This window comes from Macaca fascicularis, chromosome 1 (genome assembly GCF_037993035.2).
Source record: "Macaca fascicularis isolate 582-1 chromosome 1, T2T-MFA8v1.1".
NCBI lineage: Eukaryota > Metazoa > Chordata > Mammalia > Primates > Cercopithecidae > Macaca > Macaca fascicularis.
The window spans coordinates 98,262,851-98,534,390 of record NC_088375.1 but is presented as its reverse complement, the minus strand read 5'-3'; the positions used below and the strand labels follow the sequence as shown (position 1 = coordinate 98,534,390).

The window sequence follows — 271,540 nt, the reverse complement described above, 5'->3', positions numbered from 1 at the left end:
CCCAGGCTGGAGTGCAGTGTCATGCTGATGACTCATACAGCCTTGACCTCCTGGGCTCAAGTGATTTCCCACCTTAGCCTCCCTAGTAGCTGGAACTACAGACATGCATGACCACGCCTGGCTAATTTTTTTTTTTTTTTTTTTTTGTATTTTATGTAGAGACAGGGTCTTGCCGTGTTGCCCAGGCTGGTCTCAAACTCCTAGTCTCAAGTGATCCTCCCACCTTGACCTCCCAAAGTGTTGGGATTACAGGCGAGAGCCACTGCACCTGGCCAGCACTCCCTTCTTATTATTGCTGCACATTCATCAAAGGCCTAAGCATCTGACTTTGTGTTATAGCCAAGAAAGAGAATTTGGAGGTTGGCTCTGGTGATAAATAACATATGGAGCTATAGCCTCTGACCTAGGCTGCCTGAAAGTGGTGTTGTGAGAGTCACTTTTATGGTTTTGGCAAACTGAAATTCTACCATTCAAAATGGCTTCCACCTACTTGTTCATGTGTCTGTTCATGTACGTGACGAAATCGTTTTCTTTGTTCCCAAAGAAACAGGCAAGGGAAATCAGCTAACTGGCTAACCCTTAAGCAATAGGGAAGATATGGCAAGGGCTGGTTATGTTACTACATTGGTTTGTATCACAAGTGGACATAGAGAGTCTGGGGTTAAGGAACAGAAGGTTCCATTTTAATGCCGTATTTCTCCATTATCTTCATTGACAGAGCATCAGAACCACTTGCCTGCTGACAAAGGCCAAGTTTAATTAGGGTAAAAGAGGTGAGGAGATGCCAAATGTGTGTGTGTGTGTGTGTGTGACAGAGAGAGAAAGAGAGTGCGAGAGAGAGAGGGAGAGAGAGAATTAGAGATTTCAGGACCAGGTAAAGGAGGTAGCTTGGAAATGAAAATAGAAAGGTAAGTTTGAGTGTTCAAGGGACTTGTATGACTCTCCCTTGCACTCTCAAAATTGGAGAGACTTCCTCACACATTAACGATATGACCTTAGTAAGCTGCTTAAACTTTACAAGACTTGGTTTCCTCTTTTGTAACATAGAGATAATAATTATATTTACATTATAAAATTGCTGTAAAGACTAAACGAGCTTATTCACATGAAACAACTGTGAGGTGTCTTTCCCTCCCTTTTGTTCTCATTGTCATCCAAATTTCTCTTCTTATGTTGGGCTGCAAGTTGAGCTTTTCAAAACATTTTCCCTTCAATGTTATCTCCATTTTTCTCATCATTTGGGGATAGTGCCTAACTCATCCAGACCATTTTTGATGTAAGGAACCTCCCTCATAGCAGGATTTTCTTTTTCAGCATGCTCATACTTTTTGTTTCTAACAATTTTACATTTGGAAAACTCATTTTTACTTGCAACTGTGGAAAAACATGTCATCTACAGTGGATGCAGAAACATAGTTTTAATGCTTTTTGCTTTTTTTCTATTATTACTGTAATTATTTTTTTCATTAGGTGGCCTGGCATGGTGGCTTACATCTATAATCCCTGCACTTTGGGAAGCCGAGGCGGGTGGATCACTTGAGGTCAGGAGTTTGAGAACAGTCTGGGCAATATGGTGAGACCCTATCTCTACTAAAAATACAAAAGATCAGCTGGGCTTGGTGGTGCACACTTGTAATTCCAGCTACTCGGGAGGCTGGAGTAGGAGAATTGTTTGAACCCAGGAGGCAGAGGTTGCAGGAAGCCGAGATCATGCCCCTGTACTCCAGCCTGGGTGACAGAGTGAGACTTTATCTCAAAAAAAAAAAAAAAAAAATTAGGTTATTAAGCGTGTCAAGGAATAATTAAATATAGACTATATTCTCTACCCTTTGATATTGTGGAGGAAAAATAACACTGCCACCATCAATATTTTTATTTCATATAAATATTATTATGTATATTTTTTCACCTCCTTAATACAGCTTCACTGTCATGTTTAAATGAAGATGGGGGGGTGGATTTTTGTCTGAGATTTTAACAATATCTTTTCCTTCCACAGATAACAAGCCCTTAATTTTGCTTGTAGCTTATAGCTGTATGAATAGGTAAAAGGGGATTATTACTTGGATGCAAAGCTCAGTAAGTTGACTGATGATTAATTCATAAGGAATGTTTTACTGTTAACATAGACATGGGCCTATATGGGCCAATTTTTTCTTAATCTGTTTGTTTAATATGTCTGAAATAAGGTTTTGTGACTGAATTCAAGCAGCCTATCCCCTGTGTCACCAGAATTTCAAGACTTAAATCTCTCTTTAATTATGCTTTTCACTACTGGCTTCAACAAAGCTGAATAATTGTGCATATGTGCCCCACATACATATGCCCCATGTAATAGGTAGACTGCATTTCTTAGATAGAATACATACTTAACTCATTGCTCATGATATTTCTTTGAGTTCCAGGAGCATGACCAAAGATTAATTTTCTAGGTTGTACAGGAAAACAGAAACCACACATACAGGCTAATAATGACTGATCTCAGAGCATATGAATTGAATGACTCTGTGTCTCAAACTTTCAGTTGCCTGAATTGAGAGGCCTTTTCTTATTCTTGCATCACTTCCTATTGAGCCCTTCTGAAGTTCCTTACTAAGTTGAAGCAACACCCTCCTTATGGAAAAATACAGTTCTCAATGAAGGTAAGTATGGCAACTATGACCTCTGTTAGAACAGCCCAACAAATGCTCAAAGCTCACATACAGGAGAGGGCAGGTTTGCCTGACCACACTGGGTGAGCAGCAGAATTAAAAGCCCAGCCTGAACCAGGGGTGGTGACTCATGCCTGTAATCCCAGCACTTTGGGAGGCCAAGGCAGGTGGATCCCTTGAGGTCAGGAGTTCAAGACCAGCCGGGGCAAAATGACCAAACCCTGTCTCTACTAAAAATACAAAAATTTGGCCGGGCACAGTGACTCATGTCTGTAATCCCAGCACTTTGGGAGGCTGAGGCAGGTGGATCACAAGGTCAGGAGATCCAGACCATCCTGGCTAACACGGTGAAACCCCGTCTCTACGAAAAATAAAAAATAAATAAAAATAAATAAAAATAAAAATTTAGCCGGGCGTGGTGGCAGGCGCCTGTAGTCCCAGCTACTCAGGAGGCTGAGGCAGGAGAATGGCGTGAACCCAGCAGGCGGAGCTTGCAGTGAGCCGAGATCGCGCCACTGCACTCCAGCCTGGGTGACAGAGCGAGACTCCGTCTCAAAAAAAAAAAACCCAAAAAAACAAAAATTAGCCCGGTGTTGTGGCAGGTGCCTGTAATCCCAGCTACCTGAGAGACTGAGGCAGGAGAACCGCTTGAACCCGGGAGGTGGAGGTTACAGTGAACCTAGATTTTGCCACTGAACTCCAGCCTGGGTGACAGAGCCAGATTCTATCTCAAAAAAAAAAAAAAAAAAAAAAAAAAAAGGCCAGCCTGAGCCTACAGGGTAACATATTTTTCTTTCTTGCCTACAGAATGTGTATTACATATGATTATTATATTTTTCTCATACAAAGACATTGTTCATAATAAACTGTACCAAATTTTAAAGAGAAATATTCTACATGAGATCATTAAGATCCTAACTATAAGCTCTGAATAAGAAACCAGAAAACACTAGTGGCAGTGGCTCACACCTGTAATCCTAGCACTTTGGGAGGCCGAGGTGGGCGGATCACCTGAGGTCGAGAGTTACAAAATTAGCTGGGCATGGTGGTGTATGCTGGTAATCCCAGCTACTGGGGAGGCTGAGGCAGGAGAATCGCTTGAACCGGGGAGGCAGAGGTTGCAGTGAGCCGAGATTGCGCCATTGCACTCCAGCCTGGGCAACAAGAGCGAAACTGTCTCAAAAAAAAAAAAGAAACCAGAAAACCTTTGTAAAATGGTTTCTGGGTGGTAGTCGCAGATTGCAAAAATATTACAGTTTTACAAGCTGCATTTTATAGCTCCAGAGACAATTCATCTTTTGTTTGGGGGAGCAATTCAACAGGTCTTTGGGTGATGTAAAGACAGTACTCACAGACTAGTGTGTGGAAATAAGAAGGGGCTAAACTGCTCGGTATATTAAAAATTTTGTTCCTTGGGTACAGAGAGAATCAAGTGATTACCTGATTTTCTGCTTGTGGGGAATCCAAAGACATGAAATTGGAATTATTTTATCTGGATAATAAAATACAGTGATCTCAGGAGGCCAAAAATAAGAACAAACATCAACCAACTTGGTAAAGTTGGGGTACATACTGGATTCATTTGAGAGTTTTTTGTTGTTGTTGTTTTTACTATAGGTATTTATTTAAAGGAAAACATGCAGACTAAATAATTTTCTTTTTCTTTTTTTTTTTGAGACGGAGTCTCACTCTGTCACCCAGGCTGGAGTGCGGTGGCACAATCTCGGCTCACTGCAACCTCCACCTCCCAGGTTCAAGCGAGTCTCCTACCTCAGTCTCCCGAGTAGCTGGGATTACAAGTGCCTACCACCACGCCCGACTAATTTTTGTATTCTTTTAAGTAGAGACAGGGTTTCGCCATGTTGGCCAGGCTGATCTTGCACTCTTGACCTCAGGTGATCTGCCCACCTCAGCCTCCCAAAATGCTGAGATTACAGGTGTGAGCCACTGCCCCCACCCTAAATAATTATTATATTGTGTTTTGGGCTTAGCCATCTTCATAAAAATACTTTGAGGACTGCTGCATCCATAGATTTCAACTACATGATTACTTCTTTGCCCACTGTTTTATCTCTTTTCTCTCCCGAGTAACCACTTTCAGATATGGTCCAAGGTAGAATTTATCCTATCATATTTGGTCCACTGCTCTTTAGGCAAGATCTGCTGCCTCATAGTAAGGTCCAGTGCAGTAGATGCAAAACATCCTGTTATTACAAAGGTTCACAGGAAGGCTTCTTATGGCTTCTCTTCTTCATCCTTGTATATGAGATAGTTTGGAACCCTGGTACAGTATCGACATGCACCTTAGACTGGTACTTCCTGGAGGATTGAGTCAAAAGCAACTACCAAATGGATTTTCAGAGTCCAGACTGATCAGTTAATCTCATCCACACACTCCCTTCTTCCTTCAGTTCTCTGTTCTCTTGTAGCCTCTGCCTTGAAAATCTGTCCATTGAGTGACCCTGTGGCCACTGTTCCATTTTGTAATCCCAACTAATGGGGAAGGATTTTTTTTTTCTTAGTCTCTTTGTAAGCATTCAAGGGAAATGCCTCTGGCTTTGCTCAGATGCTGGCTCTCTTCCACTCAGTTCCTGTCGGCTCCTGGAGGAAGAGAAAGCACCACTTTCTGGAGAGAAGGTTATGGGAGAGTGCGGTGGGGTAGGTACTCCCTTTGCAATTCAGTTTACTCATCGAGAGCAGCAGTAATTTCCTACTGACTTCACAGAAAATAAGTACAACTCAAACTAACCAAGAAGGGCAATTTTTTTTTTCCTTTTGGTACATTATATCTCAAAGTTAAGAAACAAAACATTAGAAATTGCTGATGGTTTGGCTGTTCCTTTTAAACAACACATCCCGGTCATTGAAGGATTTGCTCTTTCCTAGACCTGTCTTATATTATACCCTGGCCATACATTACTTTTTATTTCTCATAAAGAAAGGGAAACACCATTTCAAATTAGCATTCTTTTTTTTTGTATTCCAAATTTTCTCCTTATGGAAGTCTCTCCTACTGTCAAGAACAATTTTTAAGAGCAAAGCAATCTCAATTTGTATTTATATTAAAAAAAAATTAGGTGGGGCACAGTGGCTCATATTTGTAATCCTAGCTCTTTGGGAAGCCGAGTTGGGAGCATCGCTTGAGCCCAGGAGTTCAAGACCAGCCTGGGCAACATAGTGAGACCCCATCTCTACAAAAGACACTAAAAAAAAAAAAAAAAAAAAAAAAGATGTGGTGTCATGCACCTGTAGTCTCAGCTACTCAGGAGGGTGAGGCAAGAAGATTGCTTGAGCCTGGAAGGTTGAGGCTGAAGTGAGATGTGATTGTGCTACTGCACTCCAGCCTGGGTAACAGAGTAAGATCCTGTTTCTCAAAAAATAAAATAAAATAAAATAAAACAAAACAAAATATTTATTTAATTGGTAAATTCTGTCTGCCTAAATTCCCCTAACACATTTTCTGCTGGATAGAGGCAAGGAGAAGTAAATGGTAGGCCACTTTGACACCTCCTAAAACACACACACATACACACACACACACACGCTAATATCCCTTACACTGCATTTATTTGTTTTGACATCATGTGAAGATAAGGAATATTTGGAAAAAATACTTCAGAGATGTAATGGCTCTTTTTCAAATATGTGCAGGGATTTCACTTCTTTAAGGAAGTCTTTCTTGAACCACACCCTGTGGTTCAACTTCATAATTTGTTGTGATGTCAACTTCATAATTTGTACTACCATAGCATCATAGCAATCTCAAAATACAGATATGTACTTTGATTATAATTGTGCCTTAGCATTTATTAGTGTAATTACATTTCAATGTGGCCTCTCCTCTAGCTTCATTTGATCATGAACTGTTTCTGGCTTGGTCACTATTATATCCCCTGTATCAAATATGTTGCCTGATACACTGTAAGAGCCCAATAATTATTTGTCAAGTGCATATGTAACCACCCAATGGGCTCATCTTGCCCACTGCTTAGATAGAGCCAATTTATCCAGACAGGGGAATTGCAATAGAAAGAGTTCAATACACGTAGAGCCAGCTAAATGGAAGACTGGAGTTTTATTATTACTTAAATCAACCTCCCTGAAAACTAAAAAATTCAGAGGCTAGGGCTTCTCAAGCATAATTTAGTGGGCATGGGACTTCAGAAGAGGGAATGCTGATTGGTTGGGGATGCAATCACAGGAGTGTAGGAAACAGTCTTTTCCTGTGTCTGCTTCTGGGTGGGGGCCATAGAGGAGCCCCTGGTCTAGATGGGGCCATCTGGTTGTCAGAAATGCAAAAGTCTGAAAAGACATCTCAAAAGGCCAATCTTCGGTTCTACAGTAGTGAAATTATTTACAGGAGTAATTGGGGAAGTTGCAAATCTTGTGACCTCCAGAATAATGGCTGGTGATCATTTAACTGTGCTTACATCTTAGCAGAATTCAGGCCTCTCTCATCCTCGTAATCTGGTGGATTTTGATTGTTTTTTTTTGAAACGGAGTCTCCCTCTGTCACCCAGGCTGGAGTGCGGTGGTGCAATCTTGGCTCACTGCAGCCTCCATCTCCCAGGTTCAAGCAATTCTCCTGCCTCAGTCTCCCGAGTAGCTGGGATTACAGGCAAGCACCACTACACCCAGCTAATTTTTGTATTTTTTAGTAGAGATGGGGTTTCACCATGTTGGCCAGGCTGGTCTCGGACTCCTGACCTAGTGATCCTCCCACCTCAGCCTCCCAAAGTGCTGGGATTACAGGCATGAGCCACCGCACCCAGCCTTTCATTGCTTTACAAAAGTGGTTTAGTTTAGGGAAGGGCTATTATAATTTAAACTATAAACTAAAATTCTGCCCAATTACTATGACCCATGCCCAGGAATGACCAAGGGCAGTTTGGAGGTTAAGGCAAGGTGGAGTTGGTTAGATCAGATCTCTTTTACTGTCATAATTTCTCGCCATTATGATTTTTGCAAAGGTGGTTTTAGAGAAAGGAACGGGTGGTTCAAGTGGTAGTATTCAGAAAAATGGGCAGAATCACAAGGGAGGCAGATATTCCACCCCCACCCCTCAGTTGTCCATACCCAAATCCCTGGAACCAAGGAACATGTTGCATTACATGGCAAAAGGGACTTTGCAGATCCAACTAAGGTTATGAACTTTAAGATAGGGAGGTGATCCTGGATTATCCCTAGGGATGAGGATGTGGGGAACATTCAATTACAGAAGGCTTTAAAGCAAATCGCTTTTTCTTTTTCTTTTCTTTTCTTTTTTTTTTTTTTTTTGAGATGGAATCTCACTCTTGTTGCACAGGGTGGAGTGCAATGGCGCAATCTTGGCTTACTGCAACCTCTGCCTCCTGGGTTCAAGCAATTCTACCTCAGCCTCCCAAGTAGCTGGGATTACAGGAATGCGCCCCCATGCCTGGCTAATTTTTTTTTTTTTTTTGTATTTTTAGTAGCGACGGGGTTTCTTCATGTTGAGTCAGGCTGGTCTCGAACTCTCGGCCTCATGTGATCCACTCACCTTGGCCTCCCAAAGTTCTGGGATCACAGGTGTGAGCCACTGCACCCAGCAAAGCTGAGAACTTTTATGGCTGGGCACGGTGGCTCACGCCTGTAATCCCAGCACTTTGGGAGGCCAAGGGTGGCGGATCATGAGGTTGGGAGTTCAAGACCAGACTGGCCAATATGGTGAAACCTCGTCTCTACTAAAAGTACAAAAATTAGCCAGGCGTGTTGGCAAGCGCCTGTGGTCCCAGCTGCTCAGGAAGCTGAGGCAGAGGAGTTGCTTGAACCTGGGAGGTGGAGGCTGTGGTGAGCCGAGATCACGCCACTGCACTCCAGCCTCGGCGACAGAGCATGACTCCATCTCAAAAAATAAAAATGAAAAAAATAAAAACCAGAGAACTTTCTCCAGCTGGGGTCAGAGAGAGGTGGCAGAAGGTAAAGTCAGAGATTCAAAGCATGAGAAGAACTCTACCTGCCATTGTTGGAAGAGGCCACATAGAAAGCATGAAAATAAAAGTGGGCACCCTCTAAGAGCAAAGCCTGGACCTGGCCTGACAGCAGCAAGGAAACAGGGACCTCAAGAAACTGAATATGGCCAACAACTTGAACAAGTCTGGGTGTGTTTTCTTCCCTAGAGCCTCCATTAAGGAATGCACTCCATTAAGGAGTGCAGCCTCGATGTAAGCATTTTTTTTTTCTTTTTTCTTTTTCTTTTTTTTTTTTTTTTGAGACAAAGTCTTGCTCTGTTGCCCAGGCTGAAGAGCAGTAGTGCAATCTCGGCTCACTGCAACCTCCACCTGCCAGGTTCAAGCTATTCTCTTGCCTCAGCCTCCCAAGTAGCTGGAATTACAGGTGCCTGTCACCACACCCAGCTAATTTTGTATTTTTAGTGGAGACAGGGTTTCAACATGTTGGCCAAGCTGGTCTCAAACTCCTGACCACCTGCCTCGGCCTCCCAAAGTGCTGGGATTATAGGTGTCAGCCACCGCGTCTGACTGATTTTAGCCTTTTGTACTCTAAATAAAGGACCCAATTGAACTTACCCAGCTTCCTGATCCAGAGAAACTGTGACATAACAAATTTGTGTGGCTTGAAGCCACTACGTTTGTAGTATTACAGCATCCATGTGAAATGAATACATCCATCCACAGAACAAAGAGATTTTATAACATTTCTATCTGACAATACCTAATTCATGATTTCATTAGCTCTATCTGTCAGAGATGTTGAAGAAATGATTCGTGCATTGCTTGGGAGGTAGGATATGATGACTTAGGAAGTTTCTTCCAGGGACCTGGTGCAGTGGGTCGCGCCTGTAATCTCAGCACTTTGGGAGGCCAAGGTGGGCAGATTATGAGGTCAGGAGATCGAGACCCTCCTGGCCAACATGGAGAAACCCTGTCTCTACTAAAAATACAAAATACACCTCCACCTCCCAGGTTCAAGCAATTCTCCTGCCTCAGCCTCCCGAGTAGCTGGGACTACAGGCATGTGCCATCATGCCCAGCTAATTTTTTGTATTTTTAGTAGAGACGGGGTTTAACCATACTGGCCAGGATAGTCTCCGTCTCTTGACCTCGTGCTCCGCCTACCTCAGCCTCCCAAAGTGCTGGGATTACAGGTGTGAGCCATCGTGCCTGGCCCATTATTGTCTTTTTGAGATGTTACTCTGCAGTATTTATCTAAATGGGTGCTGGACAGAGTATTTACTATTTTGGAAAATAAATTGTTGGATATATGAATTCAGTGATTAAAAGTATGAAATTTGTAGTAAGAGAGATGTGTTCATATTCAAAATCTGCCACTGGTTGAGACCTTGAAAAAGCTGCTTAACATTTCTCAGCTTGTTTATTGAACTATAAGATGAAAATAATATCAGGGCCGGGTATGCTGGCTCATGCCTGTAATCCCAGTACTTTGGGAGGCTGAGGCGGGTGGATCAGGAGCTTGAGACCAACCTAGCCAACATGATGAAACCCCGTCTTTACTAAAAGGACAAAAATTAGCCGGGTGTGTTGGCACAAACCTGTAGTCCCAGCTACTTAGATGGCTGAGGCAATAGAATCACTTGAACCCAGGAGGCGGAGGTTGCAGTGAGCTGAGATCATGCCACTGCACACTGCACTCCAGCCTGGGTGACAGAGCAAGACTCTGTCTAAAAAAGAAAAAAAAACCAAAAAACCAAAAAAACAAAAAAAAACAACAACAAAAATAATTATTATAAAATGACCTTAACTTTTGTGGTAAAAAATTTTAAGCACATAATTGAAAATATTTTACATTGTTAATTTAAATATAGGCTTTCCTTATTCTAATAATTATCCAAATCAACTATAATCAGGTGCTATATCAAAGAGTCACTCCAGCCTGGGCAACAAAGCAAGACCTTTCTCTACAAAAATTTAAAAAAATAAAAATTAGCCAGGTGTGGTGGCATGCACCAGGAGTCTCAGCTACTTGGGAGGGTGAGGCGGGAGGATTACTTGAGCCCAGGAGTTTGAGGCTGCAGTGAGCTGTGATTGAGTCACTGCACTCTGACATGGGCGATATAGAACAAGAAAAAAAAAAATTCACAGCTGCCATTTGGAAAGTTCCATTTACTGTATATTTTCATATTCCTAAATTACTTTTTAGCAATTTTCTATTGTGTACTAAATTGTGGCCTAAAGTCATGTTTTTTATGGCTAATAATAAATAACAACTTTAGACAGTTATTTAAACAAAATGGCTACCTCCAAACAAACCATCACAATGTTTCTTTAGTAGTTACAGTAGAACCTTATAAAACCTAGTATTAATGGAACAAGGTTCAATGACAAATAAATGAAGGACAAATTAATCTTTAAAAATATAAACAAATGCTGGGCACTGTGGCTCACACCTGTAATTCCAGCACTTTGGGAGGCCGAGGCAGGCGGATCACGAGGTCAAGAGATCAAGACCATCCTGGCCAACATGGTGAAACCCTGTCTCTACTAAAATTACAAATATTAACTGGGTGTGGTGGCACGCACCTGCAGTCCCAGCTACTCGGGAGGCTGAGGCAGGAGAATTGCTTGAACCTGGGAGGCAGAGGTTGCAGTGAGCCGAGATCACGCCACTGCACTCCAGCCTGGTGACAGAGAGAGATTCTGTCTCAAAAACAAACAAACAAACAAACAAACACCAAATATCAAAAAAAAATAATAATTGTAGATTTCCATCATGATGTAATTTAATGAGATAATCTGGCGAGGAAAAGAAAAAAGTCTGTATGTTCATTTCAATAAAAAGGATTTATTTTATTCTTGGGTGGCCTGTTTATATTTTATGCATTCATTTTAACTGTTGAGAATACAGTGCAATGAAATATATTCTATCAAAAGAAGAATCTAGATTGTCTCTTTAAAACAGCCTTATGGTCAAGACAAATCCAGTCAGAAGTTACTTCAGTGAGATGCCAGAAAGGTCTGGACTCATGAGCAAACCCCAGGGCGTATTTTCAAAAACTTGTGAGAAATGAGCTCAACTGGGGCAGGGTGTGGCGTGCTACGTGAAGTCAGGATTTCAGAGAAGACACTGTTCTTCTCTCTCCCTGGGGAGGAACACTGCCAAGGATAGTAAATAAGTCTTTTAAAAGTATTTAGACTTTTTACTCTATAAGGAAAAATACTAGTTTGAATAGGAATTGTTTTATGTGCCAGGCTCAAAAGGTGATTTCCTTCCTTATTCCTTCTCCCTCTCTCCTTCCCTCCCTCCCTTCCTTCCTCCCTCCTTCCCTTCTTTCTCTCCTTTGTGTGTTTCAAGTTTTAATATGTATAATATCTGTAAAATTAAAAAATAAGAATCTATTTTATTCTTTTAAAAATACTAAAAGTTTCAGGTCTTTAACTGATTTTTTTTTTTTTTTTTTTTTTTTTTTTGCTTTTAATCTTTCTTTCATCACAAAAAGGAAGATAAAAAAGGAGTCTCAAGTAACACCAGCTTGGCTACTAAGGGACGCTTTGTGCCCCTGCTGGGTCAGCAAGACCAATCAGAACAGTTTGATCACATAAGGGGCAGGTACTGTAGGAGGTGCAGGCCTGTGATATTAACTGTCTGTATTTTGTCCCACTTTATAGGCAGAGAAGACAAAATGGTGGCTTTTAAAAATCCTTCAGGGGATCTGGCACAGTGGCTCACACCTGTAATCCCAGCACTTTGGGAGGCTGAGGTTGCAGTGAGTCAAGATTGCACCACTGGACTCCAGCCTGGGCAACAGAGCGAGACTCTGTCTCAAAAAAAACAAAAAACAAGAAAAAGAAAAACCCTTCAAGGACTCCTCACTGCCCTCAGGAAAAATTATAAGCTCCAGTGTGTCTGGAGTCTGGTGAACCAGGGCAGGCTATGGAGAACTTTAGGGAGAAGTTAGAGAAGGAGTGGGCCAGGTGGAGTGGGACAGCATAGATGATCTTGTGAGTCATTTGATGATTTTGCGTTTTATTCTGGTTGAGATAGGAAGCCATCAGAGTGTTTTGAGCACAGGGGTACTATAAATCCACAGATCATCATTCTGGCTGTTGTATTGAGAATGGCTTTAAGAAGGGCAAGGGGTCTGGGTTTGGTCGTTGACGCCTGTAATCCCAGCACTTTGGGAGGCTGAAGCTGGAAGATCACTTGAGCCTGGGAGTTTGAGACCAGCCTGGGCAACAGTGAGACCCCATCTCAATTAAAAATAAAAAATTAAAAAAAAAAAAAGAAAGAAAGAAAAAAAGTAAGAAAGAGAGAAAAGAAAAGATAAAAACAAGGGTAAGGGTAGAAGCAAGACTGGTTTGGAGGCCATTATGTAAACCAGGTAAGAAATGATGATGGGAGAAAGTGATAGTGAGAATTGGTCAGATTCTAGATGTACTTTGAAGATAGAGCCTATGGGATTTACTGTAGATTGGATCTGGTATGAGAAAAAGAAGTGAAGGATGACCCTAAGGTTTTTGGCCTGAGAAACCATAGAGATAGGGAAGACTGAGGGAGGGAAGCAGGTAGTTTTGGAGGTGTATAGGAATCATTTGGGAATTCAGTTAAAGACATGTTAATTGTGTAAGTAAGTATTCAAGGCTATGCATGGTGGTTTACACTTGTAATCCCAGCACTTTGAGAGGATGAGGCAGGCAGATAGCTTGAGACCAGCCTGGGCAACATGGCGAAACCCAGTCTCAATTAAATCTTAAAGTATTAAAGAATTCAAGCCCCAGAGTGATGTCCTTGAGTGAGCAAGAAAGGATGGGATCTAGCTCACAGGTAGAGGCGTTGAACCATGGACAGCTTATCCTAAGCACATAGAGATAAGATAAGAATATGGGTGCAGATACAAGTACATGGGAGGGTGTGGTGGTGGGAACTTGTAAAAGTTCTCTTCTGATTGCTTTTGTTTTCTCAATGAAAGAAGCAAGGTTATCTGTTGAGAGTGAGCATGGGGGAGAAGATTATAGAGGCCTGAGAAAAAAAAAAGATGTGAAATAGTCATCTAGGAGCATGGTAAAATGATATTTCTCTAGAGTAGACTACAGAAATATAACATATCATATTTCTGTGGTGTTCATGAATTTAAAGTCAGACCAGTCAGCATGATTGCACGTTTTTCTCCAATATGTTCATCTACCTGAGTATTCTGGTTCAGGGTCTCTCACAAGGCTGCGATCAAGGTGGTGTTGGCCCAGGGCTTACCTGGGTTTTTTGTTTCAAGGTCCCACCAGACTGTAGTTAAGATGTCAGCTTCACTGCATTCTCAACTAGAGGCTTGACTGGAGAAGACTCCAGTTCCAAGCTCCCTCTGTTTCCTTGCATTGCAGGATTGCAAATTTCAGAGTTTTGTGGTTGTTGTTTTGTTATTGTTTGTGTTTTGTTGCTGGAGGCCACTCTCAGCTCCTAGAAGCTGTAAGTTCTCTGCCATGTGGTCCTCTTCACAGGCCATTCACAACATGGCAGTTGGTTTCCTCAAGGCCAGCCGAATTGTGAAAATAGTTTGTTGGCAAGAAGGAGTTTTACATAATGTAACATGATCTTGGAATTGACATCCACTCACCCTTGTCAAACAGCATACTGTATTCAGGGGAGTGAATATCTCCTTTTCCATATTCTGTTAGAAGCAAGTCACAGGTCCTGCCTGCACTCAAGGAGCGGGGTTACACAAACCCTCTCCAAATGCACACCATTCTGTTCTCAATACCTGACACAAAGCCAAACTTAGCAAATATATATATATATATGCGTGTGTGTGTGTGTGTATACACACATATATAGGATTTGTTTTATGTGCCAGGCCCAAACGGTGATTTATTTCCTTCCTTCCTTCCTTCCTTCCTTCCTTCCTTCCTTCCTTCCTTCCTTCCTTCCTTCCTTCCTTCCTTCCTTCTCTCTATCCCTCCCTCCCTCCTTCCCTTCTTTCTCTCCTTTCTTTCCATCATGAAGTTTTATATATATATATATGCACACACACATGTATATAGTGAGATGGAGTCTTGCTCTGTCGCCTAGGCTGGAGGGCAATGGCACTATCTCGGCTCACTGCAGCCTCTGCCTCCTGGGTTCACGCAATTCTCTTGCCTCAGCCTCCCAAATAGCTGGGACTACAGGCACCTGCCATCACGTCTGGCTAATTTTTGTATTTTCAGTAGAGACAGGGTTTCACCATGTTGGCCAGCCTGGTTTTGAACTCCTGACCTTAAGTGATCTGCCCGCCTCAACCTCCCAAAGTGCTGGGATTATAGACCTGAGCCACTGTATCCGGCCAGCAAATATAATTTTTTAAACAAAAACTTACAGATCTCTTATTCTGTGTCAGAAACTGCTTTAAACACTTTGTAAATATTAATCCTCACAGTAACTCTAGTCGGCAGGTCTTCTTATTAAGTAGGTCTTATTTCTTTTTCTACCTTGTTTTATTTTTTGTTGTTGTTGTTGTAGAGACGGGGGTCTCACTAAGTTGCCCAGGCTAGTTCTGGGATTCCTGGGCTCAAGGAATTCTCCTGCCTCAGCCTACCAAAGTGCTGAGATTATGGGTGTGAGCCACCACGCCAGGTCTGATAGGTTTTATTTATATAGGCATTTGGGAATCAAGGCATGGAGACATCAGTTAACTTGTTGAAGGTCATAGTAACTGCAGAGCCAAGACTCCAACTCTTGTAGTCTGGCTTCAGAGTTCATATTCTTACTTATTATGCTAAGCAGTTAAAGACAAATTAAATGAATAAATAAATGCTTTGGGGGGAAACAGGAAATAATTACCCAGCAGCTCTGAGAACCCAAGTAAGTTTTGAAACAAACACGCTTTTGTAATTCAATTTTTTTCTTTTTTTTGTTTCTGTAATTCAATTTTGATGTCAAGCCAGTTGCCACTGCCAGAGACTTTTATTGCAACATTGGTTTTTTTCTTCCACTAATATTCAGTAACACAGGCCAAGGGGAGACATGGGGTCTGGAGCAAAAAATGTTGAGGAATTTTTTACTGTGCCTAAGATATTACCTGGAAAATAAAAACAAAGTTAATTTGTTGTCTATTCACAAAGAAGGAATAGGCAACCAGGAGGTATCTCGAACAAAAATAACTTGTGGTATATTGTATGTGTGAGAAGGATAAGAGATAAAATGTACAATAAATTCAGACATGTTCACTTAGAGTAGAGCTGAAAAACTATATTATGAAAATCATATTCTGAGAAATCATCCACATCTGAGAAATCATCTTATGGAAGGTCAACAGCCCAGCAGAGATGGATGGCTGAACAATGACAAAATAGGTGGAAAGGCAAGTTTAGAATAAAGTATGTTGCCCTTCTGGTTTCAATGTAGGTCTGATGCCATTCTAGGCTAGGTTTTTGAGGAATTTTCCCTGGAGAGGGTAACACTGTGTGGCTGCCTGCCTTAGAAAGATCCAGTGAAAGCCAGGTGTGGTGGCTCACGCCTATAATCTCAACACTTTGGGAGGCCAAGGTTGGTGGATTGCTGGAGGCCAGGCGTTCGAGACCTGCCTGGGCAACATGGTGTAACCCCATCTCTACTAAAAATACAAAAAATTAGCTGGGCGTCATGACGGGCACCTGTATTCCAGCTACCTGAGAGGTTAACACAGGAAAATTCCTTGAATCTGGGAGGTGGAATTTGTGGTGAGCTGAGACTGTGCCACTGCACTCCAGCCTGGGTGACAGTAAAACTCCATCTCAAAAAAAAAAAGGAAAGATTCAGCCAAGTATACTCTCAAGAATATGCATTAAGTGTTTGACCTAGGACTCATAGTGGTTACAAGCCATTTAGCTTTAAAAGAAGAAAATATATTGGAATAATTGATTATGGTGGTTGAGGTTTTTAATGACTGGGTTATTTTTACATTCATTACCTTCAGAGGAACTCTGTTATGTGGCAATAGATTGACTTCTGATCCTGCTGTTTTTTTTTAACTACTCGTTCTTTCCTTCAGTTAATCTCTTAAGAGAAATTTTGTCTCCTTATCTATGAATTAAGGGAGGTGAACCAGGTAATTTCCAGTTAACAGCACAGGAATAAAATTTCAAGTCCACTCCTCCACACTATAAAAACCATACCTCAGTCTGGAATCCTGAGGTTGTGTACCTGCTCTAATTAGCACGCAATGATACTCTTAATTTTTCTTTTCTTTTTTTTGAGACAGAGGCTGGCTCTGTTGCCCAGGCTGGAATGCAGTGATCACGGCACACTGTAGCCTCAAACTCCCGGACTCAAGTGATCTTCCCACCTCAGCCTCTGGAGTAGCTGGGACCACAAGCACATGCTATCATACCTGGCTAATTTTTGTATTTTTTGTAGAGGCAGGGTTTTGCCATGTTGCCCAGGCAGGTCTCAAACTCCTGAGCTCCAGCTATTGGCCCATCTTGACCTCCCAAAGTGCTGGGATTACAGGTGTGAGCCACTGCACCTGGCACACCCACACTTTCTTGCCTGCTTTCTCTCCTGTTCATTCCATTTTGTTATTTATGTGATTCTTACGTTATAATCAGTTTTGAGAGGTTGTACGTTTACTCATCTTTGTATATCATCCCCAGCATCCCACACACTGTAGATGCACAAATATTTTTCTGACAACTTAACCCTCTGAAGGACAGCATATACTTTAGAAGGGTGTGGAAAACACTGGGCAAAAAAAAAAAAAAAAAAAAAAAAATTTGTCATTTAATAGAGTGTACTCATCATTCCACAGAATTTCAAAACACACTCTGAAGTACAGAAAATTTATAGTGTGGAAGAAGTGGTAAGCTACATCAGGATGATCTCTTGGGAGAATGAAGTACTCATGTCCTAGGAAACTGTCAACAGGAAAGTCAAAACGCTAATCCCACCCCACCCATTTGTTTGAGGCTCGCAGAAACAGTGATCTCATGAATGCTCAGGCCTTGCATTGAACAGAGCCTTGAGTTGAGCCGGACTTTCTCCTGGTGTGTTGTCTATACAGCTGGGAAATAATCTGGACATTTGCAGAAGTTCAGTGGACTAGCTGAGGCCATTGCATTCAGGACAATGGAGGGAAGACTCCTCTAGTGTATACTTGCTAATACCAGCCTACTGTTCAAAAAATCTTGGTGGGGCCAGGCAAATCGCAGCACTTTGGAAGGCAGAGGTGAGCGGATCACTTGAGGCCAGGAGTTCAAGGCCAGCCTGGACAATGTGGTGAAACCGTCTCTCTAAAAATATAAAAATTAGTCACACATGGTGGCACATGCCTGTAATCCCAGTTACTTGGGAGGCTGAGGCATGAGAATCACTTGAACCCGGGAGGTGGAGGATGCAGTGAGCTGAGATCGTGCCACTGCACTCCAGCCTGGGCAACAGATCGAGACCCTGTCTCAAAAACAAAACAAAAACAAAAAACCCTGGGTGGTGGATCATTACTTGTACTAAGCAAGAGAGTGTGGTCAGACTGGCACATATCTGTCATGACTTCAGGGAAGAACAATCAAGGAAGCAGCTTTTTAAGTTGTTAGCATACCTGCTCTTCTGAAATTAAAAAAAAAAAAAATTCTCCTAATTATAAAACAACTTTCTCTGGAGCATATTTAGAAAATAACCCCTCAAAATCATCCAAAAGAATATAAAAATCACCATAATTCTATTGTCCCTAAAAGACAAAACATAAAACCTATTCTTGTATGTCTTGAATTTTTTTGTTTGTAGTAATGGCCCACTTAAAACATCTCTCCCTTTATCGCGGTATGATTCTGCTTTTTTTTTTGAGACAGAGTTTCACTCTAATTGCCCAGGCTGGAGTGCAATGGTACAATCTTGGCTCACTGCAAACTCCACCTCCTGGGTTCAAGTGACTCTCCTGCCTCAGCCTCCTAAGTAGCTGGGATTACAGGTGCTCACCACCACTCCTGGCTAATTTTTTGTATTTAGTAGAGACGAGGTTCTGCCATGTTGGTCGGGCTGGTCTCAAACTCCTGACCTTAGGTGATCCACCCACCACAGCCTCCCAAAGTGCTGGATTACAGGTATGAGCCACCTAGCCCAGGCTGATTCTATATTTTTAATACAGGACTATTTCATTTCACTTTTTTCTTTCTTTCCTTCTATCTTTCATTTATTCACCTAACATTTATTTATTTATTTATTTATTTTTTGAGATGGAGTCTTGCTGTCACCTGGGCTGGAGTACAATGGCGCCATCTCAGCTCACTGCAACCTGCACCTCCCGAGTTCAAGTGATTCTCCTGCCTCAGCCTCCTGAGTAGCTGGGATTACAGGCGCGCACCACCATGCCCGGCTAATTTTTGTATTTTCAGTAGAGACAGTGTTTCACAATGTTGGTCAGGCTGGTCTTGAACTCCTGACCTTGTATTCACCTAATATTTATTGAATAGCTACTGTGTACTAGGCTTTTTCTCTTTTAATTCTCTTTCCAACTCCATATTTCAATTTTGTAGATGAGGAAACTGAAGTTCAGGGAATTTAGGTGATTTTTTTCCAGGTCTCACAGCTTCTATATACCTGTTCCTTTTTTTTTTTTTTTTTGAGATGTGGATCTCACTCTGTCGTCCAGGCTGGAGTGCAGTGGTATAGTCTGGGCTCACTGCAACCTCTGCCTCCCAGGCTCAAGTAATTCTCCTGCCTCAGCCTCGCAAGTGGCTGGGACCACAGGTGCACACCAGCACACCAGTTAATTTTTTGTATTTTTGGTAGAGACAGGGTTTCTCCATGTTGCCCAGGCTGGTCTTGACCTCCTGGGCTCAGGCAATCCACCTGCCTTGGCCTCCCATATGCTTGGATTACAGGTGTGAGTCACCGTGCCCGGCTCTATCTATGGATCTCTCTATCTATCTATCTAGATGAAATATTATCTTTTGGAACACCAAGCTGAGATCATAACACTGCTGAAAATACATCCCTTTTGGTAAATATTCCATTTTTGGTGTTTCAAATTTTACAGCTTATTTAATAGCAACCCTTAAGTAAATATATCACTTTTTTTTTTTTTTTTTTTTTTTGAGATGGAGTTTCGCTCTTGTTGCCCAGGCTGGAGTGCAATGGCACCATCTCAGCTCACTGCAACCTCCGCCTCCCGGGTTCAAGTGATTCTTCTGCCTCAGCCTCCCAAGTAGCTGGGATTACAGGCATGCACCACTACACCTGGCTAATTTTGTATTTGTAGTAGAGACAGGGTTTCTCCATGTTGGTCAGGCTGGTCTCAAACTTCCGACCTCATGTGATCTGCCCGCCTCAGCCTCCCAAAGTGCTGGGATTACAGGCATGAGCCACTGCGCCCGGCCAGATGTCTTACTTTCTACGTTCTTTACTTGAGTACAAATATCTTAGTCTTTTTTATTAAGGAGGCAGCAAGAGTTAGAAAAGGTGATGGTGTTACAAGTAGGAAAACACATGAAAGCCTCCAACCCCAAGGATGCGTATCAAACGGCAGCCTCCTGTGAGGAGTGAGGCTGTCCTTTGCCTCCTGCCTCTTTCCCAAACCTTCTGGGTGTCCTTTTCGGAAACCTCTTCATTCCTTCATTCTTTCCCTCCTCTGAGCTCTGAAATCCTTTATTTGTGCATTCATTATGACGCTTATGACTGTCTGCATTGAAAAGGAAACATCTCTCCTATCTCTATTATTGCACTATAAAGCCCTTGAGGACACAGAATCTTTTGCTATCCTAGGGTGTCTATCACGAAGTCTAGCACAGAGCAGCCAAATAAACATACTTTGAGCAAACATCAGTTTGTTCTTTTTTGCATGCTGAACATATGTCAGTTTGTGCTTAAGAGAATAGTTCAACTTCAGAGACATCCATATATAAACATGGAGGGATTCCAGGCAATGCCCTCTCTGTACAGGTTTCTGTGCTCTTCATCTAAGCCTCCACTGTATCCAACTAGAAGGCTGAGAATCACAGAAAAACATTTCCCTACCATTATTCCTGTACTAAGGAGGCACGGTTGCCACCATAAACAGGACTTGCTGGTGGCATTTACAGCTTCTCAGGTGATGTGGCATTCTGACCAGATGCCAGAAGGCTTGCGACATGGGACAGATATGTTATTCTATGCACTGTCACACCTTTCCTGGATCCTTTCCCTTCAGAGCTGTGTGCTCTATAGGTTAAAGATTTCCTTTTGTGTTGGACTGGTAATGAACAACTCCACCGTTGGTTGTATTTTAAAATTTTATATAATTTCAATCTTACTTGCAGAACAGTATAAAGTTCTAAATACCCTTTAAATTAACTATTGTATTTTCCTCCATTTACTTTATTATTTACTTCGCCTCCCAAATTTCTTCCTTGCCTACCCCCATGTGTGTATGCACATATATTTCTTTCTGAGCCTTTTATTTATTTATTTTTTTGAGATAGGGTCTCACTCTGACACCCAGGCTGAAGTGCAGTGGCATGATCACAGCTCACTGCGGCCTCAACCTCCTGGACCAAAGCGATACTCCTGCTTCAGCCTTGGGAGTAGCTGGGTCCACAGGCACATACCATCATGCCCAGCAATTTTTTTTTTTTTTGGAGAGATGGGGTTTTGCCATGTTGCCCAGGCTAGTCTCAAATTCCTACACTCAAGTGATCCTCTCGCCTTGGCCTCCCAAAGTGTTGGGATTACAGGCATGAGCCATCGCTCCTGATCTTTCTGAGTCATTTAAGAATTGCAGACATCGTATTCTTTTACTCCTAAATATTTTGGTATGTCTTTCCTAGGAACATAAACATTCTTTTACATAACCATAGCACAATGACCAAAATCAATTTATTTAGTCATTTGTTCATATCTGCAACATACATGAAATAGCTCCAGAATTTTTTCATTTGATCAAGTATCTTATGTGGCTTTCAGGCATCTTTTACAACTCTCCTTATACAGGTTTTGCACATTTTGCACTAAATTTATACTTATTATTATTTTTTTTTGCTGTTATAAATGGGATTTTCTCCACCATCGTGTCTTCTAGATGTTATAATGTGTGTATATGAGAGCTACTGATTTACTGATTTCTACATGTTCATTTTATAACTTGCTACCTTACTGATATGGTTTGTCTCTGTGTCCCCACCCAAATCTCACCTCCAATTGTAATAATCTCTATGTGTCAAGGGTCAGACCAGGTGGAGATAATTGAATCACGGGATGGTTTCCGTTGTAGTGTTCTTGTGATACTGAATTCTCATTATATCTGTTTTTTTTTTCTTTTTTTGGAGACGGAGTCTCGCTCTGTCACCCAGGCTGGAGTGCAGTGGTGAAATCTAGGCTTACTGCAACCTCCGCCTCCCAGGTTCAAGCGACTCTCCTGCCTCAGCCTCCAAAGTAGCTGGGACTACAGGCACGTACCACCACACCCGGCTAATTTTTGTATTTTTAATAGAGACAGGGTTTCGCTATGTTGGCCAGGCTGATCTCAAACTCCTGACCTCGTGATTCACCCACCTCAGCCTCCCAAAGTGCTGGGATTACAGGCGTGAGCCACCGTGCCTGGCTGATATGATGGTTTTATAAGGGGCTTCCCCCTTCACTCAGTGCTCATTCTCTCTCCTGCTGCCCTGTAAAGAGGTGCCTTCCATCCTGATAGTAAGTTGCCTGAGGCCTCTGCAGCCATGCAGAACTGTGAGTCAATTAAACCTCTTTTCTTTATAAATTACCCAGTCTTGGGTATCTCTTGATAGCAGTGTGAAAACGGACTAATACACTAATCAAAATTTTATGGTTAGTCTTATCGTTGACTCTTTAGGGTTTTGCAGGTATTCTCTCTTGTCATTTGCAAGTCGAAGTAGTTTTACTACTTTTTAGAATTCTCAAAATGTATTTTTTAAATTTTATATATATTTTTCGAATTCATAAGCCTCTTATGATTTCTGTTGTCTAACTTCATTAGCTGATACCTTTGGTGTAATGTCGAAAAATCAATAGGTAGAGTGAGCATCGCTGCCTTGTTTTCTTCAATCGGCTCTTAAAAGACCATGTATACAAACAGTATTTTGAAGGACAGATATAACTCTAGTGTGAGAAATTTCTGGACATTTAGCTGGCAAGATGAGATTATGGCCCCTCTTATGCCTACTAACCGGAATAACAAACAAATGAAACTTCAGCAAAAAAGGGCAAAAGTACAAATTTGATTTTATAGTAGTTCATTAAAAACATTTGAGCCAGACCTCAGTTCTACCTTTTTTCTTTAAAGGATTTCTAACTAATAATTTTGCTCTTTACTCAGTCATTCATCTAAGACTTATAGAATGCCTGTAATATTCCAGCCATTATCTTAGGTTCTTTCTCACTTTTTACTACACCCATGTGAAATAGGTATTAGCTTCATTTCATAAAAGGACATTGGAGTTTGGAGTGGTTAAATGACTTACCCAAAGTCACACAGTTAGTAAGTATAGACTGATTTTGAATCTGGGTCTCCTAGTTTGAATTTTTATAAGTACTCAATAATAAATAATAACTAAAAGTTATTTAGTGTTTACTGTTTTACATACTTCATTTATATCGATTGGTTTAATACAACCACCAAATGGCATTTTCATCTTTATTGTCTGTTTTTTATAGATGAGAAAACTGATCGCACAAGTAGCTTGCCAAAGATCACAAGCAATAAAGAAGCTGAAATTGTCTTCGGATCCCGTGGTTAAGAAACCAATCACTACACTGTAAACCAATCACTACAGTATTCTTCTTTCAAAGAAACAAATGAAGTTCCAGGATCATGAGAGATGGAGAGTATTCAATCTCCTGAATGTAAATCTACAACCATTACTTACCAAGTTTAAGTTTTTCTGTTGTTACTTGAGGCAGTGGGTGATTATGCAACTGGTAAAGGGAACGAAAAGGCCTTTGCACTCAAGAAAGTAGAAGAAAGGCGCCTGAATCTCTTTATGATAGGTGGTATGTTAAATTTAGGTGTTTTCGTATTTCAACATATCCCACTTCTTGCAAAAACTGCAAAATGCAACACAACTTTAAATGTAAACATAGCTTCCAAGGGCACAGTGCTGAACATATAATAACCTGTGTGTACACTAGGTTATGTAACAGGACTGTAAACACTGGTCCTGGAATGGCCTGGGAGGTCATCTAGGCCCTCAGCCATCTTTCTGCAGAGTACTGAAGCCTAGCTACGTTGTCTGCAGACTCACAAAGATGACCCCCGGCTTATACTGCCTTAGGTTACCTAATACCTTTGTTTGCATTTCCTCTCTCCTTTCCTGTCTGCTTGTGCTAAAGAAAAAAGGCCTGGCTTCACCTTCTTGGGAGCCAAAACACAACCAGAGAGCGAGTTTGGAGCCCGGTCATGCATCTTGCGAACTGCACACAAAATAGCCCAAGGTCAGAGAGCGCGCCAGGCCCGCCCTGAAAGTTTCTCCGCAGGAAAATCCGCCGCTCTTTCCCAACCATCCGCGTGGGTGGCTCGGAAATCCGCCACCCTGGGGACACAGCTCCCTGCCCATCTCTGTGGCCCGCTTGTGCCTCGTGCCGCTGGGCCAAAAGCCTCGGGCTCGCACCTCTCAGTACAACCTAGGGACATCAGGAGTCCTGGGACCCAGTAGGCGCTCTCTGCCGGCCCGGGCGTGGCCCCTCCTAGCGGACCCAACTAATATCCTCCAGCCTCAGCCAGTGCGCTGGAGGGACGGGGCCGCCAGCCGACTGCGCTCCAGGACTATCCCCATTGGGCCAGAGAATGAGTGACGCACTAGGCCCCGCCCCACCCTGGCGGGTTACTCCTTTCACGCCCGGCCCCCGTCCCTAGCCCCGCCTCGGCGCCCCCGGCTGCGTCCGCGTCGTCATCTGCGCTCCGGACGCTGACGTGTCTGGGCGGTCGGCTTCCACTCCTCCCGGCGCCGGCAGCCACTAGTCGTGGCGAGAGGGGCGGGGTGGCCGGGGCTGGCGTTCCCCTTGGCCCCCGCTCCCGGCCCGCCCCGCCGCCGCGGCCCCCCGGATGAGGGTATATATTCGGAGCGGGCGCGGGACGCCGATGAGTGGCTGCGCGGAAGGAGCTGGAGACAGGCGTAGCTGTGGTCGCGCCGAGGAAGGTGAGGAGCTCCCAGCCCAGCGAGGGGACGGCGGGGCCCTGGACCCGGGCGGGCGGAGGACCTGGCCCCGCCGCACACACAGCCATGCGCTCAGACGTGGACACGCGTCGCACGAACGTGCACAGCGCGGGCAACCGAGCACACACACCCCCCAGCCCGTGCGCCCCTCAGTCGCACCCCGTCGTCCGCCACCCGGCGAGAGGGTGTGTGGGCTGGGCAGCCGGGTGGATGGCGGGGCCAGGGATGGAATGATCTCGCCCCAGATGGACTGGGGGCGTTGTGAGAGGAGGTCTGGGCCAGTGTCTGGAGTCCGAGGGGGTTGTGTAGGCGTGTGGGGTTGCGAGTGGGGCCTTTCCCGGGTGGGCAGTAGAGACCTCGAGGCTCTCAGGCTAGGGCCTTGTGGACAGTTATACCAAGTGGGGGGGCCTCCAGTGGGACAGGAGATCGTTGGAACTGTCAGGTGGAAGCGAGTTCGTGTATCTTGAATATATGAGGAAAATAATTGAGAGCTCTGACAAAGACGGGATACATTTGGAGGACAGGACAGTGGGACAAAACCTGTTTGCTTGCCACTTTTTTCTTTCTTTTTTTTTGGTTTGGTTTGCCATGATACTGGTAGTGAGAGAGAATTGAAATTTCTGGGTTTCCCCGTGCTTGGCCAAGCAGAAGGATGGTATTGGAGGGCTAAGTACACATATGCTGAACATATGGCTGCTTGAACTTTGGCCTGACGCTGTGCTACACTTACTTCTACGTGGTTTATGAAATCTGGAATCAGGTAATAGGATTATAATCATATGTGTGTGTCATTTGGTATTGCAAAAGTTTAAGGACTTTTAGGTGAAATTCACTGGGTGTGGACCCAAGAGTTCGTCGGAAACTAAAGGCAGTTGTCTGTTCCTTCACTGTTAGTCAGTTGGCTCACTTAGCTGGAGCTAAGAAAGACTTCTTAGGCTGTGCTGCCAAGCATTTATAGGATTCAGTTGGTGGTTATGTCTCAACGCTGATACTGTGTTTTAAAAGCTGTAAAAGGTTTACTTAATCATTTCGAGGGCATACATATACCAGCAGAGATAGGGGCCGAGTGGGGGAGGCCAGAAAAGGAGGGAGAAATACTGGATTTCTTTAATACTGGTATTTAAATTCTAATAAAAATATATTTGATAATGGTAGATTATTACCAAATTTGTCATATATTTTGATGCAGATGGATTAGGCTGTGGGCATGTACCAAGTTTTGTTATAATTTCTAGAGCAGCTTTTCAACTTTTTCAGTTTTCGGTTGTCAAAATAAAAATTCTTGTCTTTTAACTCTTCTGTTCATTGCTGCTTACCATTACACACACATGCCTCTAAATATCGTTAATGGGAAATATGGTACTATTTTTGTGGCATGAAGATGCTTATGTCTGCCTCAGATAAATATAATAGGTGAATTGTGCTTGTCCAAAACTCAAGTATGGTTGTTACATTATAAACATTATACAACATGTAAATGAGTACATGTGACCAGTGGTTTAGGTCCAGATATCAAAGTTTAACCTATGAGGTACCTTTTTTTCTTTTTCTTTTTTTTCTTTTTTTGAGATGGAGAGTCTCACTATGTCGCCAGGCTGGAGTGCAGTGGCGTGATGTCTGCTTACTGCAACCTCTACCTCCGCCGTCCAAGCGATTCTCCTGCCTCAGCCTCCTGAGTAGCTGGGACTACAGGCGCGCACCACCATGCCCAGCTAATTTTTGTATTTTTAGTAGAGATGGGGTTTCACCATGTTGGCCAGATGGTCTCCATCGCTTGACCTCGTGATCTGCCCGCCTCGGCCTCCCAGAGTGCTGGGATTACAGGCGTGAGCCACCGCGCCCGGCCCTATGAGGTATCTTATTTGCATGGATTCATTTTTCCAAGTGTCTGAAGGTGGAGGAATATCTAATGATGACCATTTAGAAAAGTTTGGTTTATATCTTAAAATATTATAATAATATGTTTGTGTATGCCTTTTAGCAGACAGAGCACTCTTTACTCTTGACTCTCTTGAAGGCATGTGAGAAAGGTTGGTTGTCTTATATTCATGAGGAAGTATATGCACAGGGAGGTAAAATGATTGCATAGAATCAAATGATGGAGAAGGACCAAGAACAGGGACTTCCTATTCTTTGGTTATCTGGTTCCTTGCTGATCTTCCTATTACAATGTACTCTCTTAAATCAGAGGCAAAGCAGTAGCATAAATGAGGTCTTGGGAAAAACTACATTCCTTGGAAAATAATTTAATATAAATCTGTTCCTCTCAAGTGTCTTTCTTAATGTGATTTTTTAAAATTACAAAATAATAGCATCATGACTCTTGAAACCTATATAAATCAATAGGAATGCCTTTTAATACCATAACGAACATTGAAAGCTAAGTGTTGTTATTACCACCTCAGGGAACACACAGATGTAGGTTCTCTAGACCTGAGCTTGTAAATGGTGTTTGATGTTTAATGATCCTGGTGAGGTAGATACTATTATTAATCTCATTTTACAGACAAGGTCACCGAGGCATGGGGAAATTAAGTGGCTCAGCTGAGCCTAGAATTGTGCTCTGAACTACCATGTGTATTACTTTTCACTGTTCTCATAGGAGAAGATAAGTGTCTTTAGTACCTACTTTTTCCCTCTGTCCCTCACATCGAAGCAATTATAATGCAGTGATGATTCTTTACAGTGACCCTCAGATTTATTCCTTTCACTCTTATTTTCTCTGCCACTAATCTGGTTCAGACCTTTGGTATTTCATACCTGCAGTTGTCTTTTAACTTCTTTTCCTGCTTCTAGTTGTCCCTCCTTACAATCTATTGTATGCCATTGCTCCTTTCTCTCATCCTTTAAAGCATGGTAACGCTGCCCTGTTTGAGAATCTGCTGTTCACTTTCTGTTACTTCTTCTCTAAAGTCTAAATTCTTTTGGTTAGTTTTCAGACTCTTCATGATCTAGCCCTACCCTAGGCCATTTTATGTCATTTGTCATACCTTAACCTTCTTACTGCTTTCCATCCCACACGTGCTTGCTCCTTATGGCCACCAGGCTCTGCTTGTTTCCTAATCTTTTATTTTTTTGAGATAGAATTTCCTGTCGCCGAGGCTGGAGTGCAGTGATGTGATTACGCTTCATTACAGCCTCGACCTTCCGAATTCAGGTGTTCCTCCCACCTCAGTCTCCTCAGTAGAGTCGCTGGGACTACAGGCATATGTCACCACACCTGGCTGATTTTTGTGTTTTTTGTGGAGGTGGGGTTTTGCCATGTTGCCCAGGTAGGTCTTAAACTCCTGAGCAGAGGCCTGTGCTGGGATTACAAGTATGAACTACCATGCCTGGCCTCTAATCTTATCTATGTAGTCTGCCCACCCCTTAACATATGGCTAGATCCTGCCTGTTTGTGAACTTTCTTTTTTTTTTTTTTTTTTTTTTTTGAGACAGAGTCTTGCTCTGTCGCCCAGGCTGGAGTGCAGTGGCCGGATCTCAGCTCACTGCAAGCTCCGCCTCCCGGGTTCACGCCATTCTCCTGCCTCAGCCTCCCGAGTAGCTGGGACTACAGGCGCCTGCCACCTCGCCTGGCTAGTGTTTTGTATTTTTTTTTTTAGTAGAGACGGGGTTTCACCAGGTTAGCCAGGATGGTCTCGATCTCCTGACCTTGTGATCCGCCCATCTCAGCCTCCCAAAGTGCTGGGATTACAGGCTTGAGCCACCGCGCCCGGCCTTGTGAACTTTCTAGAAAACACCTATCTCCTGTTGCATTTGTCTATATTGGGCAAGTAGATTAAATATTTCCTCATTTTCTTATTTTTTAGCACTATGAAGTTTAACATTTTACTATATTATCACAGAATATAGCTCTTTAGAAAACATTTGTCTTATTCACTGATTGTTATATGTATATTGCTTGTCTCTTTAAGGAGGACCCAAGTTTTTAGTGAGTAGAGACAATATATGTGTTATTGCTTCTTTGCAGAAGTTGCTAATGAAATGAAATGTATTTTTCCTTATTATAGGTAGTTCTGTCTTTCTGAATATTTCGGTATACTGACTACAACAACACTTAATAGTATTTCTATCATTAGAGATACAAGGAAAACATTTTATTTTATTTTATTTTATTTTATTTTATTTTTTTGAGACAGAGTCTCGCTCTGCCGCCCAGGCTGGAGTGCAGTGGCGTGATCTTGGCTCACTGCAAGCTCCGCCTCCCGGGTTCACGCCATTCTCCTGCCTCAGCCTCCCGAGTAGCTGGGACTACAGGCGCCCGCCACCTCGCCCGGCTAGTTTTTTTGTATTTTTTAGTAGAGACGGGGTTTCACTGTGTCAGCCAGGATGGTCTCGATCTCCTGACCTCGTGATCCGCCCGTCTCGGCCTCCCAAAGTGCTGGGATTACAGGCTTGAGCCACCGCGCCCGGCCAAGGAAAACATTTTAATATTAAGCAGTCAAGTGTTCTTTCAGTGGTAGCTTAGTAGTCGGAGGACTAATACAGAGACAACTAAATGTGGTAAAGAGTGTGAGCCATGTCATCAGGCTGCCTGGGTTCCTATCCCAGCTCCACTCATTAGTTAGGTTACTTAGCCTCTCTGCCTGTCTTCTCAACTGTAAAAGAGTGGTAATAATAGTGCCTATGCCATAGAGTTGTTGAAAATTAAACAAGACCATGAAGGTAAAGTACTTAGAAGTGCCTGGTGCATATTTTTGTCTTACACGTTTGATCTCTTACAAATATTGAGTGATGGAAAAGCAGAAGTTAATTTTTTTAACATCAAGTTTTAAAAATATTCTTATTTTAGAGGGGGAAAACCCCCTCAATTTTGGAGGTTGAATTTTGACGTGCCATTAATTATTTTTCTCTTTTCGGTTTATAGGTACGTACATTACACCCCTATTTCTACAAAGCTTGGCTATTAGACCATTATGAACATTAATGACCTCAAACTCACGTTGTCCAAAGCTGGGCAAGAGCACCTACTACATTTCTGGAATGAGCTTGAAGAAGCCCAACAAGTAGAACTTTACGCAGAGCTCCAGGCCATGAATTTTGAGGAGCTGAACTTGTTTTTCCAAAAGGCCATTGAAGGATTTAACCAGTCTTCTCACCAAAAGAATGTGGATGCACGAATGGAGCCTGTGCCTCGAGAGGTATTGGGCAGTGCTACAAGGGATCAAGATCAGCTCCAGGCCTGGGAAAGTGAAGGTACTGGGCATGTACATATTTCTTCTGAAGTTTATTTGAGATATACTAAAATTGTTCAGGTAGCTGGATCATGTCACTAATATTTTGATTCATACTACATTAAGCCAGGTGATCTAGCAGAAAGTGACAAAAATTGTCTTTTTATTTTTGATGCTCCATTCAAGGCTTCTCTCATTCAAGTCTTAATTTGCCTTCAGTCTCTTTCCCTCCTTAGTTTCCATACTTCTGCTAGATTTCTTTTCCCGAGGCACAAGTTAAATACTTAAGTTTAAGCTGGCTTAATTTTTTTTTTTTTTAAGACAGAGTCTCACTCTGCTGCCCAGGGTGGAGTGTAGTGGGGCAATCTCAGCTTACTGCAACCTCTACCTCCTGGGCTCAAGTGATTCTCCTGCCTCAGCCTCCCGAGTAGCTGGGATTATAGGCATGTACTACCATGCCTGGCTAATTTTTGTATTTTTAGTATAGGCAGGGTTTCACCATGTTGGCCAGGCTGGTCTTGAACTCCTGACCTCAAGTGATTCACCCACCTCGGCCTCCCAAAGTGTTGGGGTTACAGGTGTGAGCCACTGCGCCTAGCCCAGCTGGTTTAATCTTTAATGCCTTAACCTGACCCTAACCCATATTTCCAATCAACATTTTAGCTGAACCAAATAATTCGCCTTTCCCTGAAATAATTCACCTTTCCCTGCCTTTGCTCATGTTTATCCTTAGCTTGATGTGCCCTTTGCCCTTTCTCTACCTAGCTAGGTCACCTTGTAAGGTCATTTCTTGGAGTTGTACAGTGCAGTAGTTCTGCCACTTGGGGAACTTACACTCATTCATTAAGGTTCACCACACATAATATTTGATCTATGACCTTTTCTTCTGTGTCCCAAGTTACAATGAGTTGTTCATGCTTTTATTTCATTCTAGCTTATCATAAGAGGTGTTTGTCTTCCTTAGTACATTGTAAATTCTTGAAGAGCAGCCCGTGTACTAGTTGTCTCTGCATGTTATGTAGCATTTAGAAAATAGTTTTATAGTTATAAGTTGATCAATAAGTGTTTGTTGAATTGCCCCAATGCTTTTCATTCTAAAGCATGTAAAAATATCTGTCGCCTTAACCTAATACTAATTTGTGCTTTTGAGAATGACAAAATAGCTCAACTGTAGCTTTTGGTGGAGTTGAAAGCTGTGCTTTTTATAATCTATTACTCCTTCGTCAGTAAAATGTTGACTAAATATTGTAGGTGATTCCCTGAGTGTTTGTACATGATCCTTGTCACATCTGGGCCTCATTTTCTCAACTGTGAATGAGAGCTTGGGCAAATACTTTCCTTAACTTTTTAAAATACATTATTTTATTGCAAAAATATTGTTGAAATAACAGATTGCCCATAATCTCATCAAAGCTATATTTTTATTTGCTCACATTACCACCCAGTACTTGATTGTATACTTATTTTTTTGTTTCTTTGTGCTTTTTTTTTTTGAGACAGCCTCGCTTTGTTGCCCAGGCTGGAGCGCAGTGGTGTGTTCCTCACTCACTGCAACCTCTGCCTCTTAGGCTTAAGCAATACTCCTGCCTCAGCTTCCTGAGTAGCTGGGATTATAGGCGTGAACCACCATGCCTGGCTAAGGTTTTGGTATTTTTAGTAGAGATGGGGTTTCACCATGTTGGCCATACTGGTCTCCAACTCCTGACCTCAAGTGATCCGCCCACTTTGCTTCTCCCAAGTACTGGGGTTACAGGTATGAGCCAGTGTGCCAGGGTGGATTGTATATATATTGGATTTCATAGATGTGTAGTAATGCTATAGATACAGTCTTATAGTCTGTATTTATAACATGGCTATTTTTATTTTGTTTTCCACTCTTTGGCATCCCCTCACCCCCTGTAAAAGAAAGATTACTGGCATCATCAACCTGCTGTATACCTCTCTCTGTCTTTCTCAAGGCTCACAAATTTACTGATTTTCATAGGGTGTTCCAAAGAACCCAAGGGTTTTCACTGTTGGAGAAGCTGCCTCTTATAGGGAGGGAGGGAGGGAGCAGATACTAAACTGGTAGGTCTCCAACCCCTTTATTCTCCACTATGAGTAGTTCTACTTTTTTCTGTTCTGTGTATTTGATCTTTACGTGAGGTTTTATTTAAAAGAGTTTAGAGGTTTAAAAACAGTTTGAAAATAATTGAATCTTCTTCAAGGAGGTGCTTTTCAGATGTAAAATGCTTGGTGGTAGCTAACTTAGCTTTTTACCTAGGATAGGGCTCTGCCACTAAGATGTGAGAGAATGATGCCTAGATGTGTCCTTGTGAATGAAGAGTTTTAAGTGATACCATGACTCCTGTTACTTTGGATTCACTAATCCTTCCCTCCTTCCATGGGTTTCAAAAAGGCTACTATTCCCAACCAAAAACCACACAGGCCTTTCTTTACCCTCTAGTATCCCAGTTGCCTATATTTTTCCTTGGGATTTTAAGGGGATGAAGTATTAGTAGTAACTCTTATGGAAAGTCAAAGCTTTGACCTTGTGTAATGGGGAACATAAGCCACAATTAAGATATCCTATAATTTGAGTCTTCTTTATAGCCTTTTTGTTGGACTATGTGGAGCTAGTCTACTTTTATGACTTTTCATGTAAACTAAAATCTGGAACTATTAGAATCAAATATAGTATAACACAGTGTAAACTTCCTTTTGGCTTAGTGTCAAGGGAAAGGTATTTATCTGTAGCTTAAACAGTAAGGGTGGAGAAGGAGACTTTATGTTGACATTATTATCCTTTTCACTTAGCCAGAAACTACTATGTATCTGCAAATTCATAACAAAATGAAGTTTCTGCAGTAAGTTATCAAAGGGAAGAGAAGCCATTGCGAAGATCATGGCATTGTATTTCAGGTAGTAGGAAGATCCTGCTAATTGTATCAGGGACAGTTTTTACTTCCCCACACCTCCACCGCCTCAGATTGGGGGAATGAAAGCATTGTCCAGTAGTTGCAAAGTATCTGGTGGTTATTCAGATGATAATGGACATTTTTACAACTAGAGTGGAAAATTATTTATTTCTGAAGGATGAATATAAGTGACCACTGTATTCCTTGTTAAAGAGAGATCTTGCTTTATTTCTTGAAGTTTTCTGGCCAGTTGTAGAAAAAGGAATGTAGAGGAGCAACTAGAAAATCTTTATTTTACAAAGCTGAGATCTTGAAAGAGAAGTAATTACCAGCTTTGAGAATGTTATTTTAGTAAAGATACACTGGGAAAACCTGTTTGCTTGATAAAAATACCCATTTATTAAAACAAATGCATGCTTATTTGAACACAAATATACCAATTTTATATTATAATATCTAATTAGTATTCAGTCTTAGTCTTTTTTGCCTATAAGACGTTTTCCTGTTAATCATAATGGTGCTTCTCTACTATATAGCACTATGGTAGAAAAGTAAGTGGATTGTTTAGAAGAAATGCATTCTTAACATTATCTCCCTCTACATTTTCTGAAATCTGGGATACTGATGTTTTTAATAGATTAGATTTATTTTAAAAGTAATACGGCTGGGCACTGTGGCTGACGCCTGTAATCCCAGCACTTTGGGAGGCCGAGGCAGGAGGATCATGAGGTCAGGAGACCGAGACCATCCTGGCTAACATGGTGAAACCCCATCTCTACTAAAAATACAAAAAAGTAACTGGGTGTGGTAGCAGGTGCTTGTAGTCCCAGCTACTCGGGAGGCTGAGGCAGGAGAATGGTGTGAACCCAGGAGTCGGAGCTTGCAGTGAGCTGAGATTGCGCCACTGCACTCCAGCCTGGGCGACAGAGTGAGACTCCATCTCAAAAAAAAAAAAAAAAGAAAAAACATATTTATTTTAGAGAAATGGGTAAATACTAAAAATTACAAAGGAAAAAATACAAATCTCTGTGATTCCACCATCGAGAGATACTCACTAGTAATATTTTACAGTATTTTCTTTCACGCACACACACATACGCATATATTGGGATTGTGGTGCGTGTATAGTTTTGCAGCCTGCACAAGAATTTATCATGAAAAATGTCAAGGATATTTTGAAACAAATATTTAGCGGCAAATTCAGTACAGTGAACCCCCACATAAGCCACCTTAATTAAAAATTATGAAAGTTTTGCTCCTTTTGCTTTCTCTCTCCCTCTTTTTTTTTTTTTTCCTTTGCTGCAGTATTTTAAGGCAAATCCCAAACATCATGTTATTTTTATCCTCATATAGTTCGATATCCGTGTCTAAATATATGGGCCTTTTCTTACTGATCACATGCCATTATTATACCTAACGAAATTCATCTAATGTAATCTCTGCTACCTAAAACTGGTTCAGATAGAGATTTTCCTGATTGTTTGGCTTTTTGTGCTTACTATTTTGGGGAAATATTGTAGTTTCAGCTATAATGTGATTAAAAATTAAAGACTTAAATTATTCTCTCTAACTTTCTTGGATAGCTTTCCTTTATTTCTAGCAGTTGAATAGCCTGTTTACCCAACTCTACTTGTCCTGGAGTTCTGATACTTTAAATGAAAGTTCTGACAGTGCTTTACTCCAAAAGGACCTGTGCTATCTTCTTTGTTAAAGTCTACAGAAGGAACTAGTCTAAGTAGGAAGTTATCCAGGAAGCATTTGACTTCTGACAGGCCACTGTAAACTTTTCTGTTTCTTGTGAATGTTATCAGAAAAAGTGCTTAGATTCTCTTGGGCCCACAATGCATGACTCTCCAAGGAGAGAGATATGCTCCAGCCCTGGACATGTGTCAGGCTGGCTGGCTTGCCCTTCCTTCCGTCCGTCCGTCCGTCCTTCCTTCCTTCCTTCCTTCCTTCCTTCCTTCCTCCCTCTCTCTCTCTCTCTCTCTCTCCTCTCTCTCTCTCTCTCTCTCTCTCTCCTCTCTCTCTCTCCTCTCTCTCTCTCTCTCTTTCTTCCTTTCTTCCTTTTTCTTTTTTTTGAGACAGAGTCTTACTGTGTTGCCCAGGCTGGAGTGCAGTGGCACGATCTTGGCTCACTGCAACCTCTGCCTCCTGGGTTCAAGCAATTCTCCTGTCTCAGCCTCCCCAGTAGCTGGAATTATAGGCGCCTGCCACCACACCCAGCCAATTTTTGTATTTTTAGTAGAGATGGGGTTTCACCATGTTGGCCAGACTGGTCTTGAACTCCTGACCTCAAGTGATCTGCCTGCCTTGGCCTCCCAAGTGCTAGGATTACAGGTGTGAGCTATCTTCCAAGTGCTGGGATTACAGGCGTGAGCCACTGCACCTGGCCACTTTTTTCAATTTCAATTTCAGTTTTGCCTGTGTTGAGTTCCCTTGTGTAGGAAAAATTATTAACCCTTATGTCTTATCATGGAGAGATAGAAAGGATGATACAGTGTTGAACTTTTCGGTGTTTTTCAGTATTTCTGCAGAGGTAGCTTTAGGATAGAAATTTATAATTTCCTAATTGTCACTTGGGTTTAAATACATTTATAATTAGTTATTTTTCAGGTAGGTGCTGTGCTGCCTATATGAAATTTATGTTATGACAAACGCAGTTTGAAATAATGTATAATTGACATATAACCAAAAAACTTATTGAATTTTATTGGCCCACTTAATTCAAAACAGCATTTTATCTGTCATCAGAAGACAGATACTAATTTATGTGTTGCATACTTTTGATAAACATTGCAACTTTATTGTAGTAACAGAGCTGAAGTAGATGAGTACTGAGTACTTCAGCCAGTGTACACCAATTTGATACTGTGAACAATTGCTGTAGCTGCATTTCATTTGTGAATTATAGCTGGTCTTGGTTCTCCAGGGACTGCTGCCTTTTCTCTTGTTTTCTGCTGTTTGCTTATAAGTGAGGTGTGTAAACAGGAAGAAGTTAATGAAAAACCTTTTTATTGCAAATATATGTGGATTGTGTTATAATTCATTGTAATAGTTGTGGTTAAATAGAGATGAGATGCAAATGTATATCTACCTGGTAATATACATCTGGTTGGCATCATCTCAGTGCCACTGTTAATTGGTGACCGGACTGGTTATCAGGTTCAGAGATGGAAAGAAGCACTGAAGAGTGAACAGGAGTTTAGGAAACAAACACATGCCATTTATCTGAATAAAGAATGAAGCCACTGTGAGCTGCTGGTTAGCAAAATTTTAAACGTGAAACAATTGGAGAGTAGGAATGAAGCAGTAATTTAGGGAACCCATCTAAGGAAGAGAAAAGTTTATACAGGGCTATTTTGAACCTGGTTAGACCTATAGAAAGCACAGAATTGATGTTGAATGCCATCAGGTCAGCAGGAGCTGAGACCTGGAACTGGCTCTGGGAGTGTAGCTTTTACCTTTTTCAGATCAGTTAGCTAAGGGAAATAACTTACCTCGGACTGAGAGTGAAAGTAAGAAGTGAGGAAGAAGGCTAGCACCATGTTAAGAGTAAAACAACTTGAAACACATGTGCCATATGAAGGAAATGTACTGTATAAAAAGAACAAAGATGTCTGTGGCCAGAATATAGGTATCAGGCACTTCTTTTGAAGATGTTCAGAAATATTTTTTATTCTAACACCTTTGATTATATGCAAGTGTCCAGACAGCAGATCTTTATCTGCATTTCTAAAATGATACAAAACCTGACCTGAATAGACATGAGGCTGTTTGTCAACTTTATTTATCCCACTTAATGTGATTATAGGGTGCTGTTTCAGATCTGCTGGGGACATATATAATTATAGCATATTATACATGTACTATAGTCTTTTTATACATTTTGAAGAGTTCTGTGTTCTGAAACAAATCTGACCCATGGGTTACGTAAGAAATTGTGGACTTGTTCTTTAAAACAATGTTTTGTAGGTGACAGCAGAATTAAATTTATTTTCTAGAAACCATAGTTTATTTGATATAATTCAGGGAATAACCAAATACAAAACAGTTTTCAAATGTCTAAAAATGTTCCCCGTTCCCATTACATTTCTTCATCTCAGTTTTTGTTATATAATGGTTATGGGTCTTGCTTAAGACAAATACAAACTCAGAATGACTGTTAAGAATTTCAGTGTTTGGGAAGTTTTGGAGAATGTTGACTCTTCTTGCTCAACAGCTTTTTCTTTTTTTTTTTGAGACAGAGTTTCGCTCTTTTTACCCAGGCTGGAGTGCAATGGCGCGATCTCGGCTCACCGCAGCCTCCGCCTCCCAGGTTCAAGTGATTCTCCTGCCTCAGTCTCCTGAGTAGCTGGGATTACAGGCATGTGCCACCACCCCGGCTAATTTTGTATTTTTGGTAGAGACGGGGTTTCTCCATGTTGGTCAGGCTGGTCTTGAACTCCCGACCTCAGGTGATCCACCTGCCTCGGCCTCCCAAAGTGCTGGGATTACAAGCGTGAGCCACCGCGCCCGGCCAGTTTTTTCATTTAGGATGGTGGGTAAGACAGGCTAAGAAAAAAAGGCAGCATAATCTCTGGTGGCAGGGTGGTATGGTGCTGAAGAGGCCCTGGAGTCAGGTCCTAATCCTGATTCATAATTACTAGCTATGTGACCCTGGGCGAGACTCTTAACTTTTCTGAGTTTATTATCTCTAAAGTGGTGAAAATTACACAGAACCTGCCTCTTAGATTATAGTTACTATTTTGGGTTATTATCTCTAAAGTGGTGAAAATTACACAGAACCTGCCTCTTAGATTATAGTTACTATTTTGGGTTCTATTTTGGTACACCTGATTTTATGTTCTTGTTTTCAAACTCTGATGAGGTACAATTAAATACTATGGAGTTAACGAGGACAATTCTGGTTTTAGGGAAGGAAGAAAGAAGATTGAACTCTCAGGTAGCTAAGGTCAGCTTCATATCGAAGGTGAAATTTATGAAAATATATAATGTGCTTTTGGGTTTTTAAATTGAAAAAATAGCTGGAATAGGCTGGGCAGGGTGGCTCATGCCTATAGTCCCAGCACTTTGGGACGCTGAGGTGGGCAGATCGCTTGAGCCCAGGAGTTCGAGACCAGCGTGGGCAACATGGTGAGACCTCTGTCTCTACTAAAAATACAAAAATTAGCTAAGTGTGTTGGTGTGCACCTGTAGTCTCAGCTACATGGGAGGCTGAGGTGGGTGGATCACTTGAACCCAGGAGGCGGAGGTTGCAGTAAGCCAAGGTTGTGCCACTGCACTCCAGCCTGGGTGACAGTGTGAGACTTTGTCTCCAAAAAAAGAAGAAAAAATAGCTGGAATGATTGCTGAATAATGTTCTTGGACTATACTTACTAATGCAGGAAAAATAGAATCAGACCTGGCTCTAAATTTATAATGGGTTTATTTTTCTTTATTTTTTTTTGATGGAGTCTCACTGTGTTGCCCAAGCTGGAGTGCAGTGGCACGATCTCGGTTCACTGCAGCCTCCGCCTCCCGGGTTCAAGCAATTCATCTGCCTCAGCCTCCCGAGCAGCTGGGATTACAGGCGTGCACCACCACACCCAGCTAATTTTTGTATTTTTAGTAGAGATGGGGTTTCACCATGTTGGCCAGGTTGGTCCTGAGCTCCTGACCTCAGCTGATTCACCCACTTTGGCCTTCCAAAGTGTTGAGATTACAGGTGTGAGCCACTGCACCCGGCCGGGTTTAGTTTTCTTTATGTTGTTGACCTACTAATGTATTAGCTTTAAGAAAACCCAGTATGTCAAAAACAAAGCACAAAGTTGGTAAATGAAATAAACCCACATTACCTAAGGATTTTAAAATAATAATTGATAGTTGCCGTCACTGACTGCGTCCTCTGACTTCGCATACAACTGTGGGCAGTGGCCAGGTTTGTTCACAAAATTTCTAAGAATTCTAATGAAAGTATGAAACTCAGAAAACAAGAACAAAACTGTTTACCATGGCTTTAATTTTATAGTTTTTCTAGCTTGCCAGAAACCCAGTTTCCACATAGCCTCTTCTCACCAACTACTGTGCCTTGTGGTACTGAGACTGTCCACTTTTGAATGATGAGATCAGTCTTAGGAATGGATTATGGCAAGATTTTTTTTTTTTTTTTAATTCAGACTGAGAGCTCCTTTGTAGTTTTTATGGTTACATTTGTTTGCATTTGGATCTCAAATCATCTTGAATTTATTTTGGTTTGAAGAATAACATTTTTATTCAAACATTATGCTTGATGACTACTTATTGCTGAATATTCTACTGGCAAAAATTGACAGGCTTCCAGACTAAAGAAATAAATCAGTAGTGAAGATAGTCTGAGTCTTATATTCTTCTGAGCTGGTATAGATGGCCCATTTTTTTAAAAGACATTTTATTTATTTATTTATTTTTGAGACAGAGTCCCACTTTGTTGCCCAGGCTGGAGTGCAGTGGCACGATCTCGGCTCACTGCAACTTCGGCCTCCCGGATTCAAGTGATTTTCCTGCCTCAGCCTCCTGAGTAGGTGGGATTACAGGTGCCTGCCCCTGTGCCTAGCTAATTTTTGTATTTTTAGTAGAGATGGGGTTTCGCCATGTTGGTTAGACTGGTCTCTAACTCCTGACCTCAGGTAATCCTCCCGCCTTGGGTTCCCAAAGTGCTGGGATTACAGGCGTGAACCACTGTACCCGGCCTACAAAAGGCATTTTAATAAATTAATATATATTTACATGTAATAAAAAGCACTAGTTTTACCTTTTGGTTTTGTTTTGTTTTTGAGACAGAGTCTTACGGTCACCCAGGCTGGAGTGCAGTGGTGCAGTCTTGGTTCACTGCAACCTCCGTCTCCTAGGTTCAAGCAATTCTCATGCCTCAGCCTCCTGAGTAGCTGGGATTATAGGCATGCACCACCATGCCTGGCTAATTTTTGTATTTTTAGTAGAGATGGGGCTTCGCCATGTTGGCCAGCCTGGTCTGGTCTTGAACTCCTGGCTTCACATGATCTGCCTGTCCCGTAGTTTTATGTTTTTGTGTTTTTTTTGAGTCTCACTCTGTCACCCAGGCTGGAGAGGAGTGGCGTGATCTCGGCTCAGTGCAACCTCCGCCTTCTGGGTTCAAGCAGTTCTCCTGTTTCAGCCTACAGGTGTGTACCACCATGCCCGGCTAATTTTTGTATTTTTATTAGAGACAGGTTTCACCATGTTGGCCAGGCTTCTCTCGAACTCCTGACCGCAGGTGATCCACCTGCCGCGGCCTCCCAAAGTGCTGGGGTGAGCCACTGTGCCCAGCCAATTTTATGTTTTAACAAATATATACCCATGTAACTACCATCCCAATCAACATAAGCGTATTTCCATCACCCTACAAAGACTTCTGATGCCCATTGCAGGTGATACCCCAGGCTCATTCTGTTGAGTTGGGTTTCAAACTAGAAATCCTAACTTCAGAGCCTGAGTTCTCACCCATTATACTTTACTGCTTTCCTAACTGAAGATTTATTTTCTTTATATAGCTTACCTGTTATATTTGCATGCTCATTGATTATTTATTATAGGCTGGAGGTAATTTGATAGTGTCATCATTCATCCTGAAACTTTGCTATTTTCTTTATTTTATCTTTTCTTGACTTGCCACATCAATCAGTCATCAAATTTTTGCGAAACCTTTATAATATCTCTTGCTTCTTACCTCCTGACATTATCAGCAAAAATATTTAGTTCATTAAAATACATCGTTCATCGTTTGGTGTTCTGTTGGGTTATGTAAATTTAATTGTTTTAATAATAGAAAAGTTTTTATTAGCAAGGTAGTCATCCACGATTCTATGTAGATTCTGTGTTCTCTGTGCCTTACGTCGATAAGCCCCTATCTTGTTATTTCAGTCCCATGTGATCAATAAAACAGCAAGCAGCCTTTGGTCCAAGCCAGATTCTCCACCTGTACCCTAAATCAGCAAATGACCTCAGGACAAGGCAGCTGTATAGCCTTACTTCCCTTTTGATGAGTCTTTGCTGCTACCTATGTATATTTAATACTAAAGTGTTGAATTGTAGAGGTTTTGTGATACAAGTGTTTTCTTTTCTAGGACTTTTCCAGATTTCTCAGAATAAAGTAGCAGTTCTTCTTCTAGCTGGTGGGCAGGGGACAAGACTCGGCGTTGCATATCCTAAGGGGATGTATGATGTTGGTTTGCCATCCTGTAAGACACTTTTTCAGATTCAAGCAGAGCGTATCCTGAAGCTACAACAGGTTGCTGAAAAATATTATGGCAACAAATGCATTATTCCATGGTAAGATACATCTCATTATTGGAGTGTGTCTGAACATATATTGTTTTATAATATTCAAAATGCATATATACACTTTATTCACTTGCAGACATATTTCTTGTTACTGAAGATTTTCTTGGGAGGTGTAATTTACTATATATGTTAAAAGTAATATATATTATTGCTTGGTAGATGACCACTATTGACTTAATAAGCAATACGTACTCACGACCAACTTTTACATTCCTAACTGAGTACCTTAAAGTACTCAGTGAGCTCTCTGCATCTAGAAACTCTTATTTTCAAGTACCAAGTTATTTAGCTCTCCCACATCCACCCGTGCCTCTTCCACATACACACGAGGTTTGGCTGACTGCGTCCTCTGCCTCCCGGGTTCAAGCGGTTCTCCTGCCTCAGCCTCCCGAGTAGCTGGCATTACAGGCGCCTGCCACCACACCTGGCTAATTTCTGTATTTTTAGCAGAGATGGAGTTTCACCTCGTTGGTCAGGCTGGTCTTGAACTCCTGACCTCATGATCTGCCCGCCTCAGCCTCCCAAAGTGCTGAGATTATAGGCATGAGCCACTGTGCCCGGCTGTTTTTTTTTTGTATTTTTTGTAGAGACAGGGTTTCACTTGTTACCTAGGCTGGTCTCAAATTCCTGAGCTCAAGCGATCTGCCTGCTTTGACCTCCCAAAATGCTGGGATTACAGGTGTGAGCCACTGTGTCCAGCCAGTGTTAGTTTCCTAAGTACCAAGAGATTACAGAAGATCCTGCTCTGCTTTTTACAAGTTTTTGGTTCAGCTCTTTAATCTCTTTCCCCGAGCAGTTTTGGAAGTTACCGTGTTTTGAGGGGAAAATCAGCTGTGTGTTTGAAGCCCCCCAAGTCCCTATCTTGTTATTTCAATCCCATGTGATCAACAAAAGCTCCACTAGTTTCTGTCCCCCAGCAGCCTTTGGTCTAAGCCATATTCACCACTAGCCTGTACCCCAAATCAGCAGATGCCCTCAGGACAAGGCCTCAGTTCCTTTTGAAAGATTCTGTCTCTGGACTTACAGTTCCAATCTATTTTGCCTCTGAAGCTCTCTGATGCCTTTAAAAATCTGCTTTTTGTAATTTTCCTTGCTTTTCTAGCTCTTCTTACCACAAGTACTGGCCTGCTGTGAACTGTTTGGTTCATCTTGATTCCTGTGGGGAATTTGGAGGAACATCTGTGTTCTAAGTGGCCAGCATTCTACTTACAGCCCTGGCCTCCTACTATCATGTCGAATTTTCTTCTCTTTCTTCCATCTCCTCACAACTCAGAATTTCTGTTCTTATGCAGAGAAGTTTAGCCACTTCTTTTGTCGTCTTCTAAATATATCCAAACCTTTTGTACCTAAAGTTCAAAATATCCAGGATAATTTGTTAAACAGACGGGTATCTCCTGTGGTATGAAATTATACCATTTTGTTTATTCTTTTAACAAATATTAATTGAGTGTCTGTTTCTAGGTGTTGAGGATAAATCAGTAACCAAAATAGGCAAAAATCCCTTCTTATTTGTAGTTTACATTCTAGTAAGGGCAAAAGCTACCGCAGTCACTAATTATAGTTTTAGATATTATTTTCTTCTTCTTATCCGCACTAGCATGGGTTGACTTTTTGTGACAACAGAAAGTATAATTATACTTTTATGATTTTTAAATGGAGGGTTAGCAGAGCCCAGATTGCATTTCAAATTTCAATAAAAGGAACCCCAAGAGATCATTAAACTGTATTACAGTTACCCTTTTCTTCCTATTTATTCAGAATAGGCTTTTCAAATTTAAAATACACTTTCACAGAGTTCCAAAATGTTTCCGTAAGCCATTTTATAGGTTCTCTGGAAGGAGTTATGTTTAGTATGTTTAATATTGTTAAGTAGATTTATTTCATACCTAAGAGTTGATGAAATTACTGAAAGAAATTTCCCTTGGGAAACAGCTAATGAATGTGTCTTACCCAAGAAAAATATGAAGGAAGTCAAAATAATAAGCAAGTACTTTCTTTTTTTTTTTTTGAGACAGAGTCTCACTCTGTCGCCCAGGCTGGAGTGCAGTGGCCGGATCTCAGCTCACTGCAAGCTCCGGCTCCCGGGTTTACAACATTCTCCTGCCTCAGCCTCCCGAGTAGCTGGGACTACAGGCGCCTGCCACCTTGCCCGGCTAGTTTTTTGTATTTTTTTAGTAGAGACGCGGTTTCACCGTGTTAGCCAGGCTGGTCTCGATCTCCTGACCTCGTGATCCGCCCATCTCGGCCTCCCAAAGTGCTGGGATTACAGGCTTGAGCCACCGTGCCCGGCCAAGCAAGTACTTTCAAAGGTATCTTTAGCTTAGGAAATAGACAAAACTTTATTTTGCCCTAGTCCACCTAGCACGATTGCTTAGAAGATCTAATTTTCTCTTGTAAGGTATATAATGACCAGTGGCAGAACAATGGAATCTACAAAGGAGTTCTTCACCAAGCACAAGTACTTTGGTTTAAAAAAAGAGAATGTAATCTTTTTTCAGCAAGGAATGCTCCCCGCCATGAGTTTTGATGGGAAAATTATTTTGGAAGAGAAGAACAAAGTTTCTATGGCTCCAGGTTTGTAATCATCCTTATTTAATGGTGACTAGAAAGGGTAACAACCTAAATCATCAAATGTTGATTTGCTTTTTAACATGGTGATTTGGGTATTTAAACATTAATATGTGTGTGTTTTTTGCAGCTTGGAAATAATTTAAAAAGATGAAAATGCCCGTTGGTGGAATGGATACTTTTTTTATACTTGTTTTGATGTCTGCTCTGTAATGGAGCAATTTGAGGAACATTCAGGGTATTCATTCTCTATAACAAGTATTTTATTTTATTTTTTATTTTTTAAATTTTTGAGACAGAGTCTCACTCTGTTGCCCAGGCTGGAGTGCAGTGGCGCAATCTCGGCTCACTGCAGTCTCTGCCTACTGGGTTCAAGTCATTCTCCTGCCTCAGCCTCCTGAGTAGCTGGGATTACAGGCACGTGCCACCATGCCCGGCTAATTTTTTGTACTTTTTTGTAGAGTTGGAGTTTCGCCATGTTGGCTAGGCTGGTATCCTGACCTCAAGTAATCTACCTGCCTTGGCCTCCCAAAGTGCTGGGATTACAGGTGTGAGCCACCGTGCCTAGCCATATAGCAAATATTTTCTATATACTGCAATGTTCATGGCTACATTATTTATTATAGTAAAAACTTGAAACCATATGCTATTTAATAAATGAGAGGCTAAATTAAGTTTATAAATAGCATTAATTCTTAAATAGTATTAAAATAATTGGTGGCATTAAATGAAAAACATTATTTCAGTAGGTTAAGTAAGAGAATGCAAAATGAAAAACTGCATACAGTCTATGATTAGGGCCACTGCTTTGCACAGTTCCAGATAGTGCATACACATCGTGGTTTGTTAATGGGACCCACTAGAATGGGACAGTGTGTTGCCTGTGTAGCCACATTCAGTGACCTTGAGTACAACGTCAATCTATAAAAATAGACCTACTGACAGATTTATATTTATGTGAATCTGTACTTGGAGGAAAGGCTGAAAAGAAATTAATGGTATTAACAGTGGTGCTCTCTAGATGTAGGCTTTTATTTCATCTTAATTCTTTTGGTTAATGCAAGAGTTACTATTCTTAGCTGTATTTTGTGAAATTGTCTAATTTTTCATCACTTAAGCTATGGCTAAGGTTGTTATTGGACAAAGTACATTAAAGCAGCATTATAAATAGATGGAGAAAGAAGAGGCTTTGTTTATATCTAGTTTAAATCACCTTAGGCCTTCTTATCAGTCTATTTTTTTAACACATGATTTGATATAAAATACTTACATATTTTTATTTTTGACATGGGTGAAATTGTTAGCGTCAGAGTTATAAATACAGAGCTAACTTATATCATACAAATGTTAATAAAGCTTGATATGAAATAATCATTGCCTGATAAAGGATTTTATATCATACAATATATTACTAAAAGGGGCTGAGTTAAAAAGAAAGATATGGTTTTTGGGGTTGCCTGATCTTACATTGATAGTGTTGTTCTCTGGATACTTAATGCTAAGTAACCTTCAAAATCCTATAGTTTAATTTTTTTGACACCTGATTCCTTCCTTATGGATATTCATTTTTCTTGCCTTTGTAAAGTGAATTTTGGTTTTTAGGGATCTTGACCCTAGTTTGGAAACAATCTTTGTGTTGCCTTTATAATGGATTTTGATGTGCTACTAATGAGCTATTTTGTTTTCCAGATGGGAATGGTGGTCTTTATCGGGCACTTGCAGCCCAGAATATTGTGGAGGATATGGAGCAAAGGGGCATTTGGAGCATTCATGTCTATTGTGTTGACAACATATTAGTAAAAGTGGCAGACCCACGGTTCATTGGATTTTGCATTCAGAAAGGAGCAGACTGTGGAGCAAAGGTAATGCCTTTCTCAACTATGGTGAGGCTTTTGATGGTCTTTCTCTGTCATATATGCATTCCAGAATTCAAACCAAGTTTATTAGGGTGATTTGAATATTTTAGAACCATTTATCTCTCTAAGGTAACTAAACGGTCCCACACCTACTTTTTTCCTTAAATTGGCAAGACTTGATTCTAGAAGTAATGTTGTATACTTATCAATCACAGGTAAGAGTTTAAAGTATGTGAGGAGGATTTGTAAGTACTTGGGAAAGTGGTCATCACTAGACCTGGGTTGGATTCATTAATACCAAATTGTGTTCAATCAGATTAACCCAACTTTTTTCCTGTGACAAAGTTATTGGAGTAGGAAAGGAAAATGTGGTAGAAATAACAGATTTAGACTTCCTATGTCAGGTGACAAGGTATCTGATGATGTTCTTTCAAATAATTTGGAAATAGGTGAGTTGGGCATAAGGACAATTAAAGAGACGAATACTTGCTTGAATGACCACACACAGACTGATAATAAGTTGGAGGGAGGTTTGTAATGATATGTAATGATTCTGTTCTTGGCATTGTACTTTTCAACATGTTTTTAGTTGTATAGATGATATGTCTTTATGGTAGCAAAAAAATATGTATTATAGCTAGAAATAGACAGCAAACATGCAAACCTTTAAAAACACTTTGGAAGACTTAAAAATATTGATATAAACATTACTAGAAGTCTGTAAAGGTATCCATTCTCATCAAAAACAGTATAATACAATCCCAGTCAAAATCACAGTGAGACTATTTTGGGGACACTTGACAGAATGATTGCAAAGTTTAGAATAAACATGTAAAGGTGGCCAGGAAAATGTTGAAAAAGGATGAAGATAAGCGTGGAAAGGGGGCCAAAGACAATATATCAAGCATTAAAAGGAATTGTAAATTAAAAGAGTGTGGTACTAGAACCAGAATAGAATGACAGATTAATGAAAATAATGTAGGTCAGTCAGAAACACATCTGTGTATGTATAAGAAGAACACATTTTATAAAATATGGCATTTCAAATCAGTGGAGGAAATTTTTTTTTTTTTTTTTTTTTTTTTTTTTTGAGACAGAGTCTCACTCTGTCGCCCAGGCTGGAGTGCAGTGGCCGGATCTCAGCTCACTGCAAGCTTCGCCTCCCGGGTTCACGCCATTCTCCTGCCTCAGCCTCCCGAGTAGCTGGGACTACAGGCGTCCGCCACATCGCCCGGCTAGTTTTTTTGTATTTTTATTTTTTTAGTAGAGACGGGGTTTCACCATGTTAGCCAGGATGGTCTCGATCTCCTGACCTCGTGATCCACCCGTCTCGGCCTCCCAAAGTGCTGGGATTACAGGGTTGAGCCACCGCGCCCGGCCCAGTGGAGGAAATTAATGAAATAACTGGCTAACAATAAAGTAAGATCTCTCTGTCAAAGTTCATACAAATATTAATTTTAGGTGAATTACAGTTAAGTATTTTAAAATGAAGCCATAAAGGTATTAGAAGAAAATTAGAATAATTTTACAATTGTGATGCAAAGGGAAGACCTTTCTACCAAAAGCAGTAACTATATAGACTTCTGACAAAAACAAATTAGATTTCAAATTATTTTGAAATATCTGTATTTAAAAAGAAGATCTGCCAAAGAAGTGATTTCTCTCAAAGTTAATCTAGAAATTTTATGCAAAGTCACATCTGAAGCTGAAATCTTAAATTTACTGATACAAGTTTTGAAAGATTAAGCTGATGGACCTAATAAGCCTCCTCTGGACTCTGAAAATAAGAGTTGGTTTAGTTCATTTATTTAAGACTTCTGTATACCCTGTGAGTATCTGAACTGTATTTTTTTTTTTTTTTTCCGAGCCACAGACTCACTGTGTCATCCAGGCTGGAGTGCAGTGGCAGGATCTCGGCTCACTGCAACCTCTACCTCCTGGGTTCAAGTGATTCTCCTGCCTCACCCTCCCCAGTAGCTGGGATTATAGGCACACGCCTTCCACTTGGTGTCACTCTTTTTTTTTTTTTTTTTGAGACGGAGTCTTGCAGTGTCGCCTGGGCTGGAGTGCAGTGGCATGATCTCAGCTCACTGCAACCTCTGCCTCCCAGGTTCAAGCAATTCTCCTGCCTCAGCCTCCTGAGTAGCTGGGATTATAGGCACTCATCACCAGACCCAACTAATTTTTTTGTATTTTCAGTAGAGACAGGGTTTCACTATGTTGGCCAGGCTGGTCTCGAATGCCTGACCTCATGATCCACCCGCCTCGGCCTCCCAAAGTGCTGGGATTACAGGCGTGAACCACTGTGCCCGGCTGGTGTCACTCTTTTTTTCTAAAATAGAAACTTAAAATTTTACTGTTACGAGCTTCAGAACCAATTTAAACTTTATGCAGTCAGAGAGTGTTCAACCTGGAAGGGACCCCAGAGATCATCTGGTCAACCCCTTTGATCTCAGAAATGAGAATCCTGAGTTCTAGTACTTTGTTTGTTTATTTATTTATTTGATAGGGTCTGGCTGTGTTGCCTAGGCTGGAGTGCAGTGATGTGATCTTGGCTCACTGCAACTTCTGTCTCCAGGCTCAAGCAATTCTCCTGCCTCAGCCTCTGGAGTAGCTGGTACCACGGGCATGCACCACCATGCCTGGTTAATTTTTTTGGGTCTTTTGTATTTTTAGTAGAGACAGGGTTTCTGTATGTTGCCCAGGCTGGCCTTGAACTTCTGACCTCAGGTGATCTGCCCACTTTGGCCTTTTGCTGGGATTACAGGCGTGAGCCAACACACCCAGCCAGAGTTCTAGTACTTTATAAGACCCAGGCTCAAGGTTCTTTATCACATTAGCAGAGCCAGGATTAGTTCGTGTTTCCCAACTTTCTAGTCTTATATTATATTACATTATAGAACCATACTCTTTAGATTAGTTAAGTTTTTGCTGACAGCTCAAAAATCTTTAAACTGGTGTGCTGACTTTTGTGAGTACACTAATCACGCAAAGATGCAAGTGTTGTCACTCCTCTCCATTACCTGTGGACTCTGTAGGGTAAATCCAGACTGAGTCTTGCAAAGACACTCACTGTTTAGTCCTGTGTCTGGCATGTAATGTAGTAGTCACTTAGTGAATGAATAAGTAAATATTCAGATGGAACCAAAATATAACTAGACTGACATATATTAAAATCTTTTAGAAATGTTAGAAGCCTTTTATGTAATTGCTCCCCTGCCCTTTTAAAATAAGAAAATCAAAGCATTAAAATATGTGTTTTAAAACATGTAAGTTAGGGGATGATTCATACTGTGGTAGTAGAATTATTTGCAGTACTTTATTTTTATTGTATTTATTTATTTTGAGACAGGGTCTCACTCTGCCACCCAAGCTGGTGTGCGGTGGCATTATCATGGCTTCAGTGCAGCCTCGACCTCCTGGGTTCAGGTGATCCTCTCACCTCAGCCTCCTGAGTAGCTGGGACTACAGGCACCCGGCACCATGCCTGGCTAATTTTTGTCTTTTTTGTAGAGATGGGGTTTTGCTATGTTGCCCAGGTTGGTCTTGAAATCCTGGGCTCAAGCAATATGCCTGCCTGAGCCTTCCAAATTGCTGGGATTACAGGTGTGAGTCATTGTGCCTGGCCTGCAGTACTTTAATAGGCCCCTGTCTTGGTGCATTAAGTATTTTTTATGGAGTGAGGAACATGAGAAAAGACTGAAAGAGTGAGGTAATTTGCAGAAGTGCAAAGTTAAAAAGGCAGGAACCATTATTTATTGAAGATCATTTTGTAAAGCAATTATAGTAACTCTGAGGTTAAAGTGTTATTTTGTACTCAGCTTTTCTTTCAGCTCACTGCAACCTCTGCCTACCGGGTTCAAGTGATCTTCCTGCTCAGTCTCCCAAGTAGCTGGGATTACAGGCATGTGCCACCACACCTGGCTAATTTACCATGTTGGCCAGTCTGGTCTTTTAACTCCTGATCTCAAGTGATCCACCTGCCTTGGCCTCCTGGAGTGCTGGGATTATAGGTGTGAGCCACTGCGCCCGGCCCTGGACTCAGTTTTTCTGGATTAAACTTATGAAATAATGAGTAAACCTTTTAAGTTTATACTGTATATCTTTTCTTTGTGTGGTTTTTTTTTTTTGAGATGGAGTCTTTCTCATTTCGTCCAAGCTGGAGTACAATGGCACAATCTTGGCTCACTGCAATCTCCGCCTCCCAGGTTCAAGTGATTCTTCTGCCTCAGCCTCCCAAATTGCTGGGATTACAGTGCCTGCCACTATGCCTGGCTAATTTTGTTTTAAATTTTCAGTAGAGATGGGGTTTCACAATGTTGGCCAGGCTGGTCTTGAACTCCTGACCTCAGGTGATCTACCCACCTCAGCCTCCCAAAGTGCTGAGATTACAGGCGTGAGCTACCACCACCCGGTCTAAGCTTTATATCTTTTCTGTATAATATAAATTGATTCCCACTTCATGCAGTTTACAAATGCTTTCTTCTATAATGTAGACTTTTATAATATTTGGAGGTTCATAGTTGCCATAGAAGTAAACCTTTGGGAAATGTAAAATGTGAATATGCACATTTTTATTTTTATGGCTGGTTGGGAGTAGGCGTATATAGCGGTGATTGGAAAATAAACCTGTGTGTGTGTTAAAAAAAAAAAAAAAATGAGAATAAGGGGAATCTATCCCAAATTCCCTGCCTAGTAAGGTACCGACTGTAGGTAAAGTACATGAAGTAAGAGGTGGTGATGGGTTGGTAGATAAGAATTATAAATAGGCCCCTGATTGATTTAAATGATTTGCTGAATAATGTTCCCCTTCAGTTTAATCTAATTCCTTGGTAGAAAGTTTCTTTTCATTAAGAACTGTGTTCCTTACAGGGTGGCAAACAGTGAACCACACAGCAGGCTTACTTATCCAGCAGCTCTGCCTCACCCAGCTAGACTCAGTGCCTATATCTCTAATTGCTGTGTAAACGAAGTTCTCAATAGTGCCTTTAGTTTTCTGGACGAGACTGCTACTGACTGTATTTATTTTAAGAAATCAGTTGTTGAAGAAAAGTTTTAACTTTATTAATATAATTTCATGTCCACTTAGGATAGACTTGTCAAATTGTTTTAAACATATTTTGAAGCATGCTGAATTGATAATTGGACAGGACAAATAAAACAATACCTTCAAATAAATATGTATTTTTGAGACAGGGTCTTACTCTGTTGCACAGGCTGGAGTGGAGTGCAGTGGTGCAATCACGTTTCACTGTAGCCTCAACCTCCCCAGACTCAGGTGATTCTCTTGCCACAGCCTCCCTAGTAGCTGAGACTCCAGCATGCCACCATGCCTGGCTAATTGTTTTATTTTTTAAATAGAGACCAGGGTTTCACCTTGTTGCGTAGGTTGACAAATATTTTTTATTGTTTGATTCTTTGGTTGAATATTTATCTCATCTGAACCTTGATTTTATATTGCTCATTGTATATAGTTCTTTTATAATTTTCTTGTAAACACTTAAGTCAGTGATGTGTGGGATTAGTGTGGTGGCACACTAAAATCACCTGTGAGGTTTTTAAAAATTACATATTCTTACATTTCCCTCTGATTTTAGTATGCCCTCTTTTCTCAGCTCCCCATCAGCCCAGAGCCTTTGATAAATTGTCACATCACTGGTTTTCAAAATTAATTTTTTGAAATGTAGAATCACTTATTTCAAACAAAATTGAGTATACAAAACAGATAAATATGGTTGGGTTTTCTGATTAAAGTTGGAGTGGGAGGCTAGTGACCTGCCTGCTCTAAACCCCTTTACCTGCTACTCAGGTCCCTGAAAAACAAGAAAAATGCCATATTCACTAATGAAAATTAAAGAAATGCTATTTTCAGATGAAATATTGGGCAATAGAAAATGAGAGACAAAATGCCTAACTTAGGTCTTTTGTCTTGTGAATCCCAGAGAAATTTCATTTTGTTATATTATCAAAGTAATTGAGTGTGGTTAAGGATAAATTAAACAAAAAGTACAAGATACATGGGGAATGTTGACTCCTGATTTAGTTATTCCCAGTCCAATGTGATTTACTCTGTGCTAGATATATATATATATGATGGAATTTCTAGCCCATGGTTTAGTTAGGTGATAAGTAGGAAGGAAATAATGTACCTCATTTCCGGTTGGAAAGTGCCTGTCAGGGTATATAAAGATGGATAGTTGATTGTCTAAAGTTAAAGATTCTTCTTGGCTTTATACCTTTTCGTGTAAGCAAAGTTGTAAATGTCATCTTTGACAATGGCAAATCTCCAAAGAAACATTTAATTCCATTTCTTTCTCTACTGTTGTCTTTCTTTGGTGGACAGGTGGTGGAAAAAACGAACCCTACAGAACCAGTTGGAGTGGTTTGCCGAGTGGATGGAGTTTACCAGGTGGTAGAATATAGTGAGATTTCCCTGGCAACAGCTCAAAAACGAAGCTCAGATGGACGACTGCTGTTCAATGCGGGGAACATTGCCAACCATTTCTTCACTGTACCATTTCTGAGAGATGTTGTCAAGTATGGGCAAGATGGAGCCTTTTAAAATTATATTTATTGTTAATCAGAAACTAAGACACTTGAGAGGGACGCAGATACCCCAAATCCATATCCCACAGAATTCATCTTTCCCGAGGATCACTTATCAAATGGACATGTATCTCATGTTGTGATTGTTTTTAGTAAGATGTATTGTAAGGTGGGAATCATCGGAGCCCATTCCCCAGCACATTAATGGGAGGCCAAAGCATTTCACCCTTCTCACCTTCCCACCCCCAACTATGTGCTAGGTTCTGTTGAAGCAAAGAATAAGAAATGAAACTTTCTTTACCACAACTGTGAGCTTTTTAAAAATACAGATATTCACCCTACACCAACTGAATTAGAATTTCAGGAGGTGGGTTCGGGGCATCTGTATTTTTAGGAAGCTGTCCTCAGAGTTCTAATTCAGCTGATTCCCAAGCTGGCATTTAGGAACTAGTGTGTTAAAGAATAAAGAAAGAACTTGACACCTGCATGAAAATCAGTGGGTAGTGCTATAAAGGATAAAATAAGAGCTATTTTATCCTACCATAGTTTTAAATGAAGGACATTCTCACTATCAATTTCACTTAGCTTTTAGACATTCAAGATGACTGTCTACTTTTTAAAAAGTTAATACACCTTACTTTATCCAGTTCCAGAATATTTCCCATTCTATGCCATTTGTAGCTGGGTTTTTGTTTCATCCATAGTAACTTAATGCATTTTTTAATGTACACATATACAGTTTTAAGGCATTTGTAATGAATACAGTTTTAATGCACATGTACACAGTTTTAGTGGAGACCGTTATTTGATTTTTTAAAAAATAGATGATTTGGGGAAAGCTATTCATTTACTATTTAAATATGAACTGAAACTTAAATGCTCTTCACTTTGAAAATCTTAGTATTGGTTGTTGACACATTTGCTCCTGAGTGTTATAAGATTTTCTGGCATTTGAAATCTGAAACATGATTATATCTTTTCTCCTCCTACTTCTTAGTGTTTATGAACCTCAGTTGCAGCACCATGTGGCTCAGAAGAAGATACCTTATGTGGATACCCAAGGACATTTAGTTAAGCCAGACAAACCCAATGGAATAAAGATGGAAAAATTTGTCTTTGACATCTTCCAGTTTGCAAAGTATGCTTTGAATAGTACCAGTAAGGTTAAATAAATGTCTTAAAATGCTGCTTTTCACTCTCTTAGGCATGAAACTGTTTTCAGGAAACATTTGATAGCACATATCTCACATGGCATTTTGATTGTGAGTATGCAGTCTAGATTCATTATGGTTCTCTAGAATAAAACCAGGAGTGTGATCTGAGTTGCCTATGAGTACAACATTTTTTTTTTAATCATCTAGTTTCTGGCTCCTATAAAGTTTTTTTTTTCTCATATATATATATTTATTAAATGAGATGGGTTCTTCCTATGTTGAGCAGGCAGGTCTCAAACTCGCAGCCTCAAGTGATTGTCCCATCTCGGCTGCGCAAAGTGCTGGGATTACAGGCTTGAGCCACTGTGCCCCGCCTTGGTCTCCTGTAAAGTTGTTAAAGTCGTTTATTTTGGATGAGAAACTGAAAAGGTTAAGATAAAGAATTGACCCGTTTTGTATTTAGGATATCTTTTTACTGCCCTGTGAATAAATGTTTTAGTAAACATGTTTTTAGATTATATAGTTTTCTATAAAGATCACATTTGATGCTGAGATGCTTGTCTCAGAATTTGATGAGTGCAAAAATGAGGAAGACAAATAAGCTTATAAAATTAATGCGTGGTGGCTCATGCCTGGAATTCCAGCAGTTTGGGAGGCTGAGGCGGGTGGATGACTTGAGGCCAAGGAGTTGGAGACCAGTCTGGCCAACATGGTGAAACCCCGTCTCTACTAACAGTACAAAAATTAGCCGGGCGTGGTGGTGCATGCCTGAAGTCCCAGTTACTCAGAAGGCTGAGGTGAGAGAATCTCTTGAACCCAGGAGGTGGAGGTTGCAGTGAGCTGAGATTGCACCACTGCAGTCCAGCCTGGGTGACAGAGTGAGACTCTGTCTCAAAAAAAAAAAACCATAAATAAATAAAATGAAATTAATCTTTCCATTTCTAAATCATCTTTTTTGCCTGTTTTTTTTTTCCCCCAGAACAGGCACTAATGTGATCTTTGTACGTTAGGATTCCTAATCTTTCTGACTTAAGATGAACTGTTCTATAGTTGAGGGGGGAAATGATTTCTCATTTCGCATTGAGAAAGAAAATTTCAACTTTCTTTAGTCCAAGGATGAGCAATATTTTATTCATCATTCAAATTGGAATAGGAAAGCCTATTGTTGAAGACCAAAGGCTTAGCTATGTTTTTTTTTTTTTTTTTTTTTTTGAGACGGAGTCTCACGCTGTTGCCCAGGCTGGAGTGCAGTGGCGCGATCTCGGCTCACTGCAAGCTCCGCCTCCCGGGTTCCCGCCATTCTCCTGCCTCAGCCTCCTGAGTAGCTGGGACTACAGGCGCCCGCCACCGTGCCCGGCTAATTTTTTGTATTTTTAGTAGAGACGGGGTTTCACTGTGGTCTCGATCTCCTGACCTTGTGATCCGCCCGCCTCGGCCTCCCAAAGTGCTGGGATTACAGGCTTGAGCCACCGCGCCCGGCCGGCTTAGCTATGTTAAGGGGTTAGAAGCTGTGTATGCAGTTTCATAATAAAGAGGTCTTTATATGGTTTTGCTCTAGGAAGTTTGTGGTGTATGAAGTATTACGGGAAGATGAGTTTTCCCCACTAAAGAATGCTGACAGTCAGAATGGGAAGGACAACCCTACTACTGCAAGGCATGCTTTGATGTCCCTTCATCATTGCTGGGTCCTTAATGCAGGGGGCCACTTCATAGATGAAAATGGCTCTCGCCTTCCAGCAATTCCCCGGTAAGTCCGTATCTTTTCTCTTTTGTATGAATGCTTTCTTGGACTTTTCCTCCTCTTGGACTACTTTCTCTCTCTCTCTCTGTATTCCTAGATCTTTTTTAAAAAACAAAGTGTTAATGTGTGAATAGTTCCTGTTGTGAAATAACACTAGCTTTGCCTATTACAAAGAGAATGATTGTTTTACTTTCTTGTGAAGAGGAGTCTTTCAAATCTCTTTCTTTAATTTTTATTTTTTGGAAACAATGCCACCGTGACAGCAAAAAGACTTCTACTAAATAACGATCAGAAGATTTTTTTTGTTTTGGTGTGCCATATGGTTAAAGCCCATCGGTAACACTGTGTACCACAGGGCAAGTCCTTCAGCCACAGAGGATTGGTTGTTGCTGCCCTTATATCTGTGGCCTCACTACTTTTTTTTTTTTTTTTTTTTTTTGAGACAGAGTATCGCTTTGTCACCAGGCTGGAGTGCAGTGGCGCAATCTCAGCTCACTGCAACCTCCACCTCCCAGGTTCAAGCGATTCTCTTACCTCAGCCTCCCAAGTAGCAGGGACTACAGGTGCACACCACCACACCCAGCTAATTTTTGTATTTTTATTAGAGATGGGCTTTCACCTTGTTGGCCAGAGTGCTGTTGATCTCCTGACCTTGTGATCTGCCTGCCTTGGCCTCCCAAATTGCTGGGACAGGCGTGAGCCACTGGGCCCAACTGACCTCACTACCATTAATAATACTGTCTGTGAGACCCACTCATAGCCCCACCAACCCCAGGCTACCTACAAATTGTAGTCCCATGGCAGTTTTCACTGTCGCACTTTCAGGTCACTGAGGAAGATGTGTAGAACAGAAGTAAATATCAGTTACATTCACTGATACTTTAGAAATGGCCTTGGTTTTGAGCAGTTAAAAAAAAGAAGGTATTGTAGCAATTTAAATCCAAGGTAAAATACTTTCCAGCTAAATCTGTTTTTGTTTGTTTGTTTGTTTGTTTTTTGGAGCCAGAGTTTCGCTCTTGTCACCCAGGCTGGAGTGCAATGGCACAATCTCTGCCCACTGCAACCTCTGCTTCCTGGGTTCACGTGAGTCTCCTGCCTCAGCCTCCCAAGTAGCTGGGGTTACCCTCGCCTGCCGTAATGCCTGGCTAATTTTGTATTTTTAGTAGAGACAGGATTCCACCATGTTTGTCAGGCTTGTCCCGAACTCCTGACCTCAGGTGATCCGCCTGCTTTGACCTCCCAAAGTGCTGGGATTACAGGCGTGAGCTGCCATGTCTGGCCAGTCCTTTTCATTTTTAAGACAAGGTCTTGCTCTGTCAGCCAGGCTGGAGTGCAGTGGCGCGATCTCGGCTCACTTCACCTCCTGGGCTTAAACAATACACCCGCCTCGGCCACCCAAAGTGCTGGGATTACAGGTGTGAGCTATTGTGCTCAGCCTAAATCTTGTATTTTATGATGAAACCTTCACTGGCACCTAGAATTTCCTCTTCTGAATCATCTGGTATATCCGTACTTATGTAAAAAGCATTCTGCCATTTAATTTATATTCCTAACGGATAAGATGGCTGGCTGCAAGAATGCCTCAATAAATGTTAAAATATTGGGCTAGGTGTGGTGGTTCATGCCTGTAATCCCAGTATTTTGGGAGACTGAGGCAGGTGATTACCTGAGGTCAGAAGTTCAAGACCAGCCTGGCCAACGTGGTGAAACCCTGACTCTACTAAATCTACAAAATTAACTGGGCATGGTAGCACACGCCTGTATCCCAGCTACTTGGGCGGCTGAGGCAGGAGAATTGCTTGAACCCAGGAGGGAGAAGTTGCAGTGAGCTGAGACTGTACCGTTGCACTCCAGCCTGGGTGACAGGGTGAGACTCCATCTCAAGAAAAAATAATAAAATGTTAGAGAACACATTGGAATTTACTAGTACGTAACTGGTTTTATAAGAAGCAGCAGTGGTAGCTTTCATCTCCCAGTCCAAGGCCACTTTTGGGCTCTGTATTGGTCAACAAGCTTGCTCTTGGCGTGTCACGTTGTCCTCATGTTTCATCTTTGGCCATTGAGTTTTATTTTGATTTTTTTTTTACCCCCTTTTGGTCTCTTGGGACAAATTTATGATTTACCATAAATACATACCATTCAATCAAGTATATTTTGCAACTCCATTTCATTGTTATTGTTTGATTTGCTTCCATTCCCCATTAATGCTTATTTATTCCCACATAGCAGTGCTACAAATGGGAAGTCAGAGACCATCACAGCTGATGTCAATCACAAGTAAATATACCAGCCTGCCTACAGTGCATGGTGATGGGGCTGTGCTTCCCTCCATACTAACTGGCATCGTAGTTTAGTGCTCTGCCTTTTGGGGGTCTGGAGGGAGGATGGTTGAAGCTTTGGTGTGGGTGCACTGCTTACTTGGTGGCAGGTATCTCTCTGGATAACACTAACTCAGAATCTTGTTGCATGCTGGAAATGGGGAGCATGCTTTACTAAAGAATCTGACCACAGGTGTTAGAACTGGAACTGACAAATTTTAGATGATAGATAAGATCCAGAGCAGGTTACAGGTCAGGGAGAACACATTTTGCACCTTTAACATAAGCTTGTACGGGATTAAAAATACCATTCTGAAGATGTGTCTTGTGGAATTGGGTGTATGCTGTCAGTATAAAGGCTAATTGTTCCTGTCGTGTTTGATGGCCCTTGATATGGTGAAAACTGTTCTGTTGATTTATTCTCACACTAATAACTCCCCTTTTTGGTCACTGCATTAATTTTAGTCAGTTACTATCTTGCTTCTAAAGAATCTTTTAATCTTAATGGCAGATCATTTTTAGTTAGAAGTAACACATATCCTCTCCCATCTGGGTACTGACAGAGTTTGGAAAAGCAGTTATCTTTATAGTTTAAGAGACAGCTTGGTGTTATTGTCACACGTTGAAAGTTAAAGTTTTTAAGGTTGGGTGCAGTCGCTTACGCCTTTAATCCCAGCACTTTGGGAGGCCAAGGCGGGTGGATTTTCTGAGGTCAGGAGTTGGAGACCAGCCTGGCAAACATGGCGAAACCTCATCTCTACTAAAAATACAAAAATTAGCTGGTGTGGTGGTGCACACTTGTTAACTAGCTACTCAGGAGGCTCAGGCGGGAGAATCACTTAAACCTAGGAGGCAGAGGTTGCAGTGAGCTGAGATTGCACCACTGTACTCCAGCCTTGGTGACAGAGCAAGACTCCATCTCAAAAAAAAAAAAAAAGAAAAAAAAAGTTTTTAAGGTAATTTGGGAAATATATGTAGGGCAAAAGATCTGGAGATGGAAGTTGTCTCAGAAATAGAGTAGCACTGACATCAATGTCACCCAAGTGCTTTTTCCTGTTTGTGCCATTCCTTTGCCCAAATTCCTGTGAATGTCAATGTTTCTGGGATGTGACTCTGTAAACAAGGAAGTGGACTTAAAGATCTGATCAATTTCTTACAGGTGCTGTAGATCAGTGGTCCCCAACCTATTTTGGCACCAGGGACTGGCTTTGTGGAAGACAAATTTTCCACGGACTTGGGGTGGTGAGGGTGGTTTCAGGATGATTCAAGCACGTTATATTTATGGTATACTTTATTTCTATTATTATTACATTGTAATGAAGTAATTATACAACTCACTGTAATGTAGAATCAGTGGGAGCCCTGAGCTTGTTTTCCTGCAAATAAATGGTTCCATTTGGGGATGATGGGAGACATCATCAAGCATTAGATTCTCATGAGGAGCATACAGCCTTAGATCCCTTACATGGGCAGTTCACAATAGTGTTCACATTCTTATGAGAATCTCTTGCTGCCACTGATCTGACAGGAGATGGAGCTCAGGCAGTAATGTGAGTGGTGGGGAGCGTGTGTAAATACAGATGAAGCTTTACTCACTTGCCCACTGCTCATCTTCTGCTGTGTGGCCCAGGTCCTAACAGGCCACAGAGTAGTACCGGTCCATGGCCCAGGGGCTGGGGACTGCTGCCACAGATGGCTATTGTCCCTCATGCCTTGAGAACTGTATGCAGATCCCTTTGTCACTTTCTGTCTCATCCATCATTTTTAATATATGGAAGCAAACTGCTTTTATATTTAAAAAATAAAACTTTGACTAAATTTTTTTGTCATTGAACCGTAGCTTTTAACCTAAGAGTGTAATAGATTCTTAATTATATAACTGAAGACAGCTACAGCATCTAGCTATCTTAGTTAAGATACAAAAAGCTTTAAACATTATTCTTACTCTTTTATTTAAAACCCCCCATCGCCCAGTTTTCTTCATTTTAGCCGTTTGTAGAATAATTAAAGTGAAATAAAAGTTTGGCTTTAAATGATACCATGCACTGAAAGAGTTCCTGCATAATCCTTGGCACCAAAGGATGAACTCACACAGCTGAAGAAAATCATGTAATAGTGAGAGACGAAAAGAAAGTATATTATGTAAAAGAGGGAAGAAGCAGCTAGAAGTATTCTGAAAGAAGGGAAACAGCCATGCTGAGTTTTGACTCAGTATTATTTTTATTTCTCACCTTAATGCTTACTGAATAGTGTTAGCTACCAAAAGGATGCATGGCTAAAGAATTGTGGGGCAGTTGGTATATTGGGCTAATTTGCCTATATCCTGAGATTTTACATTTGGTGATGGTAGCTTCTGTTTTCCCTCCTTCAGGGCATCCAGTTTTGTTTGCTAAAGTTGACTCCTTAGTTTCTTGGGGTATCTTTGTGGTAGTAGAATGGAAGTTATATATTAAGGCCAGCTGTATATGTGTTTCTTGGGTTCACAACCACCTTCTGTTCCTGCTACACTGAATCCTTCGGGGTTTAGGTGGGACTGGGCTATATACATCTTATTAATGGGTGGGCCCTCATTTTTCCTTGGCATGCCTACTCAAAATTCATTTGGTTTTGTATGACTTTGAGTTGCCCCAGAAGGTCTGGACTAGACCTCTTGAGCTCTTGTGGTAGAATCTGGCACGTATGTAGAGAGGTGTATGCCCTACTATACCTCCTCTTTTCCCTTCATTAGTTTGTCATCTGTCTATTTTCATAGTGTTAATTTGTTCAGACAACAAGCATTGGTAGGCCTGCTCATAGGTTTATAGGTGCTATTAGTATTCTAGGTGCTGAAGTATCTTATACAAGAGAAATAAGTCACTTCTTACAGCCTACTGGGATGTTCAAGATGCACATACATAAAAGTTAAGTAAATTTTCAGACAGTATGTGATTATGTGCCAAATGTGTGCTATAGCAATAATAACTCTAGGAGGCAGTGACTTAGCAGGTGTCTAATACATTTATTTTTTATTTATTATTGTTATTACTATTTTTGAGATGGTGTCTTCCTCAGTCGCCCAGGCTGGAGTGCAGTGGAGCGATCTCAGCTCATTGCAACCTTCGCCTCCCAGGCTCAAGCAATTCTCCTGCCTCAGCCTCCTGAGTAGCTGGGATTACAGATGCTCGCCTCCACACCCAGCTAATTTTTTGTATTTTTACTAGAGACGGAGTTTCACCATGTTGGCCAGGCTGGTCTTGCACTTCTGACCTCAGGTGATCTACCCGCCTTGGCCTCCCAAAGTGTTAGAATTACAGGCGTGAGCCACTGCACCCAGCCACATTTATTTTTTATATGACTAAATGGATGGAGACAATTACTATGAAATGCAGTGGTCAAGAGAAGATTGGGGCTTGAGCGAAATCTTGGAGGATGGGTGTGGTTTTTATGGGACCATAATTGAGAATGACTTGGAATAATCCAAAGAGTGTGACTGGTCTGATTTGAGTGGAGAGTCTCAGGATAAGTAAGTTGAAGTAGGATAGAGAGTGCTTTGAATGCTAGAGAAAGGTTGACCTGTAGCTGAACTCAGAAGCCCTCTGGTTTTTATTCACTCCAGCAAAGTCTGAGACTATGTACTTAGGGAAAGAAAAGAAAGAGCTATGGTTTGACAAGAGACTAATATTTTTGTGCCCTGTGTCTTATTGGTAAGATTCTTGAAGCGGCAAGTAACAAAGAAGTCTGATGACTGCAAATGCATTGACTATTTATTGACTTTTGTGTTAGATAACGTAGAAATTCATTGCTATAAATGTTAGGTTGTGACCTAGATGAAGCAAATAGGGACTTTGACCTTGCTTTTGCTTGAGTGCCTTCTGCCTTAACTCTTTAGAAAGGGACTTTTGGTAACAGAGAAGTACTTTGAAACATACTGAATAAATCAGCTCAGTTAATCTAGAATATTTGGGATGTACAGAAAAACATGTACTGGGAAATAATTTAATTGTCCGATAGAACTTTCTGCAGTGAAGGAAATGTTGCATATCTTTGTTGTCCAATTTTGTAGTCATTGGGCATTCATGGCTTCTGAACCCTTGAAGTGTGATTGTTATGACTGAGAAACTGAATTTTAAATTTTAAATTAATTTTAAAAATTTTAACTAAGTTTAAGTAGCCCTGTGTGGCTATTGGCTTCTGTATTGGATAGTACAGCTTTAGAATGTTTGTCAACCTTAATAGTACCAAGGTAGTGGTGAGAATTAAAATGCAATATAAAGGGCTCCAGAGCACCTAGCACTGGGGCACTGGGCTTGGCATATAGTATATACCTAGTAAGTAGTTGCCTTTTTATCAAATTGAAACTTGGAAATGGTAAAAAATGAAATGTAGGTAAGGGGACAGTGTATAAAAACTATAAAAACTAGTGAAGTGCTGTAAAGAGCTACCCATAATTATTGGCACTTGCCCCAAATAGTGTCCTTCTGACCTGAGAATTTCATATTAACTTAATCCTCAGGGAATTTAGTGATCATCAGGGTAGCATCTGTTCCATTCGTTTAACTGGAAGAATTGTTATCTGTAAGCTTCTCAGAGGAAAGTTGATGGTTTGTACTTTTGCTCCGGCAAGTAACATGGGAAGCAAAATCTTTAACACACATTTGTTTTTTTTCTTAGCTTGAAGGATGCCAATGATGTACCAATCCAGTGTGAAATCTCTCCTCTTATCTCCTATGCTGGAGAAGTAAGTCTGCTTTACTTTTTCCTCTATTCTTTGGCAAAGCTTTGTATATTTCAAAATAACGAAAAGGTGGATTTTAAATGTTCTCACCACAAAGAAAGGATAAGTATTTGAAGTGATAGGTATGTTAATTGGCCTTATTTGATTATTCTACAGTGTATACATGCATCGCATCATCACATTGTATCTCAAAAATATATACAATTATTGTCAATTAAAAATGAAATAAAGTTGGGCACAGTGGCTCACTCCTGTAATCCCAGTACTTTGGGAGGCCAAGGCAAGTGGGTTGCTTGAGCTCAGGAGTTTGAGACCAGCCTGGGCAATGTAGTGAGACCTTGTCTTTATAAATTAAAAAAAAATAACAAAAAAAAGTAATAAAACTTTTTTAAAAAGTAGAATTCTGGCATTGTTTTATGTTTAAGTAGGGATGCCCTTAGAGAAGATGCAGCATTTTCTGATGGTCCTGCCCTGAGGAGCTCTTCCTGGGAATAAGTTGAGAAACTGCATTTGTTCTGAATTCTTCTCTTTGAGAATTCCTGTTATGGCTTTGCATCTATCCCATTAGTGAGTTAGTTGCCATTAACAGACATCTACAATAGCTAGTCCATTTCACCCACTCATTGAAATGCAGTAGGCTTTTGAAAAATATATAGTCACCCTTGTTTTTTAGATAAATCATCTGGCTTTTTAAAAAGCAATGTAACTTCTCTTTCAAGGAGTCTAGCTTGTTCATGTACTTAGTACTGTCACTTTTGGGTGACAGTACTTGGGGATTTAGAGGTCTCTACTCTTTTAATTATGTAATATTTTTCCAGGAGATCTTTGTATTGCTTTGTTGTAGCATTAGAGACAACTTTCTTGCTTAGAAAGTTAACTCTATTGGCCGCTTGTGGTGGCTCATGCCTGTAATCCCAGCACTTTGGGAGGCCAAGGCAGGTAGATCATTTGAGGTCAGGAGTTTGAGACCAGCCTGGCCAACATGATGAAACCCTGTCTCTACTGAAAAATACAAAAAATTAGACGGGTATGGTGGCAGGTGCCCGTAGTCCCACCTACTCAGGAGGCTGAGGCACGAGAATTCCTTGAACCTGGGAGGTGGAAGTTGCAGTGAGCAGAGGGGTGAGACTCCTCCGTCTCAAAAAAAAAAAAGTTAATTTTGTGAGAGGCGATTGTAGGAAAAATGATTATCATCTTATTAACTGTAGAAATGATAATCAGAGTAATTTTCTTTTTATATTTTTGTTTTGTGCTTTTACAAGTCAGTCATTAAGTCTACTCTAAAACGTGTATTAAATAGATTTTGACTTTTATGTTCTGCATCTCAACCTTTTTTGGCATTTGTGCTTTAAATCATCATTATAGCAAGTCCAGCATTGCATGACAAGTGCAGATTTTCTAATTGTGTTTCATTTCAATCCTCTTTTTAGGGATTAGAAAGTTATGTGGCAGATAAAGAATTTCATGCACCTCTAATCATCGATGAGAATGGAGTTCATGAGCTGGTGAAAAATGGTATTTGAACCAGATACCAAGTTTTGTTTGCCACAATAGGAATAGCTTTTATTTTTGATAGACCAACTGTGAACCTACAAGACCTCTTGGACAACCGAAGTTTAAATATCCACAGGGTTTTATTTTGCTCGTTGAACTCTTACAGCTATTGCACACTTCCCAAGATCCAGATGACTCAACTGCAGATAGCATTTTTATGATTCCCAACTCATTGAAGGTCTTATTTATATAATTTTTTTCCAAGCCAAGGAGACTATTGGCCATCCAGGAAATTTTGTACAGCTGAAATACAGGCAGGATGTTCAACATCAGTTTACTTGGAGCTGGAAGCATTTGTTTTTGAAGTTGTACATAGTAATAATATGTCATTGTACATGTTGAAAGATTTATATGGTACTAAAAGTTTGTTTTATTTTATCAAACATCAAGCTTTTTTAAGAAAATAATTGGGCGGTAAAATAAATGTGTCTTCTTGTCCCTGGAGTGTCATTTGTACTTGAAGAAATTATTTCATTGAGAAAATATGAAACTTGGGAGAAACTTTAAGAGAATGCATAAAAACAAATCGATGATTCAATGAGGCTGCAGAGTCATAGAACTTCTTTCAGTGAATGTCTAACTTTGGGCTTTCTCTTCTTATCACTTTATAGTAGTAGCTCTCACTCAAAGATTATTTTGTCCCCCTCCCAAAGGGCCATTTGGCAATATCTGGAGATATTTTTGGTTGTGACAAGTAGGAAAGTGAAATGGTACCACTGACATCTAATAGGGAGTAGGGATGTCACTAAACATCCTACAATACACAGGACAGTCTCCTACGACAAAGAATTGTCTGGCCTAAAGTGTCAATGGTGTCAAGGTTGAGAAACCTTGTTTCAAATTATTCATTTACTCTGTTTTGCTCAAATATTTGGTGGCACTTAGGAATTCAAAAGAATATAGTTTCTGAATTTTCTGTGGCAGGCTATTCCAGTTTTTTGTTACTGTAATTGTTTTGGAGGATTAAAAAAAAAAAGACAAAGGTGGTTCTTTAAATATGGGCCATAGATCATTGGTCATTAGTAAGGGTTCTGTGTGTCTAAAATGCTGTTTGTTTGAAAAGACTGAGCTTTTTAAATGCATCTTAAATAATATTTAAGTATTGACAAAAAGTATAAAAATGAACATCTGGATAAATGATTATGAAAATTATATCTAGAAAAGAGATGAATAAATTTTATTTTCCACTAACAAGTTGTCACAAGATAGGATGCCATTCATGGGGTGGGTCTTTTGTTTAAGGATCACTTTTTTTTTTTTTTTTTTTGAAGAGCATGTGATGTTGATATCCATCAATCTTATCTAAATTTTTTTTTTTAACTAAGGCCTAAATTGTTCATTTAGCATATTTTCTATTTTATTTCAATAACAGCTCAATTTTGCTATTGTTATCTATTCTAGTTTTCAGAAAGATTAGTGAAGTTTGACTTCTTTTTGAAATGAGCTCCAAATGGATTGTAAGAATGGAATTGCAGAGTTTTTAGCTCCTGAATGCCAAAAACTGGTACTAATGGTGTGATCCATTTCTTTTTTTCTTGAACCTTGCTATTTCCACTGCTATTTCTGCCTGCTATTTCTTCTCCCCTTGTTATAAGAACATACTAGTGACACCATGAAAAGGGAAGAATGGAAGCCTGGGATTGTGTAGTGGTTTTGTTGGAGAGGAGCGATGGCTGGGGAACATTGGGTAGTTAAGAACAAACTCTGAGAGCCTCTGAACCATGGAATGATGAGGTGATAGCATTATGTATCTTTATAAGTTCTTGTTAAATAATTGTCACAATTCAGAAAATATAGAATTGGGTAAAATGTTCATGAAAATAAAAGCTAGAATAATTTGGCAGTAACAGTATAGAATTTATGTGAGAGCTGATAGTCATTTTGAGTCTGGCTTGATTGGCTGGCTGTGATTTAATAACTTTTTTGATAGTCACAAGTGAACATATAAGCCCAATGGGTATGTTACTTGAATATTTGATTTTTGTTCAATTTACCTCTTACCTCTCAAATTTAATCCAGTTTTGATGTCCACAAAGGAATTATTAGTGACATCTATTGGAAGACAAAGAAAAATTACAGTTTTCAACTTCTACCTCTTCTATTCCTGGAAGTTTTGGCATTTATTGGTAATTTTGATTGTATTTCTAATTCCAGCTTACTGTTGCTAACTTTTCCTCTTTATTCATCATAGTACAGTCAGATTTCAGTTATCCGGGTAAAAAGAGGGAAGGAAAAAGCATGCATACTTTAGAAGAGTGACTAAAACACAAAGCATTCAGTTAGTTTGGAAATCTGTTTTTCTGTTGGCCAACGTGGACGTTTTTGCAATTCATGGTCCTATTTTGAACCCTGGTTTAGGAAATACATACTGGGAAGTGATGAATGAATGAGTTAGCCAATAAGGACTGAGTGCTTGCTTGTCATGTGGTCAGCAGTATTAGATGGGGTATAAAAAGTATAACGCAGAGACTTGTCCTTAAAAAACTTACATTCTGGTTAAAGAGACAAAATTAACCCACATAAAATGAAAATGTAATTTATTACTAAAATGTAAGGAATTAAGCTCAGTAAGAATTAACAAAGGCAATCATAAATTGGAGTTTAGCATGTCCTCATCGAAGGATCTCATTGTATTAGGGTTCTCTAGAAAAACAGAACTGATAGGATATTAAAAGTAATGGGAAAAACTGCAATTAATTTTGCACCAGCTGAAATATATAGTTATACGAAAGATTTAATTACGAGGAACTGGCTTGTGATTATGGAGGCTAAGACCCATGATCTGCCCTCTGCAAGCTGGTGGTGTGGTTCCAGTCCAAACCCGAAGGCCTGAGAACCAGGGGAGCCAATGGCGTAAGTCTTAGTCTGAGTCTGAAGGCTGGAGAACCAGGAGTGCAGATGTCCAAGGGCAGGAGAAGATGGATGTCCCAGCTCAAGCAGAGCCAGTTCACTCTTCCTCTGCCCTTTTGTTTTATTCAGGCCCTCAGTGTATTCGATGCTGCCCACCCACACTGATGAGGACAGTCTTCCTTACTCAGTCTCCTGACTCAAATGTTAATATCTTCTAGAAACACCCTCAAAGACACACCTAGGAATAATGTTTTACCAGCTGTCTGGGCATCCCTTAACCCAGTCAAGCTGACACATAAAATTAACTATCACATCCATCATTTTGAGAGTAGAGCTATTCCCTTCCCAAATTGGGGTTATATGTTTATATATACTAACAAGAAAATGTACCTCAATAATTCTAACATGTATTACGAAAAATCAGTGTGGTTTTTAGTAATCAGACCATGTTTTTCTCATAGTAGGCACTCAAACATTTTAATTAGGGTTTATTGGGTTTAATTACCTTTTTTCTTTTTTTTTTTTTTTGAGATGGTGTTTCATTCTTGTTGCCCAGGCTGGAGTACGATGGCATGATCTTGGCTCCCTGAAACCTCTGCTTCTCGGGTTCAAATGGTTCTACTGTCTCAGCCTCCCTAGTAGCTGGATTACAGGCACCTGCCACCATGCCCAGCTAATTTTTTAGTAGAGACGGGATTTCATCGTGTTGGCCAGGCTGGTTTTGAACTCCTGACCTCAGGTGATCCACCCACCTTGGCTTCCCAAAGTGCTGAGATTACAGGCGTGAGCCACGGTGCCCGGCCAGATTTAATTACCTCTAAGTGCAAATGTTTGTTGTGATTTAGAAGTGGATCATGAAGGAAGATTTATAATTATTTTGGGGAGGAAACGGGTCCCTTAACTGCATCAAGTTGCCAGGTGATTGATGCCCAAAATATGGGGTTCATTAGGAAATCTATAACTGATATTTCTAAGTGTGGTTGCCTGACCAGGTACATCAGCATCACCTGGAAACTTGTTAGAAATACAGATTCTCAGAATTACTACATTATGCATTTGGGGGTGCAGCCTAGAAATGTGTGTTTTAACAAGCCATCTGGGTGATTTTGGTGTACATTAAGACTTGAGAATGATCACTGTAAGAGGATTTGGGGAGGCTGACCGAAAGTTCAGAGATGTTCCTGTGTTGATTTGTTTAAGGTAATGGCCTCCAGCTGCATCCATGTTACTGCAAAGGACATGATTTCATTCTTTTTTTTTATGGCTGTATAGTATTCCATGGTGTATATGTACCACATTTTCTTTATCCAGTCCATCTTTGATGGACACCTAGCTTGATTCCATGTTTTGCAATTGTGAATAGTGCTGTGATGAACATACAAGTACATGTGTCTTTTTGGGTGAACAATTTATATATTTTTTAGATATATACACAGTAATGGGATTGCTGGACCAAATGCCACATGTTTTCACTTATAAGTGGGAGCTAAACATTGGATACTCATGAACATAAAGATAGCAACAACAGACACTGGGGACTGCTTGAGAGGGGAGGGAAAGAGTGGGGAAAGGGTTGAAAAACCAATAGTTTTCCACCAATAGTTGAAAAACTATGCTTACTACCTGGGTGACAGAATCAGTTGTACCCCAAGCCTCAGCATCACACAGTATATCCATGTAACAAACCTGCATAGGTACTGCCTGAATCAAGAATAAAAGTTGAAATTATTAAAAAATGTTCAGGGATGATACTAAAAAGGAAACATAAATTAGGCAGAGAGACTGAGAGAGGCCAGTGTTTCCACAGCAATAATAAATTAAGCAAGAAACCAAATAGATAAATCTTATGTGAGCTTTATTCTTTCAAACACCTGAGAGGGCGGTAAAAGAATGAAAGATGGGCTGGGTGCGGTGACTCAGGCTTGTAATCTCAGCACTTTGGGAGGCTGAGGTGGGCAGATCACGATGTCAGGAGTTTGAGACCAACCTGACCAACATGGTGAAACCCTGTCTCCACTAAAAACAAAAATTAGCTGGGTGTGGTGGCGTGTGCCTGTAATCCCAGCTACTCAGGAGGCTGAGGCAGAAGAATCGCTCGATCCCAGGAGGCGGAGGTTGCAGTGAGCAGAGATCATGCCACTGCACTTCAGTCTGGGTGACTCGGTCTCAAAAAAAAAAAAAAAAAAAAAAAGAAAGATAAAACTAGCAAGACATGACTAGGAGAATTGTAATTACTAGAACAATGGTTTCCAACCCTTAGGATCCTCTGAATTACTTGGAGAGATTTTTGAAAAATCTTGCAAGGTTTTGACTTCAGTCCTAGAGATTATGATTCTCAGTCTGGTAGAAGGCCAGAGCATCTAATTTGTAAAAAGCATTAGATGATTCCAAAAGGCAGCTAGGAGTGAAAATTACTGACTTGGAGGCATAGACTTCGCTTAGAAATCAGCAACCAGGGATGAGAGGGAAGAGACCGGATGTGTTCTGGCTTTGAAAGCTTAGACGAGGGGAAGAGAAGAGTGAAGAACATTTCACTTGAGAACAGTACAAGCAAAAGATGAATAGATGGGGCCAGGGAATAGGCATTCTGGGGATAATTCCACTTTGCAAATATCTCAGACTGCTAGAAAGAACCAGCCTAAATAGGGGTCTTTCTAAATTTTATCCCTCTCTGACTCAACATTTTCTGAAACGAGGGTGGGGTGGTAGGCAGGGAAGAGAAAGGGGAAAGTTAGTGAACAGTTTGGTTTAAAAATATTACTGGCACTTTTTTCAGGCTGAATGAGATGTAGAAAGTATAATGTGTTAAGGCTGGGCACGATGGCTCACACCTGTAATCCCAGCACTTTGGGAGAACGAGGCGGGTGGGTCACCTGAGGTCAGGAGTTCAAGACCAGCCTAGGTAACATAGAGAAATCCCATGTCTACTAAAAATACAAATATTAGCTGGGTGTGGTGGCACACACTTGTAATCCCAGCTCCTCAGGAGGCTGAGGCAGGAGAATCATTTGAACCTGGGAGGCAGAGGATACAGTGAGCTGAGATTACACACTGCACTCCTGTCTGAGCCACAGAGTGAGGCTCTGTCTCAAAAAAAAAAAAAAAAAAAAAAAAAAAAGTGTTAAGGTAGGTTTTTTTCTCTCTATGAATTTTTGGACAATGCATTCTTAATTTTATGATAAAAAGCTTTATCTTTTATAAAGGCTCAAAGGAAAAATTAACCAAAGTTGTTCACATTAGTCACTTTGGTACAGCTGTAAAGGAACTCTGAGGTCAAATGGCTGTGGTGCAGTTGAGGTGGGGGATGTAAACGTACTTTCAGATAGCGGAATGTCCATCGTTGCAGTATAAGAAAGCGTAGTCTTCATTATGCTATTGTCTTTGGCATTGGGCATTTCATAGAGTGTCTTCATTTGTCAAATATGATAATGCCTTATGATTCAGAGGAATATATGAAGGAAATATATAGAAATTTAAGGTAATGCAGTTTGAGATAAAGCCTTTCTGCAAGAGGTTTAATATGAGTCCACTGATGGAATGTATACATTCAGTATTATGTCTTTAAAGTTGAAAGGTCTAAAACGCTTGCCAAAAAGTGTAGTGAGTCGGTGCTGACACAAAATATGTTTATATGAACAAATTCTCAACAAAGTTAGGATACCATAAGAACAAAAAGTCTATCCTGATAGCTTCATGACTCATCATTTCCATATCAGTTCTTCAGTTTCTCTCTCAGTGATTCCACTTCCCAGAAATGATCCTTCTCACAGATCTCAGATTTTATTCTGGTAGGCAAAGCTTTTTTTTTTCCTTCTTACAAAACGATGTGTGCAACTCATACTGTATGTATTTTATAGAGTAAAATATATTACATAGGTAGTATGGATAAAATGGAAATGAGACAGTATATTTCCTTTTTTTTTTTTTTTTTTGAGACGGAGTCTCGCTCTGTCGCCCAGGCTGGAGTGCAGTGGCGCGATCTCGGCTCACTGCAAGCTCCGCCTCCCGGGTTCACGCCATTCTCCTGCCTCAGCCTCCCGAGTAGCTGGGACTACAGGTGCCCACAACCGCGCCCGGCTAATTTTTTGTATTTTTAGTAGAGACGGGGTTTCACCGTGGTCTCGATCTCCTGACCTTGTGATCCGCCCGCCTCGGCCTCCCAAAGTGCTGGGATTACAGGCGTGAGCCACCGCGCCCGGCTATATTTCCTTTTAAAGTTTAAAATATGCATTTTATTTTATTTATTTATTTTTTAAATTTATTTATTTTTTATTATACTTTTAAGTTTTAGGGTACATGTGCACAACGTGCAGGTTTGTTACATATGTATACATGTGCCATGTTGGTGTGCTGCACCCATTAACTCATCATTTACATTAGGTATATCTCCTAATGCTATCCCTCTGCCCTCCCCCCACCCCACGACAGGCGCTGGTGTGTGATGTTACCCTTCCTGGGTCCAAGTGTTCTCATTGTTCAATTCCCACCTATGAGTGAGAACATGCGGTGTTTGGTTTTCTGTTCTTGCAATAGTTTGCTGAGAATGATGGTTTCCAGCTGCATCCATGTCCCTACAAAGGACACGAACTCATCCTTTTTTATGGCGGTGTAGTATTCCATGGTGTATATGTGCCACATTTTCTTAATCCAGTCTGTCATTGATGGACATTTGGGTTAGTTCCAAGTCTTTGCTATTGTGAATAGTGCCACAGTAAACATATGTGTACATGTGTTTTTATAGCAGCATGATTTGTACTCCTTTGGGTATATACCCAGTAATGGGATGGCTGGGTCAAATAGTATTTCTAGTTCTAGATCCTTGAGGAATCGCCGCAGTGTCTTCCACAATGGTTGAACTGGTTTACAGTCCCACCAACAGTGTAAAAGTGTTCCTATTTCTCTACATCCTCTCCAGCACCTGTTGTTTCCTGACTTTTTAATGATTGCCATTCTAACTGGTGTAAGATGGTATCTCATTGTGGTTCTGATTTGCATTTCTCTGATGGCGAGTGATTATGAGCATTTTTTCATGTGTCTGTTGGCTGCATAAATGTCTTCTTTTGAGAAGTGTCTGTTCATATCCTTTGCCCACTTTTTGATGGGGTTGTTTGTTTTTTTCTTGTAAATTTGTTTGAGTTCTTTGTAGGTTCTGGATATTAGCCCTTTGTCAGATGAGTAGATTGCAAAAATTTTCCCCCATTCTGTAGGTTGCCTGTTCACCCTGATGGTAGTTTCTTTTGCTGCGCAGAAGCTCTTTAGTTTAATTAGATCCCATTTGTCAATTTTGGCTTTTGTTGCCATTGCTTTTGGTGTTTTAGACATGAAGTCCTTGCCCATGCCTATGTCCTGAGTGGTATTGCCTAGGTTTTCTTCTAGGGTTTTTAAGGTTTTAGGTCTAACATTTAAGTCTCTAATCCATCTTGAATTAATTTTCATATAAGGTGTAAGGAAGGGATCCAGTTTCAGCTTTCTACATATGGCTAGCCAGTTTTCCCAGCACCATTTATTAAATAAATGGTGAATTTATTTAATAGGGAATCCTTTCCCCATTTCTTGTTTTTGTCAGGTTTGTCAAAGATCAGATGGTTGTAGATGTGTGGTATTATTTCTGAGGGCTCTGTTCTGTTCCATTGGTCTATATCTCTGTTTTGGCACCAGTACCATGCTGTTTTGGTTACTGTAGCCTTGTAGTATAGTTTGAAGTCAGGTAGCGTGATGCCTCCAGCTTTGTTCTTTTGACTTAGGATTGTCTTGGAGATGCGAGCTCTTTTTTGGTTCCATATGAACTTTAAAGCAGTTTTTTCCAATTCTGTGAAGAAAGTCATTGGTAGCTTAATGGGGATGGCATTGAATCTATAAATTACCTTGGGCAGTATGGCCATTTTCATGATACTGATTCTTCCTATCCATGAGCATGGAATGTTTTTCCATTTGTTTGTGTCCTCTTTTATTTCATTGAGCAGTGGTTTGTAGTTCTCCTTGAAGAGGTCCTTCACATCCCTTGTAAGTTGGATTCCTAGGTATTTTATTCTCTTTGAAGCAATTGTGAATGGGAGTTCACTCATGATTTGGCTCTCTGTTTATCTGTTACTGGTGTATAAGAATGCTTGTGATTTTTGCACATTGATTTTGTATACTAAGACTTTGCTGAAGTTGCTTATTAGCTTAAGGAGATTTTGGGCTGAGACAATGGGGTTTTCTAAGTATACAATCATGTCATCCGCAAACAGGGACAGTTTGACTTCCTCTTTTCCTGATTGAATATCCTTTATTTCTTTCTCCAGCCTGATTGCCCTAGCCAGAACTTCCAACACTATGTTGAAGAGGAGTGGTGAGAGAGGGCATCCCTGTCTTGTGCCAGTTTTCAAAGGGAATGCTTCCAGTTTTTGCCCATTCAGTATAATATTGGCTGTGGGTTTGTCATAAATAGCTCTTATTATTTTGAGATATGTTCCATCAATACCGAATTTATTGAGAGTTTTTAGCATGACTGGCTGTTGAATTTTGTCAAAGGCCTTTTCTGCATCTATTGAGATAATCATGTGGTTTTTGTCTTTGGTTCTGTTTATATGCTGGATTATGTTTATTGATTTGCATATGTTGAACCAGCCTTGCATCCCAGGGATGAAGCCAACTTGATCATGGTGGATAAGGTTTTTGATGTGCTGCTGGATTTGGTTTGCCAGTATTTTGTTGAGGATTTTTGCCTCAATGTTCATCAGGGATACTGGTGTAAAATTCTCTTTTTTTGTTGTGTCTCTGCCAGGCTTTGGTATCAGGATGATGTTGGCCTCATAAAATGAGTAGGGAGGATTCCTTCTTTTTCTATTGATTGGAATAGTTTTAGAAGGAATGGTACCAGCTCCTCCTTGTACCTCTGGTAGAATTCAGCTGTGAATCTATCTGGTCCTGGACTTTTTTTGGTTGGTAGGCTATCAATTATTGCCTCAATTTCAGAGCCTGTTATTGGGCTATTCAGGGATTCAACTTCTTCCTGGTTTAGTCTTGGGAGGGTGTATGTGTCCAGGAATTTATCCATTTCTTCTAGGTTTTCTAGTTTATTTGCGTAGAGGTGTTTTTAGTATTCTCTGATGATAGTTTGTATTTGTGTGGGGTCGGTGGTGATATCCCCTTTATCATTTTTTACTGTATCTATTTGATTCTTCTCTCTTTTCTTCTTTATTAGTCTTGCTAGTGGTCTATCAATTTTGTTGATCTTTTCAAAAAACCAGCTCCTGGATTCATTGATGTTTTGAAGTTTTTTTTGTGTCTCTATCTCCTTCAGTTCTGCTCTGATCTTAGTAATTTCTTGTCTTCTGCTACCTTTTGAATGTGTTTGCTCTTGCTTCTCCAGTTCTTTTAATTGTGACGTTAGGGTGTCGATTTTAGATCTTTCCTGCTTTCTCTTGTGGGCATTTAGTGCTATAAATTTCCCTCTACACACTGCTTTAAATGTGTCCTAGAGATTCTGGTATGTTGTATCTTTGTTCTCAGTGGTTTCAAAGAACATGTTTATTTCTGCCTTCATTTCATTATGTACCCAGTAGTCATTCAGGAGCAGGTTATTCAGTTTCCATGTAGCTGAGCAGTTTTGAGTGAGTTTCTTAATCCTGAGTTCTGGTTTGATTGCATTGTGGTCTGAGAGACAGTTTGTTATAATTTCTGTTCTTGTACATTTGCTGAGAAGTGCTTTACTTCCAACTGTGTGGTCAATTTTGGAGTAAGTGTGATGTGGTGCTGAGAAGAATGTGTATTCTGTTGAATTGGGGTGGAGAGTTCTGTATATGTCCATTAGGTCCACTTGGTGCAGAGCTGAATTCAATTCCTGGATATCCTTGTTAATTTTCTGTCTCATTGATCTATCTAATGTTGACAGTGAGGTGTTGAAGTCTCCCATTGTTATTGTGTGGGAGTCTAAGTCTCATTGTAAGCCTCTAAGGACTTGCTTTATGAATCTGGGTGCTCCTATATTGGGTTCATATATATTTAGGATAGTTAGCTCTTCTTGTTGAATTGATCCCTTTACCATTATGTAATGGCCTTCTTTGTCTCTTTTGATCTTTGTTGGTTTAAAGTCTGTTTTATCAAAGACTAGGATTGCAACCCCTGCCTGTTTTTTGGTTTTGTTTTCCATTTGCTTGGTAGATCTTCCTTCATCTCTTTATTTTGAGCCTATGTGTGTCTCTGCTCGTGAGATGGATCTCCTGCATACAGCACACCGATGGGTCTTGACTCTTTATCCAATTTGCCAGTCTGTGTGTTTTAATTGGAGCATTTAGCCCATTTACATTTAAGGTTAATATTGTTATGTGTGAATTTGATCCTGTCATTATGATGTTAGCTGGTTTTTTTTTTTGTTAGTTGATGCAGTTTCTTCCTACCATCGATGGTCTTTACATTTTGGCATGTTTTTGCAGTGGCTGGTACTGGCTGTTCCTTTCTGTGTTTAGTTCTTCCTTCAGGAGCTCTTGTAGGGCAGGCCTGGTGGTGACAAAATCTCTCAGCATTTGCTTGTCTGTAAAAGATTTTATTTCTCCTTCACTTATGAAACTTAGTTTGGCTGGATATGAAATTCTGGGTTGAAAATTCTTTTCTTTAAGACTGTTGAATATTGGCCCCCACTCTCTTCTGGCTTGTAGAGTTTCTGTGAGAGATCTGCTGTTAGTCTGATGAGCTTTCCTTTGGGGGTAACCAGACCTTTCTCTCTGGCTGCCCTTAACATTTTTTTCTTCATTTCAACTTTGGCGAATCTGACAATTATGTCTTGGAGTTGCTCTTCTTGAGGAGTATCTTTGTGGCATTTTCTGTATGTCCTGAATTTAAATGTTGGCCTGCCTTGCTAGGTTGGGGAATTTCTCCTGGATAAATAGCCTGAAGAGTGTTTTCCAACTTGGTTCTATTCTCCCCGTCACTTTCAGGTACACCAATCAGACGCAGATTTGGTCTTTTCACATAGTCCCATATTTCTTGGAGGCTTTGTTCATTTCTTTTTACTCTTTTTTCTCTACACTTCTCTTCTTGCTTCATTTCATTCATTTGATTTTCAATCACTGATTCCCTTTCTTCCAGTTGATCAAATCGGTTACTGAAGCTTGTGCATTTATCATATAGTTCTCCTGCTATGGTTTTCAGCTCTATCAGGTCATTTAAGGACTTCTCTACATTGGTTATTCTAGTTAGCCATTTGTCTAATCTGTTTTCAAGGTTTTTAGCTTCTTTGAGATGGGTTCAAACTTCCTCCTTTAGCTGGGAGAAGTTTGATCATCTGAAGCCTTCTTCTGTCAACTTGTCAAAGTCATTCTCCATCATGCTTTGTTCCATTGCTGTCGAGGAGCTGTGTTCCTTTGGAGGGGGGAGAGGCACTCTGATTTTTAGAATTTTCAGCTTTTCTGCTCTGTTTTTTCCCCATCTTTGTGGTTTTATCTACCTTTGTTCTTTGATGATGGTGACATACAGATGGGGTTTTGGTGTGGATGTCCTTTCTGTTTGTTAGTTTTCCTTCTAACAGCCAGGACCCTCAGCTGCAGGTCTGTTGGAGTTTGCTTGAGGTACACTCCAGACCCTGTTTGCCTGGGTATAAGCAGCGGAGGCTGCAGAAGAGTGAATATTGCTGAACAGCGAATGTTGCTGCCTGATCGTTCCTCTGGAAGCTTTGTCTTAGAGGGGTACCCGGCCATGTGAAGTGTCAGTCTGCCCCTACTGCGGGGTGCCTCCTGGTTAGGCTACTCGGGGGTCAGGGACGCACTTGAGGAGGCAGTCTGTCCATTCTCAGATCTCAACTTCCGTGCTAAGAGAACCACTACTCTCTTCAAAGCTATCAGACAGGGACATTTCAATCTGCAGAGGTTTCTGCTGCCTTTTGTTTGGCTATGCCCTGTCCCCAGAGGTGGAGTCTACAGAGGCAGGCAGGCCTCTTTGAGGTACGGTGGGCTCCACCCAGTTTGAGCTTCCTGCCTGCTTTGTTTCCCTACTCAAGCCTCAGCAATGGCGGGTGCCCCTCCCCCAGCCTCACTGCTGCCTTGCAGTTAGATCTTGGACTGCTGTGCTAGCAATGAGGGAGGCCCCCTGGGCATGGGACCCTCCGAGCCAGGCACAGGATATAATCTCCTGGTGTGCCATTTGCTAAGACCCTTGATAATGCACAGTATTAGGGTGGCAGTGACCCGATTTTCCAGGTGCTGTGTGTCACGATTTCCCTTGGCTAGGAAAGGGAATTCCCTTACCCCTTGTGCTTCCTGGGTGAGGGGATGCCTTGCCCTGCTTCAGCTCTCGCTTGGTGGGCTGCACCCACTGTCCTGCACCCACTGTCCGACATACCCCAGTGAGATGAACCCAGTACCTCAGTTAGAAATGCAGAAATCACTCGTCTTCTGTGTTGCTCACGCTGGGAGCTGTAGCCTGGAGCTGTTCCTATTCAGCCATCTTGGAACTGCCTGAAAATATACATTTTATTTTATTATTTCTTTAAAAATAAATTCCTCACTTTTTTTTTTTTTTTTTTTTTAACTAGAGACAGGATCTCACCCTGTTGCCCAGGCTGGAGTGCAGTAGTTCAGTCATAACTCACTGTAGTCTCAAAATTGTGGGTTCAGGGGATCCTCCTACTTCAGTTTTCCAAGTAGCCAAGGACTATAGGCATGCAGCACCATGTCCAGCTAATTTTTTTTTTTTTTTTTTTTTGAGATGGAGTTTTGCTCTTGTTGCCCAGGCTGGAGTGCAATGGCGTGATCTCAGCTCACTGAAACTTCTGCCTCCCGGGTTCAAGCGATTCTCCTGCCTCAGCCTCCTGAATAGCTGGAGTTACAGACATGTGCCACCACACCTGGCTAATTTTGTGTTTTTAGTAGAGACAGGGTTTCTCCATGTTGGTCAGGCTGGTCTTAAACTCCCTACCTCAGGTGATCTGCCTGCCTTGGCCTCCCCGGCTAATTTTTTATTTTAATTTTTTGTAAAGATGGTCTCACTATGTTGCCCAGGCTGGTCTAGAACTCCAGGGCTCAAGAAATCCTTCCACCTTGACCTCCCAAAGTGCTGGGAATACAGGCGGGAGCGACCACATCTGGCTCATTTTATAGACTTCTAAAAGGTCTGAAATGTGATAGAGGAGAGATTAACTGTATATATAAAGTAAATATTCAGTGAGGATGATAACTATGGCCAACACCGTAGTGTGTCAAGCATTGCACTAAGCACTTGTCTTAACCATGCGTCAGGCATTGCACTAAGCACTTGTCTCATTTAATCCTTGTTACTTTCCTATGAAGTGGGAACTCTTATTGTCCAGTCCACAGGGAAACTGAGGCATTGAGGTTAATTGTTTAAGATTATATACCTCATAAGAAGCAAAGCTGAGAATTGAACCCAGAGTCTAAATCCAGAGGCCCACACTTTTTGTCTACTTAAAAAAAATTCAAACATACACAATAGAACAGAGTAATAAGCCTCTATTCCTTAGTTTCTAACAATTAATTGTGGTTAGTCTTGGTTCATTTATTTCTCACTTTCCCCCTATACCCCACCTACCCACTGAATTACTTTAAAATCAGTTCAACATCTTGGTTGTAGTACTTCAGTGCATCAGTGTATATCGGAGTGATAAAATAACCAGAGTATGTGTGTGTGTGTGTGTGTGTGTGTGTGTGTGTGTATGAATATATATATATATTTATATTTAGACAAGTCTCACTCTGTCACCCAGGCTGGAGTACAGTGGCGTGAACATGGCTCACTGCAATTCCAACCTCCTGGGCTCAAGTGATCCCCCAACCTCTGTTTCCCAAGTAGCTGGGACTACAGGCATGTGCCACTGGTCCAGGTAATTTTTTTATTTTGTAGAGACGAGCTCTTGCCATGTTGCCCAGGCTGGTCCCAAACTCCTGGGCCAAGTGATCCTCCCACCTCAGCCTCTCAAAGTGTTGGGATTACAGGCGTGAGCCACCATGCCTACCCCATAATATTTTTAAAACCTTAATAATTAACAATCACACCTTAATATCATGTAATATCCAGCCAGTGTTTGAACTTCCCCAAGTGTCTCACAAATATCTTTTTTTTTTTTTTTTCTGAGACAGGGTCTCACTTTGTCACCCAGGCTGGAGTGCAGTGGCAAGATCTTGGCTCACTGCAGCCTCAACCTCCTGGGCTCAAGTGATTCTGCTTCAGCCCCTCAAGTTGCTGGGACTACAGATGCGCACCACCATGCCAGCTAAATTTATGTATTTTTTGTAGAGAGAGAGCTTTACCATGTAGCCCAGGCTGGTCTTGAACTCCTGAGTTCAAACTATCCACCCTCCTTGGCCTCCCAAGGTGCTAGGATTACAAGTGTAAGCCTCTGTGCCCAGTCCCCAGTGTCTCATAAATATATATTTTTTATATTGAGTTATTTGAATCAGGTTCTATAGTCTATTTACTGCCTTTGACTAATATGTCTCTTAAATGTTCCCTTAAATATTTAAAAATATATGCAGGTCCTCCATCCTCTTCTTTTTTTTTGTTTGATGTTTGTTAGAAAAAACTGGTTACTTTTTCAACATAGATTTGCAGATTTTGGGTTTTGTTTCCATGACGTCCTGTAACATACTCCTCTAGCCTCCATATTTCCTGAAAATTATAGTTACAGCTGAACCTTGATTAAATTCAAGGTCAATTTTTTTTTTTTGAGACAGCATCTCACTGTCGCCCAGGCTAGGGTGCAGTGGCGTGATCTCGGCTCACTGCAAGCTCCGCCTCCCAGGTTCACGCCATTCTCCTGCCTCAGCCTCCCCAGTAGCTGGGACTACAGGTGCCCACCACTCTGCCCAGCTAATTTTTTAGTAGAGGCCGGGTTTCACTGTGTGAGCCAGGGTGGTCTCGATCTCCTAACCTTGTGATCTGCCCGCCTTGGCCTCCCAAAGTGCTGGGATTACAGGTGAGAGCCACTGTAATCAATTTTGTAAAGTTAAAAATATTTCATAGGCTTGGCACGGTGGCTCACAGTAATTCCAGCACTTTGGGAGGCCAAGGGGGGCAGATCACTTGAGGTCAGAAGTTTGAGACTAGCCTGGCCAACATGGTAAAATCCTGTCTCTACTAAAAATACAACAGTTAGCCAGGCATGGTAGCGTAGGCCTGTAGTCCCAGCTACTTGGGAGGCTGAAGCAGGAGAATCACTTGAACCCAGTAGGCAGAGGTTGCAGTGAGCCGAAATCACACCACTGCACTCCAGCCTGGGCAACAGAGCAAGACTCTGTCTAATCAAAACAAAACAAAACAAAAACCCAAAAACCTTCATAGATAGTGTGCATACTTCATGTTAATCTCATTAGAGGCACATAAATTTAGTTCTTGTTCAGCCCAACAAGATAAAGAGTATCTCTATGTTCTTATAAAGACATTTTTAAATCAGTCTTCTGAAAATAGATTAATAAAATATTAAAATCACCGAGGGTCACTATGGAACAAAGAAATCCTAATTTAAAGAGGAAATAGTGGCCCTTGATCAAACTATTTAATATGGCCTTAGTAGAATTAGCTGTATTTAGGTCAAGTCAGACTTTATTGTGAAATGTAATAGTTGGCTGCATTCTCTTCATTTTAATCAAAGAAACTTAAATGGCTTCTTTTCTTCCACATGTCCTATCCTTGACAAGATGGGCAGTATCACTAAGGGGCCTGGCTTTCTATCACGTGATGCTAGGAGCTATAAACTTGTATTTAACTGTTCTCCTAGTTTCTCTTTTATCTGTGTATCTTTGCCATTCTGTTTTCTCAATGAGTAGTACGTTCTCTCCCATTCAGGTACCTTAACGGTCTCTATTTTATTTTATTGCTGTATAATACCACATACTTATTTTTTAGTTTCTGAAGATTAGTAATCCAGGAGTGCTTAGCTGGATAGTTCTGTCTCTGGTTCTCTCATGAGGTTGGAGTCAAGCCATCAGCTAAGGCGGCAGTCATCTGGACTACACTGGGGCTGAAGACCGTGATGCCAAACTCACTCATGTGGCCTTTGGTAAAAGGCCTCAGTTCTGTGCCATATGGACCTCTCCATAGGGCCTCATGACATGGAAGCTGGCTTTCCTCAGCACAGATGACCCAAGCAAGAGAGATAGCAGCAAGATAGAAGCCAGTGTCTTTTATAACGAACCTCAGAAGTGACATAGCATCATGTCTATAATACCATATTGGTCAACTACTGTACAATAAGTGATTACTCAAGGGTATAAATACTAGAAAGCAGAGATTATGGGGACCCATCTTAAAGGCTGGCTTCTACAAACTTAGGTGTAAAATTCTTAACACAATTTTAGCAAATAGAATTCAACAATATATTAAATAGATAATATAACAAAGGGGTGTAGCCCAGGAATGCATGGTTGTCTTAATATTTGAAAATTAATAAGCAGAATTCAATATATTAACAGACAAAAAGACAAATTATAGATTTAGAAAATACATTTCACAAAATCCAACATCCTTTCCTCATAAAATTTTAGTCTCATGACACTAGGAATAGAAGGAATAGATGTGATAAACAAAGGTCATGTTTGCAAAAGCTACATTTTACTATCACACTTAATGGTGAAGGACTGTATATTTCCCCCAAAAAGTCAGGAACAAGGCAATATGTTCTTTTTTACTACCTCTATTCAATGTTGTGTAGAAGTTCTACCCAGTGCAATAAGGCAAGAAAAACATATAGGTATCCACATTGCAAAGGAAGAAATAAACCTGTCTATTTGAAGATGACATGATTATCTTCCTAGAAAATCCTGTGGGATCTGCATAAAAGTTATCAGCTAATAAGTTTAACAAGGTTGTAGGACACAAGATCAACATACAAAAATCATTTGTATTTCTATATTCTAGCAACAAAGAATTAGACATTAAAATTTAGAAAATCAACATCATTTATAGTAATGTTAAAACATGAAATGCTTATGGGTAAATCTGGCTAATATGTGAAGGACCTGTACATTGAAAAGTACAAAACTTCGTTGAGTAAAATTACAGAGGCAGATCAGAAGATTTGTGTTAAGATGTCAGTTCTCCTCAAAATGATCTATAGATGACAAGGTAGACAAATATATCAATGACACAGAATAGATAATCTAGAAATAAACTAATCTAGAAATAGACAATACATATATTGTCAATTTGAGGCTGGGCGTGGTGACTCATGCCTGTAATCTCAACATTTTGGGAGGCAGAGGTGGGAGGATCACTTGAAGCCAGGACTTTGAGATCTGCTTGGTCAACATAATGAGACCGCATCTCAGAAGGAAGGAGGGAGGGAGGGAAGGAAGGAAGGAAGGAGGGAGGGAGGGAGGGAGGGAGGGAGGGAGGGAAGGAAGGAAGGAAGGAAGGAAGGAAGGAAGGAAGGAAGGAAGGAAGGAAGGAAGGAAGGAGGGAGGGAAGGAAGGAAGGAAGGAAGGAAATTGTCAATTCATTTTCAACTAAGGTGCAGAGGCATTTCAATGGAGAAAAACAGGATTTTCAACAAATGGTGCTGAAACAATTAGATATCCACCTTGAAGAAAGTAAACTTTTATACATACCTTGCACCAAATATAAAAATTAATTTGAAATAAATCATAGACCTAAATGTAAAACGTAAAACTATATAAAACTTCTAGAATAGGCTGGGCATGGTGGCTCACGCCTGTAATCCCAGCACTTTGGGAGGCCGAGGAGGGCGGATCATGAAGTCAGGAGATCAAGACCATCCTGCTTAACATGGTTAAACCCCGTCTCTACTAAAAAAGTACAAAAATTAGCCTGACGTGGTGCATGCACCTGTAGTCCCAGCTACTCGGGAGGCTGAGGCAGGATAATTGCCTGAACCTGGGAGGGGGAGGTTGCAGAGAACCAAGATCATGCCACTGCACTCCAGCCTGAGCTACAGACTGAGACTCTGTCTCAAATAAATACATTTAAAAAAAAAATAGAAGATTTGAATAGGTACTTCAATAAAGAAGGTAAGCTAATAGCAAATGAGCATACAAAAAGATGCTAAACATCATTAGGGAAATGGAAATGCAAACCATGATAATGAGGTACCCTGACACATCTATTAAAATGTGTAGAATTAAAAGGACTCATCATGCAAGGCATTGACCAGGATACAGAACTCTCACAGATTGTTGGTGCCAAGATAAAATGGCATAGCCACGTTGAAAAGAAGTTTGGCAGTTCCTTAAAAGTTAAATATAAATTTGGCAGCTGGGCGTGGTGGCTCATGCCTGTAATCCCAGCACTTTGGGAGGCTGAGGCTGGTGGATCACCTGAGGTCAGGAGTTCGAGACCAGTCTGGCCAACATGGCGAAACCCCATCTCTACTAAAAATACAACAAAATTAGCTAGGCATAGTGGTACATGCCTGTAATTCCAGCTACTCGAGAGGCTGAGGCAGGAGAATTGCTTGAACCTGCGAAGTGGAGGTTGCAGTGAGCATAGATTGCGGCACTGCACTCCAGCCTGGGTGAGAGTGAGACTCTTAAAAAAAAAAATTGTTTTTGCATATTGTCTAGCAATAATATTGGGAGAAAGAAGCCAGGCACAAAAGAGTATCCACTTCATTATTCCATATATATGATGATTAAGAATCAGCAAAACTAATCTGTGATGGAAAAGGTCAGAATAGTCAAGTTCTATGGAAGGGGTATGTATCTATTGAGGGAGGACCACAAGGGAGCCTCCTGAGTGCTGGATTTATCTATATTTTTATCAGTTGTGGCTACAGATACATTTCTAAAAATTAGGCTGAACACTTAAAATTTGATTTACTCTTTAGTGTTATACCTCAATTAAAAAGAAAAAAGTATCTTAATCTCCTATGCATTTTGAAGTTTGAAAATATATTTTAAAATAATTCATTCATTTAAGAGGGAGTTTAAATAACTTATTCAAGACTTCATAACTAGTAGATAGTGAGTGAGGATTAAAATCCAGGTCTGTCTGGCTCTGAGATCCCTGCTTTGAATTATTAGGTTGGTGCAAAAGTAATTGTGGTTTTTGCCATTGAAAGTAATGGCGAAATACTACCGTTGTTGCAGTTAATACTATGCTATGCTGCTTCCCACCACACCTTCTAATCCCAACAACATTCTGAAAAATGCTGTACATACTAACCATGACTTTTGAAAGAGTAAACGAATAAAATAGTTGGGTTTCTAATTTTTAAGCTGTCAGAATTGAGGAGCAGTGGAAAAAAGCTAAGAATGAAGAGAGAGCAAATATTTTTAGTGAGTTTCACAATTAGCAGTTTGAGAAAAAGGCCTATTGGTATGAGATGGTTCAGCCTGTGGTATCCGAGGAGGAAGTGTCAAAAGCACAAAGAGAGAGTGCCAGATGGTGATCGTGGCCAGATGGCTGTCACCAGGGTCATGCTCAAGCTAGTGAGAATTAAGAAGAATCTTATACAATAAGCTTATGCAACACCGGCCCAAAGCCAATTATTGTTCTTGGACTTAGGGTATGTTTCCTTTTTATTTATAGGAAAGTGTATCTTTGTATGTGTGTGTTTGTATATGGGGGGTTGTGTTTGCAAGGGATGGCAAAGAGCAGTTCTGGGAATAATGAATCAACATTTGAGAACAGAGTTGGGCTATAATTAGGTGAGTGTAATTGTTTCAGTGGAAAAGTTTTTCTCACACTCTTTCCCTTCCCTTTAGTGTATTATCAGAACATATTGAAGGGCAGTGATTTGGCAGGCTGAATTTGGCACTGCTCAGATAGCCTCAGCAAAGGGCCTGAGGACACTAAATTCTATCCAATCTCATTTACTGAGCTGTTGGGCAAATGGAATGGTGCTCTTGATAACTTGCTTCCAGGGGGTGAGAAGCAAAATACCAAAACTTACAGTTCCTGTGTTGGGTTGCAGGTGGAAGTTGAGAGCTCTACTCCTGCAGAACAGAGTTGTAAGACTAACTGCTTTGCTTATTGGCCTATTCTCAATCAGAGACAAGAATATCCAAATAGTGATCAAATTAAAGTCCCACAGTACTCTTTGGTTAACATTTATTAGTCAAAAGCTATTTTTGTCTCACTTTTCTATCCTTGTATCCAAATTTGGTTCGCCTTCCAAAAATGACACTCCAAGGTCTTGTTTCTGGAACTGTCTGGAGTCCTCTGGAATGGAATGCAGCAGCAGCCCTCAGCCCCACTGCCTGTCCTACCCTAATCTGCCCTGCTATCAGGGGTGGCATAATTTGAGGGTAATGATGAGCTAATATCTGAAGCCCTGGAGCAGAATGTATTTGCTTAAGCCGGCTTTTTTGGCTTGATTTTTCACTTATTTTTTAAGTGTATTATAGGCTAGTTCCTGTGAGTCAGCTGCCTTCCTGGGGGCCTTGTCCCAGCTGGGCATGGTTACTGTTTTTTGTAGATTTTCCCGCAGGGCTATTTCTGTGCAGTAGAGGGCAGTATTTTCAAATGCTCAGGTATTAGCGCCTCAGCCTTAGGAGAATGTTTAACCCAGATCCAAGTTACACAGGGTTGAGTAAAAGCCCACCTGCTTGACCATCTGAGAGATGCTAACATCATCCATACCCCGATCCTCTGTGTCCTACCAGCAGATGAAGGGCACCCAGGTTCATTAATAGAAACTTGGAAATGCAGAGAAATAGCAAATTTAAAGTGACCTCTTTTCGAATACAGCTGCTATTAATGTTTCTGTGTATTTTTCTCTTAGGTATTTCTTTTCTATGTACCTTAAAGAGTGTTTAAATAGCCGGGCGCGGTGGCTCACGCCTGTAATCCCAGCACTTTGGGAGGCCGAGGCGGGCAGATCACCTGAGGTCAGCAGTTCAAGACCAGCCTGACCAACATGGAGAAATCCCGTCTTTATTAAAAATACAAAATTAGCTGGGGTGGTGGCTCATGCCTGTAATCCCAGCTACTCGGGAGGCTGAGGCAGGAGAATCGCCTGAACCCAGGAGGTGGAGGTTGCGGTGAGCCGAGATCGCGCCATTGCACTCTAGCCTGGGCAACAAGAGTGAAACTCCGTCTCAAAAAAAAAAAAAAAAAAAAAAAAAAGAAGTGTTTAAATAATTAACACTATAGCAAAAACATTTCCTCATATTGTGTAATTAATATTTATAAGTCTACTTTTTATTTGCCAAATCATATTTCTTAGGGTGGATTTGTTAACCTTTTACTTAGTGTTGAACATGAATTTTTTTTCTTCCAGCTTTTTGATAATATAAATAATGCTACGACAAATATTTTTTAATAAGAGGCTTTCCATATTTATGTTTCCTGAGTATGGATTCCCAGCATAGAATTATTTCGTCAAAGGATATAAATATTCTTAAAGCTCTGATTACTATTTTTTTTTTTTTTTGCATTGCTAGGGAATTTTGCTAATTTATACTTGTGTCTTAGCTTTTTTATTGCTGCCATAACAAATTACGACAAACTTAGTGGTTTAAACTACACAAACTTATTATCTTATATTTCTGCAGATCAGAAGTCTGTTACAGGTCCCATCAGGCTAAAATCAGGTTGTTGTCAGGGCTGAGTTTCTTCGCATAGGCTCTAGGGAAGAATCCATTTTTTTTTTTTTTTTCTCATTCAGATGGCAGCATGGAGTTCTATGGGGTTGTGGGACTGAGGCTCCTGTTTCCTTGTTGGCTGTTAGCTGGGGCTGTCCTTAGCTCCCCCACGCCTCTCTCTGGTCCTTACAGATGGCGCCTACATCTCAGAACCAGACTGAGAGTGGAATCCTTCTCATGCTGCCATTTTCAGACTCATTCTGTTGCGTTTGGTTGTTGTATCTCTCTGACCCAGCCGGAAAGGTTCTATATTTTTAAGGGCTCATGGGATTAGACAGGACCACTCAGATAACCAACGATAATCTTCCTCTCTCAGGGTCCTTATGCTTAATCCTATCAGCAGAGTCCCTGTTGCCATGCAAGGTAACATATTCTCAGGTTCTGGGATTAGGGCATGGATAACTCTGGGGGCCATTATTCTTCCTACCCCACCAACAATACACAATTTTTTATTTCACCAAATCTTAACCTCACCAGATATTATAACACTTGTGTAATAGTTTGATAGATAAAAAGTATCTTATTTAAACATGTATTTTCGTTTAGTTCTGAAGATGAACATTTTTTGTACTTTACAGTTACTTTTGTTTATATGTCTTTCTTGTTGGCAGGAGAAACATATCTTTTCTGTCATTTCCCTGCCAGTTCTACTTATTGCTTGGACTTTAATACATTTTTTCTTCTTGAAATCACATTTGCCTCTTTTTTGTTTATTCTTCATTTGCTTCAATCCTCCTCAAGCAATGTCCCACAAAAGGAGAATGAGAACCAAATTTCCCAAGTTCTTAGAAACTTTATTCTCATATTTGATAGATATTTTGACAGGGTAGATACTTTTAAGTTTAGGAGAATTTTTCTTTAGGAGTTTAATGGTCTCGCTTCATTGGCTTCAAACATCCATTATTGTTCATGAAAAGCCTGATGCTAGTCTGATTCCTATTTGTAGGTAAACTATTTTTTCCTTCTCTGGAAGGCTTAAGAATCTTTTCTGTACCTTGGGACAGATAAAATTTCACAATGATATTCCTAACAGAGAGTATGTACTCTGATAGCCCCCCTTCTTTTTCTGATAGGTTCTTCTGATATTAACTAATTAATGTAAATCTTTTTATTATGGAAAATTTAGAGCACATACAAAAGAAGACAAAATAGTGTAATAAACCTACATATATTATGTATCACTCACCCAACCTCTATCATGGTCAATTTATTGTCAGTCTTGTTTCATCTCAACCATCTGCTGTCCTTACCAACCCAGTACCTTTTTTTTTTTTTTTTTGAGATGGGGTCTCACTCTGTCACCCAGGCTGGAGTGCAGTGGTTTGATCTTGGCTCACTGCAACCTCCGCCTCCCGGATTCAAGCGATTCTCCTGCCTCAGCCTACTGAGTAGCTGGGATTAGCAATTAATTATTTCAGTTTTAAGAACTCTGGTAATATCTTAACTTCTTCTTCATTATGAAGGATAGTTTTGCTGACATGGAATTCTTGATTGACGTTCTTTTTCTTTCAGCACCTTGAATATGTTATACCATTGCCTTCTGACCTCCGTGGTATCTGATGAGAAGTCAGTATTTAATTTTATTAAGGGTCTCTTTTATCATGCATCCTTTTTTTTTTTCCTTCTTAAGGAGTTTCACTCTTGTTGCCCAAGCTGGAGTGGAATGGGGCAATCTTGGCTCTCCACAATCTCCACCTCCCTGGTTCAAGCAATTCTCCTGCCTCAGCCTTCTGAGCAGCTGAAATCATTTTTTTCATGATGCTTTCAAGATTATCATATAAAATTATCATTTAATAATTTGACTATAATGAGTCTAGGTTTAGATCTTTTAAATTTATTCTACTTGGAGTTCATTGAGCTTCTTTGCTGTGAAGAATAATATTTTTAATTAAATATCAAATTTTCTTGGGCATTATTTTCTTATGTATTCTTCCTGCTCTATTTTCTCTCTTCTTTCAGGACTCCCATTATACATATGCTGGTATGCTTGATGGTATCCCATAGGCCACCATTTATAATAGCTTATTTTAGGTCTTTGACTTCTAAGTTTGATATCTGGGGTTTCTCAAGGACAATTTTTGTTACCTGTTTGTTTCTCTTGTGGGAGCCATACTTTCCTTCTTGTAAGCATGTTTCTTTTCTTTTTTTTAAACTGGGCAATTTGAATGATACATTGTGGCAATCCTGAAAATCAGGTTTTCCCTCTCCTCAGAGCTTCTTGTTGCTGTTTGTATATTTAGTGACTTTTCTTGATTAATTTTGCAGTCTGAACTCTTTGCATGTGCAGCCACTGAAATTTCAGCTATGGTAACTTAGTGGTCAGCCAATGATTGGACAGATTTTCTTAAATATTTTGAACCAAAAATTCTCCACTCTTTGCTGAGGGGTTCTCTGTGTGTTTTGGGGTGCACCTTCAATGCATTGGCCAGAAATTCACAACTGTTTTTTAGTCTTCACTTTCTGCTTCCACAGAACCTAAAGGTCAGACAGAGGTGAGAACATAGGTCCTTTTCAGGTCTTTTCTGGACAGACTCATGGACTTGTATGTGTTTATGGCCTTCTAGATTATCAAGAATATGTTGGAACTTTTCAAAGTCCTCTATGGATGTATAAATATCCAGCTTTTTCTTTTCAGTTTTTTGGCCAACTTCTTGCTTGCCCCAACTGGTATTGCTGCTCTAGGCCACTGCAGTTTTAAACCATTGCCACTGATTGTTTTTGACAAACATCTTGGGGATAAGGCTTTTTACTAAGTGAGATCTGAATCAGGTTAAATAGAGACAAGTCTTGAGGGGAGACAGGTAGAATAGTAATAATTTTCTGGGGATAGTATTTTAGGGGAGCTCCAAACATTCTTCTGCCTCTCATGGCTGATAAGTGGCTGGTTTTTTTGTTTTTTTGTTTTGTTTTGTTTTCCAAGCTATCTTGTTTTTGAGGCTGCTGTAGAGCTGGGTAGAAGGGGATGAAAATAGAGCAAGTTAAAACTTAATAAAGCTCATTGTTTTTACCTAGTTTCAGCTGTTTTTCTTTAATAAATTCTCCTCAGATTGTTGCAAGCCTTTAGTTAACATTCAGAATTCTAAATAAGTTTATTTTGATAATTTCTTCAGTGTTCTTTTTGTTTTGTGGAGGAATAGGTTTTCAGAGGTGTTTACTCCAGCATCCTGGAAGTGCTTCTCCTTTGGTGACATTTAAATGCAATCTCAGGTGGAGGGAGGTAAAAATGCATGTAAATATGATATCCTGAAATGACTAATTTTTAAAAACTGAATTTTCATGTTTCTTTTCTTCCTGTGAGATACTGGCTACAACACATCTTACACAGGCAAATTATTTTATAATTATAGTTCAAGGTTTGCAAACATGGGGTGTTAGCTTAAAAAAGAACACATCTCATGATGTATTCTGAAAAAAACAAAAGTTAGTGGATGGTCATACACCCATATGCCCTTTTATCAAAGGATGCCATTTAGAATATACAAATATTTTTCTCTCTTGACAATTTTTTTGATCACAAACAGGAATTATCATTATAGGGTTTTATTTTTATTGGTGGACAAAACCAAGCATCAAAATTTTATTGTTCAGATTAATTATAACCAATGGTTATCTGAGAACTGTGATTCTTTTAACCTTTGTTTATCCTACTTGATTTAGGTGAATGAACCAAAAAGGATTTAATAAGTGATGAAGTTGGACCCAGCACTTTCCTATACCCTTGTAGGAATACAAGAGATGAGGCCCAGAGGCCCCAGTCTTTGCTGTCTTTTAAAAATCTCCTAACATATTCTGTATTTTCTTATTCCTCATGCTTTTCAGAATATTCTCTACAGAAAAAAGCTGTTTAACTTATGAAGAAAAACTCTACATAGTATTTACAGATTAGCCCTTGACTGAAAGCATAATAAAAATATCAATTTTCAGTTGGCAGATCAAATAAAAGTTCTATTTTCGACACTTTTCCTTATGTTTTTCAAATATGCAACTAAAATTGTGATGATAGTTTCACATTTCCATAATCCATTTCTTTCTTTTTTTATATTGGATCTGTTTAGGTCCCCAAACCCAGAATACCAATTTTATTTTCATCTGATTCCTCTTTTTTTCATGAAAACTGCAAATTAAGTCCTTTTATTTTATTCCAAAAACCAGCTTCCTTTCATTCCTCCATCCCTGGTTTCTCAAATAATTGCTCCTTTGTGAAGAACCAAACAATAGCAAACCACTGGTAATCTGTTACTGGTTTAAGTCCTATATTTAACCAGCAAATTGTTTAATCAGAAACATAATCTGACCTATTGGGTAACCAAATTTTGTTTAATATATCTGAGAATAATACATTCTCATTTAGCTTTCCATACACAATGGAGGATTTTTAGTATAAAATTGGATGCACCAAAATTATATCATTTGATAATATATGAAAGTGGAAAATTAGAAGTTTAACCAAGATTTGACTTTTGTTTTTATCATTCCACAGAAGAAATGGTACCCTTTTCTACTCCCCTCCCCCTCTTTTTTTGGGAAGCTCAGAATTCTTCATTATTGCCAAATGTACATTTTGGATATGCTCATGATTATATAATATTGTGTTTCAGAATTGAATACTTTGTGGGTTCTTTCAAGAGACACTGTCTTTTAAACTAATTCCAAAGTAGAAATAAAAATGCTGGAGATTTGGGATTTTGAGATAGGAGCCCAGTTCAATGCAGTTGCTCCTGGGCAGTCTTCATCCCTTACCTTGGACAGGTCTCTCTTTTATTCTATTAACCCTTTGATAAATCACTTCAGATTTCGAGCAACTTGTTGGGTTCTCTTTACAGCATTTTCTATGAGATGGTTGCTCTACACTGGATTGAGAAACAAGGTACCTGAGTTTTCATCCAACCTAGTTATTAACTAGAGTAACTTGAGGCCAGTCATTTATTTTTGAGGCTGTTTCTTTCTCTGTAGAATGGAGCAGAGAGTGTGTATGTGTTGGAAGGGGGAAGGTGTTGGGCTCAATGAGCTTCAAGACTTCTTCAGGCTCTTAATTTATATTTTTCTGTGGCTCAAAGCAGAAATATTTCTGGTTATCCAATAGAAGCCTTAATTTATCTAGTGCTTTTGACTCTTCCTGATTTCCTGATAGTCATCATCTTTCTATATATTTCCACATGTATATTTATGTTTAATATATATGTATACACACATATGTGTATGTATACATATTCTGTCTTCTATATTCTAGCTATTGAGTGGTTAATATGAGGCAGATACTATGGTAACAGCTTTACATTTATAAACTCATGTAATCCTCACAATAATCACCCAGGATATGTATCAGGAAAAAGAGGCACAGAGAGGTTAAATAACTTGCTCAAGATCACCCTGATAGCAAGTAGCTGAACTATGATTAAAACTCAAGTAGCCAAGAACCAGAATCGTGTTCTTAATCATTGCACTATACCTTATACTTCTGTGTAAGAATCCTATGTTCCATCTTAATGTAGCTTCAAGCTACTATCTTTTTATTCTTTGCCTTTCACTGTAAAATTGTATAAACTATTATTTCTCACTCACTGTTTCTCCATTCCTGCACATGCTAATTTCTCAACACCTTACAAACTGGCTCCTCCTTTTCATTATCAAGGATGGTAGCACCTAGTTCAGCATCTCTCTCTTCCGCATCCTTTTGTTATAGTCTCTGACTACAAGTAGATATTTGATTCTCCTTTTTGCTCTACTTATCAACACTAAATGCCTTCCTCTCTTCTTTGCTTCAGCTGCACACAGGTACCAGTGTTTGGGAGCTTGTCACCATTTGTTTTGTTTGTACAACATGGTCTGCACTTTCTGGCCTTGACATCTTTGCTGACTTGGTTCTCTTTACCAGGAATTCCAAGTTGTATTTGTTCTTCAAGACCTGGCAAAATGTGATTTTCTGTATGGATGGATGGATCTCACTTTGTGATCCATCCAACAAGAAGTCCTCTCATCTTCCTCTAAAATCCTGTAACACTTGATCTAGATCTCACCGATGACATCCATTTTTTAAAAAAGTTTTATTTATTTATTTATTTAACCATGTATTATAGTTATTCTAGCATGGGTTGAACTACTACTATGGGCTGTAGATTCTGGGGATACAAAGTGAAGACATAATTCCAACTTTCAGGAAGTTTTGAGGCAGGTGGAAGATATATTTATTTAAATATTCAACATGAAGACGAGGAAGAAGGGGTGAAAGGGCCATGCCAATTAGGGGTCCTGCAACTGACAATGTACTGCAAATGTGACTCTTCAGGGGCTTTGCTGGAGAGACTGATGGGTTCTGGGGAATTATTATCCTCTGCAACTGCACAGAAGATCTTTCTTTTCTTTCTCTGGGGAAATTTCTGGCAGAGGCACTTGAGGCCTGCTGTAATCATTTAGGAGAGTAACTGTTAGTAGTTTCTGGGTGAGAGCAGATAACGATTGAGAGGGTATTCAGATACTCTGATGAAAGTAGATCTGGGTAGGGTTGAAGGAAATTGTAGATGGGAGCCTGGAGTAAGCAGGAGACCACTAAGGTTAGGTTAGTTAGTTAGGTTAGCTAAGCATACATTTAAAAAAAATAATTCTAATTATGATGGTAATAAGGCCAATATTAATTGAAGATTTACTATCTTTAGCACTATTCTAAACTCTCCAAGTATATGAACTCATTTATACCTTTCAACATTTCCACAGATTAAATACTATTAATATCCCTATTTTACAGATGAGAAAACTGAAATACAGAAAATTTAGGCCATGGATGGAAGGGCTTCCTTTCTAGTTATGTTGTATGGGATCCTAGAAAGAAAACTTATTTTGCTGGTTGTGAGAATCTTGGAGAAATCTTGCCAAGATTCTCGTGGTCAGTAAGTGGCAGAACATGGATTAAAGTTCTGTAATTGTGACTTTTTTTTTTTTTGAGATGGAGTCTCGCTCTGTCGCCCAGGCTGGAGTGCAGTGGCACAATCTTGACTCACTGCAACCTCTGCCTCCCGGGTTCAAGCGATTCTCCTGCCTCAGCCTCCCGAGTAGCTGGAATTACAGGTGCCCGCTCCCAGACCCAGCTAATTTTTGTAGAGACAGGGTTTCACCATGTTGGCCAGGCTGGTCTCGAACTCCCAATCTCAGGTGATCACCCACCTTGGCCTCCCAAATGCTGGGATTATGGCGTGAGTCACTGCTCCAGGCCTGTAATTCTGACTTCTTATCCTACGGTCACACTGTTCACGTCCCTGATTCGTGAGTTCTTCTTGCTGATGGTGAAGTAAGGAAACTTCCCAGTGTAACACAGCCACCAGCTTTTTTTCCTCCCTGGTCAGGAGGCATTGGCAGGTAGAAGAGCTGGGTGGAGTTTTGGGAGGCAGAGAAGGGAAAGAAAAGTAGGATCCAGAGATAGAGGATACCCTGAGCCCCATCAGGAAAGTATTAGGACCAAGCTGACCCTTAGTTTGGGTTCTTCCATCCCTGGGAGTCTCAGTTACTGGCATAAGGTTTGCCCTCCCTGATCACTGCTGGAATTTTAGGCCACACGAGTACCATGTTCCTCCTCTAGCCATCATGCCTCACCCTTCAGTGGCAGAGGTAGATCAGGGTGAATGATGTCTGAAACTCTCCATTCCTCAATGTAAAAATCATATTCTCTCCACCCATGGAGGAATAACTTGTTTGAAGGACAAGGATCAAAGCTCATTGCTAGCCTTAGTCTGGGATGAGATTTTTTTAAAGGATGGATACAGTGTTGCCTGTCAAGACCCAAAGTTCCCATCCCCTCCACATCCTGATGTCCCACTGTTTCCATCATGCTACCTGCATGCCTCTACTTCATCCTTTAGCAATTTTTCTTTCTCTACTATGAGATTTAGATATCTGCTGCTGCATTAGCTATAGTTCCTTCAACTTATTGGAGCTTATTGGAGTAAGAACTGCTGAAAGAGCTGGGCACCCATGGTCCACTGCATTTTCCCACTTGGTTCTTTTTATTCTTCCTTCCACAATGGCCCTGAAAGCTCAAGGAGCTTTTGTGTTCATATCTCCCCAACTGACTCCTAAAGGTGACTTCCAGGACAGGCAAGGGATATTCTCTCTAGTCTCCTTCTGTCTTCTTTGTTTAGGACGCAGACATTTCCAGCTTTCTCAGGTAGGTTTTATCTCAGGTATTCATTCATTCATTCCACATTTAACAAATATTTTATAAATCCCTAGTATGTGCTACGAATGGTTATAGACACTTGGAGATATGCTAGTAAACAATATAACAGTTCTTACATTCTAGGGGGTATAAATAAATAAACGATATAGTTTTTTTTTTTTTTTCTTTGAGATAGGATCTTGCTCTGTTGCCTAGGCTGGAGTGCAGTGGTGTGATCATAGCTCATTGCAGCCTCAAACTTCTGGGCTAAAGTGATCCTCCTGCCTTTGCCTCCTGAATAGCTAGGACTATAAGCATGTTCCACCACATGGCCCTTTTTTTTTTTTTTCCTTTTCTTTTTTTTTTTTTTTTCCTTTTAGTAGAAACAAAGTCTGTGTTGCCTAGGCTGGTCTCAAACTCCTGGCCTCAAGGTATCCTCCCACTTCAGCCTTCCAAAAGTGTTGGGGTTATAGGCGTGAGCCACCATGCCTGGCCTGCAGTATGTTAATAAACTCTAAAATGAAACAAAAGATGAGAAAGGGGGATAGAAAGTGGTAATGGACGTAAAATATTAGAAAGGGACGCCAGATTTCAGTGGTAAGGTCCTTTAGGAAGGAAGGGAACAATGTGGGTGGCTACATGGGGAAGAGTAGCCCATGCAGAGGGGGTAGCAAATGCAAAGGCCCTGGGGTTGGTTGTCTGATCTGAGGAGGTGTATTGGCATAATCTGATTAGTAGGTGCAGGTTGGAGCTGCCTGAATAGGGCCATAGTTAGGGAATACCCTGTAGAGAGGAAGTGGTGCCTGGTATACTGTACCAGGTATGGCAACTGAAAGAAGATTTAGTTGGCATCGCAAAACCTGGAATCTAAGGAGAGAGGACACATATAGGTGGCAATCTGGGCCAGAGATCAGTAATGGGTGGAGAGAATGTATTTAATGAGTGGAAAGCAAGAGTGGTGGGAATTTGCCTATTGTCGGCTCTAAACATTCCTTTTTTTTTTCTTTCTTTTTTTTTTTTTTTTTTTTTGAGACAGAGTCTCGCTCTGTAGCCCAGGCTGGAGTGCAGTGGCCGGATCTCAGCTCACTGCAAGCTCCGCCTCCTGGGCTTACGCCATTCTCCTGCCTCAGCCTCCCAAGTAGCTGGGACTACAGGCGACCGCCACCTCACCCGGCTAGGTTTTTTTTGTGTAGAGACGGGGTTTCACCGTGTTAGCCAGGATGGTCTCGATCTCCTGACCTCGTGATCCGCCTGTCTCGGCCTCCCAAAGTGCTGGGATTACAGGCTTGAGCCACCGCGCCCAGCGGCTCTAAACATTCTATGCTCTGCTCTGTGTTGTCAGATCTGAGGCTCTGCAAACTGCAGTCAGAGATTCCTTTACCAGTAGGCTTCCTCTTAGGTTCTGTCAAGAGGAGGCAGAAGATGGAGACTGAAAGTCAGAAGGAGGAGAGAAGAGAGTAATTTTCTATTTCTTTCTTTCTTTCTTTTCTTTTCTTTTTTTTTTTTGAGACGGAGTCTCATTCTGTCGCCCAGGCTGGAGTGCAGTGGCGCAATCTCAGCTCGCTGCAAGCTCTGCCTCCTGGGTTCACACCGTCCTCCTGCCTCAGCCTCCCAAGCAGCTGGGATTACAGGTGCCTGCCACCACGCCCGGCTAATTTTTTGTATTTTTGGTAGAGACGGGGTTTCACCGTGTTAGCCAGGATGGTCTCGACCTCCTGACCTCATGATCTGCCCACCTTGGCCTCCCAAAGTGCTGGGATTACAAAGTGCATGGGATTACATGAGGCACCACACCCGGCCTTCTATTTCTTGATATCAATGTCATCGCTCCAGAAATGGCACTTTGCCCCAGCAGTGGCATTTCATATCACTGTGGCAGTTTATTATGGCTTCCAGCTCCTTTCCACATTCCCAGAACCAGCCTCAACTTGCCTCCTTAATGGTACCAGCACCGTTCAACGTTATGAACCACCTCAAAGGTCAGAGCCCTAGTTTCATGGTGCCCACTTCTTCTAGTTCCTAAGTTCTGATAGCCCCAACCCTCACCTTTTCCTCCCTCAGCCTTGGGATGGTAACTGCTTTCTGCAGTTATTCAATTTCTGCTCAGTCAGCTCTCCAACACCTGTGTGATCAATCAATTCCTCATTAAATCCATGCTGTTGAAAGACCTAATATGGTGTCTACTTTCCTGACTGGATCTTGACTCTTCGCCTACCCGTTGACCAAGTACTTATTTGCCTGGATTTCTGAATAATACCTCCCTGTGGGTTCCATGGTCTGAGCTCTACTCCTACATCAAAGAGTTACTGGGAATGCCAACATGAGTCTCTGATTGGTTTCCTTGTCTGTCATAATTGGAATAACAATACCCATCTTCTATTCTGGTAGCAGTGTTAGCTAATTGACTAGAAAAGGCACCTGTACAGAGAGACCTGAAAAGGGTATGACTTCAAGTCACAGAAACCTGTTTGATGCAGTTTAAGCAGCAAATGGGAACACAGTTTATGGACACTAGTGTCCTATGGAATCCAAGAGCAGGAGGAGCATCTTGACCTTGGGAAGAGCTTGCGACTGAGAACTAGAAAACTGCCAGGAGTCTCACTAGCCTTTGCATTTTTCTGCACATTGACTTCATTCTTTTTTCCCTGCTGGCCAGATCTATAGGAGAGGGAGCAGTACCAAGGTCACTGTAGACTGAGAAGACCTACAAATGCCTACTCTCCTGGACCTCAGTAATGCCAATGCAACTTGGAATTGGGGCCCAGATGAGATGTAGGTCTTTAATCCCAGATGGACTAACTGCTACTGAACAGATTCCCCTACCTCAGGCTCAGATTGATTCTAAGGAGGTGGGGAGGGATGAGACTGAGTCTGCAGATGAGGATCCAGGGGTCTCAGTTGCAGGAAGTGGGAGAGATGCAGACTCAGGACTCATCTCTCCATTCACCTCTGCCAGGTCTCTCAAGTGTATTCCAGATTTCTCATGAAAAAAAAAATAATTATTCTACCTCTAATCTTCATTCTGTTGAAGAAACTGGGTCTCCCCATGGGCTAAGCAAAGAATGAGAGATTGCAGGGCTTGATCTGTGTTCTCAGAGATTACTGACATCCCATAGGGTGATCTTCTCTAGATTCCATCCCCCTCAAACCACTCCCCTGACCCCTGATTGATTTTGGGGTGCTTTGCCTATTTATTTCTTCTATTTATTTTGTTCACCTCAAATCTCTTAAATGTTTAATATGAAAACATTTTATGCACCTGGGTTCTTCTGTGGGACATGAAGGGCCTTGAAGAACACAGTCTCCGTCCATAAGATAAACATCTGAGCCTTCCCAGAAACAAACAAGGATTACACAGAATCAGAATCTGGTCTTTATCCTGAAAGGCAATTTGAGTGCTGTTGGACATTCCAAACTGGAATTGTACATGGAAAAATAACATTGGTGCTATAAATTCCTTTCTGCTTTGAAATATGTTGTGTGTTAGAAACAGAGAGGTAGTGTTTATGGTGTAACTCAGAACACTGGGATAGAGTTATGCATTAAGAGTGAGACGATAGGACATTATGCAAACAGAGTCCCTAAAGACAGATGTTTTAGTGGGTAAAATAATTTTTAATAATTACTTAGATGCTCTTTCCCAATAAGTACTCACAGATATTAACCTACCAGACTTCCAGTGTCCTCCAGAGATCATTGGGAAAAGTAGAATGAATCACTAAAAATAAAGCTCAATAACTAAACGTCCTTTATCTTCCAAACTTCTTGGATCAGTACAGTCAGTGGGGACTATGTTGATTCTCTCATAGATGCTGGAAAAACTCCAGCCTGGAAGCGAGGCAGCTGAGAGTCTTTAAGTTTCATAAGGAGGGTTATTATTATGTATAAGATGATTCCTGAAAACTGGGCCTGAGCATGGAAAAATAACACTACTGCTCCAAGTTCACTCTGCTCGGACACAGGGGTGCATGAGGAACTGGGCGATGGTTCAACCAGCTGAGGGTTGTTTCCACACAATACAGACAAGGATAGGGTACAAATGGCAGCGGGGAGATTCAGGATACATAAAGCAGAAATGTTGACACTGAGCGTTGATAAACACTGAGAACTGTTAAGAGATCCTGTTATCTGGAGATGCTTAAAAGAAGGTTGCTATCTTATCTGACAGGGATGGTTTAGGGTGCCAGACTATAGCCTGGAGAAGGGTTTATATCCTTGACCATTATATAAAATAAGTCATTTAAAAAACTTTTTGTAGCCCCACTCTCTTCAAGGAAGCTAAAACTGAATTACAATTCTGAGATTTCTGTCTGTTTCTTCACCTCTCATCTTAGAATTTCTGTCGAGGCAAGGAATTGCTATTCTTTCTCTACAATGAAAAAGAAAATGAAAGAACAGCAAAGCAGGCAGGGAGACCAGATAACCTCATGCTCCAGAATTGAGTGTAAATTAATAGTCTAGCAGCTCCGAGGTTTGTTATTGATGCCAAATGGGCAGGAGGAGCACTGAGAATCACAAGAACTGGATTCAAACTCAGATTCTGTTACTTAACAGCAAAAAACCTCAACTAAGTTACCAAGTCCCTGAGCTTCATTTTCCTTTCTGTGAAGTGAGGATATTAATATCTGCACTGAGTACATATTGGGACTGTCTGAGGATCAGATGAAGTCATGTCTGTGAAAGCACTCCTTGAACTGTGAAATATTGTATGTGGCATTGTTAGAAGCAGACAAATAAGAATCTTATTTTGGCCATTAACCTTAACTTTCTCTTTACTTAACTTTTCATTTCATCCATGGGAGAGTCACTAGATGGACTGATATGAATTTTCCTTTTTTGATTTCTCATCTCTTTCTCTGGTGGACATGCTAAGGGGGTAGGAACATAGTCATTGATGGGCTTCAGGAGAGCAAAGGATGGGAAAGAAAAGGACATAGATGATTTTCCATATGGATAACAAGACTTCAAGCCCTGAAAACCTAAGAATTAACTATTTCCCAACTGCTCTGAAATTTTTCCTATTCACTACGCAAACACACAGCATTGTCACATAGACACACATTTTGTTGTCACACATACACACACGTATTCTAGTCTGGCAGGTATGATCTTGGGCAAGTTAACTTCTCTGTGCATTGGTTTTCTCATGTGGCCATTGGGAAAATAGTAGTACCCATCCTATAAAATTCTTGTGAGTGTTAAATGAAATAATAAATATAGAGTTCTTATCACAGTGTCTGGTATATGGTGTCAGAAGTTTTATATGTCAAAAGTTCTGCTTTATATATCCTAAATCTCCCCTCCTACCATTTTTACTCAATAAATTATTCTTTCTGGATCTTATTTGATCTTCACAACCCTGTGAATTGTCAGTTCATATTGTCCCCCATTTTACAGTTAGAAAAGTGAATGACTTGTTCAAGGTGACTCTGCCCCCTAGGGGTTTGTAATTGGATCGTTTTCCATGAAAGTCTCTGACAGGAGAACACCACCTAGTAGTGTGCAGGGTTAGGACCCAGATGATAAAGTGAACAATCTCATAGAGTTAAAATTATCTTTGAAAGATCTTTAAATCACTCATAAGATAGTATACATACTTCTGTGGATGACTTCATAGGATAATTCTTAAGGACACTAAGATTCGAGAATCATGTGGTAAATTCAGGAAGAAACTAAAAGCAAGTCTATATGCAGCTGTCTGAACATTCAGACTATTTTGCTTTTTAGAAAACCAAGGTGTTTCTATTGTCTACAAGAGTTCCTCCATACTGATTTTTAAAGACTATTAATCCTTTCTGCCTTAATATATGTCAATGGATTTGTCTATTATGGATAGATCAACTAGTAACAGGGAGTCTTAAGAGTTAGGTTCTAATATTGGAGGCCAGGCGCGGTGGCTCATGCCTGTAATCCTAGCACTGTGGGAAGCCGAGGCGGGTGGATCACTTGAAGTCAGCGATTTGAGACCAGCCTGGCCAACATGGTGAAACCCCGTCTCTACTAAAAATATAAAAATTTGCTGGGCATGGTGGTGTGCGCCTGTAATCCCGGCTACTTGGGAGGCTGAAGTAGGAGAATCGCTTGAACCTGGGAGGCAGAGATTGCTGTGAGGCAAGTACATGCCCTTACACTCCAGCCTGGGAGACAAGAGCGAAACTCTGTCTCAAAAAAAAAGAAAAAGAAAAAGAATTACGTTCTAAAATTGGTGCTTAAGTTAAATGTGTGCAGAATATAACTCCGACGTACACAATATTCTCTGGTTTTATGTTAGTAAGGCATAATTTCTTTAAAATCCAGGGATTGTCATGCTTGGCTAACTATTGATGTAACAGACAATTTTGGGGTGTCTTCTAATGTATGACATCCCTTTTCTGAGCATTGACTCATGTATGCATATGAGCCCTTGGAGCTATATTCGGTATTATATGATCCATTGCCCTCTACAGTTTAGAGATAGAGGATGCACATAAGAAACATATTTGACCAGTAAAATTCTCCATCCCAGTATTTGAGAACTGGACTCCGATAATATCTGTCATTCTCTCATGATCGCTTCAAGTAAGGAGAGAGAAATTTGAGAGCTAAGGCACTGTTACAGGTGCCTATTATAACCGCCTATAATATTATGTGAAAAGAAGCAGAAAAGGCTGGTTTGCTGAAAAAGAATGGGCTAAAGCAGAATGAGCAGCGGTAAGCAGAGGAGAGAGAGAGAGACAAGAAATGAATGAGAGAGAAGAAGAAATAAGAGAACGAGGAGAGGAGAAGAAAAGAGGAGAGGAAAGAAGAGAAGAGAGGAGGAAAGGAGAAGAGAAGACAGGACAGGAGAGAAGAAAAACCTGTTGACTAAGTTACTGGTGGTGGTTAATTTGTGGCTTAAATTCCTTGTGAAGTTAAATGTACCATGTGGGTTTGGTTTCTGCGAATATCCATGTATCCTTTTAAGGTATGTGTGTGTTTCTCAAACTAAGTTAGGTTAATTCATTTTACTTTCATCCTTCATTTTATGTCCTGAGACATCACAAAAGCATCCAGCTCATAGCTATTTAGAGACAGAAATATTATAGTTATTTCAATGCTCAACTTTTGTATTTACTTAAACCTTGGTTTGTAGACTAGAAAAGGTCTTGAAAAGTCATCTTGCACATCTTACTTCTAATGAACACTGCATCTTGACCATTCCTGATAGATCTGTCCTATTTTTAGTAAAATCCCAGTAATGGAATTCTATATTGTTTTTCAGTCATTTGTTTTCAGTGTAAAACAATCCTCATAATGAGAATACATTACTTCCTATGGAACATAAATAATTCTGAATACAATGACTCACATTTCCCAAGCCAGACCAACCAGGGGGTAAAATCTGTTCACAGAAGAGTAATAAAATGGTATTTCTCCACATCTGTTCCCACAATATTAGGAATTCCAGTCTTACTCAAAACCCTACCAAATAGTTCTGGGAGTTCCCGGGAAATTTCTTTGTGTGTTCCATGGGTTAGTCCCTTCAGCTTTGAAGTTAGCATTTGCCGTTTTCTTACTTTAAAGCTCTGGCTTCCCACAGCAATGGCTGGTGTCAAGGCTGAACACTGGTTGTCACTCAACCAGAGTTGTCTCCAAAAACTGAGGCTTCAGTCTAATGAATCCTCCTCATGCTTTAAATATCCCTCAAATATTTTAGTAAAATATCACTTTCAGCTTCTCCTTGCTCTTTTCTTTGTAGAACCTTCTTCCTAGAGTTCGAGATTAGACCCCAGGTTTGACTGAGAGTAGCCTGAGTGATGGAGATGGTGTTTTGAGTGATTGATAGACATGACATTTTCCTTTGAGCTACTCCTTACTATTGACATAGCTCAGTTGTCCTTGGGACTTTTATGCCTTGGTCCTATGTTCAGTGACTTCTTCCCCAGAAGTGTCCTGGTCTATATACAAGTAGACTCTTGACTGCCTAGTCTGCCTCAGACAAACCCTGGTGTATCTGGGTTTTGCAGTCTACATCACTGGCTCAGTCCTGGCTCAATTAAGACTATAACTTGAGTTCTAATTATACCTACACAGAAAAAAACAATCTCACCTATGGAGTAGAACCACCTTAAAATGAAAAAGGAAAACACATACCTATATCTACAGGCCCTGTCCTTTATCAGGCTCTGTCTGGTTTTATGAAGTTGTTACTGTTTTCCACATTTGACCTATAGTTCACCAAATCTGTGAAATCACAGATTGTATTTTTGGTACATTCTTTATAGTAATGCCAAAGAGGTGAACTACTATAGGCGTAGACATTTGAGGAGGATTTCTAGTTGTCTCTGGCAAGCACCCAGTAAAGTGCCTGATAAGAGACCAACACATATTTATTGAGTTGAGCTGCATGTCCTGGCCTGAGTCACCCTCAGACCTGACTTCAGATGCTGTAAGTTATTTGAAGAGTCTTCTTAATAAGTTGATATCTGCAGTGTCTTTTATCTTCATAAAATCACCCTAGTTCTATTTTTTTCTCTAAGGTCTTGCTCGTTACCTTTAATCATTTCCATGGCTGCCCTCTGAACCAATCCGATGTTCTCTGTGTCCTTTTCTGTAACAGCTGTGAGGCACAGATATTAACAGCTGCTGCTTTCTGACCCTCAGACTGGTGCTGAGCTTATGAGACTTTTAGGAACTTAACACTGACTCAACACTGGCTCTCAGTTTCATGGCCACCCTCATTGTTTGTGTGTGTGTGTGCCTTTCCATTCCCCTTGTGAAATATCTCCTGCCCCTAACTTACTATGGGAATGTTCCTCCATGATCTCTTTCCATCCTCCCTTTCCTGTTTGCTCACTTCTTTTCTTGCTCATCTTGAGACCGTGCAATCCCAGATTAACTACAAACAGAGAAGAGCTGGTGATAGCTCCAGAGCCCAGAGAAAGGAGGTCTCTTTACGAGAGGGGTGGCTCTCAAAGGTAAGCTCGCTCTTCTTAACCTGCCTTTTGCCATCTACCTCCCTCTTTGGATCTCCTGCTCCTGGGTCCCTGCTTGCCCTGCGTTCTCCATACTCACAGAGAATCAGGACCTCCAGAACAGCCCAGCGTGGGCTTGGTCAGGAATGATCCAGGCTCTGAAGGGTTAAGGCTGGAGCCTGGATGGATGGAGAGGGTTATTAGTTATCGTTTGGAGAGTGGAGTGAAGGCTCCTCCCCTGTTGCCTACCCGCCCCTTTCACATGATCTCTGACCATGGCTGTGGAAGCGGGCAGAAGATAAAGGGGGGGAAAAAAAGTTCACAAAATAATTTAGAAAGTCCTTATAAATGCTTGTGTTTTCATTTAGCAGCATGAATCGAGGACAGCAACAGACCCTCAGAGGCAGCAGCCAACTGGGAATTGAGTGGAAAAAAATAGGAATCCTGGATTCTGGCACTTTCCAGTTTTTTTTTTTTTTTTTTTTTTTTGGTGGGGGAAGCAGTGGTGGGAAGCGATTAAATCAAATCTTTCAGGGGAGAACTCAGCTCTAGGCTTTCATGGTCAAAATACTAAAGGTCAGCTCCGCGTGTGTGTCCCAACTGTCCCAGAAGCTTCAACTCGAAGAAACCCCAAACTTTAAGTTGTGCTTATAGCTTCAGCTTAAGTAAGAAAAATAAGGTGTGGGGTAGGTGGCGGGGAGGATCACAGGATGGGGATCAAGTCTTAAATGGAGGGGAAGGAAGAGGAGATGGATATGGGTGGGAATAAGGCAGAAGGGAGCTGTGTCTTTAAGTCTGTCCTATGGTTATACGTGTTTTTTCTTCTATGAATGGGTTTTGCTGTAAATTATAGCTTTGCCCATAGTCCCTTGGGTCAAAAGAAATAGTCTCTAAACAGAAAACAGCTCTGATTGGTGACTTTCCTTCTTCCCTCCCCAGCCCCCTTCCTAATTGAAACCAAATGTGCAATATATTGGATGCTGGGATCCCTGGCGCTTTCCCAGGAATCCTCAGAATGTGAGGTTTCTCTCAAAGGCATCTTGCATCAGCCTGTGGATATATGCCTACCACCAGGCTCCTTCACCAGCAAAGTGGAAAAAGAAGCGTTTCACAACAAATTCTTCTTTCTGGGTTGGGGAAACGCAGTGGATTATAGCTCTGTTTTCTTCTTTCCAAAACTGCACCCCTGGATGAAAGTAAGTTATGTGGGTCTTTTTTCTTTATTATTTTTTCTTGTTTGAAAATGAAAGCTCCGCATATACTTCTTTTGGTGTTTCAGGAAAAGTTTTAAAAAGGAAACAGAAGGGCGTTTTTCAGTCAGACAAGGAAGGGAACGGAGTGAGGCACCACAGACTTGAGAAATCAGATCCCATGTTTTTGGGGGTCTGGATTTATGCTATGAAGGGAAGAATAAAGATCACTAATAACCAAAGAAGGCCGAAGCAAAATAAATGAATCCATAACAGCTGCAGGATACAATAAACAGCATTAGCAGAGCTGAAATTGTTGGCAGGCAAGACAGGCCGATTGCAGAGTTAGTTTCAGGATGAAGAAGGCAGAGCAAGAGAGCTAAGTTTTTAGACATTTAGTAGTGGTGTTAGAAGGTCCTGAGTTTTGGAGATAATGTAGACCAAGCACTTTTTGTTTTTCAGAGGAGTTGCTGATTTACTTGTGAGAAGGGTAACTTTGGATGAGGGGTGGCTTCCCCCTGAGATTTGGGGTGGCTAGGGGGAGGTTGGGTGCATGGAGGATTTTTCAGTTGTGACGATGAAATACAGCTTCCCAGACTCATCTCCTTGCTGGCTCTTGGTGTCTTTCCCTTTGTTATGGAATGACTTGGGGCTGTTTTCATTTGGGACCTCTGAGTCCTGGCCTAGGTTCAAGAGTCCGATCCAAAGGGAAAGAGAACTGTTCCCAGTGGCTGAAACTCTCAGACCAGCCATTTGAGGCAAGAGTTCGTACTGTTCAAGCCAGTAGGGGGTTCAGCACCATTTTGCCGATTGTTGGCTTCCTACAACCCAGAGTTAAGAGTCCTGAAAAGGGCCTTAGGCCTCTCATCTGACCCCCTCACTCCACAGATGTAAAAAATGATAGGAAGGGGACCGACCTGTTGGAGTCCCACAGTACATCTGTAGCGGAGCTGAAAATGAAATTGAGATTCTCTCCACTGCTAGTCCAGTGTTCTTTCCACCCCATACCTCTGCTTTCATTTACTTTTTAAGGCTTATTCTGCCTGAGACAATAGAGGCAGTATGATGAGCAAGTCACCACGAGGACATTAATTATCAGTAATAGAGAGGATGCCAATGGCGGCTCATCAGCTAATGATGTCTATGGTTATATTTGTGTGTGTGTGTGTAAAATAAAAAGAAGCTAACTTCTTAGTATTTTCTATGCACCAGACTCAAAATAATACATAATTCATGCTCAGAGCTTTTCGTACATAATTTGATTGAGTTCTCACAGCTATGTAAGGCATTATTTCTATCTTACATGTAAGGACATTAATGCTTAGAGAAGTGAAATGAGTTGCTCAAGGAAATGTAGCTAATACATTTGAAACTCATGTATATCCGACTCTAAAATCTGTGCTTGGAATCACTATTCAATGATACTCTCCTCATCTCCCTTGCATTTGGTTACTTTTGAGGTCAAATTCCATATTTCTACGGGTGATCAGGAGGTGAAGGTGTCAAGCTACGGGAGCAGTATGGATTCTCTCTCGGAGGCCACTCCTGCACTTGGCTGAACATTTGTCGGGATATCAGATGTGAGTTGATTTCTGGGTCTTTGGTATATACTTACCTTCGTTATGCAAAGAGTCTGGGACTTAGAGTCAGAAGATTCAGGATAAGTTCTGGCTGTACCTGTTACTACTTAGCAAAGTTGCTTTGCCTTTCCGCACCTTGACTTCTGTATTTATTATATGGGAACAATGGCAGTACCTTTCAGTGTTATTGCTGTAAGAGGTATTGGATGTGCATGCATGCTGAAGGCTATCAAGGGCTTACCGGTATCAGCTCTTGTGATTAGGATCAGTAAACACCAGAACGTCTTGTGAGGCAGACCCTGTGGTGCTGGGTCTGGCAGTCGGTGCTGACGCTGGCGGGAGGGCAGATGGATTTGGATGTGTGTGAAACTCTGAAATGGGTGGCCTCAGCCTTAGTGCCCATCTGCTTTGAATGGAAGCAGGCCCTCCTCCCTCCCAGGGGAATACTCCTGAGGGCTCTGTCTTAACTTCTCTTCTGCTGGCCTGGTTTGCTGTGATTCCTCACCCAAAGCAGCGCAGGCTGAAGGACACTGTGCTTGGTGAAGCACCCCCTGTCTCTGAAAAGGAAGGGTTTACTCAGGACCAGTCCCCTGATTGCTCCTCAGACGAGACTCACATTTGAGGAGCTTCGTTTCTAGCTGAGGGCAGATCCTTGACCCAGGACCTTCTTGTCACTGGCAGGCACATCTCCCTTCATCTTTTCTCTGGCATTCGCTATTCTGTGCCTGCAGTCAGAAGGGAGGCCACTGCTCCTGGGGTGGGGGTGGAGAGCCAGCCTGCAGTGGGGAGGCCCCAGCCTCCGTTTCAGGGTAAGATCCATTTGCTTTAGAAACTTTAAATGTAAGGGAAGTGGGGAAGGTGTTTCCGGAATGCCTTTCACTTAGATTCCTCAACACTCTCCATGTCCAAGCACAGAACCTTATCACCTGCTTATTCTCCCCTAGCCACTCTGTGAACTCCCTCTTTTCTTCCCTTCCTGTATAATCGCTCCCCAGTCTTGAAGTCATATGAATTCTCGATCACACACAGTGAATTTACTTCAAACCTTTCCATGTATTTTCATTTTTAATAGACACATGAAAAAATTAGAGTGGCCACCCTCCATACATTCGTGTCACACTATTTTCAATTCGCATGATCGCTCAGATATCCTTCCTAAGCTCCTTTAAAAGATCTGCTTTCAGGCACTTCACATCACCCTCACCTCAAACACACAATCCAAACACACATCTCGCAGGCATCCAGAAAGCAAACACACGTTTAAAACTGGACCTCCACAGACATGCTAACATTCTTGTGCCAGCTCACATAAATGGTGACCTGTCCGCAACACAGACACACTGGACTCTTTATACCTCTTGCCCGTTTGAAGCTGTGTAACATATGAATTGATCAACTCTGTCCCAACAATGACTACTCAGTCCAGAAATGTGTCCAGCATCCCCAGGCATCCCAGAGCTTCTCTGAATGCAGCAACCATCCATAGTGAGGACTGCTCACCAGGAAATTAGAAACCCCAGGTAGACTTTAAAAGATTTTCAGACCAATCAAATCAGAATATCTGAGGTTGGAGATTGGGAATCAGTACTGTGAACTGCTCCCCAGGTGATTCTGATGTGAAACAGAGTTAAGTACCTCTGCAGATAAATCTCTAACTGCGTTGTCTTTGGCAATTCAATTTTATTCCATTTGATTTAATTCTATTTGTCAAAGATTTATTAACACTGTGCTAATAACATAGTTTAGTAAAGGAGCTGAGATGTCCAGATACCTGTCAAGGATGTTTATTGGAACATCAATCACCTAGTGGCTAAAGTGATGGCGTCTGTAAACTTTTTCTCTCTTTTAATTATATTTGTATACATTTAAATATGTTATTATTAATCCTGCATTATTCACATATGATTTGGCTAAAAATAATTCTCTTCTTTTCTAATTGTTTTGCATAGAAATATTTGATGTTTCCTAATGCTATAAACCCCAGCATTTGGCAAATTATATACTTATTACTAGCTGGAATCTTACTTTGGCTTTGAAATGCTGAACAAGGTCAGTTTTGAGCCAGTCCAAGAGTTGCTAAGGCCTGGAAGGGCAATACAAAGGTAGAGGAGTTCTAAACATGGGTTCGGACTTACTACAGAGCTCCTGAGTTTAGCTGGGCTTCTCTTGGAAACTGGATATTGTCTGTAATGGATCCACTCATTAACTCATCTGTGACTTGTATTTTGTGCCTAAAGGAACCCCCAAAAAATCTGTGAGGGGCCCTTTGGATCTATAGCTCCGAGGTTAGTGCTGGCTGGTGCTCTGTAGTATGAGTGAGAGGGAGAGGGCAAGTGATAAATAGAACTTCAGTTGCGTCATGTAGTGAAAAGAACAGGTAGTGCGGCTATGGTCCCACCCCCATAATTTTCTAGGGTTTCAATCTCAGAGGAGTTTTTTTAACTTCACTGGTCTTCAATTTCCTCATGAATTTTATCCTCTTCATTTGAGTTTAGATAAGGTAATGTATAGGAAACTGGAAAGCACTGTACCTGTGAGGATAATAGGTGTGGATGACATATTTCATAGGTAGCTAAACCCGCAAAGTTTGCTGTAATGCAAGATAATCCTTAGGGCCTTAATGGCTTAGGTAGCCAAAATAAATTGAGATGGGAGATGGATTAAAAATGAGGGCAAACAATCTAGCATTTTTGCATTTTTTCCTTTTAAAATTTGAATGCTCTTATGAATCCAAAAACATGAAACAATACAAATCTCAGTGAACTCTCATGTCTAAGATAGTTTTCACTGATTTTATTTTTCTCTTAAATAGTGGTGATTTAAAAAAAATCACAGGTATATTTTTTATCTATTAAAAATGTCATAGCATCCTGGTAAACTCTGTCATAATTTTGTTTTTGCTGTATTGATTTATTTACTCCTCAGTAAATAGTTATTGCATGCCTATTCTCTGTTGGACACTGTTATATATTTTGTGATGAACAAACCCCACGAAGTTATGAGCATTTATAAGCATTCATTGCTTTAGGTTCTAGGGAGTATATTATGAATTTGACTGTACAAAACTTTATTTAGAAAATTGGTATCCAACCTGGATTAATAAAATTTAGCTTTTAAAGTTTGCTGAACTATAATTCAAAAACAATACAGAAATAGTTATTAGATGGTGATTGTCAGTGGAGCCAGGTGTTATGCCATAATAAATAGGATCCTAAATTTTATATTTTTTATAATTTTTAAAAGTTATAGAGCAACTTTAGCTTTATAGAAAAACTGAGAACAAAATGCAGAGTTCTCATGAATTCCTTCTACCCTTTGCACAATTTCCCTACTACTATCACCTTGTATTAGTATTATGTTTTATTTGCTATTAATTACTCAATATGTATTTATTAAACATAACAAAATAATAAATAAATTTATTATTTATGCCCTATTTGTTATTGTGAAAATAATAAGTCATATTGCTGCCTCTCAAGCTGTTTATAATGTTATGTAGCTATAGTTTGAGGTTTCTCATTTATTAGAAAAAAATTTTTCTGTGCACTTAGTGCATGCCTTATTCAGTGCTAGGGCTTAACACAATATCTGGACATAGTAGACATTTAATAAAACATCTACTGAATATATAAACAAATGAAATGAAGGATCCAGAAGTAAAAGACATAATTCTTGTCCTTAAGAACTTAGGAAACAACAGACACATACAGCAGTGACTAGAGAAAATTTCAGAAACACATAAAATATGATTAAATCTCTGATAAAGGAGACACCTCCATCTCCTTTTCAAACAAAACCATCCTCGTTTTCCTTATTTTTGGGACTGTACTTTTTTTTTTTTTTTTTTTTGAGATGGAGTCTCGCTCTGTCACCCAGGCTGGAGTGCAATGGTGCGATCTTGGCTCACCGCAACCTCTGCCTCCTGGGTTCAAGTGATTCTCCTGCCTCAGCCTCCCGAGTAGCTGGGATTACAGGCACCTGCCACCATGCCCAGCAAATGTTTGTAATTTTAGTTGAGACGGGGTTTCACCATGTTGGCCAGGCTGGTCTTGAACTCCTGACCTCAGGTGATCCACCTGCCTCAGCCTCCCAAAGTGTTGGGATTACAGGCAGGAGCCACTGCGCTTGGCCTGGGACTGTACTTCTTATCACCATTGCCTTTGTTGCCATAGTCTTCATTATTATCATAATTATGGCTATCGTTCTATGTCTAAATCCAAGCATTAAAGAACAAACTCCCATATCCCCATGGTAAGGTTGGAGAAGTGGGTGCAAGTGCGTCTATGTGTGTTTTTGGCAATTTTAAAGTACAGTCACACCAATATATGCCACTTCCGTTTCTTGCTGGAAGTAAAATGAGTATCTACTTGGGCTTTGTAAAAGAAAATCGCACTTCGGAAGTCCTCATGGGAGCCATACCAAAATGCCTTGCAGTACTGTAACTTCTCAGAGGCATGTAAAAGTTAGAGGATTGGTGAAGTTTTCAAAGGCTACTGGCACTTGTCCTTCAGGATGAACCCTCTTGAGATGCAGGGGAACAAATCGACCTCAAAAAGAGAGTAGTGAGAGCTAAATTCACTCAAGAATAGCAATCTGTTCCTCAGACAGATGCAGTTGTAATTTTAGAATGTGTACATAACTGAGAGTTTAAAATGGACATAATAATGCTAAAATAGTATCAATGGAAATTAAAAATAAGTCCTAATCCCAACCAAAATTCTAGCAAGTTATTTTGTGGATATCAACAAACTGATTCTTTTTTTTTTTTTTTCTTTTTCTATTTTTGAGATGGAGTCTTGCTCTGTCGCCCAGAGTGGAGTGCAGTGGCGCAATCTCTGCTCACTGCAACCTCCACCTCCCGGGTTCAAGTGATTATCCTGTCTCAGCCTCTTGAGTAGCTGGGATTACAGACGTGCACCACCATGACTGGCCTCAACAAACTGATTCTAAAATTTATATAGAGAGGTTAAAAGATCCGATTAGCCACTGCAATAATAAATGAGAACAAAGTCAAAGGACTGATAGTACTTGACTTCAAGACTTACTGTAAAGCTCTGGTAATCAATACATCATGGTATTGGTGAAAAAATAAACAAATAGATCAACAAAACAGAATAGAGAGCCCAAATAGACCCATATAATGTAGCCAACTGTTCTTTGACAAAGAAGCAGAGGCAATCTGATGGAGAAAAGGTAGTATTTTCAACAAATGGTGCTGGAACAACTGGACATCCACATGCAAAAATAATGAATCTTAGGTACAAACCTTACATCCTTCACAAAAGCAACTCAAAGTGGATCATAGACCAAAATGTAAATGCAAAACAATGAAACTCATAGAAAATAACATAGGAAAAAATCTCCGTAATCTTGGGTATTTTGATGACTTTTAGATACAGCACCAAAGGCACTATCTGTGAAAGAAATCACTGATTAGCTGGACTTCATTAAAACTGTAAACTTCCGCTTTGTGAAAGACAATGTCAAGACAATGACAATACAAACCATCGGTTGAGAGAAAATACAGATGGTCCTGATTTAAAACGGTTCAACTTATGATTTTTCAACTTTACGACAGTGCAAAAGTGATACTCATTCAGTAGAAATAGTACTTCGAATTTTGAATTTCACTGGACAAAACTATGGAAACAGTAAAAACTATTCGAGGTTGCCAGGGATTAGGAGTGAGGGAGGGATAAATGGAACAGAGAGGATTTTTAGTGTAGTGAAACTGTTCTGTGGTTACTACAGTGGGGGATGTATGTCATTATACCTTTTTCAAAACCCATAGAATGTATAAAATGTAGAACACTGAGAGTGAACCCTAATGTAAACAATGTACTTTGGGTGAAAATGATTTTTTTTTTTTTTTTAATTTGAGATGGAGTCTTGCTCTGTCACCCAGGCTGGAGTGCAGTGGCATGATCTCGGCTCACTGCAACCTCTGCCTCCCGGGTTCAAGCGATTCTCCTGCCTCAGCCTCCTGAGTAGCTGGGACTACAGGCGCGTGCCATCACGCCCAGCTAATTTTTGTATTTTTAGTAGAGACAGAGTTTCACCATGTTGGTCAGGCTGATTTCGAACTCCTGATCTCGTGATCTGCCCCTCTAGGCCTCCCAAAGTGCTGGGATTACAGGTGTGAGCCACTGCGCCTGGCCGAAAATGATGTGTTGATATCACACACGATTAGGTTTATTGATAGGCTTATTGATTGTAATAAATGTGCCAATGTTGTGAGGGATGTCAATAGTGAGGGAGGTTTTATAGCAGAGGACAAGGGTGTATATGGGAACAATCTGTACTTTCTACTTAATTTTGCTGGGAACCTAGAACTGCTCTAAAAGAATTAAGAGTTTAATTTAAAAAATCTGCCCAATCTCCAAATTCTAGCACTTTGATTCCATCTTGGCTACTTCTTTCTTATTTGAAGGCAGTCATTGTAATATAGTTATAATCATGAGCATCTGTATTTTAAAATGATTAATTTTGTTTTTCAGATAAGTACCCTAAACTTAAATGATATTATTTTATTTATTAAAGCGACCTGAGGCAGAAATGTTTCAAATTCTTGAGAAAGACTAATTCAATAGGTTAATAGCAGATATATAGGTATTTTTGTGTTATACCCTTCAAATTATAATAACTATCACTTAAAGAATAGTCATTTGTTTTGTTTGTTTGTTTTTACAGACAGTATCTCACTCTGTTGCCCAGGCTGGAGTGCAGGGTGCAATCATGGCTCACTACAGCCTGTACCTCCTGGGCTCAAGTGATCCTTCCGCCTCAGCCCCTCAACTAGCTGGGACTATATGTGCGCACTACCACAGCTGCCTAACTGTTTTGTTTTTTTGTAGAGATGTGATTTCACTTGTTGCTCAGGCTGGTCTCTAACTCCTGGGCTCAAGCGATCCTCCCACCTTTGCTTCTCAAAATGCTAGGATTACAAACATGAGCCACTGGACCCACCCTCATTGTGTTGTTTTAACTACAACTTGGTATGGTAGAAAGAGTAATGGGCCAAGGGTTAATAGGGTGAGATTCTAATTTTAACTTTGCCACCTATGAGGAGTGGGACTTTGTGCAACAATGTTTTAAATCTTTCAGCATTTAAATTTTTCTCATCTGTAAAGGACAATATACAATTTCTACATTTTCTGGTTCAATTATGCTAATAGCTGTCCTGTCAGCACCCACACCCCCCTATTCACTTTCACAGATTAAGACTTGAGTCACTATGATCTTCACCCTAGTTGTCATCCTGTCCCCATACTCTCTGAATATGCTCCTCTCTCCTCTCATTTTAGCCAAATACCACTCTTCTTGAAGGCCAGCTTAAGTTTCAGATCCTCCATCCATCCCAGATCTTACTTCTTGGAATCCCTAGTTCTTTTGGTCAGTATCACTTAGTTTAGCAAAGACTATATCTTAGGTGATCGCTCTAACTCACCTTATAGCATTAACCCATAAGTGAGTACTTACTGAACTCTCACTGTATATTAGATTAAGGACTTACTTTACATGCCTGGCACAGTGCTTATTTGTTGTTGGAAAAAATTTTAGAGGGCAGTAATTGAAATGTCATACACTATAGTCTTTGAGGATGGAAAAGAGCTCAGTAAGTTTCTATTAATTGGTTATGCCGTTAAGATCAGCATCTAAAGAGAGCTAGGTCATGGAAAAAAAATGGCTTAAGTACTGGACTTACTATCAGAAGTACTAGACTTAAATCTTGATTCTTATGATTTGTGAACATTGTAGAAATATACTAATGTCTTGTGAGTACAGATAAGGAGGAACAGATAAGCTCATGTGAAAACTCGGTTTGTATTGGGCCTATATTATATACAGGGCTATTTTATTTTATTTTTTGTTTTATTTATATTTATTTATTTATTTCTGAGACAGAGTCTCACCCTGTCGCCCAGGCTAGAGTGCAGTGGCGTGATCTCGGCTCACTGCAACCTCTGCCTCCTGGGTTCAAGCCATTCTCCATCCTCCTGCCTCAGCCTCCCGAGTAGCTGGGATTACAGGCACCCACCAGCACACCCAGCTAATTTTTGTATTTTTAGTAGAGACAGGGTTTCACCATGTTGGCCAGGCTGGTCTTGAACTCCTGACCTCCGGTGATCCACCCACCTTGGCTTCCCAAAATGTTGGGATTACAGTCATGAGCTACCATGCCTGGCCTATTTTCTTTATTTATTTATATATTTATATATTTTTTGAGGTGGAGTTTCGCTCTTGTTTCCCAGGCTGGAGTGCAATGGTGCCATCTTGGCTCACTGCAACCTCCGCCTCCCAGGTTCAAGCCATTCTCCTGCGTCAGCCTCCCAAGTAGCTGGGATTACAGGCATGGGCCACCATGCCCAGCTAATTTTCTGGGTTTTTTTAGTAGATACGGGGTTTCTCCATGTTGATTAGGCTGGTCTTGAACTCCCAACCTCAGGTGATCTGCCCGCCTTGGCCTCCCAAAGTGTTGGGATTACAGGCGTGAGCTACCATGCCCAGCCTGTTTTATTTTATTTTAACAACAAATAGAAGGTGGTTATTCCAGGAGGGTTTCAGAATACTACCCCAGATTTGGTTTCCCCTGGTTTGACTACAGGCAGTGCTGGTGTCTTTCTCTTGATCATACTCCTTTCCTCATGGGTGTGTTCAGTCCTCTGATAATAGAAGTGCTTACCTTTAACCTTTCCCTCTCTCACTGAGTGTTCTCTCTTTTCTAAAATACCTTTCATTTGTTAAAGCTTTTAAAAAATCCTTATTTGAACATTCAGTGTTATGTAAAAAAACAAATTAACTGCTGCTTAATACCATGTTTGGAGGTGAAAATTTTCTAAGCCTTTTGCTCAGCCATTTATTACCAAAGGGGTATCAAACTTGGATGTCAATCTAGGATGTAAATTCTAGACCTATACAATTCCTTCAAGGGCATCTGAAAAGTTGCTTTCTAATCCTTTTGCTGTATTTTGGCAGCAAGCTTTGTTTTCACAGTTTAAAGAGGATTGATAGTCTTCCTATTGTCTCTCCTTCTCCTTCACAACTTTCTGAAGTTCTCTTGTCTGTTTCACTTTCATGGCTTAAGGTACCAGATTCTTCTGCCCCTTTCATAGATCCACCAGCGCCCCCCATGCTCCAGAAAAATGGAGCTACACTGTGCCTTTCCCTGAGCTGTAGAAAGTGCCACCTCTAGGTTCCCAGGTGCTTCTCATCATCATTTTTCAATTGATTGAGTTGCCAACATCTACAAAATATATTCTAACAAAGATGCTCAGAATGTCTGATATTGACCTATCTACACAGGTAAACTTTAATAACTCTGCATTTCCCTTTCACTGCTGGCCTCATGCCTTTTGCAGAAGTAATATAGGAAAGAAGAATAGCATTTAAATAGGGCAGAAGATCTAATTTTCTTTTTCTTTCTGGAGATGTTGTCTCACTCTGTCACCCAGGCTGGAGTGCAGAGGCTTGGTCGTGACTCACTGTAACCTCCGCCTCCTGGGCTCAGGTGATTCTCCTGTCTCAGCCTTCCGAGTAGCTGGGATTACAGGCACCCACCACCACGCCCAGCTAATTTTTGTATTTTCAGTAGAGATGAGGCTTTGCTGTGTTGGCTAGTCTGGTCTCGAACTCCTGACCTCAGGTGATCCACCTGCCTCGGCCTCCCAAAGTGCTGGGATTACAGGTGTGAGCCAATGCACCCGGCCAGAATATCTAATTTTCTAACTTACAACGTACTTGAATATTGAAAGGAATTTCATACTTTTAGAACAAAACCCTCATTTGGGTTGGGTAGGATTAGGGCAAGGAGAAGTCTGGGAAGGAGTTCTTGGGTAGTTAAACTGGAAAAAGAGAGTCTGGCACATTCAGAATGGTTCCATATTTGTTACCCGCAGACTGTACATAAGAAATGAGACCTGGCTTTTAAGAGATATGATGCCTGTGAAAACCCAGGATACACTTGCGACTGGCTTTACCCAAAAGTGTTTAGGACTCTAGTAGGGACACCTCCAGTTCCTTTTGGAAATAAGCTAATATTTGGTTTTCAAAAATGTATTGAAGTAGTCTTCATGAGAAAAATAGAAAATAGAAATGTTATTGAATGTTCTTGCACCTAATGCTACTTTTTAGCATTTTTAAAAATAGTGAAGTACATGTTGGGGTGGGAGTGGAGAAGAGACTATAATATTTCTGTATCTGAAGCCTCTGTAAGGTCTTAATCCAGCCCTCCATAGGAACATAAGCAATAATTGTCATCTACAACTTGTTCCTAAATTTACTCACAGTTTCTCAGAGCCATTGAGAGAAGTACTACGATGCTAATTTAAAAATATTTTCAAATCCATCTGTATGATGATGAAGTTATTATAGTTACAAATGCGTGATTCAGCAATAGGCATTAGGAAAACATATCCACCAGACAGCCTGATGATCATGGTGTATGACACTTTCTTCTGAACACATGCGGGTTAGATGAAAGTGGTGACAAAGGATTGAGATATCTAGATCCACATCATTTACTTTTTTTTTTTTTTTTTTGAGACAGAGTCTCGCTCTGTCACCCAGGCTGGAGTGCGATGGCACTCTTGGCTCACTGCAACCTCTACCTCCCAGGTTCAAGTGATTCTCCTGCCTCGGCCTCCTGAATAGCTGGGATTTCAGGCATGTACCACCACGCCTGGCTGTTTTTGTATTTTTAGTAGAGAGGGGGTTTCACTATGTTGGCCAGGCTGGTCTTAAACTCCTGACCTCAGGTAATCCTCCCGCCTCGGCCTCCAAAAGTATTGGGATTGCAGGTGTGAGACACAGTGCCTTGCCATTGTTTACTTTTATAAGCAGTCTCACTACTGGGTGGCCAAAGGAAATGAAATCAGTATGTCAAAGAGATACGTGCACTCCCAGATTTATTGCAGCATTATTCACAATAGTTGAGATATGGAATCAACTTAAGTGTCTATCAATGGATGAATGGATAAAGAAAGTGAGTGCATACACACAATGCAGTACTATTCAGCTTTAAAAAAGAAGGAAATCCTGTCATTTGTGACAACATGAATGAACTTGGAGGACATTATGTTAAGTGAAATAAGCCGTCATAGAAAGACAAATACCACATAATATCATCTGTATGTGGGGTATAAGGGAGTAGAACTCATAGAAACTGAGAGGAAAATGGTGGTTCCTAGAGGCTGGGCGAGGTAGGATGGGAAGATTAGAGAGGAACAAATTTAAGACATTTATTGTACATCATGGTGACTACAGTTAATAGCAATAAACTGTATCCTTGAAAATTTCTGAGAGAGTAAATTTTAAGTGTTCTCGTTACAACAGAATAAGTATGTGAGGTAATGCATATGTTAAATAGTGTGATTTAGCCATTTCACAATGTAGACATATATCAAAGCATCATGTTGTGTGCTGTAAATATATACAGCTTTTACTTGTCAATTTAAAAATATTTTTTAAAATTATAAAAAAGAAATGTACAGTCTAGGCCTCACACGAGGCCTACTCAATCAGTATCTGTATGTAAATATTAGAATTTAAAAAGTAAAATGAGATAAAACAAAACTAAAAAACAAAAGGAATTCGATTTCCACCTGCACCATTAACCACACCTCTTTTTTTTTTTGAGACGGAGTTTCACTCTTGTTACCCAGGTTGGAATGCAATGGCATGATCTCTGCTCACTGAAATCTCCGCCTCTTGGATTCAAGTGATTCTCCAGCCTCAGCCTCCCAAGTAGCTGGGATTACAGGCACCCACCACCACACCTGGCTAAGTTTTGTATTTTTAGTAGAGATGAGGTTTCTTTTTTTTTTTTTTTTTTTTTTTGAGACAGAGTCTTGCTCTGTCGCCCAGGCTGGGGTGCAGTGGCCGGATCTCAGCTCACTGCAAGCTCCGCCTCCCGGGTTTAGACCATTCTCCTGCCTCAGCCTCCCGAGTAGCTGGGACTACAGGCGCCCGCCACCTCGCCCGGCTAGTTTTTTGTATTTTTTAGTAGAGACGGGGTTTCACCGTGTTAGCCAGGATGGTCTCGATCTCCTGACCTCGTGATCCGCCCGTCTCGGCCTCCCAAAGTGCTGGGATTACAGGCTTGAGCCACCGCGCCCGGCCGAGATGAGGTTTCACTATATTGGCCAGGCTGCTCTAGAACTCCTGACCTCAGGTGATCTGGGCCTCCCAAAGTGCTGGGATTACAGGCATGAGTGCCCAGCCAACCACACTTCTTAAGGCTAGATAAATAAATAGCTTTAAGTGTAGAGCAAATGGTGTTTCACTTGCAAAGAAGAGGATCTCTTGGTCCTCTCCTTTCCCCAACCGCAAATAACGACTTTGCTATTGGCGATGGAGGGTGGGTCGGGAAGGGAAGTTTGTGAAGCAATGGCCGAGGGCCTTATTGAACAGGCATGCTGCAGGGGTGGCTTGGTCATAAGTTGCTGATGAAGCAGATTCTCTGTCACTCATCCCTGGTGAACAGGTGGGGACTGCCTTCTTCAAGAGAGACAGGTGATAATAGAAGAGTAGACAACTCTGAACAAACTTTTCCTGAGGATTGTCCCTTTTGGTATTACTCAAACTTGAATAATACATGGGCATGTTTTATAGGGAATTTTTTTTCAGCTCTTTGGGTGATCTATTATTAGGATCTTATTAAAATATGTATAATTTTAAAACTGGGTATACACTACTTATGCTTATAGTTCTTATGCGACTCTAGAGCCAAAACAAATTTATAAATGAAATCAACTATATCTGAGCAGACCTCGGGATTTGAGAGAGAAAAATAAATCAAATATAACTATGAAACCCAATAAGATGTAAATTATTTTAACGTGATAGATAATATGGTTTTGTTGAAACTAATCACTAGTATGGAACTTAAAGATAGACACAGTAGAACCATGTATCCTCAGGGTCTGGTCTGTGTTTAAATGTGTTATTTAGATGTATTAATACTCATGCAAAACATGCCTGTTAGCGTAAGTACATTGAACAAATTGTTGTTAATAGCTTTGAGGGTTCATAAGTTCAGGAAAATAAGATCTCAACCAAAACTCTGTAGTAAACAATCATCGAATGTCAGTTTCAATGACGTATCATTTGAGAATTTGTTAAATTGTCTACTCACTTGAAGATGGGGTTAGCATTGTGTTGATATTAAAATTGGTACTCAGTGGATATCTAATCCATTTACTAACAGAATCAGGGACAGAATCATTCTTCTTTGTGTATTTATGCCTCAAGTTTCTGCTTATAAGCTGGTATGTGTTGGTATGTAAAAAGCCAGAGTCCCCATGGCACATCTGCTCACAGCGTGAAGATGACGTTGAATCCTATGGCTTAGTAGATTAAACTGCCTCATGCCATGCAGCGACTTAGTTTTCCCAACATTTCCTCTATTTCCATCCTTGACTTCATCTGGCTTTCATTTGGCATTTGTGCAAGTGTAAACACAAATGAAAAGTCAGGCAGTGAAATTGCATGATGGTTACTTCTTGTATAAAATGTTAAATTATAATCAAAGACACAAAATTTTAAAAATCCTAGAACTCTTGTGGACTGCAAGATATTTATCCTTTGAGACATACTGCTTTAAAATTAAATTTAGGCTCCACGGTTCTCAGGAAAACTTTTCTCATCTGCGGTCGTTCCTTTAAGTTCCATTAATAATTAAAAATGACAGTTGTGATGACTTCTGAGTAATGAGTGTTTATTATGCTCCAAAATTTAAGTTAAGCACTTTACATATGTAGTCTCATGAAAACCTGGTAATTGGTGTGAAGTGAGAGCTTTGGCTATTTTACATGTGAGGACATTAGACACCAAGAAAAGGTCAATCACATGACAAGTAAGTGGCAGCAGCAGAATTTGAAACTGTATCTTTCCCATTGCAACATCCAAGCCTTACCCACTAAAGCCCCTTCTTTTTTTTTTTTTTTTTAATTATTATACTTTAAGTTCTAGGGTACATGTGCATAACGTGCAGGTTTGTTACATATGTATAATTGTGCCATGTTGCTGTGCTGCACCCATCAACTTGTTAGCACCCAACTACTCGTCATTTACATCAGGTATAACTCCCAATGCAATCCCTCCCCCCTCCTGCCTCCCCATAATAGGCCCCGGTGTGTGATGTCGCCCTTCCCGAGTCCAGGTGATCTCATTGTCCAGTTCCCACCTATGAGTGAGAACATGCGGTGTTTGGTTTTCTGTTCTTGTGATAGTTTGCTAAGAATGATGGTTTCCAGCTGCATCCATGTCCCTACAAAGGACACAAACTCATCCTTTTTGATGGCTGCATAGTATTCCATGGTGTATATGTGCCACATTTTCTTAATCCAGTCTGTCACTGATGGACATTTGGGTTGATTCCAAGTCTTTGCTATTGTGAATAGTGCCGCAATAAACATACGTGTGCATGTGTCTTTATAGCAGCATGATTTATAATCCTTTGGGTATATACCCAGTAATGGGATGGCTGGGTCATATGGTACATCTAGTTCTAGATCCTTGAGGAATCGCCATACTGTTTTCCATAATGGTTGAACTAGTTTACAATCCCACCAACAGTGTAAAAGTGTTCCTATTTCTCCACATCCTCTCCAGCACCTGTTGTTTCCTGACTTTTTAATGATCGCCATTCTAACTGGTGTGAGATGGTATCTCATTGTGGTTTTGATTTGCATTTCTCTGATGGCGAGTGATGATGAGCATTTTTTCATGTGTCTGTTGGCTGTATGAATGTCTTCCTTTGAGAAATGTCTGTTCATATCCTTTGCCCACTTTTTGATGGGGTTGTTTTTTTTTTCTTGTAAATTTGTTTGAGTTCTTTGTAGGTTCTGGATATTAGCCCTTTGTCAGATGAGTAGATTGCAAAAATTTTCTCCCATTCTGTAGGTTGCCTGTTTACTCTGATGGTAGTTTCTTTTGCTGTGCAGAAGCTTTTTAGTTTAATGAGATCCCATTTGTCAATTTTGGCTTTTGCTGCCGTTGCTTTTGGTGTTTTAGACATGAAGTCTTTGCCCATGCCTATGTCCTGAATGGTACTACCTAGGTTTTCCTCTAGGGTTTTTATGGTATTAGGTCTAACATTTAAGTCTCTAATCCATCTTGAATTAATTTTCGTATAAGGAGTAAGGAAAGGATCCAGTTTCAGCTTTCTACTTATGGCTAGCCAATTTTCCCAGCACCATTTATTAAATAGGGAATCCTTTCCCCATTTCTTGTTTCTCTCAGGTTTGTCAAAGATCAGATGGCTGTAGATGTGTGGTATTATTTCTGAGGACTCTGTTCTGTTCCATTGGTCTATATCTCTGTTTTGGTACCAGTACCATGCTGTTTTGGTTACTGTAGCCTTGTAGTATAGTTTGAAGTCAGGTAGTGTGATGCCTCCAGCTTTGTTCTTTTGACTTAGGATTGTCTTGGAGATGCGGGCTCTTTTTTGGTTCCATATGAACTTTAAAGCAGTTTTTTCCAATTCTGTGAAGAAACTCATTGGTAGCTTAATGGGGATGGCATTGAATCTATAAATTACCTTGGGCAGTATGGCCATTTTCACGATATTGATTCTTCCTATCCATGAGCATGGTATGTTCTCCCATTTGTTTGTGTCCTCTTTTATTTCACTGAGCAGTGGTTTGTAGTTCTCCTTGAAGAGGTCCTTCACATCCCTTGTAAGTTGGATTCCTAGGTATTTGATTCTCTTTGAAGCAATTGTGAATGGAAGTTCATTCCTGATTTGGCTCTCTGTTTGTCTGTTACTGGTGTATAAGAATGCTTGTGATTTTTGCACATTAATTTTGTATCCTGAGACTTTGCTGAAGTTGCTTATCAGCTTAAGGAGATTTTGGGCTGAGACAATGGGGTTTTCTAAATATACAATCATGTCATCTGCAAACAGGGACAATTTGACTTCTTCTTTTCCTAACTGAATACCCTTGATTTCTTTCTCTTGCCTGATTGCCCTAGCCAGAATTTCCAACACTATGTTGAATAGGAGTGGTGAGAGAGGTCATCCCTGTCTTGTGCCAGTTTTCAAAGGGAATTTTTCCAGTTTTTGCCCATTCAGTATGATATTGGCTGTGGGTTTGTCATAAATAGCTCTTATTATTTTGAGATACGTTCCATCAAACCGAATTTATTGAGCGTTTTTGGCATGAAGGGCTGTTGAATTTTGTCAAAAGCCTTTTCTGCATCTATGGAGATAATCATGTAGTTCTTGTCTTTGGTTCTGTTTATATGCTGGATTATGTTTATTGATTTGCAAATGTTGAACCAGCCTTGCATCCCAGGGATGAAGCCCACTTGATCATGGTGGATAAGCTTTTTGATGTGCTGCTGAATCCGGTTTGCCAGTATTTTATTGAGGATTTTTGCATCGATGTTCATCAGGGATATTGGTCTAAAATTCTCTTTTTTTGTTGTGTCTCTGCCAGGCTTTGGTATCAGGATGATGTTGGCCTCATAAAATGAGTAGGGAGGATTCCCTCTTTTTCTATTGATTGGAATAGTTTCAGAAGGAATGGTACCAGATCCTCCTTGTACCTCTGGTAGAATTCAGCTGTGAATCCATCTGGTCCTGGACTTTTTTTGGTTGGTAGGCTATTAATTATTGCCTCAATTTCAGAGCCTGCTATTGGTCTATTCAGGGATTCAACTTCTTCCTGGTTTAGTCTTGGAAGAGTGTAAGTGTCCAGGAAATTATCCATTTCTTCTAGATTTTCTAGTTTATTTGCATAGAGGTGTTTATAGTATTCTCTGATGGTAGTTTGTATTTCTGTGGGGTTGGTGGTGATATCCCCTTTATCATTTTTTATTGCATCTATTTGATTCTTCTCTCTTTTCTTCTTTATTAGTCTTGCTAGCGGTCTGTCAATTTTGTTGATCTTTTCAAAAAACCAACTCCTGGATTCATTGATTTTTTGGAGGGTGTTTTGTGTCTCTATCTCCTTCAGTTCTGCTCTGATCTTAGTTATTTCTTGCCTTCTGCTAGCTTTTGAATGCGTTTGCTCTTGCTTCTCTATTTCTTTATATGTGATGTTAGAGTGTCAATTTTAGATCTTTCCTGCTTTCTCTTGTGGGCATTTAGTGCTATAAATTTCCCTCTACACACTGCTTTAAATGTGTCCCAGAGATTCTGGTATGTTGTATCTTTGTTCTCATTGGTTTCAAAGAACATCTTTATTTCTGCCTTCATTTCGTTATGTACCCAGTTGTCATTCAGGAGCAGATTGTTCAGTTTCCATGTAGTTGAGCGGTTTTGATTGAGTTTCTTAGTCCTGAGTTCTAGTTTGATTGCACTGTGGTCTGAGAGACAGTTTGTTATAATTTCTGTTCTTGTACATTTGCTGAGGAGTGCTTTACTTCCAATTATGTGGTCAATTTTGGAATAAGTGCGATGTGGTGCTGAGAAGAATGTATATTCTGTTGATTTGGGGTGGAGAGTTCTATATTTGTCTATTAGGTCTGCTTGCTGCAGAGATGAGTTCAATTCCTGGATATCCTTGTTAACTTTCTGTCTTGTTGATCTGTCTAATGTTGACAGTGGAGTGTTGAAGTCTCCCATTATTATTGTATGGGAGTCCAAGTCTCTTTGTAAGTCTCTAAGGACTTGCTTTATGAATCTGGGTGCTCCTGTATTGGGTGCATATATATTTAGGATAGTTAGCTCTTCCTGTTGAATTGATCCCTTTACCATTATGTAATGGCCTTCTTTGTCTCTTTTGATCTATGATGGTTTAAAGTCTATTTTATCAGAGACTAGTATTGCAACCCCTGCTTTCTTTTGTCCTCCATTTGCTTGGTAAATCTTCCTCCATCCCTTTATTTTGAGCCTATGTATGTCTCTGTGTGTGAGATGGGTTTCCTGAATACAGCAGACTGATGGATCTTGACTCTTGATCCAGTTTGCCAGTCTGTGTCTTTTAATTGGAGCATTTAGTCCATTTACATTTAAGGTTAATATTGTTATGTGTGAACTTGATCCTGCCATTATGATATTAACTGGTTATTTTGCTCGTTAGTTGATGCAGTTTCTTCCTAGCCTCGATGGTCTTTACATTTTGGCATGTTTTTGCAATGGCTGGTACCAGTTGTTCCTTTCCATGTTGAGTGCTTCCTTCAGGGTCTCTTGTAAGGCAGGCCTAGTGGTGACAAAATCTCTAAGCATTTGCTTATCTGTAAAGGATTTTATTTCTCCTTCACTTATGAAACTTAGTTTGGCTGGATATGAAATTCTGGGTTTAAAATTCTTTTCTTTAAGAACGTTGAATATTGGCCCCCACTCTCTTCTGGCTTGGAGAGTTTCTGCCGAGAGATCTGCTGTTAGTCTGATGGGCTTCCCTTTGTGGGTAACCCGACCTTTCTCTCTGGCTGCCCTTAAGATCTTTTCCTTCATTTCAACTTTGGTGAATCTGGCAATTATGTGTCTTGGAGTTGCTCTTCTCGAGGAGTATCTTTGTGGCGTTCTCTGTATTTCCTGGATTTGAATGTTGGCCTGCCCTACTAGGTTGGGGAAGTTCTCCTGGATGATATCCTGAAGAGTGTTTTCCAACTTGGTTCCATTTTCCCCCTCACTTTCAGGCACCCCAATCAGACGTAGATTTGGTCTTTTTACATAATCCCATACTTCTTGCAGGCTTTGTTCATTTCTTTTTCTTCTTTTTTCTTTTGGTTTCTCTTCTCGCTTCATTTCGTTCATTTGATCCTCAATCGCTGATACTCTTTCTTCCAGTTGATCGAGTCGGTTACTGAAGCTTGTGCATTTGTCACATATTTCTCATGTTATGGTTTTCATCTCTTTCATTTCGTTTATGACCTTCTCTGCATTAATTACTCTAGCCATCAATTATTCCACTTTTTTTTCAAGATTTTCAGTTTCTTTGCGCTGGGTACGTAATTCCTCCTGTAGCTCTGAGAAGTTTGATGGACCGAAGCCTTCTTCTCTCATCTCGTCAAAGTCATTCTCCATCCAGCTTTGATCCGTTGCTGGCGATGAGCTGCGCTCCTTTGCCGGGGGAGATGCGCTCTTATTTTTTGAATTTCCAGCTTTTCTGCCCTGCTTTTTCCCCATCTTTGTGGTTTTATCTGCCTCTGGTCTTTGATGATGGTGACGTACTGATGGGGTTTTGGTGTAGGTGTCCTTCCTGTTTGATAGTTTTCCTTCTAACAGTCAGGACCCTCAGCTGTAGGTCTGTTGGAGATTGCCTGAGGTCCACTCCAGACCCTGTTTGCCTGGGTGTCAGCAGCAGAGGCTGCAGAAGATAGAATATTGCTGAACAGCGAGTGTACCTGTCTGATTCTTGCTTTGGAAGCTTCCTCTCAGGGGTGTACTCCACCCTGTGAGGTGTGGGGTGTCAGACTGCCCCTCGTGGGGGATGTCTCCCAGTTAGGCTACTCAGGGGTCAGGGACCCACTTGAGCAGGCAGTCTGTCCCTTCTCAGATCTCAACCTCCATGTTGGGAGATCCACTGCTCTCTTCAAAGCTGTCAGACAGAGTCGTTTGCATCTGCAGCGGTTTCTGCTGCTTTTTTTGTTATCTGTGCCCTGTCCCCAGAGGTGGAGTCTACAGAGACAGGCAGCTTTCCTTTAGCTGCTGTGAGCTCCACCCAGTTTGAGCTTCCCAGAGGCTTTGTTTACCTACTTAAGCCTCAGCAATGGTGGCCGCCCCTCCCCCAGCCTGGCTGCTGCCTTGCTGCGATATCGCAGACTGCTGTGCTAGCAATGAGGGAGGCTCCGTGGGCGTGGGACCCTCCCGGCCAGGTGTGGTATATTATCTCCAGGTGTGCCTGTTTGCTTAAGGCGCAGTATTGGGGTGGGAGTTACCCGATTTTCCAGGTGTTGTGTGTCTCAGTTCCCCTGGCTAAGAAAAGGGATTCCCTTTCCCCTTGCGCTTCCCAGGTGAGGCGATGCCTCGCCCTGCTTCAGCTCTCGCTGGTCGGGCTGCAGCAGTTGACCAGCACCGATTGTCCGGCACTCCCTAGTGAGATGAACCCAGTACCTCAGTTGAAAATGCAGAAATCACCGGTCTTCTGCGTCGCTGGCGCTGGGAGTTGGAGACTGGAGCTGTTCCTATTCAGCCATCTTGCTCCGCCCCCTCTAAAGCCCCTTCTTATGTCTCCATTTCACATTGTGAATATCTGTTTTACTGCAACTAGGCACAACTGCTCTACAATTATCCTCATACATTCCTGTCTTTTCCATTGGGCCAGTGGCTCTCAATCTGTATTATGCATCAGAATCACCTGGAGTACTTTTTAAAAAATGCAGGTCCCAGACGCTGCTCCATACTTACTAAATAAGAAATTTTCTGTGCAAATGTCCAGGAGGTCTGCATCTTTTAAAACAGCCCCCCTCAGGTGATTCTGTTGCAGATGTCTGTCTGATCACATTTTGTGTAAAACAGCATTAGACTGTGGATGCCTCAAGAACCATGGCTTTTAAAAAAATCCATCCTTGTATCTCAAGGACTCACTCACTAAATGCTTGTCAGATAAGTAAAAGAATGAATGAAGAGGCAATTGTCAAGAAAGAAGTGTTCTTGGGAAGAATATGCTTTTGGCCAGACCCTTGGAAAATTTAGAGATGCATGTTTAAATATCACTTATAATATACTCGGTCTAGACTCTCCTTCCTGGAGGCCAAGTATGGCAAAGAGCCGATGAGAGGGTGGTAGAAAGTACAGATCCATCTACATATATATAAAAAAATGAAAATGCTCCGGACCATCCAGGATGAGATAGAATAAATTTTCTCTTGCTTTTATAAAACTAAAGTCAGTTGAACTAGAAATGTTTAAATGCACTTGAGGCCCAGAAAGAGATTTGTTCCCTTAAAGTTTTGTGGACCTGACATTTTCTACTTAACTCATAGCTCTAAGGTCAATATGGATTCGTTACCAGAAAAGGGTCCCAATCCACACCCCAAGAGAGGGTTCTTAGACCTCATGCGAGAAAGAGTTCTGGGCAAGTCTATAAAGTGAAAGCAAGTTTATTAGAGAATGAAAGAAACAAAAGAACGGCTACTCCATAGGCAGAGCAGTGGCATGGGCTGCTCAGTTGGGTATACTTATAGTTATTTCTTGATTATATGCTAAATAAGGGGTGGATTATTCATGGATTCATGAAATCCAATAATGGATTCAATATGGATTCAATAATCCATAATCATGGATTATTCATGGATTTCCCTTTTCTGGAAAAGGGGCAGGGATTTCCCTCGGAACTGAGGAGCCCTCCCCTTTTTAGACTATATGAGGTAACTTCCAGATGTTGACATGGCATTTGTAAACTGTGGTAGCACTGGTGGGAGTGTCTTTTAGCATCTTAATGCATTATAATTTGCATCTAATGAGCAGTGAGGATGACCAGAGGTCACTTTCATCACCATCTTGGTTTTGGTGGGACTTGGTAGGCTTCTTTACTGCATCCTGTTTTATCAGTAGGGTCTTTGTGACCTGTATGTATCTTGTGCCAACCTCCTGTCTCATCCTGTGACTAAGAATGCCTTAACCTCCTGGGAATGCAGCCCAGCAGGTCTCAGTCTTGTTTTACCCAGCCCCTATTCAAGATGGAGTCACTCTGGTTCAAATGCCTCTGACAGATTCATTCCTGTATTTAGCAAGAGGTTTTTTTTTTTTTTTTTTTTTTTTTTTTTAGAGTACTTACTAAAAAGCTTGTATTTAATAAGACATAGTCCTTTCCCTTTCTGAGTTTATTTTCAGTTAGAAAATTCAGGGAGCAGTAAAAGAGCAATGCAAGTAAATGGGGGGATACTTGTTCAGAATCTGCAAATGTAAGAGTGCATGGAAGGGTTTGTATAGCCAGGGGACTGGTGCTGGATGCTGCAAATTGAATAAGAATTGGAATAAATTGGATAGCCAGGAAGCAAAGAGCAGTGGAACAGATGCTTGGCAGTCAGATTGCTTATGGCTGGCTGGTTCAGTTAACAGTAAGGACAGGAGCCTAGGGTGGTGCGATATTTGCCTTGGGGAGCATAGAGAAATAGCATTGCATAGATGTGTTTTCTGACATTAAGTAGAGCTTTGGATGTTGTGGAATTTTGAACATTTCCTTTATATGAAAGCCGGTGAATTGCAGGGGAGAACAAATCAAGTCAGGGAGACCTACTAGAAGGCTGCTTTCTCAGAACAAGGAGCACTGAGGAAAAAATTAAAAACAAATAAACAAAAAAAGAAGGTTGCTTTTGGTAGTCCAGATGTGAAGGGACAGGGTTTAGACCAGGGTGGTGGAGTGCAGAAAGAAAAGCCAGAGGGATGTGGAAGGACAAGATGGCATGACCATGAATGGTGGCAGAAGCAGTGTGGAACGAGCACATCAGCTGATGTGGAACATATGAGAACAAAAACACTCATTTTCTCACCAGAACCCTTAGTAGGAGACAGTACCTTAAGCTTACAGTGAGGATTCCAAATTGAAATTGCTCAGTAGCTGTTTCACCCTTTGTTGCTGGCAGAGCAGATGGCTCTGGAAGAGACTAGGACAATTTGTTGCTTCTTCTGTCTCTCATCACTCCCCGACCTCATCCCACAGTGAGGACCACTCACTAGTGACATTTCTGCTTTAGACCGACAAAGGAAGTCTTGCTAATGAGACTTAGGCACTGTTTCCCAAAGTGCCATTCTTGGAAATCTGTGGGTTTGTAAGTAGATTACAGGGTCACAGTTCCATGGTCAAATTAGTTCAAAAAGTATTGTTAGAGAATTAAGCAAGTTTCTTTACTGCAGGATGTCCCACAGTCTTTAATATGGTAATCAACATTTTGACTATCCAAGAGAGGGCGAGCTTGGAGCACTCCACAAACTTTTTGGATCATGGAGCTCTTTTAAAAAGAAGCACCTTGAAAGAAGAGGATAACACAGCATATATGTAAAGAAATTAGGGACTAGAAAGTTTGTCTCTTGCACTAGAGGTTGGTAGTGTCATGCAAAAAAACAAGAGTTGGGATTTGGGTCCAGGCTTTACCACTAACTGGTGATCTGGGGTAAGTCATTGAATGTCTCTGAGGTTCAGTTTTCCCAGGGGTTATGTTCATTGTAAATGAACTCTTCAACTCCTTTCAAAAGCCTGTCTTTATACTCAAAAAGGAAAATAATCTGCACTTTCTCTACTCTGCAATAACTCTGGTGGTGGAGGCAGTGGTAGGAAAAGAGAGGGTAGAGGGGACAGTGACAAGAAGATGAATAAGATACGGTCTGAACCCCTGAGCTGATTCGACTGTTGGGCCCAGTTACAGTGCTGGGCTGATGTAACAAAGATAGATGAAGTTTGCAGTGTGTTCTCAGGCTTCTCTGAATCCAGCCACATCATGTGATATACAGCAACTAGTTCAGTTGCTAAGCAACACTAATTCCCAATGGTCACTTAATCCGTCTAGTCTCAGTTCTGCTATTAAGAAGCTGTGAGGCCTTGGATAAATCAATTAACCCTCTGGGTTTGGGTTTCCTTCATCTGTAAAATAAGGAGGTTGGGTTAGGTCTGGAACCATTTTTAAGTTGACCCAAGTCTTACCTGGAAGAAGGTAAAGGAAACACAGCTGTTCTCCTCTCACCCACCCCATGCAGGTGGGCCCCAACGTTCTGTCTTCGCTTTTCTTCTCTTCCTTCCTCCTGGATCACTTAATCTGTCTCAGACTTTAATTATTGCATTTATGTAGTTGAAGTTCAAATGTGGATCTCTAAGACCAACTCCTCTCTTGAATGCCAAAGTCAAGGTGTGTCTATCTGTTTTCATTCTAAGGAAATCAAATTACTTATGTTTCAAACCAAACTCACAGTCTCCCCTTACAAACCAATTCCTCTTCCAGGTTAAAAATAAATAAATAAATAACTGGCCAGGTGCTGTGGCTCATGCCTGTAATCCCAACATTTTGGGAGGCCAAGGAAGGCAGATCACTTGAGGTCAGGAATTCGAGAACAGCCTGGCCAACATGGTGAAACCCCATCTCTACTAAAAATACAAAAATTAGCAGGGTGGAGTGGCGCACACCTGTAATCTCAGCTACACAGGAGGCTGAAGCAGGAGAATCACTTGAACCTGGGAGGTGAAGGTTGCAGTGAACCAAGATTGCATCACTGCACTCCAGGCTAGGCAACAGAGTGAGACTCCATATCAAAAATAAATTCATAAATAAATAAATAACTATGTGCTCCTGGTCACATGCAGCCCAGACACCCAGGCTTTTTGACTCCTTCCTTCTTCCCTCTTGTGGTAGTCACTGGTCAATTCTCAATTCTCTCCACATTATTATTATTATTTTTTGAGACAGTCTTGCTCTGTTACCCTGGCTGGAGTGCAGTGACTCGATCTCAGCTCACTGCAACCTCAGCCTTCCAGGTTCAAGTGATTCTCATGTCCCAGCCTCCGAAGCAGCTGAGATTACAGTGGGTGTGCACCACCATGCCCAGCTAATTTTTGTATTTTTAGTAAAGACGTGTTTTCACCTTGTCGGCCAGGGTGGTCTTGAACTTCTGGCCTCAAATGATCCACCTGCGTTGGCCTCCCGAAGTGCTGGGATTACAGGCATGAGCCATCGTGCCCAGCCCCTCTCTATATTATTATATGTCCACATTATTTATTTCCCTTTCCCGATGTCATTATTGTACATAAGGCTTTCATTGGTCATCCTGTCCCAGGTCTCTCCTCCAAAGCACTCCATATGCCAGGTTCAGCCTCACAGAGCTTCTCTGAGCCTGCCATCCCACCTCTCCAAAGCCCTTCCTGGCTCTCTTGTGCTCACCCCTTGGTGGCATTCGGAGCCCTGCGTTTTCCCACCTCAATCATCTTCCAGCTTCCAGCTTTGTCTTCAATTACCTGTGTGTTCCTGTCCTCCTGCCAACTATTTATTAGTCTTCTTATCTCATAACTTGCCTATTCAAATTGTTCCCTTTTCTTAGACTTTTGTCTGCATTCTTTCTACCTGACAAAATCCTAGTGATATTTCAAGAGTCAGCTCAAATAATGCCTCCTCACTCCAACAAATCTTTAGGGAACTCTCAACTGGCTTGATTTCTCCTTCTTTTAGTGCCTTGTTCTTTTCTTTCTTACTACCTTACCAACCCAAACTATATATCTACTATATCTTGTAGTATCCTTTATATCTTTTTTGAGGCCAAGGAACATGTTTCCTTCATCTTTCTATCAACTATAGTGCATATTATATATTAGGAACTCAAAAACATGGTTGAATAAATTCCTATTAAATTATTAAGCTATTAAAACAATAATCTATTGAAATAATGTAATAATCTTAATCTCCTAACAAAATACTAATTAAATTTAAGTAAAATAAATAATCTACAATAATCCAAAAATGAATTGAATCTTGGTTTACTCTTTGGTGTTTTACCATTCTACTTTTGTGTCAAGTTTAGAAATAATTTTCTGAAGAATTTTGACTTTGATTTTAGTTATACTTTTGCTTAAGTAAGACCATCAGCCTATGGTTAAGGATATTTGTCTGTCCTGTGAAATCTCACTATCTCCAAGAAACCGGCTGGCTTCACTACATCATGGGAAAGGTGTTATCTTTCCTAGTTGGAGCGTCATCTGATGATGTGGTTGAAAACATGCACTTTGGCATAAGACAGACTTGGTTTGGAATTCCGACTCTGGCCTTGTTAGGGCTGCTTGGGGAATTTAGTTAGCATCTCTAAATATTGGTTTCCTCATTTGTAAATGGAGGTAATAATACATCCTGTAATTGTAGGTACTGGTTCTACTCTTGGAAGGATTCAAAAATTGTCATACTTAGCTGAGGGGCTCCTCCAAGCCTGGGCGGGGTTTTCTGTATGCTCTATGGACCTACAAATGCAAACCACACTGGACTATGTAATTTCAGAGACAGATTGGAAAGCTGAAACAGAAATGCAGGGACTGTTGGTGCCCATCTTCCTGGCTTGGTGGGGAGGGATGCAGGAAAGCAGACTTGTGCTTCTCATCTTGAATCAGACAGATGACAGACACTCCAGGAAATTCCTTTTGTTTGGGAAAAAAATGCTCTACCGTCTTCTCTTACCTCAGTTTCCTACATTCCCAGACTTCCTAAAAGACTACACCACTGGGGTTCCCTGAGAAACCAGCTAAGTCCAGGACATAAGATCAGCCCCACAGCTCATTTTGGTTCATAGACAATAAGGAAAGGGGACTTGACAATTACCGAGTGCTGAGTACCCACTATGTGGTAGGAACATTTTCTACATAATTATAATTATACTTCCTCATAACTTTGTCACATAAGTATCATCTCTATTTTACAAGTAGATGCTAAGCAACCTCCCAAGATTGTACAGCTAGTAAATCTGAGTGAAGGAATGAACTCAGATAGTCTATAAAACTTTTAGCATTTGTGGCCAGGCATAGTGGCTTATGCCTCTAATCCCAGCACATTGGGAGGACGAGGTGGGAGGACTGCTTGAACTCAGGAGTTAGCGATCAGCCTGGGCTACATGGCAAAACCTTGTCTGTACAAAAAATACAAAAATTAGCTGGGTGTGGTGGCATGCACCTGCAGTCCCGGCTACTTGGGAGGCTGAGGTAGGAGGATCGCTTGAACCCAGGAGGTGGAGGTTGCAGTGAGCCATGATCACACTACTGCACTTCAACCTGTGTGACAGAGCAAGGCCCTGTCTTAACAAACAAACAAGCAAACAAACAAAGAAAGAAACTTTTAGCATTTGAGATCTTCAATGTGATCAAAGCAAATTAGCTTTATGAGGCGGGGTTTCCTTTAGCTTCTATGTCAGCGAAATTGTGAACCAACAGGATTTACCTTTTGCCACCTTAGTACTGCGGGAAACTAGCTTTCAGAAATATTGTTTGAGGGCTGGGCACGGTGGCTCATGCCTGTAATCCCAGCACTTTGGGACGCCAAGGCGAGTGGATCACCTGAGGTCAGGAGTTCGAGACCAGCCTGAGCAACATGTCCAAACCCTGTCTCTATAAAAATACAAAAACTAGCCAAGTATGGTGGCGCATGCCTGTAATCCTAGATACTTGGGAAGCTGAGGCATGAGAATCACTTGAACCCTAGAGGCGGAGGTTGCAGTGGTTGAGATCATGGATCGTGTCTACTGCACTCCAGCCTGGGTGATAGAGTGAGACTCTGTCTCAAAAAACAAAAAACAAACAAACAAACAAACGAAAAACTGTTTGGGGACCCTTGGGTCCTGTTTTCTTCCCTGACGCTGATGTGATGCTGATGATAGTGAATGTTTCAAGAACTAGGAGAGACTGGTGGTTGTAAACATCCCTATAAACGTTAGCTCAGAGATTGTTAATGTTAATTTTCTGGAGCAGTGTGAGGTAAGCCCCAAGTAGTAAAGGGCAGAAGTATAGTAAAAGTTTGGTTGTTTTGTCAACTTTGCAAGACTTCAGCTGGATACCTTGTTAGGAAACTAGAAGCTGGAGGAAAGTTGTGCTAAGATGTGTAGCATTTGTTCTTGCTTTGTGTGGCCATTTTATTCCCAATAAGCACTCCACTAAAGAAATGGGCAACTTACAGCAGCCATTCAGCAGCCCGCCTGAACACTGTGGCACTGTATATAGTTATAGGGAGTTATATCCATTCAGAGGGACACACCAGATCAGAGGAAAGGAAAGAGGTAACTATGTATGCAGACGTGGAACTGTCCCCAACATGTATAACAGACAAGCCAAGGTGAAATATATAGCATGCTAATATCCAACTTTTTAAATTAAAAATCTGTGCCTCTCAAGGTATGGTGGCTCACATTTGTAATCCCAGCACTTTGTGAGGCCGAGGTGGGAGGATCGCTTGATTGCCTGAAGCCAGGAGTTCGAGACCAGCTTGGGCAACATAGCAAGACCTGGTCTCTATAAAAAAATACAAAAATTAGCTGGGCATGGTGGTGTGTGCCTGTAGTCCTAGCTACTCAGGAGGCTGAGGCAGAAGGATCACTTGAGCCCAGGAGTTCAAGGCTGCCGTGAGCTATGATCACTCCACTCCACTCCAGCCTGGGCAACAAAGCAAGACCCTGTCTAAAGAATACTACAGCAAAACAAACAAACAAACAAACAAACCCAAAACACTACAAATCCATAGTTTTTATATGTGTAAAGTATTTCTAGAAAATTACTCAAGTAACTGATAACTAGTTACCTCTGAAGGTGGGGATGGTGTGGTGGAAATGAGACTCACTTTTCATTGTCCAGAGCAGTGATTCCCAGCGTGTTCTGGGATTCCTGGGAGTCCTTGAGACCCTTTCAGGAGATCCATAGATCAAAATTATTTTAATAATAATACCAAGTTGCTTTTATTCTCATTCTCTCATGAGTGTACAGTGGAGTTTTCCAGAGGCTCAGTGACATGTGCCATTGCAACAAATTGAATCCAGAAGCAGATATGATAATACAACTGTGTCTGGTCAAGCCAAATATTTAAGAGATTTTAAAGAATGTAAAATGATATAATTCTTCTCATTTTGAAGATGAAGTTATTTTTATAACAATTTTGAAGATAAAGTTATTTTTATAACAAGTATTATTCAACAAAATTACTATTATTTAATGAGTTAATACACAAATTTTAAATTCTCAGTTTTAATTTCTAACTGGGCAAATATCAGTAGGTATAAACAACATCCCTCTGAGATCCTCTGGGATACATCCAATTCCTTCAGTGCCTGGTGTGCTTGGAAAGCTTCTTTTGCACAGTGCTGGACAGGAGTGCCAAGGACGAAAGAAATGTGAATAGAACCGAAGTCTGTAATAAAATATTGCTTTCTCTTTTTCCCAGCCTCCATCAAGGGAGATCTACAAGTTGCCTGGGGTTCAATGCTATAGAAAGTTCCAAGGTTTGTGGCTTGAATTGTTCTAAAGAAGCTGAAATAATTGAAGAGAAGTAGAGGCCAGCTGTTTTTGAGGATCCTGCTCCACAGAGAATGCTCTGCCCCTGTTGATGTAAGTAGATCCAGTCACCGAGGCTCTGTTACCACATGAGATTGGGAGTGGTGTGGCTCACATTGAATCCCCCCACTTATCCTGCCTGGTGTCACAGGGAAAGTTGAACACTTGGTTTCTGTGCCTAGGGGTGCTATCAGATGAGGAGACAATGTATTTGACTATATAGGAAATCTGATATGGACTGTCAATTAACTCATTTTCACTTCCATTGATTTGGTCGTGACCAGCCCTAGATTAGAGGGCAGTTCTGGAGTGTCCTGGCCTAGAGTGTCTTCCTCAGTTTTGAGTGAGCCAGGGTATCTGGCCTCTTTCTGGGACTTCTCTGTCCTTACAGGACCCACTGGAAATCTCTAGGGTTCCTGCGTCAATTCATGTTTTCTAATATTAAAATTTGTTTTTATTTTTAACAATCATTTTATAAGTTGTTTTCTTCTAGGAATAATTTGAGGTGATTTAGAGTAAAACAATACTTAATAGAAGCACTACAACCGGGATAATAGTACAAGAGTCCTGTAATTATGTTTTGGGGAAATTAAATGTAAGAAAACCTAGCCCAGGGATACTGATTGCAGATTTGTACCACGCTTAGCTGTGACTCAAGGCAAAAAGAGAAGCATGCTATATTGCAGAACTTTTATTAGGAAACTATTTCCACATATCAAGGTGGTCTGCTACAGGTGAATTTTGGTCTGAATGGGACTTCTCGGTTCATCCTTTGGCAGGCTCAAATCCCACCGAGGATCTAGAACTGTAGCAATTTCTAGATTGCATCTGAGACCTTCCCAGCCTGGAGCTCCATATCTCCTTCATGCCTGTGCCTCTAGCATCTAGCACAGGGTCTGACACATGGAGGATGCTCAGTGAGAGCCCTCAGATTCAACTTGGGCTTTACTGTATTCTGCATAGCTTCTGGAATGTGTGCTGAATGAATGAATGATTGAGTAAATAATGTGAATGATTATTGGGATAAGGGTGGGGCTAAAGTAGTATTTTCTTACATTCCCCAGAAGATTTCTTCTCCCTGTCAAGATGCTTATTGGATTATCCCCTCCTCTCTGTTTATTATCTAGGGAATGCCTCATTGCTCTTTAGTTTCCTGGTGGTAATAATTCACTTCATAGTTTAATATCTTAGATTTTCTTCTTCCCACAGATTGCCTTGAAATTTGCCTTTTCTTCCTCCCTCACTTTCTTCCTTCCTCTTTCTTTTCCTCCCTTTTTTCCTTCCTTATGATAGACTCTTGGTATGGGAGAGTTAAGAGGTCTTAACTTGAGCCTTCACAGTGTATATTTTAGAATGAATAATTCATTGCTATGCTTCACCACCAACCAGAAATTATTATAGTGTTTCTCTATTACCTGAGATTTTTCAAACATTATTTATCTATCATTTGTTCTGCTTTACCTTTCAGAAACTATCACTGTGGTCTTTTCTTCCCCTGCCATTGGATTTTTTTTTTTTTTTTTTTAACAGGGTCTTGCTCTGTCTGTCACCTAGGCTGGAGTGTAGCAGTGTGATCTTGTGCAATCTTGGCTCACTGCAACCTCTGCCTCCAGGCTCAAGTGATCTTCCCACCTCAGCCTCCCAAGTAGCTGGAAATACAGGTGTACGCCACCACTTTGTATTTTTTGTGGAGATGGGGGTCTCACTATGTTGTCCAGGCTGGTCTTGAATTCCTGAGCTCAAGCAATCCTACCACCATGGCCTCCTAAAGTGCTCGGATTACAGGCATGAGCCACCATGCCTGGCCACCAATCTTAAACAGTGATTTCCATAAATTATTATTTCAATATTCAAGGCATGTGCTATATATAGCCTTGTCCTATGAAGCCTGATTTCGGTGCCCTCCTCCAACCCCACTGTCATATTATCCCTAGAGCTATCTCACATACCTTGGCTCCTCCAGGAAGAGTCCTTCTGGTCATCAATTCAGGCTCATTCTCTTTCTGGGAATGATCAGACTGAATATTTCAATCTGTTTAGAGATTTACTAAGTTTTAGTTTCTTGTGTTTCTTATTAATAGGGAGACCAAATAATTCAGCATCCAATCTGGAGAACTAGTGAGGACAGGAGAAGTTATTAATAGGTAATCTGGAACATAAGGCATACTCTGGATGGGTGTGGCCACCTACTTTTCAAAGATATTGCCTCTTTAATAGGTACTGAGAGCAGAAGGGTAACAACAGCCTTTGGAGATTGAACTCCTGAGTTCTGTTCAGTTGTCTGGGGCTAGGGAACTCTGACACAGATTTTGTAGCACTGAGTATTTCTAACAAGCTGTGGGGGGCCTGTCTCCTAGTGGATGTTAGAGTTCCCAGAGGGAGAAGTCAAGACCACTGCAGCACCGATGGCCCTGTGCTTATGAGATCCAGTGGTGGTACCCCCAGTCAGTCTTCCTCCACCCTCTCCTTCCGCTTTTCCCTTTTCCTCCCCTTCTTCCCTTGCCCTCCCCACTCCCCAATCTGCTCCCTTCTCTTTTGGATCCTTATTCTCTCCCTCTCCCTTCCACCCCCTCCTCCGTCTGTCTCCCTCCTTTTCTGTATTCTCTTTCCATCGCCTTCTCTTTCACTATTTTCTTCTCTCCCTTTGCCATTCACACTGTCTTCCTTTCCTTCTCTCTTCTAAAATGGCTCTTCCAAAATCATTGGAGGGCAGCTCAAAAGAGCAACTCTGCCAACATTAATTTCTCCTTGAAAGGGAAAAGCCTGCATTTCCAATTATGACTTAGTCTTCCTTCATTAGTTAGAAACTGTCTTTTTCCCACAGCAAGTGGCCTAGGAATGGTGTGTTTCTCGCAAGTCTCTGGTTGGAGGTTCTGGTTTTATGTATTCTGCTGTGCACACTTTCCAGGGCATGAAGACAGGGCAGCCTGGGGCATTGCAGGTGGGAGTGGCAGTGAGGATGATGGTCTGGCTGTGATAGGACACACCTGGAAATGTCTGCTTGTCACAGAATGGATTACAGCTGAAGTAAACAAAACTCTGTGATCATGTTGCTGCATAAACCCCAACGTCTGAAATTTGGGATGATGGCTGTGCCAGGATTATTTTAGAAAGACAAACTCAGGATCAGTGTTCAACTAACCAGAGAATCTATAGCTGCTGTGGATGTCCCTCCACCAGAGAGGGAGAGAACGTAGCAGAAACTGAGGAGAGAAGCTCTTCAGGCCACTCAACGGCTCACGTCCGTAGTCCCAGCACTTTGGGATGCCGAGGAGGGAGGCTCACTTGAGCCAGGTTGGAGAGCAGCCTCGGCAATGTCGCAAGACCTTGTCTGTACAAAACAAAAACAAAAACAAAACAAAAACAAAAACAAAAGCCAGGTGTGATGGTGCCTGCCTGTGGTTCCAGCTACTGGGGAGGCTGAGGCGGAAGAATTTTTTGAGCCTGGGAGGTCGAGGCATGGTAAGCCCTGTTCACATCGCTGCACTCCAGCCCGGGTGATAGAATGAGACCTTGTCTCAATAACAAATAAATAAATTAAATTAATAAATAAATAAATAAGTAAAAGTTCTTCGAAGAGGAATGGAGGGGAGGAACCAAGGGCTGAACATGGACAATTCTAGGCAAACAGGGCTCCAGAAACCTTCTGAAAAGCATAAGCTGAGAGCAGACTTCCGTAACATGAAGAAAGAACTAGGGAGGAGGGGAGCAGTCTAGAGAATAACATGCTCTTATTTGTTCATGGGATTCATAAACTGTGGACAATATTTTTATTTACCAAAAAGATAACAAAGTTTATTGAGTACCTGTAATGTGTAAGGGACTCTGGAAGTAGTCTGAAGGGATACAAATATAAATAAGAGAGAATTCCAGCCTCGGTTTCTCATGGGCATGGGCTAATAGGAAAGGAAAGGAACACAAAAGAGAATTACACTAAAGGGAGGCGAGCATGAGTCAGGACCATGACAAATGGTTGAGGGAAGGAAAGAACACTTGTAGCTGGGATGTTTAAGGAACACGTGCTTTGAATATAGAGGGTGTGGAGCTTGAGCCAAGCCTTGGGGGCTAGGAAGGAATTTGATATGCAGAAGGGAAGATGTGGGTCATTATCGTTGGAGCTGACCTAGGCAGCTGTGATCTGGTGAACAAGTACTGTGCTGGGCATGTGGAGTGGAGGGGAGGGAGGAAATGGCTGTCTACTTGGGGCAGAGGATTGGGTTGAGGAGCGGTGGAAGGTAACACTGGAAAGGAGGACAATTGCCAGACTGTGAAGAGCCCTGACTGTTGGCTGGGCTAAGACATCTGGACAGTCTGGACACCATGTTAGGGATTCAGCACGTGCATTTTATGTGCTCTAGCGGGGAAGGATGACTTTACTGTTAGAGATGCTCATTTCTGATGTCCCTCTTGCTGAGTGTGAGTGCAGTCCTGAATCAGATATAAGGTGTCATGACAATAAACCATTTGGAAAATGTAAAAAAAATGTATGCATGAAGCACTTGAAACAAGCATTTTCTAAGGTCTCAATTTCTTGTTTTTGCTTTGATCATTATAGCTTATAAGAGTAGATTTCAGGGTTAGCCACAAACTCTATTGCTGTCAGAGCAGATTTGGGCTGCTAGGTAGAATCTTATTTTCATTGTTTTGATTCTCATTTCTTTGTAATTTTTTGTATTATACTACATATTTTAGCCCCAAATTGTGGGCTGCAGGAACAATGTTGTTAAGTATTTTTGGCTGGCAGTGTTCACTAAATTGCTTCCTGAGCCTGAACTTGCTCAAACTTCCTGTTTTTTAGGGCACAGAACTCCTGGTTTCTCCATTTATGATGGATGAGAGGGGTTTGGAGTCTCTTTTCTAGACTTTCATAGCATGTTTCAGGATTTCCCACTGATATCTAATTGTCTTATAAGAGACATTACCTTTTTTTCCGGACTCAAAAAACCATGATCCCTTCTAGGTAAGGTCTGAGTCTCTGTCAAACATTTTCACTTTTGCGTAACATTTAGCATAGTATTTATCAGGCATTACTTTATTTGAGGGTAGAGGAGGTAGGTGGCGGTGGGCAGTTGGGACCCCCCACCCCGTGCTTATGTTCTGGTCCAGTATTAAGTCGTGTAGAGAATGGTCTAAAATAGATCTGTGCTATCTGAAATATTATCTAGTGAGAGCATTGGCATCATCAAAGAGCTTGTTAAAAATGCAGGATCTAAGCTGGGCGTGGTGGCTCACGCCTGTAATCCCAGCACTTTGGGAGGCCGAGGCAGGTGGATCACGAGGTCAGGAGATCGAGACCATCCTGGCTAACACGGTGAAACCCTGTCTCTACTAAACATATAAAAAAAATTAGCCGGGCATGGTGGCGGGCGCCTGTAGTCCCAGCTACTCGGGAGGCTGAGGCAGGAGAATGGCATGAACCCGGGAGGTGGAGGTTGCAGTGAACCGAGATCGCGCCACTGCCCTCCAGCCTGGGCAACAGAGTGAGACTCCGTCTCAAAAAAAAAAAAAAAAAAAAAAAAAAAAGCAGGATCTAAGACCTCAGACTAAATCAGAATCTGTGTAATTTGACCGTCCTTTGAGACTTGCTGGTCTCCAGATGTAATGTATACACATCACCTAGGGATCACGTTAAATGCAAGTTCTGGCACTCAGTTGCTTTGGTAATGATACAACAACCAGGCCTTGAAGTTTTCTCGCTTCAAAGCAACTTCCTATCTAGAGATGTCACTGGACACCTTCCCTCCTGAGAGTGACACTCCTGCACAGAACAGATGGTTTATGACAGGAGTTGAAAAACTGTGGCCTGCTGGTGATACCCAGCCTGCCACCTCTTTTTGCAAATAAAGTTTTATTAGATCACAGTGACACTCATGTATTTACATATTGTCTATGGCCTCTTTTGTGCTGTATTGACTGAGTTGCATAGTTGTAAAAGAGACCGTATGACCCACAAAGCCAAAAGTATTTACTATCTGGGACTTTATAGAAAACAGTTTGCTGACCCTAGCTTATGTGAGTGACCCTAAATATTTCCTTAAAGGAATCAAATAGCTATACTCTCTTGCCCCATTGGCAAACTTTCCAAGCCCATCTGAATCCATGGCTATTCATGGAGAAGCTGAACCATAAACCGTAATTCCCAAGCGACCCACAAAGGGTCTTGAGCCTAAAATTGGTCTAGATAATGGTACCACAGCACCTGTGACTTTCCAAAATCCATTTAATATGTCTCTCCTCAAAGAAATGGTTGTAATTTTTGTAATTTTATTGAGCTGACTCCCTCCTCCACAAATTGATTTCATTAATTGTTCAACACAAGTTTGACTTTTCCCAAGAATTGGAATCAAAAGGAAATTCTGAGTAAAAATATATTTGGGACCAAGGAAATAAAAAGACTTGTACAAGTTGGTTATAATACACATTTTACTCCTAAAAAGGTAGCGTTGGTTTCGGCCTCACTCTGGGCTATTCACTGGGCAGGCTGTGTGGGCTTGGAGTCATTCTTCTAATTCTCTTAGAGAATCCCACCACCTGTCTCTTATTTGGGTTTTTGAATTGTGAAATGATGGCACACACAAGCTCCAAGAATAGCTGTGTGTGTACGCCAAGCATACAGAGACAGAAGGCAGAGACTTAGGCCAAGGATCAGGAAATACAGAAGAGAAGCTGGCATGGAGGCATCTGCTCCACAAATACAGTGAAGTCGGAGGTTGTAGGAGGAGGGAGGTGGGACCCATGTAATCACTAGAGGATGTGAGCACTCTGCTCTGCTCTGCAAATCTTGGAGATCTTGGTTTTCTTTCCAGAACCAAATTTCAGAGGAGGTGGGTGTAGGAGAATTGAGATTCTTTTTCCTCATCCAGAGTTATCTGGGGCCAGGGAGGTTTAGGGTGAGATTCTGTGGGCATCTTTGCTGTAGCTCCAGAAGCTTTATTCTGACTTAGTTCCTTTTCCCTTTGTCTGGACTGTAGTTCCTTTTCCCTTTGTCTGAATAGTCCAGGACACTAAAAGGGTTTGTGAAGAGGCTGGGTAGACATAAGTGGAGAGTCTTCTCCTTAATTCTAGAGTCTACCTTGACTTCAACCAATTAGAGATTGTAGGAGTGAATTAGATCTCCTTATGTTAAACCCTGTTTCTGGCAAGCCCTCCTGAAATTCCCTAAGATGCAGAGCTGATTAGCTCACCCGGTCAGAACGTGAAGGTTTTAAAGCCAAAGTTACTATTTGGGCTGATATTTTAGACTTTCTCTTCGTTGGAAGAAGCATAATGTATTCATTCATTCATTCATTCATTCACTCAGTGAATATCCATTGAAAACCTATTGTGTAACAGGATGTGAGGAAAAACATGAACTGGAGAGTCAGACCCATCTGAGTTCAAATTCTAGTTTCTTGATCTGTGAGCTAACTAACACCTCATTCAAGTTTCCATCCAGGTGACATAACCACCCCAGCTTCCTTCCCTGATTCTGCAGGTTAGGTTGGACATTTACTTCTCTGCTTTTGCAGCAACTTCTTTTTTTTTAATCTTCATTTATTTTATTTTATTTTATTTTTATTATACTTTAAGTTTTAGGGTACATGTGCACAACATGCAGGTTTGTTACACATGTATACATGTGCCATGTTGGTGTGCTGCACCCATTAACTCATCATTTACATTAGGTATATCTCCTAATGCTATCCCTCCCCTCTCTCCCCATCCCACAACAGGCCCCGGTGTGTGATGTTCCCCTTCCTGTGTCCAAGTGTTCTCATTGTTCATTTCTCACGTATGAGTGAGAACATGCGGTGTTTGTTTTTCTGTTCTTGCGATAGTTTGCTGAGAATGATGGTTTCCAGCTTTTCGTAGCAACTTCTACATTGTCTGTTCTCATACCACATTATGTGGAAATTATCCGTTTGGAGTCTGTCTCTCTCTCCAGATTGTAAAGTCATTGATAGAAAAGAGCTTCATTTCACATACTTTTTACCCTTAGTGCCTGACATATATTAGAAATTAGACATATGTTTATTGCACTGAAAAGAACCTAGTTGTGTGGCTTAATTTCCCTAAAGCATATGTCTCTTATCTGTAAAATGAAGGTGATAAAAACGTGCCTTGTGAGTTTTTTGTGAAGATTATATCAGATAATGTTTGAATTAGTATTTTATAAATATGAAGTGCTTGCAAATAGTAATAGTTGTTCTAATATCTGGATTGATTGGGATTCAGTAGAAAGCAAGTAGAAGAGAATCAAGAAAATATGTGGAGATGTCCTAGTCCACTTTTTCTAAACTAAATGACTGAACAAGGGGGATCTGGAGACTTCAGCTTCTGAGTTTTGGTGTGTGGGGTTGACACAGGACAGAGGACCCTTTCCAGCAAGCTCTATGTCTCTGCCACTAGATTATATACTCATAACAGTGGGGAGAGGTTTTATTAATTTATTTGCCCCTTTATTCACCCTAAGCACAACTAAGAAAGTGAATATGTAATAATTGGATTTCAATGGGCATTGCAAGGCCAAAGTCTCCTGCTCCCGCAAATCTCCCAGTATCCCTGGCCTGTATGTGTCTTGTCTTGAGAACCTGAATAATGGAACTGTTAGATTGAAAACATAGATTGGGGAGAAGAGAGTGAGTTGAGTTTGAAAAATATTGAGTGTGACATCTGGCAGTCAAATACTCAGCGCTGAGTCATTTCACTTTTCATGTGTCTGTTTTAGCTCACAAACTAGACATGGAGATCATTGTACAGATTCCATAGTGCTTAATGCTCTGGCTACCCATTAAAAAACTTATAGAGCTTGCTGGAGGGGGTCCCCTATCTCGTGTCAACTCAATAAATAAATATTTATGGATTCTCTGCAAAATATTGGAATTTCTTTCACATGTAAGTAACAAAGAACTGCTGCAGATGTTTCAGCAGAGTTGTAAAATGATATGAATTTTGCTGTGAGAAAACTTGATCTTGCTGTAATGTATGAAAAAGACTAGAAGGGAAAGAAATTGGGGGTGGAGAGGCTTGTTAGGAGGGCCAAGATAAGAGCAAGTGGGCCGTGAAGGAGGCTGTGGCAGCACCATGCCAAGCAGATTAGAGTGGAGGGGACTCGACTACCCAAGAGGCTGGGGACTCAGCTTTCTCCCTAGTATTAGTCCTAGAAAAGTCTCCCTGCTCTGGGAAGACCAATGTCTAGCCTTATGTGGCTTCGGAACAAAAGCCGGTGATTGCATCCAAGGGAAGATAATGAGAAACACACAGGCCATGAAAATCAGGAAAGCACCATTAATCTTTTTGTTGCAAAACTTCACTTTTCAAAGTTCTGGGGAAGGGTGTGGAAGCCTCAGCACGTGAACTTGAGCCCTGTACTCGGAAATGCAAAATGGAAACCCCCTAATAAATCACAGAACTGAAAATATCAAGAGTCTGAGAGGCTGGGGGAGGACAGGAGTGAGAAAAGGAAGGGTGCTGGAGTACTGATCAGAAGACAGGAGAAAGCAACAGTGTAAAATGCGGAGAAGGGCTTAGTAGACATTCAATTTAATCTAGACTTTTATTTTGCTACAAACTAATTTTATGAAGACTTTTTTGCCCAAATATTAAATATTTACTAATTAAAGAAAAGATATTAAAACAGGAAAAACTACTTTCATTCAATAAAAACTCTAGTAATTCTTCCTAACTCCAGAATTGTGTGTATATTTTTTTACCTATTAAATAATCAGAAATAGAAACCAATTAGACAAGATATGTGAATATCCTTAAAAATTTTCCGTAATATTTGACTTAGGAACTTTAGTTTTATGAATGTACTCTAAGGAATACCCTGAAAAGGACAAAATCTATACACAAAGATTATACACAAATTTATTATAGAATTATGTATAAAAAACCCTAAATGACCAGCCTTGAGTGTATGGTTAAATATGTAAGTTATAAGCCTTTGAAATAATGAGTTTTGAGAGTTTTAGGTAACAGAAGAAGGTGTCTATGATATTATATTAAATCAAGATAAAAGTCACAATGTAATATAAAGATATACAATCAAGGATGTAAAAGTGCATGGAAAAAAACTCTAATGAAAATATGCCAAAATGTTAACTATGATTGCTTTTAGATAAGGGGATTATGGGACCATTTTGTTTCCTTATGCAATTGAAAAGTCATAAATGAGCATGCATTACTTTTTCATCAGAAAAAGAAATGAGTTACATCATTTTTAAAGGGAAGATATTGTGAAGGAATATTTGTTGAGAGGATGCATAAAAAATCTGGGTAATTTCCTTATTTCCCTGGGATTCTGAGAATTTTTTTACTCTTGGGAATATCCTTCCTTGCTCCTAGTTAAATTATTTTCATATGTTAGTCTTGTTCCTGGGGATAAAATGGTAAGTTTGCTATTTTAGCTCTGCTCGAACATGTGGAGTAATTCTCTGTTACATATACAGAAAACAAGGTCTTAACTCCTTGGTTTGATATTCAAGGTCTTTCAGAGTTAAATCCTGATTGATCTTCCCAATTTCACTTCCCTTAGTTTCCTACATATATTTTCTACACAAATCAAAAACCTTTTCAGACTTCCTATTTCTTGTTCGTGTCCATAATCTCCCCTTTCTGAAACTCTACTTGTTCATGGGGACAGAATGTTCACAGAGCATGCATTAAACATCATAAAGTGGACTGGGAGCCTCTTTTAACATACGCAGTCTGGTACTGCTGTGCTGTGTGATTTTGACAAGGCAGTTAGTTCACCCTCTAGATCTCAGATGGAACACCTGTAAAACAAAGGATTATATAGTAGATGGTTGCCAATGTTCCTTGCAGCACTACAGCTGAGTGAACCTTGTTCCCTCATGGCCCTAGGTGTGCTCATTCATCTGCCTGCACCTTGTCTCAGGTTCCCACTGCATCTTAAGTGGCCCCTGCCTACCCCACTATCAAATTCAACCCTTCCTAGCTCATGTCCTATTTCCTTTATAATGCTGTCCTCAGTGATTCTGATTAACAGGGACTTGCATGTATGATTTTTTTTTTGCCACTCATACATGCTGCCTTTTATCAAAACTATGGCACATGCCAAAGATATAACAGATAATATCATTTGAATAAGAAGTCAACTCGATGGGGAGAAAAAACCTACTTAAGTAAGCTTTAGAGATAAAGGTGCACACTTCTCTAAATCCTTTGTTTATGGTCTGTTAATCAATAAAGTCCAATCTGTGATCCCCAGATACATAAGAGGAGAAAGATATATAGATTATTTATGATATTTCTGAAAAGCCTAAGAAAAATCACACACAGGCCCACAGTAAGTCTATGTTTCTTTATTTTGAGTTAGAGGATTTTTTTTTTCATTTTTAGCCAGTGTAAATTGGTTTAAACTTCATCTCTTGAATGACTCCTAACATGACAGAGCCCTTTCCTTCCTTCAAATTTCTACAAATGCATTGCTCCCCTTTTTTCTTTTCACTACCCATATGTCCATGTTGGACAAAAACCATGAAGGAGGTTGAGAAACTGTACCAAAATGCCAAGAGCATCTTTGCCATGTTTCAGCACAAAGGGCACTGTTAGAAGGAGATGATCAGGGTCATCTTCTGACTCAGCCTCACAAGAGGAGCCAGGGCAGATGGACAGTTCCCAACTGTTTACTCTCCTCTCTCTCCTCATTCTCTCTCTCGCATTCTTTTTGCTTCTGCTTTTTATTAGCAGCACAAAAGATTTTGAAGTGCTTAAGGGCAGAAAGCTTGCCTTGTTCATCTTTGCAGCTCTTGCTGGGACCAAGTATGGTGCTAAACACAGGGTAGACATTCAGTAAGTATTTGTGGAATTAATGAATGAATAAATGAAGGACAGGCGTAACTTTGATGGTAATGGGTCAGTGTGAACTCCGGAAAGAGTATGCAGAGTTATAGTCAAAGTGGATGATGGATCATTGCTCTGACTTACTAGTTATGTAATCTTGAGCAAACCCCTTTATCACTGTGGGATTAATTTCCCCAGATGTTGAAAAAATGCATGTAGGGGAAAGGGGGAGGGTTAGTGATTAAAAATGTGTACCATAAGGAGCATGTATGTAAAATCATCTGGCACATGGTGCAGCTAAAGAGCTGGCATTTATGTAGCACTTTATTTTTCCTGCATTTTTAAAAAATGTAAAACCTGAAAATCATTAAGTTATACTAACCTCAAATCTCACCACTTAAGAATTATATAAAATAAGAAATAAAATTTCTCTTCCCAGCCAACTTTTCTAATTTTCCAGAGATAACTACTTTTCTTTACATTTAGGTTTGATGTTTATCTTTCTTGATATTTTTCCAAAGTTTCATGGATATATATACACACATATATTTATAATTATTTAAGATATATGTAAACTCATAAATATATACACGTACGTATATATTCATGCAACTTTGGAGATATGTGTGTGTATATCGTCATTTTCAAAATGGAACTATTCATGTCTATCTATCTCCAAGTCAATTGTTTTTGAATGATGGCAGAAGCATTTGTTGTTTGAATATACCATATTTTGCTGCCAGTCCCCCAGTTCCAGTGTTTTGTGATTACAAATAATAATGCAAGGGTCTTCCTTGTACATCTATATCTGTAAGCTTTTGTACAGTACTTACTTTAGTAATAAGGCACTTGAACACTTATTGTTCTCTTTACTCATAACCACCACAAGAAAAAAGGACAGAAATTGTTATTCTGTGTTACAGATGAAGAAAAGGGAGGGCTCAAGGAGACAAGTGGCTTGGCCAGAGACCCACACAGATAGACTATGGCAGAGCCTGTGTTTCCCAGTGGCTTGAATTCTTGTCCAGAGCTCTTTTTGTCACACTGCAATAAAGCACAAGTCAACAGGGAACCTTTACAACCAGGCAGAGAAGCGTGGGTCAGGGAGCAGGCAGTCACATTACATTGTAGAAAAGAACAAACACATACACACAAACAAGAAACTCAAGGCCAAACACATCTAAAAGATATTATTTGGAAGAAATACACTGGTGGTGAGTGAGGGACCAGCATAAGACGAGCTGTCCTTTAACTAGTTACCACCTTTTATGCAGTGTTCTCAATATGATATTCAAATGATTAGGATGGCTTAGATTGCATAAATGTGGCAGGAGAATGACAAAGGACACCCCTGCAACCCCAACAATGACACTACTCCTCTCCCTCAAGGGAAGTGTCTAGGGAAGGTCTGTCGGCATCTGGTTAGGATTGGCCTTAATTGACACCTTCCTCAATTATCTGCAGGAAATATTAGCTGTTATTAAAATTTGCAGATGCAGTCAATTGTCAGAGTCACTGGAGACCAAGAATTATTACTCAGAGCATTGGAGAGAGGCTGGCAGGAAAGAGAACAATTCAGCCTGGAAAAATGCAAACTAATGGATAAAGCAAGGTTGGGGGAGTGGGGGAAGAACTTAGAGGGATAAGGCTAGTGGTAGGGTGAGGCAGTGAAGCACTCCCCTGGAGTACAAACTTTAAGGGGATACCAAAAACTCAGCTATCAAGATAAATAAAATTTTAATTCAATATTGAAAAATCAAGTTGACAAATGACAGCCTGTGGGCCAGCAGCCTGTTTGTAAATACAATTTTATTGGAAAGCCACTGGAAGTAAAGGTACCGTGGCAGGGGAGATCCAGGCTAATTCTTTGATGTGAAAACCCTGGTTCAGCTTGTGAATGTTAGACACATTAGACCTTAGCTTGTGATTGGTGGGAAAAATACTTCTGAAGAAAAGGAATAATGGATCTGACTGCTTTTATGGATTTCCTGGGGCTATTGTAACAAGTGATCACAAACTAGGTGGCTTAGAACAACAGAAATTGATTGTCTCACAGTTCTGGAGGCTGGAAGTCCAAGATTAAGGTGTCAGCAGGGCCATACTCCCTCTGAAGATTCTAGAGAAGCATCTTTCTTCAACATCTAATTTTTGATGGCTCTTGCAATCAGTCCAATCTCTGCCTTGATGTTTGCATACTCATTCTTGTGTATGTCTCTCTGTCTCTGTGTCCACATCTTTTTCTCCTTTCCCTTAGATCCTAGTGATTGGGTGACATCCCAGTACAGATAACTTCATTTTAACTTGAAAACATCTGCAAAGACCCTATTTTCAAATAAGGTTACATTCCTAAGGTTACCTATGAATATAACCTTAACTCTTTGGTTCCTTATTTGTAAATAGAGTCTTTCTTGGACACAATTCAACACACCACACTATTAAGTAGGTGGGGATGGGGAGAGATTTGACTTAGGTGCAGCAGAAACATTATCCATTCACAGGAATCTGGCGGCGGAGTCAGGGGCAGACTCCTGACATGATTTAAATACCTAAGAAAATATTTAAGGAAATGTACTTTAGTTCTTTTGGGGTGCAAATATTATAACCTTTGCTAATGTCACATGGTGACAAATACGTGTAGGATTTTTAAGGGTAGTTCTGATTTCAAACATGCAAACAATAGTGACTAGAAATATTTTTACTAAATTTTATATTCCTTTTGTTATTATTTTATTCTTCTCAATATAAGGCGCTTACTAAATTATTACTATAACTGAATATGACAACTTTAGATATTTTTCACAAAAATTCACCAACTGGGGAAAAATGTTGTTTGTAAAATGCAGTATTCTGATTTTTAATTTATGAAATATGTCTATAATGCTTCTGAAGCCTGTTCAAGGGCTGTGAAACAATGGAGATGATCGAATACCATTAGAATTTTAAGTAAGTTGAGATGTAAATAGGAATCAAATCTATTTTCTCCCATTTTCCAAACACATCACAGTCAAGTCCAAAAACTTGAATGTTACATAGCTTTTTGGTGAACACTTTTGTTATAGACATGCATGTGTAGGTATACTTAATTGTATCAGCAATAATAACATTAGTTATTTTAATTATTGTATCGCCAATCCTAATTACTAATCAATAAATGTATACTCATTAATTAATAATTCAATAATAATGGCTAATATTTATGAAGTGCTTATGTGCTAGACAGAAGAATTGATCCCTTTATGTGAATTATTTAATTTATGAATACAGTAATTCTTCCTTAAAATTGATATTCTGTTTATTTGGGCTTGAAATGTACTACATATTATTTTTCCTGCTTTTGGTCAGGGGTCACCAGCCCATTTAAAGAGAGACAGCTGTATCTTTCTGTAACTGGGCTACTTTCTCCATGGGTGCATTAATGTTAATAGAGAAGCATGGCCAGCAAGCGTTGCTAGCACAATGTGACGGGCCCTGCTGTGATGAACAGAGAAACTGGGAACTTTATCATTGCTGCTACATACATTATCAACTAATAATGCTTTTTAAAAATTCCTGAAAATAGTTTGCTTTCTAAAGGTTAAAAAGGTTTAAGTTCTCCCTGCAATTTTGTTTATATAGATGATTTGCTTTGTAAACATTTGTTTTTTTTTGTTTGTTTTTGAGACAGAGTCTGGCTCTGTTGCCCAGGCTGGAGTGCAGTGGCACGATCTCGGCTCACTGCAACCTCTGCCTCTTGGGTTCCAGTGATTCTCTCTCCTCAGCCTCGCCAGTAGCTGGGATTACAGGCATGTGCCACCATGCCTGGCTAATTTTTGTATTTTTAGTCGTGATGGGGCTTCACCATGTTGGCCAGGTTGGTCTGGAACTCCTGATCTTGTGATCTGCCCGCCTTGGCCTCCCAAAGTACTGGGATTACAGATGTGAGCCATTGTGCCTGCCACAGCTCTGCTTTTTAAGGCTTTGCAATTGATTGAATCAGGCTTGTTCAGGTTAGGATAATCTTCCTCATGTAAAGTCAACCCATGATGGATTTTAATCAATCTATAGAACACCTTCACAGCAACACCTAGATCAGTGTTTGAGTAACTGGGGTCTATAGCCTAGCCAAGTTGAAAGATCAGAAGAGCTGTGACAACAATGATAAAATAAACTGTTGCCCTCTAGTTTCCTCTTGGGCATTAATAATTTAGCTAAGATAAACCCAAATACTTTGGATAAGATTGACTGAATTCAGCTTTGCTGATGCCTCTGATTTCAGTTGCTTTAACCAAGGGCAAACCCCTAGTGCTTCTGTTGTCTGTTGATACCCAGAGGCTTATGTGATCTGGAAGGGTAAGTGGCTTCTCTCTGATTTGCCAGGAGTAAGTGGTTATGTTAGCTGAGGAGCCAGAACACTAATTTCAGTGATTGGACTCTGGTACAAGTGATGGGAGGCCCGAGGGTGGGGTGCTGCTTTTTCCTTTGGCCCTGATAAACATTTTATGCTTGTTATGGTGGTTGAAATGCTGTATTTAACCTTTTCTTCATGTGCCAGGAGGTTCACAGTAAATGAGGGGTGTGGTCTGTGAGGGGAAAAGTGGCTGTGGCTTGGCCTCTTTGTACCCTGTCAGCACACATGCACGCATGGTCTGTAACATGTGAACCTATCACGTGGGTACTCATTACTGAGCTGTGAGGGCTGCCCCTGAGAAGCTGGGGGCAGTGGTCGGGAGAGGAGAAGGTCATGGGGGCACAGTAGAAATGGCACTGGACTGGGAATGAGTTCCTACTGCCAACTTGTCATCAGCTCAGTTCTTCCAATCCTGTACTCACTCCTTTATTGCCCAGGACATATATTTAATGCCAGGCTAAGCACAAGGCTTCCAGGATTCAGCAGTGAACAAGACAGATGCCCTTTTGGAGCTGACTGTTGAGCAATGTTAATAAATAGCAATGATCATATCATTAGCATTTCCCAAGGGTTACCATGTCCCAAATGTGTGAGCTATGATAGAGGAAGATGGGGTTATTCTAGGTGAAGGCTGAGAAGCTTCTGGGAGGTGGTGACTAATAACTACTGCCTTTTTTACTTTGGAGTCATGTCCTTTCTGTGACTCCCCTTTCCTTCTCCTCTGTGTTCTCTCCCTTGGCCTTGTCGGGCTGCCCCTGGCTTCCGTTCTCTCTTCCTAGTCTCCTTTCTAATTAGCCTTTCTAGCCCGATCAATCAAGCTCTTTTCTGGAATCTCTAGCTGCCTGATGGACACCTCCTTGTGGAAGCCCTCAGACATCTCAAAGATACATCTGTGAAGAACTCAACTCTTCCATTGTATTCTTCCTTCCCTTTCCTGTCTCTGATAATGTTATCACAATTCGTTTTGTCATTTAGGTCAAAAACATAGTCATCTTTGACCTACCTTCCCTATCATAACTACCACTCAGTCCTACCCTGTCTATTCCCACGATGTCTTTCATCTCTCCCTCCGTTTGTTTGTCACTCTCAATGGTCAGACTGTCTTGGTCACTTTTCTGGGCAATCGCTATAGTTTCATGCTTACAGTTTCCTCTCAACTTTAGTTCATCCTCTTTAGAGCTACCAGAGCACATACTCTTGATACATCTTCTTGTGTCACTCTGTTGCTCAAAAGCTTTCAGTGAACCACTGCTGGGCTCTTCAGCCAGGTGCTTGTGTTCTAAACCTGGTTCCATCACTTACCAGCTGGGTAACTGGCAAATTATTAACCATTCTGTGCTTCTATTATTTCATCTATAAAACAATTGTGTCTGTCTCATAGAGTTGTGATGGGGATTAAAGGAGTCAACATATAAGTAGTGCTTATAAAAAAAAAGTCTGACATAATTTTGGCATTCCATTCAGGTAGATCCTCTGGCTCCTGGTCCTCTACATTTTCCCTCTTGTACCTTGACTTTTTGCTTTTCTACCTTTTGTCTGTTATATTTCTGAATAGTTTTTTGCAAAGTAGTGCACAAATTAGTGCCTGTATCTACACAAACTACATCACATGTGATGTTCTTGTCTTTCTTCATATTCTTTTAAAAACTATGTATTATATGTGTACCCACATATGCATATTTATACTAAACTAAATATATATGTATATACATATATGCGTATAGATTCATATATACTTTATTGTTTCTTAATTAACTGACCAAATGTCTTGATGATGCTTCTAAATAAGTAGTACTTAGGCAAATCTCCACCCATAATGTTGTGGTAAAAGATTAATTTTTGAAAACTGCTCAGAGAACAGCTTTCTATCACACTAGTCATTACAGTTTTAGTTTTTTCAATGTTCTGGCAGCCATTCTCATGAGGATGGACTGTGCTGACTGGTCTTAGTGAAAGTTACCAGTGGGCACGTTCTCAGGGCCTCTCTGTCCCCATGAAGCATCCCCACTCAGAGACATGGAAAACCTGTGAGCTCATACAAATGATTTCTGGGATGAAAATAGCAATGTGAGATAGTGCCAGGAACTTCAGGTTCACAGAGTATAATTAAGATTTTTCCTGAATCATTGCACACTGCAATTTCATCATTATGTACATTCTTTAATTATGGGCTCTAATTGCCCATTTTAGTTCTGTAATTAGACATAAAGACATTAATTTTGTAAATACAACAATTAGCTCAAATGTACTTCCAAATTCTTTCCCCTACCCTACCTTTCAAGAAAAATTAATACATCATTAAAAAGTTTGTGCACAGAAAGAGCCTCTTAAAGGGCAGCTTTTGGGAGCCAGTTGGTGTTCTCAAAGGTGGGGCCCCGGTTCAGGAAGGGTATGGGAACATCACCCTCTTATATTCCCCATAAACTCTGTTGCTTCATGTCAGATAGACCCTGCAGGGTCCAGGGCAGGGAAGAGCTCCATTAATGCACGTACGACCAATTTCTCTTAATTGTAAAATTTTAAGGTGACATCAATGCTTAATGTGTCATGGGAGAGGAATGAACTAATGTTAGGGCAACTCTGGTTTTTTATTTCTCTTGTGTCCTATTAAAAGATGAGAAGATGAAGCATTTTTGGTTCATGGGATTTGTATTTTTCATTTGTGTATGGGTAGCTGATTATCATCTGTCATTGTGTGTGTGTGTGTGTGTGTGTGTGAGAGAGAGAGAGAGAGAGAGAGCTAGAATCTGTTTTTTAAGAACTTCAATGATTCAGATCTCCATTTTTTCCTTCACCTATAGCACTTTAGTTAAAACAAAACAAAACAAAAAAACAGACCAGTTCCAGCATTTCCCCCATGTACCATGCTATGTCCATTTCAGCCGATACATTTTACATATGTATCTATTTTCTCCACTTATAAATCCAAGCAAAAAATGGCAGTGTGGTAGAGTAGAAAGAGCCTCAGTAAGGGTCTTGGCCCCTTTTTCTTCCCTTTTTATACATACTGTCTCTCTAGGTAATCTCTCTAGTCTCATCCTTTAAAGGCCGTTTATACTCTTTTGTCCCTCCATTTATATCTCTAGCTCAGGCCTCATCTCTGAGCTCCAGATTAGATAACAATCAGAATGCTTATTTCTACTTGGATGATTTATAGATAATTTAAGCTTGCTGTGTCCAAAACTGGGTTTACCTTTCCTCCAAATGTATTGCTTTTCTGTTTTTCCCAAACTCAATAAATGGCAAAATTCAGGTATTCAAGCCGAGTCATCCTTGATTATTCTTTCGACATACGAGCCATCAGCAAGGCTTGTTTCACCCTCCAGAACCTATCTTCAATCTGTCTGTTTCCCTCTCCCTCCATTCAGGCTGCCATCCCAATGCAGAGTGTTCTGTAAAGCAAAAGGGGTGGTCTGCTCTCACCAATAGCAGTTCGTGTGCTCTTAATTCACGTGCTCTTAATTCACGGATGGATTACCTAGCACTTAACACAGACCCAGATATATTTGGTACTCAGTAATATATGCTGAAGAATGAATGAGTGAGTGAATGAATTAATGAATGAATAACAGAAACTCTTCCTCCTAGAACTTAATAATACAGAGCACAATTAACCTGCTTTCATAGGTAATCAGTGAACCTCGTGAAGTGTGACATTTATCTTTTGGTGAGAGCAGCTCACCCCTTTTGCTTTACTGTTTCACCAATTATCTTTGTTTTATTTTTGCCTGTTCTTTTGGACACAGCATTTAGTCAGAAATTTGCACCTGAGTCTTACTTCTGCCACCTACTAGTATAAAGATCAACTGGTGCGGAGCACTATACAGTGGTTATTTATTGTTTGCTACAATGTTGGAAAACCGAGTATACAGTTTCCTCTCTAGGACATCTTTAACTGGGAGGGATAAAAACGGCACAACTAAATTTCATGATTTGGATAAGAAGAGAAACATTGACCGGGTGTGGTGACTCACGCCTGTAATTTCAGCACTTTGGTAGGCTGAGGCGGGTGGATCACCTGAGGTCAGGAATTTGAGACCAGCCTGGCCAACATAGTGAAACCCTGTCTCTACTAAAAGTACAAAAAAAAAAAAATTAGACGGGCATGGCGGCGGGCACCTGTAATTTCAGCTACTCGGGAGGCTGAGGCAGGAGAATCGCCTGGACTCAGGAGGTGGAGGTTGCAGTGAGCCGAGATCGCGTTGTTGCATTCCAGCCTGGCCAACAAGAGCAAAACTCCATCTCACACACACACAAAAAAAAAAAAAAAAAAAAGAGGAGAAATATTGCTTCACTCAGAAAGTGCTTCCTAAGAGATTCTCATGGTCCAGGGATGATGCTGGATGGTGGAGATGTGGAATAATGTAGAGATTAAAGGGTAGTGGGGACAGGGATGCACATATAAGCCAATGAGTAGAAGAAAGGGGTTCTGGTGCTGGCACAGCAGCAACCACAGGGTGAAAGCGACTGCAAATGCACATGTGCTCAATTCTCTGAGGGGACAATGGTGGGAAATGGTAGGGTCCTGATCATGTCATTGTTGATGGCAAGTCTACCAGTCAAAAGGAACAAGTGAGCAAAGGCCTGTAGCCTGGAGGCGGCTTGGGGCTTTCAAGGAACCACACTTCATTAGACCTGCTAAAGCTTGTGTTTCAAAGAGAATGTACCCAGGTCAAAGACCTGTACATAGTAGGCACTTAGCTAATATCTGTTTAATAAATGGATAAGTGAATATAAGTGGCAGAAAGACGGCTGAGTTGTTGGGACAGGTGAGATCATGGAAGGCCTTGTGCCTCATGCTAGGATCAGTAATGGGAAGTAGAGAAGTGGTCAATGAAGTTTTATTTAAGCAGAAAAGAGACCCTGTGGAGTTGAGTTTTAGAAAAATCCCTGTGGCTGTAGAAAAGAGGATGATTTGGTGGGAATGAGACTGAAGTTGTGAGCACAGACAGGAAGGGTAACTGAACATTTTGAGAGAGCTGAAAGTGTAGACAGGAAGGGTGTTCAGAAATTGTTGGAGTTCAGAGAGAAGTCCTGGGCCTGGCCAAGCAGTGTAGACAGCCAGAAACAGACAAGAAGTGGAATGTCACATTCTAGTAACTGATTGAAATGTGTGTGTGCATGCATTGCAAGCTGAAATGTGTGTGTGTTTATAGGCAAGTGGGTTGAAAACTGTGTGTGTGCTTAAGTTGGAATGTACATGTGCATGTATACAGGTGATTTGAAGTATATGTGTGTGGGGGGGGGAACGCAGGGTGTGGTAGTGCATTGGAATGTGTGTGTGTGTGCATGAGTGCAAGTGAACAGTCAAGAATAGTGTCTAACACTTACCTATTTGGTCTAAAGGCTCATAAGACTTCTGCCTTACTCCTAGTCACATGCTCCAAGTCACAAGCAGAAATGGGCAGAACAGCTCGGCCTTGTAATTCCAGCCTGAGTCACACTAAGCTGTTTCCAACCAAGTGAATTAATTGCTCCCTTCTTATCCCACACAGCACTTTCCTCTACAACACTTGTCACACCACTGTTGTTATTAGTTTATATAATACTTTCCCCCCTGCTAGGCTGTGAAATCCTGAAGGAGGAGAAAATGTGTTAAGTATCATTTGTCTCTAGAGTCTAGCTCATTCAGGCACATGCTAAGTTCTCAACTAATGTCTGTTGAATGAACTAAGAGAATAGGCACACTTTTATAGCTTATTAAGCGCAAACATAGACTCCAAAGCAAAATCTCATCATTGCCTCTTGCACATTTTGGAAGCAACAGCAATAATAGTTACCATTTCTTAAGAACCTACTATGTGCAAGGCACAGTGCCAAGTACTTTGGGGGAGCCAGTGATTTTATGTGCAGTGTTTTTTAAAGTCTCTGGAGTTAAAAAAGTCCTGGGAGGTAAATATTATCCACCCCTTCCACAGACGACAGGAGTGAGGCTTACTAAGGATAAGTAATGTACCAAGTCACACAGCTAGAAAGTAGAGAGCTGAAACAGGAACTCAAAGCCTGGGCTCCAAACAAGCACACCCTGCAGACTTCCCTTCCCTATGATGCCCTATGCCCAGTTTTCTATTTTCTTTATAGTGGAAAAGTCAGTGCCCTTCCTATGAGAAATGAAAGGGTTTAAAGTAGTCAAAAGGAAACAGTGTTTCCTCTGTGCTCAGGGGGTTTTGGCTAATCACAGAGAGTGAACCAAAAACAATATTATGTGAGATGTGGCCAGTTTCGGTTGATTCCAGCTTTGGATGCTGTGAGCTGGATCCCAGGAGCACACGAGGAAAAACGATAATAGCATACTTAAGATCCAAGCCCATGGTGGGTTGAGGATAGAGGTTTTGCTTTCCTCAAACTATTGCATTTTTCTTTTCCTCCCTAAGGGTCCAGGCAAGATGCTTCCTACCCCAGGGGACCACTTCCAAATGCTGCTCTGTCACTTGGTGGAAAACTTCAAATTTATTGAGGTTTTACTGTGGAAGACTTAGTCAAGAGGGCAAGTACCCTATATCTCCAGATTGCCTTGCACATGCTGGCATTCGACTAATATTTTATTGTATGGATTCTAATAGCTGATTACAGTTTGCAATGCTCTACTCATGGATAAATCACAGTTGATCTTCTCAGACTCCTTATGCCTTTTCCCAGTGGGGTTTTCATTGTCATGGATAACCCCAGGAGAAAGAGGAGGCACAGAGGAACCTCTCCTACATGAATAGGTGGGGGGACGCAAGGGAGGACTTCTAGCTTTTCTTCTTCTGACTTTTCTACATTCCCCAAGTTCAGTGACTCATCCCCATCTTTTAATTGAGCATCTTGGAACTGAACAGCACCTCCCAAGCAACCTTCACCTGGGAACCAGGCAGAAACAAGTGAAAATGTGGAGGAGGTGGTTATGAATTTTTGTGCAGTCAGTGATTTCAGGGATCCAGGAAGTTATTCTACTTTCTAAACCACTTCCCTACCTGCTGGATATGAATATAACTCCCTCAGCTTTCAGCTTTCACATCTACTTTATATAATTCTACTCTGCCTCTATATTATTTATACCTATGTGCTGGGACTTGAGCAAAGGTGTTTTTTTTTTGTTGTTTGTTTTTTGTTTTTTGTTTTTAGTTTTAAACTTTGTACAAGGGAAGCCATAAATAATTTGGGCAACTTGTAGGGAAGAGGCAGAGTGAATTTGGAGAAACCAACAGTCAGTAAATGTCACATGGGAGACACTGAGCCTGCAGACAGATCTTTCAATGTGAAGCAGCAGCAAAGAACATGGCTCTGGAGTCAAACTGGCTGAGCTAAAGAGTTGACTTTTTTACCTGCTAGTTACCTATTGGTAGTTACCTACTAGTTATCTACTAGTTACCTACCTCTGTTACCTACTAATGTGACCTTGGGCAGGTTAAGTAACTTCTCTGAACTTAGTTTACTGATATGTAAGTTAGTGATAATAATAATTCCTATCTCATAAAGTTACTGTGAAGATTAAGTGAGGCAATGTATGTGGAGTGTTAAAACAGTGCATGATGCAGAGTAAACACGTTAAAATGAGCTGTTATTAATATTTGGTTGCTAAAGGTCTGTCCTACCTGATGTGTCTATCTCTTTCAAATAAATCCTCTGGGATTTAGCATTAGAAACTTAGTCTTGCAGAAAGTTAGAGCAGGGAGGAACCCTCAAGATTGTCTAATCCAAAACCGTCTTTTGTAAGTGAGGAATAACTGGCCCAAGGTCACAGAGGGAGTCACTGAGTAATCCCTCTGGTCTGTTGCCCGGAATGCATTCCTTCCCACAAATCTGGACATGCTTGTCCTGGAGGGCAGATAGACTAGCCCTCCCCAGGTAACCGCATATCTTCCTGTAAAACCATCTCTCCTCACAAAGTGGCACAATTTCTAAGGATCCCTCAGGCAACAAAGTAGGTTGTGTTCAGAGACCAGCGAGGTGGAGAAACTGCCTAGCCACTGAACTCCAGGCCAGACTTGGTGACTGGCACTCAGTAGAGTCAGAGTCCTGGAGACCTGCGCATCAGGGAGAGGGCCCTGAAGAGATCTTGAAATAATTTGACATGGAAAAAGAAACATACAAGATTTCAGAGACACAGATGAGCATCATATTTTTAAGTCAAGAGCTCAGTTATATTTTTGACACTGTGGTGTCTACAGTACTAAGGCATGTTCTTATGAGAGTGACACTCACTAGCTCTTTTCCTTCCTTCCTTCCTTCCTTCCTTCCTTCCTTCCTTCCTTCCTTCCTTCCTTCCTTCCTTCCTTCCTTCTTTCTTTCTTTCTTTCTTTCTTTCTTTCTTTCTTTCTTTCTTTCTTTCTTTCTTTCTTTCTTTCTTTCTTTCTTTCTTTCTTTCTTTCTTTCTTTCTTTCTTTCTTTCTAACTTTCATTTTAGTTTCAGTGGTATCTGTGCAGGTTTGTCATATAGGTAATGGGGATTTGGTGTACAGGTAATTTTGTCACCTGGTAATAAACATAGTATCTAATAGTTATTTTTTCTGATTCTCTCCCTCCTCCCACCCACCATCCTCAAGTAGGCCCTAGAGTCTGTTGTTCCCCTCCTAGTATCTGTGTGTTTTCCTTGTTTAGCTCCTACTTGTAAGTGAGAACATTCAATATTTGGTTTTCTGTTCCTGTGTTAATTTGCTTAGGATAATGAGATCATGTCCTTTGATGTGGAAAGAGAAACTTAAAAATTTTCAGAGTCACAGATGAATATTATATTTTTAAGTCAAGAACTCAGTTATATTTTTGACAGTAGGGTGCCTACAATACTAAGGCGTGAATGGAGCCTCCAGCTCCATCCATGTTGCTGCAAAGGACGTGATCTCATTCTTTTTTATGACTGCATAGTATTCCATGGTGTGTATGTATGAAGGGTGGCCAGCCCCTCTGCACCTGCGGGTATATCTTGTCAGGTGGGACGAGAGACTGAAAAAAGAAATAAGACACAGAGACAAAAATATAGAGAAACAACAGTGAGTCCAGGAGACCAGCACTCAGCATACCAAGGACCTGCACCAGCACTGGTCTCTGAGTTCTCTCAGTTTTTTATTGATTATTATTTTCACTATCTCAGCAAGAGGAATGCAGTAGGAGAGCAGGGTGATAATAGGGAGAAGGTCAGCAAGAAAACATGTGAGCAAAAGCATCTATGTCATAATTAAGTTCAAGGGGAGGTACTATGCCTGAATGTGCACATAGGCCAGATTTATGTTTCTCTCCGCCTAAATATCTCAGTGGAGTAAAGAGTAACAAAGCAGCATTGCTGCCAACATGTCTCGCCTCCCCTCATAGGGCAGTTTTTCTCCTATCTCAGAATTGAACAAATGTACAATCGGGTTTTATACCGAGACATTCAGTTCCCAGGGGTAGGCAGGAGACAGTGGCTTTCCTCTATCTCAACTGCAAGAGGCCTTCCTCTTTTACTAATCCACCTCAGCACAGACTCTTTACTGGTGTCGGGTTGGGGGACTGTCAGGTCTTTCTCAACCCACAAGGCCATATTTCAGACTATCACATGGGGAGAAACCTTGGACAATACCTGGCTTTCCAAGGCAGAGGTCCCTGCAGCTTTTCACAGTGCATTATGCCCCTGGTTTATTGAGACTAGAGAATGGCGATGACTTTTACCAAGCATACTGCTTGTAAACATGTTGTTAACAAGGCACATCCTGCAGAGCCCTAGATCCCTTAAACCTTGATTCCATACAACACATCTGTGAGCACAAGGTTGGGGCAAAGTGGCTGGGGCAAAGTTACAAATTAACAGCATCTCAGCAAAGCAATTTTTCAAGGTACAGGTCAAAATGGAATTTCTTATGTCTTGCCTTTCTACATAGACACAGTAACAGTCTGATCTTTCTTTCTTTTCTCTACGTATGTACTATGTTTTCTTTATTCAGTCTACCATTGATGGCCATTTAGTTTGATTCCATGTCTTTGCTATTGTGGATAGTGCTGCAATGAACATGTGTCTTTATGGTAGAACAATTTATGGCCCTTTGGGTATACAACCAATAATAAGATTGCTGGGTCAAATGGTAATTCTCCTTTTAGCTCTTTGAGGAATCACCACACTGCCTTCCAGAATGGCTGAACTAATTTGCACTCCCACCAGCAGAGTATGTGTGTGTTTTTTTTTAACCTCGCCAACATCTGTTTTTTTTTGTTTTTTTTTTTTTTGTTTTTTTTTTTTTTTTTTTACTTTTTAATAATAGCTATTCTGATGAGTATGAGATGGTATCTTATTATGGTTTTGATTTGCATTTCTCTAATGATTAGTGATGTCAAGTATTTTTTTTTGTATGCCTGTTGGCCGCATGTATGTCTTTTTTTGAAAAGTGTCTATTCATGTTCTTTGCCCACTTTTTAATGGGGTGGTTTGGTTTTTGCTTGTAAATTTGTTCAAGTTCCTTATAGATTCTGGACATTAAGCCTTTGTCTGTTGTTCCCCTCCTAGTTTGTAAATATTTTCTGCCATTCTGTAGGTTGTTTATTTACTCTGTGAGTAGTATCTTTTGCCGTGCAGAAGGTTTTTAATTAGTTCTCATTGGTAAATTTCTGTTTTTGTTGCAATTGCTTTTGGTGTCTTCATCATGAAATCTTTGCGAAGTCCTATGTCCAGAATGGTATTTTCTAGGTTATCTTCCAAAGTTTCTGTGGTTTTACGTTTAAGTCTTTAATCCATCTTGAGTTTATTTTTGTATGTGGTATATAAGATAGGGGTCCAGTTTCAATCTTCTGCCTATGGCTAGCCAGCTATCTCAACATCATTTATTGAATGGGGAGTCCTTTTCTTAGTGCTTGTTTTTGTTGATTCTGTTGAAGATCAGATGGTTGTAAATATGCAACATTATTTCTGGGCTCTCTATTCTGTTACATTGGTCTATGTGTCTGTTTTTGTACCAGTACCATGCTGTTTTGGTTACTGCAGCCCTGTAGAATACTTTGAAGTTAAGTCGAGTAACATGATACCTCCTGCTTTGTTCAGCTCATTTCTTTCTTGTTGAAGACTTAAGTTCAATGACCTTAGACGTCTTTAGAATGGCATTTAGGAAAATGGACTCCTTTACAAAAAAGGTGTAAAAGAAAATAATATTCAATGACCTTAGACGTCTTTAGAATGGCATTTAGGAAAATGGACTCCTTTACAAAAAAGGTGTAAAAGAAAATAATATCACCCAACCTTAAAGACTATTTTTTTGGGGGGAGAGGGAAAGGACTTTACTCATAATCCTATCAGCTGAACACATTCCAGTCTTCTTCTATAGAAACACAATTTTTTATAAAGTTGAAATTATGGAGCTATTTCTAAGAAAACTTAATTTCAGTTAGGGACTTGTTGATTATCTTCGGGTAAGTCAATCTGGCTTCTTTTCTGGGAGGAATGTTGTGTCTTTAGAGATGTGAACATCGACGTCTGCTTGTTTTTGTGAGGAAGCATGGTAGAATGAAGAGAATGCTGTCTGAAGTCAAAAGATCCAGATTGAAACCAGACTTTAAGCCTGGACTCTGCTTCCCCTTTTGCTGAATGACCTTAAGGAAGTGTCTTAACCTTCCTGGATCTGTTTTCTAGCATTTATAAAATAGATCACTGGCATATCAGCTTGTTAACATGCACTGTGCTCAGCCTTGACACACGGGAGAAAGGTTTTCAGGGGCAGGATGAAGATTTCATCTATATGACCTTTGACTGCAGTTTGGTTGGTTGGGTTACACAATCTAAAATTGTAGATTGATTGAGAGTCTTTTGCAATATGTTTTTCTTTATGGTAGTTACACAGGTCCTCTCCTCTCTGGTGACAGTGGTAATTTACCAGGGCATTGTGTCCTTCTCTTTTCATTAATTAGGCCACTGAAGCCTACCTGAATCCCAAGAGACCATTCACTGATGATGAAGGTGGTAAGATAGGGTTGTAGTATGTTGGACCTGCTGTCACAAACTACCATATGCGGGGTGACTTATAAATAAGAGAAATTTATTTTTCACAATTCTGGAGACTGGGAAGTCCTAAATCAAAGAGCCAGCAGATTTGGTGTCTGGTTAGGCCCGCTTGCTGGTTCACAGATAACTGTCTTCTTGCTGTGTTGTCACATGGTAGAAGGGGGAAGAGAACTCTCTGGGGTCCTTTGTATAAGGGTACTAGTCTCATCCACAAGGGCTCTGTCCTCATGATCTAATCGTCCCACAAAGGCCTCAACTCCAAATTCCATGACTTTGGGGGTCAGATTTAAGCATAGGAATTTTAAGGGGACACAAACATTCAGTTTATAGCAGAGAGTGTATGTTCACAGCACAGGAAGGTTCACAGCAGAAGGGACCCATTAATTGTGTAGAGACTTTCATGCCTCTGCTCTGATTCATTGTATAATCTGCTTCATTCAAAGGAAGAAGGTAAATTTTGGGTCTGTCTTGGAACATTTAGGTGACTCCTACCAAATATAGGATAGCTTTGAGCTATAACCTCATGAAGTCCCTGGTCATGTCTGTGTGTTTTCTTTGGACCAGACCCAAGGGCCTGTCCTGTGTCCTGGGCTCCTCCCACCTCTTTCCTGGAGAAACCCACAGTGAGGGTTGAGGGTGGGGGTCCATGTTTATCTCGGTGTGCCTCACTAGAGCTGGACACTGCTGCTCTGTTTGCCCAGGCTTAAGTATGCAGCTCCTTTTTCAACTGGCCAGGGACTTTCCCCCAGTTACTTGGCCTGCCATTGATTTTGGCCTCTTCTGCCTAAACCTTCTAGGATGATAAGGAGAGCACTATTACCCACTGCCTGCCCAAACCTAGTAGCAACAGCAGCTAGTCATGACCAGCATTCATGGCTGCAAGTACTGTCAGGCCAGGGGCCTGACCAGTGAACTGGAACTTTACTTCTCTCCCAAGTGGACTTAGAGTTCACTGAGTAGGTGGCCCTGTTAAAATATGTATAGCCTGTGCTAAAGGTAACTCTAGGGGTGAGGATGAGGCAACTCTGCTTGCTGGCTAGCCCAGGCTGGCAAAGAATAATGGGTGCAAGCAGAAATACCAGAGTCAGACTGGGTTCAAATTCCAATTCTGTTGCTTCCTAGATATACTAACTTAGGCAAGTACTTTTATTTCTCTATGTCTCAGTTTCTTCACTTGTGGAATTTTCATATTTTAAGGATTTTGAGGATATCATTTTGAGGATTAAAACAATGTAACTACTTATGTTTAACACATGTAATTAAATGACAAAGTTTAGCAGAGTGCTTTAAAAACATGACCCAACTATATGCTGTCTATAAGAAGCCCCTTCTAATGTAATGATATAGCTGTGTTGAAAGAAAAAGGATGAAAAAAGCTATATTATGTAAACATTAATCGAATGAAAGCAGGAGTAGCCATATTAATACATGTGAAAATCCTCTACAAAATATTAGCAAATTGAATACAACCATGTACAAAAAGAATTACACATCGTATCAAATTAGATTTATTCTAAGTATGCAAGACTGGTTCAATATTTTTAAATCATGTGATTATATTAATTGATGAAGAAAATTATTTGATAAAATTCAACTCATTCATGACTTAAAAAAACCTCTCAGCAAGTTAGGAATAGAAGTATTACCTCAATCAAGAAGTTTACAACTAACATCATACTTTGTGAAGAAAGACTTAATGTTTTCTCCCTAAGACAGGGATCAAGGCAAGAATATCTGCTCCTGCCACTCTTATTCAGCACAGCACTGGAAATTCTAGCCATTACAGAAAAGAAATTAAAGGCATAAAGATTGGAAAGGAGGAAATAAAGCTATATTTGAAGATGACATGATTGCCTACATAAAAAAATACCAACACATTTACAAAAAACTCTCCTAGAACTAATAAGTGGGTTCAGTGAGACCACAGGATACAGGCTCAACAAGCTCACAGGATACAAAAATCAATTGTACGTCTATATATTTCTAATGAACATGCTGACACCAGAATAAGAAATACAATGCTAATTTTAATCACTAAAAATAATAAGTGTAAGTACATTTAAATATATTATATTTGTAATATATATCATGTAAGTGTAAATATAATAAAACATGCATAGGACTTGTATGTTGAAGGCTGCGAAGCCTGATGAAAGAAATAGAAAGAACTAAATAAATGGAGAAATATACTATATTCATGGAAGTACTTGACATAGTAAAGACACAATATAGTAAAGATGCCAATTCTCCCCAAATCAATATATACATTTAATATAATACCTACCCAAATCTTAGCAATGTTGTTTTTTTTAAAATAGATATAAAGAGGATTATTCTAAAATTTTGATGAAAGACTGAGGAACCATAAAAGCTAGAACGATTTTAAAGCAAACTAAGTGGGAGGAATCAGTCTACCCTATTTGAAGACTTATTATATAGCTATAGTAATCAAGACTGTGTGGTATTGAGAGAAGTACAGACATAGATCAAAGGAATGCAATAAAGAATCCAGAAATAGACCCAGGCAAATACACCTCTGTGTTGCCTTATGTTTCGGAAAAGCTGTAGACTCAGGGTCAGGAAGCCCAGGTTTAGGTCCTTGGCCTTGCACAAGTGAGTTCTTCTAGTTATAAAACTTTGATTTTCTGGGTCTAAAGCACTTAAACTTTTCTGTCTCAGTTTTCTTTTCTGTTTAAGGGAACATCCTTCCTTCTTCCTTCCAAGCCTCTATTTGACAAGGATGACAAAATATCTTTCTTTTTTAAACACAAGGAATTCTACAGACCAAAAGAATTATTACATTGATTGATGTGAATAACACATCTCAACACCAGGAGGCCCTGGCTCCACAAACCTGAAGTCAAATGCCAAGAACTTTCATGAAATTTATGAATTTGGTTTTTTCTTCCCAACTAACACCACTAATTCTTTATTTGGACTTCTTAAGGAACACGAAGAATGGAACTCATTCTTGCAGAACTGTTCTTAGAGTTTGCTACTGCTCAAAGCTCAGAGTTTAGCCATGTGAACTTCTGAGAAGTCTGTGAACAAGAGATTTTGTGGCAATTAAACAGTGGTTCAAAGGTAGATTCTCTGTCTCCCAGTAGAATACTTCTGCTTGTATGGGCAGAAAATTCTTAAAATGATTCAAACCAACCAACAGCCAACCACCCAAAAAGGATTATATGTAAATCCATATTGTATAGGTCCTGGGAGCTTTGAAAACCACATACCCGGAACACAGAAACACATATACACATACACCAACACACACACATGCACATACACACACACGTGTGCGTGCACACACACACACACACATGAATAGCAGCACCCTTAGCACCATTGCTACCTTATGTGATTCCTACCATAAAAACCCACACTTAAAAAAGCAAGCAAATTTGAAATCTACAGATGTGGATAACTCTCAAACTTGAATTGGGACACAAGAACTTTTCCTTCTCAGGCTAGTGAGATAGTATGGCATAGTGGCTAGAAGGGTGAATTCTGGAGATAAATTTTCTGGGTTTAAATCACAATTTTACCTTTCATTAACTGTGATTTTGGGCATGTTTTTTTAACTATTGGCTGCCTTGGTTTGCTCTTCAGTACGATTGGAATAATTATATATAAAATATACAGTATCTATCTCACAGTATTGCTGTGAGGATTTGAAGAAATCATTTACACTAAGCTTTTATGCATGAAATATATTTAGAACAGAGTGAAGCAGAAGTATCTGTGTTCTTTCATAGAATGTATGAATGAAATGGGACAGTGGGTGGTCACTGCCTTAAAATACTATCCCCATATATCTTGTCATTGTGCTATTGCAACAATACTCCTAACATTATTTCTTTCTTTATTTGAGTCACTTAAATACAAACATGTTCTGAGCAGAGTCAGCAGAGTGATTTACAAACTAGCTTTTTAGATTGGGAGGCACACAGGAGCTCTAGGTTGGGGGCCTGGGTCTAATCTCAGGGCTCTACTTTTTTAACAAGGTATATAATTGTGGACAAGTCAACTGGTGTCCCTGAACCTCATTCTTATCTGTACACTGAGGAGGCTAAACTGGGTGATCTCGGAGGTCCTTTCTGGCTGTAATATCCTAAGAGACTGGATGCTCCCTAGGGGAGGAAACTGGTTTATTGACGTACATACTGTGGAAGCTTACTAATGCAAATCTTTATTAAGTAGTTTTTCTGTAGCAGCCACTTTTCTAAGCCCTTTGACCTATTTAACTTTTGCAGCAATCCTATGAAGAAGGATTTATCGTTATCCCCATTTTACAGATAAAGAAACTGAAGCAGTCAGAAGCTAAGTGATTTGCCCAAAGGCCATATGGCTATTAAGTGGCAGAGCTGAGATTCATAATCCAGTAAGGTGAGGTACGCACACCAGGCATTCTATTCAGCACCAGACAGTGCTAGGCAAAGAATAACAGAAGAAGAGGGACTGTGTCCTATTCACTTTGTTTTCCCTACAGATCTGTAAGAGTGCCTGGAGCTTTATGTAGGTTCTGAATAGGTATTTATTATTCTTGTTTTTGTTTGTTTGTTTGAGATGGAGTCTCACTGTGTCGCCCAGGCTGGAGTGCAGTGGCTCATTCTCGACTCACTGCAAGCTCCACCTCTTGAGTCCAAGCAATTCTCCTACTTCATCCTCCAGAGGAGCTGGGATTACAGGTGCTCAGCACCATGCCCAGCTAATTTTTTTTAAAATTTTACTTAAAGTTCTGGGATACATGTGCAGATACAGTTTGTTGCATAGGCATACATGTGCCATAGTGGTTTGCTGCACCTACCAACCCTCCATCTAGGTTTTAAGCCCCGCATGCATTAGGTATTTGTCCTAATGTTCTCCCTTCCCTCGCCCCCCACCCCCTGACAGGCCCCGGTGTGTGATATCCCCCTCGCCGTGTCCATGTGTTCTCATTGTTCAACTCCCACTTATGAGTGAGAACATGCGGTGTTTGGTTTTCTGTTCCTGCGTTAGTTTGCTGAGAATGATGCCTTCTAGCTTCATCCATGTCCCTGCAAAGGATATGAACTCACTGTTTTTTATGGCTGCATAGTATTCCATGGCGTATATGTGCCACATTTTCTTTATTGATTCCTTCATTGATGGGCATTTGGGTTGGTTCCAAATCTTTGCTATTGTAAATAGTGCTGCAATAAACACACATGTGCATGTGTCTTTATGGTAGAATGATTTATAATCCTTTCAGTATATACCCAGTAATGGGAATTTTTTTTTTATTATACTTTAAATTCTAGGGTACATGTGGATAACGTGCAGGTTTGTTACCAGGAATTTTTTGTATTTTTAGTAGAAATGGGGTTTTGCCATGTTGACCAGGCTGGTCTTGAACTCCTAACCTCAGGTTATCTGCCTGCCTCAGCCTCCCAAAGTACTGGGATTACAGGTGTGAGCCACCATGCCTGGCCTATCATTCTCATTTTTGTTTATGACAAAAAGTTATTGGATTAAATTGCTTTCAGTCTTCTGGGTTGCTCAGTGTTGCAGAGTTGGCTGCGTTAAGTTTCATTTTCTTTTGTTGATGTTACTCACACAAGGTGAAGGTTTTGGTTGGGGCTCAGGAGGGCTCCTGACTGGGGAGAAAGTGGGAAGATCCAGAGCAAGGAGAAGACAATGACGCTGCCAGGCTTTGGGCTGCTCTGGCCTCTCGGCTGCCTGCCACTGTCTTCATGTCCAGCCTCACTGTGTTTCTATAAAGGTGGAGTTGTAGCTCTCTGATTTCCCCTAAAGGTGGCCTGGATGTGGTAGAAGGAAGAGGAGGCAAGACATTACCTGCTCCTGGAATACTGATGAGTGGTTTGCTCTTTCTTGTATGCCCAGTGGCCTGGTCTTAAGCCTAGGAATAAATGTGGTCACTATGGCCATAAAATGGCCCCACTGCTGGGCTTGCTTTCCCTGGCCTCTGTGAGTTCCATGCTCATTATATGGACTCCCCATAACAATGTTGCGAGATGGCTTATTATTTCCAGAAGTGATCATGGCAGATTAGGAACAAACGTTTATTTTGAGGTGGGTTTTTTTCTTTTTTAATTTTACACGTTGTTGGATGAACATAACATCAAGGGCTGCTTTCCCAGCTGTCTTAGGAAAAGAGCTCTAATGTTGAAGCCAGTACCCCTGAGTGTTCTCATCCCAGTTTCAATTATAACTGACTGTAATACTGTAATGACAGTCTGACCTGTGTTCTTTTATGACTGAGATTTCCAGTGGGGATGGAGCAGGTGTCTGATGCACAGAACCAGTGGGATGCTGCCTGAGCCAGGTTGGGGATGGAGAGAAGAGGCTGAATTCCAAGACACTGACATCATCAATACTGACCCTAGTGCAGTTGCATACCTGGTCCTGCAATGAATAATGAGTATTTAGGGCACGTACACCAAGCATTAATAGGGTTACGAGGTGGATCATTCTTTTGAGTGTCCTTTTAAATGCCTCTGCAGTCACAGAAGCAGGACACCATGTAGGTGAGCATCTGGTGTTTTCACAGCTTTTTGAAGCTGCAACCCAGTGTAGTAAAAGTTTCCAGGTTGACTCAGTCCAAAGGTGACTGTTTTGGAAACTTTGAATGAGATTGGTTCGGCAACTTCAGTGTTATGCAAGTAAAAGGATGAGGGCAGTTGAAAGGGCCACTGCTCTGGACATGTTCTAAGTGACTTCTACCAATGGGAATATGTGAGCATGCATTAAGAATGAATCAAATGAGACTGACATGTCTCCAGTACAAGCACAGCACATACAAGGACACAACTTCGTATTTGGTTCAATGTGAGACTTCTCTATGGCTCCTTTCTCTTCATTTGCACCGATATCTGTACCATCCAGTATAAGTGGTATACTAATTGTAGCTAGCCTGTGCTGCGTGCCTGCTATTTTCTGGGTAATTCCCACATGTTTTACACAGGTTAACTCTACTTCCTGTCATGGAAACTATGTGGTCGATATAATGGTTATATTTTACCAATATGACAACTGAGGCACAGAGATGTTAAGTGTTTCACCCCAAGTAAATAAGTGGTTCAGTCAGGATTTGAACTCGAGCAGCACCTCACTCAAGGCTAAGCTCTTAACCATAGCACTACACTGACTCTATAAAATCTACACGTTCATTGGTTTTAAGCTCTACTAATTGAAGAACATTTATACATGTCTCTATTAAAAATTCAACTGTGTGTGGGTTATGAATTCACCCATAAAGAAGACTGCCATAATGCACGGAGGAGGGGTGTCTGTGGAGCTTCAGGAGACGTGATAATCCACAAGCTGGCCTGGGTTGAACTTAGCTATGCTTCTGCCAGGAAACAGGCTGGAGAAGGTCCAGGAAAGTACCAAGAAGTAGAGAAGTACCTGAGAGTGCTCAGCTCCCAGTGTGCCCCTTAGCACCTGCCAGTCACAGCTTGGTCGGTTCTGGCTGTGGGGCCGGCCTTCCTGAGACCCTTGTCAGGGAGCTCGTACCCTGGTGCTCTGTTTTCACTGATGATGAAGCCTCAGGGCCCTTGGTCCCCTCATGATGTTCTGCGGGAAAATTGTGCACACTTTTGTTGTGTGACTTAGGTTCTTTAGCTCAGGCTGGTTGACATGGAGCTTGGTTCCAGTGATCAGTGCTGGCTTTGATCTGATTTGCGCATCTCTGCAGGCTAGTGTCATGCTGCACTGTGGATCTGGACTGTGGTTCAGGTGCCAGGTGCAACATAGTCTTCAAGGATAGCCAATGGTGAGACAACAGCACTCTGTCATGCAGCTGAAATTTTGGAAACACGTGATGTCACATGAATGTCTATTGTGTGAGGTGATGGTTAATACCTGTGTCTCCAAGAAAGTGCCAGGCATTGGCTAGTCCTCACCACACCCCTACACATGGTAAGGGCAGTTATTAAGCTCATTTTGTAACTGAAGAAGCATTAACACCAACAGAGAAGATAATTTGCCCAAGGTCATACATGAAAACCAGTAGAGAAATTAAGATTTAAACCTCGGCAGTTAAGGCCTAAAGTCCGTGCTCATGACCCCCAAGCTACCTTACCTGTCCCCTGCCAGGCTTTTTAGGGGATAAAGTGGAGACTAAAGTAGAACTTTCCTCAAAGACTGTCTTGTTGGTCTCACTTATTTTTTTTGTTAGTCTTTGGGTTTACTTTAAATTGATGGGCTGCTGGAAAAAATGTAAATTGTCATTTAAAAAGAAGGCATCAAGGTTTTGTCTTAGGTTAATTTTTCAAAGGGCTTACCAAGAACATGGAAGACAGAATGCTGGTTGGGTGCCGTGGCTCACGTCTGTAATCCCAGCACTTTGGGAGGCCGAGGCAGGCAGATCACTTGAGGCCAGGAGTTTGAGACCAGCCTGGCCAACATAGTGAAACCCCATCTCTACTAAAAATACAAACAAAAACAAAAACAAAAACAAATTAGCCTGGCATGTTGGCGCATGCCTGTAATCCTAGCTACTTGGGAGGCTGAGTTGGGAGGATCTCTTGAACCCAGGAGGCAGAGATTGCAGTAAGCTGAGATCATGACACTGCATTATAGCCTGGGTGACAGAACAAGACTCTGTCAAAAAAAAATAAGAAAAAAAAAAAAAAAAAGCAGAATGCTGAGCCATTAGGAACTACTTCATTTAGTCTTGTCCTATCATTTGTGACCTTTGTGTATTGAGCACATCCTGACAGCTGGGCACTTTCTAAATACTTTACATGTGTTTCCTCACTTTATGCTTGTAATTGCTTTCTGGAAGCAGGACTGTGATTGTTCCCATTTTATGGAAGAAGGAAATGAGGTTCATTAATGTTACATAATCTACTCATAGTCACAAAGCTAGCAGGTGGTGGGGCTGGCATAGAAACCCAGGCAGTCTGGCTCCAGAGTGCATGTTCTTAATTAACTACTCCTCTAGGGTGGAAAGCTCACTGGTTTGGGGGTTACAGGATACTCATGCCAGCTCTGCCAAAATGTCAACATGTGTGACACTGGCCAAGTCATATCTCCTCTCGGGTTCTCGTTTGTTTATTTACTGATTCATTCAGCAGCTCTTTCCAGCATACCTACTGTGTGCTAGACATTGTTAGTACTAGACACATAACGGGTGATAAGACAGATTTCCTCAATGCCTTTGTAGAGTTTACAGATGGATTTTCAGTTTCCTTATGTGTGAAAGATGAGAATTAAAATACATGAATGTTTCTCATCCTTTAGAAAACCCACACATATTTTTATAAACATAAAAAGTTTTGCCTTCCCTAAAGTTATTTGAAATTTCTAAGTGAGTAAATAACCATGACTAAAAATAAATTAAAGCAATTATAATAGTGAGTAATTTTTGTTTGAATCACACAAACCCTCATGCCTGTTCCTGAGGAGATTCTCCTGCGCTGGCCCCCTGAACCCTGGGCATTCTTTTGGTTAAGATTCAGTGGAACAGTATTCTTGCTCTAAAAACAGATCTACAGTTATGTTTTTTAATTGCTTTGAAATGCCAGAGTTGTGTCTATTTAATTTATATTCATTCTTTCACCAAGTTTTGGCTCTTGGGTTTGTGTGGCAGATAAAACTTTACTCATTCCTTTTACTGAAAACCTCTTTCCCCCCAAGGGTATGGTCGTGAGTCATGAGCTCTCTCACCAACTGACATTTCCCCATCCTGTTTTCGGAGGGAACAACAAGGGACATGCCTTGTGCCTAACCCAGCGGGCCCACAGGCTGCTCCTTTAGTGGCCTCGTGAGTTCGATGAGCTTTTGGCTCTAGGAAGTGCCTGGATTACAGGCATGCGCCAGGTTGTAAAGATCTCTTTAAGACTGGGCTCTGGAAGGACTGGGCACTCCAACACCCTACCTTGCCCTTAATTGTGCATTGCCTAGTGTTCTCTAATTGCCTCACAATGCCCTTGAAAACTCTCAAGGATGGCCTCGCTATGCATAACGAAGGAATGCGACCTACTGGCTGGGTGTACTGAAGGAGCAGAGAGCAGGATTCTCATAATGATTGTTCAAAGAATTTATTTATGTGGAGTCCTAAAAGGAGTGATAAGTGTTGTGAAAAAAATGAAATTTAATTCAACAAACAGTGAGGCAAACGCTGTGCTTGGTGACAGGAATATAGAGTTGAATAAGACCAGTGTCTAGTGATGTCCTGGCAAGTACAACTGGCTCTGTGGGAGGCGATGCCCTGATTTGTAGCTTTTGCTGATTTCCATCGAGTAAATACTCTTGCCATGTTTGATTTCAAGCTACCAACATCATGTCAATTGGCTTACAGAAGCCCTGAAAATTTAATAATCAGCTCTTATGAGCCTGTACAAATTGATCTTACATTCTGCTGCTAATATCTACTTTTGAAGTTGTCAGTTTAGATTGGAACATACATAAATTGCCATGCAGTCTGATAAAGACAGAAATAGAAGTATGTAGAAGGTAGAAAGATATCACAAGGGACACTGGTTCAATTCCATGATGGGCATTTCCACATGGTAGCCTGCAAAAAAAGACAGACAAGGCCTATAGGTAGGTGGAGACAGGGACCTTCAGAGCATCTTCTGTGCCTTCAGGTCATGGGGAAATGCCTTGGCCTGCCTTAAGGTCCCGTGCAGTCTAGCCTCACCTTACCTGGCTAAGCTTTCTCCCACATTTACTAACACAAACCTTCTGCTCTAGTGAGTGCAGTCCAGTGTTTTCAATCTTGAGAGCACGTCCCTGCCTTGGGTGACACCATCCCACCACACCCCTCTTTGGAAAGTGCCTTCCCTCCACCTCCGTTTCCCTGCTGTACTCATCCTTCTTTATGAATGCTTCCTACAACAGCTACAAGCCACAGAAAACACTAACAGAAAGGGAAAGATTGATCACATGGATTCCATTAAAGTGAAGAATTTATGTTTATCAACAGTCACTGTTAAGAAAGGAAAAGGCAAACAATGGAGTCAGAGGAACTATTTGGAGCACTTATGACCAATCGAGGATTTGCATTCAAGACATGTAAGGACCTCTCACAAATCAATAAGAAAAAGACAGGAGAAGGGGCAGGAGACCAAAACAGGAACTTCACAAGAATGGATATCCAAATGACATGAAAAGAAGTTTGCCTTCACTCCACCTTTACCTCAGTCACTAGGGAAATGTGATGCCACTACATACCCACCAAAGTGGCTGAAACCAAATAGACTTGTATTACCAAGCATTGTCGAAGACTTGAAACAGTGGGAAATAACATATACTGCTGGTAAGAATCAAATGTGGTATAACCTATTTGAAAAACATTTTGGCAATTTTTATTAAAATGGAACATTTGCATACTCGATAACCCAGAATTAATATCCTAGCTATAATCCAATGAAAATGTATATCTATATGTTTACCTAAAAGTATGTACTGGAATGTTTATACAGCATCATTAGTTATGGCTCCAAATTGGAAATACCCAGATGTTCATCAACAGTAAAAAATAAATTATAGGCTATTTGTAAAGTGGAATCTTATTAAACTATGAAAAAGCATGACATATTGCTCCATAGAACTACATGGATGAATCTCATAAACCTAATTTTGAGTGAAAGGGGCCAAACACAAAAGAAGACAAAATGGAGTTATTATATTTATATAAAGTTCAAAAACAGACAAAACTCTATGAGGTTAGACATCAGTTTACCTGATACCTTTGGGGAAGAGCAAGAGGTTAGTGACTGGGAGGGCTGTGTTGGAGGCTTCTGAGTTGCTGAGGATGTTATATTTCTGGCCCTGAGTGGTGATCACACAAGTATGTTCACTTTGTCATTGAGCTTTACATGTGTGATTTGTGCACTTTTCTGCTTCTGAATGAAAGTGTTAGAACTAGTGTTGGAAACTGAGGGAGTGTTTCTGGACCGCCTTTGTGTTTTTTCTTTTGACGTTTTCTATCTTTATGAGTTTATTCATCAAACAAAGACATATTGAGAATGACAATGTGCTGGGATCTATTTTAGGTACTGAGAGTGAAACAAAATAGAAACAATTGCCCTTTTCATGGAGCTTACATTCTCAAGGGGACAGCAAGGTCATTGAACAGAAAAATATGTAACAAGTTAGGGGATAAGAAATACTCTAAAGTGGTATTAGGGGATAAGAGGATAAAGAATAATGGAGCTGGGCTGACGGTTTGGGCACTGACTAGGTATCGTTTTATATGGGGTGGTTGAAGAGGACCTCTGACCAGGCAACCTTGGAGCCAGAGCCTGGATGAAGTGAGTAAGGGAGCCTGAGAGGTATGTGAAGAACATTCCAGGCAGAGAGGGCAGTAAGCACAAAGGCCCTGCATTGGGATCCTTGGCCTCCGAAGCAAGAAACTCAGCATCATTCTTGGCTTCTCTCTCTCTTCTTCACCCTCATATTTGAATCAAGTCATGATCCATTTGATTTCATAGCTAAATCTCTCATAGTTTGCAACCTCTGCCTCTCAGGCTCAAGCGCTTCTCCTGCCTCAGCCTCCCGAGTAGCTGGGATTACAGGCACGTGCCACCACGCCCAGCTAATTTTTGTATTTTTAGTAGAGATGGAGTTTCACCATGTTGGCCAGGATGTCCTCGAACTCCTGGTTTGTCTCCATCCCCTCCATTGTTGCCTATTTGGGCAATAGTTTTTTGACTCTGCCTTCTCGTTTCCATTTTTTTCTCTCTGGTTTTAAGTCATTCACTGGATATGCCACTTCTCTGCCTAAAAGCCCTCCAGTGGCTCTGCTTTGCTCTCAGAGTAAATGCCCTGTAAGGTTTTGGCTTTCCTCACTGGTCTCATATCTTTCTGATTTGCTGCACACTCCGTGCTTGAGCCACACCAAGGCAATTCCACATTTCCCACATTCCCTCTGAGGAAAGACCCTTTAGTCTCTGGGTTTTTCTTCATGAGGGTGCCTCTACCTGTGGAGTTCTTTCCCCCACCTCCTCATTTTATGTTTTGTACATCCCTTAGGTCTCAGCTTAGATGTTGTTTAGTCTGGGAAGATGTTCCTGCCCCTTAAACCTTGGCCAGGTCCCTGTATTCTCCTATCATTGCCCTGTCATATCATTCTGTCATTGAGTTTTCTTTTTTCAAGCCTCCCCTGAAACTCTAAGATACATGTGGGAAGTAACTGTGTTACTTATTTGTAGTGCTTAGCAAAGTTCCTGATGTTTAGAAATTTCTCAATAAATATTAAAAAAGAATGCATGTTGAGCTACATTTCTGTGATATGTCAAAAATCTAGAAGTATTTTTATTAATAACTGATAGAAATATCTTTCAGTCAAAACATTATTCATCAATTCATAAAAAAGCAGCCTAGCTTTGTGTTTGAGTTTTTTTTTTTCCTGGTGATTTTGTGTTCCATAATTTTTCAAACACATAAACATTATCTTTCAAATTTTAATACCACCTTATTTGACTCAATCACATGTAAAATTTTTGTTCAGAGAATTTTGAATGTATCTGTGAAAAATATTCAAATGTCGAAATCCAAATATCTTGCTTTGGCTATGGAGCGATATCATTATTGTGACTTAATTCTAGAATTTGGACTTAATTGCTAAAAAAAACATTTTGAATTCAACTTTATTAATTTTGTCAAGTTTTTGACATGCTAGGTGGACATTCTTTCCAATTTATTACAGTCCCTTCATATAGACACGAAAGCTTTTAACATGATGGGAAAGCTGGTGAGACAAGCCAGAAAAGAAAGCAGCTCTGTTTTCTTTTTTTTTGTTGAGGTGGAGTCTAGCTCTGTTGCCCAGGCTAGAGTGCAGTGGTGCAATCTTGGCTCATTGTAGCCTCTGCCTCCCAGGTTCAAGCAATTCTTGTGCCTCAATCACCCAAGTAGCTGGGATCACAGGCATGCGCCACCACACCGGCTAATTTTTGTATTTTTAGTAGAGACGGGGTTTCACCATGTTGGCCAGGCTGGTCTCAAACTCCTGAGCTCAAGTGATCCACCTGCCTCCGCCTCCCAAAGTGCTGGGATTACAGGTGTGAGCCATTGTGCCCAGGCAGAAAGCTGCAATTTTTAAGGTGATGCTTTGTACCATCGGTGTGAGGAGTGATGCTATTGATCCCGGCTGGGCATGAGCATTAGAAGAAAGCTGAGCAGGGACTTGAAATGGGGATGTGGAGCACTGTGTCAGTATCTCTCAAATGGGCTTTTAAAAATTCTTTTAACAGATTATTTGGAGAATTATAAATGTTTGAGCCTCAGATACACTCATAGCCACCATTTACTGAGTACTTGCTATATGCCAGGCACTATAATAACTGCTTTAAATAGGCAATCTTATTTAATTGTAATAACAGTTATATGGGATTGTTACCATCATTCCCATTTAATGGATGAGAAAAATTAAGGCTCAGAGAGGTTGAGTGATTTGCCGTAGGTCATATAGCAGGTCAGAGGTAGTGCTGAGCTATGAACTCAGTTCCTCCAACTCAAAATGTGCAAGGCTACTAATGACTGGGTTCTACTGGCTTATGTATTGAAAAGCAAATCAACGAACTCATTCTAGAGCTAAATGTTAACTATTGCTGTGGATTATCCATGACATAACCCATCCACTATATTCTAGTATTGGTTAAAAGGTAGGAGAGAAGTGATAGTAAATTTCATGGGTTCAGCATAGCTTCTGACCGACAGAAGACATTGAAACGTTTTAAATGTTTCTTTTCCTTTTAAACCAAATAACACTAGAAGTTTCACCAAACAAGCGTTCATAGATCCTCTCTAAATGGTGGATGTGGCGAGTGTGCATGCTCTGAGCAAAAAGAGCCTTCCCTTTCTGTGGGAATTGTGACCCTGGAAAGGAGGAGAGCAGTAACAGCTGGCCATCTCCCCCTGAAAGGCCAGGGCCCCCCTCTCGGGCCTCTGGGCTCCAGCTCTGGCTGAGGGTGTGTTTGTTTGGCTGTGACTCTTTCCCTTCGGTTTCCCTCTCTGGGTGTCATATTTCATGAGCTCCAGGCTCCTGCCTGTTTCAGCTTGAGCCTCTGGCTTTCATTGCTGCCTCCTTGGCCTAAGCTGAGTGAGGGCTTGAAAAATGACACTGATTGGATGCACATTTGATGGAGGCGATTGCTGGACCAGCACCTCACCAATCCCCAGCTCCAAATGCAACTGACAGCTACACCCTCCTGGTTGGAGCCCAAACCACTGCTTTAGTAAGAGAGGCCCCTTTCCTCCCTTCTCTCCACCCCATACCCTTGCTGTTTGCCCAACTCTTCCTGCTGAAATCAGAGGCAGCTTGTGCCTCCCAGCCTTCTTCCCTGCCCCCGCTGTCTGCCCAGACACAAGCTTCCCCTGGGCTGGAAAGCCCCCACTTGTCTGACTGTGCTAATCCTCTGTTTGAGGTTCCAGAATGTACTTCCCAATTGTTGGGCCTGGGTTCCTGTACTTAGCTGCCCAGAATCTCCACTTCTCTGCTGAGATTTCCATTATACAAGAGATTCAACCAGAACCCTCTCCGTGGGCCTCCATGCCTCTTTTTGCTGAATTCCGCATTCTCATTCTGGGTAGGGGTGGGAGTTGGTGGGGGTACATGTCCCTCGAGTCTAATCATGATCTTATTGGGGAGAGCTCAGTAGGAAAGTAATAACATACTCATTTAAACAACTTTTTCTCTGTTAGTCTTTTTATTGAACTTCATAGAATTAATGGATAAAGACTATTGGTTAGAGTGCATGTTTCTTAGAAGAGATGTAACTCCATCTTAAGATTTTAATATGACTCCATTTTAAGAGACTCTTAAAAAAATAAGGATTGTCACCGCAGGAGTGTACAGAGCACCTCAACTATTGGAGTCCAAGTGGTCTCTTGGGTGGGTCATAAAATCTGAGTCATAAGAACCTCATGGCAAAGAAAACTTGAAACTGCAAAGTCTCACATAGTCATTTGCTGAAAACTGAAGTATCCCAGCAAATGTGGGGTTAGACCTCCTTAGAGAAACACGTTCCAATATGAGATTGAACCTGACAATTTTGCATGCTAACCTGGACTGTTTCTTATTACAGCAAAGGAGATGGGCTTTTTGTTTGCTTTGGGTGTATTTGTTTTTGCTGCCAAAGTGGTGTAATGTCATGATTATTTAATATGTATGAGGCCTAGTTGTGTACTAGGGAGAGTCAAAATACATTTACTATGAAATGAGATCAGCTCCAGTTGTTTAAACAGCTCCAGTTGTAACAATAAAAGCTAAGACTTGATGCCAAGCACTGTTTCTAGGTATTAACTCATTGACTCCTCATGATTACTCCTCACGATGGTCCTCTTGGAAAGGATCCTGTTTTTCTATGAGAAAACCGAAGCTTGAGTGTTAAGGAACTTGCTTAAACTCACACATTTGGTAAAGGTCAGCGCTTAGATTTAAAGCCAGGCACCCTCATTCTAGAGCCTGTGGCTCAACCGCTGAGCTATACTGCTTGTTAGTGTTGTTAGTGGAGTGATAGTAGAAGTAGATGGGCTAGAGTTCTCCATTTCTAACCCTAAAAATCGATAGCTATTAACACTGAAGACAGCAACTGCCAATTAAATAAATCCTCAATGAGACCGAGAAGAGAATCTGCTAATCTGTTGGTCACTAATATCTGCAGTTTATCTGCTTGTCTATCTGCAGTAGAACTGTCTTAGAACACTTTGCTGAATGAAATTGAACATAGAAAGCTGACTGAAGGGAAAACAGAGAAGGTGGGATAGTTGAGAAGGGAGTAAGATCAGACAAATGGCAATGCTCTGTGGGATACTGTGTCCAAGCAGAACAGTCAAGGGATTCAGTTCTGAATTCAGAAGCTGTTCAGGTAGACACCCTCCTTACAGAGTTGGTTAGCCCCTTGCTGTACGCACATTTGGGGCTGTTCAAAGCATGAGGGAGGCATGGTCTGTGCTCAGTCCAGGCATCCAAAGCACCAGGGAGGCAGGATCTGTGTTCATTTCAGGCGTCTTATCTCGCTGCCACTTCCAGGCCTGCCCGTTACAGACAATATATTTTCTACACTCTCCCTTCTCCTTTATTTTTACTTCTGGATGTGCCATGGTGAATATTTTTCAGGGGAATGGGGGGAATAGTTTCCTTCTCAAGCTGGGTTGAAACCTAGCACTATGATTAGGGTTGCGCTATCCTCTGCCTGCCTCTCCCCTAACTCCTGCTGTGTATAGGTGGGCGCGGCTCAAGCATCCTTGGGGCTGGGAGAAGGCTGCATTAGGAATGTTCCTACCAGCAGAAGCTGGCCAGTGAGAGGCTTGTAGGCACTTTGTAATTTACCATTCTCCTCTAGAACTATGCAGCAGTCTGAGGGGCTGTTCGGAGGATTCTCCCCAGTCATTCCCATTGCTAGCTTTGGGGGCCTTCTCCCATAGTTCATAGCCTCATACTAATGTGCTTTATTCCTAAAGCCCTGTCCTGGGGGTTTTTGAAGAAAAGGAATGAAGATCAACATGCCTTCCCTAGCCCGAAATTACACTGTTTGACTCATATAGTGAGGAGCTTTATAATCTGTAATCCTTTTGGGATTGTCTGTACTATAAGGATATTCTCTGGGACTTATGCCTATTTAACCAAGATTGTCTGCAATGGGGAGCTCCCATGACAGGGAATTCAGAAGAAGGCTGGCATAGGCTTCTAACTTATACCAGTGCTCCCTGATGCCTGTGAATATGGGGAAAGGGCGAGGAGATTTTGAGAACAGATAAGAGACATTTGAATTTCTCCATGCCTTCTGAAAAACCATGTGCAGAGATGAATTGAAACTTACCTTGTTAGCGTTATAAATCTAAACACTTTCCTTGCTAGGCCACAATGGCTTAATAATATCCTCTAAAGAATCTATGTTCACTCTACTTGCATCGATTTATATCTCCTTTTTCTAATTCTGCATTGTCTCTGGACACTTCTACTTCCAAATATCACCTGTTTAAGGAATAGCACTTACCTTGTCTTGCACTGTGAATCCAAATTTCTGTGAAAAATGGTCTCTGGACGTTGTTCCCACTTGAGATTGCTGAGTGTCATGAACATTGGTTTTGAAGAGTATAGAGTGTTGCTGGAAGACAGCTTGAGGCTAAACGTGGTTGTGCAATATGGTTCCTACACACTGTCCAGCAGGTGGTTGGATACAGTAATGCCATGCTCTGCTTCTTGGTTTGTTCCATTCAAAGCATGAAAAAATAAAAGCAAAATGTAATCAATGAATTCAGCTTCTCTTAAGCTCACTTTTATCTCCTTTCTATAAGACTCAGTCATTATTTCTGAATATGCCATTAATTTTATGAGTGAAAACCCAGTTTTAGTTTTAAAACACACAGATATAACAATAAGATGCAAAGTTCTACAGTAAAATTCTTAGACATAAACACTGAGATTTTTGGATTCACAAATAAATAGTTTAGATAACACTCAGAAAGATCTTTTCCTGCTAATTAGCTTCTATTGTCACCTTGTCCTAAGTTGATATGTAGCTCAATTTGTTAGGAAAGGGATTTCCCACACATGCCCTAACTATAATCATAAGCATCTGCAACTCTGTTTTCAAACAAAGCATCTGCAATTCTATTTTCAAACAGGTGGTTACTCATGAGAGAGCTTCTTTAAACTGCAATGGACCACACAGAGGTGGATGTCTAGCACATTTGCCGTGACTATGACTTTGCCCTGACCCTATCTTTCACTGTTTCTTCTTTTCAATATTGCAGGATTCTAACCATATGACTTTCCCACCCCTCACCTGATGGCTTCTACTGGCAACACCATCTTATGCTATTTGGGGTAAATGTGCTCCTTATCAGCCCTGGATCCTAGCCAGGCTCAGGACCTTGTGAATGCAATGTCTATTGGGCTGTTGTGGACCCCATGACTATGACATCCCTTTTCAGGGAGCTAGGTCAAGGACATCATGCAACTCATTTGCATGCCATATTGAAGATTCACACTCGGGGGAATACTTTATTCTCAGGCAGCCAAGACTTTGAAACTCCAGCATAGTATGAAGAGTGCTGAGCCTTCAGCATTTTTAGCACATGATTTCAGGCTTGGAAATCTGATGTACTTGCAGACCTCTACACAAGAGGAGGTGTTTGCATAGAAACATGAGCATGCTGGGGCTGGGTCATCCTTTTGCTGCACATGTTAAAGCATACATTGTAACCAAAATTTTGGAAGCAATGAGAATCTCTTACTCTACTATTGGGATATGGGGTCACAGCAAGACTTTGGAGGAGGTATTATTGAGAAGATGCCCCTATGAGCTGTTACTCAGAGTCATTAATCACTTACAGGGCACTATGAGAATGGCATAGTTCATGTCTTAAAACCATTTATAGCTACTGGTTGAGACAGAAAAGGAAACTATATGCTGTGTGATTAAACCAGTGTTTTCCTTTTTGCATTCTGTCTTCTACATGTGTTGTGGTGAAATGAAACTTTACCACGTTCAGCAGGTGCTCAGGAGAAACATTGAGCAGTGTTGGTATATATTTCAATGGCATTCAAGACCCTGATAAATAATTTAGGACTTGGGGAGATCTGGGCATGGGAAGAAGAACTGAAAAAAAAAACCCGGAGGTAATTTACTAATGTATGTTTGTAGGTTAAAACACTTTTTATAGCTGACCATAGTAGATAGAATCATTCTTTACAACTATTAAGTGGTATTAAATAGGTTGACCTGATTCCCTTGGAAAAGTGATTAATTTTGTCCTCCAGACCTTACTTCTGAAGCTCAAAGTTGGTTTAAACAATTCAGTTGTAGTAGAGGATAGCCTGATACACAAGTTTTGCCACAGAATCTGGGCCAGATGGCATTTGCAGTAAATGGAAGGTAACAATGATCAGCTCTGGTATTTACATGTGTAGGTGGTATGGTCTTGTGGGAGTGTTCATATGCTTACAAGTCATATGGCTCTTGGCCATAAACTATTGCCACGTAAGGCTTTGACTCTGTATCAGTATGAATAAGGTAGCTCTTTCAGCTCATGAGTATCCATTTGCTTTCTGTGTCAGGCTGATGTCAAGTTACCCTGCTTTCGTACTCTGGTGAACAGACACATAGATTATTAAAACTGAAAGGGATCTAAAAATTTGTCTAAACCAACATCCTATGTGAAGAAGGATCTTCCTTACAGCCTCACAAATAAGATGATTAGTCAGCCTCTACTTGAATATTTCCAGTAGTGGGGACCTCACAACCTCACAAAGAAGCACAGCCCATTTTTGGATGGCTCTAATTTTTAGGGTGTTCCCTCTTATTTTGGATAAAAATCTGCCTCCCTGTAACTTCCTCAGTCATGACTGGAGTTCTGTTGTATGATCTGAAACCTTCGATTTCAGAATAGGGCATCACATATTTGAAGACCATCATCGAGTCCCAGTGTAGCTTTCTTTTTTCTGCACGAAGCATTCCAAGGTCTTTCAGTAAATCCCCTTGTTTTCTTGGCAGGGAGTCACTCATCATCACTTTTCTCTTCCCACTGCAGCTGTATTAAGCTCCTTGAACCTTTGCATCCTGGAGATACAGCTTTCTTGTCACAAAGCCTAATTTACCTTCTCTGAAAAGAGTCTAGTTCTTTTTATTAGTTTTGGTTGTACAGTTTGGGATTCTCCTTTTTCTCCTCTTTGTCTTATTTTTCTTCCCAGCTTCCTCATCACTTGGCATTATTGTGCATAAAGTTCTGAATCATATTCTTCAACTTTGTTCGTTGTAATTTTTGTCACTCTGTCTTCCCTCTTGGATTATTTCTTTCATTCTCCTTAGAAAATTTTTGAATTCTCCCATCAGTTGGAAAAAAGAGACCCTCTTTACATCCTTTACCTTCTCCTCCAGCTTATACTGACTATGCAAGCAGCTTATACTTAAGTCCCATGCAAGCAGTGAGTTCAGAAAAACCAAGAACATGAACAATGTATCATCTCCTATTGTTCGCTCTTGATTTTGAATAGATATTCCCTACCCAACTAGATTCATGTGTGAGACTCTGAGTATAGGTCATTCATTGAATGTCTGTTACTGCTAGAGTCTCTGAGTATGTAGTCAGTTGATGTGAACTTAAATGTAGTTGGTGTTACATGCAGTTTAAATGTTACCCTATTTCAACCTCATGGTTCTCATTCTTATGCCAATAGCTACAGTATATTTATTCTCTACCATAGGATCTAATTACATAAGCTTTGGTACTTCTCATTATCCAGAAGGAACTTAATGTGAGAGAGGATATGTCTTCCCCACATTATGAAGGATTAAGAAACAGAGGCTCAGGGAGAATATTTGGCTCATCCAAGACTACACCATTAGTTCAGCAGCTGGTCAGATGCTGTTTCCGATAAGCCACTCAGTTAGCTAACTCCCTTGGCTTCAATAGAGAAAGTGACTTAAACTGTGGCATTTCTGATCTTTTATACTCGTGTGTGTGTGTGTGTGTGTGTGTGTGTGTACATTTTTTCTTCTTTATCACCTAGCATATTTTCTGATATGTAATAAGTTCTCAATAAATGCTGGTTAATGAATATTTCAAACCATCTTTTCCTTTTGGAAGTTGGGAGCATAAGTAATGGAAAAAGACTAGATTGAGCAATAAAGTATAAAGTATAACTAGGAAAGGTCATAGTTTGGGATGAAGAGTAATGCAGTTTGTTCAGAAGTATATAAATCATTGTGCTATGTGCCACAAAGCCTATACAGAATGTATAGTCTAGTTCCTGATATCAGTGAGTTTATAATGAGATAAACATATTATATTTGGCATTGTGAAAATGAGATAAAAATAGAGACAAGACTGAATCATATGGGAAAAGATTAGTTTCCAGTTCAAGAGAATGTTATCAGCATCAACGAGGTGTTCAGAGAAGGGAAGGTAATAAAGAGCCTGCTATTATGCTATTGTTCTCATCGGAAGAGGGGTGAGTGTGAGGGAGGAAGAGAGGACAGATGGAAGATGAGAAGAGGGTGTTTTCCAGAGACATGTTGTCCATTTAGTACCAGCCCTGTGTGGCAAATAGGACACGAACCTCCAATTGGCTTAAGCTCTTGAGGTAGAAGAGATTAAGAATGTAAAAAAGAGAACAAAATTTATTGAGCACCTACTATATGTGAATTCACGAATATTTCTTGATCACCTGTTTGTAGAAGGCACTGTGTTAGGTGTTAGAGATTCAGTGGTGATAAAGAGAGATACTATCTTCACCCTCAAGGGCAGGCCAGGTAGTGTGCTAGGAACCTCACAAAACTGATCTCAAGAAGGAGGTGCTGAAGTCACATAAGCTCCCCTTATGTAGTTATTCCAGTTTTTGGTTTTCATATCTAATGGATTTTTTTTTTTTTTTTTTTTTTTTTACCATAGCTTCTCCCCATCCACCAAACCCCAGCCTTTCCAGAGTGTATCTGTCTTTCCAAAATGAGTTTGATACTTTGTGCGCATGCCGGGATCCCCAGGGGATTGGTGACATCATATGCCATTGGCTCCTATTGCACGCAAGAGAGGAGACAGATCTGCACATTCCTGCAGTTAATGCTGAGCAGAATCTTGGCAGAGGTGGTGGCATCCTTCATTTGACTTTAGACCTTCAACCTCCCTTTTAAAGCCCTGGCTCACACAGTTATTGAGAAGCCTTATCCTGCAAAGAACCTACAGCTTAGGAAAGAGTTGCCCACATGTTTTCACTATCAAACAAAAAATATTGGCAAATCTTTTATCAATTTTCTATTCTGGCAGAGGTACCATTTATTATGGGGCAGATGGGATATAGATAGAGCATCTCCCTGCTTCTACCTTCCTGAGATAAATGCCTGTTCCACTCCCAATCACCAGGAAATGCCTTGGAGCAATGGAGTCTAATAGCCTGAGAGTTGTAAAGGGGCAGCAAAGCCACTTCTGCAGGAGGAGAGTGTTCATGAGCCTTATTCATCATCCATATGGGAAGCTGATTCGTGTACATGCTTTTCACCCTGATTTGACACATACTAACATCAAATAACTATCTGCTTTACCCCATTTGGATACTATAATAAAAAAAGATAGTCCAGGTACCTCATAAACAACAGAAATTTATTTCTCATTGTCCTGGAGGCCAGGACGTCCAAGATCAAGGTGCTGGCAGATTCAGGGTCTGGTTGGGGCCCACTGCCTGGTTTATGGATGGCATGTTCTCGCTGTGTCCTCACATGGTGGAAGGGATGAGGGATCTCTATAGGATCTCTTTTAATAGCACTCTGAAAGAGAGTGCCACCCTCATAACCTAATCACTTCTCAAAGGCCCTACTTCCTAATACTATCACACTAGGGGTTAGAATTTCAACATAGGAATTTTGGGGGAACACACATCCAGTCTGTAGCACTATCTGATAAGGCTTCTGAATAGTCCTGGGCCATTTTATGTAATGGGGATTTACTAAGGACTCTCAATAGCATGGCTCTTGCTTCAAGGGGTTTTCCATGGAGGACCTGTCAGAATCACCTAAAGATTTGCCCTTTTGCTTTTGGGGGAATCATTGAGAGAAAAAGGACCTGGCTCCCGTGCTTTCCGCATGCCCACCCACTCCGGCCCTTCTGATTAATGTTTGCTGTTCTGCTTTGCAGATGCTTCCCAGGACCCAGAGGGACACTGTAGCCTCATTTCTGTGGAGACCTTTGGCTGGACTCTCCTGGCTCTCCCAGAGGTGAGAGACTGTGGTTCCTGTAGCCTCAGGCTTGGCACCAACTCATCTCTGGTGGATCCAGGATTCCAGATATCCAATCTCACTACAGTCAGGGCCTCTTTGTCCCAGTGTGACCTTGCGGGCTGTCCCTCTGCCTGCCTCTTAACAGCCCCTGCCATTGGTGATTTTCGTTCCAACTATGAGCCGATGGATCCCTGAAAGCGACTGTGTGGGCTTCTCTCACGATCTCACTCTGGCCTCAGCCTGGTGGTGTGCTCCTCTGTGGTCTGGATGGGGATGATGAACTCGGGCTGCCTGTTGTTTTTGTTTTGTGATATTTAAAGCAGCCAAAGCTCTCATTACTGTAATACAGTATGTGCCTGGGCTGAAGGGGTAGCAGCATTCCTTCTGGATGAGGGGGCAGTTCTATTCTGTTGTGGTGCACCCGCCGGAGTGTTTAAAACCATGGCTGGTAGAATTTACAGTGCCAGGACTGACAGGGGCCTTGGAACTCCCGCATTTTCACACATCCCAGCCCCTTGTTTGAATGAAGAGGGAGTTGAGCCCATTCTGGGTATGGGGCGACTGTTCAGGCCCTGGGGTGATGAGTGGCAGATCTGGGACTAGAACTCAGGCCCAGAGACCAGCTTGCTGTCATCTGGCTAAGTTTCTGCTTCTGTTCTCCTCACTTGTTCAAGATCCTTCTGAGGCCCTGAACCAAATGAGGAAAATTCATATAAATCTTAGCACACTGCCTGATATGTAATAAGTGCTCCATAAATGTTTATCAGTACTCTCATAAGCCCTGAGACATGCAAAATATTCTTGCCCTTCAGGGACTTACAGTCTTGAGGAGGAGACAAAATTTTCACACTTATACACTAAAACACTTAAGGAGCAATTTAAGTCACTAAATGGTTATCTGCTAAGTTTTGGGGAATAGGTGCAGTGGATCACGCAAGAGAGGAGACAGATTATTATGGCCTAGAAGAAGTGCCATGGTGAAGATAAGAGCATAATGTGTATGACATCTGTGTATGACGGCTTTTCAACTCCTGGCAGTGAGTGGGTCAGCAGCCATTCCTGGACACTGCAGAGCCCTCAGGCCAGCCACTCATCTACCCAGCACATTCACTAATTATCACCCAGCTCTGTGCTCTGCATGAGAATGTAAAGAAGACCATGACAAGATCCTTTCCTCAAGCCTAGCCAGGGAGACAGACATGCATAAAGATATGACCACTGAAAAATTCTACATTCATATCTATTTATATCCTCAAGGCATCATCTGAGCCCACAGGTGGGTAGGCAAGTCAGATAGGATCAAGAGTTTGAAGGAAAGCATACATTTACCTGGTAAAAAGGGGCAACTCACAAGCCATAAGCTCTTGTGCAAAGGGGCTGGTAATTGTGAGTCTTCTACAGGAGAGGTGGAGTTGCTGGGACGTTAGACCCAATCAAGGGCATTCTGAGAATGAGATTGAGAAACCTCTGAGGCCAGCATGGGGCAAGACTTTGGTGTCACATTCGGCCCTGGCAATGTGGTATTTTTGAGCTGGGCCAGGAACTGGAGAGGAGTGGGCCTGGTGGAATGGAGAGGGAGGCTCTTTACTTATCAAGAGTAGGTACCAGATGCTGGTGACTCAAGGGGAAACTTCCTGAATGGATATGGAGTCTGTAGATGTTTAATGGCCTAAAACAAACACATTTTCTGCACTGCTTGGTTCAGAGGCTGCAGGTTAAAGTAACATAGAAGAGAATGTCCAGCCAGCAAGGTGAAGGAAGCATGAAATGGAAAGGGTTAGAAGCTGAACTTCTCTTGATCAATGACTTCATTATCTTGGCAAGGATTGCAGAAACTGCAGGTGCTGAGGGAGTGACTTGTTTGGAGGAAGGGGTAGGGACCAGGAAAGGAATCCCAGATACTTGGTGCTAACCCAACTGCTGAATGAGGCTTTCAGGCTCTGGGATTCAGTCAGGAACTCCTGGGCCACATTCTTCCTAGGTATAGGGCTAGAGAGCCTTCACTCTTAGTGTCTGTATGTCCCTGGACCAATCTGCTTTGTTATACCATGCCTAACATCAGAAAAAAAAGGGTAGATTAAGTTTAGAGCCACTGCTCTGTATCTTCATCCTGCTTGTTTTTCCTAAGGCAACTGAGCCTTGGAAGGTCTTGTAAGTCCCTGTGAGGTCTACAGTTGTCAGGGGTTGGTGAGGTCGGAGAACAAGCTGGTCTGTTCTGAATTCAACTCTCTCTTTCTCCCTTTCACAACTGAAGGTCTTCCTGAGCCTTTGCCTCTTTCATTAGCCTGGATGTTGAGACTGCAATTTTTCATGATTGCTTGTTTTGTATTTTTTCTTCATGGTCTTTCCTAAAGTCTGTTATTCATCCAGGTCCACTTATATGTCTTCTAATCTATTGCATGAACCCTGCAGCCACGGCCTGGCGTGAAGTTGCCTGCTCATTGTCTCACTGGTTTTTCCAAATGCTCACAGGCACTAGTCATGTAAATCTCCTCCTGGCAAGAAAAAAGACTGACTTTTTGTTGTTGCTGTGTTATCCCCAGGTGATTCAACCTGTCCTGGGATCACAATAGATGCTCAGCATACGATTGCCACCTCGACTGCTGATCTTTTTCTTCCTATACACCATTCTATTCACCCCACTATTCAAAAATTGATATTTATAAGCACTTACTATATCCCAGGAATTGTACTATATGTTCTTTATATGCATTATCCCATTTAATTTTAATAGTTATACCATTTTCTACTTTTAACTATCTCATCCTTTCTACACTGATAAAAAAGTGTCCCTAAACCCAGAGACTTATTAGTACCTGGCTGTTTTAGAAGTTCCTGACCCATAACATTTCTGAAGTTATCGCTACAGGATATGGTTGCAAAGGCCTGGGAGGAGAAATCCTTTCTGTCTCTGATGGTTTCAGGGAAGGTAAGAGGTCTCCTGTCTCTTTGTGGTAAAAACGCCAGGGTAGGCCTTGATCTCCTGAGTCTTGCGTATGTTAAGGGAAAGACACTAAGACTGCTCTGTCAAAAGGGCAGACCCTGCCTGGTGTCTGGGAAGTTGAGCCCAAGTTTCTCTCCAAGGAGGGTCTCCTGCAGGGATCAGGAAGGAGGGTCTATTGGCATCACACAGGACCTCTTCTAGGTTCAGGAGGGTTTCCTGTAGCTAGATGAGATAGAATTGATTGATGTCTCAGTGATGCTTCAGGCCATGTTGATTGGACCTGCGCTAAAGGCAAGCCGCCCTTCAGAGCCACGTGTTCTCAAGAGACAGCACAGCCATAACCGCAAGAGTAGGATGGTCCTGGTGGAAATGGCACAATCAAACAAGCTCCTGGGCCTTGTGGCTTTGAGTGGCTGAACTGGAAGGTTCTTGGGGTGTGAGCACTCTCACTCGCAGTGTTGATCAAGCAGCGTAATCACATCACTGCCCCCACAGAAGTGGCAGCCACTCAGTTCTCCTTAGCCCAGGCTGATTTCTGCTCTGCTGGTTCATAGGAAACCACTTGGGTGTTTCATGACTGCTGAAGCCCGAGGCACTTTCTCCAGGGGCAGCATGCATCACTCACAGGATGGACCAAGCGAAATGTCCTGGTCAAAGGCAAGAAGTTTGTATTATTGTCCTTGCCTATTTTACTATCATGTAAATACCCGCCAACCAACCTACAGATATTCTCTGAGTACTTACTATGTAGGTGTTAAGGGATACAAAAATAAAGGTGTGGCTAGGGGTGGCATGCTTTTTGCCCCTAACTTGCAAATTTGTTGAGAACATGATGCCAGGCACAGTAAAAACAAAAGATAAATACAAATAAATGGTAACATTTATGAGACAGGCACTAGGTTCTAGGCACTTCTTATGTGTTAACTCATTTCATCCTTACAACATTTCTATGGGCAGGTGCCATTATTACTCCCATTTTTACAGGTAAGGAGACAGAGGTGCCAAAGTTCAAGTGTGTGCCCAGGTGCATGCCGCCAGTGAGAGGGGGAGACAGGACTCAAACCCAGCAAGCCTGGTCTCAGACAAAGTGACTCATAAGGAGCAGGAAAGGAGGTAGGCGGCAGAACATTCAGTGCAGGGGTTCAGAGGGTGGAAGGAAGTAACTTCAATCTGGTTTACAGAAACCAGTTATCAGAGACAGACAGAGCCTAAAGAAGGTATGGGTGGCTCAGAGTTTTAGGAAGGAAAAACAGGAAGTTGGGCCAATAGGGATAGCATGATAAGAGAACAAGTGCTAGGCTGGAAGACCAGGGGCCTGGCTGTGGCTGTGAGCAGCTGCTCCCTCGCGGCAGGTCACTCTGCTTTTTTGGCTGCCTTATTTTTCTCACCTCCAATTGGAGAAAATTGGGAAAGATGAGCTTTCAGGTCCCTTCAAGTTTTTACCTTATGGTTCTGTGATTTTTGAGGGCTGGCATGTTTTCCTGGTTGCTTCCAAAACCCTCTGACCACAGTCCCTCAGGCTGACCCTCTTGTGCCCAGTAATGTGGAAAGATGGCCCTCTGCTCACCAGCACGTGCTTCCGAGGGCTGTGGAGCCTGGGACAGAAGGTAGGGTTGGAAAGAAAATGAGAGGAGCTGATTGGAAAAGATACTTACGTACAGAAAAGTTTCCAGCAAGTCAGAGGTGAGAGTAAAAGATCCAAATGAAAAGCCAGAGATTGCTAGGGCTTACCAAAGTGGAATAACTTGTCCAAGGTCTTAGCAGGCCAAGGGATATTGGATTATAACATTTCTAATACATTGTTTTGTATTTGGAAAATGCTCTGCCTTCAGTTTGTATTTTCTCTCCTTCTTCTTCTCGGTAATCAAATGAAGACGTTAGATTTGACGTTTCTTTCCAGTGTGTATAGTACAGACAGGAAACTAGGTGAATGGTGTAATGCAGTCAATGTTCTGTGACTCCATTCTGCCCCTGGAAGAGGGATGTTTTCTATAATAGTGATGTGACTTAACATCCTCTTCTCTTCCTAGAAAGGGAGTGAGAGAATAAGATAGCCATCTAGCACTTTCCCCCCTCATCTTTTCTACAAACTCTAGCATCTCATTTTACGGAAGAAAAGACTGAGGTGGAAGGGAGCAAAGGCAGAACAAAGGCAGAAGTGGAGCTTGCTGTTTCATCCAGTGTGGGTCACCTCAGGTCACCTGGGGCACATCCTATGTGCCCAGATACTTACGGATGGGGTCATTCTGGGCCTTTGGCTCTGCACTGAGGGGCTGCATTTTGAGAAGCATGAGGTTGGGACTCCCAGAGGAAAGTTGAGAGTCAGGAAAACTTCAACAAATCCTCAGGAATCGAAACAGAACATGAGATGAGGATGTTCGGGACAGCTCTGCTGTTAGTTTCTGTGTGTGTGTTTGGGGGCCCTTCTCTTGCCAAATCCAAGCTCATTTCTGCATATTTGTTTGCTTAATATGAAATACTCCAAAACTGCTCTTCATATTTGTTTAATCTGAAATGAAAATGACTCAGCAGAGAGGAAAAACAAGATTTAAATGCCCTGAATGGCCCCTTAATTAAAATATGTAGCCCCAAATCATGGGGGTGTTTTTCTCCCCACCAAACCTTAATCTTCAACACACACAAATGCAAGTGCCACACACAGTCATGCATACACACACACACACACACACACACACACACATTGTGTTTGCCTGCCACAACTTGACCTCAGTCCCTTTATCTCTTTTCCCCTTCGTACTCCAGCCTTTCCAGGGTCCTGCCTTTCCTGCAAGGGGAGACATATTTGAGCTTAGGTGGAGGGGCCTGGCCTGAGCTATAGGTCACAGATGATTTTCCAGGAGGGCCACCACCTCCTCTCCAGTCCAGATCACAGGCTCAGTGTCAAGATCCCTGTGGGAAATCTGAATTTTCGTTCTTCAGCAAAGTCGAGGCCACCTCAGATTGTCCCTGGCTTTTGGATCTGGAAAAATGGACTCCATGGACAGAATGGCCATCTACCAAATCAGACATGTCTTGCTTTGTACACAAGCTGTATTCCTGAAAAGTTGGGTATAAACTGGATCTTGGGATGTTGCATCAAGTTTGAGTGTACTGAAATTTGCTATTCAAAGGAACCTAGCACTGGATTCTTTTGTCAAGGGAAGAATTACTTTGTAATGGCTACTCATCTAGTGATTTATGAGTTTGTTAAGTAGATGGAACATTTTTGTATACTGAACGTTATTTTAAATGTACTGTGTGGGATTTGTTTTTCAAAGTTACCGGCATTGAATCCTTTTGCGAAGAACTATTCTGTAGTGTAGATAAACATTTCATGATGTATGAGTTTGGTAACTTTAGGCATTTCTTAAAGTGAGATATACCCCTAGTTCTGCTTCAGAGAAAAAGTTGTTTTTTGCTAATGATCAGACTTGGAGAAAAAAGAGCTCTACCATATGTGAGTTATGGTCACTCCTGAGGGGCTTGGGAAGAACGGAGGTACTCAAACTTTCCATTTTGTTAGAGCAAAAGATCCAGGAGTTGCCTGCTCTTCTTACTTTCTGTATTATCACTGGGGTGGAAATTATGGCGATTATTTTCCCAGCGAAATGTAGTTCACTATTATAGCTACATTTCAAAGGTGTTTCTCTTCATATCTATATCATTTAAATATATATATATATAAATATACATATGTACACACATACACATATATACACAAACGCATATATATACACACACACACATATGCACATATGTATGTATATACATATATAATCTATCATGTATATTTAGATCTAAAGCAAGAAACAGACGTTGCATTGCAGTAGGGCTTGTGTTTTGAACCACTGAAGGGCTGCTGTTTCCACCAGTACAGAGTGCTGGGGCTTGCTCTGAGATCACCAGGAGTATGAACCAGGCAGGAGGGAGACTTTAATTTCCTGCTCACTCTTTCTCACTTCGCAGGTCAAAAATCATTTCAGTACTTGTCTCCGAAGGTTCCTAGCTGTGTCCCCATACCATCCTATCTGAGCACTAGTGTGAAGCTTGTTTTGGGAAATGATCTGATTGCTAAGACAGTTGGAAAAAAAATATAGTGTCATGTGTGTACAGCCAAGAGCTGACCTAGGATGCCCACATATTCCTGGCTCATCCATGAGCCACATATTCATTGAGGTTCTTATAGGTAGGAGCAAACCCTGCTTATAAGAACCGTACATGGACTGGCAATGGACTGGCAGTGTTTCAGGCAGAATGTGCAGAAAACTTACCCTTTCACCATGATTTGGCCCGAATGTGTCTCAGAAAAAGGCTTTTGGAAGCTCATCCAAGTGCAGAGATAATTTGTGAGACATTTAACCTCTCAGACTCTTGCTTTTTTCTTTACTGGAGTGCTGCTAATTTCTAGTTGTGGCTGCCACACTCCCGTCTGCCTGATCTTCCATTTTACTTCCTGGTTTACCGGTGGCTTTGACACATGGCCTGTCCAGATCCCAGTGGAGGCAGTCCTGAGATGGAGAGTTGGCGGTCTTTTGTCAGATCTGGGAGGTCCTGAACCATGACTTCCTTTGAAATCAGTTTGGAATGTCCATCCAGCTTGGCTAAGGAAGAGGATTTTGACTGTGAAGAGGGAAGTGGGTTCTTTACTACAAAGGACATATTCTCTCTGAGTCACGTGTTCCTTGATGTTCTTTGGTAAATGTTGGGCTGTGGGCCTAGAAACACTGACCTTGGAGTCAGGGAAACTGGGATCCAGTTCTAACTCTGTGGTCTTCTAACTTAGTGACCCAAGTAAGTCAAAATTAATCTCATTTCAATGTAGAGATATGCAAGATCCTTGACCTTCAATGAATCATGGTCTGGCTTGAGAGAAAGACAGGTAAAGAAGCAAACTCTAATTCAGCACAATGAATGGGAAGCAGCAGTCAGACCAGGTAAAACAGCCTCAATTGAGGGTGAAGGGACTGAGGGCTGTACTTTTCTACTTTGTCAAAAGGAGATGATAATTTCTCTCCACAGGACTGTGGTGACGCTCAATGATATAATGCATCTATAAGTAACTGATGAAGTTCAGGAATTCTAAAATAGAAACAGGCAGTGATTCTCAACTGTTTTCTTTTTCCACTCTCTTCACATGCAAGGTGTGCTAACCAATAATATCTCCCAATACAACAAGTGATTCTTGAAGTATATGACATGTTCCCCCCACACCTCCAACTCTGGGAATGCACAGAAAGCATCCTTGAGATTCTGATAGTCTGTTTCCAGGAAAAATGTTTTGTTTGGTTTCATCAGAAAAACTAATATAAATGACATTAACAAGGAACACATTTTCCTTGTTGAAAATCAAAACATTACAAATAAGGCTAAAGTCTCCCTTTGATCACCATTCACAATCTCCTCTGACAAATGCAGCAGTCCATCTCCTAACTCCATCTCTGAGGGAACCACTACTGTCAGCATGGTGTTTAATCTTCCAGATCTTATATATATATAAATGTACATGAGTGTGTATCTATTCATAGAAATATATAGTGTGCTTTACATAAACTTTGCAACCTTGTTCACCTAAAAACATGTCATCAGCTTCAAACCTTGTAACTGCGAGTAGCTCTAATATATTCATTGTTACGATTGCATAGCATTTCACAGTAGGAATATACTACAGTTAATAACATTATCCTACTGGTAGACATTTTTCTAAGTTTTTGTTATTAAAAATATATTGCAAAGCACTTTTTTTGTGCATGCCTCTTTGTGTACACACACAAGTCTTTCTTTAGGGTGAATAATAAATGGGATATATACATCATGGTATATGTATTTTTATTGAAATTATCTTCTAATTTATATATCCAGCAGCAGAGTATGAGAGTATGCATTTGCCTATCTTATTGCCAAGTTTTATATTATCACGCTTTAAAATTTTGCCAATCTGATAGATAAAAATTAGCATTCAACTACTGCTTTAATGTTTGTCTTTGTGACTACTAGCAAGGTTGAATACTTTTAGATGTTTACAGCATTATATTGTCTCCCCTGTTAAATGCTTTTTATTTACTTGGCCCATTTTTCTAGTGGCTTTTTAAAAATGATTTATAGAGATTATTTATACTAGAAGTTATTTCATTATACAATTTCAAATATTTATCTTTGCCAGTTGTTTACATGTTATGTTTATGATGTCTTTTGATCTTAAAGAAGTTTTGAATTTTGATGGAAACATTTATTATTCTTTTCATTTCTGGATTTTGCTTTCCATGTCTTATTTGTGCAGGCCTTCCTTATCTTTAGGTCATAGCAAATTGTTCTAGATTTTCCTTGAAATATTCTTATGGTTGCATCTTTACATTTTGGGCTCTTCATTTTTGTGAGGTGTAGATACACCTTCATTTGCTTTTGTTTTTTAATATTTTAAGTTCTAGGGTACATATGCATAACGTGCAGGTTTGTTACATATGTATACATGTGCCATGTTGGTGTGCTGCACCCATTAACTCGTCATTTACATTAGGTATATTTCCTAATGCTATCCCTCCCCACTCCCCCCTCCCCATAATAGGACCTGGTGTGTGATGCTCCCCTTCCTGTGTCCAAGTAATCTCATTGTTCAGTTCCCACCTATGAGTGAGAACACGCGGTATTTGGTTTTCTGTTCTTGCGATAGTTTGCTGAGAATGATGGTTTCCAGCTGCATCCATGTCCCTACAAAGGACACAAACTCATCCTTTTTTATGGCTGCATAGTGTTCCATGGTGTATATGTGCCACATTTTCTTAATCCAGTCTGTCACTGATGGACATTTGGGTTGATTCCAAGTCTTTGCTATTGTGAATAGTGCTGCAATAAACATACGTGTGCATGTATCTTTATAGCAGCATGACTTATAATCCTTTGGGTATATCCCCAGTAATGGGATGGCTGGGTCATATGGTACTTCTAGTTCTAGATCCTTGAGGAATCGCCACACTGTTTTCTACAATGGTTGGACTAGTTTACAGTCCCACCAACAGTGTAAAATTGTTCCTATTTCTCCACATCCTCTCCAGCACCTGTTGTTTCCTGAGTTTTTAATGATTGCCATTCTAACTGGTGTGAGATGGTATCTCATTGTGGTTTTGATTTGCATTTCTCTGATGGCCAGTGATGATGAGCATTTTTTCATGTGTCTGTTGGTTGTATGAATGTCTTCTTTTGAGAAGTGTCTGTTCATATCCTTTGCCCACTTTTTGATGGGGTTGTTTGTTTTTTTCTTGTAAATTTGATTGAGTTCTTTGTAGGTTCTGGATATTAACACTTTGTCAGATGAGTAGATTGCAAAAATTTTCTCCCATTCTGTAGGTTGCCTGTTCACTCTGATAGTAGTTTCTTTTGCTGTGCAGAAGCACTTTAGTTTAATTAGATCCCATTTGTCAATTTTGGCTTTTGTTGCCGTTGCTTTTGGACATGAAGTCCTTGCCCATGCCTATGTCGACTACTAAAGCATCTGAAACTTCTTCACCAAGTTTAAATGCTCCCTTTCTCAGGTGGTACATTTCCATTTGTTCATGAGTCTTTTCTGGGTTGTTCATTCTCTTCAATATTCTGCTTATCTATTTATATACCAATTACATACTCAGGGAGGCCTTTGCTGGCCACCTTACCTAGAATAGGTCTCATTCCCTTTGTATTACATTACTGTATTTTATTTTCTTCCATGTAGATATGTTTCTTTAAAATTCTTCTTCATTTACTTGTTTGCTTATGTACTATAAGTTCCATGTTGGCAGGAACCTTCTTTGCCTTTTTACTGATGTGCTTATCACCTGTAATAGCACCTAATAGCTGTTTACAAAATAGTTGCTGAATGAATGAATGAAGGCCAGTGGCTTGACCAGTGGTGTTTGCATTTTGCGTTTTATTTCTTAAGGCTTAAATAAATTGCCAAAGGGATTTCTACTACTAACTAAAGAAGTGGGTAGAGAAGGGCTTTTTCAGAAGTCCTTGACATGCTTCTTTTGAGTTCTGTTCACATGTCATATTGTTTAAATATTGAACCCTTGGAAAGACTCCTTCAAAGGTGCAGAAAAGGGTTTTTCTGCTCACAATAAGCTTTGGAGATACTTCCTTTTAGGGCATGAAATTTAAAATGACCAGATGTAGTCACTGAATATATGGCTCGAGACAATCATTAATTAATTCTGCAAATACTTACCAGGCACTCTGGTAGTGTTGAGACTACAATAGTGAATAAAATGAACATGGAGCTTGTGTGTGTTGGGGGTAATACAAATTAAACAATCACAGCAATGAATATATAGTGAGAAACTATGATCATTTCTATATAGAAACATGTTTTTAGAGTATGTAACAATCAAGGGGATCAGAGAATATTTCACTGAGAAAGTGACCATTTAGTGGAGATCTGAACTAGGCAAAGAGAGGAGAGAAGGTTCTTGGCAGAGGTCCTTAGGCAAAAGAAAATGGAAGAAAAAAGAAAAGAAGCCCCAGTGTGACTGAGGTGGAAAGGATGAGGAGAAGGGCAGCTCTGGTGAAGTAGGTGGAGCCCAGATCGAAGGATGATATAGTGCGATGATGAGCAAAAACAAAAGAAGGAGCAACAACAACAACAAAAACTCATGTGGATTTTGAAGTAACACCAGCCTTAGGTTCACATATGAGTTTGGTCACCTATCAGGTATGTAACCTGATCAGCTTTAACCTCTTTCTCCTTAGCTCCCCTGTTGTTGAAAACAAAACTCACTGAGTTACTGTGAATATTGTAAGAGACATCTCTGATTCGCAGTAGATACACATGGTATAGGTATAATACTTCTAGGTGCTTTACAGGGCTCTGTTTGTTAGCTGACAGTCATCTAATTTTAAGCAAAACAGAAAAATAATTACTGCTTTTGGAGATTCGTAGTGTGAAGCCCAGCAACAGTTTCAAAAAGTAAATTAGTTAACATTTTTTGAACACTTAGTAAGTTTGACTTAGTTCAGTTAAAAACCATTTTTGAGCACATACTTTGTACATAATATAAAGTAATACTTTGGCAATACAAGAATGAGCCATTTTGAAGTTAATGATTAAATGGATAATTTTATAACAATGTTGTGAAGGATCCAATAGAATTAAATTAAGTATGTGTTTTGGTGAAGGCAAGAAAGGAAATGAGGTGTGGGAGATATTCTTTGCAGAAGGAATTTTTGGGGAGGGGAGGAAGTTACGGCCAGTAACCCATGAGAGAGGTGCCACAGGAGAGAGAGAATTCTAGGACTCTTCTGCAAAAGGCTGCTAGGAGAGGGCGGGGAGCCAGGGCAGTCCTGGGCCTCAGTGCTTACTGAATGGCTGCTTACAAAGAGCTCGGGTCGCTCTGGAAGGACATCCTGGATTATGGTCATGTGTTAGTGCTCAACTATAGCCAAGACCAATGTCTCCAGGATTCACCTGTGTGTTTCTTTCTCTGGACATGTTTCTTTAGGGACTTATTTATGGAAATAGTGTTCTTGCTGCTGGAAGTAGCTAGGAACACTGAGACATGTATTTCATCTTATCCAAATCAATGCTGTGAAACTATGGAGCTCATCACCCTTTGTAGTTGTGGATCACACACCCCTCAGCCCCTCACTATGGGGTCATTTAAATCTTCTGTGTTTTATTTGTTTGGATCCATCCTCTTCAGTCAAAACCATCTGACTATATTGCTTTCTTTTTAATTTTTTTTAGCCCCTCTGGGTGTGTCAGTATTATACTGCTTAGAAATTGTCTTAGAAAACTTCTGTTTCCTGAAAAAGAAAGTGCCTTACTCATGTCATCCTCTTATTTACTCCACCCCTGTTATTGCCTATTAAAGTCTCATCCATCCTTCAAGAACCTGATCAGATTTTTTTTTTTCTCCATGAAGCCTTCCCTAATCACTCCAGCTTAAGAGAATTTTTTCTTTCTTTATAATATTGTGTCACATACTATTTCTAACAGTGCATCCAATGCTTGCTTGATTATTAGTGTTACTCAGAGGGAATTTTTTTAAAAATCAAAATCAACTTTGTGTTCTAGAACAGTTTTGTTTGTTTGTTTGTTTGTTTGTTTTTGTCTTGCTCTGTCACCCAGGCTGGAGTGCAGTGGCACAATCTCGGCTCACTGCAACCTCCACCTCCTGGGTTCAAGTGGTTCTCATGCCTTAACCTCCCAAGTAACTGGGATTACAGGCACTCACCACCATGCCTGGCTAATTTTTGTATTTTTAACAGAGACGGGGTTTCACCATGATGGCCAGGCTGGTCTCGAACTCCTGACCTCAGGTGATCCGCCTGCCTCGGCCTTCCAAAGTTCTGGGATTACAGGCGTGAGCCAATGTGCCTGGCCTTCTAGAGCAGTTTTATATTTACATAATCATTGTGATTACATTACATAATCATTGTGAAGCTGGTACAGGAAATCCTTGTATATCCCACATGCAGTTTCCCCTATTATTATCATCTTATATTAACATAGTACATTTGTCAAAATGAATGAACTGATAGGGATACATTATTATTAGCTAAAGTCCATTCTTTATTCTGATTTCCTCAGTTTCCCCTAATGTCCTCTGTCTGGATATAACATTGCACTTAGTCATCATGTCTCCTTAGGCTCTCTTACCTGTGACAGTTTCTCAGACTTCCTTGTTTTTAGTTACCTTGACAGTTTTGAGCATTACTCAACAGAAACTTTATAGCATTTCCCTCAATTGAGATTTGTCTGGTGATTTTTTTATAAGTAGACTGAGGTAATAGGTTTTTGGGTGGAAGACCACAGAGGTAAAGTGTCATTTTCATCACATAATATCAAGTACACATACCATCAATATGACTTATCAGTGTTGGTGTTAACCTTGATCACCCTGTCTTGAGGAAGTGTTTGTCAGATTCCTCCACTGAAAAGTGACACTTTTTCTTTCTCCATTTTTACGCTGTACTTCTTGGGACAAAGTAACTACATGCAACTAACTCTTAAGGAGCTGGGGAAGGGAGATAGTAATGCTTCATTTCCTTAAGAGCAGATTATCTACATAAATTATTTGGAATTCTTTTGCATTGGAAATATGCCTATTCTCCCCATTTGTTTATTCAATCATTAATTTATAGCAGCATGGACTCATGGATATTTATTTTATTCTTTGGTTTATAATTCAGTACTACTTTTTTTGGAAGGGGAACTCATTAAGTGGGTTACTGTGTCCCTTTGACATCCCCCATAATCTTTTTGCATGTACGTTTTCTCAATTTCTGGCACTAAAAATACTCCAAGTCTATCTTGTGTATATTCTGCTCCATTCCCAGAATCAGCCATTTTCCTGAGGAATCCTGTCTCCTTTTATTGAAGAATGGTTATTAGAAATTAAGATCTGAGCACTAGGTTTTCTCATTGCTACTGGGATGTCATTGCCTCTAGGCCCTCTCAGCGGATGGAACATATGTGTGTATACTAACCCAGACATATACACATGTCTACAAATATTTCCGTATGTAACTATTTGTATCCTTATTAAGCTAAACATGAGTTCATACTGATGTCTCCAAATCTAATCTATTATCATATGAATCATTCTGGGGAAACCTGAAAATACAGAATCCCAGGTATCACTCCAGAGATAATGAATCGGGATAAATATTGAACGTATATGTTTTGAAAGGCAAACATTAAAAGTATTGAATGTTTCTCTTGGTTGAATATTGGAATCAGTATTAAGATTTTGAAAACATCAGTTTACATGATAAATATAAGTTTTACTTTGCCATTATTCACCATTTGGGTAAGTATTTATCTTAGGAAAACTTTGTTGTCTGACTGTAGTTTTGCTAATTTAAATTTCAAGAGTGTGCAATCTGATAGAGTTTGAAAATTCTTGTATTAGGTGATTATTGGATGTGCCATTCAACTCCCAAAGTCTATGATTTGAAGTCCCATATATAAAAATAAACACTGCAGGAACACAAAATTAACTGTGAGAAGTGTATTCATTCATGTTGGCAGTATCTGCCTCACTCATTTCCTCTGCTTCCCTTTCTGTTTTCTTGCATTATTGGTTGGCGGCAGACTCCAGTTCCAACACCATCTTCTGAGATGATCCTGATTCCCAGAATGCTCTTGGTGCTGTTCCTGCTGCTGCCTATCTTGAGTTCTGCAAAAGCTCAGGTTAATCCAGGTAACATGGCTATTACTCAGTTATATGCTAGAAGACCGGCAGAATGTTAAAACCCACCAATGTTCAATGGTGGGTCTAAAAGCTGCCAAGAGGGTCTACAAAGTTCTTTCTCCATGGTGAAATAGGAACAAAAACTAATATTTTATATATATATACACACACACACACGTATATATATACACACATATATATATGTATTTTAATACAACCTGTTGAATATTGTAAAAGATTTTCTTATATAGAGTAGGGTGCAGTAAGAGGGCATTTAAAAAATGGGAGGTGGCAGAAGCAACCATTTGCTTCTGCATCTTCTGAGAAAAACAGGACAGAATTTTTAGATGTCTTAGAGAACTTCTTCAGGTTGGTTTACGAGTTGTTTCTGGCTGTCTTAGGCTTTGATTTTGCTTGGATGTCCTGTTATGCTTTTGGGATCCTGGTCCTGTGGGATCTCAGGCAGATTCTCTTTCCTCTAGGGTGTGGCCATGCTCAAAATAAATAGGTTAGGAGAATCTTTTGAGCCTAATTTTGTGGGATTATGTTGTATTACATGCACTTTTAAAGTTTAAATGGAAGTAAATAATTGTATTATTTGTTACACAATAATGCTGCTTAACAACCTATCCAAAGCTCAATGTCTTTAAATGAACATTTATTTGGCTCCTAGCTGGACTAGTTTGGACTGTTCTCTATTCTGTGTTGATTCACTCAAGCATAACTGAGAGTCAGCTGGCTATTGGCTCATCTAGGATGGCCGCGGCACAGATGAATGGGGCAACTTTGCTGTGCTCTGTTTCATCCTCCTGCAGACTAGCCTGGGTATGTTTTCCTGGAAATTGCACAGGAACAAGACCAGAAGCCAGAATATTCAAACATTTTTCAAGTCACTGCTGAAATCGTGTTTACGTCTCATTGGCCAAAGCAATTCATGTGGCCGAGCCCAGAGTCAGAGTGGGAGAGCACAAAAAATTAGATGGTAAAGATCTGGGATGCAGGTATTGGAGAAGAATTGGAGTCATTTTTTTTTTCATTTTGCCACAAATATGAACATGGAAAAGTATACACAGCTTAAGTGTTGAATTTTATGAATTTTATAAACTGAACACATCTAAACAGTACCCGAATTAAGAAACAGAACTATACCAGCGTTTCAGAAGCTCTCTTCATGCTTCATTCCAGTAACTTTTCTCACCACCCCCCAAAGGTAGCCATTATCCTGCTTTCCAGCAACATAGATGAGTTTTGCCCATTTTTGTACTTATATACACAGAATTAGATGATGCATAAATGCTCTTTGTGTCTGGCTTCTTTCACTCAACATTTTGTTTATGAGATTCATCCTACTGTTGCATGCAGTTGTCAACTATTCATTTTCATTGTTGTATATTACTTTGACTATTTTATGTAGCCAATCTACTGTAGATGGGAATTTGGATAATTTCTAGTTTGGGCCCATTATGAACAAAGCTCCTATAATTATTCTTGTATAAAACTTTTGGTAGAGATAAGTACTCAGTTCCTTTGAGTATACACTTAGAAGTGGAACTTTCATATGTGTAGCATATGATGTACTATTCTGCATAATACCAAAAATTGTTTTGAAGTGCTTTACTATTTTACCATCCCATAGCAGTATATGTGAGTTCCAGTTGTTGCATGCTATATTTTGATTCTAGAGGGTGCTTTAATTTTGTCCTCTTCATAGCATAAGGGTTCATTTGTGAAATGTTTGCTCTCCTCCTTCCACAAAAGTTCCATGTACATGGGTTTTTCTTTATACCTTCAATAGGAAATACAATCAAAACTCCTTAAAATCAAAGAATAATTGTTTGAAGAAGCCCAGTGCCTTGTTACTTTCTCATAATAAGCTCAGCTGTTGCATCTCAGATCCTAACTTGGGTACCATTTTTTCCTTTTTCTGCTCTGTATTCCTCTCAATCAATTGTTGATGTTTGGTTGCCTCCTACTACATTCTTCATGCTCTGAGTTCCAAGGAAGAGTGCTGTGAGTGCATGGAGTGGTGGGATGTTTTGGTGGTAAGCATACTCACGGAGACTGGCATACCATGAGGACATTTAAATGACTAACCAGGAGAGTTAATCTTCTGTGTTAGAGTCCACACTGTGGCCCTGGAACAGGAAATGGACTGTTTGAAGACAGCAAATAGTCATCTTACTTTTTTTTTTTTTTTTTTCTATTTCTGGTGTCAGGTATTTCTGTTGGCTCTTTCTGACAGGGAAAAAGAAACAGACATCTCGATTTGCAAAGACCTTTATAGGAAAACAGGACATGTTGAAGGACTAATCCTTCCCTCTGCCATTTCTTTCTATTTTACCAAGTCAAACCAGAGACGAGTGTTTGAGGCAGATGAGAAATTTTCATTCATTATCCGTGATGAAGAGTCTATAATGAATCCTGAGGCTCATGGAATTTTATAGCTTGCACACTGCTGAGCATAAAGTCAACATATAACAAATGCATGTTGATTTAAGGATGACTCTTCAGGAGTCCTTACTGGTGTCAACTGAAAGACTGACTATAACCGAAAGTATTGAAAGGTAACTGAAGGCACTGAAAGACTGAGTAAATTCTTGGCCAGTTAGGTTTTTCCCATAGGGAGGCCACATGATATAACAAATAGAACTTAAGCCAGGAGACTGGGTTATAAGCAAATCCATTATGCAACCAATTATTAAATTATCGAAACATTTTAGTTGGTTATTACATATAAAATATTGGTTGGTTAATAGTTACTGTGCTAAGCATTAAACTCAATAAAATAAAAATAAAATAATAATTAGTTGAAGCTCATTGTTGAAGATTTTACAGTGACTATTGGTCAATAAGCCTTCAGTATTAGCATGATTTAGTTGATAGCAGAAACATTGACTATGATATGATATGAAATACCCATCTTGGGATCTCAGCAGATACCAAGAGAGGATAAATAATCTTGTTTATATTTTTAAAATTCTCTACTATTTTAAATCATAAATGTCTCACTGGTGTCATCCAGAGAGGCTGCAGAGTATTGGTGGTATGACAGAGATAGTTGGCCGAGGCACGAAGGCAGCAGAGCTCTTGGCTCACTGTTCTAAAGCATCTGAGTTTTGGCAAAGCAGGCAGTGAGGCACGTGGTGTTAGTGGCATTTCCAGTAATGGCAGTGTTAAAGGCAGCATTGTCAATGGGGCCTGCAGCGTAGGCTATGCAAGACTTTGTGGGAAATGCTGACATGAAATTGTATATACATAGTCCTGAATTGTGGGCAGTGTTCTCACCTATCTTCCAGCTGCAACGGTGCACCAGGAACTGGAACCTAATCATCATTCATCCAGTGGGGGAAGTTACTGGAAGAATTTGAGGCAGTTTCTTATATCCAAATCATGGATCAGAAATACCATTTAGCTAGTGACATCCAAATCAAACAAATAATCATCCCAATAATTTCTGAAAATCATTTCTACAAATCAACAGATGGTTGCAATGTTATTAGTTCTGATGAATGATTTGAAGTTAACTTAGAAAAAAGTATTTAGCTTACTTTTGAGTAACAACCCTAATTATAATCCTGACTTGGTCATAAATTAATTGTGTGACAGTGAGGACGTTGTTATGTGTCTCTTTGTACTTCCTTAATCTTTTCGCCTGTAGTAAGATTAAGTTGGATTAGATAATCCATGGTACCCTTCCCGCTACAAAATTGCTGTGATTTTTATGGTGTGAGAACTTTATAGCACATACTGGAAGATTTGCTGGGCTTTGGGCTTGGAGGTATAGCCCCTGAAGTTGCATGGCTGTTTTTTGCAAGAAAGACTACTTGTTTCCAACTCCCTACCACTTCCCAGGCTCAGGGATGTGAAGTCTGAATTTCAGGAGAATCTTGCCTTTGGGGTAAAGCACACAGGAAGTGACTGATAAATACTTAAAAATTTTAAACCCTAAAACTCTGCTTAGTGGCAGGTGAGTGCAGAAACCCTGCCCTAGCCTAACCTGCAGGAGCATCATAGTGCTACAAGCCACCCTGCTCCAGTGCATCTTTTGCTCTAGAGGTGGGGCCAAGAAGTAGCATTTCGGGCTGAAGATACAGCATATGCAATGGCTGAGAGGAGGGAGAGGAACATGTGGGGCTCCTAGTGGAGGGTAATGAGTGAGAGAGCCAGCAGTGCTATGTAGGGGATCCATTCCTCTGTGGGATCCTTGAGTCAAGTTTTCCCTTATTTCCAACTTGGGCTGGGACTGCCAAACTTGATAGGAGAACTAAGGGTATCTCCATGGGAAAGGGACCTCTTTAGACTCCACAATCATGTACTAAAATACTGGGCTGCAGTAGTTGTCTGAGTGTACACCAGTGTCAGGCTCCCCTAGGGGTCATAAAACCACTGTTGCAATGGTTGGTGGGGAACTGGCACCTTACGTTTTTCCAGATAGGAGGATGAACAGAAGTATCCTGATGATCCTGAAATTCTAGCCCAGCGGTCTGAAGCCCTGGGACCCACTCAGCCAACTAGAGGACTGTTGTGTATAAAAAGTACAGGGGTGCTTATTCTCACTCCCCTGACTTGGCCTGTGACAATTGTTTGTGGTTAGGAAAGGGAGAAACATCTCTTCTTCTCAACAGGCAAACCAGGCCTTTAGGATCCATGGTACAAAGCTGGAGCACGGCAGTGCTGGGACTTCCCATTTTCATCTCACACTTTCCCCTCATAGGAAGCAGGCAACTTACTACCAGTTCAGAGTCCTGGGGTGGGAGTCCCCTTTTGGTATTCAGAATGCTTCCACTTTGAAAAAGAGTGGCAAAGCCATTCAGGGTTTGGGATTAGGAGAGGAAGAGCTTTTCTCCTGCTGGCCCCAAATTTATTTTAGGTGCACCACTATGGTTTTTGTTCTTTCCAGCATCAATCCCACATGTCATTGAGTTCTTAGGGTCAGACAACTAGAATTTCTAGACTATTCATTTTGGAATGGACCTTAGAAATATCTAAGTCACTCTTCCTCATTTTACAGATGAGGAAATAGAGTCAAAACAGGTGAGTGATTTGCCCATGCTCTACATTTAGCTAATAGTAAAGCTAAGACAAGGACGCAGTGCTACCTGTCTCCCAACCCCAGGTGATTTCCACCTGGGCCCTCAGGGAGCGATGTGCTGAAGTGACCTTTATCTAAAAATCATGTGTATCTGCGCAGCCTCATGGCTTCCTTTCTGCAACCAACTTCCAATGTACCTTTATGGGGGTGAGATGTAATTGAGGTTTGAGGGACAGCCTGAGGCCAAAGAATGGAGTCAGATGAATAGGATATACAGTGCCCACACCTAGTCTCATTATGCTAAATGAGGAAGGCTGGAGCTAGAAGCCCTGCAGGGCCAACTTACCCCTACCCAGAAACTGAAGCACCAGGGATGCTTTAGTTCCCTTCTGCACCAGATTGTCCCTTTATCACCTCTCCCTTGTCTTCCACCAAGGCTGCTATGTGTTAATTCACCTACACATATTTCCAAATTGGAAACTCACTTTTGTTTCCCTGGGTTCTCATCATTCATGTTCCCAGAGATGTGCTGAGAAGGTTTATGTGGCCTTGTCTGTTAATGAGAAGGTGATGCTAGTTTCAGGTTTGTGAAACTAGGCCTGAGGTACTAGTGTTGTGATCTGTGTGTATGTGTGTGTGGGGGGTGGGTGGTAGGGGAGACTGTGTGTTAGATGGCCTGAACAGGGCCCTGAGACAAAGACATAAAAGGCTGGCAAAAGACCTCTTTGGTTAAATTTATCTTAAGTGAGCAATGCTAGAAGCTGCCCAGATTGGCTCTTTCTTGCTTGTGTGTTTGTTAAGTCTAGGCTGACGCCTGAGAGTTGCCTTTGGCATCCTTCCTGCCAGTAAAAGAGTCTTTCTGTGGGTAAAACAGAAACTCATCTGCCCCTTGAGCCCCCTTGGTTGTGCTGAATAGGGAAAAAGAGAATTCAAAATTCAAAGAATATTCAATGAACACTTAATATATTCTGGGTACCATTTTAAGTGGTGTCAACAAATTTAATCCTCACAATAACCTTATTAGTATTAGTATTATTACATAATAGTAGTAGTATTATTCCAGTTTTACAGAGGAGAAAGTGAGGCCAAGAAACATTAGGTAACTCACACCAGGTTATAGAGAAAGCTAAGTGGCAGAACTGGGATTCGATCCAGCTCCAGCAAGCATGCTCTTTTCTTCTACTTCTTCTTTTTTCTTTATCCCCTTTTTTCAAATTTCCAACAATGTATCAGTTAATAGTTTTTTGTTTGTTTGTTTTTGGAGAGGGCATCTTGCTCTGTCACCCAGGCTGGAGTGCAGTGGCATGAACATGACTCACTGCAGCCTCGACCTCCTGGGCTCAAGCGATCCTCCTGCCTCAGCTCCCCAAGTAGCTGGGACTACAGGCATGCACCACCACACCCAACTAGTTTGAGTGTTTTTTGTAGAGAAGAGGTTTTGCCATGTTGGCCAGACTGGTCTTGAACTCCTGACCTCACCCTCCTAAAGTGCTGGGATTACAGGTATGAGCCACCACACTCGGCCACAAGCATGCTCTTGACCTCTGTGCTCTACTGCCTGTGGAGTGTGAGACTCAAGGAATGTCAAGGCAGAGGAACCCCAGATTCATGGACCAGCCATGAATGGGCTACAGAGACCTGTGAATCCCCTGAAATTGCATTCCAAACTTAATGTACGAAAACAAAAGTACATTTGCAGAAGGAAAAAATTTTCTATTATCAGATGCTCAAAAGACTCTGTGACCAGTTCCAGAAAAGGCTAAGAATGACTGATTTAATCTAATCTTGTACGAATGAGGAAACTGAGGTTTAGGGACATGAAGTGATGGGAAGAAACATGTTTGAAAACACTATTACTGGACCTAATCAGTCTTTGCCTACTTGCTGGGAGAGCACGGTCAGAGTTTTGGCTTCTCTAACCGCAGTCTTGACACCTATCACTGATCGCTGCCTTAAGGGCTGTTACAAAGAGTAAGAGAATATATGTAAAGTACCTAGCATAGCATCAAACACACAGAATGTGATTAATAAGTGCTAGAACTTCTGTCCTCTTCCTTAATTTTGTATATTGTGCTGTGATAATGGCAGACTTCATTAGTCTTTCCATTATTCTATACTGTTCTCTATATTTTAACTTAACTGTAAAAATATTTCATTTTCTCTGAGGGCAGACTTCTCCTAATTCCTGGGCTTTGTATCTTGGGATAAAAGGGTTCCGAATGCATCTACTGCATCATCAGCTTTCCATCCAAAGTAGCCAGGTGAATTCCCGGTTCATACCCTAAAACTTTGCCTTTACCCTGTTGTTTTACATTCTGAGGCCTGGATTCCTAACTTGTAAAAGGCAGTCACAGGAGCTAAAAGTAATGCAAGAAAAAATAAGGCTCCACTTTTTTTCTGTGGTCAGTAGGGATAGAGGCCCATGGAGACCTAGTCTCCTTGAGTCTAAACTTTGGGGCCAGGAACATGATCATGGGACTGCAGGATGAGCTTCACACAAAGTCCCTTCTCTGGACCTCTCAGTTTTCACAACCACCTGCAGAGCTCAGGTTTGCTCAGAGGTCTCATGTGGAAAGACTAAGAGTCTACAGAAGAACAACAGTGTTGGCAGGAGCAGACAAGGAGACAGGGACCCTGCTTACTATGGAAATCAGGCACTGGGGCCATTAGGGCCGTGCATGACTGGTGCTTCACATATTTGCTTATTAATGTTTTTTTCTGAAAGCTGACAAGAACTCTAGGAGCTTCAAGTCTATAAGATCAGAATATACAGTATAGTGATATAAGTATGTAAGAAACATTGATACAGATAAAAAATAGGAAAAAGATATGAAACAATATATATACAGGATAAAAAGCAATATAAACATTATAATAAATATTTAATATATATGTGTGTATATTTATGTATATATGTATGTATATATAGATATATCTATCTATATGTTCACGTGTTACATGTTACACGTGAACATATATGTCTATATAAATATCTATATTTAGATATATATTTTTATATATGTACATACATATTCCATAAATATATATGTAAATATGTTCACATTTTACCCAATCGGGTCAAATCTCTGGTGTCGTGCTAGTTGAGATACTGAAGGTATGAGAGTTAGCTGGAGCTGAAAGAATTTTCTAGGCTAGGTGAAAAGAGGAAGGGAAAGCTTTTGAGCCAAAGAAAAGCCGCAGAGGCACAAATAGAAAAACAAGAGTCAGGATAGTGATTATTGAGGGGTCATGAGGGAAAAGGTGGGGGTAGGATGGGACCAAAAGTAGGAACCATATAGTCTTGGGATATTCAGTATATGACAAATGCCTTATGATCAAAGGCCTTGCTTCACCTGGTGTTAACATAATGCTATGCCTTGCTGTCTTTCCAAGGGTGCACGTTCCTTTTGCTATCACATTTCAACAAATCCTGGGACCAGCGCGTTCTAAAAATTAGACAAGCAATAATCCTCCCTGGGCTCTCTGTCCAGATTCTTCCCCAGCTTGGTGATTCTGGACCCTAGGGATCATACTATAAACAGTGTGTGTGTGCTGGTAGCAGTGTGTGATGACCATGTGATACGGTTACTAGACAATGACAATGAGGATCAAGAGATCCAGATTCTAGTTCCAGCTCTGTCACTATCTAGCTTTGTGACTTTAGGTAAATCTCTGCACCTCACTTTGCTCGTTTATAACATGGGATTCCATAAACTTTGCTCTCTGAACTTCATAGGGTTACTGAAGGGGATTGAATGAGAAAATGGAAATAAATGGGCTTTGAAAAGTTACATGCAAATATCAAAGACTGTGACTTATTACTTTTGGAAGAGAAGAAAATGAAAATAAACACTATGAAACAATAGTTTCTATCCAGCAGATGATGCCGGAGGAAGAAAGAGAAAAAAACTCCATTCGTGACCATTAAGGTCCTTTGTGGTCCCCAAGACAGACTTAAAGTTGCTTTTGGGGAATGGAGCTTCTAACGGTCCTGAACTCTGGCCACCCTAACTCTAAAGGGATGTAGGGCCCTGTGCTCAGGTCAAGCGTATCCATTACTCTCTCTCTCTCTCTCTCTCTCTCTCTCTCTCTATATATATATATATATATATATATATATATATATGTATAGTTTTTTTTTTAATTTTTAATTTTTTTTTTTTCTGGGGAGAATAGTGTGATTGTTGACTTAGCTCTTAGTCTTGGCCTGTGGGTCTCTGAAGAGCATGGATGTGGCAAGATAGCCCTCACAGAATTTTTCAGTGGTTTGGACACATACACAGTAAAGTAGAAGTTAAGACACTAAAATCAGTGAGGTTTTTTTATGAACTTAAGTGGGAGGTGATGAGTTGTTAAAAAAATTTATGCAACTTTTTTTTTTTTCCTGCTTCAGAGATTTTTATGATTTTGGTCTTTGTCTTTGGTGTAATGATAATCTTTTGTGTCTTCATGACTAGCACCTATGACAGTGCTTGGCTTATATAGGCAATCAACAAATGTTTGATGAATAAGAAGGGGGGGGGGGAAAGGAAGTTAAGGAAACTCCCAGGCTTCTTTGTATTTATTTATTTATTTATTTGAGACGGAGTTTCACTCTTATTGCCCAGGCTGGAGTGCAATGGCGTGATCGCGGCTCACTGCAACCTCCGCCTCCCAGGTTCAAGAGATTCTCCTGCCTCAGCCTCTCAGGTAGCTGGGATTACAGGCATGCACCACCACACCTGGCTAATTTTGTATTTTTAGTAGAGATGAAGTTTCTCCATGTTGGTCAGGCTGGTGTTGAACTCCTGACCTCAGGTGATCTGCCCACCTTGGCCTCCCAAAGTGCTGGGATTTCAGGTGTAAGCCACCGCGCCTGGCCTTTTGTTTGTTTGTTTGTTTGTTTCCCAAAGAACAAAACAAAAAAGATCTAAATGATGCCATGTGAGACTTGATCTCAGAAAGATGTTGTGAAGCTGAGAAGGAACCCTTAGGAATATCATCCTTTTAAATGATGAGATGCTGAGTATGGAGTGAGTAAATTAGAGGGAAGATAATGAACCGAGGCCGCTTTAGCTGAAGCTACTAAAGTGCAGCAGCAGGGATCCAACCTTCTAGTGTTAAAGAACTGGGAGAGCCCATCTCCTTGAAGAGGTAGAGCAGCCCGGGGCTGCGGGGTAGGGGGAGGCCTTCATGTTTGTTCCTAAAGGCCACAAGTGGAGCATTTTGATTGTTATACTTAAAGGAAAGTGTGGTTGAATTTGACTCAAATATATGTAAATATCCTATGATTGGCATTTCAAGGGAGGAAGTCAGATTCAATCTTTCGGCTCCTGTAACTTATATTAAAGATAGGAAGTATGCAATGATGTGTACTGTCTATATACAGGCATTGCTAACTTGAGAAATGTATTGGCATGGGAGGAGCCCTGGGCTTGGGCATGGGGCAAATCCACCTCGAAAGCAGAGCAGAGTGTCTTCATTCTGGGTAGCTGGTAGGATATAAGCCTGGATTCTTGGTCTTCCAGTGCTGCTTAAAATCTCCATGTTCTCTCTCCCCGCCAGGTCCTGTACTCTAATCTGTGTCTTGTCCAACTCTCAAAAACTCAGCTCACCTCGTCAGAGGGCTTCTCCTTACATTCCTCCTCCACGTAGCCCCAGCATTTGGCACATGTGCTGAGTGAGATATGCTGCATGCTTGAGGGATACCAGGTCTCCCTCAAAAACTCTGCTGATTTTGTCCCGTTGCGACCCTCTGCTAGTGCCAAACCTGGAGTCAGCCTCCTGCCCCTGCTCCAAATGGGCAAATGGCTGAAAGTGGCTATAGAAGTTCCCTCACCTCTCTGAGATTCTCCCTTCTCTGAAGTCTTGGTCTCTGCATTCTCATTGCCTTAGAAACAATCAGATTCCTTCAAGTAGATGATTTATGAATTTTATTTAGCTCTTCCAGTTACTTTTAGAGGGAGCACTGATTACTTACTGTACATTACTCCATCCCACCTAGAAACAGAGACATTAATAAAAAGTGGATTTATACTTTGTTGCCACTGCGATTCATGTTAACTAATTGTGTTTTACTTTTTGACTTGATTTCTAGGAAGCTCAGAGCCAAAGTTGAAACTTATCATCAGCCAGTGGTATAGAACCAAATGCAGTACACCTTCTGTATTAACTTTAGCTATAGCTTATCTTGTTCCTATTTTCTTTTTCCTTTATCAAATTTCTTTCTTCCTTCCTTCCTTCCTTCCTTCCTTCCTTCCTTCCTTCCTTCCTTCCTTCCTTCCTTCCTTCCTTCCTTCCTTTCTTTCTTTCTTTCTTTCTTTCTTTCTTTCTTTCTTTCTTTCTTTCTTTCTTTCTTTCTTTCTTTCTTTCTTCTCTCTCTCTCTCTCTCTCTCTTTCTTTCTTTCTTTCTTTCTTTCTTTCTTTCTTTCTTTCTTTCTTTCTCTCTCTCTTTCTTTCTTTCTTTTCTTTCTTTCCTTTTATCTTATGCAACTTTGAAAGCCGACTCCAAAATTTACTGAATGAGTCAAAGTAAAAATAATTAAAAAACAAATAATATCTAACTTTATTGAACGTTAGTGCTCTATGTGCTTGACAGAATTAACTCGTATATTCCTTATGGCATGCCTATAAACAAGTGCCATTACTACCATGAAATTGAGAGGCTGAAAGCTTAAGTAACCTTTCTAAGGTCATAAAACCTTTGAATTATTTAAGAAAGATTGAATGTAATATTTAAAACAAATGATTCTCTCTTCTCCTCCTAGATATCATTTATTGAGCCCCATTACATTCTGTGAAGTATGCTAACTTCTTTGTATACATTATGTTAAATCTCTACAACAACCTTGGCTTGGCAGGATTATTAAAGATGAAGAAACTGAAGTTCATAGAGGTTTGGTAACTAACTGGTAGTGGGATCCCATAATTCAGAAGTGGCCGAGCCAAGTCTTAAATATACACTTTCCATAATTCCACACCATGGCCTCAGTTTTCTTCTTCACTCCTGATCTTCATAGCTACCCAGTTTTCTCTTAAACTTACTTTCTTGTTGGGGAAAGGACGTACTATTTACTATGAAAGCTTCACTGACTTTGTTAACCAGGAAGAAGAATTCATTATCTGATCCCTATCTTAGTACCCTGAAACCCACTACAGCTTGGGGACTGCCCTTCTGGGGCTCTGCGAGAATTGTTTCTGGAAAGTATTTTGGGCTTCCAGGAAAACTGCAATCCTAAAGGTCCATTCCTAAGGGGAATTTCAACATGCACAAGAGGTCCGGGTGACCATTGTACCCAAAGAATAGCCCTGTAGGCTGAAGAAAGAAACCCAAATAATCTTTCTTGGCCCCACTGTGGAATCCCATTGTGTCAATATTTATCTGCACAAAGGACCAGTCTGAAATAGCCTGCTCTGTGAAACTTGTGGGAAGCAGAGCCTCTGTGACAGCTTCTTTAATTGGACTACTTTGTCCTTTCAGAAACTGGAAGAACTATACCACGGTAGCCTAGGGTTGGAGAAGGAAGAACCAGGGATCGGGAGACCTGAATTTCAGTCCTGGTTACCCTAGCTCTCTGTGTGAACTTGAGTAAGTCAGTTCACCTTTCTGGGCCTCAGAGGTTCTGATATTTAACATGGAGACATTGGAGGGATTGGTTTCTTAAATTTGCTTCTGGACTCCAAAGTTTTATGATTGCAGATATCCCTTTAGATTGTAGACTGGCTTGGGACCCCTGACCCCAATAATGCCCCCCAGTCAGTCTTGTCTGGGCCCGGAGAGGCCAAGGTGTCAGGTCTCTGCACCTCAGGCCTCATGTGGGCCATGTGTGTGTTTTCCTGGAAGCTGCATATAGGACACTCATTGACGGGGAGCCCGTGGTCTGGAGCTAGTGGTGAGATGGTAAACATCATGGAACAAGCAGCCCTTTCAGACTGTCAGCCTTGGCAGGATAGTATGAAAAATAATTCTTGCAAAGCTGGGGACTGGTGGCAGCTGCTTCTCCTCAGCCTGCCTGCCAGGCCCTACTAGAGCTTGGAGGGTTGGAGCTCCCTGCTGGGCCTGCCACGGCCTGTGCTGGTAGTTTTCCACTCTGGGAAGCTGGAAGAGTGAATTGGCTTCTCTGTCCAGGAGATTGTTGGGTAGCGGAAGCATCAGAAAACCACTAAGACAACTCAGCAGGAAAAACCAGGAGACACTTCTTTGCTGCAGGGTCTCTTGTTTCCCTTGCCATTCCCCACTTTTCCATGCTTCTTTACAGTTCATAATAGAACAAAGACAAACTGGTGGGATTTGATGAACGAGGAAGTGGAGTTGGGGGAAAGCAAGGAGACCTGACATTTAGGACTTGGGCCAACTTGCCAGTTCTGAGTCTTGACTATTGGCTGAAATCCCTTCCACAGAAAGAGTTTACCCAAAATAGGCACATTCAATGGGAAAACCACACTGGTACAGCTGAGAAGTGCCACGTTGGTTGCCCTGGGCTTCTCCTGGTTCCAAAGATTCAGTAGGATTAGAAAGGTCATCCAAGATCATCTTGTCCATTTTCCTGTGCCCTTTCTCTAAGGCCCTTGGACATACTGAATCACTGAGAAACGTTGCCTATTTTCTTAATGTGGCTATTGCTGATTTACTAAGTTCTTATCTCTGAATTGTCTATCCTCATCCTTATATTACTTTGTCCCAATTTCTAGACCTCCATCCTAACTTTCGTTGTCTGGAGATTGTGTGCAATACTTGTAGCCCTCTCTGCTTTTTCATCTACTTATTTATTTGCCAGATGTGTGTTGAACATCTCATGGATGCTGTGTGTTGGCAGGTACTGAGGGAGAAAAGGAAGAATCTGACATGATTGCTATTCTCAAAATTGCTCACAATTTCAACAAGGAGGTAAACAAGCACAAGAGAAACAGAAAATCTTCATTGAAGTTTGTTACTTAAAAGAGCCCCCCTACACACCATCAGCACTTCTATCCCATATCATGTTTTAGTATTTTGCATAGCTTCGTCACACTACCTGAATAGGAAGAGCCAGTAATAGCTACTGTCAAATACATAATCAAATTGTGTGTATTTGATTATGAAAAATCTATTGTCTTTTTTCTGTCTCCCCTACCAGAATGTAAGATTCATGAGATAAATTATTTTATCTGTCTTGCTTACTACTGTATCTTCAGAAGAACATCTGATACACAGCAAAAACTTATTTATTAAATAAATACATACATATTCATAAAAGAAATACATTTGTTAACTAAATACATGCAGGTAAAGATAGATTGCAAAAAAATATATCATGACTCAGACTTACAAGGAAGTTTCCTGTATCTGCTGTCTGCTAAAACACTATTAGCCAAGGCTACCCTTGACCAAACTCCTGGGACTTTGTTTTTAAGACTTATAATGATGAACAACAGAAAACACTTCCTTTATCACTTTTCAACAGACGTTTATTGAGCACTTGATTAATGCCAGACATCCTACTAGAAACTGGAGATACAACAGAGGAAGATAGACATGATCCTTGACCTCATAACACATACTGTTGAGTGGGCAGACAAAACTTAAGCAATTATTTACATGACAAGTGTAAAAAGTGTTATGAAAACCAGTGTGTTATAAGAGCATGTAATAGAAATTCCTAACTTAGCTGGGGGCTTGGAGGAATTCCTTGGGGGAGTGACTGGCTGACAGCTGGAGGATGAGCAGGAGCTAGTGAGTGAAGGAGGGAGGATGCACATCCCAGGTAAAGGGAACATCATGCACAGAGACCTTGAGGCTGGAAGATGCTTTGTGCATTCAGGAACTGAAATAAGGTCAGCATGCTTGGTAGAAAGCAAAGAACAGGGAGTAGCCAGAGATGAGGCCAGAGTGTAGGCTGAGACCCGATCATGTGGACCTCATGGGTCACATTTTCTTAACAAGAGTGGAAACCTGTTAGAAAGTTCATGACAGAATAAAGTTTTAGGAAGCTAATTTGGGCTGTTGTGTTGAGAAGGGATGATAGAGGAATGACGAAGAAGAGCTAGAAGGCATTATAGTGGCTCAGATGGGAGGTCGTGGAGGTTGTGCACTGCACAGGAAGAATAGAGGAGAGAAACAGCTGGACTCGACTGCAGGAGATAGGATTTGTAGAACTTGCTGATGGACTGGATGATTCTCAAAGGCCAAGCTTGCTTCTCATTCTTTGACTTCCTCCTGTTGAGAGTAACATGTTACCTATCATTCCTGAACTCTTCCTCTCCAAGAATTCTATGTTGGTCTCCAGGCAGAGGCTGACTCAGGGAGAGCCTTTCCATTTTTCATCAATGTCATTGCCATGCTGCTGTCCACCATACTGTTGACCTAAACCCTCTGTAAGCTGGAAGGGCTAGAGGAGTTGAGGAGGAGGGGAGCGCTGACACATGTAGCAAGTTATTTACATGAAATGAAGCCTCATGTCCTCCCCTACTTCCTCTAGTTCTCAAGCTTGATTTTGCATTAGGGTCACCTAGAGGAGTGGTTAAAACACTGTTCGCTGCCCACTCCCAGCAACCCCACCAGAGTTTCTGATTCAATAGATCAAATGGAGACTAATAATTAGCATTGCTAATGAGTTCCCAGGTGATGCTGATGCTGCTGGTCCTGGAAGCATATTTGGAGGATCACAGCTCTAAATGGTAACTGAAATGCAATCATAGTACATAGATCAAAGAGCCTTCAGGAAGGAAACAGGCACTCCTTTGAAACCACATAGCAGAATATCCTATGTGGATCTACCCCCACCCTCCCATCCCACACACTTCACCTCTCTTTTGCTCCATTTTTCTCATCTGTTAAATAGGGAAATTCCTGAATGGGTTCAGTTAGGGCACAAAATATAAAGGGTTTCAATGCCTAAGAAATATAATTTAACTGAAGTGTGTCATAAAGGCAGCTGCAGCAGCAGCAGCTCTGATAAAACTCCTTAGTTGCTATTCTCAGACTGAGCAGTACGTTAGAAGAGAAGTTATTTGCAACAATATCATGATTCACCTCACGCAACCCTCATTCCCTATTTTTGGTTTACTTTAGATGTTCCAAGAAGCAGAGGCTCTCATTGCATTCATGGCCTAGTGTCTAGAGATGCATGATAGCCAGGGATGAAAGCCCAGTGGGACTGTCAGTGTGACTTTCTCTGGTGACCAGCATAGTCCCAGAGAACCATTACACGTCCAGGCTGAAGGGACCTGGGCCAGAGCCTGGCTATGCAGCACAGTCACTGGGGGACTGTAAACATATGCAGGCTACTGGGCTCAGCTTCAGATATACCAAAGCAAAATCTCTAAGAGGAGGCTCACAAACATACATTCTAAAACCTCTCTAGGCTTTTCTAATGCTATTGGTCCATGGACTGGCTTTGGGAACCACTGCCTTACAGAAAGCCTAATAGAACTCCCTTGCTTTCCAAATGAAGAAACAGACCCAAAGAGAGCCAGGAGCTTGCTCAGATCGCACATGGTATAAGTGGTAGAACCAGAAGTGGATGTGAAGTCTTGATTTTCAAGGGTTGTGTGCTCAGTGGAATTACAGGCTTTAGAGCCAAGTTCTAAGATGAGTTAGTATTTACTCGATGAATGGCCTTTGCAGTTAAAACTTACCTGTTAGTGGGAAACGTGAAATATTGGGTGGAAAATGCTTATCATATTGCCTGACACTTGATACATGCTTCTAAATGGATATCATCATTACTGCATTTTACTGAATTTAAGCAACTCACGACTCTAAGATGCATCATTACTTTATGTGCCTCTAAGAAAGAAAAAAAAAAGCTACTGCCAGTTAAACTATGACACTATTTGCTTGTGAAGTGCATCCAGATTTCAGAGATGTTAATATACGAAAGAATGGGCAGTGTGGTATTTCACTTTTCTTTTCTCAACTCTATTTTACTTTACTGAATTAGATACTTAACAGCACATTAAAATTCCTGAAGGAAAAGTATACTTAGTGTGTTTGAGGAACAACAAGGAGGCCAGTGTGGCTCATGGTAAGGACAAGGTCCAAGACAGCCAGGGGGTGTCTGATTCCATGTCTTCACTATAGTGAATAGTGTCAGCAGAAGAGTTTCATGATCTGACTTACATTTTTTTATGACTACATAGTATTCCATGCTGTATATGTACCACATTTTCTTTTCTCTTCTTTTCTTTTCTTTTCCTCTTTGCTTTTCTTTTTTTGTTCTGTTTTGTTTATTTGAGATGGAGTCTCTCTCTGTCGCCCAGGCTGGAGTGCAGTGGCGCGATCTAGGCTCACTGCAACCTCTGCCTCCCAGATTCAAGCAGTTTTCCTGCTTCAGCCTCCTGAGTAGCTGGGATTACAGGGGCACACCACCATGCCTGGCTAATTTTTGTATTTTTAATGGAGACAGGGTTTCACCATGTTGGCCAAGCTGGTCTCAAACTCCTGAACTCAAGTGATCTGCCCACCTGGGCTGCCCAAAGTGCTGGGATTACAGTTGTGAGCCATCGTGCCCAGCCCACATTTTCTTTATCCAATCCACTATTGATGGGCACCTAGGCTGATTTAATATCTTTGTTATTGTGAATAGTGTGAGCAGAAGAGTTTATTGATCTGACTTACATTCTAAAAGATACATGGGAAAAGGTGGACTAAGGGAGGCCAGTTAGGAAATTATTGTACTATTCCTGGCAATGGAAGACAGTGAATTAGCTTATTATGGTAGTAAAATATGTGAGAGAAGTAGGTGGGATATGGGAATATTTTTAGGGTAGCCAGTAGAATCTTCTGTCAGTGGATGGACTGGATACAGGGTATTGAAGGAGTCAAGAATGGCCTCAAGATTTTTGGCTTAAGTCATTGAAAGAATGAGTCTGGAAAAAAAAAAAAAAAAGACTGGAGGATGAGCTTCAGAGGCAGTCTGTATTTTACTCAATGTTATCTTTACTCCTTATTTACATCTATCTCTGAAATTTACCTTTTTTTCAATAAATATTTTTGAATACCTATTTTCTCCCCAGAATGCACTGAGAAATAAAAATGAATAAGATACAGTGCTTTATTCCCCTCAAAATTTTGCCACCTGCAGGGGAGATAGAACTCTCACACATGGTACCTTACAAAGCAATATGTATCTAATAGTATAAGAAAGATAATTTAAAATGTGAGAAATCAGAGAAAGGAGACATTCATTGTAATTGGCCCTATCCTCCCCACAAAATGCTTGCTTTAGTTGAGTACAAGTTCATTACATTGCAAAAGGAGAATGCTAGCATAAGGACTTTAACTAGTTTTTTCACTTTGGGTAAACTGCCTCCTTGCTGTAACTCAAACCACCTCCACAACAAGCATGCTCTTTCCTCAAGTTTACCTTTGCACTTGCTGTTTCCTTTGCATAAACCATCATCCCTGCAAGAGGCACCTGGTTCCTGTCTCCCTTCACTCCGGTCTCTGTTCCAAGTCACCTTATCTGAGAAGCCTTCCTTCATTTCTTTATATAAAAGAATGCCTATTCCTTTTGCATACATTGTATTTCTTCACAGCACTTGCCATCTTCTCTCACATTATATATTTATTTGCTTTATTGTATGTTTCCCCACATGAGAATGTAAACTCAATGACAAAAGGCACTTTGTTTTGTTTACCACTGTATTCCCTCAGGGCCAATGAATTGCTTAACAAATTATTTAATACTTATAGGAACTAAAATAAACCATGGGTTTGGAAAGCAATAAGCAAGTGGGGTTGGAGATAGGACTGGACTCTGAACACAGCGTTGGTTTCAGAAGAGAGAGAAGATGCTAGAGAACAGCTCTCTGACTAAGTTACATGCCTGTGTGGCAGCCTGGACTCTTGGGAGACAAAACTTGCATCAGGTCACTCTTTTGGTTAAAGCCAAGGTCTGGTGTATTGGTACAAACTTTGGATAGAGATACAGAATGTAATCTAAGTCAATCCCTGCTACTTAATAGCTGTGGGCCTTCTGCTGGTTTCCTCATATCTAAACTGCTTGGGACCAGAAGTGTTTTGGATTTTAGAATTTTGGGACTTTGGAGTGTGTGTGTGTGTGTGTGTGTGTGTGTATATATATATACACACACACTTCAGGTAAGCATCCCAAATCCACAAATCCAAAATCCAAAATTCTCTAATGAGCATTTCCTTTGAATATCGTGCTGGTGTTCAAAAAGTATCAAATTTTGGATTTGAGATACTCAACCTGTATATATTTTGAGAGTAATAGTGTGTACTCTGCCTACTACATAGGGTTATTGCAAGGGTGAAGCAAAGGTAAGCCGTGGGACAGCACCTTGCAACTTGTTAAGAATTCTATTATCAGGGTCAAGATGGCAATCAGGGACACTGTGATATGGACTAAAGCTAAAAGATCCAGGAATGCCTGCCTTGGACAGCTAGATCTTCTCCCCAGGAGGTGCCTGAGGGAGATATACACACAGGTGACAGTGACAAAGGGTAAGTGATGTTCTACATTATTAGTAGCTGGGCTTGGGTCCTAAATGCCAATGTGAGTGTTCTGATAAACCGACCTGGGCATGTAGCCCAGGTTAAAGGCCTCCAGAAGCCTCTCTTTGTTCATTAAGTCTCTGGTGCCAAGGACTAAAACACTTAGCACACTCAACAACATGTAAGATCAGTGTTGAGGAGGGGTTAGAGCAGGCCCCTGAGAGGGCCATTTTCTGTGTGTGATTTTCAAAAAGTACATTGATCTCATCCATTGGAAATGTTGGCCCCATTAGCATCCTGCGTTAGTATTTCCTCATCCTTACTCTTCCCTTCAATTTCACTTCTCAGAAAGTGGAATTTGAGAATTTGTTGCTTCATCCCCAAACAGTTCAGATTTGCCCTTAAGATTCAAGCATAATGATTATCTGTGGCACATATTACCTCTACTGGAGAAATTATGCTTTTGATAAGAATAGACAAAATAATACTACACTCCTATGTTCATCTCTTGATTCAAAACTGACTTGGAAATCATAGTGGATGGTGTATTAGGCTGTTCTTGCATTGCTATAAATACATACCCAAGACTGGTCAATTTATAAGAAAATAGGCTTAATTGGTTCATAGTTCTGCAGGCTACACAAGCATGGCATTGGCATCTGCTTGGCTTCTGAGGAGGCCTCAGGGAGCTTATAATCATCACAGACGGTGAAGTGGGGGCAGGCATATCACATGGTGAAAGCAGGAGCAAGAGAGAGAGAGGAGAGAGTGGGGTGGTGGGGAAGGGACTTCACACTCTTAAATGACCAGATCCCTTGTGAACTTAGAGCGACAGCTCACTTACCACCAAGGGGATGGCCCAAGCCATTCATAAGAGATCCTCTCCCATGATCCAAACACCCCCGCCTCGCCCACCAGGCCCCATCTCCAGCATTGGGGATTACTTTTCAGTGTGAGATTTGGGTGGGGCAAATATCCAAACTATACCACATGGCGTATTAATCCGTTTTCATGCTGCTGATAAAGACATACCCAAGACTGGGAAGAAAAAGAGGTTTGATTGGATTTACAGTTCCACATAGCTGGGGAGGCCTCAGAATCATGGCAGGAGGCAAAAGGCACTTCTTACATGGCAGCAGCAAGAGAAAATGCGGAAGAAGCAAAAGCAGAAATCCCTGATAAACCCATCAGATCTTGTGAGACTTATTCACTATCACAAGAATAACACAGGAAAGACGGGCGAGCCCGCATGATTCAATTACCTCCCCCTAGGTCCTCCCACAGCATGTGGGAATTCTGGGAGATACAATTCAAGTTGAGACTTGGTGGGGACACAGCCAAAGTATATCAGATGGTGAACATAGAAGTGTTCCTGTGGGTATATGGCCATGTTTCTTGCCAAAACTTCCTGCATATAATTTTGGTTAATTGCAGTTTCTGGAAGTATCAGCTAATCCTTGGCCTAAAGCCATCTTTCCCTTTCTTAGGGTGAGATAAGACTCCAGGAGCTCTTTTTGGTATGACACAGAGAGAAGGGCCCTCTTGCCTTCAGTTCATCATGGTTGCAGTGGATATCCTCATTCTCCAAGCCCATGATGTTCCTTAGGGAAAGCAGTTCTGCTGTTTCTGTGCCAAGCCTGGACATTATGCTCATGTGAAACCTTTTTCCCTTGATTTTTGCTACTTCTCCAGGGCACTTCCAGGGAATGGGGCTTGGTACATGTTAGTACTATAATTTGCCTATCTCTGACCCCTCCAAGCTGAGGGAAGTCTCGCCTTTCTCCCTGCTACCTCTGCTCCACCCTGCAGTCCCTTACTGAGGGCAGGCTTTCTAGGAAGTTCTTTGTCTTCATGCAGCTTCTTTTTTCTTCCCTGTAAACATAAATGTCCCCTAGGGCAAATGAACATAAAGGCCTGGCTACAGGCATTGAAAATGGAAGTGAAAGTACACAAATAAAAATCTTCAAAATTATCTTGCTCCAGAGATTATTTCAAAAACAGTTTTATTGAAGTACACTCGACATACAATAGATGCACACATTAAAAATGCACAGGTTGTGCAGTTTTTGACTTACATGTAAACCCGTGAAATCATCACCATAGTCAAGATAATGACCACATCCATCACTGCCAAAAGTTGCTTGTGTCCCTTTATGATTCCTCTGGCCACTCCTCCTTCCCCCCGGAAACCACTGATCTCTTTCTGTCACTATAGATTAACTTGTTTTTGTTTTCTTTTTCTTTTTTTTTTTTTTTGAGACGGAGTCTCGCTCTGCCGCCCAGGCTGGAGTGCAGTGGCCGGATCTCAGCTCACTGCAGGCTCCGCCTCCCGGGTTCACGCAATTCTCCTGCCTCAGCCTCCCCAGTAGCTGGGACTACAGGCGCCCGCCACCTCGCCGGGCTAGTTTTTTGTATTTTTTAGTAGAGACGGGGTTTCACCGTGTCAGCCAGGATGGTCTCGATCTCCTGACCTCGTGATCCGCCCGCCTCGGCCTCCCAAAGTGCTGGGATTACAGGCTTGAGCCACCGCGCCCGGCCAACTTGTTTTTGTTTTCTAAAGTTACATATAAATGGAAGCAAACAGTATGTACTTTTTTGGTCTGACTTTTTTTACTAAGCATAGTTGTTTTGAAATTTATCCATGTTGTTGTAGCATGCATTAATAGTTCATTTTATTGCTGAATAGCAAGGCATGATCTAGCGTGGGACAAGTGAAGTGCCTACGGTTAAAATGCAGTCAGTTCTTTATGATGATAATCATAATGATGATGATTGTAAAAACATTTAATGAGACCTGCTCTCTTAACAAGTTTTTAAGTGTAACATACAGTATTGTTAAGTATAGGCACAATGTTGTGCAGTAGATCTCTAGAACATATTAATCTTGTATAACTGAAATTTATATCCCTTGAATAGGAATTCCCCATTTCCCCTTCCTCCCAACTCCTGGAAACCATCATTCTACTCTGTTTCTATGATTTAGGCTATTTTTGATACCTTACATATGTGGAACCATGCAATATTTGTCCTTCTATGGTTGGTTTATTTCACTTAGAATTATGTCTACTGGGTTCAACCATGTAGTCACAAATGTTAGGATTTCTTTCTTTCTTCTTTTTCCTTCTTTTAATTATTATTTTTATTATTGTTATACTTTAAGTTCTGGAGTACATGTGCAGAATGTGCAGGTTTGTTACATAGGTATACACATGCCATGGTGGTTTGCTGCACCCATCAAACCATCATATACATTAGGTATTTCTCCTAATGCTATCCCTCCCCTAGCCCCCCACACAATTTCTTTCTTTTTAACAGCTGAATAAGATTCCATTGTATGTGTATCCCAAGTTTTCTGTATCTGCTTATCTGCTGATAGTCATTTGTGTTGTTTCCATGTCTTGGCTTTTGTGAATAGTGCTGCAATGAACATGGAAAGGCAGATATCTCTTCAAGATGCTGATTTAGATCCTCTTGGGTGTATACCAGAACTGGGACTGCTGGAGCATATGGTAGTTCTATTTTTAATTTTTTGAGGAGCCTTCATGCTGTTTTCTATAGTGACTGCATCATTTTACATTCCCGCTAACAGTTTATAAGGGTTCCAATTTGTCTACATCCTTGCCAACATTTGTTATCTTTTGATTTTGTTGATGATAGTCATCCTGACATGTATAAGGTGATATCTCATCACAGTTTTAATTTGCATTTCCCTAATGATTAGTGATGTTGAATATCTTTTCATATAACTTGGACATTTGTATATATTCTTTGAAGAAATGTCTATTCAACTTCTTTGACCATTTTAAAATCGTATTTTTTGTTTCCTATCAAGTTGTATGAGTTCTCCATATATCTTGGATATTAACCTTCAAATAAATAATTTGCAAATATTTTCTCTCATTCCAAAGGTCTTTTCACTTGGTAAATTGTTTCCTTTGCTGTGCAGAAGTATTTGTTGTTGTTGTTCAATTGTAGTTCCTCCTGTTTTTGCTTTTGTTGCTTATGTGTTTGGTATCATATCCAAGAAATCATTGCTTAGACCAATGTCATCAAGCTTTTTTTCTTATATCTTCCTCCAGAAGTTTTATACTTTTAGATATCATGTTTAAATCTTTAATCCATTTTAAGTTGATTTCTGGGTACAATGTATGATAGTAGTTTAATTTTATTATCTTGCATGTGGATATCCAGTTTTCCCAACACCATTTATTGATGAGATAATATTTTTGCTCATTGTATATTTTTGACACTCTTGTTGAAGCTCAGTTGACCTGTGTGGGTGACTTCCAGGCTCTCTATTCTGTTCTATTGGTCTATATGTCTGTTTTTTCAGGTACCATACTGTTTTAAGTAACTTTCTAAAATATTTTGAAATTAGGACATGTGAAATTAGAACGTGTAATATTTTGAAATTAGGACGTGTGAAGAAATCTGATTGATTTCTTCTTTTTCAAGATCGCTTTGGCTATTTTGAAACTTTTTGTGGTTCCATATACATTTTAGGATTTAAAATTATTTTAAAATAATTTCTGTAACAAATGTCATTGGGATTTTGAAATGCAATCAGTTGTGAATCTGTTTCAGTTGTTCTTTTTCTTCTTACCTTGGGTTCTATTTTTCTGCTTTTTCACATGCCTGATAATTTTTTATAGGATGGGACATACTTACACCTTAAAACTTTCTGTTAGATGGCCGAATAGGAACAGCTCCAATCTACAGCTCCCAGCGTGAGTGATGCAGAAGACAAGTGATTTCTGCATTTCAAACTGAGGTACCAGGTTCATCTCACTAGGACTTGTTGGAAAGTGGATGCAGCCCACAGAGTGTGAGTCGAAGCAGGGCAGGGCATCACCTCACCCAAGAAATGCAAAGGATCAGGGAATTCTCTTTCCTAGCCAAGGGAAGCCATGACAGATGGCTCCCAGAAAATCGGGACACTCCCACCCTAATACTGCACTTTTCCAACGGTCTTAGCAAATGGCACACCAGGAGATTATATCCCATGCCTGGCTCAGAGGGTCCTACGCCCAAGGAGCCTTGCTCACTGCTAGCACAGCAGTCGAGATTGAACTGCGAGGCAGCAGCGAGGCTGGGGGAAGGGCGTCCGCCATTGCTGAGGCTTGAGTAAGTAAACAAAATGGCAGGAAGCTGGAACTGGGTGGAGCTCACCACAGCTCAATGAAGCCTCCCTGCCTCTGTAGACTCCACCTCTGGGAGCAGGGCATAGCTGAACAAAATGCAGCAGAAACTTCTACAGACTTAAACGTCCCTGTCTGACAGCTTTGAAGAGAGTAGTGGTTCTCCCAGCATGGAGTTTGAGATCTGAGAACGTACAGACTGCCTTCTCAAGTGGGTCCCTGACCCTTGAGTAGCCTAACTGGGAGACACCTCCCAGTAGGGGCCAACTGACACCTTATACAGCAGGGTGCCCCTCTGAGACGAAGCTTCCAGAGGAAGGATCAGGGAGCAACATGTTCTGTAGCCTCCACTGGTGATACCTAGGCAAACAGGGTCTAGAGTGGACCTCCAGCAAACTCCAACAGACGTGAAGCTGAGGGTCCTGACTGGTAGAAGGAAAACTAACAAACAGAAAGGAATAACATCAACATCAATAAAAAGGACATCCACACCAAAGCCCCATCTGTAGGTTACCATCAGCAAAGACCAAAGGTATATAAAACCACAAAGATGGGGAGAAACTGGAGCAGAAAAGCTGAAAATTCTAAAAGTCAGAGTGCCTCTTCTCCTCCAAAGGAGTGCAGCTCCTCACCAGCAATGGAACAAAGCTGGACGGAGAATGACTTTGATGAGTTGGCAGAAGTAGACTTCAAAAGATTGGTAATAACAAACTTCTCCCAGCTAAAGGAGGATGTTCAAACCCATCACAAAGAAACTAAAAACCTTGAAAAAAGATTAGACGAATGGCTAACTAGAATAAACAGCACAGAGAAGACCTTAAATGACCTGATGGAGCTGAACACCATGGCACAAGAACAACGTGACACATGCACAAGCTTCAGTAGCCAATTCGATCAAGTGGAAGATCAAGTGAATGAAATGAAGTGAGAAGAGAAGTTTAGAGAAAAAAAGAGTAAAAAGAAACAAACAAAGCCTCCAAGAAATATGGGACTATGTGAAAAGACCAAATCTGCGTCTGATTGGTGTAACTGAAAGTGATGGGGAGAATAGCACCAAGTTGGAAAACACTCTTCAGGATATTCTCCAGGAGAACTTCCCCAACCTAGCAAGGCAGGCCAACATTCAAATTCAGGAAATACAGAGAATGCCACAAAGATACTCCTTGATAAGAGCAACTCCAAGACACATAATTGTCAGATTCACCAAGGTTGAAATAAAGGAAAAAGTGTTAAGGGCAGCCAAAGAGAAAGGTCAGGTTACCCACAAAGGGAAGCCCATCAGACTAACAGCAGATCTCTCAGCAGAAACTCTACAAGCCAGAAGAGAGTGGGGCCAATATTCAACATTCTTAAAGAAAAGAATTTTCAATTCAGAATTTCATATCCAGCCAAACTAAGCTTCATAAGTGAAGGAGAAATAAAATCCTTTACAGACAAGCAAATGCTGAGAGATTTTGTAACCACCAGGCCTGCCTTACAAGAGCTCCTGAAGGAAGCACTAAACATGGAAAGGAAAAACCAGTACCAGCCACTGCAAAAACATGCGAAATTGTAAAGACTATCGATGCTAGGAAGAAACTGCATCAACTGATGAGCAAAAATAACCAGCCAACATCATAATGACAGGATCAAATTCACACATAACAATATTAACCTTAAATGTAAATGGGCTAAATGCCCCAATTTAAAGACGCAGACTGGCAAATTAGATAAAGAGTCAAGACCCATCAGTGTGCTGTATTCAGGAGACCCATCTCACGTGCAGAGATACACAAAGGCTCAAAATAAAGGGATGGAGGAAGATCTACAAAGCAAATGGAAAGCAACAACAACAAAAAGCAGGGGTTGCAATCCTAGTCTCTGATAAAACAGACTTTAAACTAACAAAGATCAAAAGAGACAAAGAAGGCCATTACATAATGGTAAAGGGATCAATTCAACAAGAAGAGCTAACTATCTTAAATATATATGAACCCAATACAGGAGCACCCAGATTCATAAAGTCAGTCCTTAGAGAACTACAAAGAGACTTAGACTCCCACACAATAATAATGGGAGACTTTAACACCCCACTGTCAACATTAGACAGATCAATGAGACAGAAAGTTAACAAGGATGTCCAGGACTTGAACTCAGCACTGCACCAAGGGGACCTAATGGATATCTACAGAACTCTTCACCCAAAATCAACAGAATATACATTCTTCTCAGCACCACATCGCACTTATTATGAAATTGACCACATAGTTGGAAGTAAAACACTCTTCAGCAAATGTAAAAGAACAGAAACTATAACAAACTGTCTCTCAGACCACAGTGCAATCACATTAGAACTCAGGATTAAGAAATTCACTCAAAACCACACAACTACATGGAAACAGAACAACCTGCTCCTGAATGACTATTGGGTAAATAATGAAATGAAGGCAGAAATAAAGATGTTCTTTGAAACCAATGAGAACAAAGATACAACATACCAGAATCTCTGGGACACATTTAAAGCAGTGTGTAGAGGGAAATTTATAGCACTAAATGCCCACAAGAGAAAGCAGGAAAGATCTAAAATTAACACCGTAACATCACAATTAAAAGAACCACAGAAGCAAGAGCAAACACATTCAAAAGCTAGCAGAAGGCAAGAAATAACTAAGATCACAGCAGAACTGAAGGAAATAGAGACACAAAAAAACACTTCAAAAAAATCAATGAATCCAGGAGCTGGATTTTGAAAAGATCAACAAAATTGATACACCACTAGCAAGACTAATAAAAAGGAAAAGAGAGAAGAATCAAATAGACACAATAAAAAATGATAAAGGGGATACCACCAATCCCACAGAAATACAAACTATCATCAGAGAATACTATAAACACCTCTACACAAATAAACGAGAAAATCTAGAAGAAATGGATAAATTCCTGGACACATACACCCTCCCAAGACTAAACCAGGAAGAAGTTGAATCCCTGAATAGCCCAATAACAGGCTCTGAAATTGAGGCAATAATCAATAGCCTACCAACCAAAAAAAGTCCAGGACCAGATGGATTCACGGCCAAATTCTACCAGAGGTACAAAGAGGAGCTGGTACCATTCCTTCTGAAACTATTCCAATGAACAGAAAAAGAGGGAATCCTCCCCAACTCATTTTATGCAGCTAGCATCGTTCTGATACCAAAGCCTGGCAGAGACACTACAAAAAAAGGGAATTTGAGACCAATATCCCTGATGAACATTGATGCAAAAATCCTCAATAAAATACTGGCAAACCAAATCCAGTGGCACATCAAAAAGCTTATCCACCATGATCAAGTTGGCTTCATCCCTGGGATGCAAGGCTGGTTCAACATACACAAATCAATAAACATCATCCATCGTATAAACAGAACCAAAGACAAAAACGACATGATTATCTCAATAGATGCAGAAAAGGCCTTCAACAAAATTCAACAGCCCTTTATATGATAAAAACTCTCAATAAACTAGGTATTGACGGGACATATCTCAAAATATTTATGACAAATATTTATGAGAAACCTGCAGCCAATATCATGCTGAATGGGCAAAAACTGGAAGCATTCCCTTTGAAAACTGGCACAAGAGAGGAATGCCCTCTCTCACCACTCCTATTTAACGTAGTGTTGGAAATTCTGGCCAGGGCGGGAGAAAGAGATAAAGGGTATTCAAGTAGGAAAAGAGGAAGTCAAATTGTCCCCGTTTGCAAATGATGTGATTTTGTATTTAGAAAACCCCATCGTCTAAGCCCAAAATCTCCTTAAGTGATAAACAACTTCAGCAAAGTCTCAAGATACAAAATCAATGTGCAAAAATCACAAGCATTCCTATACACCACTAACAGACAAACAGAGAGCCAAATCATGAGTGAACTCCCATTCACAATTGCTTCAAAGAGAATAAAATACCTAAGAATCTAACTTACAAGGGATGTGAAGGACCTCTTCAAGGAGAACTACAAACCACTGCTCAATGAAATAAAAGAGGACACAAACAAATGGAATAACATTCTATGCTCATGGATAGGAAGAATCAATATCGTGAAAATGGCCATACTGCCCAAGGCAATTTAAAGATTGAATGCCATCCCCATCAAGCTACCAATGACTTTCTTCACAGAATTGGAAAAATCTGCTTTAAAGTTCATATGGAACCAAAAAAGAGCCTGCATTGCCAAGACAATCCTAAGCCAAAAGAACAAAGCTGGAGGCATCACGCTACCTGACTTCAAACTATGCTACAAGGCTACAGTAACCAAAACAGCATGGTACTGGTACCAAAACAGAGATACAGACCAATGGAACAGAACAGAGCCCTCAGAAATAATACCACACATTTACAACCATCTGATCTTTGACAAACCTGAGAGAAACAAGAAATGGGGAAAGAATTCCCTATCTAATAAATGGTGCTGGGAAAACTGGCTAGCCATATGTGGAAAGCTGAAACTGGATCCCCTCCTTACACCTTATACAAAAATTAATTCAAGATGGATTAAAGACTTAAATGTTAGACCTGAAACCATAAAAACCCTGGAAGAAAATGTAAGCAATAGCATTCAGGACATAGGCATGGGCAAGGACTTCATGACTAAAACACCAAAAGCAATGGCAACAAAAGCCAAAATTGACAAATGAGATCTAATTAAACTAAAGAGCTTTTGCACAGCAAAAGAAACTACCATCAGAGTGAACAGGCAACCTACAGAACGGGAGAAAATTTTTGCAATCTACCCATCTGACAAAGGACTAATATCCAGAATCTACAAATACTTAAACAAATTTATAAGAAAAAAAATCAACCCCATCAAAAAGTGGGCAAAGGATATGAACAGACACTTCTTAAAAGAAGAGATTTATGCAGCCAACAGACACATGAAAAAATGCTCATCACCACTGGTCATCAGTAAAAAGTCAGGAAACAATAGGTGCCGGAGAGGATATGGAGAAATAGGAACGCTTTTACACTGTTGGTGGAAGTGTAAACTAGTTCAACCATTGTGGAAGACATTGTGGCGATTCCTCAAGGATCTAGAACTAGAAATACCATGTGGCCCTGTGATCCCATTACTGGGTATATACCCAAAGGATTATAAATCATACTACTATAAAGACACATGCACACGTATGTTTATTGTGGCACTATTCACAATAGCAAAGACTTGTATTCAACCCAAATGTCCATCAATGATAGACTGGATTAAGAAAATGTGGCACATATACACCATGGAATACTATGCAGCCATAAAAAAGGATGAGTTCATGTCCTATGTAGGGACATGGATGAAGCTGGAAACCATAATTCTGAGCAAACGATTGCAAGACAGAAGGCCAAGCACTGCATGTTCTCACTCATGGTTGAGAAGTGAACAGTGAGAACACTTGGACACAGGGCGGAGAACATCACACACTGGGGCCTGTCATGGGGTGGGAGGAAGGGGGAAGGATGGCATTAAGAGAAATACCTATTGTAAATGACGAGTTAATGGGTGCAGCACACCAACATGGCACATGTATACATAAGTATCAAACCTGCACATTGTGCACATGTACCCTAGAACTTAAAGTATAATAAAAAAGAAAAAGAGAAAAGAAAAAAAAAATTGTTGTTGCTTATCTGAAATTCAAATTTAACTAAATTTTATCTGGCAGCCCAGTGTCCTGAGAACTCTAGCTTCCTTTACTTCTCTGGACTCCTATTTTTGTCTCCTCAACTCAGGAGATTCTCCAGGCTCTGCCTGAGTTCCCACTCATTGTGATGTATCCTGGACACACTCTCATGCCAGTAAACTGATGCCACTACAGGGCTCAAATTTTTGTTTCCTGACTCTCAGATTGTTGTCCTTTGTTGTCAGATGCTCATTATCTTAAAACATAATTTTTCATATATTTTGTCCTTTTTGGTTGTTTCACACTGGAGAGCAAATATGGTCTCTGTTACCCTGTCTTTGGTTGAAAGTGGAAGTCTGTATCCAGAGCTTATTGTTTATAGCCAGGATTCAGAACATGGTTCTAACCAGGGCCAAAAATGTATGTTCGATCCCTTCGTAGGCAAGTGTGTAGTTTGCTTTATAGTTTTCATGAAATTAACTACTGAAAAAAAATAATTCTTTGTATCATAAGGGTGCCTGGTGATTATGAGTGTTCCTCACTACTGTTAGGAAATTGATTAGAAGTGAACATCTGCTAACAAGAGAATGGGATGGGCCACTGGGGTTATTACCAAGTACAAAACATAAATTGGCACATTACATTATATTACATTGATTGTTAGAGTTTGAACCAAAACACAGGTTTGGCTGGGGGTCAAATCTTGGAGGCCCAAATTTTATTTGGAGTCAGGGCCAGAAAGACAAATCTGATAGAGTCAGGGTGGTCAAATTGGGGCCATAGAGGAATTGAGGAAGATGTAAATTATCTTATTCCTTGTTCAATATTCAGTGATGTTCTTCCTAGGGAGTTCTGGAAATAAAAATAAAAGCATGTCCTCTCTCTTCTCTTTGGTTTCTCTTGGTCTAGCTATATGCCGCTATCCTCTGGGCATGTCAGGAGGCCAGATTCCAGATGAGGACATCACAGCTTCCAGTCAGTGGTCAGAGTCCACAGCTGCCAAATATGGAAGGTAAGGATGGTTACATCAAGAAAGCCCATGTTCTGGGGTTGGACAGATTTCCTGGGGACAGATTCCTGACCTTGGGGCTGGGAAAGGTGACGTTGTTGGCAGGAACTGTTGAGAATGAAGGACAGACAGCAAGTGGGCCTGTCCTGCTCTGTATGTTTTCAGGGAGAGAATTCAGGGCTTAGCCACATGTACTGGTCTGGCAGCCCCATCTCAACCACAGAGGCCCCAGGGCCACATTATCCACAGTGAATGGGTTAATTGATAGGAAGTGGATTTGCTTTCCCTGACTTTCTCATTTTGAGCTGCTGCAGGAAGCAGGCAACAGTGGCAGCTATGGGAAGGTGCAGATTATGTAGGACACTGGGAGTTAGCATCTACTCCTCTTCTCAGTGGGCCTATGAAACATCACTCACTGCAAAGCATCACTTACTGCAAAGCATCAAGACACTGAGGCCTCCAACAAGTTCTCCCCCTCTCTCAAGGATGTCTCACATAGAAGGGTCACACTTGCCAACAGACAGAGTGTGGCAGTTTCCTGGGGTGATTGATTTCAGGGGTCTTGTACATCAATAAACTCCCTACTGCTCTACTGGTTGGACCCAATACTCTTCCTGGCATCTAATTCTTTTGGTGTGAAGTATTGATTTTATTAAAATGGAATTACCCATAAGAAAAGCAATCCTGATGAAACTTCCCCATAATTTCTTAGTGTATGAAAGACTAGAGTGATGGTTGGTGGAACTGGAAGGGAGCAACAAATGAATGGGTAATATCTGTGGGAAAAGGGAGCATTCCAGGGGAAAGGGAAAGTGGTAGGAGGTTCTCAAAGTAAACTTTATAATAATTTCACAATTTTGCTCCATGGTAGCTCAGCCTGGAGGTAATGAAATGAAACCAGATTATTTACTACTTCCTTGACATGCTCTTCCCCCTCATCCTCCCCATGTGTGTCTATGGCTCCTTGCTGGTCTGCAGTGCCCATCCTGCAGCATTGCATAACCCACACTGGAGACCCTACTATCCCTCCTCTTTATTGCCATAATTTGATGTCCAAGCAAAGGGTGGCTAGCTTTGTTAGGCTGAGTTTGAAAGAGGGAAGGGAGATATGAAATGACTCATGGGGGAACAGAGGGTAGGAAGAGTTTTATTTCTCTTTAGACCTCTAAATCAGGATGGGGAATGAAGGCTATGTGTGATCTGAAGGCCTCAGCTCACTGGTGGGGACTGTCTCTCAGGGTCTCATGGTACTCCAGGGAAATGGATCTGACCACAAATAGGTATTGTGGTGGCAGTGAAAACTGTGGCAAGAACCCAAAATGTTTATAAGGACTGGGCAGCCTGCTCTCTCCCCTCAGTACAGGGCAGCTGCTTGCCTGTGAACCAGTAAACAGCTCTGTGGTTTCTTGGTTGCTCCCTCTCTCTCCAACACTCATCTCTCAAGGCTGGACTCAGAAGAAGGAGATGGAGCCTGGTGCCCTGAGATTCCAGTGGAACCTGATGACCTGAAGGAGTTCCTGCAGATTGACTTGCATACCCTCCATTTTATCACTCTTGTGGGGACCCAGGGGCGCCATGCAGGGGGTCACGGCATCGAGTTTGCCCCCATGTACAAGATCAATTACAGTCGGGATGGCACTCGCTGGATCTCTTGGCGGAACCGTCATGGGAAACAGGTAGGAAGAAGAGACATCCAGACTTTGGGATGTCCAAGACTGTATTTAGACTTAGGCTAGGAGAAGAAGGGTACAGGTTGTCTGTGTGGGTATGTCTGTCCAGGGATTAGGCATGCCCTTGTAAATGTGTGACCCAGGGTGAAGGAGGCAGGGAAGGAATATCAAGGCTGTAGGGAAAGTGGAGTAGATGCATTCTGCTCCTCGAATTAAGAAGAGAGAGCCCATTGAAAATGTGGCAGGGTGAAGAAAAGTGAGCATGATTTAATATCACCTCTTCATTCATTCTCTTCTCTCTCCTCAGGTGCTGGATGGAAATAGTAACCCCTATGACATTTTCCTAAAGGACTTGGAGCCGCCCATTGTGGCCAGATTTGTCCGGTTCATTCCAGTCACCGACCACTCCATGAATGTGTGCATGAGGGTGGAGCTTTACGGCTGTGTCTGGCTAGGTAGGTCACTAGCCCAGGAAGCCTATAGACTTTATTAAAAACTTCAACTTCTGGGAAAATCAAATCAGAAAGGGATGGGATCAGTAACTCCTGGAATGGTGATTCCTTCTTGGGAAGAGTAGAGACAGAAGCATTGCTCATTAACCCAGGGCTTGGTGCCCCACACTGAGTCATGCATTCAGAGTCATTATGTTGACTGCCACTGAGGGGCGCTCCTCCAAAGTCCTCCCTGGGTGCCCAGATGGAGTCCTCCTGGACACTCTGTGCAAGCTTATACCCTTGAAACTCACACAGTTCCCTGGGGTAATGGGCCTGAGCAGTAGGCATTCACTTGGCTGTGTTTCCTTTGCAGATGGCTTGGTGTCTTACAATGCTCCAGCTGGGCAGCAGTTTGTACTCCCTGGAGGTTCCATCATTTATCTGAATGATTCTGTCTATGATGGAGCTGTTGGATACAGGTAAATCTTGGGAAACTTTGATTATTAAAATGGGAAATTAGCCACTAGGAAAGAATAATATTTTATCATGTCTTGGGATCAATAATCAATCAACCAATCAGTATTTATTTAGTTCCTGTACAAGGCATTTGGAGATAATTTAGATTAAGGAATATATATGACCTTTATTTCTAGGGAACTAAAAGCCCAGTTTGGGAAGACAAGTTAATTACCCAGAAAACAATCAATTATACAAAGCAAGGGCTAGAGTTTGTGATGGCTCTAGGTGTAATAGCCATATTTTTGACCCTCAAAACAGGACGTGTAGTCTGACACAAATATTGGCCTACTTATGGAAACAAAGGGCCAGAGAATTGAAGTACTAAGTATAATACTCTGGGTAAGTCAAGAAGTCAGAAAGAATAGACCTTATACATATAAATGCTTTGAAAATTGTAAAAAGCGGACTAGTAAGGCTTACAATAGACAAGGAAAGTTCTAGGGTAAGATGAGAATTATAGCAGAGAAAGGTAGGTAGAAGGTAGCAGAAGAAAGGAAGCAGGGCTGAAGGCAAGACTGGCCTGGCTATAGTAGAAGCTGGAGCTCAGAAGAACAGAATGGAACAATGGATAAGCCTGAAGTGCATGGATGGAGTGTCATGGCAAAGAAGTGTGACCAGATACAGTAGGAACTTAGGGCTGGGTACGGGATGCTCCCACCTATCCCATTCCACTTCAAGCCTTCAAGCCTTACCATTCTTCTAGCCCACACTAACACTTTTCTCTCTAAGCTTGGTCTGTATCTGCAAAGTGAGCCTGGGAGAGAAGTCAGTTCATAGTGAAGACCAGATCAGATGATGGAGGTTGACAGGGCTTGAGAGAAGGAGATACTAGTGAATCTCAGGAAGGGAGTGTGGAATTATAGCCTTCCATTGGCTTAGGTGTGGAGAATGAACTATTGCTCTCTAGCTGCCATCCCCTGGGTGAAGGCCTGATTCATCCACTCTTCTACTCCTAGTCACTTCCTTTCCATCTTCTTAGTCACTGTTCTTTCCTTTTTGCTTAAACTGTCTTGGCATAATTTTGCTCAGTCACACCCCAACAGGCATGTATTCAAGGCATAGAGGAAATCAGAGATCAACCGAATTCAGTTTAATTTAATAAGCCTTTGTTAGTCAACTGTTACTATATACAAGGAATTTGGCCAGGCATGTTAGGTATTCAAAGGTAATGAAGTCATTGACCCTACCTTTAAAGAGCTCACAATTTGGAGTAGGGGCTAAAACAGAATATAAGTTATTATGATTCGAGTATATGAGCAAGAGATAGCCTATGATTGCTCTGGGGTTCAAAGGAAAAAGTAAACTATAGTAGGAAAGCACAAAAATGGGGATGAAAACATCTGGATTTTATATAATAAAAGTTACTTCTCTTTGCTACAAGGCTTAAGGGATTAAAATGTGTGTGAAAAGCATTTCATAAGATAAATTGCTGTACACATATAAGTTGTTATCTGATTATCATTTTTCTGACTGAAGGACTGCAAAGATATGGTAGAATCGATGAAATCTGAATTGGGTCCCAAAGAATGGGTACTACTTTCACAGAAACAGATTCTTGAAATGGAATTTTAGGCAGAGGGAATAGCATGAGGAAAAAAGAATTATGGTTATAAAGTTTAGGGGACTGTCTGGGAAAATCAACAGTTTATTTAATGATGGGCCATATTTATGTGGCAAAGTAGTACAGGAGAAGCAAAACAAAGCAGATTATGCCATGTCTTGAAGGAACCTGAAGTCAAAGCCAAAAGGAGCAAGAAGTGGAGGAGGAGGAAGAGGAGAAGTTGCTGTCCTTGTTCTTCATAAACATTATCATTAATGTAATGAGTCATTGAAGATTTTTAAAGCTGAGGAAGGACATGATTGGAGCTGTGGTTTAGACAGATTAATCAAGCAGCATGCAAAGGTTAGATTGGAATGGAATGAGGAGGTGATGAGGAACATTTTAAAACTCTGAGTTCTGCCAAGTAAAAAGAATTAATGACCAAGGCCATAACCGTGACTGTGGGGAATGAGGATAATATATTCATTTAGGGGACATTTGCAATCTGATTGGATGTATGGGGCAAGACAGCAGGGTGAGAAAAAGGGTCACATGAAGCTTGACAGTCTAAGTGACTGAAACAATGGAGATGACATGTATTTATTCAACAAATATATTTTGAGTGCTTACCATGCACCAAGCACTTTCCACTACTATGAAAGAGAAGTGTAATTTATGGAAAAGGGAAACCAAGGAGAAAGATTTAGTTCGGTAGGGTATGATGATGGATTTAGTTTGGGGTTTAAGTCTATGAGATTGACAAGACATTCAGTAGAGAAATAAGGAAGGTAGCCAGAATTATGGCTCTGAACTCCAAGGGAAAGATTAAAAAAATTACAAAAATGTATACATCATTGGCTTCATTTAATAATTGAGGTAATAAAATATCTGGTGGAGGTGGCTGAGTGAAGAGAGATGACATCAGAGTCTCAGGAAATAGTCATATTAGCAAAAGTTACTTTTTAAATTTAAAACAATTTCAAGAGTAATATATGCTTACTGGTGATTTTAATAACTCTAAAGTATATAAACATTGAAAACTTATTTTCCTATCCCTTCTTCACTTGATTTAATTTTGACTAAAGGGGAACTGAACAGGTATTCCTTTTAATTTCTGTTGCTTTTCATAAGACTTCCATGGGATTTATTTTTCTGGGGATAATGGGGAATATATTTATTGCAAGTAAACTTATGTTCTCCTAGCTTTCTGATCTGTAGAGAAAAGAAAAAGATGGCAAAACTTTGGAAGGGAGATCCAGGCTCTGGTCACTGTGGATAAGGCCAGTCAAATTTTATAATTTACCACACATTTTCAATGATTAAATATATTTTAAAAGGCTGGCATAATCACCCTTAGTATTTTTTATTTTTTGCGATTCACAAATTTTACAAATTATTGGTCTGGCTATAAACCTCAAGGGTCACACCCATTATTGCTTGAGGGTGAGTATCCCAATCTCATCATTTGGGAGATTTGTGTCATATCTGCCAGAGCTTGAGATGCACAGCTTGAGGAAAGACAAGTTCCACATGATGGGTTCTTGCTCTATGCCTCCATAAAAAGAAGAAAGGAGCCTCTTTGTGTTCTCCAAGTAGTCAAATAAGTATATATGCAGTTACATTCCATCCAGCAGTCAGGCTTCTGGCAAACTCAGCCTTTAAAACAGAGCCTCTTACTCAGAAGTCAAAGAAGACTGCTAAGCTAGAACACAAAACTAAATCCAATACCTGGGATTCTCATGACATCCATGCATCTTACTTCCTGGGTCTAGTATCCTATAAATTTAATTAAAATTAAATAGAAATTATTGTTTAAATTTGGAGCTTATATTTTCTCCCTTTCATTTAATATCAAATTGGGTTGTTGGATATGTGGAATAGAAGAGAGTGTGACTGGATTCTCTGAAATTGATTCACTGAACAATGACAGCATGTAGTTAAAGGAGAGTCAGCACCAAGCTCTGGAAACATTTATTTGATAATGGGGCAAGTGCTACTATGTATGCTAGTATTTATTCTATGCATTTATGCATTTCATCATTTACTTAGTGAATTAATTCGTCAACTGCATTTGATAATATTGAGTCATTATGTGAAGACATATTCATTATATAAGAATAGGCAAGGTACAATAAATTATAGAAAGCTTTTCATATTAAATAAGATATTGTTTAAAGGTTTTACTACTAAAGGGGTAAGCATCAAATATTTTATAAAAATTACTAATATGAAATTCTTAATTCTCCATTGATGCAAGACAAATGAGTCAATACTGTAATACAAATGTGATTATTTACAGTCCTTCAATTTCAAGATAATAAGCCCATACAAAATCTGGAGTAAAGATGCTGGGTAAAAGCTCTTCCATGAATATGTGATTAACTCAGATTTCTCTCTCCTTTTCCTCCTCTTCTCCTGGCCTGAGCAGCATGACAGAAGGGCTAGGCCAATTGACTGATGGTGTGTCTGGCCTGGACGATTTCACCCAGACCCATGAATACCACGTGTGGCCCGGCTATGACTATGTGGGCTGGCGGAACGAGAGTGCCACCAATGGCTACATTGAGATCATGTTTGAATTTGACCGCATCAGGAATTTCACTACCATGAAGGTCAGTGCAGTTGGATGTGGTGGAATTTCTTTAAGGAGGCACAAATCATAGTGTGGTAGAGAAAAGGCATGCTAGAAAGAAGTCTAGGCTGATGACGGTTCAATGACATATTCTGTTACTAACTAGCTAAATGCATTTCACCAGTCACTTCACCTCTAAGGGTGTGGTTCTCCATTTGTGTGTAAGGGAGTTAGAATAGGTCAGTGAGCTCTCTCTCTCTCTCTCTTTTTTTTTTGTTCTAACACTAAAGGTGACACATCCATAAAACACAATAACACAGTGTCCAGGGCCCACAGATTTTTAAGACCCGTAAAAATGTTTTAATTTCTTTTAATATCAGATGAAAAAAAACCAAATTTTTAGGGTCAAAGATTATCTTTTTACCAGTACAGTTGCTATATATATATATATGTATACACACACACACATCTATATATACACACACACATATGTGTGAATATGTGTATTCTCATTTAGAAATGAGATTTCTAAAAAAAAAAAAAAAAAGATGAAATTGTTTTGGATTGTATATTATTTCAGGTTTCTCACCTAGCCCTGTTGAAAAGTAGACTGGCTCTGAAACATACCTAGGAGGAAGTAGGATGGCAGTCATCCTCTTACCTCAGTTCAGAATAGCTCGAATCAGGGTAGATGGCAACTGTGGTTGAGAGGATTATAGACTCGAGAGAATTCAAGGCAAGGAAGGGCCTGAGAAGATGCTGGTGTAGTCATCATTTAACAGATGAGAAAACTGCAGTCCAGCAACATGAAGTGAGGTGGCCAAGGACAGACAGTGCATACAGGTGACCAGGGTTGCAGCCCAGGTTTTATAATGCCTGACCAACTATCACTGCTGCTGTGAGGTTCCTAGAAGGAAAAATCCAGAAGACTGCAGAACACCAACTATTTACCAAGGGTGGTGCTCGCAGAAACAGCAGGTCTTGACTTATGGAGTTGGCTGGCACTGTCTCCATGCACCTTAGCAGGGCCAACCTGTCACTCACTTGCCTCTTTCTCTACCAGGTCCACTGCAACAACATGTTTGCTAAAGGTGTGAAGATCTTTAAGGAGGTACAGTGCTACTTCCGCTCTGAAGCCAGTGAGTGGGAACCTAATGCCATTTCCTTCCCCCTTGTCCTGGATGACGTCAACCCCAGTGCTCGGTTTGTCACAGTGCCTCTTCACCACCGAATGGCCAGTGCCATCAAGTGTCAATACCATTTTGCTGATACCTGGATGATGTTCAGTGAGATCACCTTCCAATCAGGTAGGGAGCTCAGGTCCTCTTTGGGAAGTGGGAGCAAGGTGATGAAGGAGGAATGCTCATGGCCAGAAGTTCTCATTAGCAGGTCTCTGAGAGGAGTGGGATGGTACAGGCAGCTTCTCATTGCTGGATGCAGTGAATCCTTTGTGTGACTAGTTTTAATTGTGGAGGGGACAGGATGAGAATGGAAATGAACAAAATATTCATGTAACTCTTCTTAGAAAGAATTTTTTTAAATGAGAGTATAGTGTGTTAAAAATTTTATATAATTTAAGGCAGTTAATAAGTGTGCTAAGAAAAAGCACACCTAAGCACTACTGAGATATTTAAATGAAAATCTCTAAATATACACAAAAGTAAAGAGAACAATAAACCACCCGTCACTCAGCTTTACTAATCATTGATTTTCTGCCATATTTGTTTCACCTATTCCTTCCTTTTGGCTGTAGCATTTTAAAGCAAATGTGAGATACTATTTGATTTCATTAGCAAATACTTTGACTGCATCTAAGAAAATAGTGTCATTTTCATAGCTATAATGCCATGATAACATCTAACAACCCTTATTATTAAATAATTTCTAAATACAACCCAATATCCTGTCCATATTCAAGTATGACTAACTGTCCAACAAAGTCTTAATTCAGTTGGCGTTACCAAATAAGGATCAAAATAAGGATCTCTTGGTGTGCTTCTTTATTCTATTTGCTCTGTATCTCTTTTAATCTAAAACAATTCCTTCCTTTTTTTTTTTTTTTTTTTTAAGGATTCTGGCTTGGCTGATGGCTTTCTGTGGTGTCATTTTACTTGAGCTTCTGTTCTCTGTCATTCCTAATGACTGGGTGCTTACATCTACAGGTCAATTTGATTCAAGTTCAATATCTATTTTTGTCAAGAATTCTTTTTTTTTTTTTTACTTTGCCATCCTATCTCTTTATTATCAGAAAGTTTTTTTTTTATTATTTTTATTTTTTTATTATTATACTTTAAGTTGTAGGGTACATGTGCATAACGTGCAGGTTTGTTACATATGTATACTTGTGCCATGTTGGTGTGCTGCACCCATCAACTTGTCATTTACATCAGGTATAACTCCCAATGCAATCCCTCCCCTCTACCCCCTCCCCATGATAGGCCCCGGTGTGTGATGTTCCCCTTCCCAAGTCCAAGTGATCTCAGTGTTCAGTTCCCACCTATGAGTGAGAACATGCGGTGTTTGGTTTTCTGTTCTTGTGATAGTTTGCTAAGAATGATGGTTTCCAGCTGCATCCATGTCCCTACAAAGGACACAAACTCATCCTTTTTTTATGGCTGCATAGTATTTCATGGTGTATATGTGCCACATTTTCTTAATCCAGTCTGCCACTGATGGTTGTCAAGAATTCTTTATGGATAGTGTTGTATATTTTATGCTGAACTTCATCATGGGGATATAATGCTAGATCCTCTCACTTTTTATGATACTAAGATTGATTTCTGGTTCCTCATGAACTTTTTCCTTAAGTTTTATCCTCCATTAATAACCACTGTCTGAATTACTTATTTCACTAGGGGTTGCTAAATGATGATTTTCTAATTCTTTACTTTTTTTCTGCATTTCTTAGCTGAATTTCTTCCAAATAGAATAATTATTCTTCATGCACCAGTTTACTCAGAAATCACATTGAAAGACCAGGATATGTGACTTATTTTCCCCTTTAATTATTAATTTTCAGAGTAATGACTTGATACCCTAGCAACCCTCAATAATGTCTAATGAAGTTTGTTTTTTACTCTTATTTTTTGGTATAATTATAAACTAATTGCTTTTTATAAATTTAATGTTTAATCGATTGCAGGGTTTTTTTTTTGTTTTTTTGTTTTTGTTTTTGTTTTTTTTTTAGACAGTGTCCCTCCCTGTCACCCAGGCTGGAATGCAGGTGGTGTGATCTCGGCTCACTGCAACCCCTGCCTCCTGGGTTTGAGTGATTCTTCTGCCTCAACCTCCCAAGTAGCTGGGCTTACAGGTGCCTGCCACTGTGCCTGGCTAGTTTTCCTATTTTTAGTAGAGATAGGGTTTCGCCATGTTGGCCAGGCTGGCCTTGAACTCCTGAACTCAAGTGATATGCCTGCCTTGGCCTCCCAAAGTGCTGGGATTACAGGTGTGAGCCACCGTGCCCAGTCATTATTCTTTTTAATACTCAAGTTGTGCTGTCTTTGACTAGAGTTTGCTCTTTTTTTTTTTTTTCTGAGACAAAATCTTGCTCTGTTGTCCAGGATGGAGTACAATGGCACGATCTTGGCTCATTGCAACCTCCGCCTCCCAGGTTCAAGCGATTCTCCCGCCTCGGCTTCCCGAATAGCTGGGCTTACAGGCACCTACCACCATGCCTGGCTTTTTTTTTCTTTCTTTCTTTCTTTTTTTTTTTTTTTTTTTTTTTTTTGTATTTTTAGTAAAGACAGGGTTTCACCATGCTGTCCAGGCTGGTCTCAAACTCCTGACCTCAGACGATCCGCCCGCCTAAGCCTCCAAAAGTGCTGGGATTACAGGTGTGAGCCACTGCACCCAGCCTAGAGTTTGCATTTTTAAGCGGGCTCTTTGCTCTTTGGATCTGACCCTAGAAGCCTTTGATATCTTTCTTGTTTTCTGAAAGAACAAGGTATTTCAAGCTCATTTTGAACATGCACTGTGCCCAACATGGAATCAACCATTTCTTCAAGAAATCTTGATTCCTTTTAGTAGAAAATGGTATTTAGAGAACACAAACTGGGCAGTAGGGATGTTCATTGCTAATAGGTTGTCATTGTTTCTTGAATTTTTTGGTGGAAGAAAGCAATTCAATATGTATATTTAAAAAGAAAAAGATTATGAGTTTACATTGTTATTTCCAATTGAAATTAAAGATAAGGTTTTTATTTAAACTTGATTTTATACTTTCATCTCTATTATTTATGCTAAATATCATGTTTCCTAACAATGTTAACAGCATTTTCTTCATCCTGTTATTCAAAAAGCAATACCAATATTATTACTAGCAACATAACTATTGAGCATTAAGATTTCGTAACAATTCTCTTTTCTTTGTCCTGAGAATATATCCTACTAAGAATGTACAGTCAAAGCACTGTGTTCTAAGGTCAGTTGGGTAACAGTGGTATAATTCTTTTCTGTATATAGTTATATCACCAATGTGGTATACAGTTAGGGTAACAGTGGGATAATTTTTTTCTGTATGTAGTTGTGTCACCAATGTGATATACAGTTAGGTTCATCGTATTCCATTTGTTTCAACTTTTAGGGATTCGTTTTAAACTGTAAACACTACTTTTGATTGGACAGTAACAGCAGCAAATAGTGATTTAACTTACTGATACCAGAAACTGTGCCAAATCTTGAAAAGTTAAAAGGTGTTTAGAATATTGTTCACACTATTAAATTTTAGATGGGGAGACAAAAGACACACAATGCTAAAAAAAAAGAAAAAAAAAGAAAGAAATGCCCAAAGCAATATGAACAATAAATGGTCAGAAGGAGAGAGGCACTAGAGTGTGTTTGTCATAGACAGCATCAAAGAAATAAGATTTGTACTGGGCCTGGAAGAAAAGTCCAGGTGTAAAATAACACAAGAGAGAGGAAGAGACTAATTTAAAGATAAACCACACTTTGGGAGGCCAAGGCAGGAGGATTGCTTGTTATCAAGAGTTTAAGACTAGCCTGGGTAACATGGCGAAACCCTATCTCTTTAAAAAACACAAAAATTAGCTGGGTGTGGTGGCACATGCCTGTAGTCCCAGCTACTTGGGAGGCTGAGGTGAGAGGATCACCTGAGTCCCAGAGGCAGAGCTTGCAGTGGGTCGAGATTGCACCACTGCACTCCAGCCTGGGTGACAGAGTGAGACCCTGTTAAAACAAAAACAAAAACAAAAACAAAAAAACAAAAAACAAAAAGATAAACCAGAAGAACCCATCCTTTCAGATTTGATTTTTAAGGGGGGAAAAAAAATTCAAGATGGTTTGCTTATTAAGATGTACTGATAAGACAATAGAGCATATTTTTAGGAAAACAGGTTTGATGTTTAAATGCCTTCTGTGCTAATGATTCAATCTAACAGTAAGTTGATTGATTGTTTTAAGTTGATTGATTGTTTTATCTGAATACTGAGAGTAGAAATCAAGACACTCAAAGTCAATGCCACTTATACTGTAAGTGTTAACTGGGGGACAAATAGATTACTACCCATCCTCAGGGATTCTCCTGGCATAGTAATCAGTACACTTATTACAGCTAATTATAGCTATGAAGCATGGTTTTTGACTCCTGGGGTCTCTTGAGCTTTAAATCCAATGCATAATAATATTAGTTTTCACTGGAGCCTGATAACTGAACTCATAAAGCACATGCAGAGGCCAGATACCTCCTTATTTATATAATAATGTTAAGAAGAAGAAAAATTAGGATAGTTGGAAGAAATATCTCTTAGAAAGGAAATACGTATTCTAATTCTTGACCCCCTTGATTAGACAAATCAGAGGGAAAAATTCAGGCAAAGCTGCCAACATCAATCTGGCAAATACACTTTTGTGGTTTAGTCTCAGAAGCTGCAAAATCACAGTAGAGGACCCTCCAATGTCAGTAAATATCTATAAAGATGAAGCCTTAATTCATAAATTGAAGGCCTAGACTGATGAGGCATAGTGGAGACTCTTTTATAAACAATCTAATTTCCTTGAAGGAAAAAGCATCTTAACACTATGTCTATCTCTTGCCCATTTACCTGCCATATTATGTCTATATTTTCACTGAATTTGGGTCCTGCTTCTTATGCTTTATAATAATGCATGGTCACCGCCTGTTGAATCGCTGTTTCTTAAACTTTTTTGTACCATAGCATCTAGTATGTAATATGTGAAACAAAAATTTTACAAAGGAAAACTTGCTCTTACTATTTAGATAAATGGTGATACTTTTATTTGATATATTTATGATTTTATCTTTTTAAAAGACTGATGGTAACTCACTAAATTGATTTCATAATGTGCTAGGTCACAATATGACTTCAGAGAAAACACAGCTATCTGTCTTCTCCCTGGCTCTGACTCACCCTTGTTTTATAACAGATGCTGCAATGTACAACAACTCTGGAGCCCTGCCCACCTCTCCTATGACACCCACAACCTATGGTATGTGTGATTCCTAATTATACAAATTAAGTTGAAGGGACTTCCTGGAGGATGAAGAAGGGTAGAGAGTTGCAAAGCCCTGGCTGTGTGGGAGGCTTTACACCAGTTGGCTTTGGATGAAGAGTAGCCCTGGAAAGGTAGGACTGTCTACCTCCAAGTTATGGATCCAAATATACTCTCTTCACTACTGATTCACGTGCTTCTTCAGCTGAGGCAGAGTCTGGAGTTGTCCCAATTTCTCCATGAAAGTTTGGAAATTTGGGGTCAGAAACAGGGAAAGGGACATTCCTAGGTCAGACCCATAGTGGGTATTTCTAAGAAGGGGTGAAAATCTAAGAAACAAAATGTTGATCTCTCTAATTGGAGATAAATATGCCATGTATGCCTTGCTTTAGGCAGTCATTGGTGACACTAGCCAGCTATGTGGGAAACATGTGTGATTGCATGTGTCCAAAGAGGACTTTCAGCTCCCTTGGCATGTCTCAAAGAATGCAGACAATGAAACTGATTCTTCAACTATTTTTCATGAAGTGTGATTAAGGGACCATAGACTCAGGCCATAATAATACAGAGACAAAATTTTGGGAAGAATAGAAAAACTCACCATTATTCTGTCTGACACACGGGGAGAGGGAGACTACTGTCTTATGGAAGAGGGAAGTAGGATTTGTGAACAAAGTAATAAAACAGGATGGGCATGGTGACTCACACCTGTAATCCCAGCACTTTGGGAGGCAGAGGTAGGCAGATCACAAGGTCAGGAGTTTGAGACTAGCCTGGCCAACATGGAGAACCCCATCTCTACTAAAGATACAAAAATTAGCCGGGCATGGTGGCGCATGCCTGTAATCCCAGCTACTCAGGAGGCTGAGGTAGGAGAATTGCTTGAACCTGGGAGGGAGAGGTTGCAGTGAGCCGACATCATGCCATTGCACTCTATCCTGAGGGACAGAACAAGACTCTGTCTCAGGAAAAAAAAAAAAAAGTAATAAAACAGTAGCAAGGAAAAAAAAAAAAAACCTGTAGCAAGAACAAGAATAAACAGAAGTATTAAGGTGGCATCTTCCATAATTATCTTCAAGGAACAGGGTCTACCTCCATGTTTCCAGTCCAGTCCCTCATACTTTTACTTGACCTGTGAGATAATTGTATTCTCTGCCTTCTCTCCCTGGTCACAGATCCAATGCTTAAAATTGATGACAGCAACACTCGGATCCTGATTGGCTGCTTGGTGGCCATCATCTTTATCCTCCTGGCCATCATTGTCATCATCCTCTGGAGGCAGTTCTGGCAGAAAATGCTGGAGAAGGTGAGGAGGTGCAGAACGGCCATGATACAAGAAACTGCTCCTTTCTTTCTTAAGCCACTGTTGCCCCAGGAGTAAAAGGCACATTGCAAACATTTATTAATGGTTGGAGTTAATTGAGGCTACCAAGAAACATAGGAATGAAGCCAGAAAAGAATTAGCTAAGTCTATTTTCTCATTTTTAGAGTGGAGATGTTGGAACCTCCCTAACCTTCCTCGAAAATACAGAAAACTCTTCTTAATATATTGAATCTCAACTCAGGCATTTTCCTTGAAGATTCTGATTCACTGGACTTTGGGTGGAGGCCAGGCATCCATACTTAAAAAAAAAATTAACAAGTGCTTCTGATGCACATTCAAATTTAAGAATTACTCTCTCCTAATGCCAAGCTGAAATTTCTGATAATGCTGTTGAAGTTCCTTCTCATCTTTTTCACTTTGCTTGTCTGTTTGGGGTGTGTGTGTGTGTGTGTGTGTGTGTGTGTGTGTGTGTGTAGAAAAACATCCAGCTTCATGAATGTTCAAGTCAAGTTTCTCACTACTCTATTTCTACTTTTGTTCACTTGAAGGTTATGATTATATATCCCTCTGAGTCCCTTTTCAGACTCTGTCTATGCCAACTGATCTGAATAACTTTTTACATTGTCTAACACTTTACAAGAAGCAGACTTTTTCCTCATGCATAATTTTATATATACCTCATTGAGTAATAACTCATAGGTATTGTTATATTTAACTATTTTTCTGATGAGAAAATGTGATGTGCTTAAGGTCATACAACTGGTGTCCAGTCTTCCATGCTTTTTCCAATTGTTAATATTGAAATGCATTTATTTCTTTCTACATTCATTTCATCAAAGATGGAGTATCTATGACTTGTCTTGCTTTCTTGGACCAAATAGCAACTCAATGCTGCTTAGTGTCTATTCTTTTGGGGCCTGCTGATGATTAAGTATTTCTATGTTTGGCCATGGTCACCTTTCTTGGTCAATGAGTTCCTCTCATTAGACATGTACTAGGAGAGGCCACAGAAACTCTGAGCTGTGGGGCTTTGAACTGCCTCCTGAGGGCAGGGAACAGGAAGAAGGAGAAATCCTGATTGATTTCGGTGTTTGGGGATGGGGTCTCAGAGGAGAACAATGCCTGTGTGGGATCTCTATTCCAGACGAGAGGAAAGGGCACCATGAGAATGGGCTTGAGTCTCCAGAGCGTTCTAGATGTAGGATGGGAGAAAAATGGCTCAAATCAGGGGTAAGGAGGAGCAATCCTGATGAGTAGCCTGCAATTCCTTCTGACCTGTGCCACCCTCAGGTTCCTGAGATGGTTGATGTTTGTTTTAAGGTTTTTAGGCAGGAATATTTCATGTAAGAGGTCTCCTTGCTTCCCACAAGTATGTCTACCAGTCTGAAAACACTTAAAGCTTTCAATTCACAAATAGCCACAGAAGACTGAAAGACAGAATCCACAGAGACTCACTCACTGTCATGAGGTGTCTCAAGGCATGAATGAGGCAAATATCAAAACTTTTCCTCCTTTAGAATGCTGGAACACACCAGTGTTTAATGAGGTATTCCAGAGTGAGGGTGGTGGTGAACTGAAGATTCACTGAACTGCTTGAAGAGGATATGTAACCTTCTTAAATAGTCTGTTAGGACCACATTTTAGCCAAGGGAGGAGGGTCTGTGTTCTCTACTCTATGAGCTCTTTTTCTCTTTATGTGAGCCACAATTTACCACACTTCTCTGAGTCTTTATTCTGAGGCCTGTTGGAATATCTTCATGGGCTAAGAGAGAAATGTTGGAATCTCCAGGTAAAAGGTAGAGCAAACATTTTTCCCTTGAATATTTAACTTGGTCCTCTGAGAAATTCTACCCCTGTACACCCTGAGTAAGATGACTCAAGGTGCTCTGGAATGACACCCAGGATTTCTTCCTGGGAACAAAATTTTATGTGGAAAATCATTGAGTACACACATATATTCTAAGAACATTACTTAACATAGCTGTGGACTGTAGCATTGTTTGTAGGATACTTTTGATGGTGTCCTCAACATTCCCTCTTTGAGAGATTCAACCCACATATATTGAGTACCTACTTCGTTCTGAGCTTCATGCTTGTACTGGGGATATTACTGCAACAAAAGACCTTTCAGTCTAGTGGAAAAGTGCACATCTAAGTTTCGCCATTGAGCACCCAAGCTGTGTTTGTTGGAGTGGAGCATTTTACATGCTTAAACTCAAATAGTCACATACATGCAAATGTTGGCATTTTCCTTTTGATGGAGCCAGGCAGGTTATATTAGATAAGATACCACAGAAGTGGTTGCTTTGTTGTTCTCCCTCCCTTATTAGGTGTAAGTCACATTGTTATCTCTGGACACCTAGAGCTTTCCTGTCCCATATTGTAGCCATTTTATTTTTGGTTAGTGAAAATATGGGTCAGTGGTGGGTATTATCCTAATTTAGGGTGTCAGAATGATCAATTAGAACTATTGATTCATCATGTTATAGTGCATTTATTAAGTTAATAAAAAATTTATGTCTATTCCAAACCCAAGCAGTTAAAGGGTAAGCCAGCAAAACCCATCATTTAATAAAACATAGAAAACTCTATAAGATTGAGATATTTGGCTACCGATAGGTTCTTATAGCATCAAGGAGATAATCCTTTTTTTTTTTTTTTTAAGTGTTTCAGAAAGCACATCATAGAAATTAGAAGATCAAATTCTACCTTGAAGAAATGAAGGATTATTCTAAGTTTCTACAACACAGGCATTTGTGGACCCAGACTGCATCCCTAGCACGTCCAGTGTCACTGGGGTTAAACAGTAGTAAAGAGTTATTTCATTTGCGTGGAAGAGCTGAGTTTAAGAAGGGGAGGAATTGACCATCTTTTTTGTGCCAGCGTGTCTTTCTCCTTGTTATTCTCTTCCAGGCTTCTCGGAGGATGCTGGATGATGAAATGACAGTCAGCCTTTCCCTGCCAAGTGATTCTAGCATGTTCAACAATAACCGCTCCTCATCACCTAGTGAACAAGAGTCCAACTCGACTTACGATCGCATCTTTCCCCTTCGCCCTGACTACCAGGAGCCATCCAGGCTGATACGAAAACTCCCAGAATTTGCTCCAGGGGAGGAGGAGTCAGGTGAGGATGATGTTGTGGGCAGGGAATCGAGGGAGAAACTTCGACAAGCTTCAGGTAGGAATGACGCACCTGCTCCCAGTTAACTGTATCTATTTTTAGTCTCTACTAACCTCCTGAGAAGTCCACATTCTCTTTCTAGATTTGGTCTGCAGCTGCTCCTGGCCCAATTTGAGCACCTCTCCCTTGCTACTGAATATAAGATGTGTGGAGGGACCCACATACCAGAAAATAAAGAAAAAAAAAAAACATGTGAATTAGGTGTTAACACCACAAGAACCTAAACAGTCCAACCAGTCTAACCTGATTTCACATGTCGGGAAAGTGAAAAAGCCCAGATAGAGTACTCATCCAACACCAAATTTCATGAGTGGGTAAAGGCAGGACTAGATTTTCACCTGGAGAAATAAATAAATAAATAAAGCTAAAGACATTCCAAAATTCCCAGTGGTATAGCCATTTAAATAACTAAAATAAATAACTACTTGAGTTATCTATTTTTTGGTAATTTCTCTTTGGTAAACATTTATTAGAGTAATATGAGATTTTATTATGAGAGTAAAATATTTCTCCCCTTTTCTCAATAAAAGCATTGAAATAAAACAGGTAAAATAGTAAGTAGTGTCAGTTCATTCAAATTTCAATGTCTTTTAAAAAATGATGCAGAGTCATATCAGAAGGGAAGCTGGAGTCACCTCTTTAGCTCAGAGCAACTTTTCTATAAGGTCATCTACCTGAGGGACTCAAGCCAGTAGAAAATACCTTGTAGTGTTGAGGAGAGAGGAGCTAGGCCTGAGCTGAATGTAGAAGCAGACAGGACTAAATTCAAGAGCATAAGATTTTACAGGAAGGAGCCTGAAGGGGTCTTTTCAAAGGATAAAAGAAAACTTGCATCTATTTTATTATTCAATGGACAGAAGACATGAAAGAGCATGCTAAATTCAAGTAATTTCACAGAGGCAGCAAGAACTAAGGATATAAACTGATTTATTTCTTAGGGTGAATGGAAGTAATTTACCTATTTCCTAAGTTTAAAACATTCCCCACCTCGTATTTTAATGTTTTTTTTTTTAAGTTAGAATATGTCTTAAACTAGATCATATGTCTTTAATCTGAAAGTTTTTTATACCTAAAATCAGTTTTTAAGTCAATAACAGTGTCTTAAAATTAAGGAAATACATTATTAAACCTTCAACCTTTAATATTCCCACCCTGATATACCATGAGCCTTCCTATAGCTTCACCACACAATTCCACAAGTTTAGCCACAGAATTTGTAAATGGTCATGTATTATGAGGAAAAGAATGAGAAATAAAATTGTGTTCTACATTCTGAAGGCCACAAGAAAATCTTTAGAGGAAGCAAAATCATTTTCCAAGTAAGAATGTCATGAAGCAGGTTAGGCTTTCACAGGGGCATGTTTTAGCCCTCCTCTCAGAGTTCCTTCCTGAAGAGATCTCCAAAGACACTCCATGGAATGAGGCTCGTTGCCCTTGTTTTCCCAGGCTGCAGCGGTGTTGTGAAGCCAGTCCAGCCCAGTGGCCCTGAGGGGGTGCCCCACTATGCAGAGGCTGACATAGTGAACCTCCAGGGAGTGACAGGAGGCAACACATACTCAGTGCCTGCCGTCACCATGGACCTGCTCTCAGGAAAAGATGTGGCTGTGGAGGAGTTCCCCAGGAAACTCTTAACTTTCAAAGAGAAGCTGGGAGAAGGACAGTTTGGGGAGGTGAGTTGATTCTTTGAGTGGGGCCTCCAGTCCCTTAGAGCTCGAAGGAGGTGGTTGGATAAAAATGGTCAGTAGAACAAACAGTCCCTTCCAGAGGTGGATTCACAACAGAGTGTCTCTTCCACTTGTCTCTCCTTGCGTTGTCCTCTGGATTCTAGTATTGGATCAACCTCATCTTTGTCAAATAGCTGTGGAGTTCCTGGGACTTCTGATTTCTATACAGGAGTTTTTAAGGCAGGCAAGTCACTAGACTTCAGATATCTTGAAACACATTCAATATTTTCAAAAATGTTTACAATAGATTATGCAGGGTGGGATCCACAAGATGTGATCATCTTTTATGAACTGTCCAGGAACATTCTGCTTCTCAATAGCCACTTTGTTTTTTTCCCCTTTAATGAGAGTTATATGTAAAATGGTCAAAAACAACCTCGCCCCTGCCTTTGGTCCCAGAATCAGCCACTAGGGAGTGAATCACCAACGAAGATAAGGAGGAGTACTCTTTTCATTTGCCCTCAGAGTGATGCATGCATTATTAAACTTTTCACTCTTGCATCAGTCACATGAACCTTCTGGGAGCTCAAAGCAATGTTTTGAATTGTAATAGGAACTCTTCACCACTGCCATCTAAACTCCAAATAAAACACTTGGTTTCCTAAGATGTGTTACTGGTTTTCAGTGTGGATCTCATGTTCTCTCCTTGGATAGGTCTGGTGTTGCAAGAAGTGGAGGGGCCCATGTTATCTGTTCATGGTGTGACATGTACTCATTATGTCCCCTGGGTTGAAAACCCGTATCTGTTATACTGTTGCTAACACACAGGAGTTGCTTATAATGCTAAACCCTATGCTAAGGAAACTGCCTTTTTTTTACATGATCCAGTGACTCATGAATCAAAGTTCAAGCATTTGTAATAAAAGACATTTTATATTGGGCTATGCTGTAATATAATATTGTTACTGATTCATTCATTCACTTAATGTTCCAATCAATGTGTATTTCTAAGGCAGGAAAGTAGCATATTAGCTGGGTACTTTACCATTGTTTTTAATCTTATCAGTTATTTGAATCATAGATATGTTGCACATATCTTCTTATTGGTCTTTTGATCATTTTGCCTGAGTTGTAAGAGTTAGTTTATCTCCAGGAAATGCCCAGCAAGAGTACTGAGACATCTTCAGGAGAAATGATGATGCTGAGACTAGATGACTTTTGTCTAGGTTCATCTCTGTGAAGTGGAGGGAATGGAAAAATTCAAAGACAAAGATTTTGCCCTAGATGTCAGTGCCAACCAGCCTGTCCTGGTGGCTGTGAAAATGCTCCGAGCAGATGCCAACAAGAATGCCAGGTCTGTGGTCTACATTTTGAATTTTCCTTTATGTATTTCATCTTTAGGACCAGGAATACTCCTGGATACTTCTGAGCAATTTTTTCTTTTGAGATGGGGAGGTCAGTGAGCTGCCTCCCATTTCCACTGTTATCCTTTTTCTTACTTTGATGGGGTCAGCAGTCCTCATCTCTTTCTCCACCTCTTTCAAACACAAAGGCACATTTTCCATTGTACTTGCCACATATTTACTTCCTAACCCCCTGTGCACAAGCACTGTACTTCCCAACATATACAACTGTCTAGATGTGTACTTCTTTGGTCTTTACATGCAGACATACTCCTGCATGTCATTACCTCCTCTTGACAAAGTCTTCACAATCACACATGACTTTCTTGCTAAGCCTCTTCCAGTCTCCTTTTTTCACATTTCTATTTATTTTCTCATCCCTTTTTTCTCTTTTATGCTCCTTTTCTTCTATCTCCAGCAACCCTCAAAATGAGAAGCTACCTCTATTTGGAAAATTATCTATGAACCTCAAAGCAAAAGGATCCACGGTTCTCTAGCAGTTTTCCAAACTGGCTAATAATCTCTTGGATCTTTTTCTACATAAATTGCAGTTTCCAGCCACACTCCATTGTCTGACAGCCTTTCCATTACAATAATGGTGAGTTTATCCTCACCCAGAGAGACAAGCTGGTTGAAAGCTGGTTGTATGTGTCCCAGAGAAATCTCCATACCTGGATAACCTATACATTTTTCCTATTCATGTTGTCTTGATTTGTCTCACTGATATTCATAAGTGAAAAAAAAGTTTATTATTCTTATTTTCCAAATTATCATAAATTCCAAGAATAGTGATAGACTTCACTAAAAGTCTTGCAATGGACAGGATGTAAGATAAAGAAGAGAGAAAGGTGAGGAAATGAAACTGGAGGCTTTAGAAATTTAACTGATAATTTCAAACTTTAAGATACTGTTAAGAATAAAAAGTGACATTCTCTGGGTCTCATAGAGAGATTAAGTATTTCTTATATTAATCTTAGCACACGACTGGAGAAAGTGGCATGAGGGGAAACAAAACAAAACAAAACCACAGGACATAGGATATGACAAAGCCTTTCTCCATTGTTCCGATTGGTGAAGTTTGCCATTCCTCCACCTGTGTCCTTAGCAGTGATGGATAGCCTGTGAACCCTCCCAAGCCATGAAAACCCCTGGTTTGAGACAGAAGGCGGAATGAAAGAGGGGAGGTGTTGCATCAGGACTGCATTGATTCCAGTGGTTTATATTGACATAGTATGACTTCCAGTCTAGGATTCCTAGAAAACTCTTGGAGGGCTTATAACTCATCTGCTCCAATAGTTTTGGGAATGTGGGCTAGAGGCCTCACTAACAAAATCTTGCTACTTTATGACCCAAGGATGTCTGCCGCCATGTACTCAAACAATTATTAGTCTTGGTCAAATGAATACTTCTTTTGACATGACTACCACAGCCTTTAAAGAGCTCTGTTTTGGACAGGCTACTAAATACATGTTGCAACTGACTGACGGTTCATACCGCATTAAGAAAAGTCAGTATGAGAAAATAAAGAGTAATCAGGTAAGCCAAAGTATGGTTGTTCACATCATACAAAGTTTCTTCACTTTAGTAATATAGTGACTCCATGGCTTAAAAAAAAAAAAAAAAAAAAAAAAGGTAAATATCCTCGTGCACTTAAGATACGATTTTCAGTGAAACATTTTACTTTGTAGAGTGGTTTTTAGCAGCCTATTTTTGATCCAGCAAATATTAATCACTTTCTGTGTGGCAGGGATTTTGTTAGATGTGAGGGATAGAAATGTGAATAGATCATGGATCTCGTTCTCAAAAACTTTACAATTGAATAAGGGTTCATGATATTTCAGGAGGAATAGAATGAGACAGATCCAGGTGTCAATTTCTCTGTCCTCTCAAAAGTTATCCAAAGTGAAACAAGATTTGGTATAATGTCTAGGAATAGACCTTGGTGTGCATTCTTCTCCCTCTTGATTCTGACTCTGGCAACTTCTGATTGTATCTATGTCTGTATCCTCCCAAGGAATGATTTTCTTAAGGAGATAAAGATCATGTCTCGGCTCAAGGACCCAAACATCATCCATCTATTAGCTGTGTGTATCACTGATGACCCTCTCTGCATGATCACTGAATACATGGAGAATGGAGATCTCAATCAGTTTCTTTCTCGCCATGAGCCCCCTAATTCTTCCTCCAGCAATGTACCCACTGTCAGGTAAACAAGCCAGGTCTTCCGTCTTCTCCCTGTGGTGATGAGAGCAACCTGGGATCTGAAAGTAGGGAGCAGTGAGCCTTAAAGTGTATCACTGTTCTGGGATGGTGAGGGAAGTTAGTGTGCAGGGAATAATGGAGCAGCTGCCCTTTGGGGGAATGCAAGGGATTCATCAAGAGTAGAAAAAGAATGTTGAGCTTTCAACCCTAGTTTGTTGATACAAATTTTAGAATGTGTACCTTTCACATCTTCCTGTTTCCATAGGCTACCTTCTGTCTTCTTGTCTATTTCCTCAGTTACACCAATCTGAAGTTTATGGCTACCCAAATTGCCTCTGGCATGAAGTACCTTTCCTCTCTTAATTTCGTTCACCGAGATCTGGCCACACGAAATTGCTTAGTGGGTAAGAACTACACAATCAAGATAGCTGACTTTGGAATGAGCAGGAACCTGTACAGTGGTGACTATTACCGGATCCAGGGCCGGGCAGTGCTCCCTATCCGCTGGATGTCTTGGGAAAGTATCTTGCTGGTGAGTTCTCAGCATTTTAAAGCCCTGTCTAACAACTGGCTTGTGGGCTGGCACGCATGACACGTGGAGACAAACCTGAGACAGCAGAAGGCAAACTCAATAGACTAATATTTTCTCGGATTTGAAATTATTTTCTTTGTGTACTAACTCTTATTATTTAATGCTTGCCTATTTCTGCTAAAAAATTAACACACTTAATTTAGGGAGACAAGTTAAAAAGTATAAGAGATTTATTATCTTTGTTTCTCTTTATTATTTCTACCTAGTGATTGTTCTTAACTTAAAGTATTAAAAACCTTATCATTTAAAGAAATGTTACCTATACAAAATATTTTCTTCTCCATTAGTTTCATAAGCATGGTTCTCATAATTATATAGACTAATTCCTATAATTGTATTTCAGTACTTTTCAAGATGTTCTTTTTAAGTTCATCATTCTTTGCTGTTTAATTTTTATTCGATTCTTGATATTCCATACCATAAGTGAGTAATATCTCTCTTAGAGGTATATTTTCTGTCCATGCATACCTGAGACTTTTTATTGTTGATTTTACAACCACTCAGCTGATTTATAGACTCATTAGACTTTTACTTCCTACAATGCCATGTACATGTTATTTTACCTTTTTTCTTGTGTAACATTGTACAAAAAAGTCTGAGACCAATTTGGTTTTGTTCATTTGTGATTAATCTGCTTATTTCCTGCTGATATTCTTATAGGATTTATAAATTAATTTTGAAATAAAAAATGTATAGTTATTCCCTTCCACTCACCAAGATAGCCACTATCAATGCTTTGGTATATTTTCTTTGAGGACTTTTTTCTATACATATGTTGTTTCTATGCATGCAATTTTTTTCTATGCATGCATTTATATACATATGTACGTACATGTAATTTATATTACATAATTGGGATGACAATATGCCATACAATTCTCTATCTCTATTTTTAACTTAACATTTTATTATCTGCATAATATTCCATTGTGTAGGTATATCCTATAACTTAATAATGCCTCTATAATTTGATATTTAAGTACTTTCCAATTTCCTGCTATTATGAATGATACTGTGATGTACACCAGTTTACATAAATCCTTATAAAGCTCTTTTTCACCTATGTATGTGAATTGCTATATTTTACCCATTTCTAATGGGATAGTTAGGCATTACTCTCCCTAAAGGTATTATGTGGTGTTGAAAACAATATATTAGACTGACATTCAGAGGACCTTGGTTCAAATCCGGTTTTTCCACTACTAATGGCCTTATTAACCAGGAGAATCTGGGAAACCGCTCCTGTTTCATTTTTCTGATCTAAAAAATAAGGATAACTGGCATGGTGGTGTGTACCTGTAGTCCCAGCTACTCAGGAGGCTGAGACAGGAGGATGAAAATCTGGGCTGCGCTGCGCTATACCTATTGGGTGTCCTCACCGAGTTTGGCATTAATATGGTCACCCCTAGGAGCAGTGGACCGCCAGGTTGCCTAAAGAGGGATGAGCCAACCCAGATCAGAAACAGAGGAGGTCAAAACTCCCGTATTCATCAGTAGTGAGATCAAACATGTGACTGGCCATTGCACTCCAGGCTAGGCAACATAATAAGACCCCATTTCTCAAAGAAAAAAAAATTAAAAAATAAATAATATCATCAACTTCACAATGTTGTTGTCTGTATTGAGTAGAAAATGTGAGTAGTCAATGCATGCTATTTACACCTGAATCTCATTGCTGTCACTTGTTAAAGTCTATCTTTCAACACTGTGATGATAACTGAACTGGTAAATGAGAGTCCTGGATTCACTGCAGGCACTTAAACTAGAGTCCTCTATCTCTAACATAAAAACGATTGACTTCCCATTCAGATTTTGCCTTTCTCAGGAGCATTTTCCCAAGGCTACCCTAGAGTTGAAAGGTTGACCTAACACTCAGTTGCAGAGTCAGATAGCTTATGGCTGCATTTTTTTCAGCTCTTGGATCACAAAGAAACAAAACCAAGGTGAGATCATGAGAATGAGAGAATGGGCTGTTTCTAAATACTCCATGCACATCTTGGCATTTTCAGAATTCCTTGTCTGTGGTAGGGGAAGGGGTATAGCTCCAGATTATGAAATTTAACCAGGTATTGTTGTGCACAGGTTATTCTGATTTCCCATTCTTTTCTTTACTTGAATAGGGCAAGTTCACTACGGCAAGTGATGTGTGGGCCTTTGGGGTTACTTTGTGGGAGACTTTCACCTTTTGCCAGGAACAGCCCTATTCCCAGCTGTCAGATGAACAGGTTATTGAGAATACTGGAGAATTCTTCCGAGACCAAGGGAGGCAGGTAAGAACTGTTGGGGATGAATGGATGTGGACCTGTGTACCTTGAAGGATGGAGAATGGAAAGTCCTGACTTAGCAGGAGTGGGCTGAGATGGAAGACAGACTATGTGGATGATAGTCTTTGTCACTAACTATCCAAATGATGTGAAAGACCAGTATCCTCCCCAGGCATCCATACACTCTGCTTTATCTATGTGTCAACTCATTGACTCTTGGAGGGCATAAAGGGTCATGTCAGGTTTCTCCCCAACTCAAAGGTAGCAGGAAATACAGTCCTGTCTCTCATGGTTTATCTATTTCTTGATCTAGATCATGTGGTTTTCTTCTGGGTCAATAAATATAAGTGTAAAGGGGATGTATTAGCATTCATTAAAATATAGCTTAGTATAGGAATTGGGGTTGGTTTTGACTATCTAGCAATGCTTCTAGACTTGGATGTCCGAAAATGGGCAGATATATCCTGAACTTGTTGCTCTTGGAAGGCATCTCTTGGACAATCCAAGAGTATTGTGACATCTCAAGACTCAGGGAAAGATAGTTTCCCAAGCTCCCCAGGAGTCTCAATTCCTAGCCAAGATACTCCAAACTTTTTTTTGGGTGACATAGATTAAAAATTCCTGTGACGTATGGAATTTAAAGCTTGCCAGTCACTACAGCACTGCACCTCCCCAAAGGGGCCTGGCAACAGCATACCCTTGGATTATGGCATCTTTACCAGGAAAAGGATAATAGCTGGGGAAGGATCTTGCAGACAATAAAAAGTGGATCTTCTGTGGCTTGAATAGATCCAAGTAAGTCAAAGATAGATAAGGGATTGACAAGAGATAATACATTATGCATATTAAAAATAAGAGAGGGGTCTCAGATTTTAATTGTCTCTTTATACTCTGTAAATATTTTGGCAGCAGGGAGTCTAAATTAGCTATCTTGGTTATGAGGCAATTTGCCTTCTTACCACAGTAAAGGGCAAATTTACTCCCAAGTACGTGAGATAAGTGAGTGGGCCAAAGAAAAATGTTGTTTTCTGCCTCTGCCATGATTGGCTCAGCCAAGATGGACTTCAATATGGGTTGGTCATAAATGGAAGATTTGGTCTCTTTTTGGTTGTTTCATCTTTTGCATGAAAGTAGGGACCACATAATGGCCCATCAAAAATTTCTGCTCCAGAGAACTCCAGAAGACAAAGGGAATAGCTTAGAAAAGGGCTGATATGATTCAAAACTTTCATGAATAGGAAAAATGGATACCACACCCATTTCAGTTATCAAGTTCAAGAAAGTGGGCAGGGGGCAAATCAAACCATGATGCAAATATACTTCCCTTTCCCCCTTCTTTGTAATATTCTCTGTCTCTTTCACTTTTGTTTTCCTTTATTTTTTTCCCAAAGACTTACCTCCCTCAACCAGCCATTTGTCCTGACTCTGTGTATAAGCTGATGCTTAGCTGCTGGAGAAGAGATACGAAGAACCGTCCCTCATTCCAAGAAATCCACCTTCTGCTCCTTCAACAAGGCGACGAGTGATGCTGTCAGTGCCTGGCCACATTCCTACGGCTCAGGTCCTCTCTACAAGACCTACCACTCACCCACGCCTATGCCACTCCATCTGGTCATTTAATGAACCTGAGAGACAGAGGCTTGTTTGCTTTGCTGTCTGTTCCTGGTCACCCCCACTCCCTACTCCTGACTCATATATACATTTTTTTTTTTTTTTACATTAAAGAACTTAAAAAAAAAGCCTAGGGCAGATACAATCTAGTAAAAGAAAATCTTACTTGATATACCAAAATGTTGGATAACAAAGGCTAGAAAATTCAGATAATTTATAAAGGTTAACTATGCTTGTGCTTATAAATGTGCAGATTCTACAATACTTTTCCATGTCACTCTAAAAGAATCTTCGGAAAGAAAAACTTGAAGAATACTAATGTCTTGGGAAACATGAGATTAAATTTAGGGAAAACACTTGATAGATGTGGAGAATCTGAGGACTCAGAATTCAGCAACTAATCACAGGTGGTTTTCTAATTTGGCCTCTGGACATGTCTCACTGTTTGCATTTCTCTCTCCTGTCAAACTGAATGATATATTCTTGAAACCCCCCAATTTCTTGAAATGGGTGTTCTGCTCATTCATAGACAGGGGTCAGGGTTGAAGTTCATATATGAAACAACTGGGGATATAGATAGGAAAGAATGTTTGCTGCAAGAGTGTATGAAGGGGGATTGTCATTTACAGAAAAAAAGTACCTCATGGATGGAAGGATTCATGAATAGATAATGGACATAGGAAAGGAGGTCAATGGAGGACACATAACAGACATGGTATCCACCATTTATTTGTGATTTTGTAAGAGGGTTGTTTTCTTTGTCTTGTTCAGATATTTTCATGTGTGTGTTTTAGTGAGAATCTGAGTTTTTAATCAGTAAAGGCTGATGTTTTGATATCTTGATAGTAGACTCTTGAGTTCATCTTGTCCAAATCTTCTAGCGTTTTCAAGGATGAAGCCTCTGTAGGATCTTTGGGCTTGGGGCTGAATTTCTCAGGCATAAATACCTACTGGCCTTGTCCAAGAGGGAGTAGGTCTGTTCTGAGTGTCCCCAAAAAAAGTTGTCCTAGGACTAATGTGGAGAAGTTACAGGGAGACTGATTTCCATTCCTTATTGGGGAAAACAAAGCACTCAGAACATACAAGGATAAATGGGCTGCTACCAGAGGTGGGGAGTCTCTTGTCAAAGAAAATGGAGGTTTTGAAACACAAAGTAGATGGTGGTGTAAGACAATGTTTAATGTCTTTCTAACTCCGAGAGTCCTTGATTCTAGAGAGGCACAGGATGAGCATCTATTGCTACTGCTGAGTATACACGCTCTTGCCTCTGAGATGGTGTGACCCGCAGAAAAGAAATCTCAAAGCTGTGGCTTCAGAATTCATGGAAACAGAGCCACTGTCAAGAAGGAATCTGCTCAGAGCAGATTCTGAGCTTTCACACTCCACAAATCTTCAGATTTAGTGGGAAGCTAGAAAAAGGAACTCTTAATTTCCATTGAGGAGAAACATGAAGACATTACAAATCAGCTTCCCAAGCTGAGAAGGAATGGCCTTGACCCCTTGGGTCTGCCTCTGTTGCCCTCACCAGTTTACCTTCTACAGCAGTTTCTCAGGAACATGTGTATTTCCCCATTCAGCCTTCAGCATTGCTCCAGGCCACAGCATAAGCATAAATCCCAAGTCCACAGGATCCATTTTTCAGGTCATATTCTGATCCTAGCAAATGTCCTTTCCCGGTAGTTGTCCTATGCCTTTGGGCTTTAGTCTATCCCAGGACTAACTTTGGAGAAATCATTGGTTTGAGAGTCAAGAGAACATTGATTTGGGAGCTTTAACCCTCTTTCTGCTTCACACTAAGTGTGTCATCTTGGCTAAATCACTTGGTCTTTCTGCATTTTGTTTTCTTATTTATAGGATGAGGAAATTAGATTAAATAGTTTTGAGGTCCCTGCTGGTTCTGATACGTCCAGTACTAACTGGATAATTGAATCTATAACTGATGGATTTAGTAATCTGGTCATTTCTTGCTCTGAAAATTGTAACCAGCAAAAGAGATCATGGAAGAAATCACTGTAATGGTAGTATAGTAACACATGCCATTTGTATTGTGCCTTAGGTTTACCAGGTGTTTCCAAATACATTAGCATATTTGATATGTGCAGGGCTAGATACCTTGGGACCTGCCACACTCCGCTTTCAAAATAAGTATTCTAAGCTTCATTAGAATTAAAGGGACTTGAACTCAGGACCTGCAGCCTATTCTTCTTTATCCACATGCCTCTGGTAGGGCTACATCCAGACCATGCCATGACTTCTTATGGAGCAAGAGAAAATAATATTATTTTATCTTCCTTTGCCTAAAATCTCTTCACTTATTCTTTTTTATGATTCTGCCCCAGTTCACTGGGTTATTCTATGTTTCCATATTTTTTTAAAATCATATTTAAAATGAACTTACAGTGTCTGAGTTTTCCCAGCCTTGAGTCATAGAAGTAATCTGTTTCAGATGGCTGCTCAATATATATTATCATGTAATACATATCTGTATCCTTTTCTGGGATGAGGAAGGCTTCAACTTCTGGCACTGAGACCTTTGTATTACAGACACAGGTTTAGTTTCTAGCTTAGTCATGCCTTTAGAGTTTAGTAGCACACATCCAAGCAACCCAACAGAATACATGGTGAGGGCCTAGTGTGTAGAATTCATACTAAGTAGTTCATATTTGAACTACATAGTAAGTAGTTCAAATTTGAATTAGAGGAACAAAGCTAGGACTTATTTGGAGAAGGAGATCGAAAAAAATGATCAGAGACTGTGGGGCCTTATTACGTTTGCAGTAAGTTATCTTCTTCATGATATATGTGAATTATTTTGTGTGCAGATTGTGTTTTGGGATTGCCAGATCTAAATTTATGTTCTTGCTGGCTAATGTGCTGATAGTTAGGTCTATCTAAAACTTGATGTGCTTTCCAGACACATATGTGACCAGATAAGATCTAAAGTGCAAAGCGGTGCCTGAGGAGCAAAATGTGATTTTAATGTTGTGGAAAGATCACTTGCAAGTATATTAAGACTGTATAAAGAAGAGGATTGTATGCAAGTGGGGTGAAAAAAAAAAGGATACGCGAATGTGCATATGACTGAATGGGGGGAAGGTCAGGGCTAGAAAGGAGGCTACAAAAAAGGGGCAACGGAGAGTGCACAGGAAAGACACAGGGAAAGATCAAGTTGAGCAAGTAGAAACAGGAGTAGCTGGAGCCATTGGGAATCCATTTTGAAACAAGAAGGAGTTTTGAAAGGGAATAGGAAAGTAAGTATCTTGAAGTAAAAGATAAATATGAATGGAGAAAGAAGAAATTCTGGATGATAGAGATGATAAAAATATTTATTAAGAAATGAAGTCAGGTTCAATGTATGAAATGGAAAGGAATTTTTCAGAATTTTAAAAAAGGGGAAGTTCCTTTTGGAAAAGATATAGCAATCATCAGGGAATGACCTTTTCATTTCAGAAGTGTGTGAGGAAGGTAGTTTGAGCATCTGGTGTATTCTGGACCATTTCAAGTGCTGGTGAGAAGTAATCAACTATTTGCCTGAACGGGGCTTGGTTTCCCAAGTGCTGCTTTGGAAATGAAGACCCAGAGATGGGGAGCTTATGGTAGTTCATAAATCTTCATGTTCTATTATCTTTCCTCTGTCAAAAAAGTTCATTTTCAATAATGCCCACCATTGCTGTGCCCAGAATAACCACAGGCAAACATCAAAACAATACGCATAAGTTAGACAAGATTAAATCTTATCTGATATCTGCACAAACAGATATGCACCATGTTGGAAACATGTGTTTTTCTAGTCCCATCCAGGCTTCCCACAACAAAGCCATGATGTGGGTCTAAACCATATGTTTTGAGTAAAGGAGAATAGAAGAAGAGGAGTGTCTGCAAGACAGAAAGAGATGAAGATGTTCCAAGGAAGTATACTAAAACAGAACAGTGAATGTTTTGCCCAAAACTACAGAAAGAAAGAAAGAAAGAAAGGAAGAAAGAAAGAAAGAAAGAAAAGAAAGAAAGAAAAGAAAATTGCAATATATGGCTACTAAGTCTTTGATTGTAAGTTGAATTTATAGACCTGGAATTTGCTATCCTAATCTTTCCCTTTCAGTAAGACTTCTGTCCTCTGGCAGTGCATATGGTAGGTAGGTCCCTAATGTTTCTGCATCTCCAGGAAGATGCAGATCCTTATTTTTGCTGGGAAAATCTTCTTAATAGAAATGTAACATTTTAATAAAAACAGATTAATTTTTTTTCACTTGGTAATAAGTTGTCAAGAACTGAACTTAGAGGGAAAGAGACTGGAGTGGTTAATGGTGATTTAATTTCTGGCATTTTGAGTTTTCTGCTACAATTAGCTGCATTACTTGTGCCAAAGAGCAGTGAAGAATTGTTGAGTTGGTGTCTCCTTTAAAAAAACTTGTTATTTTGAAAGAACTTAAAGCTCACAAGATGTTACAAAAATAGTAAAGTGGCCTTACCCTAGATCCAGTTTTCCCCATTTATAACATTTCACTTAGTCCATTTTCAGAACCAGAAAATTAACATTGGCATAATGCTATTAACTAAACCACAGACCTTTTTTCAATTTCACCAGTTTTTCCACACATATTCATTTAGTTGCTGGATACTTTTAATTCTTGCTGATTTGTAATCTGGCCTTGCTTGGATACAACAGGAAAGACACTATCTGGATAAAATTCTACAGTATTAGAGAGACTATAACACATTAATGTGTTCCTTTATCATGAGCAATACCCTGCCTACGTTGCTTCTAAATTTTCTGATTAGTTAGGCTGTTTGGCATCTGAAACAATCCAAGACAAACTTAGAAATATTAGGCAACACAAAAGACAGTAAGAACTGCTCATAGCTTGTTGCCTAGAAAACCAGGTATAGCAGGATATTCTAGATATTTCCTGAAGCTTCTACAGTGAGTAGGATTAGTACTGGGGACAAAATGAGGAGTTTAGAGTAAACCAGTATTTCAGTCAAGAGTTAGTTGGCACTTAGTTAATGGCACTGGGAATAGCTTGTGGAGAGAAGAGAATGCAATGGTATAGACTCCTAATGTTTGATAAAATACTATTTTCAGAGTGGTAGAGAGGTTTTATTTGCCTAAATAGCTGTCATTAAATGGAATAACAACCACATTAAACCAAATTAATTGCAAACACAGCAGCAACCTGTGGAGAAGTTGAAACTCCAGTTTTGTGGATTACAGTTTTGAGTTTTACAATTGACATTTTTAAGTCCCCTATTTAAGGGGTCACAATTTTATAACAATGTGTGTCTTATTAAGTTCCTAGGTCATTGTGAGCACTTGATAAATATTTGCTGAATGTTGTTTTTTTGAATGAATTTAAGATGGAAACAAAAACTTGTCATCCAGTTAACTAGAGTGAATATAGGGAGAATTTTTTTGCTGTAACATGGAGAGTTTATTTTCAAAATGAGGAAAGAGAAAAAAATATTCAGACTCGTACCTGGTGAAGTGCATTCTCTGTATACTTTTTGATGGAGAAATTGATCTATAGAGCTGCTTAATTTTTTGAGGCATTTAGACAGCAATGAAAGGTAGTTCTCCACAGGACACCAATTCAAAGGGAGAGATCAGACTCTGGCCTTATACCCAGTCTATTTGAAACAAGCTATCTAGTTTCTCCTGCAGACACCTTGTCAACAACATGCAACAATGTCAGGTGCCTTGCAGGAAAATAATCTGAGTCCCAAGCTAGCTGTGCTCATCGACAATTACAATGAACATATCAAGGAAGAATTTGCAGACACTCAAAGGAAGCACAATGGGGTAAGGTAATCACTTTCAGTGAAAAACTGTTTTCTTGAAAAGAGGCTTCCTGCAAACACACCAAGAGTCTGTAATCTAGCCTATCCATTATATATCCTTTATTATTCATGATATCCTATTCTTCTACCCTGTTGCCTGGTAACTTTTTCTGAGGACTGAGTTTCTGCAGCCATGTGGTGCACTCTTCCTGTGATGAGGAAACATCTGGGCCCCCTTCTGCAGGCTTTGGAAGGTGATGTGTCTTGTCAAGGGGTAAAGATAAAATGGATTTAATTTCTGCTTAAAACTATCATAGACGTTCCAAATAGAATACGTAAAATTTCTCTGTATTAGAAAAAGAAACGTGATACCAATTGTATATTTTCTTTTCTTTATTTATTCTCTGTAAGTCTGTCAGATGATAAATTGTAAATAACAATGATTAAAGAGTCATGCTACTGATGGATCTCCCTTTCTGTATAAACAGTGCCAGTTCTGGGCTTTGTAACCTTTGCTCTTGACAGTCTTACATCATTCCTGGGGAAGTGATGGGGCATGGGTCAGAGCTGGGGTGTATGTAGTGTGGACACCTGTTTGTGGGGCTGTCCAACAAAGGATTATTTAAATAGGCCTCTAACATATGAGTTGACTGTTTATTGGGAGGAAAGCACCTTGGTCTCTGACATATCTAAACATACGAAACACTGGGATTTTATGTCCTCATATTAATTAGTCCAGTTCTGGGGAATCCAGTCCAGAATTAACTGGCAATCCCTTATTGTTATGGTTACAGAGTTGTCTTGTTTGATACACAGAAATCCTTTTTAAATCCCAATATAGTCTGTTTCAGACTGTCCGCACATGCACAAACCACCCCCCCCAGAAAAAAAAAAAAAAAAAAACTATGAAAACCAGAATTTAGACTCAGTCATTATATTAGAGATTAGAATGAAACGACCCCAAACAACCAATTTCTTACCTGGTCTCTGAGAATAAGTTTATACTTTTAGTTTTCTGAGAATGTTTCTCAGAATATTTGAGTTTTCTGAGCACGTTTCTCAGCACTGGGCATGGTAGATAAATCACAGGGCCAAGGTTTGGCAGGGATGGATGGGATCATTGTGTACCATATTGTTCTTCTGATTTCCAGGAGAACAGAATGAGCCCATGCAAAACATACACTTATGATGATAAAAAAAAACATACCTATCCATTCACTCATCAATAAAAACATATTATGATGGTTATCAAGCTGTGTCCTATGAGTGATAAAATATTTGTAAAATATAGAATTAAATGGCATCTATTGTGAATAGAACTCTATTCTAGTCTCTCTGAGCACCTCCAGCAGTTCAGCCCATCTTTCAAAAGTCACAACACCTTGAAAACAGCAACTTTAGTGGAAAAAAGGGAAGAGAGTAGTTTCATCACTTGGCTTGAATGAAAATCTTGAGGAAAGGAGAGACAGATGGTCTTGCTCTGAAGTTGTCTGGACTTCACTTAATTCAATCTGTCTTAGGCTGGCGGGCATCCAGAGACTGCGGTAATGCTGAGCCTCCACAGCCCAGGCCCTCCCCCTTCTTTATAGAAATGAGTTTTGTATGAGACAGCCACACAACCTGGTCTCCTTCTTCTTATTCCTCATCACTTCTGAGCTCTAGGACATTTAAAAATGAGCCTTTGGGTCTAGACTCTCACAATTAGGCTTAATTTTACTCCATGACTTTCAGAAAATATTGTTAAATTGTGGTCTCTTTAGAACAGTTGAAAGTGGGATAAACATAGGAGCTGATTTCCACCCCTATGATAAAGAAGTTTTATTGGCCGGGCACGGTGGCTCACGCCTGTAATCCCAATACTTTGGGAGGCTGAGGCAGGCAGATCACTTGAGGTCAGGAGTTCAAGACCAGCCTGGCCAACATGGTGAAACCCTGTCTCTACTGAAAAAAAAAAAAGAAACAAAAATTAGCCGAGTGTGGTGGCGTGTGCCTGTAGTCCCAGTTACTTGGGAGGCTGAGGCAGGAGAATCACTTGAACCCGGGAGGCAGAGGTTACAGTGAGCCGAGATCGCACCACTACACTCCAGCCTGCTGACGGAGCGAGACTCTGTCTAAAAAAGAAAAAAAAGTTTTATTTAGGAATCTAATGTTCTCATAACCAGATTTGTTCTTTCAATCTAATTTTCTTGATATAGGATAAATGATTACTAAGTAAGTTGGTATCATTGATCAAAACCTCTAGGATCAAAAGCCAATATAAATTATCACAGTGTTTTAGGGATCATTGCTGTTCATAAATAATTAAAACACTGAAAGAGGCCATTAAATAGATTAAAGTATGCTCAGTAGAGTTTGATGTATGATACACAGTTTTATTCTGTGTGAGCTGGGGCTAGTGATGGTCCCATTACCAGTCTACTACAAATATGGAAACCTAGAGTAAGCATTAGAAACCTTGATAGCAGTTTTGTCACTGGAAGCAGGGTCTTGAGTGTGAGTCATCCAGGTTTTTGGCATTTGGAACGAAAAGTTGGACAAAATGCACAAAGTAACAAAGGAACGAACCCGTGAAGGCAAAAGCAGCGATTTATTAAACTGAGACGGCACTCCACAGGGTGGGAGTGGGCCTGAGCAAGTGGCTCAAGGGCCAAGTTACAAAGTTTTCTGGGTTTTAAGTAGTTCTTTTGAGGTCCCCATGGGCTACCCCTTACCTGGATGAAGGATTTGGTTTATGGCTAAGTAAAGGCTGAGGTGAATGTGTGCCCTATGCAGATGATGGCATGGCCCATGCTTAGTGCTTGGCCCACAGCCAATCCAAGGCACTTTCCCTTTCCATCTGAGACATGGTGGAAGTGTGGCAGGCTAGGTCTCACTAACAACTGTTTCAGTACTAAGTGGTGAAATATTAAAAGCCAGTGCCCTTATACAAAGGCTGGGATGTAACAAAAGCCCATCAAGAATTTTGCCTAGGCCTTTCCTGGGCCTCTTAAAGCATGACAAAATAATGAAGGAATTCTTAACAGGACCCCATTTAGGATTAAACGAGTTTTATTGTGGGTCTGAAGAAACTCCCCAGGCCTCCACAAACAAGTTCATTGGTGGGTCTAAGGGAACTCCTCAAACCTCCATGACTTAGCAGGAGAAAATACAAGGGTAATCACCCCAGCACCTGGACCCATTTAGGTTAAGTAAATTTGCTGAGGCTCCAGAGGAAGGTTTTCAGGACTCAGACCTTAGTTACAGATTAAAAGAAGTTAATCACTTATGTCTTTAGATAAATGCACACTTACAGGTAGACAGCTCACTTAGAAAGTATATAAGCTCTGAAAAACTGTAATGTTGACTTGGTCTGGCGATAATTTCCAGGCCTTCTCCCTGTAACCGGTTACAGAAATAAGAACTCTCTTCTTCCCCAGTTCATCTGCATCTTGTTATTGGACCTTGAAAAACAGCAGCCCAACCCTCAGTTTGGTCTGGGACCAGAAGGTTGTAGGGAGAGTAGCCTTTGATCCTTTGCTACTGGGAGGTGGGGAGATGGGGTTTTTCCTTCTTTAGCTTTAGGAAGTTGGTGTTAATTGGCCCTAGTTTTCCGGCCCCCAGAACCAGGTGTTTTCCTTTTGATCCAGCTTTGGGAAGCCAGCACCAATTGGTCTCAGATTCCCTACTCCCAGCCCTTGCTGTTTTTCCTTGATTGAGCTCTAGGAAGTCAACACGAATTGGCCTTAAGTACCCTGCCTCCAAACCCTATTCTGCCTCATTTTGGCAGAGTATTTTTATAAGTCTGGAATCTAATAATAAAAAATCGGGGCTTGTGTTTTGTATGCCTTTTGCTTTTCTTTTTCTAGCACTTCTTTTTTTTCTTTTTTTTTTTTCTCTGTATTTTCTAAAAGCACCCATCTGGGATGGCTTGGAAACACAAACAGGCCCTTCAGCACAGTTTGAGATGCACTGATATAGGAGGTTACAACACATTCTCAGTACTTCGCTAATGAAGTTCTGAGATTCTGATTCCACGCCACATTCCAACTTTTGAATACTGGTAATTTACGCATGATTCTACATAAAATTCTTAACAAAATCAGTGCTCATTTTCTCAAATAAGTTTCTTTAGAGGAGGAGGTCTGGGATCAGAAGTTGGGCTGTGAAGTGGCACAATGCCTGGATCTATACATCCAAAAAGGAGTGGAAAATTAAATAATAGTCGCCCAACTCTGGCTCCTAGACTCAAACCTTTTCTCTAAAATGGGCACTGGTGCAAATACCATGAGGCCTTCCTGCAATGAAGTGCCAATCTCAGACGCCAGGGCACAGACCCAGTGCGTGTTACTCCTCTCCTAAGAGCTAGGCCGGGTGACACGCCCACCAGGATTAAAGATCCGGCTTCCAATAAGCCCTACGCGGCAGTGACGGACACCTGCGCTGAGGCGGAGCGAGAAGAACCTGGAATGGCTCCGGGCTTTGCGTCACGCAGCTCCTCCCCTCGGCCTATCTCACCCGACGCCGACTCCGAGGGCAGGGAGCGGTTGGCGGACTGAGATTGGAGGGATCAGCGCAGACTCGATGACGCAACGGGAGGCGGGGCGTGGCCGTACTCTGATTGGTGACGGGTGAGGTGGGCCCGGCTGCTGCCCGAAATCTTAGGACTTCCGAAAGCAGCGGCGGCGTTTGCTTCACTGCTTGGAAGTGTGAATGCGCGAAGATGCGAAAGGTGGTTTTGATTACCGGCGCGAGCAGGTGAGGCCTCCTTTGGGTTGGCAGAGGTGGCAGCGGATGAGGGGTCTGAGAGAGCAGGGATCTGCGACCTTCCACGAACGGACCCCGGAAGCGCCCGCCCCTGGCTTTGCCTAGGTTTCCCGGAGTCTCTGCAGCAGGTGTGGAGCGTGCCGGCCTCTTGAGGTGCTCAGTAACTGGTACTTGGTATTAAACATGACAGTGAAAAGGAAAACTAGAACATCAGTAAGTGATGAGTGTGGCAGTGATGATCCTGAGGTTATCAAGAGAATAGGGTACTCACGCGGGCTCCGCCCCTTTTCCATCTTTGCCTGCTATTCGTACTGATCGTCAGTGCCCAGCAGTTTGCTCCTGACCACGTGATCATGTCTTATATTATAGGTGTTTTGTCTGTACAATCCTTTTGCCTACAAATTTGAACACCCATGAGCATTAGGACTGTGGAGAAAAAACAATCCCCTTCCATTTAGCTCAGTGCTAGAGAGCTAACACACTCTTCAGAAACCCAGAGAAAGTTAACCTTTTCATATGAAGGCATGGTTGGGGTGCAGAATAACTAGCTCATAATAATTCCAGGGTTGCTCACTTAGTCTCTCAGCCTCTTACCTGTCATTTGCACTTCCATGAAAAATGTGTAGAGGATGAAGCCAATCAAACAATTTTTTCTACTAGTTGCATTTGGCATTTTTAAATGATTAAGATAGAGTACATGTTAAACATTTAAGATTGATCCACTTTCAATTATTCAACCACATGCATATTAACTAAGCCAGCTTGGTAGGTGTCTGCAGTTGGCAACTTTTTAGCATACCCTCTCAAGTGACTTCAACAATTGATTGGTGCTTCTTATGTGGAAGGTACTGAAATAAGTC

The 271,540-nt window shown here is 40.7% G+C and overlaps 3 protein-coding genes and 1 pseudogene across 21 annotated transcripts in view; 3 read left to right on the top strand and 1 right to left on the bottom strand.

Annotated features, from left to right (window-relative positions):
- Positions 1–24,475: 24,475 nt before the first annotated feature.
- Positions 24,476–63,955, top strand: UAP1 (UDP-N-acetylglucosamine pyrophosphorylase 1). Of its 10 annotated transcripts, none has more exons than XM_065543069.2 (12): positions 24,600–24,655; positions 25,322–25,433; positions 29,541–29,869; positions 40,844–41,048; positions 43,459–43,634; positions 45,318–45,490; positions 51,828–52,021; positions 53,028–53,168; positions 54,743–54,931; positions 57,152–57,202; positions 61,894–61,960; positions 63,388–63,955. In XM_065543069.2, the coding sequence occupies exons 3-12, from the start codon at positions 29,590–29,592 to the stop codon at positions 63,478–63,480; spliced, it is 1,569 nt and encodes a 522-aa protein (XP_065399141.1). In that variant the 5' UTR covers positions 24,600–24,655; positions 25,322–25,433; positions 29,541–29,589; the 3' UTR covers positions 63,481–63,955. The 10 variants fall into 10 exon arrangements, with proteins under 10 accessions (XP_073894935.1, XP_065399144.1, XP_065399145.1 ...); XM_074038820.1 differs by having other exon boundaries at positions 25,275–25,433; positions 57,155–57,202; XM_065543067.2 differs by having other exon boundaries at positions 25,275–25,433.
- A 38,704-nt stretch (positions 63,956–102,659) lies between these two features.
- Positions 102,660–266,397, top strand: DDR2 (discoidin domain receptor tyrosine kinase 2). 8 transcript variants are annotated; one of them, XM_015454354.4, is made up of 19 exons: positions 103,985–104,168; positions 105,623–105,742; positions 134,519–134,682; positions 201,397–201,505; positions 232,619–232,721; positions 234,163–234,394; positions 234,696–234,843; positions 235,196–235,301; positions 239,310–239,493; positions 240,517–240,760; positions 245,856–245,918; positions 247,097–247,227; positions 250,159–250,369; positions 251,873–252,096; positions 253,317–253,444; positions 255,508–255,699; positions 255,993–256,227; positions 258,408–258,557; positions 259,943–266,397. In XM_015454354.4, exons 4-19 carry the CDS (start codon positions 201,424–201,426, stop codon positions 260,075–260,077), a joined length of 2,568 nt encoding a protein of 855 aa, XP_015309840.1. In that variant the 5' UTR covers positions 103,985–104,168; positions 105,623–105,742; positions 134,519–134,682; positions 201,397–201,423; the 3' UTR covers positions 260,078–266,397. The 8 variants fall into 8 exon arrangements, with proteins under 8 accessions (XP_005541182.1, XP_073894907.1, XP_015309840.1 ...); XM_005541125.5 differs by lacking the exons at positions 103,985–104,168; positions 105,623–105,742 and adding an exon at positions 102,660–102,975; XM_005541123.5 differs by lacking the exon at positions 105,623–105,742.
- On the bottom strand, positions 159,796–160,451 carry LOC135970325 (uncharacterized; annotated as a pseudogene).
- A 4,135-nt stretch (positions 266,398–270,532) lies between the features above and the next one.
- HSD17B7 (hydroxysteroid 17-beta dehydrogenase 7) overlaps positions 270,533–271,540 on the top strand; it is a 17,688-nt gene continuing 16,680 nt past the window's right edge. For all 3 annotated transcript variants that reach the window (XM_045398511.3, XM_045398495.2, XM_045398501.3), the window contains exon 1: positions 270,533–270,671. In XM_045398511.3, coding sequence (XP_045254446.2) covers positions 270,637–270,671 — 35 coding nt within the window. In that variant the 5' untranslated portion in view covers positions 270,533–270,636. The remainder of the gene's footprint in view (positions 270,672–271,540) is intronic.

Coding starts and splice junctions, on each gene's coding strand:
- DDR2 (XM_065543060.2), top strand. CDS start 177,815: ATGGAGGCGATTGCTGGACCAGCACCTCACCAATCCCCAGCTCCAAAT. Junction 177,911..201,396: donor GAGCCCAAACCACTGCTTTA/GTAAGAGAGGCC, acceptor GGTTGGCGGCAG/ACTCCAGTTCCAACACCATC. Junction 247,228..250,158: donor GGCAGAAAATGCTGGAGAAG/GTGAGGAGGTGC, acceptor ATTCTCTTCCAG/GCTTCTCGGAGGATGCTGGA.
- UAP1 (XM_065543065.2), top strand. CDS start 29,590: ATGAACATTAATGACCTCAAACTCACGTTGTCCAAAGCTGGGCAAGAG. Junction 29,870..40,843: donor CCAGGCCTGGGAAAGTGAAG/GTACTGGGCATG, acceptor TTTCTTTTCTAG/GACTTTTCCAGATTTCTCAG. Junction 45,491..51,827: donor GAGCAGACTGTGGAGCAAAG/GTAATGCCTTTC, acceptor TTTGGTGGACAG/GTGGTGGAAAAAACGAACCC.